The sequence below is a fragment of the Musca domestica genome, unplaced genomic scaffold (genome assembly GCF_030504385.1).
Source record: "Musca domestica strain aabys unplaced genomic scaffold, Musca_domestica.polishedcontigs.V.1.1 32, whole genome shotgun sequence".
NCBI lineage: Eukaryota > Metazoa > Arthropoda > Insecta > Diptera > Muscidae > Musca > Musca domestica.
The window spans coordinates 10,615,912-10,824,064 of record NW_026712311.1 but is presented as its reverse complement, the minus strand read 5'-3'; the positions used below and the strand labels follow the sequence as shown (position 1 = coordinate 10,824,064).

The 208,153-nt window shown below is 36.3% G+C and overlaps 14 protein-coding genes and 2 long non-coding RNA genes across 22 annotated transcripts; 9 read left to right on the top strand and 7 right to left on the bottom strand.

Annotated features, from left to right (window-relative positions):
* Positions 1-26,732: 26,732 nt before the first annotated feature.
* LOC101889295 (uncharacterized) lies at positions 26,733-49,720 on the top strand. 2 transcript variants are annotated; one of them, XM_011292545.3, is made up of 5 exons: positions 26,733-28,740; positions 46,601-47,026; positions 47,112-47,312; positions 47,385-48,099; positions 48,944-49,720. In XM_011292545.3, the coding sequence occupies exons 1-5, from the start codon at positions 28,702-28,704 to the stop codon at positions 49,423-49,425; spliced, it is 1,863 nt and encodes a 620-aa protein (XP_011290847.1). In that variant the 5' UTR covers positions 26,733-28,701; the 3' UTR covers positions 49,426-49,720. The 2 variants fall into 2 exon arrangements, with proteins under 2 accessions (XP_011290847.1, XP_058981253.1); XM_059125270.1 differs by lacking the exon at positions 26,733-28,740 and adding an exon at positions 46,311-46,521.
* A 3,707-nt stretch (positions 49,721-53,427) lies between these two features.
* LOC109611917 (uncharacterized) lies at positions 53,428-54,119 on the top strand. Its single transcript, XR_002194173.2, has 2 exons — positions 53,428-53,619; positions 53,694-54,119. It is a non-coding gene; the product is annotated as an uncharacterized LOC109611917 (long non-coding RNA).
* A 1,491-nt stretch (positions 54,120-55,610) lies between these two features.
* On the top strand, positions 55,611-57,121 carry LOC101889115 (uncharacterized). Its single transcript, XM_005179388.4, has 2 exons — positions 55,611-55,854; positions 55,907-57,121. The coding sequence occupies exons 1-2, from the start codon at positions 55,735-55,737 to the stop codon at positions 56,741-56,743; spliced, it is 957 nt and encodes a 318-aa protein (XP_005179445.2). The 5' UTR covers positions 55,611-55,734; the 3' UTR covers positions 56,744-57,121.
* A 1,342-nt stretch (positions 57,122-58,463) lies between these two features.
* Positions 58,464-92,331, bottom strand: LOC101900831 (uncharacterized). Of its 2 annotated transcripts, XM_011292544.3 has the most exons (10): positions 92,081-92,331; positions 91,886-91,983; positions 87,224-87,257; positions 77,498-77,759; positions 75,644-76,737; positions 62,767-62,871; positions 62,487-62,685; positions 62,244-62,422; positions 62,021-62,177; positions 58,464-60,299 (listed from the first exon to the last, which is right to left on the bottom strand). In XM_011292544.3, the coding sequence occupies exons 5-10, from the start codon at positions 76,682-76,684 to the stop codon at positions 59,272-59,274; spliced, it is 2,709 nt and encodes a 902-aa protein (XP_011290846.1). In that variant the 5' UTR covers positions 76,685-76,737; positions 77,498-77,759; positions 87,224-87,257; positions 91,886-91,983; positions 92,081-92,331; the 3' UTR covers positions 58,464-59,271. The 2 variants fall into 2 exon arrangements, with proteins under 2 accessions (XP_011290846.1, XP_011290845.1); XM_011292543.3 differs by having other exon boundaries at positions 91,886-92,331.
* Positions 88,588-90,547, top strand: LOC101900652 (very-long-chain (3R)-3-hydroxyacyl-CoA dehydratase). Its single transcript, XM_005179367.4, has 6 exons — positions 88,588-89,052; positions 89,112-89,228; positions 89,291-89,467; positions 89,533-89,590; positions 89,663-90,008; positions 90,064-90,547. The coding sequence occupies exons 1-6, from the start codon at positions 88,918-88,920 to the stop codon at positions 90,389-90,391; spliced, it is 1,161 nt and encodes a 386-aa protein (XP_005179424.1). The 5' UTR covers positions 88,588-88,917; the 3' UTR covers positions 90,392-90,547.
* Positions 92,332-94,435: 2,104 nt separating the features above from the next.
* LOC101900476 (lysine-specific demethylase 5) lies at positions 94,436-103,391 on the bottom strand. Of its 2 annotated transcripts, none has more exons than XM_005179366.4 (4): positions 102,571-103,391; positions 99,450-100,793; positions 97,838-99,249; positions 94,436-97,771 (listed from the first exon to the last, which is right to left on the bottom strand). In XM_005179366.4, exons 2-4 carry the CDS (start codon positions 100,765-100,767, stop codon positions 95,273-95,275), a joined length of 5,229 nt encoding a protein of 1,742 aa, XP_005179423.1. In that variant the 5' UTR covers positions 100,768-100,793; positions 102,571-103,391; the 3' UTR covers positions 94,436-95,272. The 2 variants fall into 2 exon arrangements, with proteins under 2 accessions (XP_005179423.1, XP_058981257.1); XM_059125274.1 differs by lacking the exon at positions 102,571-103,391 and adding an exon at positions 101,900-101,945.
* A 1,059-nt stretch (positions 103,392-104,450) lies between these two features.
* LOC101900309 (sphingolipid delta(4)-desaturase DES1) lies at positions 104,451-106,895 on the top strand. The gene is made up of 2 exons (XM_005179365.4): positions 104,451-105,009; positions 105,928-106,895. Exons 1-2 carry the CDS (start codon positions 104,612-104,614, stop codon positions 106,493-106,495), a joined length of 966 nt encoding a protein of 321 aa, XP_005179422.1. The 5' UTR covers positions 104,451-104,611; the 3' UTR covers positions 106,496-106,895.
* A 3,414-nt stretch (positions 106,896-110,309) lies between these two features.
* Positions 110,310-113,190, bottom strand: LOC101900015 (eukaryotic initiation factor 4A). 2 transcript variants are annotated; one of them, XM_005179363.4, is made up of 5 exons: positions 113,039-113,190; positions 111,801-112,024; positions 111,101-111,714; positions 110,748-110,971; positions 110,310-110,677 (listed from the first exon to the last, which is right to left on the bottom strand). In XM_005179363.4, coding segments are annotated over exons 1-5 (1,209 nt in total). In that variant the 5' UTR covers positions 113,041-113,190; the 3' UTR covers positions 110,310-110,532. The 2 variants fall into 2 exon arrangements, with proteins under 2 accessions (XP_005179420.1, XP_005179421.1); XM_005179364.4 differs by lacking the exon at positions 113,039-113,190 and adding an exon at positions 112,100-112,270.
* A 2,267-nt stretch (positions 113,191-115,457) lies between these two features.
* LOC101899736 (profilin) lies at positions 115,458-119,375 on the top strand. 2 transcript variants are annotated; one of them, XM_005179361.4, is made up of 4 exons: positions 115,458-115,617; positions 116,327-116,515; positions 118,677-118,848; positions 119,125-119,375. In XM_005179361.4, exons 2-4 carry the CDS (start codon positions 116,405-116,407, stop codon positions 119,220-119,222), a joined length of 381 nt encoding a protein of 126 aa, XP_005179418.1. In that variant the 5' UTR covers positions 115,458-115,617; positions 116,327-116,404; the 3' UTR covers positions 119,223-119,375. The 2 variants fall into 2 exon arrangements, with proteins under 2 accessions (XP_005179418.1, XP_005179419.1); XM_005179362.3 differs by lacking the exon at positions 115,458-115,617 and adding an exon at positions 116,085-116,217.
* A 152-nt stretch (positions 119,376-119,527) lies between these two features.
* On the top strand, positions 119,528-123,070 carry LOC131803668 (uncharacterized). Its single transcript, XM_059125129.1, has 2 exons — positions 119,528-119,783; positions 120,937-123,070. Exon 2 carries the CDS (start codon positions 121,644-121,646, stop codon positions 123,000-123,002), a length of 1,359 nt encoding a protein of 452 aa, XP_058981112.1. The 5' UTR covers positions 119,528-119,783; positions 120,937-121,643; the 3' UTR covers positions 123,003-123,070.
* Positions 123,058-124,136, bottom strand: LOC131803669 (uncharacterized). The gene is made up of 2 exons (XR_009342712.1): positions 123,486-124,136; positions 123,058-123,415 (listed from the first exon to the last, which is right to left on the bottom strand). It is a non-coding gene; the product is annotated as an uncharacterized LOC131803669 (long non-coding RNA).
* Positions 124,137-124,285: 149 nt separating this feature from the next.
* On the top strand, positions 124,286-125,741 carry LOC101899576 (cytochrome c oxidase subunit 4 isoform 1, mitochondrial). Of its 2 annotated transcripts, none has more exons than XM_005179360.4 (3): positions 124,286-124,426; positions 124,892-125,325; positions 125,387-125,741. In XM_005179360.4, exons 2-3 carry the CDS (start codon positions 124,914-124,916, stop codon positions 125,521-125,523), a joined length of 549 nt encoding a protein of 182 aa, XP_005179417.1. In that variant the 5' UTR covers positions 124,286-124,426; positions 124,892-124,913; the 3' UTR covers positions 125,524-125,741. The 2 variants fall into 2 exon arrangements, with proteins under 2 accessions (XP_005179417.1, XP_011290844.1); XM_011292542.3 differs by having other exon boundaries at positions 124,310-124,458.
* A 3,129-nt stretch (positions 125,742-128,870) lies between these two features.
* Positions 128,871-130,385, bottom strand: LOC101899287 (microtubule interacting and transport protein). Its single transcript, XM_005179358.4, has 3 exons — positions 130,284-130,385; positions 129,604-130,150; positions 128,871-129,553 (listed from the first exon to the last, which is right to left on the bottom strand). The coding sequence occupies exons 2-3, from the start codon at positions 129,646-129,648 to the stop codon at positions 128,957-128,959; spliced, it is 642 nt and encodes a 213-aa protein (XP_005179415.1). The 5' UTR covers positions 129,649-130,150; positions 130,284-130,385; the 3' UTR covers positions 128,871-128,956.
* Positions 130,386-130,440: 55 nt separating this feature from the next.
* Positions 130,441-131,930, top strand: LOC101898940 (hypothetical protein). The gene is made up of 2 exons (XM_005179356.4): positions 130,441-130,638; positions 130,705-131,930. The coding sequence occupies exons 1-2, from the start codon at positions 130,588-130,590 to the stop codon at positions 131,353-131,355; spliced, it is 702 nt and encodes a 233-aa protein (XP_005179413.1). The 5' UTR covers positions 130,441-130,587; the 3' UTR covers positions 131,356-131,930.
* LOC101899115 (uncharacterized) lies at positions 131,845-132,762 on the bottom strand. The gene is made up of 2 exons (XM_005179357.4): positions 132,610-132,762; positions 131,845-132,550 (listed from the first exon to the last, which is right to left on the bottom strand). Exons 1-2 carry the CDS (start codon positions 132,652-132,654, stop codon positions 132,071-132,073), a joined length of 525 nt encoding a protein of 174 aa, XP_005179414.2. The 5' UTR covers positions 132,655-132,762; the 3' UTR covers positions 131,845-132,070.
* An 8,312-nt stretch (positions 132,763-141,074) lies between these two features.
* Positions 141,075-205,472, bottom strand: LOC101898771 (uncharacterized). Its single transcript, XM_005179355.4, has 4 exons — positions 204,286-205,472; positions 177,595-177,647; positions 142,747-143,257; positions 141,075-142,684 (listed from the first exon to the last, which is right to left on the bottom strand). The coding sequence occupies exons 3-4, from the start codon at positions 143,113-143,115 to the stop codon at positions 141,587-141,589; spliced, it is 1,467 nt and encodes a 488-aa protein (XP_005179412.1). The 5' UTR covers positions 143,116-143,257; positions 177,595-177,647; positions 204,286-205,472; the 3' UTR covers positions 141,075-141,586.
* Between the last annotated feature and the right edge of the window lie 2,681 nt (positions 205,473-208,153).

Sequence of the window (208,153 nt, the reverse complement as noted above, 5' to 3'; positions counted from 1 at the left end):
CAGCAACAACAATAACAAATTACACTAAAGAGCGATAACGCATAAAATCCATGGGCCAGGGGGAGGGGGGTGGAGGTGTAGAACACGGATAGGCCAACAACTGACAACGGACCGGAGCAATGACAAAGTTAACGCCAGCGCTGGGTAAAAATAGAGATGAACGACGCAGAAAACAACACGAAGTGCGTTAACTAAGCTCTCAGCCAGGCGGGCTCACATTTCCGGCGTGTCTGCCACCCCACTCTATCCCACCCTACCAAAACCCATTGCCGGCGAATGGGACTGTCCCAGTGCCATTATCGCCGTAAGGAGGAAACGGAAAAGGCAGCCACACAGACGGGCGGTCCACCAGGGCTAGCCAAGACGCAAAGAGCGTCGCCAACCAAAATACCCCAGTGGTAAGGAATGTAACCATATCTTGGCACCAGCGGAATGGACAGCTCTAGGTCATGGAGCGAGGGATGTGGAGGATTCCCGTTCTCCCGCATAAACATAAAACCGAAAAGACAAAACAGGGCAAGGCACACTAAGCCAACAAATAAAACGGTTAACACAAAGTTGGACGAGAATGGCGTCGGTGACGAAGGTAACGACGAATGTGTAAAGTGGGAGCTCACAACCAACACCAACATCCTTCCAACTCCGTTCATGGCCAAAGTGTGTGCGTGTGTGTGTGTGCCCTGAATGTTTGGCGAGTGCGTGGGTTGGTGTACCTCGGTGTGTTTGCGTTTATGCGAAAACGAAAAAGTATTTGTTTTCAGCAGTCCTAAGAGTTGGTCCTTGGTCCTCAGCAAAAGTTCCGTGCGAACACACAGCAATGCTTGAATTAGACAATGAAATGGGTTGCTTGTGCCGCAACGGCAAACGGCAATAACAGGTCTCCATCCGAAAGTCTGCCAACCGTCTTAATCCTTTTTTTATTTTTCTCAACAAAGACCTCATTCCTGTCGCCAAACCTCCCCCCTGAGTGTGCCCATCCACAACATTTTCCATCGTTCCCCCGTTCATCATACACACTCAATCAAAAATAAATTTTCGTTTTCGGAAAAATTATGTTTAGCCCCCCAAACCTCATCAAATTCCAAAAAAAGCATTTCAATGAAAGTTTTAAAGCAATGCAGCATTCAGCGAAGAGTGGCTGGGAAGGTATCCGGCATTTTTTTATTATGGAAATTTGCATTTTTTGTCCTTTTTGTTTTCGACGATGTTGAAAAAGGGTTAAAATGTTTCGTTCGCCAGGAAACTGCTCGCCTCGACAACCTTGTGAACAACTTAACGAAAAATACAAGCTCTTCATTTGGGCACGTCGTTAGCTTGAAATCTAGCAGAGAGGGATGGGGTTGTTAAGGTAAAGATGGCATAATTAAGTGAATCCTTCTCAGATTTGCTTTCGTTGCACAATAGAATGTACAAAGTTCGTTTTTTTTTTTTAATTATAAATCGGGTAAAATTATAGACCAGGAATGAGCATCGGAACAGTTCAAAGAGTTTGTAAGGCAAATATTCAACACAGAATATGTTACTTATTTCCATGTAAGATGCACTACAACAGTAATACATAATATCAGTACTTACCATTGTAACTCCATTCCGAAATAATTCGAATCGAATATTCAAATGGCCCCAGCTAACATAAAACATTATCACCTTTTTTAGTCTGAAAAAAAAATGAAGTTGAATCTAAAATTAATTTTCGACAGAAGAAATTTATAAAATAAAATAATGAGCGAAATAGTTTTATTTGTAATCGGTTATTAGCCACGGCCTAATTCATGTACCCGTTTAAGAAAAACTCGTCAAATTGTAATAATTCGAAAGAATATTATAGCTGGCCATCTCAGAGATATCCAGGAAAAACAGAAAAGCTTTATTAGCTGAATAACCTTTAAAAGGTAAACAAACTTTCTTTGGTTATTCTTTGAAATACTTAAAGTAAAGTTCTCATTACCAAGTAATGAGTGACATTGATTTTTGGAGTTCAGTTTTTGGTTAAAGTAAATACCTGGATTTTATGTTTCGCTAGATTAGTGTACGGAAAGTACAAATTAGTACTAAATATGGTACATGGTATTATGAGAGAAGGAAAAGAGCTGAAATATACAAATTCGGAATGAGATGAGGAGGTTTTGAGAATTCGGATTTGACTAAAAATTGGTATTTGTAGTTCGTAATAGATTGTAGCTCCGGTGGCGGAACATAGTATATATAGATCCATAGTATATATAGATCCGTGTTGTTCAACAATTGATATTTGTAGTTCATAATGGGTTCTAGCGCCAGTGGCAGAACAATGTATGTATAGGTCCACTTTTTCCTATAGCGCACATAAACGGCACCTACCGATATTCGGTATTTTTACAATCCTAGTCACATTTACCGACGAAATTGTTTAAAATTTGGTTTTTAAGAAGATTTGGTAGTTACATTTTTTGAAGTATAAAATTATCTATAGAGGTGTCCTTTTTGGTATGGACCCCATATAAAGGGGCCACTTTATGGTTTAACTAATAAAAAAACATGCCACTGTCATGCCATTTTAAAAATCATCGGTTATTAGGTTGATGTGTAAGTAGTTATGCTCGATATTAGACTACATACTTAGGGCATATATAATTCTTGGACGCACAAACACGGATTCATTGACTTGAACTATCTTAGTCTTCAGTTGGTCTTCCAGAGATGGTGCACAATTTTGGTGGTCTTTCATAAATAGAAAACAATTTAAGTGGTATCTTGAACAAAAATCCAGTTGTCGGACTTTTTAATTTGTAGTTATTAATAAAATTTAGAAAATATTTTCATTCCCCCTCCAACTACTTCACCTTCTTTATTTAAACAAATATATTTTCAGCTAAATGGAATTGGTAAAACATTTATACCCTTCTTCCTCAATGTACTCACCCACCCCTCGCCACTATTTCGTTTAATCCACCTTTCCCTAACATTTTTTTCTACTTCGTTTCACCAAACATCATTTATATGTGGTGCCCAAGATTCCGATTTGATTGACAGCAATGGTAACATGCCACGGGGCCATATGTTGGGGTGTGGGGGTGTTTTTGGTCGTTTGGAAATTATTCTTTGCTAAAAATGGGTGTTTTATTTTCCCCTTAACGGAGTGTTCACTGATGACTTATGTACATACATACGAATATGTTATGTATTTTTGTGGTATTTGTCAGTTCCTTTTCTTAGCTATTTATTCTTCTCATATGTATTGGGGGTTCTGGAGTGGGGAGGGATACTTATATCTTTGTTTGTAACAATGCCTTTCTCTTCTGTTCAAATATTTTAAAATTTTGGTCACTTTGATGAAAGAATTAAGGAAAGTGTGTCATTAGACCCTGAGATGTATGACTACATATTCAAATCTCATATCTTAAAAAATGTCACTCCGTCCGCACGATTACTCTTGAAGTGTGGTTCGAACTTGGTATATCGTAATATTTTTACAAAACTTCTGTTAATACCTCACCAACCAATTGATTGATTATGATAAGACTAATGAGGTCAGGTGCCAAAGTTTACAATATTTTCCACTCCTTCTAGTACCTCCCCTCAAAGGGTCAAAATTTTGAACAATATCTCCACCAAAAAATTTAAAAATTTTGCAAAAAAAAATCCATTAAGAAAACACATAGCGTCCGAAAGAAGACAATATTGGTCAAGGCGTTCGCCTCAAAAGGTAAAAATTCTGAGCAAAAAAACTCTCTTAAAGTGGGTAATTAATGTCCAATTTCATTATTTGTTCCAAACTAGGTATCAAACGTAAGCCAGAAACGGTAATGGCAAATATTAAACCACTGTTTCTCGCACCTAGCCCAAAAGGAAAATATTGTCAATGATAGCTCTAGTAAAAAGTAAAATCAGTTTCCAATTTTCTTCAAACTTCCCATACGCCAGCAGAACATCATGACGTTTATTATAGTTTAATATATGGCGTATCCTATTGTCGGACCTGACCAAATTCTGATACAAATATTAAAATTCACACTCGCTGTGAGGGAGATAATAAAATACGAGGACTTTCAACTCTATATATATTCGAGATGAATGGACGCTCGGACATGACTAAATCAACTCCAATTTTCCTGAAACTAATTTCGCCCAAAGACACAAGGGGGTCAAAACCATTTGAGGCATATTCGCCCCATAATAATGAGAGTATAAAAATGTACGTAAAAACGCATATTTAAGCGAATTTAAATAAAAATTTTAGACTACTATTGATTACAATAAATATTATGTTAAGAAAATGTTATGTTTTCTCGAAATTATTGATTATGCAGTCTTGATATACAGTACACGAACTATACTTGGGGACTGCCTTACAAATAAGCCTATTTTTTAATTATTAATTTTCATAATTTCTGGAGGTTTCTATGTAGATATTAAACTTTAAACCCATTTTTTGAGAACAAAATATCCAATAGTTTATGCGCATTGAAAGCGCGATCTTATTAGTGATCGTCAAACAGTCAAACTTGTCCCGTCAACTAAAAAGTTTTCATTTTAAAAGAATCTACCAAGATAGTAACAAGTCCAAGGAGAACCATTCCTTAAACATGGGCAAGATGATTTTCACATTGCAAAATCACCCATCGCGGTAAATGATAAATGTGGAGAGCCCGTCAGCCCGTCAACTACATATCCACACACACACGACACAGCATTGCACGGCACATTCATATGTTATTCTACGCTGTAGAACAAACAACAACAACAAAAAGAAATAAAAAGTACCAAATCCTTAATAAGAAAAGGCAAAGCGCAACTAAAGCCACATTTTGATGTGTCCATTGTGTGTCTTATCAGAATGCAAAGAGAGGAAGAACAAACACCGAATGTTAGAAACCGAGCCGTTGTAGTGGTAGTAGTCAGTCGCCAACAGAACCCTTCACATTCATGAGCCAAAAGAACGAACCCATCCAAGGACTCAGATCCCACGGCACACACGCACACACAAATGTATCTCTACACACGTTCGTGTGCACACACGGCGAGTGCCCAAGAAAGCATTGAAGCACAAACGTGAGTGTGCCTCCACACGCAAAGCATTGGCCAGAAAAAAGAACGAGGATTACAAATACAAAAATAAAAGTAACCCAAAACGCGAATCCCTCTTGGTTCGCTCTGCCAACAGACTGAAACCTTTAACAAAGAGGGCCATGTTGGGAACAGCAGCATTAGATGGCACAGCGACCACTACTCACTCTTGTCACACCAAATGCCCTCCTTCAAGGCATTGTCCCGCAGTGATGTAGTCGTCCTCCCCCCATCACCCATTCCCCTGCAACTAAGTCCCTGGTTGTTATCCATCACGACACACACCCACTGTTTGGCTTTCCGTTTTATTACGTTCCCTTTTTTTATAAACGTACATTTGAGTGGGTATGTGTGTGTGTGTGAGTGTTACATGGGTGTGTTTGTTGGAGTAAGCAAACTTTTTGGCCGTTGTTGTTACACCAAACGTGAGGTGTCCTTTTACTATGCACCCCAACGTGCCTCCAGACCCCCCCCAACCATCCAAATACGAAACTTAGTTTGAGAAACAAAAAGAAGCTTTGAGTGACGGCGCCTCCTTATACCTCCATTACACGTCCTTACACATTCTTCACCATTGTAAAGCATTTGACGTTCCTTTTTATATGTCTGTGAGTATGCCGATTACTTCTTTGGCCGCTTTCCTTTCGAGAAGAATTTTGAATCATGCAGAGGGCGGTAAGGAAATGAAAGTTAATCGTTTCGGTTTTTATTTAGCCTTCAACATTCAGCATTTATGTATTTGAAAACTGGAAGTTGCGTGAAAACCCGATTGAAACACTTTTGGAAATTGTGGCATAATTCTGTTTCATAAAGTCCTGCTAGCATAAATCGTAAAAAATAAATATTACTATGTACGCCTTTTGTTTATTTTTTTTTTTAAATCTTCATATCGTATACATTCCGAACTGAAATAAAGATTTTATTTGATGTTATCGTAAAACGGAAGCTTTAGTCAAGGAGTGTAATAAATCTCTCCAAAATGGCTAAAGCTCCAATTATGTAGAATTACATGTATCTTTTTCCCTAAAAGTCTCAAGTTTTCCCGATATTTGTGCTAAGAGAATAATTTTGTAGATATATATATATATTTTTTTGGTTTTCATGAATTCATGTTTCACTTCTTTGCTCACCTAGCTGAGCGCACCAGCCTCGCAAGTATTTAATACTAAAATGGATATCCTTGTAATTTCGTTGGTTACAAGTGCCAAGAAATGTTCCCTTTTTCTAGTCTCTAGCCAACCGTGGCAAACCGAACCAGACGACGGGGTTATTCTTGCCATGTGCCCCGCATGGCGAGTGGAACGAAGGCACCGATGATGGTTTGGCTTTCATTTGAAATTGGTCGGCAAACAACAGTCGTTGGGGTTCATTCGAAAAACTCTGGCATTCGTGCAATCATGGAATCATACTTGCCAGTCTTTGGCTTGCGCCACCCAACCCCTCCACTGAGTGGTTGCTACCACCAACGCAACCTTCGTCGTTTCAGTTCCAAGTACACCTTCCACCCACACTCCCACATCCGGCTGGCTGTACCATCATCATCATCATCGCAATCGTCGCTATGCTCGAGTCATTCACTTTGGCTAAGCTAAGACATTTCAGTTGAAGAGGGTCACCACAATGCATGACGACATACTGACAGACACATACACAAATACATACAAACACACACACACACCCACACCCTCATCCGAATAGAAAGTTTTACTGCTCCCCCATCTAAAATGTTAACGTAGCTATGCCACTTCTATGCCAAACGAGCTCAAAAAAGGATGTACCCCGGTTGTTGATATTGTTCTTCGTCTTGTTGTTGTTGTCGTCGTCATCGGCATCGTGGTAGTCGTAGTCCTTGTCGATGGGTACCGTTTTATTTTGGTACCCCACGTCGATGTCTTTTTCTTTGACTGGCGACACATTTTCGTCCAAGAAACGACGTTTCGCTATTTCAGTCCCTGAATGTCATTTATTTGGGATGTAGTCGTAGATGTGTTGGTGCCTGTGTATGTGTGTGTGTTCGAGCGTGCTGAACACTTGCAAGGTATCTCATTTTTATTTGTCCCCACTTGTGCCCGAACACAAATGTACCCTTTTGTTTCTGTGGCATCCAAGAGTCTTTGAACTGTTTCTTACTAAGTTTGATTTAACTCCCAAGTTTTATGTCTGTCTGTCCGTCCGCCCGTCCGTCTGCCTTTGCCAGAATTTTATTAGTTTTGGGGTGGAGACCATGGCCGTTGGCCATATCGGTGATGGATTGGGTTGGGTGGTCTCTTGTCTCTCATGTCGATGATAAAAGGTTTGCCTTTAATTGAAGTTGAGGATTCTTCTTTTTTTGGGAAAAGCTGAAACTGAAAAGGTTATGTGTCCGTAGATGAAATTGTATTTGAAATGAATTGATGTGGAAATTCTAAGATGTGGTTTCATGCAATTCCGGCCCCTGCTTTGGGGTATGTCCGAAAACTTTTTGCCGATTTGAAAATCCATCTTCCAAATTAAAATGCCTTCTACGCGATTCCTGGCTTATGGAAAGAGTCACCAATTCGAGTGATGAACAGGGGGCACGAAATTGTACGGTTACAGCGAGATAGTAATAGGCGGCATCCATGGATTACAGTGGGATTTAAATTTTCGATCGCCAAAAATGTTTAAGCGTTTACTGGAGTGATTCCACCCATCGTTTGAATTCGTAACAGTATTTACCATTTATTATTAAGGTATGAGCAGGAATTCCTGCTAAATTTCTTTTCTGCCTTTGACGTTTATAAAATATAACCACTGATCCAAGGTATTCTGTACTTTTAATTAAAAAAAAACTTGTACCTATCGAACCCTAACCCCCAATTATTGGATCTTTTCACACAAAATTACTCATATCGTCAAAATTGGCTGCGAGATTTCGCATGGCATTCCCATTCTCTTGCGACCACTGTCATCATCAATAAAATCTAATTTATGTTGGGAACATCTTAAGATGTCTCCACCCTTACCCATTGACACACACACACACTTTTGTCTGTATTTGAGTGTGTGTGTGTGTGTTTTGCTGTATGTGTTTATGAAATTGGTGGTCCGTTCCCTGAATCCAACTTATGAATTATAACCACAAACAAAGAGAAAAGGATTTCTTTAAGTTGGTGGTCCGTTTTTGGCATTGGCTGTCTGCCTTCTTCTTTCGGCCAGAAGAACTCTCTGGGCAAAGGCAAAAACAGTAACAAACGAATTGATGGTCAAAGTCCGGCCAAAAAGAAAAAGTAATTCATCTTCGTTTTTGTTGACTCAACGTACCAACGCTACAAATACATTTCCCCGGATTGGGGAAAGGGTGGTTGGTATTGAATGGAAACAGGACGACGAATCCTTCGGACCATCAATTGTGGGTAGTTATGGCAGCGGTGTGGTGGTGGTGGTGGTGGCGGTAGTGCTAGTGGTGGTGGTGGTGGTCGTCGTCCTTGTCGTATTCTGTAGCATAGAATCATAGAAGGGACATAGATGAGCACAGCAAAACCAAAAGTCGCCCACATACGAGCTCAACTTTTCTTGGCTGAGATACTGCGAAACGAGCACAAAAACAATAAAAGCAACGGCAAAAACTGTCCGAAGCTAACAAGAAAAAGTTTTTGTTTTGGTTTTTCCCTATGCCAACCGTAGGATAGACTCCAATAAGGATAAGGATGAGCTCGCTCACAATCACACATAGATTCGCTTGTGGCGGGTCATGTTGCCAGAGAGAGTACGTGTGTGTGTCCGTGTGTTTGTTTCGATCTGTCTGTATGTTTTCGTGTAAGCCACATGGGCGAGGAGGTGGAGGCTGTCTTGAACGTAGTCCAGCCGCCGAAGTGTATATAGGTGGGTTAGTGAGTCAGGGAGGAATCCGATTAGTAATGGTTTCGTGAACCTCAAGGCTTTTGTTTGCCGTCTGCATACAGCGGAGGAGAGGCATCATTACATCAAATGTCCTTTTACAAAATATTTTTACCATAAAAAGTACAAAAACACTCACACACCCACCACCCTTGGCATCGCAGTGGCGCCCTACAAAATGAGAAAACTCGACACAGAAGCACAACCAACGAAAAAAAAACACAAACCTCCACAAAACTTCTACATTGAGGTTGTTCTACAAAATCCAGCGAGTTTTTGTTTCCTCCAAATGAACAGACATTATCATAAAAAGGCAACATCTAAAAATCCTTTCGTTTTTTTTTTCTTTTTGTTATTTTGTGCTCCCCAATTCAGTTCGGCGCTGCTCAAATGTACATTAAGGGAGTAGCTCATGGTGACGCACGAGACCTTTTAGAAGGGCCAGAGGACGAGACTCGTTCTCAAGCCAAGCAAAAGGGCACCGTATCGCACAACGGGCACCACTGCTGCATGGGTACGGGTGCATGGAAACAAGGCCGTCGCTTGGTGTAAGCGGGCGACTGACTCAGTGGATACCAGTAATTGAAGAAAACATCAGCCATCATTTCCTTTCTATCCTATTCCCATTCTGCTTCCTATCGAGTGGTGCTCTCTGTGCCATCGGATTTCTTGCTTCGCTCACATAAGATAACAATTTGCGCAACGGAAAAAGGTAACTTGGGTGAAGCATCCTTTGGCCATACTTCATGTTGCCAAAAATTAGGGAACAAGCTCAAAATGGAATTTCTCCTCCTCCTCGCCCGCACCCCTGTAGGAAAGCATTGGGTTTATATTCAAGGCTGTGCAAACAGCACAGTACCCTTCAATAAAACGGATAATAGAAGTGTTTGGGCACCATACCAGCAATCAAAAACAAAAAGCCCAAAAAAAAATAGTGGAAATAGAAAGGCAGAAGCTGCATCAACTTTTTGAGAAGAAGAAGAAGAAAACAAAAAAAACAGAAACAGCATCCTTTTGAACGATAGATGTTCTTTGACGTTATGAGATCCTTTTTTGAGATGCATAAGAATTGAACCCATGCGGAATCGTATGCCAATGAAAATTTGGATACCACATGGTCCGAACAACGATTACATCATAATGGAATGGGACTACATTTAGACTACCGGATCCACATTAGCCCAGTAAGGTAAGGTAATGTGAACAGACTAGGTTTGGCATTACCAGTAATTACGCTATCTTCCGAAGGAATTCAGATAAAGTGCTAAAATTTGGTACACATGAGTTTTGGGTCTGAAATTAGATCAAGTTCGAAGATGGGCTATATCGGCCAACCTTTCGCTGTACCCTTCATTAAGCATTTCGACGATTTTCACACATTTTTCAATGGAATTTTCTGGAATTTGATATTTGAAACCACCTTGCAAAAAAAGTTTAATAGGTCCATATTGTGGTATTTCCCCCATATTACGATACCACCCTATATTCGATATTCTGATGGTTTCTTCACCCAATTTTTTCAACGAACTTACTACTTTTTACTTGTTGTATTTGCGTATATTGCATAATTAGTATGAATCGAGAGCATAAGCAAATGATTTTTTTATTAAAATCCAAAAAATTGCAATTCTTTCAGATGTAATTTTGAAATTCGAGAATACAATTTGCTATATTTCCCAAAATAAATGAGTATGAATCTTGTGTTATTTTCTTTTAGTATTTCTTAAAGAAAAGGAAGAAGAAATAGAAAATAGTTTCCTCAGCTTTTTCCATCATTTCGCGTTTTTTGTACGTATGGACAACGCAAAAGCAAATGACCGAATTTGACATTCGATTTTGAGTACATTTTATTACAGAAACCATTTGAATCAAAAACGTTTTTTTTTTTTTTTTTTTTTTTTTTTTTTTTTTTTTTTTTTGAGTCGAGAAAAATACAAAAACTCAGAGTTATGAAAACACAAAATGAAATTATTTCGAGCTGGAACACGATCTGAAAAATAGAGAAGAGTGAATAATAAAGACTGGGACAGTATGCCCTTCCCCATTCTTCTTAATTGTTTGCACTCTAGAAAAAAATGGAAGCCATTTTTTTAATTAGTACTAGGCACCAAAGTGTCAAGCCAGCGATCAGATAGAAGATTTGAATGTAGTGTGTTCCGCACTATAAATCCTTCTTTCTAAATCTCACTGCAATCTCGAAATATCGTAAAGCTGGGACTATTTGAAACTATGCATATAGAAAAAAGGTAGATAAGACCACGTAGGGGCTTGGTTATCGAAATAAGTTATTTGTTTGCAATAAATGATCCATGTATTGCATATAGAGTATCTACGATTCTATATGTGTATGTAAAACCCGGTGTCTATAGATATTGTCGGGGCATACAAGTTTAAAATTATTCAAATGGCAATCTTTATAAATATTAAAGAAATAATAATGCCTTTTGGCAATATTATGTTCAAGAAAACATTCAACAGCACAAAAACATATCCAAAATACGCAACAAAGAGGGGGCCGTTGGGTCAATTCGATGTCTTTTCCCATATGCGGTCGGAAAATGCGTATGCATGCGTACAACACTAAATGTTTTCTTTCAAAATGCATTTTTCTTTAAGAAAATTTTCTTAATATCCTAAGAAAACTCATTCCAATTCGAAAGAAGCATCCAATCAATTTCAATCAAATCCTCACACACACACGCACGCACTCACGAAAAAGCCCAAACTGAAGCATAAGACAACACACTGACATGGTCCTACGTCACGCATACAGTCAACATTTCTTACTTCAATTCTAAGCACACCCTTACACACACACACACGCACACGGACACTTCGACGAAAGGTGTAAGGCTCGAAAGAGAAAGAGATGGGCACACACAGATACACACATTCACCCACATCCAAAGCAAAATCAACACACACACACTCACTCACACGCTCACCAACTCTCAAAAAGCAATGACTACAACAAAAACAACAGGGGATTTGTAGGAAAACAAGAAGGAATAATGCATTAAAACGTCTTCTGACCATCCATGGCAGCAACAGCAACAACACCAGCTCACAGAGACAAGTGGAGACGACAGCATGGCCCTGGCCATGGCATGGGTGGCTGGTGGATGGATGGATGGATGGACGATAGGAGCCATTACTGGAAAGCAAGCGGTGCGATGAGGTTTCGGGAGGCGTCGTTATTGTCCTTTGCTTGGCAGAGTAGCAGCAACAACAACAGCATTGGCTATGGCTATAATGTTCAAATGAAACACTCATTTGAGGCTTATTGTTGCTGCTGTTCAAACGAAGCACATTACGTAGAAACAAACAGCAAGACGCTGCCGAAAAGAGGTACTGACAGTTTGCCATTTAATAAACACAACTTGAGGGAGTCGGAGATTTGGGACTAGAAGGTACAAAAAGCCAAAGAAAAATATCAAATATTTAACATATCAGGGAAAAGAAGGCCAGCAAAAGAGGGTAAATGCAGCACTCCATCGAAGGTGAATAAATGGAAATGTGTGTGCGTGTGTACATGTGCCAATGTCTGCGCGTGTGTGTGTGCGTACTTTAAGTCTTAGAGTTTTTCAAAGAAATTCTAAGCCCTTGCCGAATGGCTGAATGGATGGTGGTATGAAAAGTTTGGAAGCCAATAATATTGGATAAGTTGGGATTTATTTGTTTTAGGGGGACATTAAAGACTACTGTTAGAACCCTTTAAATAAATTCGGAAATAATAGAAGTAGCAAAAAATATTATTTTAACAATTAAGATTGGCCTCAGACAGAAGAACAGATGTTTTCTTATTTGAAGTTCTCAAAGGGTTTAAAATTATGTTTAACTCGAATCTTTTGTTGTTGAGCCCAGCGAAATTGCAAGGTCAATACCAGCAGCGGATATAAGAAGAAGTATAAAAAGTGGAGTTCTACGTTTCGTGGACCTTAAGTGGTCCACAAATAACTTCCCATTTCGGGTGATGTGTCCTTGAAAAAATAATAGTTACTTCAACAATTACGACTGACAAAGGTTGAATAGAAACCCAATTACTTGATACGGGCAATATAAGAATATCATCAATATCATGCAATTTAAGGTTTTAGAAATGAATTCGATATTTTGAGTTATCGATTCCAATATTTCACGTCAGTAGCTATGTAAAAAGTAGGAAGTAAAAGGCACATCTCTTTTGATTTTTAAAATTTCCTTTCGTGTTATTATTCCAAAATTATATAACAACAGGTATTTTGGAATACTGCGAGTCCTTACATTTCCATACCAACGGCATAAGCCTCATAAAATACGACATAACTGTATTCTCGTTTGAGCAGGAATATCTTTTAGCCCATTCGTTTTATGAATTTCAGTCAAGAAATCCATTCGTATCGAACGCACTTACTTACGCATCAACCACACACACACATTCACAACGACTCATTCCTTCGAATACATACGCAGGTAAAAACCATAACTCACATACACAGGCACACACATTCAAACATACAATAATGAGACAAGTGTGAGTTTTCTTGGGCCTAAAATTCGCCAATTTCCTTAAAACACATTTCTTTGAAAAATCTGGATTTCCTGAAAGGAGGTTCTACAAATGATGTGTTGGATGCAAGCACATGTGTGCATGTAGGAATGTGTGTGTGTGTGTGTGTGTGTGTAAGTATGTATGCGTATAAATAGGTATACTGATGCACGATGGGTTTGCATGCATCTTCAATGAGTGTGCAAGAATAAGCAAATTATTCTTGGTTTTTTCTTCTTTTTCTAGAAAAACTGCAGTTCTTCTTGTCCTTGCAGCCCCCAATGGATGTGTGGTGGTGGTGGTGGTGGTCTAGTTCGACTTCAGTTTCATTGTTAGAACTGGCCAGCATTGCCACCTCGCCCAAGAAATCCTTAAAAATGCAAACTCCAGTCAAACTTCTACATCTGGGAGAGAATGCTTTTATAGGTCTACGGCCACACAGTTGTGTATGTGAGCAGGCAACAACACTGTTGCACATCCTTTGGCATTCCTGCTTTTTCTGTTGACCAGAAAATAGAAAGGAGTCCTAGCATTCGTATAAAAATCTTAGCAATGGTGTTCCTAAGGATATACTCTTGGTGCTCTTTTCTTCGAATTGCTATTGTTGCCATGCACATTAGATGTTGCCCGTTCTCCCTCCCCGTCGCAGCATCGAGCAGTAGAGGCAACGGCATGTCTTCACACTGTACTTCTTATTGCAATGTCTTTCACTTGAAGGAGCTCCATTGGTAGTTTCTTGACTTGACTTTCACCAAGTGTCTAGTCTAATACGGAATTTCCAATCGGTGAGGTAGGAGTTGGAGTGAACAAAAAACGGATGTATTCTAGATTCTTGTTCATGTCACTCACTTGGCTACCAATGGAGCTTTCCAACAAATGTCTTGGCAATAAACTCAAGTAATTTCCATCCCTACTGGGAATTTAATGAATTAAGAAAGCTTTAACATTCGTCCATTGCAAATGAGCCAGATACATTTACCGGCCATACCGCTCACCTGCCCACCGAGTGGCTAATATGATTTCGAAGAAAGCACTGAAAAGAGGACCACCCTTAATAATGTCAAATGAATTTACATCAATTTTGAAATAAATGCAGCATAGTGGTCAAGTAATCGTAAGCTATCCCAAAAGAATGCAAAACTATTATTGAAAACATAAAAAACTGAATTTTTCAATCAGAAGTAGCTCCCATAGATAATGGTATGAAATATATACATCCATCATTAATTAAATCCTCGACTTCCAAGAAAAATCTCCCCTATCTTATAATGGATTTTCTATTCATTTTTGGGAATAGCAAGTACTTACTAATCAACCTACTAACGCATTATATTTACCAGGATATTCCTTGGCCACTAAAAGCGTTAGTGGAAAAAATCATTTGTTTAAATTCTAGAATTAATGTTCCATTTTACCACATTCGTTTTTTATAATTTGTCCACTTTTTTCTTCGTTTTCCGAAGCTGAGTCTCTTACTCACAAACTTCGTTTTAGTAGTCGGACGCGCACCCTCTATGCTGAAATTACTCTGTACCTCCTTTTTTTGGAAATGAAAAAGGTAGTCAGTTTATATTGCCTTTAAGGGGTTATTCGGACCATACAACTTTCACATTTTTCCTGGGTTGAAGCATAATTAGGCAGTGAACCATATAGTGGCAACTCGATCAAGGATACGATCCAGGTTATTCCATAATGGAATTGAAACAATGGGCTATTAATTTTGACATTTGTTTTGTGGGAAATTCGACGAACAGCCTCTTTTAGAAAATGTATGAATAACGGCAGTAACTCGACTTCATAAATATTAAGGTCCCCGAAAGATGTGAAGAACATAGCGGATAAGGCGTTGAGTCCAGGTCGGAGTATTATCTTGCGGAAGAGATTATCACAATTCCAATCAACTCTCAGTGAAAACTTCCGGAACTCTTAAATATGCAGAATTTGTCCAATTAAAGTACCCGCCGTATTCCGCTTATGGTACATCTGCTTAAGAATTTTGAATTTATTTGTATTGTTTTACGATTTATATGTACTGAGTACAATAATTTTGTCATTCCGTTTGCAACAACTCGTCGGAAACCCCGTAAAGCTTATATTCTTGATAAAATGATTTTCGTCTGTCTCCTGTGGAAATCTAGATAAAGCCTACAATATTTTATGGAGAGCCTTGAAATTTGTATTGCCTTAAATGATTGGTTCTAAATGGGGGCCATTTCAGTCTACTCCCATACATATACATATTTAAATTTTTGGCATTTTGAATGATTATGCCATAATTTTTAAACCGTATGCTGGGTATTAAGTATCTCGAGGCATACCGACACATATTCAAACCAAATTAGTTCGAATTATTTCGATACCGATTAAGAGTATTCAAAATATAATATATAATTTAGATTTTCATTAAATTTCGAACTGAACTATTTTTATTTTGCGCCTTTAATTATAATTGGGACCCATACAAAGGTTACATTTTCGGTCGCTTTTGATAGTCTTGTTTGATGTTCATTTAGCATCTAAGCAGTTGTAATTCGAAATTTTGATGGGTAGATCACATGATCTGTAAATGTAAGTCCCTTAACAGTTATTATACTTTCAAATCACAACATACATTTCTCAGAATTCAACGCGAGGTACGATTTAAATAATATTTGAAAGTACCTCCATGTGGTCCCGAAAGATTAAATGGATTAATGAGTTCAGTCTGAATATTCGGTCACTGTAACAGATGGGAGGAAGCTATAGAACAAAGAGTTTTCGATAGAATGTATAGAATTATTAAAGATTTTGAATGGCATAAAAACTAGCATTTAAATTTCCTCAATATATTTTCAACTAAATTTTTCCGATTTTGGAAATAAAGCAAATTGTAAATTTTATTTCGCTTTCCGTAACATTAGGGAATGGATGAGCATTTCCCCCAGATGAATAGAGCCGAAATTTTGTTGAATCTAAAAAATAATTATTTTTCCTCAATGTGGCTGTCGTTTCTGTTTCGGTTTTTTATCCGATTTCTTGCCTCTGTCATGCGTTAATACGTACTGCTCTCAAAGAGACCACCAATCAGTGTTAACCCTTCATTTGATGACCAGAATGTAATTGAGGAAAAGTACTTGAACCAACTACTTCTAGTCGATGGAACACCTTTAACCAACCCCCACAAAAATGTAATGGAATATTACTCCAGATTCATTTGGCCTACCCTTAGCGTAAATCGTCATAGTCTAAAGTGACGGCTACTCGTCTGCTATCACCCCCCTCCATTTCGATTATTATTTTAGCTTTTTCCATTTCCCAACGTCTACGATTTTTTGATTGTATTGCAGGGGAAAAGAAAATTCGAAAATTTGACCATCAATGCGATGAATGAAGAAAAATTCAAGAGCTCGTTGTTCGTTGTCGATTTTTTTGTTTTTTGTTGCCTTTATACTTCGAACCTCTAAACCGAGATATCTCCCCGTTTGCCGTTATTTCGAACTAAGTTGGTGTTATAATGACGATGTTTGATTTCGACGTTCCGTTTTGTTGTGGACGGGATAAGTCTGCCCAGTTATATAAACCATTCGTAGTAAGTGTCGTTTAGGATATCATTTTCGTTGACAAAAATTGTATTTTCATCTGTCGACGAGTTTTTGTCGTTGTACCCCACGCACCACTTTCCTTCATTTTTTCCAATTTTCTCTTGGCAGTGTTTTCTCCATCGAGTACCGCTTTTTACGGCCGTTAGAAAACAAAAGCTTTTTGAGCAGAGTAATTTCAAGAAGTGCGATTTGTTATTTGGACAACATCGTAAGTATATAAATCTGACAAAAAAGGAATAAATAGTTCAACATTATTCCAAACATGAAAAAAGTCTCACATTTTTTCATTATTGACACATTTTTTAAAGTCATGGTACCTTATAAGACGGATCGATATTTGTGAATCAAATAACACTGACAGTTACGTTACAAAATTTATTCTGTTTGTGCCTGAACTGTTTTTATCAATTAAAATGTGATTCTGTTTTATGTAATTTTTATGTAATTTATAATACAAGCCTTAAAACTATATGAAGGACTTCATGAATAGTCGAAAAGTAATATTCTATAACTGGGTGTGGCAACTTTTCTAAAAATCCATTATAAAAATGTTCTCAGACAAATGTGAATAAAACCCAGCAAGCCTAGGTCAATATTATATTTCAAAATGTTGCCCTAGGTAAGGGCATATTAATTCGATGTTGTGTAAACAGCATCAAAATTAAAAATAAAAACTAGGGGGGAAACGCTAACCATGTACGAATGTGTTGCACCTATGGATTATGAGTAAATCGGCCGGATTTTTGGGTATGGGAATGTCATTTTTTAGACATAAATTTATATCTATTTGATGGGGGTCATATGTGTTGGAGGTTCGAAATAAGTGAGGGACAAAATTGAGCAAAACAACAAATAGTACAACAACAAAAGGCGGATCCCTTAACAATATAAAAATATGATATGGAAATTATTCCACCAGCACCATTGTGTGCACCAACCAACACACATGAACGGGAGCAAATGTGATTGTGCATAAAGGGTGCATGTGAGCGAACTTAGTACTCATGGGATCCGCCGAATAGACACGTTATCAAAATCCAAAAAAAAAACGAAAAAAAAACATGGTGGAAACAAATGCAAATTCATAAAATTGTGTTAGTTTTTTCTATATATACGCCAACATACCTACTACATATGTACACATTATACATACACAAAAATCAGTTATATTTTACATTCCAAAAAAAAAAAAATATGTGTGCGCATTTGTGTATGTAGCTAGATAGCCAAATAACTAATACCCGAACGTGAAATCAACCATATTTTATATAAAGCGAAATGGTATATAAACAATTCGAGGACAAGAGGTGACAATGTCCTCCCAAAGAAAATCAAAAAAAAGTGTTTATTCATCGGATAAGTTTGCTGTGACATAGGCCAACTCTTAAAAATACATCATAGATATTGATTAGTTTTAATTACGAACTTCGTCTGTATTCGACGTCAGAAAAAAAAGAAAAACAATTTCAATCACAGCATAGCACCACTCATACAAATCCTAAAAAATATCACAATGCTAATTATATTTGAAAAAATACGCTAATAGTTGCGTTGTCTATCGATTTCATTACGAATACAATCGAATTTCTCTATTTCAGCTGTAATTCATAAAAAATAACTCTGAGAACCCTTTTTTAATATATTTGAATTCTTCCGCATCTAGCCTCCCTACAACAATTTGTATTTAGCTGTCAATCGCATAAGTGCAGATATATGATTATTTACACCAAAAATATTAAAAAAGGATAACCTTCCTATACAAATTACACTGTAAGAACACGCCGTTGAAATCGTTTGAGTACGAGTCATGTTAAAAGCGAATATTTTCAAAAATTTCCGAATGTTTATTAGCATTTTTTAATTAAGCAGCTTTTGCTTTTCCTATCAATTGATTAAAGTACATTTGATGTTAAGTCTAGAAGTCGATTTTGGTCGACTTTTATTTTCATATGAGTCAAAAAAATTGTTGAACTTTTAGTATCTATTTTCTATTCTAGAATACCTGACAAAAAAAAAAACATAAAATCGATTTTATCATCCAAAGTCGGAATTGAATGGGAAAGCGTTTTTATCCGACTGTAAATTGCCAACAAATGTCGAAAAGTTTATTATTGTTCTAAATTACGTATCTCTGAAAGGTACAGAACTTTTCCTATGAGACCGAAGGTGACCAACTTTCTTACAAATACAAAAAGCCAGGTTTTAATTAATGAGAATCACAAATTAACGGCGATCACGTATACATTTGTATTCAGCCCGTGTTCAACAAATCTTCGGTGGTAATTTTTATAAGGGGTTTAAAAAAAAACATATTTCAAAGTTTGCCTTTTGGTCTGATTAATTGTGACTGAAAATTGTGTTTATATTTTGACTCGAATAATTCATAGGTATAGTACAGTAAATAGACAACAATTTTGATTTTCTTTAAAATAAGGACATTTTAATTTCTACATTCTTGTTTTTATTCCTTTCACCTTGAAAAGGAGGTTATATTAACTATGTTATTCTGACTGATTAAATATTCGTCGTAGACCCCATAAAATATATATATATAGTCATGATCATGATAAAATTCAAAGTCGATGTCGATGTAACGATGTCCGTCTGTTGAAATAAAACATTATTTGACGTAGAGCTTCAAAATTTTGCACAAAAATATGCATTATGTCTAGGTTGGTTGGTATTGGAAATTAGATACATTGGTCCATTTTTTCATGTAACCCCCACATTATGGTATCTCCCGATATTCGGTATTTTGATGATTTTGCCACATTTTCCCACAGATTTGTCCAAAAATTGTTATAGGTAGTTCGTAATGGGTGTTAGCTCCTGTGGCGGTACATAGTATGTATTGCTCCACGTTTTCGTATAGGTCCCACACAACGGTACCTCCAGATATTCAGTATTTTCCCACATTTCTCCACGGATTTGTCAAAAATTGGTATTTGTCATTCACAGTGGGTTCTAGTTCCGGTGACAGAACATTTAATATTTAAGTCCACGTTTCCTACAGCGCAAATATAACGATACCCACCAATATTTGGTATTTTGAAAATCCTAGTCACATTTACCTACGAAATTGTGTCAAATTTGGTATTTAAAAATACCCGTTATGGTATGGCCCCAATATAAAGGCCTCACCCAATTTGTGTTTTATTTTTTTTTTTTTTTTGGAAAGTTTAACAGCATTATCCAAACGGTCTTACTGGTCCTTCTGCAACTAAATCTACAAATCCGTGGAGTTTAGAAGCTTAATTTCTGTGAAACCCAATTTTGTCGATGGACCTTTGGTAATCATGGGTCTGTGGATACAATATTGAATCAAGGGTCCATCGAAGAACATATTTAATCGTGAATGGTAACACTTAGCTCATATCTTATTCGTGGTATATAGATAATTTTATCCTTCCACTGTACGAATATGGTTTTTATAATCTTGAACAACGGCAGAAAAAGAATTGCGACATTATTTTGAAAATCATGATAATGTTGCAGAATGTGTGATAATTTTGCGCACGGTAAGAAGAGAAGCACCGACAATTCCGTATGCAAACAAACAAACTCGTCGCATCTGGGGCAAGGAAAACCGCACGCATACTTTGAAAGTCGATTCACCCAAAACATACCACTCGTTGGTGCGGATTTTGGTCCAGTGACATAATTGGGTAATTTTTCTTCGAAAATAAGCAAGAAGTGGCGGTTACGTTAAATCGGGCCATGTTGAACGAATTTTTGTTCACCAAAATTGAAGATATTGACAACATTTGGTTTATTCAGGATGGCGTTACATGCCAAACGGCCGAATATACATTCGATGTTTTGCGCCCTATTTTTAAAGATCACATTATCAGCAGCAGAGCAGAAGTCGGTTGGCCACTTCGAGCTGCGATTTAACACCGTTGGACTATTATTTGTCAGGTGCCGTCAAAGATAGGCGTTACGCCGACGAGCCAGAGACAATTGACGCATTAAAGAACTATATTCGTGAAGCCATTGGGGAAATACAGCTACTCACAATAGATAGAGTGTTTAATTATTGGACCGGAAAGGAATTCAGTTAAAATGCCAATTTTGGATATCCGGACCGTACCCTTCCATTTGTGTTTCAATACAGTAACGTCATATTTATGTAAATGGTGGGCTCCCTTTATGTGCGGTTCATTCTGCGCCTCTTTCTTTTTTATGTCTGGATCTCAAGTTCCACAATTTTTTATCTGTAATACTTTGCCGTTATATTTCACGTATTATCCGGGCACACTTGCTTACAAAATACTGCGGCTGTGGGTCCATGTGAAATGCCGTCCGTCCTCTCTAAAATATATATATATATAAAATATGACATGCCGACATCCATTTTCAAGCTCTAACCGACGCTCAGGTGGGGTCACAAAATGCTAGAAGAAATGTATAATTCTTGAGGTCGTCTTTGATCGATTATTAATTGCATATGTGGCAGAGTATCTCACATCGGACGTGACGTGTTACAAAGAGTTTTAATGTTATTGAAATATCTATCCATCTATGCCACTAAACATATTTAGCCGTACAGATGTATGTATTCTAAATACATAACGAAATATTGCACTCGCCGACAGTATGCTTGTGTGTGTTTGTGGGTGTGCGTGTATTCGATAAATATGGGGCCAAACAAATGCCCGTGTATACACAAGTGCTCATTGATATCCTCAAATCCACTCACCCCAAAGAGGTATCTATGTATATTTTAGTTTATCACCAAAGGTGGTATGCTCTGTCAAATAAAAAATGGAAGCCCTATAACAAACACACACACACACACATGCACACACCGACACCCTATGTGCCCATGCACATGCCAACATCGAGGGTCACAAGTTCAATGGTTTCGGTTAGAATTGCATTTAATGCTCCCACCCACAATGTGGTGCTTGCATTTTTTCATGCGACTTCTTTGTGTAGAAGCGGGTTTTTTTCGATGCATTTGTTTCGGTAGCATTCTGCGCCATCAAAACTAAATCAAAAATGCGTATGAGGAATGAGCTTTTCCACTGGTCACTGGGGTACTGGGCATATAACACACAAAAGTGCAGACACACATACATACATACACACAAACACACACACACACACGCGAGAACAGAGCCCAACTACCAGGATGCATCGAGCCCCGTGATGATGTGCAATGCAATTGTGTCGAATACAAAAATTGCATTAAACTCTAAAAAATACAACAACGACGACAACAATAGCAACAACAACAACAACACAACGGCGACAACAGCAACAATAAACCACCCGACCATTGTGTACCCCTTTAAAAAAACGAGATTTTAAAATGTAAAAGGGTTTCGGTGTTTAGCCGCGATGGGCAGTGATGAACATTCACACGTTCCACGGACAGACAGACGGGTGACCCTCTCGCCAGACACGGGACATCGGGTTAGAGGAGTTAGTTTCGCTCTATGACTAGTAGACCCTCTGTGCACAATCCATGGGCACACACGGTGCCAATGGGAGGGTGGGTGGCCGAGTGTGTTGCTGCAGCAATTGGGATCGAGCCTTAATGACAGCACATTGGCACCACGAACCGCTCTATTCTGTTGGGTCCCCAATGGTTGCTTTTTTACAATAAATAATAAAATACAAATAGGCGTTCACTTTGTGCTGGGCTTGTTTGACGGCATTGCCGTTGTTGTTGTTGTTGTTGTCGTGGCGTATCTGTGTACAGTTTCATCGGCATCGACTAGCACATTTTTTGGTTGATTTTTGCGCTTATTTTCTGGTTGATCGGAATAGGACATGACGGTGTTGTGCCGAGCCCGTGTCAGGGAGCCTCAATGAGAATAGAACGCCCAAGCTGCCGGAGAACGGGAGGGGTTGCAGTGGTTGTTTGGTGTATTAATACTAATTGGAAACATCGGCAGGTTATGAAATTTAGTTTGACACAGAAGAGGAGCGAGCAACTGCAATTTGTAAAATATCCAAATAATGGTTATTTCTACGCTGATGGAAATGCAACATTTATTTTTTAACTAAAAGATAAGCGACATTCGATAAGATATAAAAATGGCGTCTAAGAGCAGCCGCTTTGTGGATCGGAACTCAGTGTGTCTAAACATTACAAACGGAAGAAGTGTCTTAACGAATGTACATACCTAGGAATGGCGGGGATAGCTGTTCGCTATCCAAGAGCATTTAAAAAAGAAATAACAAACGCTTTAAAGTAAAATTTAGTCTTCATAGTCCCATAGAAGGCGCTATGCAGAGCTACCCGTAACCAGTGAATGTTTATATTGGGAATTTTTGTGAAGTAGATCATACCAACTATGATCAATAATTTGAATATTTTGCCTTATTAAGACGAAGGTCTTTTGTTAATGGATATTTGATAATTTTCTCTATCAGGTTGAGCTTATGATGTAGGAAGAAAATCCTACCATTATATATGTTAAGAATTGAAAAACAGGTCTCTACAGTCAGTCAGACTATAAACCAACTTGAAATGACACAATGTTTCAATTCAAGCCGCCTATGCATTTACCTAATGAAGTATGCAGAAATGGAACTTTCCAAAATTGATCTTCGTCCAGCTACTAAAATAGCAGCTAACATGACTGAAGAGCCGAATAACCAACGGCGAAACGTGTCGCATACAGGTTAATGCGTGAGACTTCGCTAGTTTCAAATTTTCAACGTCAACTCCTTAGGTCATTATAAGCTCAACTCAAAAGAGAAAATTAAATTTGAAATCGGATGGAAGCAATATATGTGTGTTTAATTGATTTCCTTTTAACGTGACGAATGTATTTTATGATGAACAGGGTGAGATAAAAAAAACTGCAACAATGTCAAAGGCCATAGTTTTAATATATTTTTTTTTTAATTTTATTGAATGAAAGCAAAAAATGTCGGAAATAGCATCAAATTTTAGAATAAGTTTAGATTTGTTCGAATTGGTCTCCTTTGGAACGAATTATGACCTTCAAACGGCCAATGAAACCGTCACACGCTGCCCTAATGTTGCTCTGCGGCCTATTCCCGGCGAAGCACTTGCTTGAGGTCATCGACACTTTGGTATTGTTTAGTGCCGACCTTGTTTTCCAAAATACTCCCGACACAATAGTCCAACGGATAGGTATCCGGAGATTTTGGTGGCCATTGTGCACTGTAAATGAAGCGAGGAACCTCATTTTGTAACGCGTGCTGAGTGCGATGGTGCTGAGTCCTGTTGGAATGTCCAAGGTCTGCGGCATGTTTGCGTGCGGAAAGCGACCATCGACTGTTATGGCAGCCCACACCATCACCATGGTCGGCGATGTAGAGTTCTGGTGGCCAACCGAAGTTGCAAATTTTCAGCTGACCTCTTTGGCAAGTAAACACGATCATTCGGCAGTTCACCATCAAATTCGGCAGTTCACCACTTTCGGCAAAACGAAGCAACTCTTTAGCTCTTTTGAGTCTATTTTCTTTCTGTTGCGGTGTAAGTTCTTGCACCTTTTGGAATTTCAATGGCTTTACCCCGAGCTCATTTTACAATACTTGTGAATGGAATATTGCGATATTTTCAGCTCACGAGCCATTTTTCAGTAGAGTTTAGAATTTTACGAACATATATGCGACAGTACAATATAAGTAGACATAGAAAAACGAGCTGATCACTCGAACTATGTGTGATCTGTCCATTAGACATTCGCATAATAGAATAACCCAAATTGAGAATGACATTTAAAACAAGAATGTGAGTATAAGTAAGTTTATATAAGTGAAGCATAAGTTTTCCAAAGTGACTAACGATTCAATTTTTATTGAGAAATCCAAAACTGTTTTCCATGATATTTTTCGGATATAACATGATACACACAATATTTCCTATAGCTATTTAAATAATATTTTAAAATGTAGCATCTATTGAAGATAGGTATTGGAGTAAAAACATCTATTATTACTTATAATGCGCCACAACACTGTGTGTTGAGTGTTTGGAAATTTGGTTGGACCAAAAATTTTGTAATTGGTTCTAGACCCACCATGTAGTATAGCACTCTTCCTATTTCAGCGAGCTGAGTCGATATTTCCACGTTAATTTGAAGTCGCTCTACAGGTGGCAGGTGGGACTGTTGTTCTTTTTATAAAAACAACTGAATTTATTGCTTGTCATTCCAGCTTTAATCACTGCAGGCAAACCAATGAGGCTCCGTCGGGTCTGTCCCCGTAGCCTGTTGTTTATAAAGTGCTCCGTATACGATCAAAATGCACGATATGCATTTTGTGCTGTTAGTAAAATGTTTTAAGTATGCGTCACACCTACAATGCATGAAGCAAAAGTAGCATTTTTTGATTTTTCTCGAGCATGACGTTCGATTTTGACGTGTATTTAGAACTTTTCTCAAAGCGAATGGGTGTATAAGGATGTCGGAAGTTTAGCGGTCGTTAAATGTGAAGAATATAGCAATGGGGTTAATAAAGAAAATCAATATGAAGAATTGATTTCGAAATACGGAATTATTAATTAGAGCCTCAACCAGGCTTAGTAATTTCTAGCAAGTGGAACTATCCATTCTGAAAAAAAAGTTTAAATCGTTTGCCGATGACACTCTTAACTCATTCAACTAATAACTGTTCATGCGTGAATTCATAACTTTTTTTGTGCCACTCTTTCGTCCGGATTCTTTTCTCTTTCTGTTTTCATTTTCTTTTTTAAGCACGCGACCAAAAGCGCCAATGCTGTATCGTCCGTTATAGACATTGTCTGTCTATACAGCGAGAAATCAAAAGCAAAATGAATGCGCGAACCGTGTGCACTGAAAGCTTCATGCACACCTACTCGATTTTGATGGCATGCATTTTGACCCTGTGCGGAGCACATAAAATGTGTAAAACGATTTCTCAGATGACATTAACAATTATAATTAGCTTGATATATATTCAATCCCGTGTTTCTGTCATTATTTACCATAATTTATTTATTATTTGCGAGGTCTACAACTTTTTGAACTTATCTATAATAATCAAAGCCTGTGCTTTTAAATCCGAAACTAGTGAACGAACCTTGATAAGGATAATCGACCATTACGCTTCCACTTCGAGTCACTGCACCATCTGATGCATCACTTGCGTGCGATGATGTTGTGATAATGGCGAAGGAAATCGCACGCTGAAACGATACTGCAAATATCTCAAGTCGAAAAGTTCGATAAAAAAAAAACTTTTCTATAAAATTTCGATAAGATTTGGATATTTCTGATCCAATGGTTGGTTTTCGATTTTGCCAGCTTAAAATACTCACACCATATTTATTTTGCCTATTATGGCCTTGTTGGTGTTCACGAATGTTTGTGTGTGCGTGTAAATCTAACTCATACAGTTGAAAAGCGGCAATTATTCTCCATGCATATTTTTTATTCATTCGATGCAGCAGCACCGCCACCAACAGTAGTCCCCGCGTGCAACATAATAATCGTCGACACCACCATAGCCTTCGCCTTCGCCATCACCATCGCTATCTCCATCATCGCCATCAAATGCGAGCCGTTACAATCAAAGTTCCCGTCATAGTCGCTGCCAAACGAATTTTTTGTTCTCTTTTTTGTTTGTCCAGTTTCCATACTCCAGCCAAGCTGTATTGGTGGTTGTTGCTGTTGCTGGGTTTTGTCGTTATTATTTTCTCATTCATATTTTTGTTGGGACTGCTTTGTTTTGTCTATTATTCCGATGTTGGACCATTGCATGTTTTTCTCGTCTCTAACACCTGCCAGCTCGCCACCACTCCCCAACCCCACGCACAACCCGGCATTTGGCCTTTTTTCGAGTACATTTTTCAAGTCCGAAACGCCGACACCGGTTTTTTATTTTGATATGTTTGCACAACGGCAGCAACAGCAACAACACGGTGGACGCGAACGCAATTCAGCATTCAGTGCACCCCTGCTCGGCGCTAACGTCTGTTTGGCTGGCTTTCTATCACTCATTCTAATGGAAACACCGCCACTCATGCCTTTCACTTTCCTCATTTAGACGTCGGATGGTTAGCTCGCTCGTTCGTTCGTCCTTCTGCTTGTTGTTGTTGCCCATAACTGTGCAGAGGCTCTCACACACACGCTTCCGAATACCCCTTACTCTTACCCCTTGCCCATGGCACAGGGCAAAACAAGGCATGGAGAGTTTGGATGTGTGTAAGCATTGTGTGGTTAGTTTTACGCGCTTTCTCACACTCCCCCGCATGAATGAACTGGGTATGTGCGTGTGTTGGTGGCGAGTGAAACATCATCAACATGCACAACAACAACAGCCAAACGATGATAACAATATTAATGAGCATAATGACGATGTTAATGATAATGACGGTGGTGATTATCGGCGTTACTTGCAACGAAATGTGCGACACAACAAACGAGAGTCGAGAGTCCCGCTTTGCGAGTCCTTGTGCTTTCCTCTACGTCCTACTACGTCACTACAGCTGTTTTTCGCAACCCCCTCCACGGCAGCTCGTCTCAGCACAGCACACGGAGAACGTGTGCGATATGTGATGGCAAGTTTGTCACTTTGACATTTCGGCACTTATTGCCGTTTCTATGTTTTTGTCCTCACATACTTGGTCCTCGCTCCTTACTGGCACACTCACAGCCTACTCAGATGTTTCGCCAACTCATCCGCCCGACCACCGTTGTCTCGTCCAGCCTTACAGCGACAACGAACTCACCATACCTTGGCACTGCTCGTTGCGCTCTTGTTTCATAAGCCAGCTTTTGGTGTTTGTTGCTGTTTTTGTCCAAAATCCTTCTTCATCATTCTATTTATCGGCATGTCCTTTTTGGCTTTCAGACATCGTTCCGAGCGTCCCACATTTGTGTGAATGTCATCGAAGTTTGGCGCCCACTGTGTGCGCATGCCCCGGAAAATGGGAATGAACGAAGCAACAAAGTGTCATCTCTCTCTCGTGTTCCATCCCCTGCCCCCCGCCATCCTCCTCACGGCTGGCTCTGCTCCTGCTGTCATTGTTGTTCCTGGTGTTGCTGCTGCCTCCAACTGACACACAATAACTCAAAATCTATTCGCACATTTCTGTTTTGATCAGTTAGCTAAGAATCGTCGGTGTGTTAAGTCGTGTCCTTTTTTCCCGCAGCAAACGCTAAGCCGAGCCACACGGTGTTCAACGGTTATTGGATACAATTTCAAATTGAAATAGTTCTACGGGATTTAAGTGAAAAATAATAAAACAAAAAATCAAAAAGATAAACACACATTTATGTAATGACATCTGTCGGAACTGACTAGTTCCTAGTTGAGCATAAAAACACATTCGAAACCCCTACAACTATTACCAAAGCCCAGTGAAATTTAAAGGAGGTTATGCATGAATATTGAAGATCTCGCAGACCTGCGATTCCAAGAGTAGTTGGTGCAGGGCTACAAGTGTCAGTGTGTGTACGTGTGTGTGCAATTTTGTTTGGTTGTGTGTGCAGAATTCCTTCGGTTTAGAAATTCAAGCCTCGAATTACATACATACATACAAACCCACTTACTTTGATAAGCGCCGTCTGAGCCAAGTGTCACTAAAAAGATTAGAAACAAACAACAATTGCCCAACTAATTCTCCTCTACGCGTTGTTAAAAAAATTATCCAAAATTCCGAAAAATCCGAGAAAAACCTCTAAACAGTCGACCCGCACAGCGTCGTCAACCGGTGGTGGTGGTGGTGGAACCACAAAAATGGCATCAAAGCGGAAGGCTTCAGTGTTGCTGCACAAGGTAATATTCGCAGATATCTAAATAAAGTTTCTACTTCATAGCGTTTTACTTTCATTCATTTGTTGTTGATATTTTTTACTTTATCACAAAGTCATCCCACCATTGTTACATGGCCGAGAAATTGTTACCAAATTGTTATGGAAATTAGTTAGCAAGATCTAGTTCACGATTTCAAACGCCATGTCAACAAATGCAAGCCTGCTGTCATATGAAATACTACACATTTCAATCACAGACCGAACATTTATAGAATTCAAAAACACAAAAAAAATTAATTAGTTTTTAAGCCCCAAATCTGAAAAACCTGTTGATGTTGTAATGGTAATCCCGCTTAGGTGTAATCACCTAAGTTTCCATATCATATTTCAAGTTTCTATTGAAAGATTGGCCTGACCGCATCCAACAAAAAATACCTCACCAAACAATGAGTTTGCTAAACAATATTTGACGATTGTAGCTATACCCGAAAACAGTAGAGAGTATTCGAGAGTACCGACGCTGTGGAGACTCACAGCCTAGTCGGACACGCACACACACTGTGTCGACATAACTCATTACTGGTAATGTGAAAAGTAAATTATTTTGCTTTGTAATATTCAAAAGAATAAACCATTATTTTCAGCCCAGTGACAATGTTGATAGAAGTTTGTTTGCATTGCCTTAAAATGGGTTAGTTTTTGCTGGGTACATTTCGGGGTTTGATACATCTCTGATTGAGTGAAAAACGAGTGACAATTTTAACATGTCCCTCATTTCATACCGTGACTACTACTTGAAACTTGAGTACACCCAATATTTTTATTATTTTGAGATAACAAATTGTATCGTGAATAAGACCTATAGTTTTAAAGTGTTGAGATTATAGTATATCACAGTTACACTCTTCAAACTACAACCATAAGACGCAACTATTCAAATCCGTTCGCATTCGGATATTGTTCACATAATTGCATACCAAACACCAAACTGCATTGAATGAAGCTGGAGTTAGTTGTAGAAATAATATACCGTGTGGAGCAGCTCGATCAAATAACCCGAGATATTGTTAAGAGGAACTTTGCTGTTGGACCCTAGTCTAGGCTGGCTTATAAGTCTCTCCTCTACATAAGTTCTTATTTGTTTTTATCTTTATTGGCACCCCCAAAAAAGGCTTCTCCCAATCAGTCACAAATTGTTTCCGTTCATTTTCTATGGTTGGTGTGTCTCATCTGTCGAACGGCAATAGGGCAGTATGAGTTCGACGCAAGACTAAGACTATTTTTTAGCTTATTTGACGTTTACGAGATCTTCCCCCAAATAAAACTGTCCATAAATTTTCTTTTCTGCAGTCGGTATCGGTCTGTGGAGGTACATATCACGAGATATTACATATAATGTTGCTACTCTCATCATGTTTAGAATTGTTTATGTGAAAACTGTTCCCGTACACAAAAAATAGTAAAACTTTTAGACATTTGTTAGTAACTCATAAAGTAGGCACCCTGTAGGCCTATTCTGTATCCTTTTGACGACAGTCAATATTGTTATTTTATTGAGTTTTTCCCTTTAACAACACAAATAACAACATTGCTATTCTATAACAGCTTTATCTGTTATTGTTACTGTATATAAAGAGTAGGTATAAAAACAATAACAAAATTTTAGTTTTTATTTTATTGAAAAAAAAAAATGAAATATTGAATTTGCCTTGCATCGAAAGATTGAAAGTTTATCGACAATTTAGCAATATTTTTACAGAATAGAATTATCGTTACTGCAAACAACAACTGTTGATTATTAAATAGCCAATAACAAGAGTAGTTAAAAGTTACAGAATAGGCCTACTGATGTTCAATTATATTAAAGATTTAAATTATAACAGCAATAAATATGCGATTCTAAGCTGGGGCTATTAGCTAACTAAATACAGCCATATATAGCATTATTTAACTTTTTTCCGGCAGTTTTTGATAAATCTTCAATTCATATTCAAGGTACCAAGCTCTTAATATGTTACTACTAAGTTTTATAAACTGGAAAAATCAATTTAAAAACATCTTAACAGAACGGGGTGATTCGTCTATCCTAGCCACTGCCCCTTCGAAAATTTCACCAGCATGATCCCATCAGCTTGGAATACTCAAAAAAACGTTGATCTTCAGTCATACAAAGACTCAAGACAAGAAGGTTTTAAAGAAATTGATTTCTAGAGGAAATGACTAAATTCGATTGGAGGAACATTCACATGCATATGCTGCCTATCAGCCGTGTGGGCGCGTATTTGGATGAATGATAGCATAACTCAACGCCAAGACCCCAAGCATAAACCACATACACAACTCATTTCTATTCTCCCACATCTCCTTCTTCTTACATTTCCTTCCAAGTTTCTACTTTTATCCATATGTATGTACATCAGTCCCCATATACCCGCTCACATATATATTAGCGCTTTCCTCATACACACAGCCATGTGGGCAAAAAATTAAATCGGTTTGGGTGTACCAAAAATGGAGGAGTTACATTTCCCTGGGTTTCAGTTCAGGCAAGACACACACACAGACACACCGACCGAACACAAGTAAAGGCGCGACCGCGACTTGCATGGGAGTTGGGAGTTAACATCTCAAATACGAGCACGGATTAGGGGGTGGTGCTGTCTGGCTGAGTTTTTGTGAGGTCTCCAAAAAAAAAAAAAAAAACTAAACACAGCAGAAGCAGAAAAGCTTCTCGTTAAAAGGGCTCAACGTAATTCATCAAACATAACAAAGAAGACAGAGTTCCTTTCTTGGGCGTCGATTCCACCCCACCCTTCACATGCCAGCCAAACACGGCATTTTGACACACAGGGACCCACGAACACACCGACATTCAATAGAAAACATGCACACAAGACACAGTCATAGACACCGAACGAACGCAGCCATACCCACAGTCATATTTGTTCATTACAGGCTCGCACACACACACATACACTCACACCCGCACTTACACTCGCTCGTTCAAAGTCATTTGCCGACTGGGGCGCCAGAGGTGGGTAGGTAAGCGGTTGCGAAGACGTGGAACAAGAATGGGACCCCACATATTAACTTTACTCCCCCAGTACCACACAGTAGGAGTTTTCGGGTTCACTTTTATTGAGAACCCCCAACTCCGTTGCCGTCCGTCCATCATAATCCATATCCTTCAGTGTGGCTGGCTTGCTCGATGGTGCTGGCACTGTGTGGGTGTGGGAGGGTCAGTGCCGAACGAACGACTTAGATAGAAGGTTTTCTTATGTTCCCCCTACATTCTTTTCTTAAAACTTCCACACAGATACAGCACAAGCTCATCGCACACAGGATTTGCAAGCAGCAATACTAAATTCTGGGCAACTTTCATCATCAAGAGATCGCCCCCTCACCCGCACCCGCACCCCACACCAATAGCAATAGCAATAGCAATGTTTCTATTTTCTTTCTTGTCCTGTGAACTATTTTTCTTCGACTTGGTGCCCATTGCTGTATCTATTGTTGTTGTTGTTGTTGTCGTTGTCGTTGCTGCTTCTGTTGTTGTGACTGTTCCATATTAAACATTTTCCAAGTTCCATGGTCAAGCAGTAAAGTTAAACATGTAACCTAAGGGGGTATTACGAACTTATTCTGTTCTTGTTTCTTTTTTTTTTTGTTTTCTTCTCCAGTTCCCAATGTTTTAGACATACACACATACACACACATAGACGAACATACAAATACAAACCTACAAATGCACCTCACATCTTTCCATTCCCTGTCATTTGGAAATCGTTTGAAGCGAGTCACAGCACAACACACATACACCCACACCTTCACCTACACCCTCACACATGAACGCTTAGTTGTCTTTTGGTGAAATGAAAATGTGCTCCCAATTCCCTCCCTTCGAAATGCCTTCTCCTCCCTTTGTCTTGGCATGAGTGTGGCCATGTGTGTGCGTGCGTATGAGTGCGGACAATGCATGTGATTGTGTGCGCTTGTATGTCTACGAAATATCCTTCGTAAGCTTAAGAAAGTTGTATTGCTTTACTTTGTTTACCATCAAACACACAAAGCCATATAGACACGCACACTCACACGTATGTATGTACACACGCATGTACGCACTCGTCCCCACCACAGTCGCTCACATTAGACACCCTCCAACTAGCAGATCTAAAGGAAACTGCAAACTGGAAAGAATTCCTTGCCGCAAAAACGATTTTTTACAGTTTTCTGGCGCCCAGACAAACAACCCAAAAGTCGTATTTTTGTTGCAATAGAAGATGGCAGACGACGCTGATGGCAAGTGCGATGGTGCTGCATGGCTATCTGGCAGCGGTCTCCATTAAGATTCCCTACCCAAGTACAATGTGCTTGTTTTCAAAGAAATTAGTTTTTTTTTTGCTCACCCCCTCCTTACCCTCCGTAATCACAGATATCTCAAGACCGGATTCGTTTACAGTAGTGTTCAAAACTATACGTTGGGAATAATATGTGATTTTCGTTAACTATCTTTCGACCAAATGTCCTCCCGTTATGAACAACGTAAAGTCAGGAATTATTTTGAAATTATTAATAACCAGAAAATTGTATGGGGGCAGATACAATTAAGAAGAACTTTGTTCGTCTTTACATCAAAGTCTCAAGAATGTAATTAACAGGTTTTAACATCAAATCCTACAACTGATGACAGAATTCGACGCATGAAAAGCCGTATCTTTATAACATGCTTTTCTTATTGAACTATATTGGTCACTTTATTATATTATATTTTGTTGTCTAGATAGCACAATTATCGGTATCATCATTGTGGGGTCTGAAATCTTAGCCGGAAGAACAGTGGAAATTTATTTTCTCAATATTTTTAAGAACCTAGTTGCCGTTAGGATTTGCTTGCTGATCTGAATATTTGGATTGATATTGCAATCATTGGTTCAGATAAAAACATAATGCTGTGTGTACAAAGTACCTGTATCGACCCATTTTGGGGGCAATACTACTATTTTGACTGTAGATAGCATTACGTTTCGTGACGAACTTTACAACATCTTTTGCCCACATCAAAGGCCTATTTGAAAAAAGTTCTTATTGATGTGTGTGCTCCTATTAGAAGGGTGAACCATATGTCTTTGGTGATAACAAGAAATTACAACGGGAGAGTGGCGTTTGGCTCGGCAAAACTCTAATAGATACCATAAGATCATATGTGCTTGTATGTGTGAGTGTGTATGTTGTCACCACTACCGCATTTACTCCTTGGGTCTCCAGCAAAATTCGAAGGAAAAGATATCGTCGCCACAACTGGTGTGAGAACCAACACAGAACTCAGGGTTTAGCAAGACATTTACCATGCCACCCCAACCGCCCTCCCACCTAAGCCCATCACACACAGCCCAAGTGCTTAATGACTGAGAGGTGTGGGTATCTAAACTGTGTAACTATCAAAGGAGTTTCGTAGCTTTAAATCCTTGGCGAAATTTAGAGAATAAAACAAAACACATACTTATAAAAAGGAGGGGGGAGTACTCACTCAAGAATAAATGTACGTCTGTATGTGTGTTTGTACGTTTGTACATAGAAGCACTCTCTACATCAGCAGCCAAGAAATGAACGACAGAACCCTTTCCTTTTCTCAACACCGGGTCGTGTCTTGCGTGCCAACTAAAAGTTGAAATTAGAAATTTTCTTAGCGAGAAAATTTCGGGAAAGGGGTACGTTAGCAGAGGTGGCTGTTTGTGCGCCCGTTATCAATCACTTTGCTGCCAAGTAAATGGGCAGTGGGTGTAAGATTTCATTTGCCTTGCTGAAGTCACGCTGTGGGGGGAGGGGTGTGTGGCGCGTCGTTGGTGTGTGTGTGTGTGTGTGTGCATGGGTGTGCTAGGAAGAGGTATGGCTGGTGTCTTTGTTGGGCACCCACATTAAAAACAATGCCTAGGCTCGGTCGGATGAGAAGTGCTGAAGTGAATTGAAGGGAAAGCGTTAACGAATTTTATGTTTGTTGCCTTGTTGAAGGACTTCCAAAAAGTAGATTACATACATACAAACACACACACACCCATACACATACACATACCATTTTGCTGTCAAGTTACAAACGAACATTTTTGGTATCAATGTAGGCAGCAGCCGTTTATCTCGTCTTGAAGTTAATTTTGTTTCTCGTCGCAGAACATCCACCCATGTGGAGTATGCGTCGCCATCTAATCAGCCTAGTTGAAATCCTCAAGTCGAAATGTGCGAATTACAAGCAATGACTTAGGAAAACTACAATAGGCGAATAAACTGTAGCGTTAAGAGGTTTTGAACAGCAAATTCCTGCTGTGGGTGTCTTGAATTTAAGAGCGGGTGGTTTAGACTGATTACCGTATACTTTCCAAAACTCTGACCTAAGTCGATTTCTTTGTTATTCACGCTGAGATCGCCTCGATCACAAAATGCCACAACCAAATATCGTTCCATTGTCCCCTTTCAACATACGGATTTTTGTCTATCTAGGCTGGAAAGGCAGCGAAGACCAAAGCCAAAAAAAATTGTAATAATCCTTTTTTTTCTCGTTAGCTGCACACCAACACACAAATACACCAAAAACTAATATCCATCACCCAAATATCCTACGTACAGAAATGCTAAAGTTCAACTTTCTTTCCTGCTACAGTGCCAGACCCCCACAGCGGGCATAGCGCAAGGGGTAGTTTATGTGAATGTGTCCTGCGGTTGGATGGTTTGAAAAGTTCGAAGGAAAACAAAACGGAGACTGAAAATGAATCGGTCGGAACAGCATTAGAGAAGACCATCCTTAATATAAATGGTTGAAGAACTGGCTGTACCCCCTCAAAAACCTCTTGCACATACACAAACACACACAGACACAAACATTCGGCAAGCATCGGTTAATCGAATGCCAAGTAAGAAAACAATAATCGCCACAGTGAGAGGGCGGTGTGGACCAAAAAGACGAAGACAACAATGATGACTGAGCAACATGGGTTGGAGGTTATTCCTTGGAAAATGTTTTATTCGTTTTGCACTCCTGTCTATCCCAAATCAAGACAATTTAAGACAAAATGCTAAAGAACTTTGATAGACACAAAGGGGGTTACATATCGTTGAGATAGTGAAGGGAAGGAGAAGGCAGACAGGCCATTTCTTTAAATCTGCCGAATTCAAAATCATAATTATAGAATTAAATCGGAACATATAGAACCCACATATACTTTGTTCCTACCTAATTAATTTTAGCATTACTGGCGTGATGCAGAGGACGGAATTACTAATCGGAATGTTTGGATTGAGAGCTCCTCAATTTGATTCCAATGAGTACCGTGTACATTCCCTGTCACAATGACGTGCCATATGTACGTATGTAACATTCGAAAACGTTCCCAACCTGACGTTAGCCGTATGACATGAAATAGAAACACAGAACGAGAGTACTTATCAAGTGTCATAAACATTGCGACTATTACTTTGGCGTGCTTTCTCCTCCGTCTTTCTTTTCGCCTGAGTTTCCATCAAGAACGTTGTGCCGAAGTAATGTTTTATGTGGTCTTTTCTTTAAACTGTGCCACATTCTGCAGTAACTACTCCTTCGCCATCTTTCTAAAATCTTTTCTGCGGCATGAGTCAGTCGATTCCTTCAACACACATAACAGTGTTCACAGTTGTTTTAAATGTGGAACGAATGCCAAGACCGAAAGTACGCAGCAGTTTATCTCCATCCACTGGATGCAGGGGCGACGAAGGTTGCCGGGATTCCTAGTAACATTCGGTCTACCATGCGATGCGATGTACAAAGCGATGCGACGGATGTGGATGTAGTAGGGCTCAACATTATTTCTTTTTGACGAAAACTAAAATCTTGTATATTTGAGAGAATGAACTCATGCCTGCCATATTATTTTCGTCTGGGTCTCTTCTTATTGAAGCAGACGCCTTAGACGAACAGCAACTAAGATGGTGTGTGTGTGTTTGTGTCGTAGTAATGGGCGAAAGGAGTCTCCCTCTAGTTGTTGGTCCTTTTTCTAAAGGTAATTTCGCTTTGAACTTGTTTTTAAAAAAACAACCAACTTTTGAGCTATAAGGCATTTGTGCGAAGCCAAACTGGACATTTTGGAATAGTTTTTTGAATAAGTTTTTAACTTTATTCAAAAAATAAAACAACTAAAGAAATATTTTTACTAGAGAAGAATTAACGTTAAAAAAATAGGGAACCAATTTATTCCAATTTCACACTTGTTCTTATGTAGACATAAATATTAAAATGAGTTATTCAAAGTTTTGTTTCCTTGTGGGGGAGATACAAAAAGGAGCGACCCAATACTCTCGATGTTGAAACTATATCGGGTACTACCATCGTTGAGTGTGGGACTTTTTTTAATATTGAACATTAGTTGGGGAGGTACTGGACCGGCTGGCTCATCTTCGCTCTAAATCAAATGCTGACAAAAGTATATTTTCATTTCGTAATTCTCGTGATTACCAGTGGAGGTACCAGAAGAAGTCGGCCGATATTGACCATTTTCCCCACCTAACATAGGCCTGAAAATATTGATTTATACCGATTTTGAACGTAATCGAATACCCCCTTCGCTTTTTGTTTTTTTTTTAATTTTTTACAATTTATAGGAGAACTTTGACAAAAATATTAGCATATGCGATGTTTGGACTGAATTGGGTACTCCTCTCGAGAGTTATAGGAAGCACATATATACCATTTGTAACCATATAGCTGAGTATGCAATATAATATGTTCCTCTCCAAGAATGTTAGGACAAAACAATCACGAAAGCCAACACTTTAAAAAAAAAACACATTAAATGCGATTGTTTAAATTTTTAAAATGTTCGCAACTGATTCGCTTCTAATCTTATAATCTATTTGATAAGTTACGACCTCCAGAAAACAAATACTTGTCTTTATTTAGTCATATTTTGGTATTTGGTACACCATTCAAATTGCGACCTGTAGCGTGATTCCAAGGTTTAGACAGATGGACACATGAACGCACAGACATTCATAACCAAGTCGACGACTGCATTAATAACGATATTTCATTTCCGAATTAATATCGATTAACAGTTCATACACTCGGATAATATCGGTAATTCTGAAAAACTCTTAATTAGGGATGGGTCTACAAAAAATATTTTTTTAAGCCAAAGTAAATTGTTTGCCAATCGAAACTGCAGTCGATTTCTGCCTTCAAACAGTTAATAAAAAAATAGATGAATAATATAAATCTGATCTTATCAGAATCGATATTTTGCCATCTCTATAGTTCGTTTCAGCATTAATATACAGGGCGAGATAAAAAAACTGCAACAAAGTCTAACGCCATGATTTTTACATTTTTAAAATTTTATTGAATTAAAGCAAGAAAATGTCGGAAATAGCATCAAATTTTAGAATAAGTTTAGACTTGTTCGAATTGGTCACCTTTGGCACGATTTATGGCCGACACTTTGGTATTTTTTAGTGCCAACCTTGCTTTCCAAAACCCTACAGACATAATAGCCCAACGTATTGGTATCCGGAGATTTTGGTGGCCATTGTGCGCTGCAAATGAAGCGAGGAACCTCATTTTGTAAATATTCTTGGGTGGCGAGTGCTGAGTGCGATGGTGCTGGGTCCTGTTGGAATGTACAAGGTCTGCGGCAAAAATGTTTGCGTGCCCAAGCCTCTAATACACCCTCTAGAATATTTTCGCGATAATATTCGGAATTTATTCTGATGCCACGGTCGATTAATACGAGCGGAGAGCGACCATTGGCTGTTATGGCGGCCCACACCATCACCATGGCCGGCGCTTGAGTTCTGGTGGCCAAGCGAAGGTGCACATTTTCAGCTGACCTCTTTGTCAAGTAAACACGATAATTTTGTTTGTTTATAAACTGCTGGACAACGAATGTTTTCTCATCGGAGAAACCCCAATTCGGCAGTTCACCACTTTCGGCCAAGCAACGACGAAGCAACTCTTTAGCTCTTTCGAGTATATTTTCTGTCACTTTTTGGAATTTCAATGTCTTTACCCCGAGCTCATTTTTCAATATTTGCCGAATGGAACATTGCGATATGTTCAGCTCACGAGTCATTTTTCGGCCACTGCAACGCGGGTTTCAATCATCAATTCATCATCATTCGAACCATTTCTGCTGATGTTGCTGTTTTCTTCCGTCCAGTCAAATATAAAGAAATCACGCTTGAATTCCATAGCGAATAACTTTTTTTCTGGAAAATTCTCACCAAAATGCTTTTGTACGCTTTTAAACAATATAATGAGCTGTCACTGGAATACTTTTAAAAGCTGTCGGACGAGTGGCTTAGAAATGACAGCAGTCTGAAGTTGATTGCAGTTTTTTCATCTCACCCTGTATATTGCAATAAACCACCAATAATGACACCGTTTCTAAATTTAAAAAACACAATTTATGCATTTGGAATTCTTGACTTATTTCCAACGAAACTAAAAATACAAATCATACGTATCCGCAGTTTCGCTACTCCCTAATGATACAAGTAAAGTTCGAATCGGTCACGCTTTCAATGCAGGCACATGGTAGTGAGGTCGACTTGAGTGACATCTTGCCACCATCGGATAAATGACAAAGCAATCTTCCCCGCTGGCAAAACTGATTAGCAGCTACTTCGTGATAATTAATATATGCCACCAAGAGCAGTACAAACATTGCAAATGGAACAACAATCGCTGTCAATGTAGTGGTCGATGAGTGTTCATAAGTGTGTCAGTTGGCCCAAGTGCACCGTTGGATGGAGAGTATCTCTAGCTGCAAATAAAAAATGCTGAGCTTTTGCTGGGATTTCTCCCAACGCTAATTGCAAACATCCGCCACTCGGCAATTGCACCGGTTTTAAAAGGCGTACAAACCGAAAACTGTCATTTCTGCCATGTACATAGCGGAGCATAAAAACGTGTCTTGAAAAGACCCGAACAAATAACCAACTCAAGAGTTTCCGCCACTTTTTCAATTGTATTAGCGGCGGCAGGAACTACGAAGATAATGCAATTTAGTAAAACCCAAAAGAATCACTCCAGCTACAAGCGATACCCTATGCTGACGACTTTACACATATTTTTTTAGCCAAAGTTCTCGTCATTGTAGACCAGCTGACAGATACTTGCCAATCATAAAATTGTCCGTCTTTGACGGGCCGTATGAATTGCAACAAAGCATCACTTTAGGAAATGCATTTTTGCTTTCATTTACATTGCAATCCATTTCTTTTCATCCGCATGTCATTTATTTTGTCATTATTAATCAAAGCTCGCGCAGCAAATAAACACCTACTAATAGCACGCCGGGAACGATCAGCCCCTTCTGGATATCCTCGCCATTCACGTTGCCAGCTTTCTATCCGTCCACAAGGTAAAAAATGAAGTTCTTTTTCGTTCTAACATGGCCACGACCAGACAGACGAACGTGAACACCTCTATTGCGCCACACGCTTGCCTCCACCATCAAACAATAAACAAACTCGGCACAACGCACCAGTCTAGTCGATGCATCGACGCATAACACACGCACACAAAATGCATCCCTGCCAGCCAGCCAGCCAGCAACCCAACTACCACCACATTATGGACACGCATTATGTTAATAAGTGTAAAATGGGACACACGCCAAAACAATGGAGGCACAATCAAAACTCAAATCAGGACTAGAATCAGAGGACACAGACACGGCGGAGAAGGAAATAAGTCAAATACAAAAGATTCGAGCAACCAGCCAGATTAAACGAGTTTACAATATTCATCGGTGAATTCAGCTGGGCCGTACTATAACCCTAAACACATCGACGTTTCCACCACAACTCCGACTCCGACTGGAACCTATAAGAAGAAAATCGTGCTAGATGCTCCCGCAATGTCGGTGTTCCTTATGAAACGCGAAGGCAAAAACTGGAGAAAATAAAGTGTAGAACTGCATTTCAAGTTCAAGATTTCTAGCTGAGGTGTCAAATCTTAAAAAAGCAACCATTAAAAAAACAATTTCTAGCCACTTAAAAGACAAACAATAAATATGCCCTAAGCAAGCGCGTTTAGTTTCAAATCAAGTGTTTCGAATTCGAAAGTAAATTTAATTAATAACTCCGCATAACATTTGGAATTTCAACGGAAATCTATCGACTTACAAATGGAATTCTGAAATTATCTGAACTACATTCAATAGTAATGCAGTTAGAATACGCCCCATGGGACAGGTTAAGTAAATTCGTACGGAATGCTATGGAATAAATGTATATACCCTCAGTCATATGGCTATCATAATTCTAGAAGGTAATATCGTCCCAAAAATAACAAAATTGTAGGAATTAAGCAGCTCATAGAAAGGGTTTATATAGTAAGCGATTTCGTTTAAAATTGGAGTATCGAAATATTTTTAAAACAGCCCTAGGTTAGTTGAAATATTGCCAAGAACGACCCACTTCTTCCGGTACCTCGCTCACTGAGGTGTATCATTTTTTGCATGGTTAAAATCACCGATGTTCTCCAAACTTTGCGAATGTTAATAAATTTGTCAATATAGTATAAATAGTGTGAAGATGGTCCACACTAATGCACATCTTCTGGTACCTCCCACACAAAGATAAAAAAGCTTCATAAATTTAATTAATCTCAAAAAAGTCGTAAAGAGTATTCGATTTGGTTGTAATATCTATATCACACTTAAGTCAAGTGCGAAAATAGGCAATATTGCTCACTACTTCCGGTACCTCCCTCACACATCGATTCTCTTCAAACATTGCACATGCATATAATTCTGTCAGTAAAATGACCAGAGCGACGATGGGATAGTTTTGAAGAGGATGATGATGGAAAATATAAGGTTTTGAATAAAATTTCAAAATATTGCCCAATTCCCTCCAAACTGCATACACACCAATATTATTTCAACCAGTGTAAGGTCTGATATCAAAATGGGTACTTATCAAGTACGTCCCTTGAAGAAAAATTCAAAGATATCCAAATTCGTGCGCTTAGTTTAAACCATATCGAAGATACAAAATGCTGAGGACTAGACAAAATGCATTCTTGGAAAATAATTTGTGTGAAAAAAATATGTAGACGCGCTGCCAATACCAGAGAAATACAAAAATGAAAATTTAAAATTGTATTCCTTAAACGTGTCCATTTCGGAGATTGCTGTCTTAGAAGATAAAATGCTCAACCAGACTAACTCTGTTGTTATGACATCGTAAAAAAAGAGATGAATCCACCAGGTAGCCATATTTCGACCCTGTAATGGCCCTTCTTTCTACGTTTATGTCTTCGACTTTATGCTAAGAGGTTCATAACCGTCGGTTATTCGACTGATACTTCCTGACGTTTTTGCCAAAACTTTTTGCTTTTGTGTAGCACAATTTCGAACGAACCGAAAAGTGTCTGGTGTATCAAGGTTGGTGAAATGTAAACTTAGTAAGGCGTCAGGATCATAATTTCTATCACAGCACACAAAGGTAAATTCGTTAAATATGTACTGCCATTTTTTTGCACATTTCCATAACCAAAGAATATTTTTAAACTCCAGCTTAATAGCACTTTATTAACCAATAATGCTAACATATTTTCCCGATTATAACTTTGCCGTCGGATAGCAAGGATTACCAAAAATATTGGTTGGAAAATTGGACTACATTTTTATTATGTTTCGTTTGATTCTTTTGCTCCCGTTTACCGCATCAAGAGCTATGTTCATAATATAACATTTGTCGTTGGGTGCAGAGGGTATATTTTGCACATTTTATTTATTTTTCTTTTTGCAGTAATTTAATAACTTCCCTAATTGAGTTCAAACGTCGGCTCATTTTTACCGAACAAAAAACATTTCCATATAGGAATACAACGTCTCTATCGAAAGAAATATTTGATTATTAGATCGCATTTAAAAATATGTACATTCGCCCATTTTCTTAAAGATCCCGAAATGGCAATTGAATATCGAAATAGGTTGCAGCGAAACTGAACCTAAAGGTGGGCCAAACATTGTCGATATACTACAAATTTTTGTCCTGTACACAAAATAGAAATGGATTTTGTCGTGATTTTAACAGATGGATAAATTAAAATTGCGTTTGAATTATACTTCGACGTCTTATTCTTCAACGTTTGGCTGCGACTATGAAAATCGTACTTTCAATGTGTTAACGCCCCAAAATATATTTTGAAACCAATGCATTGATACTATGCACTGGTGGAGGTGATGTATTGTTTCGTACCTTTCCCACAACCTTGGTTTCCATTTTGCGGTGTATTATGCACGCAGGAAAAAAATAACTCCCCCCAAAAAAATAGTTAGTATGGGTCCACAACCTACGTTTTTTTTTTTTAACTCGTGTCTGATTTGAAAGATAATTAGTTTATCCTTTCGCCGAACGAATATGGTTGAGTACACGCTTGGACAACGCTGGAAAATAATGCGATATAACTTTGAAAGTTCTGGATAATATTACAGAATTGCGTACGGATTTTGAAAGAAGAGAAGCACAGTCAGATCCATTTGTAAACAAGCCAAACTGTCATATTTAGCCCACAGAAGACCCGCACGCGTATATTGCAAAGCCGACGCACCCAAAACGACTCGCTGTTAGTGCGGACATTAGCAAGGAGTTGCCGTTACGTTATCGGGTAATGTTGAACGACTTTTTGTTTACAAAAAATGAAGAGGTGAAAAAGAGCTTCTTGCAACACAGCCGAAGTTAAACTCGATTTTGAAAAAAAAAAAGTTATTTTGGCGGATCCGGTTGTTGTTTTTGTGAGTGCTGCTTTAAAAAGCTGAATATATTCCTGGTCCCTCTCCTGGTCTATGTTTCATGCTTAAGGGAGGCCAATGATGTTTGTTAAGAGGACACTTTATATTTATATAAAGGTTAAGTATAACAAACTGGTATTATTTTTTTAGGTTTTGGTATCGATTCATACCATCGCATTATATCAGATGAGGTATTATATAATCTTACAGAATCGATTCGAATCCAAATGGGATATTGCGGGCCACCTAAAAAATTGAGTTATGTTTAGTTTATTGCCCCGCATTGGATAAAAAAAAATAAAACAGCCAATTTTTATCCACACACATAAACATGCATTCCCTATCAATAGCCACAACAATCTACATACTAATATTTATTATTTTTCCAAATGAGTATCCGAATAGATTGATGTTATACTTTTTGGGTTTCTGTATCGGTTGTTTCCTATATAAAAAAATACCCGGAGCTCAAACAGCCAATCCGAAATAAAAAGCCGTACAAAACCAGAACCCCACCAGAATGTGACATGACAAATAATCATAAAAACAATTTAGGAAAAGCCACTCACGCCGAATTCAGCTCTCATTCACACTGTCACGAAGTGGAATAGGGCACAGGTGGCAGCCTATTTTTCGTCAATGAGGAGAATGGCGGGGGGAGTTGTCGAGTCGAATGGGTACGCTGTGTTCCCCATTACTAAATTCTGGAGTTTGGTCAGTTGTGTTATTGCCACAAGGATTTTTGTGCATTCACTGATTGCGGGTTGCCCACAAACCAACCCATACTTATTCTCACACACACACACATACACATGTAAATAGTTCATTTTGGTCCCACTCAATGTTTGGTGATTTGACTATAATATGCACCACACACACACGCACACACAATTTAAGCAAATTATTGGCACTCACACAGACACACCTTAGCTTATGGGCATGGACCATAAAACTGTAACTGACTCAACGACCTGTTTTTTAATAAAAACAAGTGGACGAAGCGTGGTTCGTCCCAAAAATAATAGAACCCAACGCAAAAGAATGGTCCGGACATCAGTCGAGGCATTAGACATTCGTTTACAATGCAGAATGAAGTAAGGGCCGTGAAAATGCTGATGTCAACACCCTGTTGTAACGCCGCCGGCGGTTGTGCCGACGATACTTCCTGTTTTGTATATTATCCAGTGTGTTTCAGTTTGTAATCGGTCGAATTAATAACTCGCAACCCCCATAAAATATTTTTTAATTTCGATCCGAATTAAGTTAGAAGTCGAACAGGTTGACCGACAGACATCGCTAGACGGACCATTTATTGTAATCTCTTTATCTTACAAACAAATTGGGATAGAAAGTTGTTTTAAGCACATTTAACAGAACTGTACCGAACCCGCTCATATGAACAAGCATCCCGATATTCGGCACTTGGAATGTTATCAGCACAATTTTTGCAATTTGGAATTTCAATTTCATAAAGCGAACTTAATCCTGGACCCTTGGAAAAAACGTAGGACAAAAAGATTTTCCTTATTTGTTATGTTACAGATTTAATAGGACCTTGGAGATAAAAATAAACAACAGTAAGTTCGGCAGGGTCGAACTTTGAATAACCTCCACTATTTAGAACGAATTTGAAATTTTTGAAAAAGATAACATTCGCAAAACATTTTGTTAACATTTTAAAAATACCGAATATAGCCGTACGACTTGCACCTGCATAGGCATTGTTTGTCACAAGCCATTACCATATTCAAATTCGAAACTTGAAATAAACGGTGAATTATGTAGCCAAAATCATTAAAATACCGTACATAGGGCGGTACCTGGAGGGCATGCAAGTCAATTTTCTGTCACAGGCTGTAGCTTCCATTACGAACTTCAAATACGACATCTCAAACAATTTCGGTGAGTATTGTACCTAAAATCGTCAAAATACCGAATACAAGGTGGTACTAATATATGGGGCCTATACGAAGACCTGGACCTGCATAGACAATTTTCTACCTTAGGCTGTACTATCCATTTCGAACTTCAAACACCAAATCTGAAACAATTCCGGTGAATAATCAACAAAATACCGAATATCGAGAGGTACCGTTATATGGGGGCTGTATGAAAACGTGGATCTACATGGCCCATTTACGAACCTGCCTACTGGCAAAATAAACATGTGTGCAAAATTTTAGCCTTCTATCTCAATTCGTTCGAAAGATAGCGTGATTACAACAGACAGACGGACAGAGAGACAGACGGACGAATATGGCTAACAAGAATATATATACTTTGTTGGGTCTAAGATCATTATTTCGATGAGTTACAAACGGAATGACAAAATAAATATACCCTCCATAGTATGGTGGAGGGTATAAAAACAGTGATAAGATCGGTCTAGTCGAAGATTTTGTACCCCTTCACCATTGAAAAACGTACTAAGTCACGCTGATTGACTTTAAAATACCAAATACCAATTACATGAGCGATATACCAGAACTTTTCACAGTACGATCTTGGTCCTTTGAGCTATTTATATTTTTTTTAAGATTACTCCCGACTATTTCCAAAGACTAGAGAAATTATTTTTATAAAAGAAGGTGGTTGCGAATTATCAAAAATAACAATACCAATTCCCGATTTTTTATTTTTAACTTCTTAAGGTGCAAGTACAAAAAAAGCTTGAAGTCATGGCTAGGCATATTTATTGCCAAATTATAATGGAAAACGACGGCAGGATTTTAGTGCCGTTCTGTAATTCCTTTATGAAATGTCACAAAATATGCCTAGCCATGACTTTAAGCTTCTTCTTCTTTTTTTTTTTTTTTTTTTTTTTTTTTTGATTGTTTCAAATTTTTAAAACCAAAATTTGTTTTTACTTTTTTTCTGTGGTTTCAATCAATAATGGGGGCTTTATGCTTCACCCATGTGCAAAAGCTTTGCCCGTATTGCCATTCCGACAAAACATTGCGAGCGAGCCGTCATCTTTCGAGAAATATTTTGTTGCGTCAAGCATTGTGGGCAAGGACTCCCTTTTCAAGATCCTCGATGTACACGTTCTAAACCAACTCTGCAATCGTTTCAAAAGTATTCTAAACTGTCACATCCATTTGTTTTTGTTTTTTCTAGGAAGCTGCTCCTCCAACAGCTACTGCAGATGCCACCAACTCCGCCGAAAATAACACAGAAGGCGATCCATACGCCGGTATTATGAAAGATGCGGATAAGTTGAAGCTAATGCTTCTGGCATGGAATTATCAAAATTCGAATGCTGCTAGAAATGGCGCCGAAGGCCCAGACTTGAGTATTGTTGGTGGTCTTTGGGCCCAATACCAGAGTGCACTGGCCCAAAATGCTGCTGCTTCCAGTAACAAAATGGATTCGTCGTTGTCGCCCGTACCTAGAGAAGGAAATCCATCCCCTATGGAGGCACAGGACGAGACGAACTCCTCTGGACAAAAAGAGGAAGATGAAGGGTCAGAAGATGATTCCGACGACAAAATAGATGAAAAGCTGGCGCATTCTCACGATCCTGAACGTTTGAAAGCATTTAATGTAGGTGAATTCCTCTGAATAAAAAACACACACACAAACACTTATTTAACAACTGATGGCAATTTGGTAATTTATTTCCCTGCAGATGTTCGTTCGGCTATTCGTTGATGAAAATCTGGACAGAATTGTGCCGATTTCCAAACAACCCAAAGAAAAAATCCAAGCAATCATCGACTCCTGTGCCAGACAATTTCCCGAATTCAGCGATCGGTCCCGAAAACGTATTCGTACATATTTAAAGTCTTGCCGGCGCAACAAGAAGACCAGAGATGGTTGGGAAAATACGGTAAGCGGGACTCACGCCAGAGAGCCGTGCAACGTATGTTGTGTTTATTTATTTAACGTATTTCTTTTTCAGACCCGGCCAACACCAGCCCATCTAACATCCGTACAAGCAGAACAAATATTAGCCATTGCTTGTGAAAACGAATCGCTAAATGCTAAACGCATGCGTATAGGTTTGGAACCGATTACACATGCAATCCCGGCGCCGGGATCGGCTGTAGCCGCTGCTGCTGCGGCCGCTGCAGCTGCCGCGGCTGCTGTTGCAGCCACCACGAGTTCTGCCGTTTCCGTTGGAGGGGGAAGCACATCGTCCAATGTCACGTCAGCCTCCGCTAATGATGGTTCCAATGCCGCCAACTCCGCCGCCCTACCGTTTGCGACATGCACTGGATTTGCTCGTTCTACACCAAATTCAGATGCCCCCGAACCATTGTCTCTCACCCCAGCAGCCGCAGTATCTGCTGCAGCCGCAGCAGTGGTCGCATCATCTAGTGCAGGAAGTGGTGGCATGAGTTCTGCTCGCAGTTCGCCCCTAGCATTAAGTTCTAATGCCAGTGTTACCGGCATGGACATAAAGCCACTGGCTTCTGCGATAGCTAATGGCAATCCAGCACCCAGTGTCTCAGCGGGATTAACGGGTCTTACGGCCACAAGCCCTCTCTACAGACCAACGGACTTTACATCTCCCACATCGGCTTCTCCATTTGCGGCGGCTGCAGCAGCAGCTGTTGCTGGCCGGACGCAAACATATCCAACCTATTTTCCAGGTGTGACTTCATTGGGAAATGGTGAGTTCAAATTCCATCATAATCATAACTCTGTTCCTGAAAGTGCAGCTATTGCCATTATTGCAACTATTAACTGGAAAAGGGTTCTTGCGCATAAGAAATAACTTAAAAAAATCACAATTTATGTTAGGAGAAAACATATAAAAAAGCCGCTATATTTAAAACCCTCCATCATTTGGAAAAAACTTAAAAATTTTCAAAACAAATCCAAAAAATAAGCTTAAATGAAAATCGTATTATGGAGGCTATGCGATAACGTGGGCTTGCATACGAATTTTTTTGTCATAGGCTGTAGTACCTATTAAGATCTTCAAATGCGACATTTGAAACAATTTCCGTGAATAATGTCGCTAATATCATCAAAATACTATGATATACGAAAACGTAGACCAACACGTCCCATTTACGAACTTAACTGCCTACTGGCAAAACTCACACGTCTGAAAATTATTAACCTTCTATTTCAATTCGTTCGAAAGATAGCGTAATTACAACAGACAGACAGACGGAAGTCCCTAATTCGGCTTACAATTTTACGCTGATCAAGAATATATATACTTTGTAGGGTATATCATAAGTATTTCCATAAGTAACAATTGTAAGGACGAAGTTATCATACCCTCCATAGAATGGTTCTATATGATGAATTTGCCGAATTTTTGATATATTGTGGAGTATAGCGTATAAAAAAACTAGAACCTTTTTGATTTTTAAACATGTCCCAAATTAGCCAAAGGCATCTTTGTCCTTTCTGAGGAATACTTTATATTTTTAAAATATTTGTAGTATTTACGAAGGGATTCCAAATGCTAACTTTACTGTACTTCCAATTTCTTTGCAATAGTGACACCCACGGACTTATCGATGAAACCTTCCTGCTCCTCTGCCATCACTCCCATAACCCCAAGCAACCCAGTCAATGCCAACAACCAAGGCAACAACAACAATGCCAACAACATCAACAACTTGGCCGCACTCAATCAGCTTAATGTGAATACGAATCTGAACAACGGCAATACAACAAATACAAATAGTGTTTTGGCTTCAGCCACCCACCAGTTGCAACAACTTCAACAGGTGCAACAGCAGCAGCAACAACAACAACAGCAGCAGCAGCAACAACAGGAACAACAGCAACAACAGGCAGGTTTAAACATCAACAACACCATTGATGCAAACACCGTGCGACCACCATTGCTGCCCCACAAGCTAAGTCCCAACGAAATAACCGCAGCCCGCCAGGTGATCTCTGCTTACAGAGAGAGCGCCGCGTTCCTATTGCGCACAGCTGATCAGGTCGAGCAACTGCTGGTGCAGCAACAGTAAGTGTGGGTTCTATCCAACTGGATGGAGCAAATTTGGGCTTTGCACATGAAATGATGTTAAGAGTTGACCACGTCGGTAGCAAAGCTACACCAGCCACTTACTGAACGACCTTAAGACACGTCTCTTCAAACGATTGCATTCTTCCGTTATAAGCAAACACTGTTTCGTCAGAACCCTGCCGCAGTTGGTAGAGTGGAGTGCAAGCGGCAGGATGGTTCCTATTACCACATAAATGCAACTTAACCAAATAAAAAAATAGCCAAATATGAAAATAAAATATGATTCTCTCTCTCTATCTCTCGCTCTATCACTCAACTAACTACACTACAAGAAATAGTCAATATTAAAGAAAGAACAATAACATAAGCCCCCTAGAAAATCCTCCTTCTTCAGAGTCCCTTCGTTAGCCAACCACAAATCCGAATTCATTTTCCAATCAACGCCACTAACAGAGCAAAGTCTTGCTCCAACATAAAATATCCAAAAAGTACATACGAAGAATAAATGCAAACTTAAATATAGATACCAATATATAGCAACAAATCCATAAACATAAAAACAATAAAATATGATATCGAACAATAGGCTCCATATAACCGATCCCTATGCTGTCCCTCTACTTAGTCCAAAGCTTATTTTCAATTTTCCAATGATTTCCAACCACGATATGAAGTAAAACTGGAAGTTAAGCCGGCGAAAGAGAAAGCATATGCTATCAATTTTGTCTTCATAAAAATATTCCAACTTTTAAAAGAAAATTTGATGATAAAACACACAAACCAAAGTGTAGAAAAATAAAGTGTGATACAGGGTGATTTTAAAATTGCCATCTACTCACATTCTTCCCGCCCCATATTCACTGAAACAATCGAAAAACTATTTTAGGTGGTCTTGCTTTCCATTTGAAAGGCTATTTTGTTTTTCTTTACAATATTTAATATTTTAAGTTAAGTTTTAAAAAATAAAGAATTTGTTACAAACGAACTTTTACGAATAATAATATTAGCAGAAAAAAAAACTCAAAAGACGGCCTGGCATTTTTTCTCAAAACGTCATTTGTCCTTTTGCCCAATAACACAAACATCTAGATTTTTAATATATAGAATTTAATGATAAAAAAAACAACAGCAACAAAACATACTTATATATTTATTCATCCAAATATGTAATCAAAATATATTGAAAATATGCCGAAAAGTTATTAATTTTTTTAGTCCTTAATGTAAATTTTAATTGAAAACCACAAAAGCAGAAAAGAAAACACAAGCAAACATTTTGCAAAACACAATTTCGATTTTAACTGTGAACACAACTATTGGGCCACAAAACGGCAAAGGTAACAGTCAATATTTGTCAAATATTTAAATAGCATTAAAAATAAAGTACGAAGCTCCATAAGGTACATAGAAGACGATTTAATAATAAAAAAAAAACAAATTGAATTTATGAATTAAATGTAAAAAAATCATTTTGTGTTGCATTTTATTTGGAATCTTAAATTGGCAAAGTAATGATACTTTGAAGGTAAGTTCTTCGATACGCATTTTTATGTGCCGAGAATCTGAAACAACGAATCATAGTAAATTCGGCGATGCAAATGGGCCACACAACGGCAAAGGTAACAGTCAATATTTGTCAAATATTTAAATAGCATTAAAAATAAAGTACGAAGCTCCATAAGGTACATAGAAGACGATTTAATAATAAAAAAAAACAAATTGAATTTATGAATTAAATGTAAAAAAAAAACATTTTGTATTTTATTTTCTTTGGGATCTTAAATTGACAAAGTAATGATACTTTGAAGGTAAGTTCTTCGATACGCATTTTTATGTGCCGAGAATTTCAAACAACGAATCATAGTAAATTCGGCGATTCAAATGGGCCACACAACGGCAAAGGTAACAGTCAATATTTGTCAAATATTTAAATAGCATTACAAGAAATAGTCAATATTAAAGAAAGAACAATAACATAAGCCCCCTAGAAAATCCTCCTTCTTCAGAGTCCCTTCGTTAGCCAACCACAAATCCGAATTCATTTTCCAATCAACGCCACTAACAGAGCAAAGTCTTGCTCCAACATAAAATATCCAAAAAGTACATACGAAGAATAAATGCAAACTTAAATATAGATACCAATATATAGCAACAAATCCATAAACATAAAAACAATAAAATATGATATCGAACAATAGGCTCCATATAACCGATCCCTATGCTGTCCCTCTACTTAGTCCAAAGCTTATTTTCAATTTTCCAATGATTTCCAACCACGATATGAAGTAAAACTGGAAGTTAAGCCGGCGAAAGAGAAAGCATATGCTATCAATTTTGTCTTCATAAAAATATTCCAACTTTTAAAAGAAAATTTGATGATAAAACACACAAACCAAAGTGTAGAAAAATAAAGTGTGATACAGGGTGATTTTAAAATTGCCATCTACTCACATTCTTCCCGCCCCATATTCACTGAAACAATCGAAAAACTATTTTAGGTGGTCTTGCTTTCCATTTGAAAGGCTATTTTGTTTTTCTTTACAATATTTAATATTTTAAGTTAAGTTTTAAAAAATAAAGAATTTGTTACAAACGAACTTTTACGAATAATAATATTAGCAGAAAAAAAAACTCAAAAGACGGCCTGGCATTTTTTCTCAAAACGTCATTTGTCCTTTTGCCCAATAACACAAACATCTAGATTTTTAATATATAGAATTTAATGATAAAAAAAACAACAGCAACAAAACATACTTATATATTTATTCATCCAAATATGTAATCAAAATATATTGAAAATATGCCGAAAAGTTATTAATTTTTTTAGTCCTTAATGTAAATTTTAATTGAAAACCACAAAAGCAGAAAAGAAAACACAAGCAAACATTTTGCAAAACACAATTTCGATTTTAACTGTGAACACAACTATTGGGCCACAAAACGGCAAAGGTAACAGTCAATATTTGTCAAATATTTAAATAGCATTAAAAATAAAGTACGAAGCTCCATAAGGTACATAGAAGACGATTTAATAATAAAAAAAAAAACAAATTGAATTTATGAATTAAATGTAAAAAAATCATTTTGTGTTGCATTTTATTTGGAATCTTAAATTGGCAAAGTAATGATACTTTGAAGGTAAGTTCTTCGATACGCATTTTTATGTGCCGAGAATCTGAAACAACGAATCATAGTAAATTCGGCGATGCAAATGGGCCACACAACGGCAAAGGTAACAGTCAATATTTGTCAAATATTTAAATAGCATTAAAAATAAAGTACGAAGCTCCATAAGGTACATAGAAGACGATTTAATAATAAAAAAAAAACAAATTGAATTTATGAATTAAATGTAAAAAAAAAACATTTTGTATTTTATTTTCTTTGGGATCTTAAATTGACAAAGTAATGATACTTTGAAGGTAAGTTCTTCGATACGCATTTTTATGTGCCGAGAATTTCAAACAACGAATCATAGTAAATTCGGCGATTCAAATGGGCCACACAACGGCAAAGGTAACAGTCAATATTTGTCAAATATTTAAATAGCATTAAAAAAAAAGTACGAAGCTCCACAAGGTACATAGAAGACGATTTAATAAAAATAAAAAAAAATTGAATTTATGAATTAAATGTAAAAAAAAAACATTTTGTGTTTTATTTTATTTGGGATCTTCAATTGACAAGGTAATGATACTTTGAAGGTAAGTTCTTCGATACGTATTTTTATGTGCCGAGAATCTCAAACAACGAATCATAGTAAATTCGGCGGTGCAATTGTGTCATAGCGCCAAGATTATCCCAACGATTTCGCTAAAATTGTAATCTTCCAAATCGATTTATACAGAGTACCAAAGGCAAAGGTTTGCGACGCATTGATGTAATTTGGTTCAGCCTTATATTGGTAAATCTTGAGCTAAATGTATGTCCAATTTGTAAAGATATTCAATTCAAAAATACTTTTTCAAAGTACAACAGACGAACCAACAGTGGCATAGGAATGCTTCTTGTTGTTGTTTCCCTAGTAATCATCCTTCAAAAAACCAATTCGGTATTGAATTGAACTGACATTTAGTTTTTCTAAATTATAAATTTAGAAGTAAATTGAAATGCAAGGCTTCAACGACGCCGTTCAAGACTTTTTCACAAGTACATTTACAATTAAACGGCCATATATTTAAGATTATGGGCATATGTAAGTCTACGCAATTATTTCTCAAATATATTTATGGTGATTCCGTTTACTTAACAATTTGTTCGTTTCCTCAGTTGTCTATTGTCTTTTAACTTCAACAACATACCTATACGAGGGTTTGTAATGTTCATCCTCTCACTTCGGATCTGTCAGGCGAAGTACATACCTATCTCTTTACGCTCCAACAAATATCGACAAGAAATTCACTAATTGTATAACCTGAAAAGGAGGTGGACGTATGGCCTCTGCAAAAGAGTTTTAGAACGACCAGTTGATACCTTCATAAAGCGACAAAATATACAGTCGTAATTTGAATTGAAATTTAAAATTTCCAAAAACAATGAACAATTTACAATATGTTTTTAATAATAAGTATTGCTTCGACAAAAAGTATTCCATTGGGCTACTTCCTGTATATTATATATATTTGCTAATTTTAAATGTATTTCATTAAAACTTTGCCTAGCCGTAAAGGACAATATACTACAATATAATATTGATGATATAATTTTCAGGGGGAGATTATGCGCCAAAAAATTATTATAAGTTTTTAATTTGAGATTATGTAAAATGTTGATCCGTTGTAGAAAAATATCAGAAGTGTGTCAATATTGGCAATTTTAGCTCAATACTTAAGAATACATATTGCCCGTGGAAGAATGCATCTTATATTGGTAAAAAGAAAATGTGGTTCGATACTGCTATAGTGCAATGTGCAAATTTTGACCGAATCGTATACTGCCTTCAAGAGTTATCATAAGAACCAGTAAGACGGACGGACATCACCAGATCAATTCCAAACCACCTCAAATGGATTCCGTCCCGAGAACTAGGGTCTAAAACCGCAATTTCGATTATGCGCGTAGCCATAAAACTGATGATTTAAAAATACTGTGCCTTACCTTGTTTGGATCTTCAGACAGCATACACGTACAACTATTTCAACAAACCAGGTAACAATAGTTCCTTTTTTGTTTAAAGCTTTTTTTTTTGACAAATGTGTAACATGAACAGAGAGAAACATGGTTAATCCATAAGAAATTAAGACGAACATGAATCACTGATATTTACATCACTTGAACGGTAATTTGTTAATGTTAAATTTGACTCTTTTTTCTTCTTTTTCACTGTAGCACATAAAAAAAAATCAGAAACAGAATATTTTATTAGCCATGGTAACGTAACGACACAATTCTTTTTATTGCTTTTAGAACAAAACGATGCAAGCAAAGAATGTAAAAGATTAAAGACGCAAATGGAGAATGTGTCCGTTAACAAACGCAACAAGCACATCGATGTCCAAATTGAAATTTTTGATATTTATGGAATTCCCTGTTTAGTATTACTTAACTTGTCTTGTTCTTGTTATAATTAATTTGTTCAATAAAAAGTAATTTTACTGTGTAACGTACAAACAAAAGCCGAAAAATAATCCTTTAAATGACATTAGGTAGGGATATACAGTTCGATTGTTTCCCGTTCCTTTTTAAACGTCATTCATCAAGTTTAAATTCCCTCTATCTAGCTTATTTTGTTTTTAACCCCTGTCCATGGAGTTGCCATATTGTGGTAATGGGTGGCAACCATTCCCGGAAAAGTGTTGCTGAGCAGCTGATATTTATATTTATACCCGTGAGGGTAGCAACATAGACTTAATATCTCTTGTTACTTGTAATTTCACCCCAAGTACGATGAAATACACATATGGTAACATATTTCTGAAGAAAAAGACACGGCCATCCTTCTAACATTAGTGCTATGTTCCGCAACAGACGTAAAACCTTGCCTTAAAAAACGTACAACTTTTTACAACGATGACTGAAAATATTTTCTAATTATTGCAAGGATTTTCTTTCTTTGGCCTTTTTTGGAGTTGATGCATGAAACTTTGGCCGATTAATCGGTTAGCCGATTAATCGGTTTTAACCACAGTCCATAGTCGACTACGATTTTCAGAACTTTTAGTACTAAAATTCGATTAATTGAAAGTCGACCTACCAATCCCTATTTTAAAACCAAAAGACGCGCAACCTGGCCTTTTGAATTTGAGAAATCGCCATCATTTCATTATAACAAAAGTTTCGTTTTAAAGTCTAAAAAGAACCAAAACCAACTATGGGAGGTAAGCAGACAAAAATCGAATGCACGGATTTTACTACTCCGGCGAGACCGAAACCAGATGATATCAATATGTTCGATCCAAGATCGCCCAACTTTTGCAGAACTCCAATCGAAGTAAGTTCTGACTTAAGGCTTTGTTTTCCATAATCTTATCTGTTTATTTCAGATTGCATCGGAGAGTTCTAGTACTGGAAGAATGGACGTGTTGCGCAAGCGTTTCTTGAAAGGATTTACTTACAGTATCAACGATCCAAGATCACCAAGCCTTAATCGAACGCCTTTAGTATTAGAGGATTCCAATGAAAGATCTTTGAATTTAGACGATACGTTTGCAGATTTATTTATTGGTCCGAGCCTTCCTACTTCTCAGGTTGCCGTGCAAAATGCCTGTGACAGTGTGGGTATAAGTGGGGAACACCAAGTTCAAGCAATTGAAAAATTACCAACCACACCGGTTGCAGTTCAACAACAATTTGATCCTCGTTCACCTTCTATAGGAGTGGATCGAACTCCGATTATATTCAGTGACGATGAAAATGAAGCAAGCGAGGATGTTGTACTCGAAAACATTCTGTCAAGTCTTACGCTTAAAATGGATGAAAGTGGAAGCGTTGTCTCTATAAAAACACCGGAAGAGACTAAAGTGCGAAACGAATCTGAACTTGTACTGAAACCAAGCAATAAACAGTTGGACCGTGTTAGGAATGGCAAGAAAGCTGTAACAAAAGGTCAACAAAAAAGGCAAAAACAGAGGCTACGGCAAAAAATTTATGAAGATTCTGAAAATCATCCCTCAACTCCGAAACTAAAGGTTTCCAACGCTGGTGTCACTGGCCTAAAGAATGCACGAAGGACTCCTTTAAGTTGCGTACGGAATAGCTCACAACTGCGGTCACGCTCAGTTGATTCTCCAGGAAAATCAAATAAAACTAACACCGTGATTATGAGCAATGATGATGCTCTAATACCAAATGAACGTTTTAGAATCTCCAATGTCATGTGAACGCATTACACATTATTCGCTTATTTTCTAAACTAAAATGATAAATAACATTGAAATAGATAATACTATTAGTAATGTAATATTTAGCACCACTTTTATGCACAAAACATGGTGTGCCAGATAATTTAAACTACCGTACGTCAGACATTTAATTCATTTGATATACCTAATATAGAAAGGCGACGATTTAATATATCAAACCTTTGCAGTTATGTTCAGAAATATGTATAACTTAATTACGTTAATATTTTAAAATATATCCCAAAGGAGGCCATTATATTTTGAACACTACTGTGTATTTGCGCAGTAAAAGTATATAGATTAATATACAAAAACTTTTATTTTTTAATAAAAATGCATGCAATCATTGAAAAAGAACGTTGTTGTTGTAGCAATTCCTACTGATATCTTCGTTGCGTTTCCGTTCATCTCAATCTGGTTCTGCTTCTGAGCCCAACCTTAAGGAGGCAACATGTATATGTTCGGTCCACAACGATACTGACGCCAGGTGAATAGGTTTGACTGGGCGGTGAAAGAGTTGTAGCGTGTCATGAGAATATGCGCCCTGTTGCGGTTCTAAGGGTGGCATTCTGCAGGAACGAATATTTTCTCACTGCGTAGCGTTAACGTTAGTGGACCACACCCAAGCCGGCTTATCGCTTTGTAAGAGGTAAACTTGTTCCTACTCCTAATCTTATCGCAGATAGCTGTTTGAGAGGACGAACGGCTTGAAAAAGCTTTCAAATGTGACCCCTAAGACCTGGGGTAATTGGTGGTCAGAATTAAAACACCATCGATCTGCACATTTAGTGATAGCCTCATCTCTTCTGTCCATGTGGTGAAAAGTGTGGTCATCGATTTTGTGGCGGATATTTTCATATTCCTTGCAGTGGAAAAGACAGTTAGATGAACCTAATAAGTGTTCAATTTTAGCATACAAAGATTACATTGACTTCGACAACATATGAGAAATATCTCACCCACCATCTCAAACTGAGAAAGCCCAATATTCTGTACAAATGCTCAGGTTACAGCCTGGGAGAGGCTTTGAAATCGGGTAGAATTATTGAGAAATTTCTTTGCTTGTTAAATGTCTACGCTTAGTGACGGAAAAGCAGACGACCATAATGTTTACTGTACATTGTAAAGTTTTGTTATAAGAAGAAGTAAGAATAAATTAAGTTCCTTTAAACCATGGGGTAAACAACACCGCCCAGGTTATCATTTATCGCAGTTTTCCGTGGCACATTTTTGTGATGAGACGAGCAGTTAAGGTTGCATGATACATTCTGCTTACACCTGCTCCATTTCATTCTTATTTTTTATAAATAAATTATTGCAATAATGGTTAAATCCGGTAAGTGACTGAGACAATAAGCACAATTATTTTTAAACTTATTTGATAATTAATAGCGTTTTAACTCTAAGAAGACCAGACGGATCAGCTGGTCGATTTCACTGGACACTGACATTGTTCTGTTTCTATCTTTAAATGGTACCTTGTTTTTTAGGGACATTTTAGAAGAGGTTTTTTCCATAAGTTATTCACGAGACCAAAAATAATGTGTCTATTTACCGCATTTTTAGCAAAATGTGTTTAGATCGAACAGACGACATCGAAAACAATTTATACAAAACTGTGACCCCCAAACATTTTAGCCCAATAATCCACAATCGGAAATAATTGGCAGAATTAAAACACACAGTTATTTTTTATACATTTAAGTTTTACATGTCTTCGGGTTTCTTTTTAGGCATACATATATACTCTTGTTGTGTACAGTAAAATTATTTAATAATAACTATTATATTTATAATGCAACACGATATATGTATTTCTAGACGTAAGATGGCGTAACGAGAGCGATTAATGGTATAACAAACAAAACTATGAATGGTTGTCGTTGTAAACAAACAAATCGAAATCAAATCACAGGTTTTAAGCAATGTTGCACAGTATTTAACTTATGTCTATCTATGTGGTTCGTGTGTGTTCGGATGGATCGATAAGATGTGGTTCCTCGCTCGTTAACTAGACATGTTGTTTTAAACGAAAATCATGAGTAAAATGAGAAATAATCAAATGTAACAGTCGGGGGATTTGTCATGAACAATTTTACTAACTACCTAAAAAAACTAACCTCTTCAAGATGTGCTAATGAGAACTTCTATGTCCTTTCCCCAATTGCTGCTAATCATTCGAAATGCATTCAAACATGTGAACGGCAAACAAGTTAAGTGGCCAAGCCCACAAGAATGTGAATGTTGAGATAATTCCTTGCTAATGACCTTAACCTCAGATTTATGTTTGAATGTATTTCGAAACGCATAACAATAAATTAATGTTTGCAACATTTATATTACTTGATGCATTAAGCTTTAAACTAATGAGTACCCAAGTACCGTTAGCGTATTTTGCCTAAATGTCTATGACTTTTATGATACCTAGCGCGACATTGATTTGTATAAGATTAACAGGTGACGGAGTACATATATGACTACATAAGACTATGGTCGTTTGGAATGAATTATTGGCCAAGTTTGGCAGGACTCAGCAAAATCTCAGGTTCAAATTTACCTAATGGAGTAGGTAATGACGAGGAAACAGAGAATGACGTGGAACCAACCAGGCTGTTGGGCGAGAGCGTCGACGAACTTCCTGAATATGTGGAAGATAACATGGTAGATGCTGGAAACTTTAATATCGGGTTTCCTTGAGGCGTTTCGCTGCTTTTTACGTCAGAGCCACATATCGTTCGGCCCATAAATGTTTCGTCAACCACTTGGCCTGGCATTATTTGCTGATTAATCGGAGAGGATGGATCTGTCTGTTTAGAAAAAGATGGTGCTGTAGAAGGTTGCGTTGGAAGTGGGCTTGACGTAATCGACTTTGTCAAAGAAATTGTGGGGGCTGATGAGGGCAAGGCATATGTGGATGTCGACGCTGTCAGCATTGACAGTGGCATTGCAAGAGGCCCTCGCACTAGGTTCTCTGTTCGCTCGGAGTTTCCACGAGACGAAGCAGCAGCAGCTAATGCCGCGGCGTAAGTACTCGCTGTACTAGTTGAATGATACGATTCAGTTTTTTGTTTGATGCTGTTTATAACGTTAGTACTGTGTATTGTAGGTATATCTGCGGATTCGGGCGGTGAAAGATGTGTGGAAACTGAGGACTGACAGGTCCTTCTGGTAGCTGCTGACGTAGTGGTTGGATTTAAAGATGGGCGCATTTCTTTTTCCAAATTAGGATTTCTTACAAATATTAGAGATGTTTCCATTTGCTGATCATTCGTCTCATCATTTGAAGACATTGGTTGCTGCCCATTGTGTAGTAGTAAAGAAGCGGCTGAGTTTTGCTGGTGGACTGAAACACGTTGACGCGACAATTTGTTACTGTTGAAACCGCTAACCGGAGTAGTAGTGTTATCCCCAAGATTGGTGGGAGGAGCATTGTGAACGGCAGTACTCTCATTACATTCCGTTTCGTCTTTCGTTGCACTTTTATTTTTTGCATTTGATTTGCTTGTCCTGCTGGAATTGGCAACATCAAGTTTTTCTAAAAAAAAAAAAACACACACACACATCAAATACACGGGAATTACAACAAAGATCAACTTACAAAACAACATTTATTATATGTAAAATATGATACATTAATGAATGACTATTCTCAGGTTTTATCCCCTCCGCGTCCGACTTCTGTTTTTAAAGTTTTTGAATTTCAATGGTAAGGCAATTCTATTAGCCCATCGAATCGACCCCTTTTGCTGCCGCAATACTTATGGTGTTTTTGGGTTTGTTTAGTTCAGAATTTGATTTGATGATTTTAACCCAAACAATTGTTTTAATAAAGCGATAGTAAAATTTTGGCGATATAGTTACTCGCTTGTTATTAACTGAGTTTTTGCAAGGAAAAAGAAAAGTGAAGCACAGAGCCTAAGCCTGGCAAATTTTTATCGAAGTGGTTTAGATCAAAGTACGCTAAACATTAAATCTAATTGTACCCTCAGTCATTTGTCTACAGAGAATATATATCGTTTGAATCGAAATAACGATTTTAGACCATAGGTCTCTTTGGACCGAATCCGTGAAAATATTTGGAGTCGATCTAGAGGTGTCCATCTGTCTGGCTGCCGATTTGGTCCACGTGCTGGCAAGGAGTATCCCATTTGGTCCAAAGTTGGGGCATATTAAGCAACTTTGTAACTCATGTCTAATGCAACAAGTATATATAGTCTCGATCAACGTAAAATTAAAAATCGATGTCAGTCTATTGCAATCACGTTATTTTTCGAACAAAATGAGATAGAAGACTAAAATTTTGCACACATGTGTGTTTTGTCAATAGGCAGGTTGTTTATGGATCAGGTCGGTCCACGTTTTCGAATATCCACCATCCGATTTTATTCACCGTTTTGTCGGTGCAGACCCACGTCTTCGAATAGCCCCTATACAACGGTACCTCCCAATATTGGGTACTTTTATGGTATTAGAGACATTATATATTTTAAATTTCGTATTTTAAGTTCGTAATGGGTTCTACAGCCTATGGCAAAAAATTGTGTATGCAGGTCCTCGTCTTCGTGTAGCCCCAAACAATGGTATCTTCCAATATTCGGTATTTTTATGGTATTAGAAACAATATAGATCGGAATTGTTTCAAATTTCGTACTTTAAGTTCGTAATGGGTACTGCAGCCTATGACAAAAAATTACCTATACAGGTCAAGGTCTTCGTATTGTCACAATATACCGACCCTCCCGATATTCGGTATATATCGATACCTCCCGATATCCGGATTTTATAATATAGTTGATATTATAAAATATATTTATATTATGTTTTAAGTTTCATATGTGAAGGTCCTTCTATTCGAGGAGACATGTTTTGGCCGTATCAAAAGATGTATAGCCATATCGCAGAGGGTATAAAACCCAAGCAAATTTGTTATAAAATATAAAAAAAAAAACAATGAATTTATAGACCGAATACCGTTGAAAATAGTTTATATTCAGCGTTTCGGTAAATACCCGCCATTTTTACCCAGTAGTAAACTCTACCCATGCTTCAATTTTATAGCCACATAAAAAAGTTTGAGTACTCATACAAGCAAAACATCAGTTAGAAGGTACTATTTGCTCAAGACCCGACTCCAATCTAATTGGAATTGGGCTATTAATTAAAATAACAGAATAACAACGGGGCGTCACCTTTGATTGTTTTCCATCTGTTTTTGCTTTTGTCCTCTTAAAAAAACACTACCTCAGTTATACTTACCGGCTACGACTTCTGGCTCTTTTATTATGGGAACTATCCGGTTTGTCATAGGCTTCTGCTCGTTTTGCATGAATAACGAAGTGGTTGCAATCTGTCGTAATGCTTCCATGCCTTCATTTAGCATTTTACTGTTAGACCTCTTATGTCCAGCGCGGGACTAATGGAACCATGAAAATAATATATATCAAACCGTATGTAAATATTTTAACTTAGAAACACATACCTGTTGGCCTGGAGCTCGTGTGATGGAAACACGTTTAATTTCACCCCGTAACAGGGATGTGGTGTAATCGGCATCTATTTTATTTCCATTTTTCTTTCGATCATTTTTCTTATTCGCTATACAGTGTGATGGACAAATACAGAACAAAATCCTCAGCATGCAACACACGAAACCTAGGCCTGCAGGGGACAATTTTATATCGTATTTGTTATATAGGCTGGTAAGATTTGAATCAGGCATTACCGATGAGTGATGGTCCTATGAGACGCAGCTCAACAGTTTTAAATCCCTTCTCGCCGGTTCCAACAAATGCGATAACAAGTCCCAAAGCTATGGTACCCAGTCCTACGTAAAGAAATGCATTTGCGAATGTACTTGGACCCCTTAAGACGCCCAGAAAATCCTCGTCGTCCGAGGAGCCGCCCAAAGAGGCATCTTGTATCTGTCAACGATAGAATGCAGTCAGAACGTATCAGGCCACAGCTCCGTTTTGCGATAGTAACACAACTATCTTGCGACTTACCCGATTTCTCTTTACCCATCTCCGGTGGCAAGTTGCTTGTTGTTGTGCTTCCTGTACACTGCAACGACGTCCGCGCTCCAACCAAGCAGCTCTTCCCTGAGCACACTAGTTCGCAGCAAAGCGGCACAGATTAAAAAATACAAAAGGCATTAGTTTCTATTCCAATGAAATGGACTATCCATAAAAAACGTGTCGGCATGTTAACAATCATTACGCACAAACAAAACCAAAAACGAGTACACATATTTAAGTAAGTATGTTTCATATGCCCGAACATCGTAAGCAAAATAGTATTCAATATTCCAGAATTTTACAAAAAAAAAAAGGAAAAAAAATGAGAAAAAAGAAAAAACATATACACATAAATGCAGAATACATAATAATACATGCAGACATATATATCAAGTACGAATGCAGTTTCATGTCCATATAAAATATATAGTCCCTTCGAACGCGTGCATACGTACGTGCATAAATGAATGCAAAGGAGTTTGTGCCCATATATCGATGTATGTATGTATGTATGTACGCGTATAGCCCCCAAAAAATTCTTATTTCGGCGTTGAAAATTGAAAATGCGGCTAAACATACGCATTGGCTCATTAAAATAAAAGTAAATGGGGTACAACAAAAGAATACAGAACGATGAGATACAAAATACGACATCATATATTACACAGCTGTTAGAAAATATGCTACTTTATTTAGAACTTTGCATTCTTTACAATTCTGGAAGTCTGAAGGACAATAATTCTCAGTACCGAAGCGATTTTCCTTTTTTGGATTTGTTTTTAAAACTTTTGAACATTTAGAACTTATATAGCCGCTGCCGCATGGTATAATAAAATAAAGGTAAATATTATTATTTTTTTTATTTTCTTGGCTTAATATGTCAGCATTATTTGTTTATATGTGTGTTTCTTTTCACTAAATATTCAAATTCGGATGTTTTCAATATGCTTATTGCAACGTATACATCGACAAAATCTACAGTTTTTGTAGCGATATAAACCTTTAGAGATATATAGAACATGATTTAAAAAACAATAGTTGACCTTTCATTTAGTTTTCGCGGTTTTCAATTATACATTCAAAATCAATGCAACAAGTTGTGTGATTTTCTGATTGTTTTGATAGTAGTTCTGATATTACAAGCCAAACGGATAGACCTCTGTACTTGCAATTTTTCAAAGTTAGCCTAACTGGTCTTCATTGTACCATGGCTGCAGCTAAGTTTGCCTTTAATGCTACACTGGAACTTACGGCCTGTTTCCCAATGTCTTGCGCTGTCGATGCAAAATACCATTGGCCGAGAAGCGAATTTAGAGGAGTACTTGTTAGACCCTAAACAGGTTGAATTTAAAATTTTTTCACGTCAGTGTTTACGGGATATAGTCTAGCCCTCGCACGCCGTATATGGGACTACATATGATATATGCATGTATGTATGTACCTTTTCTTGTCTATATATTTGCATGTTACTTATATAAAATGCAACGCATGCGAACTATATGTATTTTGAGAAAATAACAAATAGCGACAGTTAAGATGGCAGACAGAAGTTGTTCAATTTATATGCATAGTTAAAGAGATTATATTGTATAGGTATTAATAAGACATGAGATCTTGGCCGATTTCGTCTTATGCAAGAACGCCCACGTTGTTATCAGCTGGTGGGTTGGCCGATCTGCTGTGAAATATGCGCATGCGCGTATCTCATCCAATAATAAAATATGATATGCAAGCAAAGCATCTAGTGAGCTTATCTTATCACACGAACGCTGTCAATGCCACGGCAAAACCAATGAAAATAAACCATAGAGAGATCAAAAATGTATCTGATTAACATGCAAGTCGATTGTAGACTCATGCGACAAGCAACGTTTATTGATTTTTTAAATTCGTTATATATATAGAGATATTATGTACATATGTAGTTGATGTTATTCTGTAGACGTACGTATGTTTATGCAGAATTGGCCTCAAGTGTCATTCATTTTATGGTGCACTTAGCAAGGTTTTGAAATTAAAAACAAAATCTCATGGTGCTCATGTGAACGTATTCGATTGTGTGTGTGTGATTGTATGCTTGTGGCTCTGATATCGATATGATATAAATGGTGAATATTTGGTTTACATCTGCACTTGAACAATTTCAAATCGTTAGGCTATTGGTAAGCTTAAATGCCAAAATCAAATATAATATTAATAAGAGTTGCGTCCTTCCTAAATCACAAATCGCTGCATTTCTCTTTGGACTTCATTGTAAGACCTGTAATGTTTTTTTTTTCTTCTTCAAATAAAAATGCATTTATCACTACAGACTGCAGTATGTTAGGAAGCCGACTAATAAACGGAGTCTCCGATGGGACAGTATGTCTGTTTGTTTGAGTTATTTTATTAAATACAGAACATTATTATTATGACCCAATCGCTAAACATTCCAATCGGAATAGGATATTTGAAGGAAACAATTTATTAATGGCTGTCCCTCACATTCAAACAAGTGCAACTTTCCCGTCCATTTCCCATAAATCGAATAAATATGACTGATTGATTGGATCCGCATCGAAATAAAAGGACATTTCGTTTACATCTTACAGACATAGTGCTATTTATGCCATTGCCGAAACCAATTGAATAAATATTTTTTCCTGACTGCTCAATTAAAATGGCCTACACACCAACGCTCTGATGTTTGCTTAGACTGTGGCTGATAATACCACTCTTAGCTTAAGTATCCACTCTTACTGTGAAAATCTTTTGATGTGATGATTAGACGGAAGGCTGTCTGCATTGCTCATGGCACAAGTGCATTGTGAAATCTATTCTGACATTATGACAATGATAAAATCAATTCTATGCAGTTTTTCAAGTACAGGCGGCTTTTTCTTCCACGTTTACCGTTTTCGATGAAACGGAGGTTGTAAAACACATTGCTTTGCTGAGATGTCACGTAAAGGGCGTTCGAAAGATATAAATCGTATACGATAGCAGCCATCGCTACAAATACACTTTTCACATAATGTTATGCAGGAACGACACTTGATATGGATTATACATATTTAAATGGGAAAACCAGTGCAATGTTTGTTTTTGAGTATCGCAAAATACTTGGTTTTGCGATAAACTGTGGAACACGAAAGGAATGTAAAAGAAATCGAATCGAATCGAATTTTTTCTTGGAACAAACATAAAAATAATGTCTATCTTAAATAGGTGCTAAATAGGAATGCTTCGGCATCACTACATTGACAATATTAAGGGAATACGGGCAACCCATTGCGGACCCTTTCGTTTGCAAACAAACTAAAGTGGCGTAACACTCGCCCGAAGTACTGTCTTCACTGACAACTTCTTGCGGTGCTTACAATGAACGACATTCGCAGTGTGGGTGTTTTCAACACGTGTCGATTTAGAATGCCAAATATGTTATGCCAATTAACATCATGAAGTATGGATCTTTTAACTGTATACAAATCCAAGCCGAGGATCGGTGATTATTTCTGTTCTGACATAAGTGTGGGCAATATTTTTGGCTTTTTTAGCATAATGTCTAATGGTGCATGGACTGTTTTTGTTGTAGACAAAAATTATAGAACAGGTGTCACCGAATTCATAGGAAACAGTATTTATTGTAACATGTACGAGATGTAGATAAATTTAAGCCTTTGCTGTAATTCGATGTACGCCCCATTATCGTATGCACATTTATTTCAGATTTCACCGCCTAAAGTCATCGGTATCGAATTATTTACATGTCTGTTTTATGTCTGTTGTATGAATGTTACTGTATCGTACGTACGTATGTATACATTGGTACATTGCATAGGTAATTACAACAATAGCTGGACACCAAAGAAATGCTATTTAATATTTTCTATAAAATAAAACTAGATTAATTTTATACCTAAGGCGCGATGGAGGAGATGACCATAGTAATGCGGACTACATCGAATTGGATAACCTAGTCTTTGAATGTGAATAAATTTATATTTGCTATTTTGAATCTGTCGGTCCGCCATTGCATTTGCTGGCGTCGCAACGAGGAGGCAATGCAGAGATAACAACATAATGATATGCGCTAAAAGAAACTTGCGCCCACATAGGGGGCACGACGCAACACTTCCTCCAGGACATGACAACAATGCGTGCTTAGAAAAATATACGAAAAAGTAGATGAGAAAAATCTAAGGAACGAAAGCAAAAAGGAAAAACAACAAAATGCAAAATGTTGAAATGAGTAAAACGATGAAGGAATAACTATTTGTATGTGAGTAGTGTTTTTAAGCGCAGTCTGGTAAATCGGCAGTCAATGATTGAGAATTTAGTAGAAAGTGATTTAGTAGAAATAAAAATAGTATAATGGCTTTGTTATAATCTGTAAACAGCGGATAAAATATCATCCATTTGGACATGATGAGACGGTCTTTGGCTGGCCGGTGGCCCATTTGCCAACGAATACACAAAATACGAGTACATATACAGGGATCGATCATCAATACTAACCAGATGTGTTTTCACAACGTGTGTAAACTACATGTGTGTATGTGTGGTTGGGTGTGTGTTGGCTATGAGTAGATATGTATGTACGTGTGTATGAGTATTAAAAAGTAACAGCATTCCTCCTATGAATCCTAAGGACAATTTTAGTAATGATACATTTCTATGCAGCTATAAGTTTTGGAAACATGTTCGTCGTTTGAAGATCGATTATACACAACAATTCAGACGAAATCTTGGGAGATTTGCCACAAAAGTTCTAAGCTTTACACTTGTTGAGGGTTTGTTGATCGAGTTGGGGATTTGAGAGTAACGAGTTATTATAATACATACGCATAACAGTTCCACACAACGAATGTATTTTCACCAATTCTAAGGGCCATCATCAACAGACGAGATCGAATTAGGGGGAGGAGGATTGGGTCGCATTCCTTGACAATCCTCTTGGCGGTCGCTACAACTTACCCGTCGGTGTTGGCTTAAACTTAAAACAAGTCATTTTCGTGTATATTCTTACTGTCGTGAGATTTTGCTGTCGACGCAAGGCGGAATACATTTTCGATAGGTCGCTCTTCCGCATACTTACACGCACACACACACACACACTATTCGATTCGGAGAAGTGTTGCAGATTCGAAATGGTGCATATTATGTACTTAAATTAATTGATACTTATAACTACATATATCCAATCAACACGCACACCCACATACGCAGACACACAACTGTTAGGTGGGCGTGCGTGTGTCCGTCGTACTGATCAATGCTGAAATATTTGTATTTGACATCCGATTCATTTGTTTAGTTTTACTTTTCCACTTGTTTCAACTTGTGAATGCTCCACAAAAAATCCTCGGAATTTGTATGTCTGTACATTGACGCCCGATCAGTCAATCAAATTCGGTGAGTGAATGTATGAAGGGCGGTGTCTCTCACACGCACTCATACATGCATGTACAACAGCAAATTCACTCATCGCATTTTCTGGGTTTCGTCTTCATAAAATGTGACATATTAAGAATTGAGAATTTTATTCCATTTTTTCGGGAATATACATAATTTTTTTTTCTTTGTGGAATTGTATTCGCATATTGAATCAAGTCGAGCTCCTAGATCGAAAACGGGAATGAGAGGCAAGCAAGCTGAACAGAATCTTTGGGAAAACTTGATACCATATTGTGTGATAACTTTTGGTTGGTTAGTTGGTCTCACTGGGTGTCGTGTCGAGTAGTATTGTAATGCTGTCCATTGGCTGGTAGTGGGTACTTATCATTTGGATTAGTTTACATATGGGTCGAACGGTGTATGTGTGGTGGTGGTGATGGTGAATGGGCAGATGGACGGATGGATAGTTGGATGGATGAATGGATGGCTAGGTGTTGTCTATCGAGTCATGCAACATGTTTGAATGTGGCGTTGTCTACTCGATGGGAAAACAAAAAAACTATAAGTACAAAAATGGTGGCAATGCGGCTTCTGTGGACGTGTGACAGGTGTTATTTGTAATATGTGTATTTTAAACGTAGATTACGAAGAAGTATTAGCTTTAAATGTATGCATTGCATTGCGGACTGTATTGATGCTCCATGGCTCCTTTCGTATCGGGAGTTGAGTTCTCGTTTCTTGGTCTTGGACGCAGGAATAAATAACTCTACGGGATATGACTAAGGGTAGCGTAAACAATACTGTTCGTGGGGTTTGCTGGGGATGGTGGAAAAATGTAAAACTCTCGCCCAAAAGCATCTGAGAACCAAGAAGTGCATTAAAGTAGGAAAATGCTTGTAATCCATATACATATAGATAGATAAATAGATGCTGATTATATACATACATAGGTGTCGATGTTTGTGTCTTGTGTTTTTGGTATGATGCATCTGCGTTTCTATATAATTTATCGTTTCTTTTTTACATTTAACCACAATGCACATGCTTCTTCAGCAATATTTAACAACAACGCTCTTGTCGAGCCTGACTGTGTACTGGATCTGTTGGGATCCAAGTTCCAGATGCAACAAAAGCGTTACCATATCCCAAAACAAAAGTTCAATAGAAAACTTTTGTTTTGAATACATATTCAACTACACTGAGCGTAAAAGTATTTCTGACACCACGCTCGAAAACAACACACCGCACACGCACGTCAATGTCAAATTTCTAGCCACCTTTCTTGAAAAAAAAAAACCAATCTAAGACTCCAATGAGTACACAAGTATGTTCTTGTCCGTTGGCATGTGGATTACCTAAAGCTACACCACTGATATATCGTATTTTAAGAATTTTAACCATCTTTTGGACATTACAAGAGTTTTGTGACCATTGAGTGTCAACAGAAATTCGATTACATAATTAATCGTTAAACGTAAAAGCTGTATCATTGTAACTTATGAAGTGACGAAAGGATCCCTCTCGATATTTGGTATTTTGAACGTAACGAACTGCTAATCATAGATTGTGACATTTGACGACAATTTATTAAGGCCATGTGCAAAATAGAAGAACCTCTTACACTTCGCCGAGTAGGGGTTTATACCGTTTTCTTTTATGATATAATAAATTCTCATTCAAGACTTTTTGGAATCCAATCAGGTTGGCCACTTTTTTTTCTTCTTTTAATTAATTAAACTTACGTTGTTCAATAAATCTGTTATTATTTGTGCGTGCGTGCGTGCGTGTGTGTGCCTGTCGGCGGTATCTATTGTCGTTAAATGTTTCCGATAGATTACAAGAAATATTCAACTCTGTGATGCTGTGTTCCATTACAAAACTACGTAAATAAAATGTGTTTACAAGCATTTTCACCATACTTTAAAACTTCCAAAGGTGAAGTCAAAAAGAAAATATAAAACAAAACCAACAAAGAAAGATAGTATCGAAACGAATGTGTAACAGAAGTAAATCAAGACAACAAAAGAGACAAACCAACGGATTGCGATAGTGATAACCTAGCACAGGACTTACTGTCGATCATTAGAGCCATCGATTGATGTTTGGTCGCGGTGCGCATAATGGTGGCAACATTTATTTGGCGATTGGAATTTGGATGGCGTGAGTTGGGATGGTAGGACGATTTTGTACAAAGAGAGACAGAAAGAGATAGAGAGAGAGTCGTGGTCATACAAACCATTGCAACGGCATAAAACCGTCGCCATTTGACGTTGGATGATCGCGGCACAAACACGGGTGCAAAGAAGTTCCAATTTTTATTTAACATTTTTTTGTTTTTTGTTTTGAGTGGGAGTGAGTTGGCATATTTACACATGTTTTTGAGGTACATTGTAATGTTATGATACATATGGTGCGGATCAATTAGATTTCGTACAGAGAGATAGAGAGAGAGAGGGGGGAGCGCTCGCCCCATATCATACCGCATAGTTAACGCATACCGTGATGGTTGAGTTGCAATTTGTAGTAGTTTGATTCGATAGATGAAGACGCGTTGGTTACAAATAATTATCCATTGTTGGAGGGGGTACGGTGGATATGTGTGGTACATTACAGTTGGCCAACGATGGACAGTCGAGTAATGAAAAGTTAAAAGAAGGATATGAACAAAATTAGGTCCTTCAAGGTGGTTGTAGGAGTGAATGCAGAAACTATGTAAGTATTTACAGGACGATGTACGTATTTATATATGGATGTATGTATTGGTGTAGTGAACATGACTGAGTGTGTAAAAACAGAAAAAAATCAAGGTGAAGACTAGATGTCTTGTTCTCTAGGGTCGTTTCTAAATAGGATTTCGTTATTTATTGGACTACTAGCGAACTTAAAGAAGAGGTGAAGAAAGGTGCTCAAATCTACAAATGTTGCTCTTATTCAATACTTCTCTTTAGGCCTTTGGGTTCTTTTTTATTTTTTTGTTCGGGATTAGAGATAATCAATGCTAGTTATGTGTATTTAAATTGTAAATTGGATTTTGTACAGCTACAAATTAAAAAGAAATATGTGAAGGATTGGAAATGAAAGAACTCTATAGACAGAGGCTGGATCGGAAGAAGAATAAACATATCTAAGTGAGAAGGTGAGATAGAAAGCTAGTATGTTGATACACAAGATTCATTTTGTAGTCTTGCGAAGGGCTCAGAGAGACTGGGGATTATGGGAAGCAGAATTGAAAGACCGCGGATGTACGCGAAAGCCAAGGATTTTGAGAAGTTTGTTTCGTTTTGGTTTCAAAGCATTTAATGTGAATAAGAAGGTTTGGTGTCTAACCTGAAGTTTGTTGAGTAACTAGGAGCTCTAAACGAAATATTGCTAATATTCTAAGTGAAATAGTATGTAGAATCTACTCATAAATAAATTGAACAAAAAGAAATTATAATATAGTTTGTTTTTGTTTTGGAAGGCACAGTTTCAATGAGACTAAGAGAGAGGGGGAGCAGTATAGACACAGAAGGATAGAGAGAGAGAGAGGTAGTATGATATAAGGACGTAGTGGGTCCTATGTTATTTGTTTTCAGGGGTTGTGAGGGGAATGGCAGAAGTTACTAGTAACTAAAGTAGTAGTTGTAGTAGTAGCAGTATTTGGTAGTTGATAGAGAAAGAGAGAGAGTATTATGTGGGAGTTTCCATTTGAGTTTTGCGGAGAAGAAGGAGGAGAAGGAGTTTGATGTTAAAGAAATAAAATATTACCCATGACTCTGGCGGATAACGAGGAAATGGAGCTATTTCTTTGGTTGCTACATTACTAGGCAACTCAAGTCTTCCACCTAATTTTCGTAGCTTTCTTCTTCTCGCCACCCGAGATTTCGATCTTAGCATCAATGCAGCCTGCATCTTTATTCGTTGAGTTTATGCGCAACAAATATATTTTACTATAGATGAATGATTAACGGCGAAATGCGTTACTGTATATATTTATAGATATATATCACGTTGTGTTATAGGACCGGGCCAATTTTTACACATTCAACCGTAGAGGTCCGTTGTCTTGCTGCAATAGCGTATCTTCGCTTGAGCGCAATGAAGAACAAAAATTGAGTTCTTCAGGAGCCCTATATGTAAAACTAAAGTCGTACACATTTGGTTTAATACATTAATAAAACATGTCTACATGGTAAAAATTCATTTAAAGTAGTTCTTACAGAATCTTCTGAACCTGAAAATACCCAATGCTACCGGACGCCGGTCACCCGCTGACGCTGACGTTCACGCTGATGCCTTGGGCCGAACGGCTACGTGCGCCGGTTGTTGGTTTTCCAACGGTGATGCTTTTGTTTGCGTTGTCCTTTGCGTCGTCGTCTTCTTCGCCGGCGCAGCCACCAGTTAAATTGTACTTGTGCGCCCGTACACAGAAGACGATACATAAACTTAATATTTTGTCTAGATTTGCGCCCTCGTGTGTAGTGTGGACTTAACTCTCCGACCATATAGCTTAGCAAGTGTATGTCCTCGACTTGTATTGTTCTCGCACTGGCGTTGTTGTGTCACAGCAATGTCGATCGTTGTGGATCTTCTGCAACGTGGGCGTCACTTTCATTTTGCAGATATGTGGAAATATTATAATTCTGAATCAGGCGAACGACAAATATTGCTGTAAGGCTTCATCTTTGCTGTTATTTTTCGCTGGTAGTTAAGATGCATTTAGCACAGTTAGCGATGTGAAACTGAGAAGTCTACGGAACGTTATTGTTCGAGCGCGTTATCCAAAGCAAACACTACTATTCCGCCTCCGATACAATATATATATGTATATAAATATACGTATATGGAAAGAGTTTAGTGGTTCATTTGGGGGTGTTGTTTCGTTCGGTTGTTCGTTCGTACGTTTGTGATTTGTTTTCTTACAGTCTGTGCTGTATGGTGTTCGGGTGCTGTCCAGCGCTTATTTTGGCTATAGATCTGTAGTACACCCCTTCGTGCAATTCGGATCCTATAGCAAACAAATAAATAGTGTTCATATATTCAGTTCGGATTTCTGATTTCTGTTTTTTTTTTATTGTTCAAGAGTATGTATGCTGTTGTGTATTTCATAAGTACCAATGATAACATTACACAAGATGTTGTATTTTTCTTCTCTCCCTGCAGCAGACAACATCGCCTTAAATCAGTCAATGTATTATTTTAGACTTATTAGAAAGATGCATCCGCATCTCTATTGTTTTCAAAAACAAACACATTAGAATTCAGGATTGTACGTACGACCATGGCAGAATTATAAATCGGTGGTGTAATGTGTATTTGAAATAGATTAGGAGGTGTGTTAAGTTCGGTCATCATTTTTTTTTATACTGTACAAAAACGATTTTTAAGGTTTCCATTTAATGGTCCACTTGAAGACTATAAAAAGTCAATTTAAAATAAAGTACAAAGATTTTATGAGGTATTGTTGTAACTTATTTAAATATCTTATTCATCGATGTTTTTACTTCAACGTAATCAACTTTAATACATTATTTTTTAGCATTCCTTTAGTGGGGAAAATGACACTTTATATCAGAGTGCAAGAACAACAGGGTTATGTTACAGATTCTGGCCAGGAGTTTGTTCCATCTTCTGGAACAAAATACCTTAACATCCATCAAAAAATGGCAATCTCAAAAAAATATGAACAAAGAAACGTCATAATTGAGTTTATATCTAGCATCTCTACGACGAAGTAAACAAATCATATTTTCCACACTTTTCGCGTTGTGGAAAAATATAGACAAGTAATATTTCTATGAACGCTTCTAAACATCGCAAATATAAACTTTAGAGGAGCCAAACTACTTCTGGTATGTCACCAAAAATGAAGATAGTTTTTATTCACACGAGGTTGAATTGTGAATATAAATATGCAAAACTAAATAATTATATATTTTTTATTTTCATTTCAGTTGGGTAGGCAAAGAAAAGGTTAACTGTTTTCATCATGAGGATCAGTATAGACCTTTCCCTAAGGTACACCACTAGGATACAAGCTATAAAAAAAAAACATTATCTAAAAATATGCCACAAAATGTGTCTGGTGAACTCTTTCAGACCTGTTTAGACTTTTTAGTATTTCTATCATTAGTGTGTCACAAATTCATTCACATTGCATACAAACATACACGAATTGACGCTTGTGTGTATGTATGTATGTATGTACGTGGTATCACAGTTTGGATTATATGAAATTCCAGCTATTTACTTGGTGCAGACATGCAATTATTGTCATCGATTTCCCCTATATTTAACTATGGAATGTGCATGCTTCCGGCAACACACTTATCCATACTTATATACGTATATGTTTGTATATATATATATATACACACACACACACACTTAGTTAGACTAATTAAAAGCAACATCAAGAAAAACGAAACGACAAAGGACACGAAACATCGCAAAAACGAAAAAGTAAACAAATAAACAAAGCCCAGCAAAGAGTGACAGGATGGGGGTAGCGATAGAAGCTCTGGTGGTCGCCGCTAGCATTGACATTGTGACCGTAATAAAAACAGTGGACCACCCAATCCTGCTCCAACCCAAACACCACTTGGCCACCCTTGTGCCGCACACAAAGCAACTATTTCAGCCATCCCAAACACGAATCGTCGAATTTACTTTTATTACTGTTGTTAGTATATCAAGGCCCAAAGAGGAGCTATCATCGTCTTAACACTGAAAGGGCGGTGGGGTCAGGGGTTATGGGGATCACATAGAGCATAGTTAAAGTAACACAGAAAAGAATGGCATGCAAGAAACGAGAAATGGCATTATGACACAACAAACATGCAACACTGAGAAATAAGAAAATACTTTGAAACATAAATGGGAGAAATTGGTAGACTAATGAATATGGCGAATTTGGTGTCGGCGTCGCAGTCGGTGGGTCGGTCGGTCGGTCGGTCGTCGGTCGTCGGTCGGTAGGAAGGTATTGTCGACGGAAGTGAAAGCGTTTGATATCGTGAAAGATGACTTAGGAACACAACCTCAACCGCGGACACACACACACACACGCATTGCCATTCGTATCGCACGTCTATAGCTCAACTAATACACATGTATACAAGAGGTGTTTGTGTGTGTGTTCGTTTGTTCGTTCGTTCGTTCAAAGGTGTGTTCCTGGTTGTATGTCGAGACATTAGTCGATTTTTGTGTTCTATTCTCGTGTATGTGGTCGCACACTCACATACATGGGTATTAAAAAGAAATTATATTGGCACTTAAGAAATGAGAAAATAAAAAATAGGCAGATTCAAAACGGTTTACATAGCAAGAGAACATGTCATCGTGTGTAAACTTGTTTATGTGTATGTGTGTGTTTGCGTTTTTAAATGGATAGGATACAACATAGAGAGAACATGGTAGTAGGGGTGGTAGTGACAGTGGAAGTAGTAGTAGTAGTAGTAGCAGTATGTAGGGCCGGCCTTGGTTCGCTCTGTTGGCTGGTGGTGGTAATTACCTCAATGTGTTCACAGACGCAAATACCTTCCTCACAGTAGGCGCAAATTTGTATTTTACGACCGACGGTGGTCGTTGGCAAGCCCTTAAACACGAGATGCGGATCGTCGGTAAGCAGGGGTTCGTAGTGTTGGTTCTGTTGGTTGAATTGAAGTTCCTTGAATTGTCTCCGAACCCCGGTGATGGCGGCTGGGGGATCGTATTCGAAGGCGTCGCTACGCCTCATACGGTAGACACTGCATTTGCGTTCTAGGGGTCCGGTGGGTGGATGCGTTTGGTCGTCGTCATCACACGAATCGGCGGCTGCGGTGAGCGGTTGTTTTTCTGCCACGGCATCGGGAAGTTCTTCGTGAGGCTTGGCCACGTGACCAGGCGACGCCATCGGCGTGGCCGGCGTCACAATAATACTGTCATGATAGGCCAAAGGTATACCTGCCTCCTGACATATCGCTGGTGGGAGAGCTGTCGCTTCATCCGGCTTGGCGGCGGCTACGCCCGATGGCGACGTCGGTGGTGTGGCTTCGACTTGTGAGACAAGTGGCAAAGTGGCAGTTGCCGATTTCGGCAGATGGGAATGGTGAAAGCTGGTTCCGCTACTGCCCGAATGACGATGTACAAGCTTCGGTGAAACGCGTCCGTGGTGATGATGTCCAGTGTATGGAACCATGTGCTGGTGCTCCTGATGGCTGTGACTGTGGGCGTGGTGGCTATGTCCATGTGCATGTGGGTGCGGGTGCATCCGCATATGCATAACCGATTGTGTATCGCCCTCATCGATTGGCAGTAAAAGCTTCGATTGCGCCGTATAACTTGCACTAAGTTTGCGCCCCTGTGCCTGAGGTGTTCGCAGGTAGTTGTTCGGTAGCTGATGAAATTGTCGAGAGTGACGCGTTGGCGTTGAAGCGCCATGTTCTCCGACCGACGAGCAAGGCGCCTTGGGAGGATGTAGTTTAGCTTGTAGCTGCTGCGATTTCTTTTGCTGGCGTTGTCTCTGTCGTGCCTGGCGTGATGCCAAACTGGCGCCGCCAGCAGCCGCATACATATCTCCCCAACAGTTCCGCTATTACCAGGATGTCACTCGGATATATTATTTCGCTATAGTACACAGGATAAGGAAAATAAACGATTGCAAGCATCGAATTGAAAAGTAAGCATGACTCCTGTGATGCTATCGAACACCCAAAAACATCCCTCCCAAAAATGTCTGCCCACCAAATGACGCTTAATCTACTCCGTATCTAATATCTTAACGCGAATATATTCCACCGAAGTTATGGACACCGAGAAACTATTGACTACCAATGCAAAGCATTTTAACTACTGTCTAATACGCATAATGAGAGAGATATAGTTATATAGATATGGTGATGCGTTCGATTCAATGGATCAACAAATATATCTAAAAGCGTATAGATGGGACTTGTTACGTAGAAATCTGGACAGATGAATCAGCTTGAGCTTCGTATCGAAGCAAACATTATTCCCGTATTTCGCGATGGCTACTACAGCAGATTCGGCGAACACTATGCGTCATTATGCGAATATGAACATATATACACAAATCGTATCGGTCGATGTCCTTTCTAATGAATTCTAGTCTACTCTAAGAAGATATCTACAGTTTCTCGATGTAATGAATAAACACTTGACGTTGTAACTTTGGCCAATACAATCTCAAATTGGAATATTAAAAAGGGTTTGAAGCGCATGTATCCACCAAGGGACTTGAACAAATTGATATAGTTCGTTCATCAATCTATCATCTATATATGTATCTATCTAGTTCGCATACACGTTTATATATGAATTATGTGCTTTGGGCCAGGGGCGTTGCCGATCTTATCGTTTTAATTACCTTAACGTACGCCGATGTCTGAGTCCGATATATTGCTTGACGTCTTTGCGTGCATCGAGACGACTGTTCTGCTACCGGATTTCGAAGCCTCTAATGTCACACAATTTATGGAGTTCGCATTCATTTAATTCGAAATGAGGTTCTAGGTATGTAGTAGGTTTTTTGCATATATATGTATTTTTTTGCGTTCATCGTTTAAGAAACAAGTGCAAAGTCTTACAAACTAATTTACTTCATCAGATAAGAAATACATACATACAGGCTGAAAAAAGATTTAATTCAGATACATGGCTATTGGTGAATAGTGGAACAATATTGCAAAGATTTGTAGCTAAAAAAGTTCCGGAACAAAGTTTGCACGAATTTTGAAAAAAAAGTAGCTATGGTCTACTTGAGGAATAATTTACAAATGCTTTAATTTGACGCATGCAAAGTGAGTGTCCTCCTGCTATATACTGAAATTGTAAGACGTATGTATGTGCATGTTTCCTGATGTCAGTTGCAATAGGTATTACAGTTAAAACCAAAGGTGTACAACTTCTAATACCCTCCACCATTTGTAGGGACTTGAAAAATGTCAACAAAAATTACGTTTAAATGATGAGCTACGGGGGCTATACGAAGACGCGGAAATACATAAGTAATTTTTTGTCATAGGTTGTAGTACCCATTAAGATCGTTCGAAAGATAGCACGTAAACCGCAAGATCGTCTTAGAATTTTACGTTGATTCAGAATATATATATATACTTTATAGGCTCTATCATAAATATTTTTTTGAGGAGTTACAAATGAAATGACAAAATTAATATACCCTGCATAGAATGGTGGTAAAAACAAAAGCAACATTGCGAATATCGTAACAGATCCATGTTGATGAGAAGAATGGCGTTGATTAGTAAAAAAACTTATAGTCTCCTTTATTAGGACCAGCCAAATGCCAACTAGGAACACTAAAGGTATAACACTGTGCAGCAAAAAAATAATTACAGGAAACATCCAGAACATTATGAAAATAGTGTGAAAAAAGAAGACACGCATATCGGCGTTTTGAATGTTTATATCGCAAAGTAACTAAAGAGAGGCGGAAAAGTTCTCGCTTTTCAACATTTTTTGGAATTTTCAGATTAAGATTCCTTGCGATCCGTGCATTTTAGGTACATAGGATCTTCGGTAATATTGCTGCTAACAATTCCCCTTCAACCGGACCGTAGCAAATCAAAATATTGTACAAAAATATTGGTCAAAACTTCTACTGTAGATCACATAATACGTCAAAAGACTAAATGCGGGAATTTATAAATATTAGAAATACCTTTTAGGATTAAAGTCGTACCTCAGAGAGTCTATGCAAAACTCTTCTACAGAGCATCAGTTTAGACGTATGACGTCAATGACACAAATATCTTCCAACAGATCTCCGAAAACGAAAAATATCTATATTTCCATTATAAATAAAGAGAATTTTGCAGCAATGTTGCCATAAAAACGAAAGTTATTATTGTTTTCCTTCTATGTTTAATAGTTATTAACAATTTTCATTTGTTTCCGGCACATTTTATTTGAGTTCTTATTATAAACTAACGTTACCGGCAAAAAATGTTCCATATAGGTGCACGTTTTTTACAGAGTTTATATAAAAACAAGTAAGCAAAGGCTGCAGTCGAGCGGGGCCGACCGTTGAATACCCGACAACACTATAATAAATGATACAGTTTATATAGGCGAGATACTCGAAAGAATTCCACAAGATATTGTGACAAATAATAAAAGAAAACCATCAGGATTCGTTCTCTAATTTTCTAATAATAGCAACTGAAACTAATTTGCTCATTTCCAATTTATTGGTAGATGTTGCACGTGAATGGTCTTCCTAGATCTGGAACCAATATTTCCCAAAGACCTATAATCTCTCAGAAGTGGCAAAAGATTAACACTTATTATTGGTTTTTGACTGAAACGCATCTATATGAGATACAGACATTTGACAATATTCTTCAACGAAATCAGCCTTAACGAAATAGTCAGAAGTGCGTCTTTCCTGTATTTGTGAATTCTCCAAAAAGTCACTGGAATGGATATTTTCGTATTTTGTCTACAAAAGTTGGCAAACTATTTCACACATTGATAATTTTTGGATGGCCATCCAAAACTATTTGGCTTTTGCAATGTCCGGTAACCTCCATCCAAATGCGCGTGAGGACCGGGCGATAATTACGACTTGCTGACAATTTTGCAGTTTTTTTGTCCATTTCAACCCCTAAATATATGGCGATTATCTCCAAAAAGAGTAGGCTTCTATTCTGACCCTCATCTTATCCCCATGCAAAATTTCATAAGGATCGGGCCATAAATGCGATCTGTATATGATATCCTGATATCCTAACTACTTAGTTTTGTTAGCTGTAGAAATATTACCAAATGTTTAATTCAAAATGAAAATATGCCAAAAATATGACAAAATTGAAAAAAATATGAGAAAATATTACAAAATCAATATTTTCATCATTAGAGAGATATTTTTATGCAATTTTTTTAGACGTTTTTTCTTTCCTGCCAAGAGGCCATTTTGAATTAATGAGAACTGTCGAAATCAGTTCAGCCGTTCTCGACATATAAGAGATCTTTCAAGCATATCTTCTTTGATAGACATATATATCGCACATATTTTGCTATATATCCGATTTGATTGATGTTAACATCAATGTAAAGATCAGAAGTTCGCCGGGGTTTAAAGTATTCGCGGTTTAATGAAAAATTTTTCAACACAAAAGATATGATCTACCCGCTAAATATTATCCGATGACCACTTAAATTGGTAGGCTTCTTCCCCGCCCTAAATGGGAAACCAATATTTCGAGGTGTAACATAAATTCTGGCCCAATCAAACTTATAATACCACCAACACATAGTGTTGTAGGGTATAAATACCCCCTGTCCTGGCCATAGTTTCCAATCGATTTGGCTAAAAACTTGAATTTCGGCTTCTTAGAAAATAAAAAAAAACTTCCTACAGAAGATATTTAATATAAGCTTACTACATAGAAAGGTCCCCAATGATATTTTTATTTAATAGGGGGGTCATCAAATTAAATGCTAATCTGGGAATTAAAACCCCTTTTGGAGTTTTGCATATATGACCTAATACCAACAACTCCACTTAGCTACTCCACTTGCTAAACAGGATTTCTGCATAAAAATTTATGTTTGATGAGCCGATTGAGGGATACAATTTTCGACCAAAACTAACTTCCCTATTGTCTCAATGTGGCTACAACGGATTTTGACGATATACGATTTGTCCATAAGTATAGTTTTCACATGACGGAGGATATAAAAAGTTCGAGCCATCATTAAGGACATATTTGCTTGTTTCATTTTTATCGCAACTTGAACATTTTTTTTTTGAGGAAGGGATTGATAGAACTCCAATTCGTAAATAATTTCCAATTTAAATTTCGGATGTTGTCATTATAACGTTCATCCTTTCGAACAATCCCCATTCGACTGAGTCTATAGTTTCCCGAAATCTACGCTTCTGGAAGAATATTTTATGCATGTGTATAATTTTTCTTGAAATACAGTCATGTTTTCAGCTGCAAACGTTTTATTTTGAATCTTGACTGTCCTCTGCCGTTATAAAGGGAATTCCAAACGATACTTGAGAATTTAGATTCCTGAACTTGTGTTGCTATATTTCCAATGTCTGCCAAAATATACGACAACAAATTCAGCAGCAATGAATAGTCAGACAATTCTCCTATTCAGCCTTAAAAATACTTGCGTTTAAATGGAGATTGTGATATTTTTCATACAAACGGGACAAACCCTATTAAATTCTGATAATTTCATATAAAAATAGTTGAAACGTATACCTTATCAAATACACATTGGGACCGAGCATAATTAGCATAGCTCCAACCCAATTTCGATACACGACCCAAATATATATAGAATACATCACCGTATCACCGTATGTGCGTACATTGTAGAAGGTACACACATGTAAATTATGAATATGGCCTCTTGTTTTCCACTCTAGATATTTGTCATATATGTTTGCATACACACGCTTATATTTTTGTGTATTCTATTGGGACATGTCAAATGTACTTTTCTAATCTTACAACCGTAAACTACTTCTGCAACTCAATTATACCGACACTTGTATGAAGGCTCTTTTTAAAGGGTAAACAATGGATAGATTTTAATTATTCTGCTTAAAAATACCACCGCCACACAAACTAGCAGGAGGGGGAGGTGAGACCAACGTAAACAAAATGTAAATGAACAAGACCCTCCATCGTAAATGTGTACACAATTTTGCATAGGCAAGCAATGAGGCGACAGCAGATTTGAAGCCCAGTTTATTCTGCTCTTTTTAAGTGTTTTCTCGGTGCTTGGTCTACAAACTGATTTTACTAGAGATATGAACAAAAGAGGTAGCAACACTAAAAGCATTCAGAGTCCACAGAATAGGTTCTGTAGTATGTTTATGAACGTCCATATATGTATGTATGGATGAACGTGATTGTAGAGCGACGAACAAGTTGTCTCAGTACTAGGTAGACGGCGGGAAGAGTGATGTTGAACCAATCCCATAATAACTAAAAATCGGAATTAAAAAAGTAAAAGACAAATATCTCACTTAAAATAGCTGCCTGTATGTCAACCAAAAAAAAAAATTGTTGTGGTCATAGTTATACAATTAGATTTGCCATTAATATAATTGTAAACATATATATTCTGAGTAAGTGCGCTTTAACTCAATGTCCTCTTTTTAAAATATTTGTGATAAACCAATAAATATTTGTGATAAATCACCATTTGTTTGTAAAAAAATAATTTAAATTTTCATTTACTATAGTACTTGAAATTCTGTTGCGGGATTTGTTTGGATAAGTTGTGTGCCGTTGTATATGCATATAAATGAATACATACATAAATACATATGTATATATGTATTGTGTCAGTTGATTGCCACTAAAACATACAACAAAAGTATTTCCTTCGGCTGGTCGGCTGAAATGATTGCTATTTTGCCAAGAAATTCATCCAAGTGTGAGAAGAAAACATGTGTGCAACCGAACGAAGCAAAAAGTTACAAAAATTACACCCACACACATACACATACATTCTCATATGTGTACACAATGGGAATAGGAGAGGTTGGATAATGACGGTGCTTTGAAGGTTTTTATTTTTATTTTCGTTTCACATTTCATAGATCCTTAGGATGTTTGTTTGGGAAGTGACATGAGCGTCGCTCTGTGTTTTAATTTTGTGGTCTTCAACGACTCGGCACAACCTTGACCCTGTACGGGGACCTAATAATTGTGACACTGTCCCAACCATGTGTCCTTTTGTGTTGCGTGCTGCAGCTTTCGGATTTTGCTAAATGAGCTTCATGTGGACGTCGGGTGGTAAAAATTATCGTTGGTATTTATGAAACACGGAGTTGTTTAGGTTCGAATGCGAAAACAAACCATCGACATGGAATGTGCTTTCGTATTTCGCTTTGAATTAGTGAATGGTGAATAACAGCAATAGGAATGAATAGTTGCGTTTTAACTGGTTTCGAGTGCTACTGATTTCACTCTCTTGACACGATACGACACACACATACACCAACTACACAAAATACACTGTGCATGTGTGTGTGTGTGTGCGTCGCGTGTGAATTAGTCCGTTCGTATACCTGCACACAAAAACGACGAGTTTCGGGTGAGAAGAATCAGCGTTTCGTAGTTCTGCTGAGATGAGTTATCAATCATTATTGATGCAGCTATTTTACGTTACTGAAACTGCTGGCTTGCTGTGTTATGTATTTCGATGTGGTCGGATACAATCGGGAGCTAACAATGAATTCCTTATACGTTATTACAGCAGGTTAATTTAATTTATTTGTTGCACATTTAATCACATTCAAGGCTAAGACACACTGACTGACAATACACACTGTACACATTTGTACATTCATTGATTCATGAATGGCAAATAAATTTTGGAACCTTAAATGTGTAACACAACAACAGAAATCGACTGAAATACATACGGACCAGTGTGTGTTCTGGGGACAAGCACAAGAAGACAAGTAGGCACACGAGGAACAAGGTTTATATCACGTGAAAATAAGGCATTGATTTTCTTAAGATAAGCTGTGCTCTGCTCTCTTCGTTTTTTGCAATTTTTTCCTTTGCATTTTACACTTTCACTTTGGATAGATGGAGGTCGGCCTTTAATGGCGTATGATTTCACAATTATTATGTCTCATAGCTTTGGAATTTTTCTTTTGTGAAAAGCATATTTTTAGGTATTTTCTCCAATCATGCTCTGAATAACAAAAATGGCCAATGTTGGTGCGTATGAGTGATATTTTATTGAAAAAAAAAAACGCATACACACACACACAAGTTACTCATACGTACTCCACTGATTGTATCAAATAAATTTCATTGAAGGCAATTTACACAATCTGTACAACAATATAAAATATTCAATTTACTTTGTTATAAAAAAATATTCACAGAAATTATTATTTAACGTGGACGTATCCTCGAAGTAAGTTATGGCACAGCGACAGGCACGAGCAACGAAACACGACTGCTCATCTCAACGAAAACGAATTTGCTTTTGTCCTGCTTTTAGTTACACAGCGGAACCGTAAAACCGATTACCTTCATTTTTGAGAGAACTGCAGAATACAAGTCGAACCTATACACTCCCTGGCAGTCTGTGAGCACATACATCTCTAGGGGAGTACGCGTGTGTGTGTGTGTTTTCGTGTGCTCAAGGGAGAGTACAAATATGTGCACTTCCATCATTGCTCTCAAATGGCACAGTTCTCGCAACCAACATACATGTTTAGTACAAACGGCAACATTTAGAACAGCCTAAAAACAACATGTGGAATAGTACCAATTTTAATTTGTGTCGTATTTGTTGGGTAGGGAGCACAATTAGCGCCATCCATCTGCAAAACTATAAAAACGATATATGTATTCGAAAAAAGGTTAACTTTTATATGAGGAAACACTTAAAATTGAAACTTGAAAATGATTAAATGTTTGCTGTCCTGCAGTTTTCGTATCATCTGTATTTTTTTTTTTTTTTTTTTTTTGGTTTTGACATTTAAAACATTATCAAAACGCTTAATGAATCCACTCCACATGTGCCATTAGGAATCCATTAGGGCCCTCACCATTTTGGATGGTATGAACAGAGAGTATAATTTGGAAGTAGTAAGAAATACATAAAAAATTCTAACAATCTTCACTATAACAACATCAAAAATGCCACCACACAGACTCGTAGAAAGCAAATTCCACGCATTGAACTTTAAGGTATTATCGATATGAAATGCAGACCAAATAAAAGAAAAATCATAAGAAACGTGTTGAAATATCGTGTCTATGGACACTTTTTATTCATAGGAAAGAAGATTTAGCCGATATCAAGCCGATATCAAAGTTATACCAGAAGAAATATCCAATAATACGCCAAGTGTAAACAGTAAAAATGTCTACTTTCTCCAAGACTAGCTTCAAAACAAAAAAAAAATCGTTTCGAAAAATCAAGCAAAGTTTCAATTTAGTACCACACCACACTCACACCTTAAAATATCTCGTCAATACAGATGGTTCATTTAGGCATTGGTTGGTTGCAAATTAAATAAATGGAGTGAGAAAAATTATTACATTTATTGTAAGAGTCGGGGATGGTTAAAAAAAGATAACACCGAACTCTGAATCACTGAGCTACAGAATTTACATACCGCGTTAAATCGATTGAATTAAATTTTGCAATAAAACTACCTCCGGTTACCCCTTCCACGAAATACACACAATATCTGAATAAATTAACGAACTGTTTGAATGTTTGCTGCACAAGTTTGGACAAAAAAAAACAACAAGACAATAGATTCACAAGCTGGCAATAGCGAGTATTCTTTGGTTGAACTCACTTCTTCCTGAGCGATTGCCTGCTTTTGAAGATGACCATTCCTTTCATAAAAATCGGCAATTGACGGAACGAGCAAAACTCCAACTTTATTCTTTACTACATGTTGATGTGTCGAAAAAGCGCGACGCGGACGCGACGGTAACATCATCCGGTGAGTTATCAGGGCCATGATTGATTGATTTTCAAAGAAACCGCACGGGTTTGTCTAACAAATAACCAAAGGAGTGTTATGACTTCGCCGCTGCAGAGTCGGGATGGAACTAATTTGTAGCAAACGGAAGTAACAAGCCACTTTACCACATTGTCAATAACAATGCGTGTTTGTTGCCTTATGCCTCATTATTCTGTTATTTTGTTAAATATTTGTTAATATTAATAGGTACTATACGACAAGACGGCAATAAGGGCCGACGTCATGCTATCATTGAATGGGGTAAACACATGTGTCTACTTTGATGGTGCGATGTACTCTTTGGACACTCACATCTACCATTAATGCGTTCCAACAATGACAGATAGCTTCACATGTTGTTGTTGTTGTTGTTTGATATCAACTCTCTTTTTTTAGTAAAAATGCAAGGTTTTTACTTCTGGATTTGTCCAAAAAGCCAGTCTTAATTTTAATAATGACACAATTAGTAAAAAACGATTCAGGGCAGTCATTTTGATAAATGGAACGGGAACACATCAATTATGTTTAAGTAAATTAAAAAATATGTTCATGGAAGTTGTTTTAGTACCCGAAAAGATAACATTTTAAACATTGTAATTAGTAAAAAGTTGTTCTAGATTATATTTAAACATCTCTTATATAAAAACAAGTTGTACATTTTGTTGTCATTTTATTTTCTACAACACCAATGTTTTTATAGAACAACATTAGTTGTAACCGTTCATTTGGAAAAGACAGGACAATAAAACCAAACATACCAAAAATAAGTACAACCATAATACAGCTTGAAAACAGTATTATATTTGTCATAAAAATGTTAACAATGCTTGACCTTGGCATATACGGTCTATCATTAAGCCTATCGGACAACTAAGTTTACTATAAAAAAAAATATTGTGATTTGCAATTCAAAGAGAGTCAAATGCAAAAACTACTAAATTTATTGTCAAATGGGCCTTGCTTATGACACACAAATTTTTCTCAAGTTTGTTCTTAGTTTTTAATTTTTTTTATTTGGTAAAAGTTTTCAGCGAGAAATGATTCTTTAAAAAAACGATAACACGAGGTAAAATTAGGATATATTTTCTAAACGAATTATATGGTGAGGATGAACTAATAGGGTGTCTGTGGCATAACTTCAACAATGAAGGCCACCAAAGATGACCTTGTTTTACTATTACAAAAATAGGCTAATAAAAATATTAGTGTTTATCTTGTAAATAAGAGTTCAATTATGAATGTTCTCTGCTTGTTAAGCGAGCATTTTTTAATACTTCTCAAACCATTTTGGTATGTTGGGAAGCCACTACTTCTGATTATTTTACCCTCCCTTTTTTCATTTGTTTATCCCGGTTTCTTCATTTTTCGTCAATATACAATTATTTTTATTTGTTTAAAATATCAAAAATTTTCCAGTCCGGTCCTTTTTGACAAACACATACACACATAAAACGCATCATATTAAACAGACTATTTAAAATTGTAAACCTATTATTTATCTTTAAATGTTTAAAATTCATAATTAGTTTCTTCGAAACTTTACAAAACTTTGCAATATTGAATGCCTTAATATAAACTTCCGTAGGTACATACCTGATTAAATATAAATGTTTATATCTTGCCTTTCCTGAAAACAAAAAAGAAATATAAAAAAATATCAAAAGGTACATAATAAATCAAGAAGAAAAGTTTAAATTTTAGTGTTTTTATTTTTTAATTTAAAATATAAATACAATATTTTACTTTTACAGAAAATAAAAAACAAAGAAACGATTTATGCTACTCTTGCTTATTCCTTAGTGAACAATAAAATTAAAAATACAGGACATCGTATGAAGGATCAATGTTTAATATCTGTTTATCATTCATTTTTACAGAACATAAAACACAAAGAAACAATAAAGCTACTCTGGCTCATTCCTTAGTGAACAATAAAATTAAAAAATCAGGACATCGTATGAAGGATCAATAAATTTCCATAGCCATACCACAACATTAATATAGGTAGTGCGATCCAGTAACTAGTTATCGACTATTATCGATACCAAGAAATTTCCATTTACTTCTAATTTCGTTAATTAATGACATTTGTCGGTAAGTCAGCGGCGAAAACAAGGTACTCGTTAGAAACTACGTTGATAACATATATTTCACTTCTGCACAAACATTTTGCCTTAAAAAGCCACCAATTGTTTTCGGTAATGGCAGTTATAGTTTTTCATTACAGAAATAAATATTGAAAATAGAATTCTCACTCACGCGCCCATTTTGATCCTCTTCAACACATTAAAAAATTACACATCAGCCAAAATTAATTATTAAAATGATATCTAACATTATCGGGATACATTCAAAGAAACGATTTCATCTCTTGAAGTGGACTGTTCAAAACCAGTGTGTTCGATCAAATTGCTTTGTATAAATGCAAGAGGCAAGTTCAAAATGGAACGATAAAAATTGCACTAAGTAAACTTGCCTAGTATAAATCTGTAGTGGTATTCTCTTACAATTTTTATTATTACAAAACAAAATCATCTTTAAAACGCAAAATTTTCATGTAACAAATAATTCGAAGTTACCAACATTGTCAGCAATCGGTAGCTGTAAGCGCCTATTTTAATTTTATTGCTACTCACCAACAAATTTCATTAATTACCGAAAAATATAAGCGATTGAAAATTTTATTTATCGATTAGCGTCGTCACTAGTTAGGTAATCACAATACAGGGCATTACCATATAAATAAACATTCTTTAAAACGCTGTAAAAACAAAGGGCGTAAGCTCAGATATCTATATTTTAGCACTCAGTTGAATTCGCACACACTTCTTGGAGGATTCGTTTAAAATGTATTTTTACTTCAAGAAAACTATTTAAAGTACCTTATTATCATTTTTTTTAATTGAAAAATGTTCAAAAGTATATATTTTTTAGAGAGGAAAAATGTAACAATTTTTGGTTAAACCTGTCCTGAATCTATATTCCCTCCCTCTAAAAAAATATTTCCTTATCTGGCATGATCCCGATTTTTTAAATTAATCTGACCACGGATAATGATGGCAACCCTGCAGTTTTATATCATCCATATTTGACTAAACTTGCGGTGAGTGTCCTAACTGTGACAGAATTTTATGCGCATGTCTTGCAAAACGAGTACGACATGAAACAAATATCCGGTTATTTTTGAAAATAACCACATTTCGTCCACTGTCGCTGAAATTTACGATACACACAGCTGTTTTATTTGTGGGCAAAAGAAGTTGTCTATACAGGTTAGTCAGAAAATAATGTTGGAAAAAGATAAATTAAATTCATCGGCTGGAGATGGACGGAACGCTTTGGTAAAACATCTAAGTCCGCTAGTATATTGGGCCCAGACCGCCTATCAAATAACTCTTAAGGTGGATCTTAAGGACGCAGAGGTATAGTAACATTTACTTCTTAGATCCTCAACACTCTAACTTCCTTCTAAATCGGATAGTTCGCCGATGTGGATTTCACACCCACAAAATTGCAATTTTTGGCAAAGGGTATCGGTGCTAGAGGTCTGAATGAATATGCCTTTGAAATTACTTTTTATGGGTTTATCGACGACGAGGTAAGCAGTGAAGAACATGAACTAAGTACTTGAGTAATACCAGCCCCTTCCATTCGAAACAGGAATCTAGTTACAGAGTATTTGACAATAAAATCGAATTCAACATTATTAAAAGCGAGAAAGCATGGTGGCCGCGTCTTATAGCCACACCTCAGAAACCTCACTGGTTAAAAATTGATTTTGATCGTTGGCAAACGGAAGACGATTTGGCAGACGAGGAGAAGCCAAGAAATGTCCAGGTTCGAATTGGGTAATCAAAGTTGTATGAACTATTCTAATATTTTCAACAACATTACTATTTAAGGAAGACTATTCACAGGAATATGAACGTTTACAGAAGGAGGAAATGGGCTATATAAAAGGTAACTATTTTCAAATTATTAACTGACGCATTAATCAAAGTGTGTGCTTTATTTTAAATGCTGCTTTCAAAGAAAGCTCAAAAAAGGTTTATCTTATAATATACAACTTGGCGCAGTTTGTGGGATTCCTCTATGTTCTATGTGTTTTGGCCATTAGATATTACCGAGATGGACCCTCAATGATACCAACTGCATATGCTTTAGTTGGCAACGCAATGAAGTTCATTCAACTTCTGCAGTATCTGGAAGTGTTGCATCCAATGTTTGGGTACACAAAGGGATCCGCACTAATACCATTTATGCAAGTAACCGGAAGAAACTTTGTTCTTTTTGTGATGATTGAATTTGAGGAACGAATGCAGTCGAAACCTGCGGTATTTTATGTGTTTGTCATTTGGTCTTTGATTGAAATATTTCGGTAAATATGTGCAATAGATGTATGATACGTATGATATTAATTTATAGATTTTTAGATACCCTTACTATGTTAGTCAAATACTGAAAATGTCGTACGGATTACTGACCTGGATCCGATACACAATATGGATACCTCTGTATCCACTCGGCATACTATGTGAGGGTATCATCATATTGCGGAATATTCCATATTTTGAGGAAACAAAGCGTTTTAGCATCGAAATGCCGAATAAGTGGAATATAAGCTTTGATATGCCGACATTCTTGAAAATATACATTATCTTACTAATACTTCCTGGGTCATTTATGCTTATGTCGCATATGGCAAAAACAAGAGCCAAGAAATTGAATAAGCGACAACGTGCTCGAAAACTGAGTGACTAGGAATCCGATATCCTATTAGCTATATACCAAATTTTTATATGTCAAATCGTAGTATTTTGTGTTGCTAGCTCTTAATTACTCTTAAATATTATTTAAACTATAATTTTGATGAAAATAAACATTATTTAATCGTTTTACTTGCAATAATTAAGGAAATTCAAATTGTGTTTAACTAACGTTCGGGTATGATCAGTGTTAAGTGGTTATTTTAGTTTTGAGACTAGGCTTATTGAAACAACGACGTGGCTCGGAGGTTGAACTCAAAGGGTTTATATTTTATTTGAAGCAAATCGAAACAGCCCGCAATAAACAATGCTATGTGCTTAAAAAATAAACACTTCGGGAAGAATCTATCTCTAAATGTTGTTTACCCTATTCATGAATAGTGTTCAAACCAAATAGGGAAGCATTTTTACTTAGCCAATAATGGGCGACATTGGTTTTCCTACAAATTTCTTTAAGACAATTTTTTTATTTAACTATGTACAATCAAGGACGTAGAAGAATCACAACTAGCGGCCGCGTTATAAATTAATTGCCTTACATCTGTAGATAACTTGCTAAACGCTTTGTTGCTGTTATTTGGTCTATGTTATGAGCAACCGTATACGAAATGATTAATTTAAGTTAATGAATCTGTACCTATGTAAGAAAACCCAATCATAGTGGTTTGATGCATTGTAGGTCAAAATGGACCAATATTTTTTTTTAAATTGTGATGAATCTCATAAAGGCATTTGCCCAGGAAGTATTTGTTTAACATCAAACACTCCGGAAATATATGAAATCTCTACAAATTTTATCGAATCGGGCTTCATCATATATGTACTCTATCGACCTACTTTTATTTAGTGAGCCAAATAAAGTTGTATTTAGAACGTGAATATATATCCGTGATTAATATTTAGAAGTATGATACATTTTTCTGTTGAGAGCAAATCCTCTTGGACAATTTGTAATACATGCTTGAACAAAAGCTACAGGTATCTGGAGTTAGACAAAGAGGATACACCGTGGCATGCACACAAAATGAAATGTGCTACTATAAACCAGTTTAAACGTGAATTTCACCATCGGATTGATATTATTGTTTGTCCATTCCCATTTATTTCCTGTTTCCATAACAAAGAACTTGCGTATAGTATATATTGCTAAATGTGAATAAGTAGTAATTGCACATCAATATAATTGTGACCATGAAGTCTGCCTTTAATGCGTAGTTGAACTTCTCTCCTCGCACAAAACAAAATTGATTCATAGTTTTTAATTCTTATAAGAAGTGTGGCAGCAACAGTGCGGCGAACATACACAAGGACATTCAATTGTCCTGTTCAAAACACGCAACATTATACATACACATATAATTTATGGCTTTCGCAAACAGCATTAGGGCCACTGTTCCACATTTATGTCTTACAATGCCGTCTTTCATATTGGCACATACTCGTGCTTCAGTGTTTAATCTGATTGCGAAAAATATTTTGTGGAACTTACCTTAATAATAAAATAACACTCGCCAATTACTATGTTACTACGTGTGTTCCATTCATTCACAACAACAAATTCGTATGGGGTAGGCCTTCGTGGAGAACCTTCGTTGAGAAAAAAAGGATATACATAGATAGCCTTCTAGTTATAGGTTGTTCCTCAACTTGAACTAAACTCTAAACATTGTTCTAGTTTATATACCTATAGTTTCTTTTTTGGAATCAACAAATAAAATCATGACACAACTCCAATATGTTCGAATGATGTTGAATACTTCAGTTGTGCCCTTCGACGGGACAGCAGAGCAAACCTAGAGTTATACACTTTCTCATCACTACTTTGTGTATTTTCATTTTTTCAACGAATTATCACGATAAAATTGCGAAATTTGACTTGGAACACTCCATTTACGACAAAATAATACACAAAAATATATCATCTGCACAGGACACAAAACTATTACTGTTGCCAACAACGGTCAAATGTGGCAACGCAATCATAATAGTAGTCCGGTAATGCGACTGAGAGTTTTCTCACGACGGCAGAATTTCATTGTCTCTATCCGCACTTAAAAATAAAGGTAACTTTGTTTTCGACATCTAGATGTCTCTCGGCAATGTTTTTAATGACAACATCCATGCTACAATAAATAGAAGGTAACTGGAAACCACAGCTGATTTGACTCTACCGTGAAATTAGTGTCAAATTCAATGCGACCTATTTTAATTCCTAGCTTAAGAAGGTAAAGTAATAAAATCATACGTTCACAACATCTCATTGTCAAAATGTGTATTTATAAATCCATTGCATACATCCACAAATCAAAGATGGATAACTGATTTCTTTAAAGAAAACGCAAAGATGGATTTGTCTATTTTAAACTACTTTCCCCTCTTAATTCTACAAAGGGTATACACATGATGAAATTAAGAAGTTAAAGTCATTTCAAAAAAAAGGATACCCACCTCTGTATTTTCTGCAACTAACCTTGTCAGATTTCACTGCATAGAACTAGGTTTCCATCTCTGATTTGTGTATATACAATGGGTTTATAAATATATATTTTGATATTTGACAATGGATGCATCAACGCTTGGGAACATTGACACGTCAAATTTTTTAAAATATATTTTCAAAAATAAGAATATTTTTATAAGATTTCTTATACGACACCAATTGTAGTTTGTTATGATGTACATTTTTCAAGATTTGGTACAAATTTGAATAATTTTTCATTAAGAACTTTCAATTTCAAAATTGCTTTGACAGCTTATTGTCCCAGCAGCTGTGTCGATGTGACTACCTGCATTCTTCTACCATGCTTTTGATATAACCTTCTGATAATTCTACCATGGTGCCGACAAACATTTGGAGCTGAAGTTTATCTTCGCTTAGCAATACGTAAATTTTAGGGACTCATTTACTTAAAGACAATACCATATACATCGATATGCAGTTACTACTAGTTAACTTCTAAGAAGATAAAAACTCATAGTACAGTTTTAAACTCCAAGACTATAGTAAAATATTAATATATACTTTTAAAAATTTATAATTTTTAAAATTCGCCGATTTGTAATATTTTCTTTACTATGTATTTTTTATATTTTCAACACACAATAAGAGAAGTATGTTTTGTCAATAGGGTCGAATTTTTGCTAGCACTGTTAAAGACAATTATTTTAATAACGAATTCTGATTTATGTCACGTTCGCATTAGACCTTTTGAAGGATAAAGGCAAGGCCAGTCTTGTTGTTTTAATACTTACATATTAGTGGAATACAACTTCCATCCTTTATGTTACTTTCAATAGTGACGGAAGCGACAAACCAGATAGTGTCTCAAAAGTGGAACAGCATCTTTTCACATTCTAATATTTTTGGATAAGAATGCGATAGTCGTATTATTTTTTAAGTGACGTATTAAATGAAGTGAAGTATGTATATGTTTTGACATTACAAGGGTACCTGTATTGTGGGTATTATGCCAGCCAACTGGAATTCTAACTAGAAATTAAGCTTCCTTAGAGTAGATAATAAATGCCCACTTTTTTAATTTATCTCTCAAGTATGGTCCCACTTCAGATATTTTAACCCTGCATATTTCGGGCAAACTACTGCAACGATGCGAACGTGTTGCTAGTGGTTAAGATACCTTCTTTTTGAAAAAGAAACATAATATCATATTTGGTAACGGTACCATTCCGATTCTCTTTGGTTGGCCGATTTGTTTTCTGTGTATTAGAGTTTGGGCCTCTTTCATAAGCACGAATATGTATTTCTAAAGACAAATTTATTGATTCACATTTTGGTGTACGTTGGAGAACGTGCGATTTCGCTATGATTTTTGCAGGAATCTAGAATCTACTTACGTCAAATTGGACTTACTTCGACAGTTTTGTGTGGTTAAGGAACACAAACATTTGTCCTTTTTAGAAAACTATTCCAATATATATGTCACGTTTTAAATTCGCCATAAATTTGGACGAGGCAGCAGCAACTAAAAATCTACTGTATCAATATTATTAATTTCAGTATTGTATTAAAACGTTTAGATTTGTTTAAAATACTACATTTATTTTATTATATAGAATTACATCAATTTAAGTTTAAGGTTTCGTAAAATATGTATGTATGTATATGTAAGAATATATCAAGAGTGAAATACATATTATTTAAAATGTCAAAATTAGTCTTTACACGATAAAAATAAAAAGATATACAATGTGAAATTTTGATGTTTTTTGTCCATCCGGGCGATTTACAATCCGTCTCTTTGTGTGCACATATATGCATGTGAAAACATATATAAACATCGTATTAATTACTAAGTAGGCATAATAATACAGTACATACTAAAGTGGTATTTAAATAAAATTACATACATCATATTGTTCTGCATCGTTACCCATTGAACCTAACATCCCGACTTTTTCCTTAATTGTGTCAAGCCGAGTTATTACTCGAGCCGTTTTTTGTCAACTTTAAAAAGATTAAATAAAATGCTCTCCTATCGATGCGAACAGATAATTTGTTCGTCTTCTTTCTTACCACTGAATGATTTCTCAAAAAAATTAATCAATTTCGTATTCACAAATCTGTTGTAGAATTTGGCGAATTCACTGTTGGAGTTGAAAATCACGCTCATAGGAATCTGAAAAGTTATGGATTTGAAAAAAAATCACTGTTGTTATGTAACGAATTTCATCACTGTAAAAAGACGCCGAGCCTTTGTGGTTTCGTAGACAGATGCTTATAAACAATATGGTACGGAAGTAGTGGTGAGGACAATATTTTTTAATTTCGCCCACAAAATATTTTTTGCAGTACACAAAAAAAAATCTTTTAATATCGATCTAATATTTACTATGTATACATGGTAGATAAATCGTCTTATCGCGCTGTTTGCGATCTACCTCTCTGGTTTGTTGTCGTATTTGATGACGTTATACCGCTTGTAACAGCGGCGTTCATATTTTTGGAACAACGAATGCAGATGTAATCGTCGTCGGCTTTGATTTGACTCCGGTTAAGACCGACGCAGTACATGTGGAACCATTCATTACAACCACCATCGCACTGAACCCAGTCCACCTCACGACCTGTAGGCTTGTGACAATTTTCTGCTCGACACTCATCCTCGTCATCCTCTTGTTGAACAGTTTGTGATCTCTGAGAGTTTTTCTTTTGGCTTGCTGATCCAGAACTGTTGTTAGCAGTGTTATTGTTCCCTACCCGTTTTCTGTGTTTCTTCTGTGATCCAGGCCCTAAACTATTTGACTGTGAACCACCGTTTGCTTGCTTTGTTGGGGTGAAATTTTCAGAATTTTCCTCTGACATCTTTGACGTGGCATCCGATTTTCTGGCGGATTTTTTTGCTGATGCATTATTATTATTGGAGGCAGAGACTGATTGTTTACTCGGAGTTACAATCTTTTTCCGTGGAACCGGACATCCTGTGGCGGGGTCCAGAGACCTTCGCTTTTTTACAGAGCTACTAGAAGTTCGCCCATTACCACTATTACTGGTACTATTGGGACTACTCTGTACAAGAAGGCTATCATTTGAATCTTCCGCTGCGGAATTGACACTGGAAGGCGGTTTGGGTTGGTTATGGTTTTGCTGTTTTAGCATAGATTGATGCTGTTCTACCAAAATAGCTGCTTCAGAATTATTGCAAGGTTGAACTGCCGATAGTACTCTCCAAAGCTCTTGCGATTCATCAAGCGATACTTCCAAAAGGTCACCCTCCATCATAAGCTCTTCTAAATTTTCCGTTTCGCTGTCTGACAGTAACTTTTGGAAACGGTTTTCATTATTCGAATTGGCGATGTCGTCAATTTGAACTGAATCTGCCTCATCTTCGTCGTCGTTGCTAAAATTTTCCTCAACTATATGAAGTCGATACTCGTCATCCGAGTCGGCATTGTCCGAACCATCGTCCTTGGAATTCCGCTGACTACTTCGCCTTTGTTTGCGATCAGATGTATTCAATTTGCCCGATTTACGTTTCTTCTGCTTACAGCGTTGTTGGGAAGTAGATGCAATAACTTCTAGAGCATCTACAACATCGGGACATGCAAGGGCTTTACGTGCTCTGTCTTGCCAGTTCATGGCTCTTTCAGCGAGACAACGCAGAGCTTCATCTTCCGGTAAACGTATGGGAAGGGTTTGCAACGATACCAACAACGGTAAAATAGTTTCAAGACGTGGTCTTTTAGAGCGTACACAGGATGGACATAACCATTTCGGCCTCTGAGTCTCTTCTGCTTGGCAGAAGACACGTGGGTTTGTTGGAGGCGGTGGAACACAGTCCTCGTGGAACCAATCTTTACATAATTGACAATTGAACATCACACCTTGAAAGGATGATTTGCAAAGGCAATAATCGTCACGGTTTGGTTTTTTGTTCATATTAAGTTTTCTCAATTCTCTCATATCGCGCAATTCCTTCTCTTCTGCTGATTTGACGGAATCAACGATCTGAGTCGGGTTCATTTCTTTCACAAAATTATCTTCGAACGGTTTCTTAAGATCACAATCGATTATAACAGGTTCTGCCCTTGGCATTAGGACTTCCAGCAATGTGTAATACGTATTCCTTTTCAAGAATGCTCGCTCTGTATTTTCCTTCCAGTCGTGTGCACTCTTTAAGTGTCCCTGCATACGCAACAGCTCCTCAAGTTTAATGGGAATAGTTGAACCACGAGCTACAATAGATTCGAGTGTGTGGCAATATGGGAAGTGATCATTGGCTTGTAGCTGCTCAACAGACCGTAACCAATCTTTTGCTTTTTTCAAGCCGTCCTTCAGCACACTGTACGATGGTACTTGACCCTCAATTTCCGATGCTGTCTTAAGAAATTGTTCGATCTCGTCCAGTTCATGTCGCTGTATATTACAATTGAAATACTTGTTTGCTTGGCATTCCCATGCTTCGATTGAGGCACCAATTTCCTGTAATTTTCTGATTTCTTTATCTATAACAGATTCTGTAGGCGCTATTTCCGAAGCAGCTACCTTCAGCAAACTTGTTATGTCTTCGTATGTAAGTTTAGAGCTTCCAGCACGAAGTCCCTGTGAACGTCTATACCATTTAAGCTGTCTAAGTCTCATGTTTAGTTGCTGAATTTGGGGCAGTTCTATACGTAAAGAATTCCCTTCACCAATAATCGATTCCAACTCGGATTCCTCCACAGATTCAAGAGGTATTTTCAAAATTTCAGTGGTACGCTCCAAGAAGTTTTTACCCAAAACCAGCAACTCGCGAACTGAGGCACCTTCGTCAATAGTACAGCAAAGATTGTCGATTTCTTGCACGAAGAGCTCAAGCTCTTCCATGGTTAGCTTATATTGGGCAGCTTCCAAGTTATTATCCGAACGGGTTCGGACCTAAAATAATTACAAAATGCGACAATTAAAAGAAAAATTATTAATTGACGGTACAAATTTACTCACTTTATTAATTCCTAGTTGCTGGATGACGGTCACACACTTCTCCGCCTCTAAAACGGCGGCGTTCAAGCGATCAATAAGTAGAGAGGATGGAAATTTCTTTACTTCTGCCTCCTTACAGAGTTCTTGTAACTCCTGCAGAGTCACTGAAGTCGGTGTGTTGGCATCCACAATGTCACGACATCGAGATAACCATCTCTCGAAACTTTGGGCTTTCGATTTTAATTTTTGTAACATTAAGGGCATTTCATCAAGAGTGTAGCGATACAATAGTGTATGTTTTTCGGGGGGACAAGTACACAAAACCGTGTAATGTCGTAGGCAAACGATTCCCTTTGTGCATTCACACGAAACGGCGGAAAGGAAGCAAGTGGTATTGCACTCTTGGCAATGGCGTTCGTCGTCGGGAATGAGCTCGAAAGCTTTGCGTTCTGCACGTGTCACTCCCCATTCCAGAAGGGATTTGCGTAATTTCTTTTCTGAATCCACCATTTCGGCCATATCAATATAGCAAGCTGTGGCTATACCGAAAGTGAGTTTTGCTGGCTCCAATGCCATTTTACAGACCAGTTCATCGTGGGAAAACACACAAAATCTTCGAAGCATTGAATAGTGATTTATACATTCGCGTCCCATTTTCAGCCAGTCTGCAGGGGCAAAGTTGACAGCTTCGGCAAAATTATAGCCTTGATTAAATCCGGCGTGATAGGCGCGAGGGAACGTTATCACAAACTCGCCTGCGTTCTGATCGGTACGGTATACCGGAACACGATTATTCATCAATATATTGGGATTCATTATTGTCACTAGCTGGTGGAGTAAGTCCGGCTGGGACGCAAACAATTCTGGAGCAGCTTGTTTCATAGTTTCTTCAAATTGTTCAGCACAACTTCCTGGCACTCCGTACCAAGTCTTTGGCTCGCCCCAATGCAAATAATTGATGGAATAGCTCCAGTGATCTTCGTTATGCCAACAGAAAGCGGCAAAGCACATTCCAACGTACATCCATGGAGCATTCATCCCGCTTATGTCTGCATTAATATGACCAAGGATTGAATCTTCAAGCAATGGCAAATTATTCAAATTCCAACTCGATTCGGCATATTCCTGATCGCCTGGCAACAAATAGAGCGAGCTTTTAGTGGGAAACCCAGAACCATGGTCCATTGTATGCAGATCGGCCCCGTATTCAACGGTAACGTCCTCATCAATTGAAGATACAATTCGCCAAAATTCACGTTCAACCAAATCCGTGGGGACCAAATGTACGGGCTTTCGAAAATAGTCCATTTTGAACTGGTCGGCCATTTGTCCGAATTGCTGAAGGGTATATTCACGTTCAGCCTGTTCGAATCCAAACGCCTCTGTGGGTTTGCTGACTTCCTCAACTACGCAACGTGGGCAAAGCCACTCCCCTAAAAAAGAAACGCAACAGTAATGAATATGAATGTTTCCTTATACTGTTTAAATTGTTTTGAGAAAAAGAGTGCCAAATACCAATAGGATAATAAAATAGATATAGAAATTGTATAAAACTAATAATGCAGACAGTATATAGCAAGTTCTGGCAGAAATATGGAAAAACTAAATAAAGTGCAACCAAATGAACACAAACCTTTTGGTATGCTCGAAAGAGGCGGCAATAAGCAGAATGTATGATATGAATCATCACAGCCGTCGCAAAGTAGCATAGATTCCTCCACATCCCCTCGGTTGCAGATGTGGCAAATGTATTTCATAAGTGGATCTACAGCTGCATTAGGATCTGGAGCCTTCTTTTGGGCAGAAGCGGCAATTCCATTTCCAGCATTCGAACGCCCGGCTGTTGATGCAGTAGATGCATTGAAGCAGCTCATTAAGTCTCGCTTAAAATCTTCCTTAGTTTCAGTTTTTACAGATGTCCGATTGGAGCCTAGTCCACAACTTGCATTTGAATTGGCGAAGCGTTTAGAGCGTCTGGCATTATTTTCGTTCGGAGGTGCTATCTGCTGACGAGTAGGTATTTCATGTGCTTTATAATCAGTGCCATCTTCCATTTTAACGTCAGAAGCTGTGGATGAACCTGTTACAGATTGGCCCAAGACTTTTCCCGACGTATAAACTTCGAATGGATGGAGTATTCGTTCGTAATGTGCCTTCAGTGTAGCGCCAACACTTTTACTCGATGGATATGACATTCGATTTGCAACTTTTGCCCATTTTCGGTCTCTGGTTGTTTGCTCCATTCCTCCTTCTTCCTGGACCATTCGGTGTAATGTATACAAATCTAATGCTTTCCTTTCTACCATAGGTATTTTGAGAGAAGATCCTTGTAGCTCCCAAAATTTAGCTATTTGATCCAAAAAATTTAACTTAACTCGAGTTTTTGCCTCCAACTCATTCAAGCGCTGAACACGTGGGGTAAATTTCAATTTATCCACATCAACAGCAAAGGGAGGTGACCAAGATTCTGGAGGCAAGATCTTTGCGATACCACATTTCTCCGCTATTGGACGTATTTTGCTTATGTAAGCAAGAGGATTTTTAAATTCATCGGGAGTGGGTCGAAAAACTGGACATTCAAGTGGTGTATCAAAGTGAAATTCCTCAGTTTTATTCATATTGAAAGTACTCGAACTGTGTGGCTGAGAATGGTTCTTTTCCTTTCGACCTGAACTTGTTGGCTGGGGACAACTACTGTGATACTTTTTACTGGCACTAGATTTCTCTTCATTGCTGTTTACTGGCACTCCTACACCAGAATCTGAATTTGAGTTTTGTTTCTTCTGAGCAGATTCACTACCGCTTACATTACCACCTGTAGAAGTTCTTGCTCGAAGACGTCTAGCTGGCGTTGTAGTACCATTAGTACTTGCGGATGCTGATGTTGTCGCTGGACTGCTAGCTGTGCTGCTACTGCTACTATCGGCATTGACAGTAATCTTTGTTGACATTTTCAATGATATGTAGACGTCTTGTACTTAAAAGAGAACAAAATTCATGAATGTTAAGTTTAAAGAATCTAAAATTACAATATTATATGAAATAAACATTTTGTATCTAATTATTAAATAATAAATAAATGGGCCCAACGTCATGATCTGTTCATTATAAACCTGATTTCAATAGAACGGATATTCCAATTTTCTGTGTTGACTCCTGTCAGCAATCGTACAGGAGGTTGATGAAACTTTGTGTTCGAAGATTTTCTAACGCAATTTCGAATTGTCAGATAATTTACTTATCCAATATCTATTTCGTATTACTAATATCAACGTGGCTTTATTTTGGCACACGTAGTAAAAATATGTTTCCAAGAACTGGCTAAAAAATCCGACCGAAAGACCTTCACGTGTATCCACTTTTCAATATAACTCCCATATAAAGTTGCCCCTGATTCTCGCTATGCAATACGCTTCACCACAACATCCTACCGATTTCACTAGCGTTTGAACATTTAGAAGATGTTGTAATTAAAAAAATCTTTGTAGCGGATGGTGTTTTAGTTTTGGGAGCGTCACGAAAGACGATGGTCCTATATTTCTACCTTCGCACCCGGATAGACTGTGACAAAAAGATTGCGACTACCCTTTGCTTTGTGCGAGATTCACGATATTTTAAAATGTTGACCATTTTGAGCAGAAAGAAATTTTTTTCCCTATGTGATTCTGATTGTGATTCTTTGTGGGGAATGTAAAAAGTCGAGTTAACCCATACCCATATTGTAAATGCCATCTTATTTACCAATGCATTTAAAATTAAAACAATTGTGAGATCTAGTCTCACCCATATGCCTAAAAATTACGTCATAATTTATGCTTTCCAATTTTTTGTATCACCTATAATGGATCTCGTACACTATGCACCTCGACCATTTTCTCCAAAATGTGTTAAAATTAGTACTTTGACAAACAAGATTTACTGTGTATTATTTTTAAGTTGATGATTTTATTTTCAAATATCCTTATTAAATAAAGTCTGCCTGGAGTTTGAAAACTACCCCAAATCACATTTTATGGATATGCTGCTTGATTGTGCTTGTGTAAAATATGGTTGCATTTTCATTAAAAATGGAGAGCGATTTACCTTCATTTTTACCAATGTATTCGCAATTCATGTCAATTCAATCCCTAGACACCAAAAGAAAACTCTGCACTCCACATAAAATACAAAATGAACTTATGCACACAGTCTCATAGACTGTTAATATCGATTAATTGTAATATTAGCCGTGCAATGGCAACACTTTTTGTTAGTTTCCCAAACAACCCCCCACTGCTGTTCGGGAAAAAATCATAGATAAAAAATATAAATTGTCTTTAGTCCTCCAGGAAGGACCAAACCGGATATAGAAACCCGTAAAAAGTTAACCTGTAGTGAGCTTGTGTAAGAAACTCCTATAGCAATAATGTAATATACAAAACAAAACCACTTACACGCTGTTGGTTACATATAAAGCCCAACTCTATTCAAAATAATACACACGCAATTACTCACACAGCCACTAATACACTAAAGACAAATACGAACACATTCAATCACCATCATAATTCACCTCTTGTATACGGACGTACGAATATATATATACAAGTTTATACATAGCTGCGAAGTACATACAAACAAGCACATATATATCTGTACATATATTTAACATTCGTGTATGTTTTCTCTATTCATAATATTTAATTAGTTCCGAACCCATGAATATCCAACTAGTTGTCGCAATTGCCTAATAAAATAAAACAAATTTCACTTACCCGTGCCACCGATGCTTTCTTCTTAATCCTGTGAAAAGTTGAACTAGGTTTTCAGTAAAAGCAAATATATATTGTCTCTCTCTTTGTTGTTTTTGTTCATTCACAAAATTTTGAGTACAGTATGTTTTGCATAATATATGTGCATATTGTTTGACAAAAGTACAATTTAGTTTTTATGTGATGGACACAAAACAATTAAACGTGGAGCATGTATGCATCCATTTACCACATCGTATTTAGCACAATTCATTCACAACAGAATTCGATTTCAAGTATATTTTCTCGAATCGCACAAAAATATTTTACATTTCACCCAAAGTGTGCTTTTTACAAAGTTCGCTTGGTTAATTGCTGATGTATTTTCACTTTTTTCTGGCATAGATCGTCCCAAAAAGGTGGCCCTTACACATCATATCTACAGGCAACTAGGCTTTTGTTTTTATTTTCTCCTTGTATTAGGAGATGGTCATTGTAAAAATAATCCACTTGTGTAGAAACAAGGGATAGGCATTATATTGTGCGTAAACAACTTTTACAAATTTTTGATCCTGTTTTGGCCCAAATGTTTTCCAGACGGTGAAAATTATTTTTTCCACAGATAAAAGCTTCAAAATGTCGCCGAGAATTATATTCACTAGCAAATTTTATGCGGTAAATAAACTGTTTATAAGTATTTAACTTTTAAATGCAGACGTTGCTTCACTTTTAGGATTATATATTCTTCAACATAGATTGTAATTTTTGTGCAAAGTTGCAAAGATTTCAGATTTCACACGACGTACTTGCTTACTTCGATGGCCGAGAATTGTGAGAAAAATATAGTGGGGCGCAGAGTTGTATTTGTTTTGACATTAGATTAATTTATCGTACAACCGTCACCGTTTGACAATTTGTTGTCTCTGTGCCTCCTATTTAAATTATTGCTTTGCTAACGCAAAAAACTCACCTTCTCATTTATGGTACAATAAAAAAGTAAGGTAGAGCTAACAGCTGATTACAATTTTTTTTAAGTGTGCCCGATTTCTGCCAATTTTGTGAACGTATTTATTGTTTTGAAAAAATTAAAAAAAACATATTTTCAAAGGTATTAACCAGATAACCATGCAATTGAATGATTGAAAATAATTAAATAACAACAACAGCCTTCACATGTCAGTTTAAAAATGGTTATATTTTAGTAATTTTTACAAAACTGTTTCATATTCTTCTTGTACCATGTTGTCAACAAAATGATTTCTGTTGTGTGATCTAACAACCAAATAACGTCCTTTTAATGGCAAAATTATATAAGGCAATCTCATGTTAACATATGATATACAATCGGAGTGGTGTGAATTCCGTATTTTCAAAATCAAAAAAAAAATTCAAAAAAAAATTTTGCTTTAGCTTCTACATATTTCGTTCGATTTGGTGAATTAGGAAAATCTTATTATTAAACATTAGAGGAATGAAACAACGAATGAATTAGGAGTCAAAACAAACCACTGGAGAAGCGGTGAAAAACATTCTGAGTTTTTATGTGAAAAAAATAATTTTGTTAATTTTTGCACAATGCCGGAGTAAAGAATACAATACGGAAAAAAAAATACGCCGGAGAAAATTCAGAGATACTTCGGACCCCTTGTAGCAAGTTTAGTTTTAAATTATAAATAAGTCCCTGCGCTAGGTAACTCTGTGAAAAATAAAAATTTTCTTAAATCGTGCAATAAGGAAGTCGAACAGCTTCAGAAAACCGCCCATAACGTGTTATACAAAGTTAAATATTTTTATAAAGTTTGAATTTGCCGAAATGCATACGCATTTATTTAAGTACGGCCCATATGCCCAAAAGGGGTGTTCGGTATTCGGTAGCCGGTAATTATATTTTGTACAGAATATAGAGAGATAGTAAAAGATTATTGTATTTTACTTTTACCTAATGAATTGTGACGGGAAGTTAACCTAGCCGCTTTGGTCTACGGAGTTTTCGCTCCAATTGCAAGGGACTGTAAATACATAGCAGTCAGAATTTACTGATAGTACAAAGTGATTTTGTCTAAAGATGGGTCAACAAGTCTCTCGGACGGATTTCGAGTGGGTATATACCGAGGAGCCGCACGCATCACGTCGAAAAATAATTCTTGAAAAATACCCACAAATAAAAAAACTTTATGGCTGTGATCCGAAGTTTAAGTGGATTGCTGGAGGCATGGTATTGATACAGATACTGTCATTGTTTATCGTGAAAGACCTTTCCTGGCCGATGTTACTTGTGACAGCATATTGCTTCGGGGGTGTAATCAACCACTCTCTCATGCTTGCTGTACACGAAATTTCCCACAACTTGGCCTTTGGATTTAGCCGGCCCATGTATAATCGTATATTAGGATTTATTTGTAATCTACCAATTGGACTGCCCATGTCCATATCATTTCGAAAGTACCATTTGGAGCATCACAGGTAATTAGATAAAAATTATTGAAAGGGCGTTGCCAAAGCTTACTACGGGTATATAAGGGATAGATGGTATATGATCTATGTGCATTTTAGTTGATAAGCACAATCGGCCGATTTGTATGATATTGCCCCCACTCGAACTGAAGTAATCATTTTAAATACATCTTTTTCGGACATTTTATTGATAGGTGTTTTGCCAACTCCCACACATAAGAAAGATCAAAAATTCACACGTATGACGTCATCTATTTCTTTCGATGCACTTTTAAATAAAACCGTTCTTAGTAGAATTATTTATTCTCAACTCTAAATTATATAAAATTGTTTAAAATGCAGACGATTGAAATCTTATCTATACTAGCTGGAATGAATCGTAAATCGACTACCTTGTTGATTGCGCGATATAATTAGTCACAAGAAAAACAATATCACGTACACAATGTGTACAATGAGCGTCAAAAAGACGCAATTGTTTCACGCTTAATCTATGAGAGGTGGCGTCCTATCGCGCCATTTAACAATATGTGAATATATTGTATAAGATACCACGTGAGATGTAGAAAAATATTTAATTAAAAATTCGCATAAACGTTGTTGTTTTAATTTGAATACCTTGCACACAAAGCTTTACTTTAATTCCATTGTACTTTGTCAGAATCATTGTTGACGCTTCGTGTATAAACATACTCCATTCTAAACATTATTGTATTTAAAAAATACAAGTGACATTAATTAGAATAGTACTAAGATAAGTAGTGATGAATAGTCAGCTAATATTATTATATCGATGATGGGTAATATTGATAAATATATATTTTCTAATGGAAGGTGATTTTAAGTAACATTGGGTATCGATAAGATTTGCTGTTTAAAATTTTGACACATTGAAACTAATCCCCCTACACTTTTATACATTTGCAGATATCAAGGAAATGAGGTAGTCGACACGGATATCCCAACTTTGGTGGAAGCAAAACTATTCGATACCACCTTCGGAAAGTTTTTATGGGTTTGTCTGCAGCCGTTCTTTTATATATTCCGACCTCTTATTATAAACCCGAAACCGCCAACGCGGCTGGAAATAGTTAATACTGTTATACAGCTAATATTTAACGCTTTGGTTGTCTACTACTTCGGATGGAAGGCTATGGCATATCTTGTCTTAGGCTCGATTCTGGCCATGGGATTGCACCCAGTAGCCGGACACTTTATATCCGAACATTATATGTTTGCCAAAGGCTTTGAAACATATTCCTATTACGGTCCTCTCAACTGGATAACTTTCAATGTTGGTTATCACAATGAACACCACGATTTTCCCGCTGTTCCCGGGTCACGGCTGCCGGAGGTTAAGAAAATTGCCCCCGAATTCTACGACACCATGCCACAGCACACCAGTTGGGTGCGTGTGTTGTACGATTTTATTATGGATCCTTCTATTGGGCCATATGCAAGAGTAAAACGTCACCAAACAGGCCTCAGAACGTAAAACTAAATATTATTTGCATAAATTATATTTTAGCACGTAAGCGAAAAGGTAAAAAATCTCAACATATTTTTACAACACATGTGCTATTATTTTACCGTCAATAAATTGAATCCACACCAAAATAAGGTTGCCGGAAAATACCTTAAACTTAACGCAACATGTATTTCTGTACAGAATTAAAAACTTGATAATTGTTCCTATTTTATTCAATATGCAAAAAAAAACTATTGTTTTCATTGTACTGCATTTGAATGAATCGGAAGAAACGCTTAATATATACATTAAATTTCTATTTATAACGCAGAAACAATGTACCTCAAAATAAATGTATGAAATAATATATGTACGTGCATATGAATAAAACCCAATAAAAATCTTAATATAAGTATGTATTTTGAAACGATTTATTTTTTATTACATTACAGTTATAAGGAACAACACTTTCGCATCGATATCGAAAATATTTCGCTCGAAATGAAATTTTAAAATGTACATTTCGGCCTGAATAAATTGAAAAAATCGAGAATACGCATGCAAAAATAAATTTAATTAATTAATTAATTAATCGAAAAAAAAAAAAATAATCCCTATGTGGATTAATGAAAACTAAAATTCTAATAGAAACTATAGGTGTTCGATGCTTAGTTGTGCATTTCATTTTAGGTTATAGTTCGATTTCGTGATAAGTGTTTTTGTTGTTTACTACCACATTGAATTTTGTTTTAAACTTGTCTAAAACAAAAATATTAATATTTTCTATACATGCACTATAGGGCTTTCATTGCATGTCTCTAATTCGTATTAATTATATATGTACTACATATATAAATATACGTAAATATTTTTTCTATATGTAAACTTTTTGATTTTCATATGAGCAATTACTTTGTACATTTCAGCGGTGCCTAAAGATCCATGTATTCAGTCGACAATTTTCAGCATACAAGTTAAACACATGTATTTATATGAATATTACCGAAATACGTCGAACGTACGCAATTTCAAAGTTGATCAATTGAACAATTTATTATTTTGCCTTGAAAATAAAAATTAATAACTCAAAAAAAGTAAATGTTATTGAAAAATGTAAAAATTGAATTAAAATTAAAAAATACAGCGTTATTTGTTTTGTTGCAAACTTCTTTCGTATTTTGCAGTTTAGAAATATAGAAAGTTAATGGAACTTCAGAGTTTCATACCTCATAACAACATTATTCAAACCAATACGCACATAACCATGGTACAATAAGGAGGTAAAACAGCTTTGTAAATCTACAGAAATACAGGTATGAGGCTATGCTCGCTTCCTGTCAGACTCATTTAAAATTATATACAACATTCCTAAAGTAAGTTAAACAGCGCGAAAAATGAATGAAATGACCGGATTTTCTCTCAAAAATATGATCCAAACTTTGCAATCTTTAAATTTCAATGCTAAACTGGTTAATAGCTTTAATGCGCGAGCCGCAATGTTTGATGCTCTTATGATGATGCTCTGTTCCAGAACCTGCAAGATTCTAATAGTTTTGCAATTTTTTTCGATATTATAAAGAAAAAATGGTTATCGTAGTAAATGCTTTTACATTCTTGCAGTTCTGTGTATTGTGTATTGGTTTGAAAGATATTCAAAATATTTCCAAATTCTGTTGAAATTAAAATTCAAACTTAGAACTTTTGGGAGGAATTAGTAGGATAAAAAAACATAGTCCTCCTCGATATTGTGTCAAATAAATAAAAGAGCATGTTGTATGTGTTGTTAGCAAGAGTGAAGTTAAAAGACTCTTAAGTGAACATAGCAAAAAATGAATGGGATCGACCACAATTCGGTTAAAATTATTTTTCATCCCAAAACGCAACAGTATAGTCTCCGCAAAAGCTGCAAATATGAATTAAAATGGAAAGATTGAACGGTTTGGATCATATTTTTGAGAGACAATCCATGAATTTCATTCATTTTTGCGCTATTTAACTCATTTTAAAAATGAGAAAAAATATGAAAAAAACTTTTTGTATATTATTTTGAATGAGTCTGACAGAAGGCGGACATAGCCTCAGGGCTGTATTTCTGTTATTTTACGAAGCTGTTCTACCTCCTTATTGTACCATGTATTCAGATGATTGCAATGCACTTCCCATGGTAGAATAAGAAGGCAAAGTCATGCAACCATATTTATACAATTTTTTCAAAATTATTTGTTTGGTAACACTTCATTGAACATTCATGGCACAATTACAGAGGATGAAACAAAGCTACCCCCTAAATACAACTCTTTCTTTCGGTACCCTTATTCTGTCAAAGTTGAGCAACCTTTCTTATTGAGCCATGGGAACATGTAATAAAATGTGACAAGATACAGATAACAGAAAATACAGAGATGCATTGCTTATTTCAAATGGCTATGCCTTCTTAATTTTACCATGACACTATCTTTGATATTATTATACATGGGTACAGGTTATTTAATTGTCAAAATCAAAGTTCTTATGTAGACCAAATTCGAAAAACTCAACTTCAAGCAAGAAGGTAACATTGAGCAATCAATCGTCTATTCGAGTTGCGTCCCTTTCCAAAAACCAGAAAATTCCATTTGCGTCGTTGCAATTTCAAGTTTCGTCGGTCCGAGCTACATTGTGGATTATTTTTTTTGCATTTGCAGTGCCATATTTAGCATTTTTACAACTTCTGACAACACTGATCGTCATCTGTACGTTAACAAATTTTCAAGTTGCGTGAAATAAGGGGAATTCCCTTTCCTTTATGAATTTAATTTTTGTTTTGTTTTTTCTTAATGTATTGTTTTGTTATTTCTTTATAATAATTATAAACATTTTTTGAAGTAAATGGAATAAATAAAAATGTATTCATAATTGTTTTTTTTTTTTTTTTTTTTTTTTTTTTTTATCAAAAATGTAGAATGTTTTGCTTTGTTTTAAATATTTTTATTTTAGTGCATTTTGTATATGTACAGAAATAGGTGATTCGATTTGCGTCGCGATTCTCCGGTCCCAACGACGCAAGTCGGGGCTTAAGAGATTGATATGGAATCATTAAAGTTAAATATTTTAAGAACTATTCTTCTGCATTTTAAATTTAATAATGCCAGTTCCATTTATTGTATGTTGTTGTGTTACGTTTGTTGTACAGCAAAACTTGCTGTTACCCGTTTTATTTTACCATGCGTGCGTAAATACACAAATCAGAAATGCATAGACTCAAATTTTGTACTATGAAAACGTCAAGCTATGGTACAATCAAATTAAGATAGGGCACAGCTTCCATTCGGTTTGGACTCCATTTCATTGATTTTATTCTACTCCATTTTATTTTAAAAAGAAATCTTGACAATCATATGAAAATTGTCCACAAAATTCAAACTCAGTTGTAACAATTCTAATTCTAAGACACCCTTTTTGCGACGAAATATATCTTAAGACATACGGACAGAATATGATTAAAAAGCTCTACATTTTGTTTAGTATTAGCGTTTTGTTTAATAAACAAAACAACTTGTTGCATTTGCTTTGATAGTCGTTCTGACATTCACATCCATACAACCAGGCCTCTTATTTTACTAATTTCTATAACTTGTCCTACTGTGTCTTCATTGTAACATGTGTGAAACGAACTTTTGCAGGGTTGCCTAAAATTCGAAGTTTTTTACGGCCGCTTAACCCAATTATCTATGTCTTCAAAACAACCAAAGACAAGGAAGTACACGGGTTACGGGTTACATAATTTTACTTTTTGGGCAAATAGTTATTCATTTTCGTATACCTACCTCACCTCAAGATTTTAATATTTCTCATCATGAAATAAATGTGAAAACTTGTAGTCTTTTATTCCTTCAATTATATAAAGTTTTGGGTTTTGGAATTTTCCCTTAGTTTTTATTTCTTTACAATTTATATCCAGCTTATTGATGGTGTTATATAGTATGTGGCTGGTTTCAAATTTGTTTAAAATATTTTATTACTTGTATTTAAATATTTTGTTGCTGCTTTTGACGACGTTTGATGGAAAGCAATCAAGTTTACCTTTAAATTAGATCAGCAATATTAGCGGGCATTTCTTCAATAGTTGTATGATAAAATTGTTCAATATCTTTAAGGATTCTGCGGTCTTCATCTGTAATGAAATTGATGGCTACGCCTTTACGACCGAAACGGCCACCGCGACCAATTCTGTTAAAAAGTAAAAAAAAAAAATATAGATAACAATACAGACTCAAATTTAACACCACAGTTCAAATACCTATGAATGTAATTTTCTCTATTTGAAGGTAAGTCATAGTTAATAACCAATGACACCTGTTGCACATCAATGCCACGAGCCAACAAATCGGTCGTAATAAGGACACGGGACGAACCAGAACGGAACTGCTTCATAATCAATTCGCGATCCCTTTGTTCCATGTCACCATGCATAGCAGAGACAGTGAAGTTGTGGGAGGTCATCTCTTCAGTCAATTGATCGACCTTTATAAAACATACGAAAAGGTGTTTAAAAATAGTTTCTACATATTTGGGAATCATTATCATTGAATTTACAGGTTGTGAATCCATTTAATAATATATTGTTCGGTATTGAATCATGTTTACACATACCTTGCGTCTAGTGTTGCAGAATATTACTGATTGAGTAATAGAAAGGGTGTCGTATAAATCACACAAAGTTCCCAGCTTCCAGTTCTCCTGTTTGACATTGACGTAAAACTGTTTGATACCTTCAAGTGTCAGTTCTTCCTTCTTAACCAAAATGCTAACAGGGTCACGCATGAAGCAGCGGCTTACTTCCAATACATCTGGAGGCATGGTAGCCGACAGTAGAATAACTTGGACGTCGTTGGGAAGCATCTTGAAGACATCTTGGATTTGATCCTTGAAACCCCGGGACAACATCTCGTCAGCTTCATCCAAAACGAACAGCTTAATGCTACTTGTCCGCAAAACCTTGCGATTAATCATGTCGTACACACGTCCAGGAGTGCCGACTACTACATGGCATCCAGACTCCAAGTTCCGTGCGTCTTCACGGACATTTGTGCCGCCAATACAAGCATGGGAATGAACTTTCATGTATTCGCCGAGTGCCATAACAACCCTTTGAATTTGGGTTGCCAATTCACGAGTTGGTGCCAAAATCAAAGCCTGGCAATCACGAATGGACGTATCGATTTGTTGCAAGATGGCAATGGAGAAGGTTGCGGTTTTGCCGGTACCTTTTTAAATATTACAATTTTATTAACCAATCGTCTATTTAATGTAAACGCCACAGTTTAAATAAACCTTTAAGGCTTCTACTTACCCGACTGAGCTTGAGCGATGACATCCCTACCCTTGACACAGGGAATAATGGCGCGTTGCTGGATAGCGGATGGTTTTTCAAAACCGTAACCATAAATACCACGCAAAAGTTCTTCGCGCAAATTCATATCATCAAAGTTGTCGTAAACCTCATGCCAAGTGGACTCAATGACGCCCTCGGGTTCCATACCAGCGGGTCCTTCGTTAACATCACTTCGATCATCCCTATAAAAGAACAAAAAAAAAGAACACATACACATTTAATCGACTCTGGCTACACAATTTTCTTAGGGTTTTTACATTGTCAACTAAATTCAAGTTTATTTTGCAATTCTCGGCTGTATGATAAATTTTGCTTTGCACTTTGGAAGTCGTTTTTAATTTTTCTGGTGGCTAAAACTGTATTAACTATTTGTTTGCTATTTCTAATTTTTTTTCTTTCACAAGCCACCAAACCACCGCTGAATGTGTGTGCACTTTTTCCGAATTGTAAATGAAATATGAACACTCATTTACTTTTTTTCTCCCCTTTGTGCCTTTTGCCATTTTTCGGTTTCTGAGTCATTAAGCAAAAGAGAAATATGAAAACAACAACAAAAACTATTTGTTCCAGCCGCCGCATTCGCAATAAAATTCAGCGTATGTTTCAGCGCAAAGGCTGTGGTGGTGGTTGTTTTGCTGACAAGCAACAACAACGACCTAGGAAAGAGAGATCAAAGGGAAAAGTGAAAACAACAGAGTTGTATTTTGGAAAATTGTGCTGCAAAGAGGGGGAAAATTCACGGAGCATTGCAAGGGAAAATATACAAAAAATCCTTGCTTTGCAAACGTTTCTATATAGAAAGCACCCAACGAGACTCTATAACAGATGAATTTCTAAGTGTCTCAGCTAACATCGCTTCCCCCACCCGTTCACATTCCAAGTTGTGAAAACACGGGCGTGGTTAAATATCTTGATTTTTAAGTCAATTTTTTGGGACCATACAACAATGCGTTAACGGAAAGAAAAAAATTACTCATTAACATATAACTCATTCACGTATGCATTGGTGGTTTCGTGATGTATTCGTTTTTCATTTGCTATACTTGCCGAACCACAACTCAACGAAACATTTTCTTTTTAAATATTTAGCACTTTGTTTACACATATACACCTAAATTCAACACTCCCGAACGCAGAATTTTTTCCTCTATAGATTGTCAACGATAATTATAATCAAACAAATCAAATATACTAACATTTTTGGAAAATAATTTGGCACTTTTACACACGTGCGATTTCTTTTGTTAAAATCAAGCGAAAGGGCTCCATCTTGCTGAATTTCTGAATTCTTGCTCTTTTCTTTTCGCAACTGAAATGCAACCAACTTTACTGTATACTTCCGGAATGCAACTCTGTTGTAAAAAAATATGGCAACGAAGTGTAACGTTTTGCAGACGTTAAATAAATAACAAATCAAGTGTAAATCATTTGATCTGTTACAGAACTACAAGAATATAAATGTTTTTACTACGATAACCGATTTTCACTTTGTGAGGTCGAAGAAAATTGCAATAATCTACTAGTATTGCAAGCTCTGGAACAAACCAATTGTTATTAATCGAAACTAGCGATTCTTATTGAAATTTCAAATGTAATTTTATTTTATATGTGTTCTTTTTACCCATGTTTTTTTGTTTTGCATTTCCACTCCCGGATGAGGTAAGGTGAGAATACAAAAAACGCTTTTTCGAATTGCTCCAGTCATCGATATCGGCAAGTATAAATAATGCACTGAAATTGAACTAATTCAATCTTTTTGTTTTAGGAAGGAGCCAGCCGATGACTTAAGTCAGTCAAAAAAAGCGTTTTATATAGTTTACTGTTAAGTCATCGGCTGGCTTCTTCGTAAATCAACAAAGGAGTTTTTAATTGTCTTAGTACAATTTCGGCCTATAATTTATACTTGCTCTCCCTACGCTCTTTTGTTCTTTTACAAAGAAGAAAGTCTCATTTATGCTATTGCAAACGCATAGAGAGTTGTTTTACTGGCTTAAGTTGTCGGCTGGCTTCTTCGTTACAGAACAATGTAGTTTTGGATTGACTTAGTTCAATTTCGCCCCGTAATTTAAACTTGTTCACCCTACGCTCTTTTTTTTCTTTTACGAAGAAGCCAGCCGATGCCACTAAAAAAACTTATTCTGTGTTCTTGTGTTTACCATTGAATTGAAATATAGAACAATGAAAACTTATACAAATAGATACTTTTGCAATTGTTTTTACATTTTTTGGGGGCGCCTACGTCAGTCAATTGTCCCGTCTTTGATAGACTCAGGGAAGCTAAAAATCGTGTAAAATTAAATAAACGTTTTTCACAATTTAAGTCTTATGCCAGACTATGAAAATTTTCATTAATGTGAAAATGAGTTTATAGGCAAGAGTTATGAAGGGGGTGAAACCATGGTACAATGAAGAGAAGGTAGGTCAACTTTGAAAAAATTGCAAGTATAGAGGTCTACCTGTTTGGCTTGTAATGTCAGAATTACTATCAAAACAATAAAAAAGTAAACAACTTGTTGCATTGATTTTGAATAAATAATTAAAAAACGGCGAAAACTGAATGAATGGTCAAAATTTATTTTCAATATCATGTTCTATATATCTCTTATGGTTTATTTCGCGACAAAAACTGTAGATTTTGTCGATGCATTCCTTGCAATAAGCATTTTGAAAACACCCGAATTTGAATATTTTCTGAACAATTTTTTATTATTGAAAAGAAGACACACACATAAGCAAATGAAGTTTACATTTTAAGCCAGAAAAATAAAAAAATTTAAATCATATGGTAGTTCTACCCTACCTTGAATTCATTGTACCATGGGTGAAACTATGTACACAACCTTCTGTAATCTGAAATTATTCTTTGTGCTTAAATTCGTAACTCTCAAATCAAGATAGCTGCACGTCATTTCTTTGATTCCTGTTCATTTTAATAGAAAATATCAACAATTTTCATATGAAAAAAATTTGTGTGTATACGTCGATAAAAATTTAGATGAAAATAAGAAAACATTGAAAATTTTCATAGTCTGGCAGCAAGTTCAAAACATGGTAGAAGAATACAGGTAGTTGCATCGACCCAGCTGCTAGAACAATTAACTGTCAAACCAATTTTGGAATTGAAATTGTTGAATGAAAAATTATTTAAATTTGTAAAAATTGTTAGAAAACGCAAATTATAATAGCCTCCGAATGACGTAACATAAGAAAGCATATAAAAATCTACTTATATTTGAAAAAAAAAACATTTAAATTTGTTGACATATTAATGCTCCCAAGCGTTGATGTATCTACCTGTATTCTTCTGCCATGATTCAAAAGTAATAATAAATTCGTGCCCATTTACATGGGCGAAGTTAATCTGTTTTTGTAGGAGAAAGAAAGTTTAAGAAATGTTCCTTAAACTTGTGCATAAATGCAAGTCCAAAAGCGATAAGCGACACAGCGATTGGAAACGAGTTGTCGCTTTTATGTTATTTCCCAAAGTGAATGTTATCATTTCAAGGTGAATTAACGGCAGCATTTATCTTAATTCCGTTTTAAATTCTCTCTTGCTGGCTGGCAGTACTTATCAAGGCTCCGCTATGAACTTCTTTTTTGCTTGGCAGCACTTACTCAATCGGTCACTTTCTCAATTGTAGTCAGTCATTTATTTGCGTTCGTCGTGTAGAAGACATTAAATTGGAGTTAAAAGCATTTTTAAATTAAAAAAGGAGTGAAATTGTGGACGAATATTGTATCCCGTGCTGTGCCATTTCTGGAAAGGAGAAAAAATGTAAGTTTTGATTTATTTTATGACATTTAGGTTAGATGGAATTAAAATCGGTTACTGATCAGAAAGAATAAATGAGACAAAGAGAAATTCGCAAACGTCTTTGCAATTGTTATACACATACTTTGTGCAATATGTTCTGTGTGTGTATTCGCAAACACATTCGCGTCACAGAAAAGGAAAAATGTTAAATGTTTGGTGGCAGCCAATTCTTAAAAGTATTATATGGAGGTAAAAGTTATTCGTGAAAATTCTGGTGTAGTTTTTATCCTTAGATCCCTCTGAATCATCCATTTCAAATTTTAAACTCTGATTCATGTCGACTGTCGGCCGTGTTGAGTCACGCAACGTCGGAGAAACAACCGGACAAAGAGAATCCGAGAATCCATTGAGTGAATGAAGTGTTGAGTAGATAAAAAAGAGTGTGGAAAAAGCGCTCCATGTTGAACATGTCATTTTCACATATTCGTTTTCAGTTGCTTGAGTGGAACTGGTGTGTGCGGCAGTCTGGAAAAGTTTTCGGCTAGTTTTTGTTTTTGCAGAATTTGCTGATTAATAGTTGGATAGCGGCTGCGTTGGCATTGCACAAAAGAAAGTAAAAAGGTCCGATTTTTTTGAGAATTCTTTGTTTCTTGACAATATGCCGATATATTATCTGCTTTCAACCGATTTGATATACTTATTTATTTATTCTTTTTATTAATTTTTGCAGTTAGTATATTTGCTGTATTATAAGTGTTGACGCGTAGTTTTCCTGTTTTCAAGTGAAGTTAACCGCTAAAAATCAAATATGAGCTGGCAAGATTATGTTGACAACCAATTGATGGCCTCGCAATGCGTCACCAAAGCCTGCATCGCCGGACACGACGGAAATGTTTGGGCATCTTCCAAAGGTTTTGAGGTAAGTACCCATATTTAGTGAGTAAGAAGGCTACATGGGCGTGACTCCTTAATACACATTTTTTAGAGTCGATGTTCATTCTTATAATTGAAGACAGTACAAAAATAATTGCTCCGTATATGTCATTCCTGGTTCAATACAAAGGATTGCAATACGACAATTCAAATTTGGTATTAAAAAGGAGAAACTTATTTAAAGCAAACGCCCTTCACGCACGACACACACCACCTTCAACAAAAATCCTCACCATACGTGCCACCACCAATAGTTAGCTATAGCTATCATTGTATATTTTACTCCCTACTTTTACATTTCCTTTCTTAACGATGGCGACAAACTTCAGTGGAGGGGGACTTATGGCGCTTTATGAGACAGGAAGACATAAGTCTTTTTACGATTTTTCGACGTCAGGAGAATTTTAATTTCGTTTTTCCTACTTAAAATAGGCATCGCCAATGATAAGGAGAAGAGGGCGGTGCCCCCTATATCACAATCCATTGTCGAAAATAATACAATTCAGGCATTATTTCCTGTTAGGGCAGGCTATTGCCGTAATCAGAATAAGACGTCTCTTGTCCAAGCAACGAAAGAGGAACATACAAGTAATATGTATGTATGTATGTACATTTATATAAAAACCGAGTGCGCATTTTCCTTTACTTTTGTAATATTTAAAAAGATGTATTTATTCTTCACAAGTAATTGGATGAATGGTTTTACGACAGACAGACAGCATATAGAATTGAACATATTTCCAACATGTGTTGAGATTATTTTTCAAAATTTGACTGTGCGTTGGTCACGATCCCACAAGGAGTATATATTTGACATTGGGAAATCTTCATAGGGGACATGAAAAATCCAAAATGGAAGAGTAGAAATGAAAATAAATTTGTGTTGCATGCAGTACCGCCGCATATCCCTTAAACACACTGAATCATATGTTGTGTGATTCATATCTCAAATCTGACCACATCCACTTATTTTAAAAACATTGCTAATATAAACAAGAGCACAGCAGCTGCAACACTTGGAGAAGTGTATTTTTAGATTATCTGTGCCATCCGACGAGCGGACAAGTCAGTGACAGAATAAAATATATTAACAACTGAATGAAGTTCGATATAATTATTTATCAACATTTTGTTGAGCATATAATCATAGCGAAGAATGAATAGTAAATACTACTTACGACGATTACATTAACGCAACATACTTTATGGAGGCAATACAGTCTACTTTGACATTCATGTTTTTAAAACACACAACCCCCACATACCTATTTTTATCAAGGCTGCCGCTGAGCGTTGAAAAAAGTACGCGCGACCGACCGGTCGTTTGCCAAATTTTTGGTGTCGTGAATGGAAAATATTATTTTTTTCTTCCGATATATGTATGCAAAATGATTGAAAATTTTGCACTTTGTGGTAAATTTTATACACATACAATATATATGTATAGATTGGCTGGCTATGCACAGCACACTTTCACACGCCCATTGTATATTCATAACGCTCAACCGGCATCGTGTATATTTTTCTTCTTATCTATCTTCTGCGTGTTCTCTGCCTCTTTCGTTTTTGCAATCTTTTTATCCATATTCTACACTCGGCACGCTCTCTGTATTCCATTTTATGTATTCCATTTTTAACTTCTTCGGTTGGTATATATGGCAAATTGGTATTGAGTGAGAGTCCGCTGATACCAGACGTTTTGTTTTGTATTGCCAAAAACCGGCTGGTTGTGTCAAAATGGCCGCCTTAGTTACAGATAGGGGAGAAAGAGGCCAAAGGTAATACTTGAGTGAAACTGTGGAAACTGAGTGGTTTTGAATGCAAGTTCAACTGTCTGCTTGTTTAACTTGTTAACGTCTCGCTCGCAATCTTCTCGGTTGTATTTTTTGTAGTATTGAGTGACATTGAAATTTTCGCAAAGGAAAACAAAACTGTCAGTTAAGGGTGGTAGTGAGGTGGTGGATTGCCACACACACACGCACTCACACATGTACTTATGTTACTATCGCTGTTTTTGTTAACGGGTAGGTAGAATGTGGGTAGGTGGTGGGTGGGGTGTGTGTTCGTATACTTTATAGAAATGTTTATATACATTTTTGAGTGTCAATGGACTTTTTAATAAAAAAATTATATATATATATTTGCAGGTAACAAAGGATGAACTCTCTAAACTCATTTCTGGCTTTGAAAATCAGGACCTCTTAACCAGCAATGGTGTTACACTGGCCGGCCAAAGATATATCTACTTATCCGGTACAGATCGTGTAGTCCGCGCCAAGTTTGGACGTAGTGGAGTTCATTGCATGAAAACTACCCAAGGTTAGTATATCGACACAGAATCGGTGTAAATGGTTTTGAGGAAAAAAATAAATATGAAACGTAGACGTTTGTGTATTAGTTTTGTATCAGTGGATGCTGTTGTCGCAAACATTTCTATTTATAGTCATTGTTTTTGAGTATGAAATCAACATTAAATTTGTATAGAAAAATGCATGAATGATGTAGGCCAATTATTTGAGATGCTACATTTTTAGAAATACAACAAAGTGAATTACAAGTTTCTGTATAACAACACTTGTACTTTTTTGCTTGCAGCCGTGATTGTTTCCATCTATGAGGACCCCGTTCAACCACAACAGGCCGCATCCGTCGTAGAGAAACTTGGAGATTATCTCATCACCTGTGGGTACTAGAAAATAATAAAAAACACTATACATAACACATAAAAGTAATTATAATATTAATAAACGAAAAATATCATAAAATTATTATTTGATAAACACTTTTGGAATTTTCATACAAAAGAATAAATATATAAAAAATAAAATACATCTTATAATACTAAATTTAATGTGTTGACAAATGAAATCAGGGCAAACCCGTAGGCAATGGCCGAATTTCATAGAATCTCGGCTAACAACAAAAATGTCAATTGTGAAATTTTAAAAATTTGTCAACTGATCTCAAAGATATAAAGGAAATATGAGACGTCGTGGGGTAAAGACACGAAACTTATGATTTGAAGCAAGACAACAATCAGTTCAGGCTAAACCGTCAGAATGAGTATTACCAATTTCGAAGTAACAAAATTTATATTTATTTTTTACATGTCAATATCGTCTCCCATGAACATTAAAAATTCTCGAAACCAAATTCTTGGAGAAATCTTAGTCACTACTATTAACCAAAAGATATATATTCGTGAGACAAAACCAACAATTAATAACCCAGTACATATGTATTCTCACGTTAAGGTAAATGAAATGGATTTGTATTCTAATTCGTGCCAATATAGGTTTTAATACGTTGGGATACATTAAGTTACAAGCGATCTTAAAATTCAGTTAATCTGAGTATGGCCCGCAATGTGTCCTTGAAGATAGGAGCTAATATTATTTTTAATTTAATTTGTTTATGTAAAGACTAGCCACTGCAATTTAATATTTAACCAGTTATAGAATTATATAAAAAGAAAGTATTAGTACTTCTGAATACACTTCAATTAATTGTTGTAAGTTAATTTATTTTTCGTGAAAGAATATCCTCGACCTATTCTATTCCAACCAAAAATGTATACAAAGACGTAATCCAATCATCAGTTCGTATCCGTCGCTTGATAGTTTTTATTAGAATAACTCGATTATAACATTTTATGAATGGAATATATTTTCACTACCCTTTCAAGTAGTGCATACACTGGCGAACATTGACACAATGTATTATAGCTTTTAAGATCTCAAATGTAAAATTATAGCCACTTATGATGGCAAACTTAGGCCATCAACCATCAACCTTGATTGGTTGAGCATTGTTGCTGAAGGCTTCAAAATGCCGAAAATTGGAAAGAACCGCTATATGAGGAACTATATGCATTGGAAGGCTCTCTTATCCATGAACCTACATCATGAAAAATCCCTATTGATTTCAACCGAGTTGGACATTGCTAAGACGTCACTACATTGATTATTCGTATCGTATTCGTGTTTTAGTGTTAAAGTTTAAAAAAAAAACATTTCTTATTGTACAAAGTTAACTGCGAAAAATAGGTAACAATTTCTTAAATTTACATGTATCGAGGATCATGCAAAATACCTTCGGGATTTTGAGCAGATCATCCCAATTGTATCGCATGTAGTGAATATGCTTAGAGGGCCAGAATATTTTAGTCGAATCCGTCCGAACCACATCTCAATCTAATCATACTGACAATAAAAATGAAGAACCATTGCATGTATAATACAGCAGCGATGTAACATTTCTGGTATATGTCAAATATATACCTTGCTTATTATTAAATCGATATCATCAAATTACAGACTGGTAATAGCTCCGTATGATATATATAGGCAAATATACTATGAAATCAAATATAATACTATACCAGCACTACATTACTCGTCTTTTTAGATGGCTGAAACTCTACTGATAGAACGATTTAACCCACATATGAGTCTTAGTTATGGTACTGGGAGGTCTTCATTTCAATGCGAATGTGATAAACCCATAATCTCCGCTCCTAGAGCTATGCTTAACAAAAATGCAGAAAGCGAAACTCAACCAACAATTCCCAAGGAAGAGTCGAAGAATTCAACCAAAAAACAAAAAGAAAAACAGAGAGGAACAACATCTAAACAGTTCAAAACCATGATGTATGCAGCAAAGGTGCACTCTAAAATGACTTAATGAAATTAATTGTAGACGGCAGAGTGGGTGTGTGTTATTCCATTTTTGCATGTCGCAGGAAACTCGAAGCTAACACTATCAACAACACCCCAATTGAAATTTAAGGATTACACCCTTAATATCAATCTTATTGTTATTATTATGAATAGCTCAATCCATACATTTTACACTAGCCCAGCAAATTTCCTAGAGCGTTTTTTACAACTACAGTTATTTGTTTAAATATGAATTTGCATGTATGTATACAATTAAAAAAAAAAAATACTTGCATTGATGGTGACCTAAATATTTCGAATAAAGTTGCTTACTACCAATTATGATGAGTTGACATTCCGCATAATTAGCCATATTAACCATTGGCATTTCCACGTATCAGTTTTATTACGATTTGCAAAGTGTTTAGTTGATTTTTGGTACTGATAACATTTGTCATGAAATTTTGTTGGGGAAATATATCCTTAGCATGGCATAGCCTTGCATGTGTTCTACTGGGAATAAGGATTGCTAGTTCTTCGGATTTAATACAATTCGGGACTTCTTCAGATCAAGTTAACCCTGCCGAGTATTATGCGTTGGCAGATGGCCAATATCCAAATGTTGGACCAACGGAGGAGCTTAAGCGCACCCAAAGGTCGTTTTGGACCGACTTGTTTAGTCGAGGCATTTTTGCTGACAGGGAATGTACTGCCAACTGTAGGATCGATGCTGGTGACGGGTCAACACCTAATGATTTTCCACAGCCCTTTCAACCGTTTCCACAACTACCACCCTGGCGTCCTTTTCAGCCATTATTTGGTGGAAACTGTCAGAGATGTGTTTGCCCGGAGTGCGAAGTTAGCTTTGCCGGCAATCCAGCCAATTCATATAATAGTGATAATAACAACTATGGTGACGGTACATCAGTTTATCGTCCAAGCGATGAAAGCGAAAAAAATACTGCGAACCATCCCATTAGCAACAACTATGTTCCCACACAAGAGGAAAAAGAATCTTACAGTATCACAACACAGCCTACTGACTCGGGAAACCTTACTGAAAATACTACTCAGCAAGTTCAGTATGAAAGCAATGGAGATTCAGCCGAAGACCATTATACTAAGAACTCGCTGCCAGGTGAACAAAGTGATGAACCGGGAGACATTTCAAAGTCTAAAGTTCCTCAGATATTGTATCAACCTATTATTTATGTTACATCGCAGTTCCAAGAACATGCTAAAAACCTTATTGGCCCAAAATCAGTTACCCTCGGTGTTTTGCCACCACCACCACAATCAAATAACGTTGGAGGGGCGTCCCTACCTGAATATGACACAGTTACAACACCAGTTCAAGCGGATTTTAAACAAAGTTTAGTGCCGTTGACGTCGTACTCTGAAGACAGCAACTGCAACGAAGCAGTATCGACCAATGCAGGTGAACACTGCCAAGGATTCCATTACGCCCACCCTCAATATCCCAGCATTCCTTCTGTTTCGACTTTGTACGCAGTAATATCTCCGCAGCAAACTGCTGTACATACGATCGATTGCAATCGATTATACCACAATGAAGATAACGCTGGCCCTGCTAAGTATTCACTTGCAACGAATTTCTACGACAATAATCAAAGACATCACCCAGTTCCACCGATTACACTCACATGTGATGATCAACCGTATCGGGTGTGCCCGGAACTTTTCGAGGACTACAATCGTCAACTGAACAAACATAATTCCTGGACAATGGCTTCTTCTGCCTACCCGTGTAATCCCAAAAATACATTTATAAACGCTCAATTGATAAGTTACTGAATGTATTTACACATAGTTCACTATCCTGCAATTAAATAAAGACACATCCACAATATAGAATATTTAAAGCATGTTAAGAATTTATTTTTTGCAGTTCGTTTTCAGAGAATTCTATTGCTATTTTCGATAATAAATAAATATTTTATGCATTTTAAGGTACCAGTTAATTACATTTTTTCTGGTTAAAAACACAAGATCAATTATCTCCAGAAGCATTTTTTTCAGAGCGTGCCATAGAAATAAATGGTGAAACAGGTGCGATTAACACAAACAATACAAAATACAACAATACAAAATACAATTGCTTTAGTATATTTCGGCTGTGAGTTCCCGAGCTGTATCGTTTGAATGTGAATCGTCGGGAAACCCTTTTTCAAATGTTAATTGTGCGAAATAATTAGTCCGTTCCAAAACTGTAAGAATGTTAAAAGTTTTTACTATGATAACCGATTTTCTGTTTATGATATCGAAAGAATTGCAAACCCAGGAGATTCTTGCAGGTTCTGGAACAGCACTAATGATGGGTACATTTAGAGTTGTCATTCCAAAATGTTTGGTTTTCTACCGTTTTCCATTGAATGATACACATCATTCATGGTGGAATAACACGGGTAACAGCAAGTGTTGTTGTACAACAAACGTAACAAAAACCACATGCAATTTTTTATACTGTTATACTTAAGTGTCAGATTTATAAGTCCAAAAATATAAACAAAACAAATAAATTTTGATAAATTATTTTAATTTCAAAAATAAATAGTCTGTTCCAGTACTGCAAGAATGTAAACGTTTTTACTACGATAACCGATTTTCCCTTTATGATATCGAAAAAAATGCAAAACTAGTAGTTTCTTGCAGGTTGTGGAACAGAGCAGTACATTTTTGGAATTTGTATTACTAAATTGAAAATGGAGAAGAATAGTTCTTAAAATATTCAATATGAATGTTTTCATATTATTCCCCTGAATGTATAGTTGTCAGTTGTTTATACGTATCTCTCAACAAAGTGTATACCTATTGTAATCAAGAATTAAAATTAAAAATAATAGTTCTTAAAATATTTAATTTTAATGCTTCCATATTATTCCCCTGAATGTATAGTTGTTAGTTGTAGGTTCAAATCTCTCAACAAAATGTAAAGGAATAGCATATGAAGAAATAGAATTAAATCATAAAACGTCACTAGTATTACTATAGAGCCAAATCAGCTGGGATTTGCAGCTACATGAAATAATTATACCACCATAGGCCCGCTTTGTAATTTATTGTGCCATGGTAAAAATACTGTTCTGTGCTGATGACATCTTTGCGAACACTTTTTGCTATGGTAGGTCTTGTGCTTATCCAAATACAACTGTGCACGACATATGTTTCGATTTTTCAGTGTGTAAGTTGATTTGGATTTTTCAATATCCAGTGCAAGAGTGAGTTGGAATTCAAGTGTTTTTTAAGAAAAGTAATTTGTGAATTTTATGTTAGGCTTATTCTCAATTTCATTGGCAGTCACTAAGCTTTACATAAAGAAGAAATTATCATTCTTTTAAACTTATTTCATATTTAGGACGGTTTGAGCAATGTATCTGCATTAGGCGTTGTGTAACAAGCCGAAGAGCGAAGAAAAAAAGTTCGAAACATGTGAAAAAGAAAAAAAAAAATAATTTACAAAAGATAAAATAATGAGAACGGAAAATAACCAATTTAAAGTTCAAAAATTCTTTAAAATTTTTTGGTAATATACATTTTGTTCGCTGAATGCAGGCGTTAAAAGCTATGTTACATAACCTCTAATCTATACGCAGTTCTGCTCATACAGTCATAGTAATGAATCAAATCTGCAACGAATTTCCCGATAGTTTTTGATTACAAAATAAATTATTCTTCTTTCACAGACTTTGATCACAAAACTTTACCATGGCTCTACGCGTTCTTAACATGGCACTCCGCCGCCAATTGGCTGCCCAATTGCCCCGCACATCCCAAGTCGGCAGCGTAGCCTCTGTTCACACCTTGGATAAAATTGGCAAACGTGAAATCGTGGGCTACGGCTGGAACGGCACAGCTTGCTATGTTGATCGTGTTGACTATCCCATGCCTCCAGTTCGTTTCCGCGAGCCAACCAACGAAATCAACAACTTGCGTGAAAAGGAGAAGGGAGATTGGAAGAAGTTGAGTGTCGAAGAGAAAAAGGCTTTGTACCGTGCCAGTTTCTGCCAAACATTAGCCGAACTTAAAGCTCCCTCCGGGGAATGGAAATTGCATTTGGGTATGGGTTTGTTGTTTGCCAGTGCCGCTATCTGGGTGGCTATTCTCATGAACCTTTTCGGTAAGAATATAAAGTAACATATATGCTCTTGGTAATTGGCAATAATAGACTTTATTTTTAGTTTATGATGAATTACCTGCTTCTTTCGATGAGGAACACCAAAAGGCCCAATTGAAGCGTATGCTCGATTTGGAAATCAATCCCGTTGCTGGCCTCTCATCCAAATGGGACTACGAAAACAAGAGGTGGAAGAACTAAATTTACCACTTCGAGTGGAGAAAATAGTTTTTCCTTTCGTATATCTAAGTCGATAACTTTAATGTTTAGCCCATTTTTATTGTGACTTGAAATGTAAAAAGTTGAATTCCCTTGATGAAATTATTAAATGTACAAGTCAAGCTTTAAAAAAATACCGAAAAATGAACGGGAAGAGCGAAGTATGTATCGCAATAATAATGTGGTAAAAAAATTAAGAATGTCTAATGTGTTTAACTTAACCTTATGACATGGTAGTTTTTGCAGAAGGTTTGCTGCTGTCAGAAAGTATTGCAGTTGTTGTTGGAAGGCAGCCTTGCTGCTGTCTGACTTTCCAAATGCAATCATTCGGTTTGTAGCAGCTCTACTCTTAATACACATTAGGCTTAAGGAACAGTCTTTGTTCGAGTATGTGATTAAATAGTGAGTGGCCATTTCATCCAGGAACCGTAATAGTTGTGCGAAAAATTGTGATGTAGGCTCAATATTTCCAGTACTCGAATCATATTTTTTTGTAAAATTGTAATTTTATATAAGGTCCTTACCTGGAATCCGACGTACTACTCACCATTCGCACATGTTCTGTATCCACTTTTAGGCGAGTTTACTAGGGACAATCTTGATCGTTCTCTTTAAAACTTTTACAGTTATACAAAGCAATTATTTTCCGCAAAATTGTTTTATACCCTCCACCATTCCATGGCGTTGTCATTCCGTTTGTAACTCCTCCAAATATTTATAATAGACCCTATGGATCAGCGTAAAATTCTTAAACGATCTAGCGATGTCCGTCTGTCTGTTGTAATCACGCTATCTTTCGAACGAATTGAGATAGAAGGCTAAAATTTTGCATACATACATTTACGGGAATTATTTCAAATTTCATATATAAAGTTCGTAATGGGTACTTCAGCCTATGACAAACAATTTTGTATGCAGGTTCACGTCTTCGTATAACCGCCATAAGACGGTACCTCCCAATACTCGTTATTTTTATGATTTTACTGAAATTATTCACGGGAATTGTTTCAAATTTGGTACTTGAAGTTTCTAATGGGTACTACACCCTATGACAAACAATTTTGTAAACAGGTCCACGTCTACGTATAGTCTCCATATAACAGTTTTCATATAAATGGTAGTCTCCGGAAGTTTGGCATGGCCGAACTTAGCTGCTTTTTACTTGTTCAGCAAAAAAAAGTAATTGCCAAACAATTTTAAAAATTAAATGAATTGGTTTTCGAAGGCGAGTGTACAAAATGAGTACGCAAAACTAATCCTCGATTAAAAATTGAAGGATTGTACTTTTCAGAGGAATGATAATAATTTGAATATAATGGCCAAGGGGTATTTTCTAGGCAACAGGGTAAGGCCAGCCATGCCAAAAATAATTTTATTATTACTAATATGCAGTAATTTTTGTTATATGGAATGTTTTTAATGTTTTTATGTCTTTGGGCATCAAGTGAAGATTAAAGTTGAATTCATCTAATGTGGTTAATCAATTTGGCAGCAAATCCGACAGATTCGTTTAAAGGCGCCCTACCTTGTTTTGATGTTTGGAATTTTTGAATTTTTAATTCTTCTAGTTAAAAATTGATTGAAAAGCCAACGAATGTCCTTTCCAATCAAATAATTTAACGAAATGGATCTATTTCATTTTATGTTGAATTGCGAGCATTGATTTCCGTTTGTAATTAAATTAAATCTAACCGGATATGCAAAACATAAAGGTAAGCCGTGTTTACATTTATCTTTAATTCAAATTTCATTGATAGCCCATACAGTGTTAACACTCAGTGTTACTTAGTTTTAAAGAAGAAGCATGACAGTCATGTTTTTTCGTCGTTGGTGGGAAATTGCAACTTGAAAGCTTGAAATGAAATCTTTGCCAATTAATAGTGAAATAAAATAAGCATTTTAATATATTGTGTAATAATGATGGAAAAAGTGTTCACTTAAGTATATATCGGTTAAAAAAAAACTATATTGAATCCGATTCTAATGTGAGAAGGCAAAGTTAAGTGAAGTGATTTTTGTTGTGCGTCCCGTGTCCAAAGCTAGTGCGTGTGTGTTTCTTAAAATTAATGTTATTGCAATCAATAGTGAAATGTTTTATGCGAAAACGAATTTTCATTGATCCCGTTCACGTTCAAGCAGGAGCACTGACTTTGGACAACTTCCAGAAAAGATTACTTTCGTTTCCTCAATAATAATAGAACGGAGTAGGAGAAGACCGAACCAATAAGCAGGCTAAAGAGTTGGGTGCAGTCTTCATGCACCTACGTTCGAGCAGAACTAATGTAACAATTTTACAAAAGTCGTCAAATGTAAGTATGCATCCCCACGTGTGTTGGTATAAAGAACATTGCCAATATAACATTTAACCAAATGAATATAAGGCAACCAACTACTACCACATAGTTGTTACTTTCCTAAATTTCTATCTCGGAACAAATATTCTGTTTCCCAATTTGTCTATTTGAATATGTTTCAAGGTAAGGTAATACCCATAAATTTTATTTGTACAGGACAATACTATGTGTTCTCGTCGAGCTGAGTCGATCTAGCTCCGTGTGTCCATGTCAGTTTTTAAATGCGCTACAGTTTGCTATTTTTGTCCAAACCTTACGAAATGATGCATGGTGTTAGGGTTGGGGTCCGAGGTATGGAGTTATGGTTAGGGTCAGGGTCAGAATAAAAGCCTATTGTTGGAGGAGATTATCTTAAAATATTAAGGTCTGAAATCGCTACTTGCTACCGATTTCATTGAATTATATAGTCTTTTATCGGAGATATGGGAAAATATATACATACATAGAAGTTTTCAAATGTTGTTTGAAATTCTTATAAGAACGACTGAAAGGTTCGAAAATATGCTCATGTTATAATGGGAACTTATCACATTATTTGTAACCCCGTAAGAACCAAACCAGATATTAAGAGTGGTCTTTTAAGTTGTCCAATTATGTACTTCATATAGTTTGAGGAATTCCTCCTTTTCAATGATAACTACGACCGATTAATTACATTATTCTAATATACCACTAAATCCCCTGGCAAAATGATTACAAGCAAATGCTATGACATTTGGCTTGCGTATACCAAACGAAGCAAGTATGTTAATAAAAATGAATTATTACTAAAAGTGCGAGAAGGGATCAATTAAAAGATTCCTCTTGCCACAAATTAACAGATAAATGGTGATCCATCTTTTTCCCACACTTTGAATGCGAAATGCGACTGAGTTACTATACTCGCTTATAGGCTTCAAGGCACCATCAGTCCAATACTGTAGCCATTAATGTATCTACATCATCCATATACCTACATACATAAATGCACATGCATACATAAAGCGATCGTTTGTGTGATCATATTAACTTCACTTTATTGGTATTTATCAAATTATTGAAATAGGTAGAATTTTCTTTGTTCACAATAAACATTTGCATATGGACGTATCGTATTTCATTTCGTCCTCGAAGAAGTCGAAGAATTTGCCAAACTTTTGGGTTTTCTCCAAGAAGTCTTTTTCCTCGATAAAACTGTCGAACCACTTGATTAGGTGTGACTCCTTCTCCTCTTCCGCCTTGCTGAGACTACTCTCATAGTTGAGGAATTCCTTGGCAAATCGATCGTAGAACTCCAAGGTGTGGTGTTCGTAAACATCAAGTGGGTCCAGAGTGTGTCGCTGAAGCACCTTTTGAAATTTCGAGTCATCGGTTGCAAAGAGGAGCTCCCTTGTTTTGGATATTGTTTCCACAAGGTGCTCAGCCTTGGCACAATTCTGATCGTCCCGGGAGTATACCTTAAAAGCTTCCAAAAATTCCTCAATAGAATCCTTGTACACATCGTACACGGGCGAATATTCCCCACTCTCGTCGTCGATTAGGCCTTCGAGATCACGTAATACGTTCAGATGCCAAGGCTCCTGCAACATCATAAATATTCGGATGCACTGCTTGTGTTTGGGCAAAACATATTGCAACAGCTTGTGTCGTCTGGATGGTTCCCGGGCAGCTGAAGAGATCTGAAATCGATACTCGATTTATATCAATTTTGATATTTGGTGGAACCTACCTCCATCATCAGAGCAATGGCGAATATAATTTTGAAAATATCCATCGTTGTGTGGTAGTCGCAGTCTTTTGTTGTTGATATTATATATTTTCACTTTTGTCTATACTTTCGCGTTTAGTGTATACCTTCGTACTGTTTTAATGATTATGAGACGTTCTCCTGCCTTTCTTTGTCGTAGCCGTGCGTCGTGCTACTGCTCGGGCTGCGAGCGTAGAGAGATTTCTCGCTGGTTTTCATATGTTGTGGCTGTCAGTGTGGCTGAGTAGTTCATGCTGCTTTGGTTCGACTTGGGCTGGGGATTTTTTGTTCGATTTGTGAAAAAGCGCGTCTTCTTCGGTGTTGAGAGAATGATGTTGTATCTTATCATTGGAAAAGATCATTGAGCCAGAGCCATGAATGCTTTGTTTATTGGCTTTGTATTGCATCTGAATGGATGCTTTCATAGTCAACCATCCATCCCATCCATTTGTACTTAAGTGATTGTCAGTTGATGCCAGGAGGGTGGGGGAACTTACTAGGCGGTTGGTACGTAGTAGTATGATTTATTCTGCGAATGAAGAGGAGGTACGTGTAATGATGACAGAAGTTTTTTTTGATACTGATCTGATATATCATATATGACAGCTTTAACGGTTTGCTTTATTAGAAAAAAAATCCGAAAACATTAAAAGTAATTTTACATTAATAAAAACTCGAAACACAAATCCAAATTTTGCAAAAAGGCAATCCACACACAATGACGTCCTCTCTCAACCGATTGATCACGACAAACAAAACCCATGAGCGAATTTAAATTTATGGCCAATGAGAATATGAAATATTGATAGGGTTTCGTCCGATGTGTGGATTAATTCAGACGTAGGCATCTGATAACCTTTTAGCTTTGAGTTTTGCACAATGAAATAAACACGGGAAAGTCTAAACAAAACTGTTCGAACAGTTATGAGAATTAATCAGTAAGCGTTCGGGAATCACTTGGAAAAAATGGTGGTAAAAACGTTTTCGTTTATTTTCTTTACACTTGCTTTAGTTGGGGTAAGTTTTAAGTGGTGTTTGCGTCTTGATGATGTTTGCGAAATATATACCTATTTTCAATTGCAGTTAGGCCAGTCGAAGTCGTTTGAGTGGGACTACAGTGGTTTGAACTCCAATGAAGTTCTTTCTTCGAACATAGCCAATGAGATCGGCAACGCTAATCAAAGTGAAAGTGCTGAACAATTGACACCCAAGGACCAACTTTTGTATTTCACATTGATTGCTTTCCGTGACATCTCGCAGAGCTATGTGGATCGAGCAGCCAACATTAGTCACAGCATACTCAACGATGATGATCTTAAGCCCAATGACAGCCCGTTAATTAAGGAATTCCTTAAAAATATCACCGAGTTCATGGAACGGTATGAGAAATACGAAGAAATAGATGAACTTTTCAATTTGGTGGATTTGTATTCGAACACTACTTCGCATTATTTTGAATTGGATGCGGCCTTAGCTAGTCCGGATGTGTTGAATATTGAAAGGAAACTAAAGAAATATGGTTCCGATGATTTGGACAGAGAATTTGAGAAAGAATTTCTCCGGTTTGTTGATCGGTTCTACGAACAAATGGACGAGTACAAGGGGAAGCTTAGTGAGGAAGAATTAAAGAAGGAAATGGCCATGTTGCAATGGTTAGAAGAATTCAAACCCATAGAAAATACTGAAGAAAAAATTATATCATTTGAGAAATTCTTTCGATTTTATGAAGATTAAAACTGCTGTCAAATACATTTTTCAAATAATGAAATATTCTTTCTAAGAACAATTAGCAGACGATATGACAATTAGAACGATATTTTTCATAAAAAATAACAATTTGCTCATTGGCCCCTTGCATGAAAATTATAGTGGCTGTTTTATTATTATCATTTACAAGTTCTGAGTTTCATGCCGATGCATTTTACAACTAAGCTGTTTGGATTGTGAAGCCAAGATGCTTGTTTTTAACTCTGGCAACATTATCTTATAGTTGACGAATTCCACTGGATTTTGACTGGTTGTACTGAGATTGCTGGGGTTCTGGTGTGTGTTTCCCTACGAAAAAAACTTACAAATCTCCTCCAATTTATAAGAAAAACGCTAAAAATTAATTTTCGTAAGCCACTTCGCGGAGTGGAATCTGGAACATGAAGTTGAATTAGGAAATCATGCAAACTAAATTGTACCCACACTTCTTAATTAAGATTAATTTAATAGACAAACTTAAGTAAAAAATTAAACATATCTTTTTAATTGATAAGCAAACTATTGAATAATATAATAAAATACAATATATATGTGTATATTTATCAATACATTATGTATTTTTTGTCTATTGTGGGCAATAGTCGTTATCTCTGCTTTATTGCTGCAGATTGTATTCAAGACAATATTATCTGGCAGTTGACTGTTTTGTTAATTTCTTTTTTTTCTAAGGGCGACGTGTTGTCTAGCATATTTCTGTCCATATCGAAGTCATATTGTTCATATCGTTTTTGGACCATGTCTCATACTCCTCTTGGAGTTTTTCATCATCGAAATTTTCCATCCACTTCTCAGCCTGTTGTTGTAGATTCAGTAGACCATTTTCGCTTAAGAGTCTAAGAACTTCCTTAGCTTGAGGTGAGATTTCTTCCTCCTCCTCGGCGTATGGCATCATTACGTCCATAAATGACACCATTAATTCAATACTCTTTTTGGCACACATGCCAGAATTTTCTTTGTATTCATCCAATCGACTTAAGTAGTTCTCTAACTCCCCTCGGTATTCTTCGTAATCTTCAGTGTCAGGCATTGCTTCTATTACGGCATTGATCATAGGACCACTATCATTCACTATATTCTTGGCGAATTGAAAGAGTTCCTGCACGTTTTGTTCGATGTAAGTACTCCGGCGAAAACGTAAATGACAGGCATCGATGGAGTAGACCTTTTGGAAAAAATATATGTGCGTTTATTTGGTTCTCTATAGAATACAGAAATATTAACCTGCACAATCACAGTAATGATGAAAATTGTCAATACCGTCCTCATGGCTCTTCCGCTATTTACCAGCTGATATTACAATTTGTACTGATACAATTCTTCTGTGGCGCTTCGCTTTTGTCTGTAATGTTCTCAAGAGATTCGTATTCATTCCGATCTAATTCAGATGTTCCTTTTATGTACTCTCGCGAGAGGCAGCGTCAATTAAACGTTACCTATTGAGACATTTAAAAAATATTATTCTCTACAGGGACGTAGTAAGGTGGGGTGAGCAGAGGCCAAAGACCTAGATTGCATATGCTTGTTCTTGCCTAAATACAGATGGAAATGACCCTAGCTAGGTTTTGAAACAAAAAATTAATATGACAATAAAGACTGCGAGGTCAAGCTACTGATAACCTGTACCGCAACACCTGTATGGAGGAAAAACTTTGGAACAAAACAAACAGTAGATTGACGATAATCGATAATGTCAGACATGTTCATATTGCAGTCTCCGTTTGCAAAGCAATTATGTACAGATGCATTTAATGCCAATAATATCTAATATCTTGTCGATGTAGAACATCCTACCGAATATCGAAATCATTATTTACATTTTGATTCCATATGGAAACTCCAGAACACGCATTTGTAAACTGTTTCGGGCGGTTTGATATACAATTATTATCTTCCGTAAGGATAATTTTAGAACACAGTGTAAGAGCTGCAAAATTGTAGCATGAGATGCAATAATTCAACTTACCTGTTCTGAAAATTCGAGTTTTACGCTCGATTTGCTACAAAGGCCATTAATAATTAAAATCACAACTACAACGTTGCTGATTAAATTTGCAATTTTATTTCAAGAAAATAGAAATAATTAACATGAATTTTGAATATAAAGCAGATCATAAGTTGCATTTAGTTAATTAGCTAATTAATTTATTTCGTAAATATATTGTAGAAAACGGCTGCACACTTATGCATGTATATGTTAAATGGTATATATTTATGTATTTTATGCTGGAAACATTTATTTTATTATTTCTATGATTTTTTTTTTTGATTTTTTATGTACATATGTAGGAGTATATATTTTGTATAATGTCTTTCTTCTATCCTTAATCTTATATATATTTATGTTTACTTACAATGTTATTATTTCATTTCTTTCTAAACTTGTTTTAGAATTCTTTTAACGCTCTATCTCTGCTGTTTGCTTTGCTTTTATGTACACTTAAATATGTATCTTTTTAAATAGGTTATTTTTTATATATACACATATAATAATCTAACAGCTATTTTGCCGTAAAAGATTAAAAGAGGTGTCAATGCATTCATGTATTACTTTTTTAAAAGGTTTCCGATGCAATGTTAGTGTATCTATATTCTCGATTTTCATAGGCAATCCCTGACAGTTCTCAAGAAATTCGATTTGTAAAGCGAAGGATGGCACAGGTATAGGCAAAATAATATATGATGATGTAAGTAGTGAAACTGGGAGGCCCGCGCTTTTTTAGATGTTAGATTTGCTTTAAAATTATTATATCACTATTTTTATCCCCTCCATCATACATAGTAGGGAGGGTATATTAAGTTCGTCATTCCGTTTGTTACTCATCGAAATAATAATTTTAGACCCAACAAAGTATATATATATTCTTCATCAGCGTAAAATTCTAAGGCGATTTAGCGCTGTCCGTCCGTCCGTCTGTTGTAATCAAGCTACAGTCGAAACCAATTAAGATAGGAAGCTAAAATTTTGCACAAATCTGTCTTTTGTCTGCAGGCAAGTCAAGTTCGAAGATGGCCTATATCGGTCAACGATGTCGTATAGCTTCATATAACGGTACCCTCGATTTTCGGTATTTTTAATGATTTCAGCCACATTTTTCAAAGGAATTTTCTGAAATTCTACACAAGGTGTTCTTTGTGTATACTTTACCGCCTAGAAGAGAATTATTTATATAGGTCACTATATCGTATAGCCCCCATATAACGGTATCCACCGATATTCGGTATATTGATGGTTTTAGACACATTTTTCAATGGAATTCTCCGAAATTCTACAGAAGGAGTTCTTTGTGAGTACTTTACCGCCTGGAAGAGAATTATATATATATAGGTTCACGATATCGTTTAGCCCCCATAACGCTATCCCCGATATTCGGTATTTTGATGATTTTAGCCATATTGTTCAAAGGAATTGTCTGAAATTCTACATAAGCAGTTCTTTACCCCCTGAAATAGAATTGTCTATATAGGTCTACAATATCGTATATCCTCCATATATCGGCAACTTCCGATTTTCGGCAATTTTAAGATTTTAACTGGATTTTTAATGGATTTTATTTATTTATTTATTTTTTTTTTTTGAAAATTTCTCAATTCGTTCTTACTGCTTTTTTACTTGTTCAATAATATAGAAGTGCACGTATATGTAAATACATTTTCAATTATTTCTCCTTACAAATTTCTTCGAGCAATATATATACTAAGGATTACACTGTGCAACAAAATAAAAAGCTTTACAACTTGCTGGCAAATAACTTTTTATTATAAATATAAAATTAGAATGTCAGAATAGGCGGACAATATTGAATATTCCGGATTATTGAAAACTCCATTTTCACTGCCCAGGTGTTTATGCAAAATGTACAAATACATACAAATGTTGCTGTTCTTAAATTTTTAATTTTCAGAACAATTTATGCTTTTCGTCGCTATTCGCTATTTGAAGTTTTTCGTCATTTAAGTCGCATTTGGAGTTGGTATGCCCTTATACAGTATAAAAGTTGCAGGAGATAAGTTGTTACTTCGATTACACTAGTTTGCTTGTTGGTTGGTATTGAAAATGAGACATACCGGTACATGTTTTGGTATAGCCGCTAACTCCCGATATTCGGTACTTTGATGATTTTCGCCACTTTTTTTGCACGGATTTGTCTTAAAATTGGTATATGTAGGTCATAATCGGTTCTAATTTCGCCGGCGGAACATTGCATGTATTGCCACATTTCATAATGGGTCGCTGGCGAAACATTGTATGTATAGGTCCACGTTTTTGTATAGCCCCATGTAACGGTACCTCTCGATATTCCCTTTTTTTGTGATTTTTGCCACGAATATGCCTAAAAATTGGTATTTGTGGGTCAAAATGGGTTCTAGCTCGTATGGCGAAACATTGTATGTATAGGTCAGTTTTTGGTATAGCCCCCATATAACGGTACCTCCCGATATTTAGATAAAAAATGGTATTTGCAGTTCATAATGGGTTCTAGCCCGGAGGCAAAATATTGAATATTTAGTTCCACGTTTTCCTAAAACGCACATATAACTATAACCACCGAAATTCGGTATTTTGATAATCCCAGTCACATTTACCCACATAATTGTTTCCAATTTGGTATTTTAGAAGAATTGATAGATGACAATCCTTGAAGTATAAAATTGCCTATAGAGGTTCCCGTTTTGGTATGACCCCATATAACGGCCTCATTTACTTTATGGTTTTTTTGATAAATTTAATTGCATTATGCAAACGGTCTTACTGGTATATGAAGTTTAAGTAAAACACGCTTGTATTCCGATATTTTATATAAAAATTATAATTTTATATAAAAATTATTAATTTTATATAAAAATGTTTCCTTTACCCTAAGGTGGAGGTAATCTTCATTATATTATGTTAATTGACGATTTGTTTTCATCTTTGATATTAGCAATTAACTATTTGCAGTTCTTGACGTTATTTAATGGCGAAATTGTTAGAATTGTAGTTTTCATCCAAGGCTTATGAGTAGTTCATACAGGTGGCGAAATAATGAAAACATTTATATCTAATCACAATAACGAATTTTAACAGCAAAATTGTTAGTCAAATGGGCCTATTGTGTGACCTGGTTGGTTTCAACTTCGAATTTGAATTCAAAATCAATATTTCGCAATTTATACTTTATTTCTCATCAGGAGAGGTTCTTTTTCTGCAGCAAATATTTTGCACAGTGTAATTTGAAATGTTATAGTTTTGGATCAAAAAGTTATTTTTATTTTTTTTTTTTGTGTCCATTTCCAAAGAAATTGGAATTTCAAAGACTTAAACTTATTTTCTATGTTATCTTTTTGTTTTTATTTTATAATATACAGTCAATCTTGAAAGAGAAATTAAATTCAGGTACATTCTAGCAAGTATTGTTTATAAAAGGTTAACGTTTAGTAGATTATCTGTATTATGCATTTTTGGATCAAAGGAAGGAAATTAATTTTGGAAAGCTCCACTTTTAGCTGCAATTACGAATACCACACATCAAGATGCGGCCTTTGTAAACCATCTCCTACAAAACTATGGCCCCATGCATATGCTACTCTGTAAAAAGACAAACAAGTTGGTTTGTGCCCTGTCGAAACTTAAATTGTGGCCAAATCGTTGCTTTTCAAAATCGCAAAAATCATAGGTCGTCGATATGCCAATTCCTGTAAATACTGAATAGGCATTCTTAAACAGACAATGAGTGATAGCGTCTCCCTAGCTTTCTTTTTGTCACATAAATTACAAATCATTAAGCTGGTCGCAAAAGAGAATTGAACAAAAAAAAACTAGTTGATCTTATTAACAAGGGGTGGAAGTTGCTTTTCGGGCAATTGTTTAGATAAACAACGATGGTCCTTACAAAAGTAAGAAAAACATCTTATGTTAATAGGTACTTGAGTAATTTATAGTCAGTGTGAAACCCATATCAGTAGGCGTATGGTAAATTTGGAGATAGAGTTAGTTCGATTTGTTAACAATTTTTATATATTTTTGTTCTATACTATAAATAGAGAAATATAATAACTATCAGCAAAACATGTACTATTTTAATTTTAACTTTCTTATATAATTTGTTATATATAATTGGTTTTGTATGATTGACATGGTGGTTTAGCGAAGGATGAGGTAATTGAAATAGACAATGACTTTTTTTGTATGGAAACATGAACTTTTTAGTCCAGAATTACAATTGAGTTTCTATCCTACTATTTCTTAAATATTTTTATTATTTTATATTATTTGTGTATGTTTTTATACTTTATGTTTATTAAGGTACCTTTGACAACTCTTCCATTTGTTAAAAGGACAGTTAAACACACATTTCAGTGTATTTCATAACAATTGAATTGTGTGTTTCACGTGCCCCCACAAATATTGTTTAATGTTTTTTTAAATAATAATTTTCTCAAAACAAAAAAAAAAAAAATACATCAACATGTAATGTGTATATTAATACTATAATATTACAAAAATTTACTTATTATATCACTTAATCTTAAAATATTTAATTGAGTCACTCTATATTAACCTTGTTTTTTTTTGTAAAAGCAAAAATGTTTGTTATTTTGAATTAAAGAAACTCCGGAAATAGATTCCGCTGCACATGAAATATTGACCGGTAAGGCAAAAGAAAGATGGTTGGTACCTTTAATTTCTTCTGGGGGGAAAACAATTTGGGTTTAGAATTAAATTATGCAGGCATGATTTATGCTTTTGTATCCAACAAAAGTTATACAATTTTAAGTTCAGCCTGTACGAACCTTTTATACCGTCCACTGGAATAAATATATAGGATAGGGTCGCCCATCCCCTGAATATCAGGGAAGTGCAGTTATAATGGGCAACAGTGTAAAAAGAGGACTAATCTTCATCTAATATTTATCTTGTGTTTTATCACTATAGTTAGTTCACATGTTCAGAGTTCTCTTTCTTAAATCATAAGGTAAACCACTAAAGAAAGGTCAAAAGCCGGCCCGTCCCTACACCACTATGCATATATATATAGTATAGCGACCCGAAACAATTAAACGTTTATATAGGGAATTTAAGTAAAGTAGATTATCTTGATAATTTAAAATCGTCTCTGATAGTTGGTACCAAATATCATTGCTTTGGATTGCATTTTATGGGTGTGAGAGACTTAAATTGAGAATCGGATAATGATATATATGGGACCTTCAGTTATGTCTGTGCCGATTTTCACCAAATTTGCCACACTTTCTTCCAGGCTACATTCGGCCGTATGTGCAAAAACCTATGTAATTTGGGTTGATATTAACCATTGAATCCACAATAAACTTAAAATCTAAATCTGAACCGATCTCGATAGATCTTGACAAATGTATCTCTGAACTGAACTTGATATCCTTTCCCGAATATCGTTGTTATGGTTGTAATATTACGGCTATAAGGGGACAAAAATAACAAATCGGATGAATAGCATACATGGAAGCTAAATTTACATCTGAACGAATGTTCGCCAAACTTGACAAACGTGTGACAGGTGCATAATAAACATAATATCGGGCGACATGGGAGCTATATCTAAATCCGAACCGATGTTCAACAAACATACTGTTTAGCTCAGAGGGGCTCCGCCGATGGGAGTAAAACGCCGAATGCGTCGAGCACTGGACCGTAGGGGGGAAATATAAAAAGAAAAAAAAAAACAACAGAGGTTTTTCTTAATATAAAATAGAACTGTTTATTCTCAGTTTGGTTGGTGGCAACGATATTATCTTTGGCAACAATATGCCTCTCTATGTACAACGATATGTGCTGCAAACGATATTGCGGGTGATGTCTGTCCGAATGACAGCGAAATACTACTTGATGTCTAAAGGAGGCGGCAAAACAAGTGACAACTAATTACTCGTTAAAATGTCAAAGGCGCTAGCACAAGGTTGCAATAAACCGTAGCGCGTACATTTTAACGTGGAGTGGTGAACTGCCGAATTTGGTTTTCTCCGATGAGAAAACATTCGTTGTCCAGCAGTTTGTAAACAAACAAAATGATCAAAGAGGTCAGCTGAAAATGTGCACCTTCGGTTGGTCACCAGAACTCAAGCGCCGGCCATGGTGATGGTGTGGGCCGCCATAACAGCCTATGGTCGCTCTCTGCTCGTATTAATCGACCGTGGAAATATTCTGGAGGGTGTAGTAAAGCATTGGGCACCCAAACGCTTTGGCCGCAGACCTTGGACATTCCCACAGGACTCAGCACCATAGCACTCAGGACCCGCCACCCAAGAATGGTTACAAAATGAGGTTCCTCGCTTCAAATCCAGCGCACGCATGGCCACCAAAATCTCCGGATACCAATCCGTTGGACTATTGTGTCTGGAGTATTTTGGAAAGCAAGGTTGGCACTAAAAAATGCCAAAGTGTCCATCGCCTCAAGCAAGCGCTTCGCCGGGAGTGGGCCAAAATACCGCAGAGCAACATTCGGGCTGCGTGTGATGGTTCTATTGGTCGTTTGAAGGCAATAATTCGTGCCAAATGTGACCAATTCGAACAAATCTAAACTTATTCTAGAATTTGATGCTATTTCCGACATTTTTTGGTTTCATTCAAATTATGGCATTTGACTTTGTTGCAGTTTTTTTATATCACCGTGTACAATCGTTGTCTGACTTAGTCGTCAGCGAAATTGGAATCAACATAGATGTCAGCAGTTCTTTATCTTTATGTATATCCGGAAAGTGACATTCAACATTAAAACTATTCGTGAGATATAACAAATTTTTGAATTTTCCAGATCCGATATCCGATCAAAATTCCAAATAAAAGACTTCTTCCCTATTCTAAACTGCAACATCTTACAAAATTTCGTTTCGACCGGTCCATGGATGTAACTTTTAAAGCGACAGCAAATAATTGAGTTTGATTACAAATTATAATGGGCAGAAGGATGAAATGACGCACATAGTTCGTCAAGATCTGATAACCGGTATATTACATGGGCCGGTTGTTGCTAACATTATATGGATTCCTTCAATGTATTTGTTTACATACAACCATTGAAGGAAATCCTTTGTGTCCAGAAGAGTTATGTCGGCACCACTCTTGCCTTTTCATACGTGCTCATAAATTTTATAAATTGTTTCACACATTTGAGCATGATAAAAAAGTAAATTATTTAAATGGTTTTTGAGTTGGAGTAAAAAATCTGCTTCTGTTGTAATCTGCCGATATGTATATTTTTTTATGTTATATATGTTTTCATATTAATAATAAGGGTAGCGTTTGCGGAAATGCGAAGAGAGAAATTATTTTTTTTTAATATGAACTTTTTCTTCTTCTGGAGATAACCTTATATAAGTCTGTAGATCGCCTTATTGGCATATTGTTTAAATTGAAGTAAGTTAGTCACATTTTAATGTTTTTTTTTTCTCTTTTAAATGACAATCAGTATTAAGTGTAGCTATTTAAGGCAATAGAGAATTGAATGACAATTTACCAATTCCTAAAATTTTTCATTCATAATTGTATTGAAATAATTGATTGAAGCTAATGAAAAAAGTGTATTTAAATCAAAACTCTATTCGAAATGAAACCTAATTTAATGAAGGAAGTTCCAGAGTTCAATGTTTATGTCCCGATAATAGATCTCAAGCCAAGCAGTGGAAAAATAAAAAAAGGAAAATCAAACAAAATAAAACACACGGAAACAAAATTAAAGTATCTAAATAAGCATTTCGTTTTGTTTATTATCAGTTAGTGAAAAATAACATTAATTGTATTATTACTTTTGTCATATGTACAACTTAAAATGTATGTAAAAATAATATATTTTTAACCATCGACTGAAGCGACGTTTTGTTAAACAAAATGTACTGAAATTAACAGGAGAAAGAAACATTTCATCTCTCACTTTTTATCACAATTACGAATGAAAAATTTCTTTAATTGCTAGAAGCTGCTGCGGCTGCCGCCTCCCGACCCAGAGCCGGCCGAACCGTTACCGCTGTTGTGCAGCGCTGATTGTGGCACTAGAATTCGCGGCGAGGTTAGGGAACGTTTAGGGCCCACATGCTTCGTCATCGACACCACGGCTAATGCCAGCGACACTTCGGAAGTGGGCTTTCGATCCACGCTGATCAAGGGGAAATCATTTGCTTTGGAAGGAGTGTTGGTGGTGGAGGAGGGTGTTGTTGCGGAGGCATCCTTGTCGCTGTTGGGCAATTGTCACGCATATGACTGGGCCGTTTGTGGTATTATGTTGGGCGTGTACACCGAATTGCTAAGTACCGGATCAACCTTTTCAACGAGATTTTTTAGACGGCCTCTCAACTCCTCCAGACTTTTTGATTTTGCCTTGTTGATACGCTTGTACTTGACATCCTTCGGCTTGGTCACCGAACGGTGATTTGACATGACGCGGTTATAGTTCGTCATTGGATTCTGTGATTTGGGCTGGTCGTTGTTGAGCTCATCATCATCTTTGCTCATTGAGCGCTGCTGGTCTTCCATCGATTTTGCATTTCTTTGTAGCTGGGGCACCCGCATGCTCAGAGCGGTGGTGAAGCTTTCTTCGTTTTGGGAGGAGAGTGGCTGATCTTTGTCTTTGGTTGTGTCTTCGGGCCCGGTAATGGTAACGGTAGTCAGGGGAATTGTGGAACCATTGTTGTTGCAAGTTGTGGTGGAGTTGTTGCTTGGGGGCGTGACAATATCCATGGTGTCCAATTGACCCTCTGTTGAACTAGAACTCAAAGCCTTTTCGGATCTTTGTTTGAATTTGTCTCGTTTCTCGGCGACATCGGACGTGGGTTCCGGGTCTTCCTCAACGGAATAAACAGTCTCTAGGATTTCCGGTCGGCGTAAAAAGCAATTGTTACGTCTTACCACACCGTACTTATTCAGGCTCGTCTCAATGGCATCTGATATGGAGCGGGCTATTGTTATGCCATCACCCCCCGTGCTCGGAGCAGTACACGGCCCTCCACCACAGCCAGCCCCTGAACCTTTTCTGCGAATGCCGCCTATCAGTGTGACATTCGAGTCGGAGTCCATATCTTCGAGGACCACTGCAGAATCGGAATCATTCAGCGAATCCAATTCGGTGGCGTAGCTTGCATCGATCGTTTCGAGTCCATGATCGACCAAACGCGAAGAGAGTGTATCTATAATTTTCTGTTGCCTTTGTATCGTCATCTCTCGATGCTGTAAAAGACTTGAAATTTGCTTCTGTTTGCGTTTCAAGCGCGATTCCAGAAGCAGCAACTGTGAGGTTAAAGCATTCATTTGATCGCTCTTCTCTTTTTGATAGCGGTATTGTTGTTGTACCTGAAACGTGACATTAGAGAATGAGGTAGATGTTCGAGAAAATGAGAAAGGGGGACTATTACCTGCAGGGCGTAAGCCTTTCTCCATTTCATAATGTGTTCCGCTTGAAACCGGACCTTTGATCTCAGTTCCTCTATCATGGCCCTCGCCGTGTGCAAATCCTTCGGGTCCTGATTCATCATATTCAAACGCACATTATTCGTGTGCGTTGATACTGGAATCGGTGGGGGCCACTGAAATTCTAGAGGCGGCTGTGCGACCATATCCGTCGGTAGCGATCCCCGTGGTCCACCCTGATTTTTGGGCTTCGGAGTTGTGGGACCGGCCGAGGATGACGATCCCTTGGCCAGAGGATTGCTTTGGGGTTGTTTTTGTACACTGCACGCCATGGTAATGGTTTTGGCAAATTGTGAGGCACGAGCTGCATACATTTAGGCTCTCAGTAAACCAATGGTGGTCGCCTTGTGAAGTAATTAATGTTGTCTGAGCCAAGCTCTATCCAAGTTTCTGAACAATGTCAACTTTTGTGTTAGCATTGATAGCTGCCGTTTGTTCGATGGTTTTGTCGAAAGTCTAAAAACAAAAAGAAAAAAAAAAACAATTAAAATAAAAATTAATAGAAGTTTTAGTTATTCTCTTGTTGTAATTTTCGAGTGCTCATTTAGCATAATGGCAATGTGCAACTATACATGTCACATATATTAGAGAAAAAGTAACATATCCTCGCATTAGCATGTTTAAATAATGTTCATTACTCGTATATTGCATATTGGATTCGCCGTCATCATTTAATTCAGCTAATTTAAGAATTACACCCACATTAGGCCGTTAAGACCACCTAATATACATCTTACTTTAATGTTCTCCCTCCATTCAACGACTGTGTGCAGTGTGTGTTTTCATTAATAATAGATGCGAATTGTCGTGCCCAAATAAATTCTCATTGTCTATTCTAATGTAATGGTGGTCGGTCTCAGTTGGGCACACAAATTGTTGAAGCAACAGATAAATAACAAACAAAATAAGTAGTCCGAAAGGCAGCATGAAAACACCTAACAGCGAGTGATTCGAACCGAAAAAGTTTGTCGAAGCCATTTAGCTGCAAATGTGTATTTGTGCAAAAATATCCTGGTGTATTGTGTTGGCAGCACGGTCTTAGGGACCAGATTCCCTAAAATGATAAGAAACAAAGCAGCGGGGGTCACTGCGATTAGCTTGAACTTTGTGTTGTGAACTTTGACATGCTACTTAGGAATGTCACAAACTATTATTTTGCCATTTCGTATTGGTGGTGATAACTAGAGCTACGGTTTTCAGCAGAAATTCTTAATTTCTCTGATTGAGTAGTGGTGTCATTGCTGCTGAGAGTATAGTATGACAGATGGCGTTTTTCTACGGGAAAAATGTTGAATTCAAGTAATTTGTGTGTCAGCTTATGATAAATTTGCGACGTGTACTTATGTTAGAAGCATACCCAAATGCAGGTAGACATACTCACTTTTTAACAAATCTGCTTCATGTCATGATGTTCTTTAATGTGTTTTTAGTTTTTTTAGCCGATAATTGCATTATCAAATTCACCAACTATAAAAGAACCTAAATTCAGCCGGGTCGAACTTTTAATACCGTCCACCAATTGGAAGGAACTTTAAAATTAAAAAAATGTTTCGAAAAATACCGGCTACATGAAAATCGTTATATGGAGGATATATGGAGACAAGGACCTACACATGAATCTTTTTGTCATTGACTGTAGTACTGATTCCGAACTCAAAATTCGAATTTTGAAAAAATTCCGGTGTATAATGTCACCTTTATAATCAAAATATCGAATAAATGTAGGTACCGTTATATGTGGGTTATACGAAGGCTTGGACCTGCATAGACAATTTTCTGTCATTGGTTGTAGTATCCATTACGAACTTCAAATACGAAATTTGAAAACGTTGGCGAAATCATGAAATACAGAATCTTGGGAGGTACCGTTAACACATGTGCCTGCATAAGTATTTTTTTTAGGTTCTAGTACACATTTAGATCTTCAAATACGAAATTTGAAACAATTCCGGTGAATAAATCATAAAAATACAGAATCTTGGGAGGTACCGTTATATGGGGCCTATACAAAGACATGTGCCCGAAAAAAAGTGAATAATGTCTCTTAAATCATGAAAATAATGAATATTGGCAGGGGCTATAAGTTGTTAGGGGGTATCCATACTATATCCTCCATAGTATGGTAGAGGGTATAAAACCAGTGATAAATAGGACGAATGTAGGGTACGAGATTATGTTAACCCATACCACAAATATGTATCCTGTGACAAAAGTGTGTGTATTTTGGAGCTTGTTCTACATAAGACTTTATCCTTATCTGAAAACAATTACTATTAAATTTTACAGTGGCATTTCTGGACTTACATGATGTCTGTACTGCTTATCACTTATATCGGGTGAATATTACGAGTTTGAAGCGATTTAAATATTTAATCGACCAAAACATACACATAGACATATGTTAACTGATTTCAAGCAAATTTGCAGAAATATTTTTAGACTGTATGTGAATCCTCCTAAAAATGTGTATAGGATCGATTGGAACAAAATTGGAAGTCTTTTTTCTAGCCTTTATTTGAAAGAAGAATCCAATGTTCATCCTAATTGAATGAATGTAGAGTGGTATTTGGACAGTTTGCATTGCCAGGCGACAAGTTAACATAGTGATATGTGTGTGGGCACGTGCCTATCTAAGGGGAATGCAAACATTTCATAAAAATCTCAAAGGATATTAACACGATTAAAGTTGTGCTGCTGATATCGAATTAAAAGACCACGAATGTTAAGCTGCGTACGTGTAAGAGTTTGTTTATTTGTGTGGGAATGTTGTTCCATTTCTACTGTCAACATGCGTGTATTTATGTCCACACTCGAATAGATCTCTTTGAAGAAGCTGAAAAACCTTGCCCAGTGCAATATCAACGTACATATCCACCGACAAAGCCAACAAAGTAATCCTGTGTTAAAGTCATATACATCAGTCAGACAAATGCTAAAATGCCAACAAAGCAAAAAAGAGGTAGCAACAATTCAAAGGATAAACAAAGGAATTTTTAATTAATATTTGTTTTTGTTTCTGGCAAAATAACGATACAATATAAATCCTAAAATAACATTTGTTTTCAAACAGACAACTATGCAGCCATACATACGCATGTATGTATGTATGAACAATGTGTACACAGATTCCATCATACATTACAGCAAACACCCACAGCACAAACACCCACGTACATATTCATTGTAAATCCGTCTGGAAGTAACACGAAGAAGAAAATGGATTTCAGACACACTATTGATCGTTGAGTTTTCGAAATGCACCTTTCTCAATCGTAATATAAAAAAAGTAAAAAAGAAAAAACATTAGGTTCGGCCGGGCCGAACTTTAAATACCTTCCACCAGTAGCTAAAGAAAATATTTTTATTGAAAATTGTCTGCGTTTAAATTACATACATCAGTGGATCGGTTGAAAATGCATTTAAAGAAAATTGTTTTATGAGTCCATACCAAAATGGGAACCAGTACTACTATATGCTTTTTTATTTGTAGCAAATCTTAAATACCCAATTTGAAACAATTCAGTAGGTAAATTTGACCAGGATCATCAAAATACAGATAATCGGTGGCTGCCGTTATATCGAAATGGATAACGTTTTGACACCGGTTGTAGAACAAATTATGAACTACAAATACTAAATTTTACACAAACCCGTCAGAAAATGTTGCTTAAATCATCAAAATACCGAATATCCGAAGGTATCGTTATATGTGCGCTATATGAAAACGTGAACACTTACATATACACTGTTCTATTACCAGTCCATTACGGACTACAAATGCCAATTTTAAGACAAATTCTTGGAAAAATGTGACTAAAATCATCACCACGCTTGGGTGAGAACTCTCGAGGAGTACTTTGCAGCTTTTTACTTCCATCCCCGAATTTAAGCAAATTGAATGATCAGGAACAATTACCAAATATGGTTTCATACGTCTAAAAAGGCTCCTCGCAAAAAATTGTCGATAAAGGTACATCCTTTTTCCTTGACAAATTAATAAACTAAATTTACTACTTCGCTTCGTACTTTCAGAAAATAGTAGTTTGGCATTTTAACTATTTCAAGAATCGTTGAATCTTTAGATTTGGTGTTTTTCTAAATGTTTTTTTAGATTATTCTAACTAGAGTCCGTTTCTTTGCAAAATTTTTTCATCCAAATATGGGTTTACTTGATGACAAATATTGTTTATATAAGCGTTTTTGTAGACAACACAGAATTCAAAGAAAGGGATCAGCAATAAATTTTATTACGCACATCGTCTGAAATTGTTTTACAAACAAGGCAAAGGCGAAATAAATCTAAACAGATTTCACTTTGCATACACAAATGCTCGAGAAAGGCATGAATACCATTAGCATGTTCCGTTTTGTCCTCTCCCATAGCACCAGTTGCTAATTTTCTCACGTTTATCCGACGAAACGTGTGGCGTACACATTCTTCATACGCCACCGTGGACACATTCGAAATAAGCAACACACATTACCTATACGCCACCACGCTGATTCGCTTAAGGTCTGAGTTATTCGAACGCAATATCCCCATTTTCCAACTCTCTCCTTCTCCCTTTGTTGTGCTTCAAAAAAGGGCTACAGAAGGCAGACAGGCGTAGCGTTTACAAACACAACACAACCATCCAATATGTAATCCGAACTTAAATATTCATCAGCAAATATGCGTTTGGCATAAATAAACAAAATTCGGCTCATAAAACTGCAAACAACCGAAGGAGCACGCACAATGTAACTCATACGAATTACCTTCTTTGGCATGGCCTGTCGTAGCTGGCTGGAGTTTGCATCCTTTGAAATGGAGGGAATTCCAAGAGGACATTATTTGTTGTTTTTTTTTTTTCATATTTACCAACAATAACGGTTGTTGCTGCTGATGTTATGCGCAAGCAACGTAAATGGATTTTATGCACAAAAAAATACGATAATTGTTGCAGAGAATATTCAATAATACACGCACAAAAGGTGAACGGGGATATGTGGTACCCATACCCATATGAAGAAGAGAAATAAATTCTTAGTCTTTAATAAAAATACATGCATGGGGGAAATTTCAGATTCTGTAGGCAAATTAACATCGATAGAGGACCGATATAATTAAAGAAAAAGAGGGTGAGAAAATCAAACCCACTGGAAATGTTTGCATTATGCCAGGAAATAATCTGATTCGTGTTTCAAAGGCATATTTCTACCTGACATGACCACTGGAAAAGCATTATATTTTGTATTTTGGAGCTACTCAAACAGAGGTTATGGTATCTCCCCAAACATATTATTACTATATGATTTTTGGTAAGTCCATTTCAAGATAAGAAAAAAAACGAAGAGAGATATGAGGGTTTCATCTCTCTTCTTCCTGTTCAAAAGTACTTTTATGGCGGCAGCATTCTGTCTGTGATGACTTTTGTTGTTTTTCGTTTGGAGCCTCTTTGTCTGTCGTAGCCTGACTTTTATTGAATTTTCATTTCGTTCGTTTCGGTCATGGTTTCACAATATTGTTCTTCTTTGCTTTTCGTTCGTGTCGTCTTTAGAAGGGTCGACGATTTTAATGGCATGCCTTGCCTTGCTAGTTGTGGAAGGATGGTCTTTAGACTGTTTGCTGGGTAGACAGCAGGTGGTTGGGTTGAGGTCTGTTTATTTATCTGCTGCTTTATGACACCAGTGTGTCTGCGGAAAGGACATGAGCAGTCGATAACGAAAGACATTTGTACAAGCAACAAACTCTGAGTTAAAAGTTATGTCCTGCCAATAAAAGTTCCGTTCGGAATTCAAGGGAATGGTCAAGTGAAGTAAGTCTATGACTGGCGTTGTTTTCGGTTCAAAGTTTTCCAATAAGATCTAATACATGATACAAACAATTTTTGGCTTGCTCTTTCATGCTAAGTTTGTTTATTATGTTCTTTTTGTTCGTTGATATTTTTAATAGCGCGTTATTATCACAAAAGCAAACTTTGTTTTATTATTCTTTCTCAAAGTTAAGGAAGGTCCTGAGTGTTAGAATTTATTTAAAATAAAATTAATTATTCTTTATAATTTCGTCTAAGACCTCAGTTTTATATTCCAGTGCAAGATATACCCAAACATTGCTATTTTGTATTCGATGCCCCCAATAATGGCACGTCTTGAGTTGAAGATATGTTCTTACGCCAATCTTCAGCTGAGTTGTGCCCACACTCCCCTCGGTATGCATTATAAAAAAATTAATTTGTGAACTTTTAACTGCTTTACATCAACTCCAAGTTTGTGTGTTATAAGGCCCAACCAAACGTGAGGTCATTTAAAGGAAAGATAAATTGAGAGGTCCAACCCCATCTCTTCAATGCAATCTGAATCAAAACCTGTATAGTGACGTCCATTTTATTATTATTTTAATATTTTATTATTTTTATTATTTACGTTTCTAAATGGGCAGAATAATTTAACATACTTTGTAAATCAATATCCCAGTTGGTTCGTTATGTTCTTTGATTTTCCTTTTTAAAGCAGACCAAGGTGTCAGTACAATTAAAAAAAGAAAGGTCCGCATATAAACGAAGGATGGTGAGGCCTTCCAAAAGAATATTATTTCGTTTTCCAGGAAAGGAAATTGTGGTCTTGTCAGAAAATGCTATGAAACTACTTCATGGTAAGCCGTCCGATGGCCTACCTGATTAAAAAAACTTACAAGGTTTCATTTGGATTATAGAAAAGGAAACAAATATTGTGACTTCTGAGCATTTTTCCTTCGTCCCCCATACTAAAATCCCCAATCTCTTTGGCTATCACATGAAGCCTATTACAAAAGCCGTTTTTTCTTTGTGCTCAGGTTGAAATCTAGTTTATTACCTTTGGTTTATTAGCTTCATTCACTCATTCCAAGTCGTTATGGAGTTTCAAAAATGTGGGGCCAATGCGAGTGCTCTATATCATTGCGTCCCTATCCAACATTTTACACCTGGAACAACAATCAACGAATTATAATGCAAATTATTATTGTTTCAGGATTCCAAATTTGCTGAGACTTTATGCTACTTTGCATGCCAAAATATATACATAAAAAAATTATGCCGTAAACACATAAACAAAAGTGAAAAAAGTTAGACATTTCAAGCATTACAACATTTGTTGTTGTAACAATAATATGTGATTTGTACAAGGACGTAGAAATGGTGGTTCGTTTCGACTGTTGTCATGTGCTTTCCATTTGTAGCCATAAAAAAGAAGTGGACCCATCCCCAATAAATGTATGAATATTTAAATGCTCATAAATGAATTCAGATTTATAGAAGACGTACTCAGTCAACGGAATAAACGTAATCAGAGGCGTAACGACCTCGTAACAAAAAAATTGGGGGTGAGGCGAATGTATGATACCCTAAAGAGAGCGGAGCTTTCATTCGGAGCAATATAGAATTATTAGTTTGTATAGGGGTTTTGCTCTAGTATATCAGACGGCTTAAATTTATAATCCTATGGAACATAAGGGAGCAATGTATTAAACTGATTTGATTTCCACAACACATCCTTTTATTATTACTACCGGTAATGCAGAGGGCAGTTTTATTTTCGTTCAATTTTAATGGGTTATTCGGCACATACAGTTCCCAAGTTTATGCTCAATATATTCAAAACAGAAGTAATTTTTATTAACTTCTGATAGGAATTTTTTCGATAACCCGATTGCATGATAAATTTCCTTAAGATTATCCGACATGTTGAACATAAGTTCGGATGTGGACTATATTAGTCACTGGAAATTCCCTACGAACCCATTCTAAATGTCAAGTCATATTCTGGTTAACAAATAAACACAACTATTTATTAAATATTGCTAAACCCGGGGCGTTTTACCACCTTTTTTGATTTTATATGCATTCAAAATATTATATATAAATATTTTGTTGTTTTTAAATACAGCTGACCATGAGAAAAGCAGGACCGTGCCAAATTTAGTCCTCATACGCGTAGTGTTTGTCCTTGTGATTTAATTATTGTCATAGCAAATGCCAATATAATTTCACAAGTTAATCGATTTCAATATAATTTGGCAAACTCATTTTTGTACCAAATTCTGTCAAAGATTCTAAATTTCATTGATATGGCAGATATGTATTGTATTTGGTCCATCAAATATACGAAATCGGAAATATATATGTGAGCTATATTCAAACTTCAACCGATTTCAATATAATTACACATTCCAAATTTGAAGACCGATCAATAGATATGTGCATAAAAATCAAACATTTTTTGGAGATATCTCCGATTCTGATTCTTTATCTACAGTTTCAAGTTAAATTTTATAAGATTATATGGCCTATGTTCCTTTCAAACAATTAAACGTACAAACATTTTAGTGGAAGCCGATCAGAAATACATTTTATTTTCAATTATATTATTTGAAATATCCTACATGAGGTCGGCCAAGAAGACGATTTGACAATAAACTGTGTAGTCCAACTGTAGCGGTTTGACTCTTAACTGTCATCAGAGAAAACCAAATTCGGCAGTTCACCACTTTCGGCCAACCGAAGCAAGTCTTTAGCTCTTTTGAGTCTATTTTATTCCTGTTGCGGTGTAAGTTCTTGCACTTTTTGGAATTTCAATGGCATCACCCCGAGCTCATTTTTCAATATTTGCCGAATGGAATATTGCGATATGTGCAGCTCACGAGCCATTTTTCGGCCCCTGCGGCGCGTGTTTCGATCAAGTCACTTCTTTACTTTTCGAACCATTTCTGCTGATGTTGCTGTTTTCTTCCGTCCACTTCCTTGGCGTCGGGCTACGCTACCAGTATCACGGTAACGAGCGATGGTACGAGACACAAAAGATTTATTCACATTTAAATGCTGGAGTGCTCTAACGATAGTCGCTTTTGGTTTTCCAGCCAAATATAAAGAAATCACACTATCACCCTTGAATTCCATCACGAATTCCTTTTGTTTTGGAAAATTCTCACCAAAATGCTTTTGTACGCTTATAAACAATATAATAAGCTGTCACTGGAATAATTTTAACAGCTGTCGGACGAGTGGGTTAGAAATGACAGCAGTCTGAAGTTGGTTGTAGTTTTTTCATCTCACCCTGTATGTAGGCCGTGGAAATACTAAACAAAAATTTTGGAATATTTGTTTCCAGAATTACAAGTCAATATTGTTCGACATAGATTACAATGCAAATGCCAACATGGGAGATTTAACCTAATTTCTTTACAATATTTGTTTATTTTTTGGTCGTTCCTTTCCTCGTCCATAGAACTAATTATTAAATTTGAAACGCAATGAGAACATTTTCCACGGCAAACCAAAGGAGGCAGAACACGGTGTACTAAACGAACTCGCCGCCAGCCAGTCGTGCGGACTACCCATTACGAATGCGACTGATGTTTTCATTTTCTACTTTCCCCACGACTTGTTCAATTAACACGACGGCAGACGAAGCTGAAGGAGAAATTTAAATGATTCGCAACTGTCACTTGGTCCAATTTTAATGATGCCATCGTCAATTAACGATTGATTAGCCGGAATATATTTCGTTTGCAGCGATTGCTTGTACCGTTAAATGTTTTGGAAACAAATGTCGTCTGTTGTTGTTTGTGTTGTTAAAATTCGTTCCTAGTGTTTACAAACGCCATTAGATACGGTCACAGATTTACGGGATTTATTTTTATGTATTTTCAATTGTTGAGGTTAGTACGAAGACCCTCACCTCTCTTCTTCTTTCCATTTTTTTTTTGTTGGTCTTCTTGGTACATTTTCCAGTGATGGAAGCACATTTGTTCTGACGATTCTACCAAGCTGTTCGATCGAGAGTAGCCGTCATTAAATTTAATTTCTTGTTTGTTGCGTAGCAAAGTTTGGTGGCTGCTACATCTTTTGTTGTGCTAATGTCTGACCTTCTGTTACCTTTTGATGCTCAAAGATAAACAACGGCAACGCCACTCAGAGACTGGGAGATCAAGAGAGGTGGAGCCGTAGGTTAGTTAACCCAATGAATGTGGCTATGGTTAAAAAAGCGAGAACCAGTTTAACAATATTAACGAGTCTCATGGACTTCCCGCAAATATGAGCTTGGTCTCCGTTTGTTTTGTTTCAATTTCGGTTTGTTTTTGTTTTGTTTTCTCTATTCTATTCGTAGGTGATGGAGTTAATAGTTATAATGCTTGCTGAAACATGAACCGTTTAGACTGGCGTCATTCGCATGATCGGCAAACGTATCCAAATGCAATATGCGATGATTTCAATTAATTGTTGAATAATTTATGTTTGGCTGAACTACTTCCGCAATGCTAATGAATGCAGTAAGGTTTTTGTTAAATTCGGCTATTAACCTCACAAAATGTTATTATATTCAGATTTCTATATGATTCCTAGATACTACAATGTGCAATGATGTTTTTGACTACCTGGAGTCAATTGCTATTGAATGGAAGAATAAATAAAATGATCTGAAAAATGTCTAGAACCGCAGATTTAGTCACATCTAGGTTTTTACCCCCCAAAATGATAAATTATCACAGAATTTGAGAATAAATCCTATCTAAATCGTTTCGTCGAATCAACAATAGTACCGAGGCCATCTAGAGCATATTAACTGAATGACTACCTCCCATAATTCTAATTATTAAAATATTTGTTTGTGTATTTTTGGAGACATAGTTTTCTTGAAATTTATTCTCAACTTAAATATTCGCCGTGTTGTGAAGAGAAAATCCATGTCGTCACTACCACATGTACTTGTGTAGATAACATCACATAATCCTGAATATACGAGTATGTCCTACATTTGCCAGTACGCGGTCACATAAAAATCTGGCTACATCTTGTTTTGGTAATGAATTTCGTTTTGTTATTCCTCGCAACCTTTTTGTTCTCCGCCTGCAGTAGACCAGCTCTATTCTTTATAACGTGTTTTTTTTTTTGCGGAGCATTTGGCTTGTTCAGAAACCGCTATAAAATAAGAGAACTGGTGTTGTCAGTTGTTTTGTTGCTGTGGTCGTCGGTGAGCTTCTTGCAAAAACGACAATGCCACCACCAGCATCGACGGCTTGAACAATGCCAGGAGTGGTGGGAGCAGAGGCGCAAGAGAGTGGTTGCGACCCAGAGCCAGATACAACATTAACACAACATTTGCAACAAATTAAAGTATGACTTGGCTTCGGGCAACTTCCACATGTGGACTTGGCCTAAAACGTAAACACAAAACTAGTTGTCGGTCTGTTGGGGTCTGTTGTCGTCATCATGAACCTCGGCATCATCGGCATATTGATGTTGTCGTCATCATATGTTGGCATGTTGTTAGTAATGCCCGAGTTAGTGTGGCGGTTGTTGGTTTTGTTGTAATTTAATATTGCGCAATCAGTTCCATGCACATCTCATGTGTATCTTTGGTCGGTGTTGTTGTGGATGGCGTTGCGTTTTTCGTTTTTGAATTTGCAGCGGCCGGTTTCTGCTGCCGTTAACTTTGCCATTGGTGTTTACGTTGTAGACCTACTTTCCCATTAGGCGATAGTTGATGTTCTCAGTTTTTGTGCCAGGGATGGACACTTTTAATTTATTCCCCTTAGTCTTTTGTCTAAAGAGGTTAGATACATATGAGAGGATCGCCGTCGTAGCCGGAAGTGCCTTTCGAAACAATTTCGCTACAAAAAAAGGGTAGGGTAGTTTTATTTCATTATTCACTTTGTAGTCCGGAACCTTAACCAATAAAGACGTGATTGCTTGCAGTAAGCAGCAATCACAAATTTTTAAAAAAATAAATAAATTAACATTGAATTAATTGGCGCCCGAGAGCAGGGACCTGTTTTTAAACAGGTACTCGAAACCCGAAGAAAGGATTTCCGACAAAAGTCAAGCCTTCAGGTGGCGCCCCAGTAACTTAATTGTGAAAAGGACGTAACGTTATGTTACAGCCCCTAAAGCCCGCGACGCGGATCACTAGATTACGGTAGTTTACAAATAAAAATTTTAAAAAAGTGAAAGTAAAATAAAAACATTGATACAAGAATTGTGAAAAATGAAAAACTATTAAAGAAAATAAAAAAAACTCCTGAAAAATTAAAAAACAAAGTAAATTAAATTAAATAAAAAGTGAGAAATTAAAAAAAAAAAAATAAAATAAAAAAAAGTATCAAAATAAAGGAAATTTTAAAAAAGTGAAAGTAAAATAAAAACATTGATACAAGAATTGTGAAAAATGAAAAACTATTAAAGAAAATAAAAAAAAACTCCTGAAAAATTAAAAAACAAAGTAAATTAAATTAAATAAAAAGTGAGAATGTAAAAAAAAAATAAAAAAAAAGTATCAAAATAAATGATAATTACAAAATGAAAACTTAAAAAAAAAAAAAAAAAAAAAAAAAAAACTTGTGAAAACTTAAATGCAAAGTAAATTAAATGAAGTGAGAAATAAAAGAGAAACAATTGTGAGAAATTATAAAAAAAAAAAAAAAAAAAAGAGATAAAAAATAAAGCAATTTAAATGAATATAAATAAAAATAAAGTTAAGACAGAAATAAAAATTAAAATAAAAAAAATTGTTTGAACAATATTAAATATTTTAACAATTTATAAATAAAAGTGAAAAAAATCGGACACAACAAAACTTTGAAAACTTTGAAAGGACTAAGAAAAACGATCATCTCATCTCATCTCATCTCATCTCATCTGTACTAGAAGGATGCTACTCCAGACTCTAATGATGCTGCTATTGTAAGAATAACTTTAAGAATTCAAATTAAGAACAAATTTAGTTCCTAACATTTTATAGTTATAGTTATTTGTTACCTATGAAATTTTTTTTTTGTTCCCAATACTGATAAATAACGTAACTTTGATAGCTCCACCTTTCCTTTTGATAAAGAGAAAAAATGTTAGAATCAGTGGATGATATTGCCGCAAAATTAAATAGAATTACGATGAATCCATCTTCAAATAACATGGAGACTCAAACAAGGGCAAACACCCTTACATCAGGTAGTTCAGCACTCACGGACAGACAAAGAAATGAAATCACACGAATGATTACAAACCTTTTGGCTGGACGAGACGAAACGTTTGACGATGGTAGTGACATACCGGTAGGAACAGTCTCCTCGAGACTGGAGGAACTGGAGAAAGTTCCAGATATAGTGAAATCCTTGAGGGAATTTTCGGGAAAACCCGGAGAATTCAGCTCTTGGAGGAAATCAGTCGAAAGGGTGATTGATTTATACTCATCACTTCGTGGTACCGGGAAATACTACGCAATTTTGCATACAATTCGTACGAAAATTATAGGTGAGGCCGATACAGCTTTAGAATCCTATAGGACTCCATTGGATTGGGCCAAAATACGCAAATGTCTGATGGTGCACTACGCGGATAAACGAGATATAGGTACACTAGAGTACCAAATGAATGTTTTGTGTCAGGGGCACAGAGGTGTCACAGAGTTCTATCAGGACGTCTATCAAACACTATCTCTAATTTTGGATAAGGTTTCCTGCCTGGAATTGGACGACGGTAGTCTCAGAGCCATGACGAATACATATCGAGAGAAGGCACTTGATACCTTCATAAGAGGCCTGAACGGCGACCTTCCTAGGCTGCTCAGTGTCAAGGGTCCTACATCTCTACCAGAGGCTCTACATCTTTGTTTGAAGCTAGACAATATGGCATTTCGGAGAGATTATGCCCAGAAGGGAGGCCATAGACAGGAACCATTGAGGATGTCAACTGGTTCGAAATTTTACCCAGAATTGGCAAATATTCCGACTCATAGGCCTAGAGTATCCCCAGCTTTTCCATTTCCGAACAATTTGAATATGCAGAATCAGCGTCCTCAGTTTGGGGGACAACCATTTGCTCATCGTCCTCAGCAATTCTTTCAACGAAATCAGATGGGAGGACACCAAATCACTCGTCCTTATACGGGAACCCAGAATTTTCCTCAGAACCAATTTAGGCAATTTCCCTCACAATTTTACAATAACCAGAGTAAGCCAGAACCCATGGATATTGACAGGTCAATACAAGTAAGACCCCAACAGAACCAGAATTTTAAAAGACCTGCCCAGTTTTCGGTACAGACTCCTATGAATAAGATTCAGCGTAATTTTCATGTAAACGTGGATAATCAATACCCAGATATTGAGAATCAATCCCCAAATATCGACGATTACCGAGACAACAGTGACTATCAGCCAGTAGACGAAAATGACACAGGGAATTACGGACAACAGGATATAATACCGGACGATTACCAGGAACGTAACCCCGATGACATTCCAGCCAACTTCATAGATATGAATTTTTTAGATTAAACTGTTCCTCGTTGCCATACTTTCAAGTCAAAACGAGGGACGGGAAGACATTAGACTTTTTATTGGATACAGGAAGCAGTAAAAATTATATAAGACCAACTTTGGTCCTGAGACCCAAGTTGAATGACAATAGGTTTAGCGTAAAATCTGTAGGCGGCGATGTGGAAGTTTCACACCACACTCTTCTTAACATGTTCGGCGTCAATGACGTCCCACTAAAATTCTTCCTTCTACCTGGTTTGGTATCTTTCGACGGGATTTTGGGGAATGACAGCTTGAAGGAATTATCGGCAGTAATTCATACTTCCGAAGATTATTTCCAAGTAAGAGGTGGCAAGAAAATTGCCATTAGACAGAGAATATCCCAGAATGTTAATAGTCTGGAGCTGGAGGCTGATCATCTATCATTAAGTCAGAGGAGTTCTCTCAATAATATTGCAAGGCAGCACCGGAACCTGTTCTCAGATCCGGATGAGAGATTAACATACACCTCTGTTGTGGTTGGAGAAATCCGAACTGAAAACGAATCTCCAATCTATACGCGAAGTTATCCTTACCCAATGGCATTAAAAGATGTCGTGGAGGAAGAGATTCGTCGTCTCCTTCGGGATGGCATCATAAGACCATCCAGATCCCCGTACAACTCCCCTATTTGGGTAGTGCCCAAAAAGGAGGACAGTTCTGGTCGGAAAAAATATCGTTTGGTCGTTGACTTTAGAAAGCTCAACGCCGTCACCATACCGGATAAATATCCGATTCCCGAGGTGACGGAAGTCCTATCTAACCTAGGGGGGAATCAATATTTTACGGTCATTGATCTTAAAAGCGGTTTCCATCAAATACCCCTACGGGAGGAGGATAGACAGAAAACCGCATTCTCAATCAACAATGGCAAGTACGAGTTCACGAGACTGCCATTTGGCCTGAGGAACGCGCCAGCAATATTTCAGCGAACGCTGGACGATATACTCAGAGAATTGATTGGAAAAATCTGTTTTGTTTACATCGATGATATTATCATCTTTGGCAAGGACGAGAAGTCACACGCCGAGAACATAAAGAAAGTTTTCCAAACACTAGAGTCCGCTAATATGAAGATCCAGTTGGACAAGTGTTCATTCTTTAAACAAGAAGTGGAATTTTGGGATTTATTGTGTCGAGGGATGGTATAAAAACCAACCCAAAGAAAGTGGAAGCCATTCTTAATTTCCCGATTCCTAAGACACTTAAGGAACTTCGTTCTTTCCTTGGCCTCTCGGGCTACTATCGAAGGTTCGTAAGGGGATATGCCGATGTAGCAAAGCCGCTAACATCGCTCCTCAGAGGGGAGGAAGGCAGAATTCCAAAGACAGCTTCCAGTCAAATTCCGGTGACATTAGATGTTTCCGCCGTAGAAGCTTTCAACGAGCTAAGAAATGCATTGGTTTCAAACGATGTGATACTTGCGTATCCAGATTTCAGAGAAGATTTTGACCTAACGACGGATGCCTCCAGTGTCGCTCTTGGAGCAGTGTTGAGTCAAAAGGGAAGACCAATTGCATTCATTTCAAGAACTCTGGATGAAACAGAGGAGCATTACGCCACAAATGAGAGGGAAATGTTGGCCATCATATGGGCCCTCACTACCTTGAGGAATTATCTATACGGATCGAAGAAAGTTATAATTTATACCGACCACCAACCCCTCACTTACGCCATTAGTAACAAAAATAGCAATGTGAAGATGAAACGCTGGAAATGTACTCTGGAGGAATATAATTACGAATTGCGGTACAAACCCGGAAGACAGAATGTCGTAGCAGATGCTCTGTCTAGAACGGTACAGAAGGACAATAATGCTATTACTCCGATTAATTCACTGACTCCCACACAGCATAGTGCGGAGAGCTCACCAGAGACCCTTATACCCAGTGTTGAGTCACCCATTAATGTTTTCAAGAATCAGCTTCTCATAAGTGTGGATGACACATCAACGTACCAGTTCAATGTTGTTTTCCCAAGCATCCACCGACACACAATTACTGAACCACATTATGACGAACGAAAACTTCAAACAATCTTGAAGAGGTATTTGAACCCGTCTGTAATTAACGGAATCAAGGCACCCGAACAAATAATGGGAAAAATTCAGAACATTTATCCACTCCATTTTAGCCAGTACAAATGCAGGTTTACTCAGAAGGTAGTAGAAGATATATTATCAGAAAATGACCAGGAAAGAATAATTATTGATACCCACAATAGAGCCCATAGGAACGACAGAGAGAACAAAACACAGATTTTGGAAAATTATTATTTTCCGGGGATGTCGGGAAAAATAAAGCGAATTATAAAACTGTGGACGACGTGTAAGAAAAACAAATACGAGAGACATCCCAATGAACCTTACCTTTGTGAGACGCCTATTCCAAATTACCCAGGTCATACTATTCATATTGATATATTCTCTACAGATAGGAAATTAGTTCTGACCTCCATTGACAAATTCTCAAAGTACGTTAAAGTGAAAATACTAGACGGAAGATCTACTGAGGCTATTAGAAGACCACTGAGGGAATTATTATTCTCTTACGGAGTTCCGAAGAATGTGGTAATGGACAACGAACCGTCTCTAAATTCCAGTTCGATATTATTCATGATGAAGGACGAATTAGGAATAAATATTTTTACGACCCCATCCTACAGGAGCGAGGCTAACGGACAGATAGAACGCTTTCATTCTACCCTCGCTGAGATAATGAGATGTTTGAAAGGTGATGGAACATCCAGGAATTTTGAGGAATTACTGGAGAGGGCTGTTAATGAATACAATCACTCGATTCACTCCACGGTGAATAGAAGACCTGTTGATTTGTATTTTGGACGCACAATTGACTTTTCTCCACAAGACATAGAGACTACCAGACGGAATATTGTTGACAAACTCAGACAGAAACAGGCCAACGACTTGACGTATCATAACAAAAAGAAACGACCAGTTAAGGATTATATTCCCGGACAATTAATTTATGTAAGCAACAACAAAAGGTTAGGAACGAAACTAAGCGACCGTTACAAAGAGGAAATAGTTAAGGAAAACCGGAATACCACCGTTTTGACCGAAAGCGGAAGGGCGATTCACAAAAGCCATATTAGAAATTAATAAAATCCTAAATTTTACAGATTGTTTCCTGGAAACACCCTGGCTGACTTCAGCATCCTCGACTACTCGAACGCAAGACTCATTTCAATTCATAATGGAATAGCAAGGAAACAGAACGGGACATTTAAAGTAATTCATTCAATAGATCTTGAACAGTATGAAAACCTCACTCGTGAAACCGAACACATTCTAGACAAATTCGTGAACCTAGACCATCCTCTCCGTCCATTTATGAAGCAACAATTAATTGACATCAATGGACTATTAGACCGTCTGATGCCGCACAGAGAGAAAAGATCGATAGACTTCATAGGAAGTGCTTGGAAGTGGATTGCAGGCAGTCCAGATAGTCATGATTTTCAGATCCTAGAACAGAAAATTGGCAATATTTTGGAAAATAACAATAGACAGCTGATAATAAACCAATTAATTTCGGAAAGAATAACTGAAATAATTAATAAGACGAATGAAATAATAAAAAGGGAAGGGTGGAACGATGAAGTAGTATTCAAAATCGAAAGAAAACTTAATTTTATTGAAAAAGAGTTACAAAACGTAGAGTTTGCAATACAGTGGGCTAAAGCTAATATCGTCAATTCATTTCTGCTTTCTAAAATCGAAATCGATCAAATAAACACTGTTTTTGAAAAATATAATATTCCTACTTATTCGATAGATGAACTATTAACTTTTGGATCCGTAAAAATTGTTACAAATAAACGAGAAATTTTGTACATCCTTAGTATCCCTGTAACTCTAGAAGAAGTTTGTAAAGTATATTTCATAAAACCTATAAAAACTGGAGATGTAATTGATAAAATTGAATTTTGGAATGTAATAAAGTATTATTTGGAATAAAAACAGAATGTAAAAGTAATTACGACATAACAATTTGTAATAGAGATAAGCTTATTTCATTAAGAAATGATAATTGTATAACTAATTTGTTCAAAAGTAGAGTAGGGAAATGCACCCAAATAAACAACGAACACATACCAACAATTGAAGAGATCGGATCGGACTTGCTCTTGCTGAACCAATATCAAGGCGCTATCAGTGTAGACAACGAGCAGATTTTTTTAAACGGGACTTATCTCATCAAACATTTCAACGTCACTATAAGAATCGATGGCCACAGTTACAGTTCAAGAGGAATAAGTGCCAATAAACCTCTTCCCGCCTTTTTGCAACCAAAAGGTCCAAAAGACAAATTAGAAGAAGTAATATCATTGGAGCTGCTTAAACAGTTGAACGTAAAGAACATCGAACGAATACGATCTATGGAAACCAAAGGTACCTTAGCAGTCGGCATCGGTTGTGTTTCTGCAATAATCCTTACAACTATAACAATAATATCACTGAGAAGAAAATATGCAAAAAACTCCGAAAATAATAATCTGAAAATCGAAGATGCCCCAGGAGATGAAATAGAGATTGCGGAAGTAAATTTACCTACAACTTCGAAAGAAACTAAAACATCCAGCATTTACAATATTCATTCATTTTGAACAATCGGGACGATTGTATTTAAGAGGGGGGGAGTTAACACCAGACATATTCAAATTCAACATTAGCAACCCAAAGAATTCATCAACCAAAGTATAAGCGTGTCATTTTGCTGACACTGCAGTTCCCACCGAAACACTGACAACAACATCCAACAGGCAGACAGCAACATTCCATCGCCAACACGAGCAGGTGTCCAGTATCATCTGGGTGCATGAATCCAAAGTATAAGTTAGGGTAGTTTTATTTCATTATTCACTTTGTAGTCCGGAACCTTAACCAATAAAGACGTGATTGCTTGCAGTAAACAGCAATCACAAATTTTTAAAAAAATAAATAAATTAACATTGAATTAATTTATATATATATATATATATATATATATATATATATATATATATATATATATATATATATATATATATTTTTTTTTTTTTTTTTTTTAAAGAAAATTGCCTAAAAATATCCAATCCTTTTATGGTAGGGGACTAAAAAAGACCAGTGTTTTCCGAAGCGGGTAATTGTCTGTAGTTTATCAGGTTTCCCTGGAAGTGGTTATTTATTTTACTAAACTCGAATTGCATTACAATTAGTACGTGTTTTTATTAAACATTTTAAGTAACTCATTGTCAAATTTGATATCAAAACAATTTGAGCTGTATAATTTGAGGTAGTCTTTGGAATAATGTATTCCTTCCAATTAATCATTCTCAAGTATTCTTCTAATTTTAATTTTTCTTAAGTTTGACCTAACTTGAAATTCGTTCCAAATTTGCAATGATTTTTTGTACGAATTTAGACAAAATTCGAATCCATACGTTTCATTCAAAACTTAGAAAGTTTAACTGCCTAAACTCGGATTCTAAAGATTGTTTATCAGTTTCTAAAATAAAAGTGTGGCAACGTTCAATTCCGTATTAAAATAGGAAACAATTGGTGTTGATCGTTCAAATAAAAAAAATTGAGGCAAAAGTCGGAATATCTGAATTTTCCATTTTTAAAGTGAAAAATCGTCAAGAAGCCCATAAATCGGTAAAAATGGCAGCCCTGACCACGGAGTAAAACTAGATACACTAACGTTTTTTCTCGTAAAAAGTTGCAAAAGTGGTAATAGTAGATCCTTGCGCGTTTTGGAACTTTGCACAGAACTGTGTTTTTGTTTTCGCACAGGTTTTTAATACCCCGAAATATTGCCTGATTGGATTTTATTCCTGGGTGTGTGCAATTACTGTTCCAGTAGCAATAACAGCTGCTACTAATGTTTCACTTCATAACTATAATTTCCAATATCCATAAAATATTTTAGAAATTATTTCGAATGAAATATAATGGAAATTCTCAATAGTATGTATATTTCAAAGCGTGTATTGTATTGAAAATAGCATGAAAGCCAAATTCAGACAAATAATGTTTGCACTATTTTTATCAAAAAAAAAAAAACGAACAAAAAAAAAAAAAGATCGACTCCGACTCCACAGCCCTGGGTTGGGATTTAAAGTGCAGCTTCTGGCTTTTGCATTGTAGCCAGCGTCGTGCTTGTTGTTTAGCCCCACATATAATTCGGCCAACAACTTTGGTAGTGACCAACAAACAAACAGCTGTTCTTGGTTTTGTGTTTTTATTTCTTTTCTTTCGACTTGTTATTGTCTTGCTTGTGTCGTTTTCTTGTTCTTGTTTTCCGTCCATTCAACCACAGCCACAGCCACTGCCACAGACAGCGACATCATCCTCATCTACATCTTGGCCCGCAAATCATGACCATTTAATGCGAGATAAACGTTTAAAGGTTTTAATATTTTTATTATCTTTCCAGTTCGGCTTTTGTCTGGGTCTCATGTTGCACTTCAGAACGGAGGGTCGTGATGGAGAGAAATGTGTAACAAAAGCGATGCTCTTGTTCTAATTAGTATTTGTTAGATAAGTGGATTAAGAAGCTCTATTAATTGAATGGCTATTGTTGTTGTGGTAGATATAATCACAATGTTGCATCTGCAAATACGATTTAGTAGTTATGGGACAAATTAGATCGCATAAAAACACTTGATTCATGTTATTTTTTGAAGACCACGTATTCGTGACATAACATTGACTGTTTAGATACCTTTTTTATTTTAATTTTATTAAATGAAAGCGGAACATTAAACCAATGTGGGAATCTTGGAATTCCATAATGTTGACAAATAAGTTGTCAGAAATTTCCCATCATAATTCTTACTACTAAAATTCTCCATCTCAGCGAATTACGGTGGAGAGGAAATCAATTATTTTTGTTTTGAATAAGTCAGTGGAAACGTCCGACATACAGGGCAGTATGTCTTCATGCATTTCTTTGTAAGATGCAAAACGAAAGGATTAGAATAAAGATCTTCATAGAGTAACATTCTGAGTCGATTTATACATTTCCGTCCGTCTATTGTATAAACGTTTGTTTGTCACAGATGGCTCTACAAAATGCTCAAAATGGCGTTGGGTATCATAAACTCGTAACCGCCCGATTTTTGTCTTTCCTTACTGGTTTTCTTTTAAATGCCTGCTTTTGTCACTGTCACACAATCTACCAGAAGTATTGTTTCGCGACAACACTCTGCAGTCTGCTTAGTGCCTATTTCGAACTACATCCTACCAGATTGTCGTTGTGATAAATGATAATGGGGCAAAAGTTTGTTATTGGATGTTCGAGTTACTAGGTTGAAATCGTGTCATTGTTAAATTGCTAATTTTGTGAAGAAAATATCAGCTCAAAATGTTATTGTTTTTTTTTTTTTTGTTTAGAATTCAACATAACAGGTTTTAAGGACAAAAAAAAAAAACGGAAGATGACAATGTGGCAGCTCCGCTACATGCCCTGATCGTAACAAAATACATGCCTATTGGAAGATCGGGGAGTAACTTAGACCATGGAAAATCTAGATGTTAATGTCAGTTTGCTTTCATGTATTAGCGACTTTTAGCTCGGACAGGAAGAACGGATCCATCCTCCATAGGTACTGCTTGGCCTTTTTACTCTGTCTCTCTGCACCTCCCATTGCTGACCTTTACCTATGCTGTTAGCCTGATTTGGTCCTTTATTAGGCCAGTTAATAGGTGTGCCAATAAGTTCCTCAATACCCTCTAACGACACTTCGTTAGATGATATCTCAAGTTGAAGATATTGTGAATCTGAATTAACCAAACTATTAAGAGATTAAAACGACCTGTCGTGATTGTACCCTAATCAGGGCAGATCATTATTGGTCCCGGGAACCGTCATCAAAAGTATTAACAGTCCACATAAAACCTGTGCGTCATCGTTTACTGTCGATGTTGATGACGGTATTCCAGTCAGTGGCAGGCTATGATGTTGCTGCTTTGTTATTAGCGACATTTTTGGTTTGCTGGTGGTGGTCGTCGTTGTTGTTGATTTTTACTGTTACTGTAGCCGCTGTCGCTACTGCCTTGAGTGTCAATTAAGTGGCCCCATCTTGTACTGTCATAATAAATAATGTTAAGTGTCATTGTAAATGTTCGTTTGTATTCGCGTTTGATTGCTCCGCTCGGCCGATGCCATTCAAAAATTGCTCTCTAAAGAGTTTATGAGTTTCCTTTCGCTTTTTCATCAAATAAATATTTTTGGTCCAAAGCAAACTGGGTTTGTTTACATTACATAATTTGATATTTCAAAGAAAGACAAAAAAAAAAAAAAAAAAAAACAGAAGTAGATAAAAATGAGAGGCAAAATAAATTAACAATTTTTATCATATCTTTAAAAAATATTATGACAATAATGGCCAGTATTGTTGGTTGCACATTTATTTGGATTTTTTTTGTTTGCTGGCATCATCAACAGATTCATGAAATGCCGAACAATGACAAATTATTTATTACGTCAATGCTGTTGTTGTATTCACGGGAATGACAACAAGGCTCTCTGACGGACGGAAGCCAAGTTTGGGCCAACATTTATTTACTTTTATTATCCAAAAAATTATTTTTAAATTGAATTTCATAATTCTATGAAGTTAAAACAAAAGAAAACTTCTACTTTGATTAATGGGTAATTAAATTTGGAAAAGTTTTAACAACATTCTACATCAAGCTAATAAATAAAAATGTAATTAAATTTATTTGAACGTTTGTAAAAAGTTCATTTTTTATAAATATTTATTATATAAACACTGACGTTAGGGCAGGATGTGCTCGACCCCTACATGCGAAGAAAAAATTTATTCTTTGGGTACCAAAAAGTACATGTGGGGAATGAAATCATCTAAAATAACAAAGATTTTGAGAATATCATTAGAAATAGCATATCATATTTTTTTGAAATAAGCCAACAATACAGACATATAAACCATATCATAAAAACTACGAATTGGAACCCGTTATTTTTCTCTGCCTTTTTTTATTTGTTCTTTGCGAACATGATACGCTTTAGAATTACGTCAGTCTCTACCTTTTCTGAAAAAAAGAAACTAATTTAAAAACAGAAAATCGAATGCATGTTTCCATTTTGAGTTGACTGATTTTGATTGTCTCATTTCATTCGGTTACTGTTGTTGCCGTCGTCGTCGACGTCGATGTTCTGTGATTTTGTCAAACAAGTTACCATATTCGGTTAGTTGATGTCTAAATTAGCATAATATTTAATGATTTTATTTCATTTTATGAATATTGAAATGTTGTTGCTTTCTTCTTTCTCAAGTTTCTCCTTATTTGGTGTTTTTTATTGGTGTCACATGAATTCTGAACTGTAGAGATTGTAATTATATGTAGGCATGATAGACAATCAAATCGGTGCAGTTCGTAATCCTAATATGAATGTCAAGGGGGAAAAGCATAATTTCGACCACTTCAATCTGAAAGATTTTCCTACGACAAAATACGAAAAAGAAAACAGAAAAGTCTTTCTGTGAATGGCTTGTGAGGAACATTTTTTTTAAACCGATTGTATCAATGTATGTCACTATGTATGTACCGTCTAATATATTTCTCGCCTTTCATTAAAAGACAATAATTTTCCACATTTAGTCTTTCCGCCACTCGTGAAACTGCTGTAAAACGAACAGCGAATAAAAAACGTGCAACAGTCAGAAAAAATAACCCACTGCCCTGGGTCTGATTTCTGTGCCGTTCTCTGGTATCTGTATAATTATGCCATCGTCGTTTTTTGCCGTTTTGTGTTTTTTGATCTCTTGCACCTTTGCCGTTTATCTCGGTTTTTAGCTTGAATCGTTACCTGGTTGCTGGTTTAACTCTAAAGTAAAGCAAAATAAAATAGCAAAAGAGCTTTTGGTAACAAAACATAAAATTTAAAAAATTAGTGATTTGAATAATAACTGTAGAACGGAAAAGCCTGCGGTTTTTCTCTTGCAAAGAAAAAAAAACAATGTGAATCTTGTGGCCTTTTTGGTGCCGGAGCCCAGAATCATTAGCTAAATAAATGGACGAATAGAATCACCATCCTTTTGCACTTTTCAGCCTACTAAACGGTACGACCATTTATACGCTCAAGGTTGGTGCTTGCAAAGAATTGAGAAAACAGTTTTCAAAAATATTCCAACATTTAATTTAAACGCAGCTATAAAACTAAAATTTAATGATAACCTTGAGACTTGGTAGAATTTAAATGAAAGTTATTGAAGCGAATTAAGATGTTGAGATGATCCATAATTCGTGGATAATTTAGAATGGATATTCTTTTAACGGAACTAATAAATAACAGAGGGAGAGATTTATTCTTCTAAACAACTTAATTAGAAACTGAAAGAGGAAGTGGAAGAGCTAAAGAACATAGCGCAACAGTTTTAACAATAGTATCGCACCAGCCAACACATCAGTCCAGCCTCAGGCATGCTTAACATTGGAAACAAAATACATTAAATTTAAAGAAAATGTTTGGGGGAAATAACATAAATAAAAAAGGGAAGAGATCACCCACAGAAGGAATATTAGCGTAGTGTCAATAAAGCTACAGTAGTACTGTCCGGTATAGCTCTATCACTTTGTTTGATACAATTAACATTAGGTCTGTCTGTGTATTTTGAACTCTCTAAGTAGATATCGGTTTTCGTAAATCGGTTCTCGGAAACCTTCAGATGCTTTGTGATGCTCTTGGAACCTATTGGGATTCTAGATTCGGTAGCAAAGGCTGAATGTCGACGCATGAGTCACATAATTATTTTATATATGCAAGCCCCAAATTTCGAATAGGCCTTATTTTAGGGTTCCAGTCCAATTTACGCCCCTAAAAGAATTTGGATTACATGCAGTATTACCAATTTTAATTTTTTTCTGTTTTTTTTATTTACAACAGTTTATCAAAATATAATTTATGTCCAACTGAGCGGACATTTCCAATCCCTCTACACCTAACCTACCATACGCACACGACAACTGGAATTACCAATTGTCAGGGATGTCAGCATTTGATGTTACACAAATAATTTCGTTTTTGAGATTTTATTTTATTTTTTAGATTTTCAACAGCCAACATCAAACGCTGGTCAATTCAACCCTCGTATTTGGTTTTTGATGGTTGACAGGTGCATATTTTTCTGTTTGGTGGTCTGTTGGCTTAAACTCTGTTGCTGGCGTCATTGTCTGGTGGCTCGAAAAATATAGTTTAGCCAACGAAGCGTGACCGCAGTAACTTTAAAGGCACGTCATACGAAGCACACAGTCACACAGCCGCCCAAAAAAACGCTAACACCAACCTAGGGCCTCCATTAAACTCTGAATATCATTCATCCACCCATCCATCCAGGCAGTCAGTCAGCCAGCGAGCCATTCATGTGCGCTGTAGCCAACATTTATTCAGCAGGCATGTTTGACAAAGTACCAAAATAAACGAAGCTTTTCATTTATTATGAACGGAAATTGAGTGCAAGTGTATGTGTGTGTGTGTGTGTGTGTGTGTCTGTGACTCTTTGTGTAAACCACAGAGGCATGTTTCGAGTTACTTATATGACACCTGCTTAAAGTTTGGATATGCTTTTTGCTTTCGTTCTGACCAAAATTTAACCAAAAAAATATGTCGTGACTAAGAAGAAGAAGAAAAAGTACTCCTCAGAAAGCCTGCCAAATGCTCCTTTGGTTTCATTCGTTTTGGAGTAGTCATGTTGGCCTCCACCGATGATCATCTATCCCAGTTCTAAAATGAAACCAAGTTAATCTACAAATTTTTTGCTTTATGACCGACCCGTGAGGAAGGTAAACGTTTTGTTCGTCATTGTATGATGTAGGTATGGCCCCCAGCTCTTTGTTATTCATGTCCCCAAGTATGTTTTTTTTACTTCATTCACTTCAGGGCAATTTTCAGTTTTAGTTGAAGTGTAACTTTAACTGTGTCATGCTCCAGTGAAGACGAAAAAAAGTTATTTTTTTGCGCAAAATTCTAAACCATGAAATTCATTTCATTCATGTTTGTTTTGAACCGAACATACAAGTATTGTCATTTACGCTCAGTCACATGTTGGAGTGTGTGCGGCAGGGATGGCTCGTTTTATTCTCTGTCGTTGGCCAACACCAAACCATAGCCGTCATGGCTAGCTTTGGCCGTATTTCAAAGTTGGCGAGGGCGGGGGTAGCAAAAAAACACGTTCCGTAAACATTTCAAACCAAAAGCCGTCATGTACGAATTGCTATTCACTGTCAGTTGTCGATTTGAACTTGAAAATTGTAATAAAATTTGTTGTTGTAGCGGCATGTTGTCATAATGTTTATGCCTTCGAGTGAATACAACTGACAGATGTAACAAAAGTAATTTACTACATCGTTACATTACGTATCAAATATGTTTTATTTTTAATTGGAGTAGATTTTAAATTAACAAAGAAAAACCCAAAAGTAAATACCAGAATGGAATACCCCCAACTAACCGCAACTTTCGGCTGACCGTGAGACAGTCGTAATGGGCTCCCATTTAAATTTGGTTAATAATGGCCAATGAGTTCACGATCAATTCAAACATCCATTCTAATACAACTTTTAGAACTTTCGGGGAAAATCTGTGGATACTTGATGCGCATTTTTAAGGCCATTCGATTTAAGGTATTTCAGATGTTTTAGCAGCACACTCCAACAGAATCAGTTGCAATTTAACATTTTGAGTTCCCGATGAATAAAATGTTTCTTTCCACAAAAATTGTTCCCATGCCCTATTTTAGTAAAGATGGTCTCTAATCCTGTCAATTCCTCACTTATGGCTTTTCATAAAGTGAACAAAATTTGTTTATCCAAGTTGAAATTTTAGGAGCAAGAGATAAAAAATCAGTTTTTGTTAATGAGCATGAATTGAGAAAAGTGTTTGACAATTTATTGGAATTTTTTTTAGAAATGTTTTGTAAGTACAAATATTTGATATTTTCCAATACATTTTTAAGACCTTCTGGACGTTTATAGAGACTCATTTAAGATCCTCCCTTCTGGGGGGCTATAATTACACTCTTTTTATATTCTATAAAGATAACCCTCGGCTATTCTATGCGATTTGTTTCAGCACGACTATAAAGACCACCTTCAACCAGTCGTAAATACTCCATTTAAGTTTGGCTCCCTTAAAACTTCTCACAGGTCTTCTATAAAGACTCTATATGGCCAGTCTTTTTATACTGCTTTAAGTTCGTCTATAAATCTGCCTCCATATTGTCTTTACTGACTCCTCTCAATTCTATCATAAAAAATCTCTAAAGTTTGCATATAAAAATTTTGTTCTGGCAGCCGACAATTGGCTATGTATACTTCCTTCAACTTGTCTATAAAGATTCCATTCAGCTTGTCTGTAAACAGCCATTCGAAATACTTCCTTCCAATCGTCTATAAGACCGTCATCTGATAGTTCGCAAATACTCCCTTCCCAGCTCGTCCATAGAGACTCCTTTCAGGTCTTTAATAAAGACTTACAATAGTTCGTCCATTAAGATTATTCCATCTCTATTTTATCAGGACTTCTTGTAGATCGTCTACAGAAATTTTAATTAGTTTATCAATAGAGACTTCTGTCTCGTCTATAAAAATTATCATCAATAAAGGTTTCCTTCAAATCATCTTAAAGACTGTCATCAGCTCGTCTCCAAAAATATCCACGATTTCTTTTAAAAATTATTCCTTAAAAAAAACGAATATCCTTTGAGACAACATTTTCGGATGCTGAGAGGTCTTTAAAAACAATCATGGAAAAAAACTTTTTTGGACTCTGACAGATAATGCAAAAATATATTTGTTTCCGTTTCCGGATTGTAATATACATTCCAAAAAAAATCGTTTTCGGACTTCAATAGGTTTCCCAAAAAATGTTTTCAAACTTCACGTTTTCTGACATTGATACCCCTTTCAAAAATGTTCTTAAACATCCATGTTTTCGGATGCAAGTATGGAATTGCAAAATTACCCTGACAGGCTTTTTTGAAATATTCTTCAAAAATACACTTCTCGGATGCTAAATTATAACTTTTACAGTATTATATAATTATAATTAAAATAAAAATAGCTTAACCTTTAAACATATAACTTATTGAGTAATTTTTACGGGGGAAAGTACAAAGACAATCCCATTATTAGACTTTGCTCTTTTTTATCTATCAGTTTTTTTTTTCGGAATATAGTGCCAAGGACAACACAATTTGCATTTTGTCAAATTGTTGTCTTTGATTATTGCGAATTGTTTGCAAAGAGTACTTAATTATATCTGCAAATCCACTTAAAATGCACTCGATATTGATGTGTGAAGTATCGGTTAATATTTTTAATTTATAATTGCAACTCATTCAGATTTTGCTGTTCATACAGTTTGATACAACTAGGAAGCAAACAGATAAAATAAAGACTGCAGGTTGACATATGTGTGTTGTGGCTCCTTTAAGTAAAAATGCTCTCAGAAAAAGGAAGAACGGAAGAAAACCATGTGGTGGGCCTGTAGTAAAGAATACGGAGGAAAGGTTTGAAATAATTAAAATCTTAAAATGAAATGAAATGTTATAAAAATGTGATGGTATGAAGTTTTATCTCTCAGAATTCGGTTAAACATGCTCACTTTGACCTTTATAAGGTCGTTGCAAAAATGCTCTCAGAAATAAAGAACGGGAGAAACTTGTAAAATAAAAAGAATTCCACATACACCTCATATTTAAATAATACAGGGCTGAACTATATGGTGGACCTGTAGTGAAGAATGCGGAAAAGATGTTTGAAATAATTAAAATCTTAAAATGAAATACTGTTAGAATTTGGTTTGGCAGGCCCACAGAACTTTTGTTGCAAGGTTGTTGCAAAGAGTCACAAACTAAAACTGAGGACAAAATGGTGGCCATTTTTAAAACTTCTCGCTTATTAATTTCTACTCTACATTTGGCATCATTAAATGATGCCCTACAAATGAGTTACTTTACCATTATTATCAAAAATAATTTGCAAAATCAAAGTATTACATGAAAACTTTGTTGAATTCATATCCATATATCTCCCTAATCAGTCTATTACACATTCTTAAAATGTTTCAAAATCTGTATCAATCCCACTCAGTTACTTTATACCGATTTTGATAATTCCCTGAATAATGAATTTCATTCAATTTACTCTTTGTGGTATGTCGTTCATTAGAACGATGAAGATAACTCAACTCAACATTCCATTTAGTCTTGGTTTCATTGGCAATTGTTTGTCTTTACAGTCCGTCCAAATTATTTGTCATTTAATTTTGTAGACTTTTCGTCCGTTCCTCTTCTCTGGCCTGGAGCACCAACTGTTGATGCCCAATAAGAATTTACATTTTGAAATCAACAGTAATAGCAAATGTAAGTGCGTAGGATGGAAAGTTTTGGTTTGCCAAGTTGGCCGGACCGTAGCACAGTCATAGAATCTTTGCTGATGGATGGGAGACACAAAGCAGTTTGTCTACAGTACATAAATTACCTTAATTAGGTATGCCACCAATTGTAATTACATTTGTTGTCATTTATATTGATTTGTACCCCTGGCGAAATATATCATTTCAATTAATCAAAATAAATGGAGCTGTGATTTTGGTCTTCGGCGATTTGGGTCCCACATCAATGCTAATTACATGGTTTTATTTTCTTATTTTGGCTTTTAGCAAAAGGTCATTTACTTGGCTTTGGCTTCGATTGTGTGTCGGACATTTATGCTCTACGTGCCTGTGAAAAATGAACAATTATTAGCGCATTGGATATGCCCAGCACATTTAATGACATTACACAAATGGCCATATAAAGACATTCATTGGCGATCGATTGGGATAAGTGCAAGTGACAAAATTCCAATAATTACCCACGAACTACTACTACTTCCATTCGTGCATATTGGATAAATGGAAATGCCCATTACGACACAGGCACATACATAATTTGGTTTTTCTAGGTTTTGAATTGCTAGCGTTGCAGATTCGCTAACATTTTTACATACTAAACCACTTAGTCTGCAATGGCTGCCTTTAAAATAAAAACCAAGCGTTACATTGGGCTAAAATACCTGGGTCTTTTTATATTATTTTTTATAGAAATTCAGTTAGAATTTCTATGTTTCCCCTTAATTCTAAAAATGATGATACTGCATAGATTTTCTGAGGAGTGAATTTTACCGAAACTTATTTTTATTACCCATTAGGATTTCCAAATTCTGTAAAAGTTACAAAATCTACTCAGAAGGAGAAGAGTGATTGGTGAAAGTGTTATGATTCGAGTTCAAGTTTATTAAAAAAAAATGCTCCACGACAGTCAATGTTTCGTCGATTGTGTCAGCAGAAACGGAAGTCCGTTTTATTGGCTCTTAGTCGGTTAGTTATGTGGCGCAACACCAACGAGGTAGTTTTCATATATACCCATTAAGATTTGTTGCTGGCCGATGACTGTTTCGCCATGAAAGACATTCTTGTGGGCCTAACAACAGACAGACAGGCCGACAGCCAGACGAAGGTATGATTGTGTGTACCACTCACCCATCAGCATAGTAATAATAATTTAATATTTTAATTAATTAAATGCACGCGATTGGTGTCCGTGATTGTATATTTTGGTATGACGAGTTGTAGTGGGGGGCGGTGGCTTGGGCGAAATAAACCAAAATATGCCATTGTATCGGCTTTGTTGGATGGCTGAATGTGGATGCATGATTGTATAATGAGAATTTAATTGTGACCAAATTCAAAGGGATGTAATCTCTCTCTCTCTCTTCCTCTACTTTTGTCATTCTGTATCTCCGAAAGGCTGAGTGTATTGAAATAATTGCATGACAAGGCCTGGTAAACATGCGGACATAAAGCTCCGCACATGAATATGTGTACATGTCATATTGTTTGTTGGTTTTTATCTTCAATAATTTCACATGTTTTCCCATGTTCTACTTCACACAGCGAGCGGGCGATGTTGCAAGCCACCCAGAAGAGACCCACTCTTCGTCACATTGTTGTGTAAAACTGTTAATTACCACCAAAATTTGGATGTATTTGGTTGGTGGTCCTAGGTAGACGAACAAAACCGAATTGTATGTTTGAGTTGCTTCACTTTGGATAAATATTTAATTTTTGTTATTGTTGTTGTTTGATGCTGCTGTATCGTAACAAATATTTTAAGTGAAAAATGCCACTAATGTTTGTTGCGAAATGGTATTTTATGTTTCAATTATTTAAAACCTCAGAAAAACTCTATTTAAATATTTGACAAAGCCGCAGTTTTTTTATTGTTTGTCAATTAATTGTAAATAGTATCAATTATTTATTTTGCATATTTAGAACTATACTCGTTTTTTTCATTGAAAGGTGAAAATAGTATTGAATTCTAACTATATCCTTTTGATATCCGAACTGTAAGTGTAGAGAATTTGCCATAGAAGTAAGTGTGACAAGCTATCAATTCAAAATTTAAGAAAAAAGGAGGTACCAAAAATGTCATTTCACGAAGCACTGGAACTAGTCTAAAATTCTCATATTTGCCATATTTGCTGGACGTTTTCTTCTAATTTGTATTTAGCTGCGAATACAAAATTAATGCACTCCGTTTTTTATTCAAGAATATGGTTTAAAACAAATGCTTGTAACATTGCAGTAAAGTTCGATTTTTTTTACAAGACCAGTAAGAATATTACTTTTTTCTTCCACTATCTGTATTGAATTGAAAAAAAGAAACAAGATTGAAGTTATCTACTTTGTTGTGCAGGTTTGTTAGTTGGGTTTTGCTTTTTGGGGAATAACTACGTACAAATCCCTTCGTTCAATGTGCATCGAACCAAAATATGTTTAGTTATGATTTTTATGCCCTACACCACACTGTGGGTATTATGTCTTTGTTCATTTGTTTGTAACATAGAGAAGGAAGCAATTTAGACCCATATTTCCTTTTGACGATCTGCATAGAATCACATTCTGAGTCGATTAATGCACGTTCGTCTGTTCATGTATTTATTCCCCGATCGAGATGATATTTTACACCAATGGTTTGTTTGGCCCAAGGACGAATCCTATTGAAATTGGAGATAATCGGTCTAAATATATATATAGTTCCCATATATATGTTCTCATATATTTTGTACGTACGACCAAATATGACTTGGAAATAAGTAGGCCAAATTTGATCAAAATTGTTTCAGATAAAGCTATAGCTCCCATATATATTCTTCATTCGATTTGTTAAATTTCTCCTCCATAGCCGAAATATGCAATCAATAACAACCATACTCGGAGAAATATATCAGATACATCTCAGAAATACTTTTGACTAATTTTATCTTTACTCGATTTCAAGTTTATTGGTCATAAAATGGTTAATATAATCCTGAATTGAATGGACATACTAACGAATTTAGCCTGGAAGAAAGTGTATGAAATTTGGTAAAAATCGGTTAAGATATAGCTATAGGTCCCGTATATATGTTTCATTTGATTTTGTATTTTACTCCCTCACGCCCGTAAAATACTCTCCACAACAACGATATTTGGTGCCAACTATCAGATACAGCATAGAAATACCTCTGCTAAATTTTATAGTGATCGGTTCAGATTTGGATATAGTTACAATATATATCTTTATCCGATTTCACATGTAATGTGTCTAAAAAGTGTAATATCAGCTCACATAATATGGAATTTGATGAATAATACGCATTCAAATACGATTATATTTGGTATGTTTTAATTCTCGTAAATTCTCCATAAAAGCGTTTATTTGCTCTACTATATATGAAGAGTGGTGTAGGGTAAATAAAGTCGGCTCAGCTCGACTTTAGTCTTTCATTACTGGTTAATAATTGATAATAATTGGGTTTAAAAACTCCTTCATATTTTTTAGGTTCGTAGAACATTTACATGGGTCATATAAGCTCAAGTTTTGGTGTAGACCTTGTATGACGGTACCACCAAGTTTAAGGTTTTTTTTTGGAATTTTCCAATCATATTTTCTGTAAATCTGTAGTGGATCTGTTTAGTTATAGTTAAGACCCCATGTAACGTAATGCGCGATTTTCAGTATTTTCAGTGTTGAATCATTTTATGAATATAAAACACCAACTCCATTTTTTTCTAATCCCTATGATGGACAATGATTAATTAAGTTTTTATTTTCATTTCAGGTATTTCGGATTATAATGAAACATTAAAGAATATCACTGTCGGGTAAGTCTAAAATTTTGCAATGTAATATCGGATAATTTTATGTAATAGTAATATTTTATATATAAAACTTGTTCCTGTTGTCGTTGCTACTTAGCTCTTAAAATAAATTCTGCAATTCTCTCCTAAGGTGCATTGATAATTGGTTTATTTTCCCTATGAAATTAACAATACTTCCTTCATAAGTTTGCACTAAATTTCTACTACGCCCATCCTCCCGCGGTGGAAACATTTAGCACATTAAACAATCAATCAGCAATTATTGGTCGATCATTTGACCAAATTAGACGCTGATTAATTTGTCCCACTTATTCGTGTAACGGAAAAGCTCTCGCGTAATTAAAATGGCTGGTACGTGCAAGACAAACGACTGCCATAAATAAAATGCATTTCATAAAAGCTCGGGTCACGTCAATGTCATTAAAACTGTGCCGTCCACAATGGGGAGCAGGGGGAGGGCTCGCTCGTAGTTTGTTTGGGGAAAAGTGCAATTAATTTAAATGGTGGGAATTTATTCAAGGGCATTTAACCATAAATTTTGGAGGCAAGTTGCGATGTTAGAGAATGGTTAAGAAATAAATTTTTGTTGGCATAAATCGATTTTTTAATAACATATTTTTTACACAAATGACTATTAGGCAAATGCCTTGCGTTTTTGTGTTTATTCGTTGGGTTTTTAATTAAAAATATCACAAAATTGCCGTCTCCTTTGAAGTGAGTTCGGTCGAAAGGATAACAATAGCTGTAATTTTAATTAGCACAAAACAATGACAAAGACTTGAAATTTATGAAACAATAAAATTCACCTCATACCTCATCGAAAATGTATTTAACCCTGTTGTAGATGTTCTCCAAAATATGCTGGGAATTCGTTTTGTTTCAAAACAAAGGTATGCAGAATTGAATTATGGAATTTTCCATTGCAATGTTTCTAGTTGAATTTATTAACCCTATTCAAATGGGGGCAACAGGTAATGCTTTTGTGGCTTCAACGTTGGGCCACAAAGTTGAGAGGGTTTGCAGCCAACTCCAAAGTTCTTTTGTTGTACGTTTTACCCTGCTTCGGGGTATTTCGACATTCAAAAAGTAGATGTGAAGGTTACTCAATTAGGTTAGTTTTCTTTGTAAAATTATGATAGACTTGAGTAAATTTTCGGAACATAAAGACAATGAACAGCTTGAGGAATTTTCCATTTTCTTTTCAAAAACTCAGTAGGAGGGGATGTTATTTTTAGGTTTGCTTGGGGAAATTGGCTAATTACCTTTCTTCTTTGGTTGTCAGGAAAACAGATAACAGTTTATGACATCTTATAACCTGCAAAAAAAAGGGAAATAGGGTAATTAAATAAATACTGAATGGTTCTCAACATAAATAAATAAAATTCATTATGTAATTTAAATCGTAATGGTAAATATATATTTTTCATTTCCAAATCTCTTCAAATCAGATGAAGTGCATTGGGCTTGTGCTTCTTTCTTGTTTTTTTCTTCTCATTAAGATTTAAATATATTAATTTAATATGGCCTCAATCTTCAATTAAACCTTCAATTTTTCAACAGAGAATATATATCACTTGACGCCATAAACATGCGCCTCATCGACATGATTGCTTAAAACCTCATATATCCTTAGATGAAATCCAATCGTCTGGCTTTCCTGGGAAAACCATAACTTTCGAATCGTGTATGCGTTTTGTACGCCATAATATTTTAATCGTTCTTAAATCGAGTTCAAAGATGGGATTTTTACTTCTGGCACCTCGTCCTTATAAGGTCTAAATGTGAAATGTGTGTCTTCTGGACATTTGGTGTCGATCTAGCGATGTTTGGTTGGCTCTGATCCGATTTGGTCCAAGCTTGGAACGTGGTAATATTTTTATCAAAACTTAGATCGGGTTCGGAGATGGGCAATATTAGACCGATATTGCCAATCTCCGAACCCTTCTGGTACCTCCCCAACAAAAGGTCGAAATTTTCAAAAAAAAAAAATATTTTAGTGCACAGAAAGAGAAAGTATACTCCGATTTTGCTCCAACTTTGAAACTCGTACTATTTATTTTGCTGCTAGGTCTTTTATGAAAATTGACAATATCGGTCCACTCCATAAGGTACTGCCCCCAAAAAGGATCAACATTTTGAATAATTATAACTTTTATAAAATGTGAAGTAAGAGTCCGGTTCTCTTCATATTTTACACATCCCATTATTTCTACAAACACAAGATCTGCCTTGAAAAAGAAACGCTCAAGAAAGCGAAAGAAGCATCCATCTCTTTTTCAAATTCCAAACACTTTTTCTAACGCAAAATGATCGGTTTCCTTTAAATTTTGCACATGCCAATAATTTGCACATATCCCATGTAAAGTATATATAGTCCAAATCTGGTACGTCATAAAATTTATATCATACTTAGTTCAGATACGAATTGGATAATATTCCCCAACTGCTTTGGAACCTCTCTCATAAAGGAACATCTGTCGGCAAAAACCGACGGATACTATTTAACTTGTTCACTATTAAAATTGAGCTCCCCTACACTTTGTTGTGAACAGGAAGCTCTCTACCAATATCGTGTTATTGAAGCCTCGATCAATATAACCGAAAACAGAGAAATATGTTTTGCGGCTGATATTAATAAAATAAAGGAAGTAATTGTATTGTCACCTCATCCGCGGTTTCAACCACTCCCCATCCCCCTATTCTTTTAAATTGTAACAGTATTACAAGGAGGTTCAGATTACACATGAAAACTCAATAAAACCCACTTCCCCAAATCCCAATTCAGCCAACACTGCCGCTGACACACAATCATATTTACATGTTCTCTGGCTAAAACCGCAGAGTGTGTTTAATTTATGTCTCCCATGTGACGCAGGGCCACAAAGCAATAAAGCCACTACTCGCTCCACACATTCACGCTTTGAGGTGATTGGCGACCGCCAATGTGTGTGTGTTGGTGAGTGCATGCGTGTTTGTTTGGATTTTGCCATGTCTCATTAAAGGGTTTTATTTCGACAAAGTCTATAAATCAATATCAGCGACAATATCAGTCATGTTCGTACGCCCATTGTTCGAACGCTGCCCAGGACAAGAAGTTACAAAAAATTGTTGCTAAACCTCAAAAGCCAAATGTAATTACATACTCAGCTCAGTATCTTGTAAAGTATAGAAAACAAGAACAACAACAACAGCAGCAGCAACAATTCGCAGAGTACATTGTCACAGTGTCTGCATGTTTAATTAGGTGTCGGTTACATCGGCGAGCATCCGAGCGAGGTGCCCAGTTGATTGGCGTGGTATGACATTCGCTGTTATATATGTACATACATGTGTGTGTGTGTAAATCAACAGCAACTGCAACCGAATCGAAGGGAATCCCTAGAAGTGGCTGAAAAGTAGTTTGCATTTTATTGAATAATACCTTGAACGGGAAATTGAGTATAAATAATGTTAGTAATAGCACAATCGTCGTCGTCGTCGTTCACAGTAACAACAGAAAATACATGTATGTATCTGTGTGTGTGGGCATATGAGAAAATATTGCTCCATTAAATGTATTCTGTTTCGTCTAGTCGCTCCAAATCAACTAGAAATTCAAAACCTTTTCATAACACCACATTTCAAAACAATAACAATGCGTGTCATAGGAATCTTGATAAGCAAGAAGCTGCAAGTACCCAGCAAAGAAATTCAACGCGAAAAAAATTATTTTAATACCGACATAAAAATGATCGGTTAAAATGGTCACCCAGAGCTGGTAAATAAGATGTCATTCATATGTGCATTTTCCCAAAATTTTTCCGATGCAGATATCAGGTAATTGAGTTCAAACGGCCTGTAGTTATATATTTTCTGGGTTCTGGATTCCAAACCTCTAAGTTTAAATGTTAATTAAAAAAGCATCATTTTTAAATGGAAGAAATATTGACTCGGATTTTATATAATAAGGACTAATTGTTTTGAGGTTTTCTTAATTGTCATTGTTATGTAATATGAAAAACGCTTTAGCTTCATTCAAAAATATGCTGGCGCATTTCGAAATTCTGCCATTTAATGTTCTCTGTTCTTATTTTGTAATAAAAATTATTATGACCTACACCACTATGAGGGTATTATTTGTCCTAGACTATCAAACACTCCACAGGTAACAATTATGGTCCGATCCTCACAAAAATTTCACGGAGTCAGAGTTAGGTTCAGAATAAATGTGTATTGCTTTAGGAGACAACAATAAATTTAGGGACTGCACTTGACTCATAGTCGATCAATGTCTAAAATTGCAGACCAATCGACACGTAGCATGGGACTAAAGTTTAGAACGGGGCAGAAGCCTATAATTTTGAAAGATAGAACAGTGTTGGCTTGTTTGTTCGGGATACCATAGTATTTCGTTGTTGCAAGATGGTCAGGCTTAATTGTTTTTTTTTTTTTATAAAAACCACGTTTGTTTATTAGTGGAGAACGATGGTAATGTTTACCAGGGGGTAAGGCAGGGAATACCTAGGTTTCGAAAAGAGCCACCGATCTTCATCAGTTTCCTTGTTTTTTGTCTGGGTATACTCCCCGGAAGTTATTTTAAAAATAACTTCTATGACAAAATACATTTTTTACCCAAGTGACGAGATCGTAAGCTCAATAGAAGAGGAACCACAGAATTACATAAAACTAAAATTATTTTGGAAAATCTTCTAAATCTTACAACCGCACTTTTAAAGATTGTCATTTTTACATGATCGAAGTAGCACAACCATCTAAGTTGGTTTTGTCTGTTACAAAAAAAAACCTTTCTCGACCTTCAACCGATCAAAAAATAATATTTAGTGGTTAAAATTTATCACAACTTTTGTATGAATTGTATACAAACATCCATTCCACCGTGACTATGTTTAATGATGAAAAGGACACTTCTGACCTTTAAATCTATGCTTATTTTGTTGACATATTTAGTACAATATTCGAAATATACAAAAATAAATCAATGTACATTTTCAATTATTGTTTTGAGTTTCCATTAGCGCGATAGGGGGCATAAATATGGAAGAATTGCTACAAAATGTTGCATGGTCAAGTGGAAACCCCTGTTGAACGATTATATGCCATTATTTCAAGAATAAAATGAACCAAATACATACATATGCATCATTGCATTATATATATCATCCTCAATGTCCACTCATACTAAATATTCTATCAGACACTGAAAGATCCATTTGAAATAGTTTTTTTCTCTCCTAAAATGGCAGAGACATAAAAATATTCTAATAATAACTTTTTTTTTCTAATGGAACTCACAAATTTATGTCTCCTTTTCCATCCAAGTTTTAATAACATCTCTAGTTGGAACAAGTTCTATTTAATTTTGTAAACTTGCACCACATCTAGAAGCCAAAGAGATAAAATAAAATGAAAAACTTTCTATGTTCAAAAGTTTTTTGATCATTATTTTGGTGTTGGCCGATAACTTTTGCAAAAATGTTAGTTTTTCGTCGCCAAAGCACACACAGAGGAAAAAAACGGAACGGGAAATGAGACCAATTTGAAGGCAAGAAGATGCGAATTACAGAGATTCTGAATATGGAAGAAAGCAAGACTTGCGAAAAAAAAACTCGTTATATTAAAAAAAACTTAAATTCACACCAAATAATGGAATAGCTTCTGTCTGTTTGTCTGTCTGAGTATGTGTTATGGTGTGTTCAGACTTGTGGTGCGGTTGGAGCGTACTCCGTGTATTAGGCAAACGACAACAGCATTTGTACGGTTGTCTATTATTTGCAGCTTACGAAGACATATTCACACAGAATAACCTAAATTTAAGGTAGGTTTTTCGCAGAATCATTTCAAACACGCATTTTCACACGCAAAACCCATTAGCACATAATGTTGCCAATGAAATGCTTCCCCGAGATCTTCACGTACGGTAGACTGTCGCATCTTATATATGCACGTACGAGATAGTCCATGACGAAGTGGATGAATGGTAAAAAATGAATGACAGCCCTTGGATCTTTTTGATGCCATAAAATTTTGCTGTAAAGATTATTTTTATCAATATTGATTGTTAGAAATTAATTTTTGGATAGCACAATTAATTCATCTAAACTTGTTAGGAAGGAAACATGAAACATCTTTGATATTAAAAAAGTGTCAAGTCAATTGACTTTTTACTAATACGTTTAGAAAGCAGAGCTGGCAGGATTAAACAACAAGTCCACACTCCTATGCAACCACCACAAACGTACGTCATTGAAAAAATAAATTTACTTTTCAACATTGGTTGCTTGATTTACGTAGCTCTCTCTCACTCTTGAGTTTTTTAATGTGCAAAACATTCAGCGATTACATTTGGATGGCGAAACATTAGAACCATGGTTACATAATTATGTTGAAAACTAACAACCGTCACATACTCACACACACACACACATGGAGAACAACACCAAGGCAAACAAAGGAAGCCTCGACAACATCAACAATGTGCCGACGTTAGTTTAACTGCCACCATATAAATAATTATAGTAATATTTTAATGTTTGACAATTACCATCACAAACTTGGCTGAGTGACAGTTACATGCGAATAAACTTGATTTGTTGCTCTTCGCTGCAGTTAGAATGGAAATGGAGTTGGTGTGGTGTGTTCCTCCATTTCGTGTGCCCCTTTTCGTTCATGCGTTCATTGGGGATGACACAAATGACACTGGAGTTTCAAGAATAAATTATTTCTGTAATAGGAAAATATTTAAATGTTCCCCTTGCAGTAATTTGAATGCTATCACTAATTTGAAATTAACCTTAAATTGCATTATAAGTAATGTTGATAGGATATAAGAAGAATAGCAGGGAAGAAACTAAAAGGTCTTCATGGTAAGATTTTAGAAAAAATAAAACATTTACGCCAACAATTTAAGATTTCCCAATTTTCAAATATGACATAAGGGGAAATGGTGTAACTTGTTAAATATAATTTATATCTTTTTCAATTAAAAGAACTTCACAGAAAAATGATGCCTTGCTACACTGACATTTTTAAATTCGTTCTTTTCGTTTATGAACCCTTAGGTTTATGGAAGATAGTATAGGCTAATGGCTACATATTCTTTTCGGGGGCCCCTTCCACTGATCCTTTTTAGTGAATGCATCTTGCTTGGTTTTTGGCACACAGCTTCAGATCTTACTATTAATCATGCCATGGACAGAGCGTTCTTTGTTTTCATACCCTCAGCTATATGGCTAGAGAGGGTATATATCATTTGATACGGCCACAACATGCCTCATCGAAAAAACGGATTTAGACCATGAGTCTCTTTGGACCAAGTCCGTTTCAGGACATTTAGAGTTGATCTAGCGACATCCGTCCATCTGCCTGTCTGGCTGGTGTGCACGATAACTCTCGAATGGAGTATAAGATTTGGTCCAAACTTGATACATCGTAATATTATCAAATTTAGATCGAGTTCGGAGATGGACAATATCGGTCCACTCCTTCTGGTACCTCCTCCACAAAAGGTCGAAATTTTCAAAGAAACTATTTTACTGCACAGAAAGAGGAAGGATAATCCGATTTTAAAATCCGAAAGATGGTGGAGATCGGACCATTTCTTCTCGTACCTGCCCCACATAGGGTTCAAGATTTTGAATCAAACTCTCTACAAAATTCACACATACAAACATTTTTGCTAACGCAAGATCTGTTGTGAAGCTGATATTTATCTGCGAACCCCATCTGGTACTTCACCCACAAAGGATCACCTTTTTCAATACATTTATCTGTCATAACTTGCGAAACAAGTCAGCGATTCTTTACAACTTGCTATATCTTAATATTTCTCTCAAGCAGAAACCTGATATGAATATGGAATTTATCGGAATTTATGATTTCCCAAAAAATGGATATAAATGTTCGATTTTATTGTTATTTTGCTCATACTGTATTAGATGAAGTATCAATATGAAATACTTCGGTCGACTATATCAGGTATCTCACATTTTAACATTTTCTAAAATTATCTCATATCTCATATAAAGTGACGGAAGTAACCAATATATTCCATAACTTGGCACTTCGCAATATTTGTATCATATTTATTTAGATTCGATATGAAATGGACAATGCGGACTCATTCCTTCAAAATATATTTAAAGATCGAGCATTGGCTGAGGGTATATATATATCGGCAAAGCCGACTGATATTTTTCAACTTGTTTAATTATCAAATTGTGGACAATTTCAATTTAATCTGTAATTGAATTTAACGTCTTTAAAAAATTTCATCATCGTATGTCGTTCAAACTAAAATACTAATACTTGCTATGTGAGTTGAACTATTGAAAGTATTATCCGAAAGTGCAACTGAAATATTAAAAAGGAAAGGAAAATGTTCTCGCTTCCAATCAGAAGGTGTTTCAGTGTTATCCATTGCTAACAAATGTTGATGCTGTTGCAGCATTGGAAATCGGTAATTGTTCCACGCCATTGATTTTCAAAGTTCCCCCATATTTGTTGAGAAATAAAGTGGAAAGTATTGTTTTTCACTTTTTCGTTGATATGTTCTTAAGGAAATTGCAAGTTCTCTTAACGAATGCGATTTGAAACCAGCATTGTCGATTATAATTTAAAAAACGATGTTCATTTGCCCCGGCATCTTGTTGTTGCCTTGCTAATAACAGCATTAATAAATCACGTTTTAGTTTGGTTAACGACGACGGCGACGGACAGACAGACAGTCACTCAGTTACAGTTCACTTTTGGTTGAACTTTGATTTGATTTGTGGGCCTTTTCCACAAATTCGACGAGTATCACATTTCATTTCTATTGCAATGGGTAACTCCTATTTGTGCCATTTATTTTGGTACCCTACACGAGATGATGTGGCATGTTAAGGTTTGGGCAAACATTTGGTAAACACAGCGTCATATGGAGCAGCATCAATGATTCCGAGTTTCGCAGTTCGAAGACGTGTAAATGTTCTCTTGGGCTGAATTAGGAAAATAGTTGTATAGTTATCAGGGGACCACTAAAATTTACGGACCCCCTCTCTTTATAGGACAATTGTGGTCAAAATTAGTATGTGTTTAAAATTCAATGCACAGAACACATTTTGTTTGCATATGCAAGATTTATGCAAAAATAAATACTTGCATATGCAGGTAAATCTTTGCATAGGTCCGAGTTATGCTACATATGAATACGGGAATGAAATTTTGACACCATGTCAATTGGTTAATTCTAATGTATGTTGTTTATAAAATTGTTTGCATATGCAAGAAAGATTGTTCGATAAACATGGGTCTGAAATTTACATCTGCCTGACATGTGGGAACACGAACCTTGGAACCTTATGTGTTAACCGAAAAAGATATAGACAAGAATATAATTCATGTTTTAATTATTGTCTCCCAATAAAAAATGTCCTTTCTTTTAACTGAATGTAATTCTTATTCTCAAATATTATTTTTGAGACGAGTAACATCACTTAATTTAAAGGAAACACCTAAGTTGTTCCTGTTTGTAGACACATAGGGTGTCAGATACACGGATGGACCAGTTTCTTATTTTATTCTCTTTTCATTTTTTGACTTATTTTACATCAAAGTGCAAATTTAGATTTGGGTTTCCTTGTACTGCCATTTGTATGCACTGGGGCAGGTGGGGAGTGCTCTTTTTTTGCGGTCGGTTGTTTCACTCTTCAACTATAAGTTGTATTGTGTTCAATTTAGATTGAGTGCATATGCACGTTTCTGTGGTCTTACTTCATTATTTTACACTTACAAATAGTCCGACAACAACTACGGCGAGCGACTATGTCTAAAATACGAAATAAACGAACAAAAAAATGGGGATAAACAGTTTCCCAACATAAACCATTTTTGGCTGAAAATCGTGCTGTTAGAGCATGCGCAGCTAGATAATGGTCTGCAGTGAGTCGAGCGGTGCAGTTTGCTGCCCAATTTGAATGTGAATTTTGGTTGGACAGCAATGGAAACAACAAAAAGCAAATAGAAACTTCACAACAACAAAAACAACAGCAGCAACAGCAACAACGTTGGCAGTCAACACTGAAACCTACATAATTTTCGAGTCCATTTATTTTGTGGCATGGATTTTCCGCAATTATTCAATGTGTTTTCGGAGTTGTTTGTGCAGTACAAAGACTTTCCTCAGATCAATGTGAATAGGGGGTAGAAGTTTAGGTGTGTGTGTGTGTTTTGTTAAATCCATTTAAAACTGAACTGAAATCGAAACAAAGATTGAACAGGCAAAATACATAGCTGCGAACTATATTAGTCTTGACCTAATTTCTTAAAAATATACTCTTTGGACAAATTGCATGTTAAGCTGCTATATCCAGTCTTATTATGCCTTCATAGAAAATAACTTTTGAATTAATTGAACATAAAGTGGAATAAAATATAAAAGTATTACTGCTATTTCGTATAAAGATTAAGAGCAAATATGCTAAGTTTTCTGCGGTAATTGTCCACTAAATACAATACAAGTAACTTTTTTTTGAAAAAGGAAGAAAAAACTGGAAAAAAAAACTTTCACTAGATTTTTAAGAATTTTCACACCTTCGACTATTTTATAATTCTAGAAGACACCTAAAGTCTAAATTGGAAATTCCTGCTTAAAAAAAAGCAATTTTACAGAATAATAAGACTAAGGGCTAATTATATATAGTCCAGAAAAAATCTTAAATAGCTCAACTTAAGCAGGGATCTTTTAAATTGAGAGAGAGAGAGTGAGTGCAAAAATGTTTAAATGTGCGCTATTATGGCATAACAAAATATATAAATACTGATTATGCCATTAATGTTTTTTGCATATGCAAAGTGTTTGCATTCATTCACGAAATTGGCTATATTTGTTCGTGCCTATCTTGAACATACATCTTGAAAATTGCCACATCCATATTAAAAAAGATAACTCAGCCAGAGCTCACAGATGCTCGCTCGAGAGTAAACATCGCTCAAATTCGAGCAAGAATACTCCTGCGAGCGAAGAAAATAGATATATTCCCTTAAATAAGGGCATACTGTTCTAATTTTTGAGTGTGAATAAAAATCTCTCGAAATCAATCATATTCTATTCTAGCCGATTACTTTCATAGTTTTCGTTAGCCCCCAGCTGCAAATGAATACGCTGATGAACATAAAGCATATAATGCCTTTGTTGTTTTTGTACACCAAATCAACCAGACTCTTGCTTCTGCGATCTACTCGCTAGCGCTTCCACATAAAACAAGAGAGTGGAGAGTAAACAACAGAGTGAAGAGAAGAATTGTCGAAAATCGAACAAATTATGAACAAGTTCAACTTTAACAGAACTTACCCTCCAAGGGCAACAGAGTGAAGAGAAAAATTGTCGAAAATCGAGCAAATTATGAACAAGTTCAACTTTAACAGAACTTACCCTCCGAGGGCAGTTGTATACCCTCAGAAAAAGTCCTTTAATGCTCTCTTTTTCGTATCTGACCTAAGTCTGATGTAAATATAAAAACATACAAACATTTGGACTATAGTGGACATTTTGGAGAGTGACGAATTTGAAAGAAATCAGATGCTCATGTCGAGTTTTACGAGCTTTGGAACAGTAGACCGATAGATTTTGTGTTAATAATGTTGGGATAAAACATTGGGATGTGTGAAATTTAAAGACAATCGGACTCTTATTTCACATTTTATAAGAGTCAAAATTGTTCCAAATTTTGACCCTTTGTGGGGGAGGTGCCAGAAAGTGTTGTCGTGAATATTCCATACTTACACTAGGTCTTGTTTTAGTAGAAATATTGAGATGCATACAATTTTAACAGAATTGGAGGCTCATTTCTTATTTTATGACGCTTTGGTTATTTAAAAATTTAATTCTTTGTATGGGAGGTACCAGAAGAAATGGTCCAATCTCTACCATCTTTATAGCAGATCTTGTGTTGATGGAAATATTGAGTGTACCAAGTCTGAATGAAATCGGATACTAATTTCGTGTTTTATGAGCTTCGTGGGTATTCAAAATTGTGATACTTGTGGGGGAGGTACCAGAAGGAGTGGACCCATCTTCCCATCTTTACTGCGGATTTTGTGTTAGTAGAAATAATGGGATGTGCGAATTATGAAGAGAAGCGGATGCTTCTTTCGGATTTATAATCGTTTTGGTCATTCAAAACTTTGAACCTTTTGTGGGGGAGGTAACAAAAGGAGTGAACCGATATATTCCATCTTCACAGTAGTCCTTGCCACAAATATTGTGATTTGTATCATATGAAAACAATCGCGCTCTTACATTAGATTTTATTAGAGTTATAATTATTCAAAATGTTGACCCTTTGTAAGGGAGGTACTTGATGGAGTTGACCGATATTTTCCATTTTCGCACCTGACCTAGCACTGATGCAAATATTAGTATTTGCCAAGTTGGAGCAAAATCGGATTATCATTTCTTGTTCTGTGCAGTCAAATATTTTTTTTTTTAAATTTGACCTTTTGTGGATAGGTATAAGGAGTGGATATATTGCCCATCTCCGAACAATTTTAGAAAAATAGTTGCATAATTACCAGCTTCTGTATGGCTGATATGCTGATTGCCATGTAATTTTAACATTTTGGCTAGTTTTTCGTCCCTGTATTTTCCGCTTAAAATAGTTCTCGCAGAATGAGCTTCACATTTCGCTATCGTTGTAGTTTTGCCTTTCAAAAAGCCAAGAAACAAACCTTCTACGTACTTTATAAAGGAACATTAAATGATAATTTATGTTTATTAAAATAAAAATGAAAAAAAAAAAAAAACATTATTTTATTATAAATTTAAAACAGATGCAAATAATTCCTTCGTCCGTTCCCGTCCACATGTGTGTGCTCATAAATTGTCCACTCCTCTGTTCAAACCGTTATTCATACCAATCGTTACTACAGTCAGTCGTGGATACAACCAACTCGCCGATAAAGCATTTGTAAGATTATATCAACATTTTAGGGAAATACCAGATATTGATTATTTTATGTGGGCCATACGAATTTCTCGAAATAATGTTGATATGAATATTATGTCGGGTTGTTTTAAATGAGTTCGACTGTTTCTATTATGGCCTCTGTTTGGATCTATGCCTGGCTGCTTGGACGCTTTTATAAAACATTGTCAACAGACTAGCAGTGAAGCCATGCTCCGCTGCACTTATGCTGCGTTTGTAGTTTCGAATTAAAAACAAACTTTAAGCATGCGATGTACCTACCGACCAACTGTCCGTCTGGCCGACCATGAGTGTCTCTGAATGCGGTGGCGGCGTTAGTTAGTGTTTTTGTTGTTGGTGTGTGCATGGCATCTGTGTTCGCTGTTCAAACATTTTAACCATCTGCGATAGCCGTTAATGCAGAGTGGTGGAAGTCGAGTGTGACGATTGGTATTGGCCGCCTTCGCATTAGTGTTGTTGTTGTGTTGGTTTTCAGCTGTTACCACTTTTGATCCAGCGGGGTGAGGTGCTGTTTGTTTGCGGGGGTGTATGTGAGTAAACAAATATACAAAACTGCATCTATTGTTTCATTTGGTTAGGAAAGTTACACACAACATGACCACCGGTAGTGGACTGATATTGTTTTAGGTGTTGTAATGGTATTGGCGGGTTATCAAAAGACATAATTTTAATTTAAAAACCACACACATTGTACGACTATTTTTTAATGTTCTCTTTGGATTACAACTGTGCAATTCGAATACGATTCTGCACAGACCAATTTAAATATGTATGGGAATACCAATATATTGGGCTATATTTTGCCAGTGTCCTTGGTGAGGGGGTCACCTTACAAAATATGCCGACCCCATAGGCAGGTCGGACGGACAATCAATACCAATCAACATGTTTACAATCAATAAATGTTGTAATACACAACATTTAGTGTTGGACAAACAAGTACTTAGGGAAATCATGTGCCAGGTTCTGTCATTCGAATTCGTTACTCACAGAGTTCATTGACATGGCAAACATTTTGTAAAACATTTTCCTTATTTGCCCATTCAAACGGAGAGTTATAATTATAATTTCAATGTTGCAGCCGGTGTATTTTCTCACCACTATCTTCATGTCCTACACGTGTCATAGAATAGGCAGATATGTGTGAATGTTATTATGTATCCATTAAATAAATGGTGTTGTTCTGTTTCTAATAAATGCCCACTCAAACCTGCTGTCGTTAATAATTGCAGAGTAAACTTTATAGGAAGGTATTTTCAGAGACATGTCAATCCCATGACACATTTTTATTTTTGGTTAAGAGTAACGACTAATCATCCATGATTACATGAAACAGTTTTATTACGAAATCGCAGTAGGGCTTGATAGCGTATTTGTTATTTAAATTAAAACTTTTCATCTTCCACGTCTCGTCCTATCAAGAAACTTCCATAAAGAAATATGTCTTCATTACATACGTTTTGAAAGTTGTTTAGAAAGTTTGAAATAGATTTTGATCCACCCTGTAGATGGGAAAACTCAACTTTTTAAATAAAATCTAATTGGGATAAACTCCTTGTATATATTGTGAAATCTCTAAGTGGGTAGACCGACTGGTTTTGGTGGGATAAGCATTGTGGGCTCGAAGCATATGCGTGGTACTACACAACAGAAGGATTCTGAATACTTTTTTTTCCCCAAATAACCTTAATTGAATTTCCAACGTGGACTAACTTTAAAATGTTAAATTGATTCACGGACTCAATTTTAGTTGACAAGTTTGGAAGGAATGTTATTACAAAATCCCGTTATCATTGTAGGTCATATAAATCACTTATTTCCCGGTGGAAATTCGCGCCCTTAAAACTTATTTGCAAATATGTTTATATTTATTTATGAACTTTCTTTTATCACTCCCTTGGCCGGTATAGGAGGCCACAAACATTTACTTGCTTCGTCGTTTTCGTCCAGATATTTGCAAAATGGCACAGCTATATAATATAGCTATTCCCTTATTAAAAGCTCATATAGATTTTTAATGACAAGCGAATTAAAAGTAATCCATATTTAAATAATAATAATGAACAGAAAGAAAAAAATGTTATTTTTGTAATCAATAAAACACTCAAACAATTAACGTTTTGCATTATTTATTGTGGATTGGATGATGGAAATGGCCTTGAAAATTTTCACTTTTTGTCTCGTTGAAATTATAAACATTTTCAATATTCCATATTGTGTTTACGTTTCATTGCCAAAAAAGAGTATTGCAGCCTGATGAATGAGTGTATGGATGTGTGTGTGTGTATTTTCGTACATTGGCAACAGCTAGCATGGAAAACGAATACATTTTGTGAAATGAAATCTGGGAATCCTGAATGGAAATAGACAATGCTAATCTCGTACTCCATTCAATTAATACGAGTATAAAGGCGGGTGAAAGGGCATGAAAAAGAATATCATAAAATGTTAACAAGTAAAAATGGCAACTAAGTTCGGCTGACCCGAACTTTTAATACCCTTCACCATTTGGAAGGAACTTGAAAAATTTCAACAAATTCCATTCAACAAAATACCATTTACCGTTTATGCGGGGGCTATTCGAAAACGCGGACCTGCATAGTTTTTTGCCACAGGCTGTAGTACCCATTAAGATCTTCAAATACGAAATTTGAAACAATTCCGGCGAATAATGTGGCTAAAATTATCAAAATACCGAATAAAGGGAGCTGCCGTTATATTGGGGCTATACGAAGGCCTATGGACATGCATACAACATTTTTAGGCATATGCTGCTGTAGTAGCCATTACAAACTTGGAATACGAAATTTGAAACAATTCGGATGTCGTTAAAATCATCAAAATAGCGAATATCGGGAGGTACCGTTATATGGGGTATACGAAAACGTGGTCTGACATGACCCATTCACGAACTTAACCTGCCAACTGGGAAAATACACATGTGTGTAAAATTTTAGCATTCTATCGCAATTCGTTCGAAAGATAGCGTGATTACAACAGACGGACGAACAGACAGACTGACGGAGATCGCTAAACCGTTTTAGAATTTTACACTGATCCAGAATATATATACTTTGTAGGGTCTATCATGAATATTTCCTGGAGTTACAAACGGAATGATGAAGCTAATATACGCTCCATAGAATGGTGAAGGCTATGCAAATGTATTTCTATCTGAAGGAAGAAGATAGTTGTAGCTCAGGGAAATGAACAAGATTTCTCTACTGTAGACTTATTTCTTTTCGAGGTTAACGTCAGATTTCACTGAAAACCGAGGCAAACGCCTCTTTTAAGTAACTAGTTTGTCCTTTACTCTCTGAAAACTAGATTCGATGGAACCCGTATTGAGCTTTGAAAAAGATGTTTGTTCATAGCCCTGAGTCTACACGTGACAATGAAAATGTTATGAAAATTACAAAGTGACGTAGTTGTCCAGATGTGAAGTTGAGTAGAAAATTGATCATTACTTAAATAACAAAAAAAAAAAACCTCAAAAACAATGCATTTAATGTGACCCACCCTAATATTGCAATAAATTTGTTACTTGAAATGCTTTATTTATGTTTAACCTGGAAATCCTTTTAGAGCCCTTGAAGTGTAATAAATTAACGTTACCAAATAGTGACACAATGAAGCTCGACAGGAAAAAGTACGCCATGAAAACATCCACATTTACTCCTTCGTGGTGTTTACCAATGGCCAAACGTGCCCAGATACCACGCTTATTATGCAAAGCAATTCAAGTGCGGCGAAAAGCGGCAACGCTGGCAATTGGAAGCTGTTATCTAGATAAGTGCAGAAAATCTTTACAACGGCAGCGAAGCACAAATGCCTCGGCAATTTTTGTTTGTACGAAGGTGTATTCCTTCCTAGACAAGCCAAACAAAAAAAAAAAAAAGAAAATGTTGCGACAGATTGCCTAACCACTCAACGAAATGGCTAAATTATGTTAGATGTAGAACATGTCGAGAAATGTTTCAATCTCACATAAACTAGACAGATAGGATTTAAATTTCCGCCGTAAGAGTAGGCTGTTTGGAAGAATGAAAAACAAAGGTCGTCAGTGTTGTTGACAATAATTCGTATTTGGCACATTTAGGCTGGCAGATGTGTTGCAAATGTTGATTTTACAAGGATGTTAAATGGGGAAAATCATTTACACAGAGGAACTTTCGAAATGCTGAATTATAATGCTTTGCACCAAAGCCATGGAGAATCCAATGGAGCATTTCCTTCGCCGGGATTAAATCATGATATTGGTAACGATCAGTAAATATTGCAAAGCTGTCAGTTTCGTTTTGGAAAACATTACTCGCTGTAATATAGGGTAATATGAAGTTAAGCCAGCAAATGACCGAATATGCCAGGCTTAAGCAATCAGCTAAATTATTACAAAAAAGTCTCTGTGGTGCATGGTCAGTGTTGATCTTCAGAGACATAGAGTTTATGCGGCAGTTATGTTAAGCAGATACTATTTTATCAGTTGTTAATCTCCCCGCAAAATTTAATCTGAAAATTGGAACCGGGTAATATTTTCATACTATTTGTTAAAAGAGTTTTCAAGCAACTTTTCCTCAGTAAGGTAATATAAGCTTCCGATAAGCATTTATGAAAGCAGTCAAATATACTATGTCAATGAGAGTGTATGACTTGTAGAAAGAGGCGGTCGCATTGTCAATTAAATTTAGAGTACGCATAACCCTAAACTTAGATCCCGTTCAGGAAAGCTTAATGCAACATTTGTTCGATCTTTAAAAAACACATGTCGACCATTACAGAAAGAACGAATCGTTGGTTTTCTTATGCATTGCATCTCATCTTGAATCCCATCCTACATGGATTTCCCTTGACAACGATTAGTTAGCCATCTCTGCACCTCGCCTCGTTTATTGAATTGGAAATCGATTCTCATTGCACAGCATATGACAGCTGCTGATGGTAACACAGTCGGATGGATCTCATGGTGATACACTTCGAAATTGCATTACAGAAATAATCACCAAGTGAAAAAAAATCTACTATCGCTCCGTTTAATGGAAAAATTCCAATGGAACACGACAAGGAAAAATTCCTAGAAAGAATATCAGGAAGAGAAATGTAAAAAACAAAAACAGCAAAACATAATTTACAAAAAGGTTCTGTTAATTTGATGTGACATTTTTCGTTAGCTTAAAGCAAACCACGACAGACCGTACGGACATGTCATCAATGTTAGTGTGCTCCAAATCGATTGCCAAGAATACAGCCTCTGACGGCAACATAAACTCACTAAGCTTAGCAAAGCTGTGACAACAAAACAAGTTAAAGTGACCATTAGCCGAACATAAAAATAAGAATCGACATCAATCGACGTCCATTTGCAGGCGAGGCATGAGTCTCTTTCTAATGCTGCAACAAGTACTGGGGGGAAAAACTGAAGAAGTTCTTGACCATCTTTTTTTTCTACTTCGATTAGATTTATTTGAAGTGCAGCTATGTTTATGTCGAAATCCTTAAGGATTTATTTGAACTTGAAACGAGACGGATAATAACATCAGTATCTTTATCACTGAGCTTATCATTGCGGAACAGTTGCATTGACATGAAGCTCCTAAGGCTAAAATATTGATTTTCGTATTTTTTTGGTATAAATAATGAATTGCCAGTTGGTGGTTTTTGTTTGAACCTTAAAATTGCCTTCTCTAGGGAACAAATATGAAAAAGCCACATCAGATCAGTAGATGGTTAACCTATCAATTTTACATCTTTGTGATACAAAGGAAACCAATCTAAATTTTATCGTAGATCTGCTTCTTGGTAGTTAAAAAGGAGTTGGGAAGGTCCTACGAGATCTACATTTTTGGCCACCCGAATTTGCAAGCCTCCTTTAAATTATGATTTTCTGGGGATGTTCCCAAGTAAGTAAGGCACTTTTAAGATTATCGCCTTACAAGCCACAACAATGATGCTACCGAAGCAAAAAGCTATGATCGCATCGGACATCTAAATTAGAAAAGTAATTTCAAGCAAATTGTAAATATTTTCATACTCATTTTAGTTCTGCGTACCACCTAAGTTTAGAGACATGTAAACAAATTGTGCAACACGGTGTGTTACTTTCCTATTTGCAGAACTGTTTCCCGTGTACTTCGTATGCAATAGTTTGTAATCAATACTGAAAAAATGGTGTGGTTAATGTAATGAACAAAATATGTGTCAATGCGTTTATAAAGTTTTCACTTGACATGTTCGCTATGCGACTACAACACCCCGCCCCACTTCACCCCACCCCCAAGCAGGCGATCGGCAGCGTCAACTAAAGTTTCATTATAGCTGATGGTTATATGTGTGGACGTGCGTGCACATGGAAATGCATTTCGAATGCTATTAAACCGCCTCAAATTCCGAACTTGTCTAAGCTTTCTAATTCCAGCATTATAATGAAATTATGAAGGGTAATATTGTAATACATGGGGAAATTTTAATCTATGTTGGAGATTTATTTAAAAGCGTATTCAATTCTCAACTTGAGCCTCCCTAATACATATCTATTTTTTTTTTCGTACATATTATGGCATAGGGAAGTAACGCCAATAGTCGATATAAATGGTTCGTGAATAGTTAGCTATTCAAATGTGTCTTTCTTCGGATATCATCCATGTGGTAATATCTGAATTCCTTCTTCCAGTACAGTTAGCCATGCGAGTGGACGGACGGAACTGTTGGTTATCCAACATAACCATAATTTTCACTTTTCATTTAAAAAAAAAAGAGTACAGTTAACAATATGCGAAAGAGGAACTTTAGCTGTCAACTATCTCCACCCACCATCAGCACCACCACCTCTACCACAAAAAGAAACTAAACTTGGACATTATCAGTATGTATGTATGTGGTTTTCTGTTTGGCTTTTGCAATAGCAGAAATTGGACAGACTAGAATCCGGAGGGGGCGGAATGCAAATAATATGTGCATTGATTTGAATGCTGATGTAAACTAGAGAAAGAGCAAAATTTAGCTATGAAATGAAAAAAGGTAATATGAAAAATACATGAGATAAGACTGTTTGGATTTACCGTTATCATTCCTTGCTTCGACCTGTGTTCCCCAGTTCGGTATCCACAACAACAATGATAGGAGTGTTGCTTTCAGAATAAACATACATATATGCAGAATAATTGTGAAACTTAAAGCTCACAAGTTGTCACAAACTATGCCTGTAATCTAGCAATGCATTGACCAAATCCGTTCGAACTGCAAAGTGATAGGAAGTGTTGGGAATAGAGTTACTCTGCAATCCAATTTAATAAAATATTAATAAACATTCTTAAACTAATAAAAATAAATATCAGCTAAGTTCAGCCCCTTTTAAAGTAGTGATATTTTCTTTTGCTCATCACGAATCTACCTTTTGTAGCAGATTCAGCTGCAAAGACAAGAGACCAATAATTTGTGTCTAGTGTTTTATAGGGAATTTTGTTTAATACGGTTCGAAGTTGTCTACTTCTGTTAAGTTCGATGACCCGAATGAGGCAATGTAAAGAATCCACATTCTGCCTCGTTAAGCGGTTCAAAAAATGGGCCCTTCGTAACAAATTACCAAGTAATGCATAACATGTGCACATAGTGTGCACGTTCGACTACAAACCCGAAGGTTGTGAGTACGAAGATCGGTGTCAATAAACGAGGTAAAGGGCTTTAAATTCTCAACAGTGGGCAAAAAATAACTGCCTGCTTCTAGTTACATCCACTTAACAAAAAATAAAAAAGCAACTGATTTTGACCGGGTCGAACATTCTATACCCTCCACAATTCGAAAGAAACTTGAAAAAATACTGAAAAAAATTGTCGAAAAATACCGCTCAAATAAAAACCTTTATGTAGGGGCTATACGAAGGAGTAGTGTAGCATAAGTAAATTTTTGTCATAGTTAGTAGTAATGCTTCCGACCTTCAAATAAAAAATTCCGCTGAATAATGTCGCCAATATCATCAAAATACTGAATAAAGAGAGGTACTGTTGTATGGGACCTATTCCAAGACGTGGACCTGCATAGACAAATTTTCCGTCATGGGTTGTAGTACCCATTATGAACTTCAAATACGAAATTTGGAACAATTCCGGTGAATAATGTCGCTAAAATCATGGAAATTCCGAATACATTGGGGTTCCGTTAATTGGGTGCTATACTAAAACGTGCATCTATATAGGCAATTCTCTTCCAGTGGGTAAAAGTATTCACAGGAACTCCTAGTGTGGATTATCAGACAATTCCATTAAAAAATTTGGCTACAATTATCAAAATACCGAACATCGAGAAGGAAGGAACCGTTATATGAGGGATAGACGATATTGTGGACCTATGTAGACAATTCTCTTCTCTCACAAGGAGCTCCTTTTGTGGATTTTAAGACAATTCCATTGGAAAATGTGGCTAAAATCATCAAAATACCTAATATCGGTAATATCGAATATCGGGGGTACCGTTATATGGGGGACTCTACACTGCAGACCTGCCTGCAGAAAAAAGACAGATCGGTGCAAAGATATAGCATCTAGCGTGATTACAGCAGACGGACGGAAGGTCGGAAAGGCATTTTATGCTGATCAATAATATATATACTCTGATGGATCTAAAATTATTAATTCTATGAGTTACAAACGGAATATCGAACTTAATATACCATACATATATGTATGGTGGAGGATATAAAAATCGTTAGTGACGCCATTATTTACTGATAGTAGCTTTTACTGCATACAGTCAAGTCAGTCGGCTGAAAAATTCTAAAAGAACCACGCAATCCCTAAAATCGACAGAAGCCGTGATATGGACCGCTTTTGAAAATGTGTCGTATTAAACAAAACACAAAAATTATTAACATTTCTAGTAAAGAGAGGTTTTACATAAACATGGAAGTATGGCTCATTCGGTTGAATTATTGCGTCAGACGCTATCAAAAACATAAACCTACCTCAATTTTTTTAACTAAACCCCAAACCTCAAAAACTAGTTCCGAATATATCTGATAAAATTGAGGCGGACATATATCTAAACTGTGGACAAGCCTTATTTTTGTTAGTCAACTCCCCTTCCCTAACGTACTCAAAGTCAAATAAAGAAAGGTTCCTAAAATGGGTATTTTCGATTCCACAGTCCTCATTCGAAGCCCAAAGGTATTGCAAAAATTGGTTAGAATGTGGGCAAAAATGTACTGACCCTGATCTATAATAATTTGAACAGATTTCATACAAATTCGATAATTTTAACAAGAGTCTAAAAAATTCGATGGGAGTTCTATACAAAACAACTTATTTGGTATTGTGAATTATTTCTTTTATCACTGGACTCTAAATATAAGTTGCTACTTATTTTATTACTTTTCCACCCATGGAAATGGACAAACCAATAGAATCTCACAATAATGTGTTAATTTTTCCAAAAACATGGCAAATAAAAAAAACTCGAGGCAAATGCAAATCTTATCTGCCGCTGCTGTTCCTGTTGCTCTGTGAAAAGTTCCACTCCACAATCCATTCAATATTACTTTGACACTGGAATTTTTTCTAAATTAATTAGCAAATTGCATGGCGAAAAGCAGAAGTAGAAGAAGACAAATACAACAGCAGCAACAACAAAAACAACAACATCGTTTGCTCTCATCTAGCAAACAAGCACCGATGCTGGGTGCCTGTTTGTTTTTATTTCGGATTTGTTGTCATCATTAAGTTTAACAATCTGTGACATTCCCGTGTTTGCAATCGCATAAATCTTCCAGCAATGCTGTGGTCCGTTCCCCCCAGTGGTGGTGTACTTAGGCAGGGAGGAGCTGGGGCCAAATTGGCGGCGATAAGCCCAACAGCCATCAGCCGGGCAAGGGAAAACTATGAAGACGAAATGAAGAGGCGTTGTACATGCAACACGGCGCAGCGAACAACAAACAAACAAACAAACAATCCAACAACACCAACTTTTGGCAAATAATAAAAACGAAATAGATGTAAGACAAATCTTAAATAACCAGACGACACAAGGCGAAAACGCGAAAAAAATGACAAACGAGAAAATTGTTACGAATATTAGTTGTGGCGGAGGTAGCAAGTACTGCTTGAATCTGCAGCAGAGCATTACTTGGCTTATCGTCGAGATTTCCTTTCCTTCACATGTTGAAATGACAATGACGATGACGTTGAGGAGGACGATGACGACGAAGATGAAGACGGCAATGACAAATGCGTTGAATATGTTTTTACTTTTGAGTTATTCATTTAAACCATTTTAACCATTTTAAAAGTGGCAGTCTCACTTATGCGAACTACAAAACGGTTTTAATTCATTATCATTTATGTTTATTCAAATTCATTTCATCACATAAGTAGTTTGCAATTTATTATACACATCCGCAAAGGGGCTACACTTTATTACACAAATATAAAATGCCCATTCAAATTCATAATTCAGTTGGGTTATTCATTTGTGGCTTTGGAAAATTATTGAATAATGGAGAGATTTTAAACAAATATTAGTTGAGTCTGATAATTCGATATCGGTAAACAATCGGTTACCAAATGTAACTGGATGTTGTACTATTTATATGGAGCGACAGGAGAGACAGGCTATTTGACTGTACGAAAATGTAGACAAATCAGCAAGTTCTTTTTAACCGTTTTTAAGAAGCTCCGATAAGAATTGTGACAAAATCTATATTTCCAAACTGGAAGGAGGTAAAATTGCGCGTATTTCGCATAAACTTGAAGAAATTACAGAATTCCCCCTGAAATTGAGAATTCCTCCATTGGCTAAACTTCACCTGACAGCTTTGCAATATTTGCTGACCATTTAATAATTATTTGTAAAAATTGTTGTTGCAAAAATCGTCAGGCTTAATCCCATTATTGTTGTTTTTATAAAACAACATTTTTTTATTAGTGGAGAACGATGGTAATGTTTACCAGGGGGTAAGGCAGGGAATACCTAGGTATGAGCCATCAATCCTCATCAGTTCCCTTGTTTTTTGCCTGGGATATTCTCCCCAGAAGTTATTTTAAAATAACTCCTATGACAAAAAACTTTTTTACTCTTGAATGCCGCAAAATAGTTTGGTGATTGAAATGGAATTTTAAAGTAAATTATTTTTCTCTTAAATTAACAATAATTTATAGGAAATCACAAATGTTTACCCCTCGCTGATATGAAATTCAGAGTAAAATCATGCTATGAAAAACGTGTCACCTGTCCATGAATTCTGTATTCTTTGTAAAGTGCCGATTTAGCCAAGGGGAGGTGGGCGTAGGTGGCCCAAAATCAGAGAAATACTTTTTTTTTATTGAAAAGTTTATTTATTTGACAGGTAATGTGGTCCATTGTGGCGCTCATCGATCAATGACAGCAAATTGCGAATGTGTGCAACTATAGATATTTCGTCGTTATAATTGAATTTATTCACATCAATCAATGTTTGTTCATTTTCAAGAGATTTTCATGGAAAACTCAATATCACGTTGCTGTTCCATACTCTGGCTGGTTAGAGCTGGTTGGATGTTGCGTTTATCGTCCTCGTCATTGCCATCATCATCAAAATCAATAAGCTACTGGCAATAAATAACTAAGTAACCAACCAACCAACCGACCAATCAGCCAACCCAGCCATGAACAAAAGAAATTGCATAAATATATGTATGTATAAATATATGTATATAAATAAATAATTTAAGAAATATGAACATACATATATGCACTTGTCATGTTTATTATTTATACAAAGAACTGGATGAATATTGAAATCCAAAAATTAATCTTTCAATTTGGGAAATATCCAAATATTTGGGTTTACTGCAATTGAGAATTGATCTATCTGTCCAATAGGGGAAGTAGTTATATTTGTCGATTTTATCATTTCGAACAAATAAAAATGTCTAAATGGTATACATTTGAGTCATTTAAACATCATCTTAAATGTGGATCTGAAATGCAAATCCGAATATTGACCTTTGTAGTATTTTTTTTTTTTTGCTCACAATATTCATATGATAATGAAGTCATATGAATGGCAATATTTAGAAAGTATTCATAAGCATTTGAAAAGCTTTAACTTTTTTTCAATGAACAGAAGCAAGTCAAAAAGTTGAAAGATAAGCTCTTAGGAACCATACACTATTGTTTTCCCATTGAACTGAACATTGTTTCGAACTAAAATATTCTCGATTAGAGTTCTAAGCCATTTATTAAAATAGTCTAACCTGACATTGAACAGTGGTTCAAAATTAATTTCGCAATTTCTTCATATTTTCAATTATAGAAAAGGGTTTTAGTTTCTCCTTGGAACAACATAAATTACATTTTTATGTCAAATGGAAATTTTTGAGTCAAATGGAAATTTTTGAGTGGATCAGAACTTCTAAATATCAAGTCGTGTGTGCCATCTTTCAATCCATGTGTACTTTTATATCCCATAACACCAACTCTTTCACGATTTAAATAGGTAACTGCACCAATTGAAGCAAAATATTGACGATGCTTAAACATTCTTTCCCTTTTTCAAGGGGGTAGGGTTAGGGTCGGAATTAAAGCCTATTGATGTTGATATACATTGTGGTTCGAATGGACCAAAAAATTACATTTTCCTGACTTTGCAGTCGCTCTACAGGTCACAATTGAAAACCAATCGACACGGAATGAGGAGAGAGTTGAGAAAGGGGCAGACGTTAGGGGGCATATATATAGAGCAACTTCCTCCGGTCAAAAAACTAACGTAGCAGTTGTGCGGGGCTGAATAGAATTATTTCAAAAACGAAATCTGACAAAATGGATTTGGTCCTAAGGGAGCTTCCAACATATTATAGTGTTGTAGGGTATGACGTGGTCGGCCCGCACGACTTTCATTTGAATTGTATGAATTTTGAAAAAAAAAGAAATGCCTAGAATTGGTGCTTTTCGTTCGTATTCATTTGCTTTCGACATACATAAAAATATCATTAATTTTAGAGAGTTTAGTTTTTCCAATAATTTTGATTTTGTGTGGAGGGTAATACCGGAAGTTATGAAGACATTAGAATTAATATATATATATTTTTTTTATTTATATATATTTTTTTCAAAATATTGTTAGGCGGGGAGGGGGGTTGTGGTTGGGGTTGGAGTGGGGATATTGCTCACCTACGGACTTATTCTAAGTTTCACATACATATTACGACTTGTTAGGGTCAAATATCCTATACTGATGCTATGTCTTTGTGCATTATTTTAGTTTTGGACGTGTCGAATATATATAGAAACCAGTACCCTACACCCCTTTTCCACATGTAGTATAGTTTCACATAACAAATAAAAGTTTTTATGGAGAATTTGTGAGAATTAAATTATACCACGATTATAGTTATAATTTGAAGGCCAAAGGAACTGATATGTGAAATGAATATCCTCCCCTGAATCGATTAATATATTTGGTGCACAATTAACTTGGAATCGGATAAAGATATGTATCAAATCTGAACCGATCTCGATAAAATTTCTCGAAGGTATTACTGATCTGTATTTGATATGTTTACGGCTGCGGAGAACAAATATAACAAATCGGAAGAACAGTATATATTTGAGCTATAGCTATATCTGAAACGATTTTCACCAAATTTGGCATTATTGCTTCTAAGCTCAATTTGGTCGTAAGTGCCCATTTGGGCTAACATTACACATTTTGTGCACAATAAAATGCAAATCGGACGAAGATATATATAGGAGCTATATCCAAATCTGAATTGATCTCGATAAAATTTAGCAAAGGTATTTCTGAGCTGTATTTGACATATTTCCCTAAATACCGTTGTTACAGAGTGCATATTACGGCTGCGGAGGACAAAAATGCCAAATCGGATAAACAATATATACGAGAGCTATATCTATATCAAAACCGATTTCGATCAAATTTGGCATCCTTATTTTTAGGCTTAATTTGCTTGTATGTGCAAAATTCAAGACTATTTGGTCTGATATTACACGTTTGGCGCACAATAAATTGCAAATCGGACGAAGATATATGTGGGAGCTATATCTAAATTTTGACCGATTATCTCCAATTTCAATAGGGTTCGCCCTTGGGTCAAACTAATTACTTGAGTAAAATTTTACCTAGATCGGGCAATAGATGCGACCTGTACTTTGTTTGCAAAAATACATTGACAGACATATGGACGGACACGCATAAATCGACTCAGAATGTGATTCTGTGCAGATCATCAAAAGGAACGATGGGTCTATCTCGTTTCCTTTTGCCCATTACAAACAAATGCACAAGACATAATACCCTGGCCAACTTGTGGTGTAGGATATAATCAGTCTTTCACGAGTACAAACTAAGAAACAGACATGCACACAATTATATAACCTTCAGATGGAGCTCATCCCAGTGGAGTTATAGAACTTGTTGGGTTAAAAATATGTCACAAAAATGTTGAAAGATGCTTTTTTATTTTAGCTTTATGCGATACGTTGTCAGTAAGCCCTACTGAAAAACACTTTTGCCTACATTGTTGCTCATCATAGAACCAATTATACCGCAATGCGTTTCATTGGACTCTCCCTGTTCCAAATTTTGTTCCGATTTCCGGTTTAGAAAAAAAAAATCCATTGACATTATTATGGTTTAACCAATAATTGACTCCTCCAACTACTGGATTTTCTTTTTATCTCAGATAGACTGCTCCATAAATAATGCAACAACCGACCGACCAACCATCTTTGCAACAACAATCCCACCCCCACCACCTTCTTCACTTGCTCTCAGCTTTCAGTGTCCATGCCCAAGTGAAAACTTTATAATTTATGCAATTGTAACACTTCACAAATAAGAAAAAGAAATGTGATGCATAATGGAGAAGAAAAGAATTTGTTATAAAGAAAACACCAATACACACATACATGCCTACATGGCTACATACGTACCTACATAGCCATGTAATCTCAAGTGGTTATTTTTTTATGCTTTGGAAACAGAAAAACAGAACATTTTCACTTACAAATTTTCCACTTCTTGGCAAGAATTTTCCGCTGCTATTGTTTCAGCCTTCAGCTCCACTATTATGCTGGTGTTTGAGCGCTTTTCGTTGCCTCGCTCGCAGGGGCGGTGGAAGGTAGTTTTCAGCAAGAACTTGCGGATGTTGTTATTAAAAACAATAGGAATACATCTCTAAGTTGCTTAAAACATTTGTTGTTTTTGTTTTCTTTCACTATGTGCTTTTGTTCTGGCACTTCTTTGGAAGTGTTTTCATTTAGCCTTCTCTCTGTGTGTTAAACAAACACAGAGTTTCCTCAGAAGTCGATTTTGTTGTTCAGCAGACAGACGACGGTGGCACAACTTTTTCCCGGGGGTTCCGATAAGCGAAATGTTATATTTTCATTTCCAGAACACAAGCGTAAAACCGAAGAAACACACACACACACAGACACGCTCACACAACACTCATTCACTCACTCTGTCGGTCGGACGGTTGGTCGCGCTTATTCACATGGATCGGGATTTCGTTTCTTAACAATTTAACCATTAACTATTTAACATTAATAGCTATAATCCACTTTGTTGTTATTTAGTTGACGATGTTGCTGATGCTTTATGTTACAATTATTTTTATTTTCTTTTGTAGTATTTCATCTCATGTGTGAAAAGCTCACGTTTATTTCAAAATACTTATTCAGTGGTCAGAAACAAATTCTCACAGATTCAGTGATACCGAACACCAGGAGGCATGGTCGTCGATTCCCATCAAAGTAATTCTGCTGTTGCACTCAAAGGTTTAACACTTGCCACTTTGTTTTTGTTGCTGCCTTCATCTGGTAACCGCAAGAAGCTCATATTATTATTTTATTTGTTGGTATGTAGGTAGGTAGGTATTATATAAACCACATTAACTCATTCTCATACGGACACAAACAAAAACACACACACACTCATTATCATCACCTCGAGATTCTTTGAATTTTTCTAATTTTTAATTTGAGCTTAATTTAATTTTTATTCTTCTTCTTTAATTTATCTTCTTTTTTTAACGAAAATAAGCCTTGGTATCACCACCTCAACATTTGATTCTCAAACATCAAATTGGTAGTGCTAACTTTTGGTTTTGTGAACTTTATATTGTTGCTGTTGTTGTTTTTTGTGGGTTAACCCGCTTTTTAAACTGGTTCCGTATTAAGCGTCTAAACACATTCGAACTCGCTTTAAAACTAAAATGTTTTTTAGATGGCCCAGATGGTTTGGTGGTTGTTATGTTGCAACCACCATTGTTCTTGCCGAATCCAACATGTTCGAACAAGTTGGAAGCAGTGGTTGGAAACTGACTGACTGGAATGTACTATGTGGTGGGGAGCATTGTTGTGGGTGAGATGTTAAAGATGCGGACCATTAGATGTGTTCAAGAGACTGGAATTGAAATAAAAGACACGAATGGCTGTTTTGATGTGGAAAAACATTATTAAGGCTTTTCCGCGAAAAAAGATGCAGGAAATTTTAAAGGAAACGATTTGTAATACAACAAAGGATTTATCTCTAAAAAATCAGTAAGTTATACCGGGCCGCACTTTGAATTCTCTCCACCAGCTGGAACAAATTTGGAAATTTTCACAAAAAATAAAATCCGTTAACCATTCTTAAAAATACCGAATATTGAAAGTCGCCGTTTATTGGAACTACACAAAGACGTGGATCTGCATAGGCAACTTTTTACAATATTCAAATACGAAACTTGAAAAAAATCTGATGAATAATGTAGCTAAAAATCGTAAAAATTCCGAACATAGAGAGGAACCGATGTATGGGGGCTATACGAACACCAGAACCTGTATAGAAAAATTTCTGTCACAGGATGTTGTACCCATTAGGAACTTCAAATAAGAAATTATAGACAATTTCGGTGAATAATGTCGCTCAAATCAACAAAATACGGAATATATCCAGGTACCGTTATATGGGGGCTATACGAAGACCTGAACCTGAACAACTTCATCTCACAGGCTGAAGTACCTATTTGGAACTATTACTATTACGAAATTTGAAACAAATCTGCCCCTTTTCCCTGGAATAATTCCAAAAATGACAATACATTTTCGAATTTGGGTAGACCCTGTAACTACAAGTTACTAAAATTTACTCTGAGGTATTAAAATGACATTTAAAGTAAACAAAAATCAGTTATAGTTCTATGAAGCGATTACTTTTTAAGTCTTTATTTCCAACAAATACTTCTTCAAGAGGTTTTATCCAAAAAGTCTCACGTTGTCCTTGTAATTCCACAGGCATGCAAGATTCAATGAGCTCTAGAACTATGAAATTTTCAACATATCAGCTGCTCCATATGAGAGTACGACCGATTTTATGTATTTTCAGAAAGAAACCTACAATATTTAACTAATTTGATAAAAACAAAACAAATTAGATAAAGCATTTTCACTGGCACCTCCCATTATAAGAGCTTTAAAGACTTTTTCGTGCCTACCTAAGAATTCATTCGTGCAGACGATAAATACATCCTCCAAACCACTATCTTCTTCCCTGGCCGCTCAATGCGTTACTCCTCTGCGTGACCAAATGAAGTATTCTTCAATTGAAATGTAAAAAATAGTATTTTCTTAATTCCCAATCATTTTTAAATTTCTATTTTTATGTCAACGATTTCTCCGTGTAGTCGTGTGCTTTAAAATCCTCTTTCACATTTAAGATAATAATGCAGATAACAACCACCTCCATCCCCCCAACTTCTTAGTTCAGACCGAATTCAACTTTCCAATCCCCAGATTTGTTTTCAAACATGGAAGTCACATGTCAAAGCAAACAGTAAACAACATATGTTTTACAAACCTTGAAAAATGTTAAAGAAAATATGCAACAGGCACTAAACTGCCGTCGAACTATGTCTGTCCAACAAGCGTGTGTTTGAATCAAACCACAGCTCAATACCAGTTACAATGAAAATATAAACACAAACAGTATCCAGGCCTATGTATAAGAATGGAGCACAGCGTTGGACATTCGACAAGGCGAGAAAAATCGTAATCGAAAATAAGAAAAGAGAATAAAAAATAAATGTTGACTTGTAAAAAAAAATAATTCGGGAGTTGATCATGCTGGACCAATTGAAATATTCTGGTAGTTTGTATCTGCTTTTTGTTAAAGTATCTGGGCAACCTCTTTAGCAGAGCAAGCTCTTTAAGAGAGTTTTGGTTTACACCGTTGCTCAAGAGTTCTTGTTAAGAACCGGAAATCGCTGTTCGTATTTCAAAGGATTAGAAAATGTCCGTTCCGCCACGTTTAGGCCTTTCCAGCGAACTTCACTTGTTAAGCTCCTTTATTTAGTTTTAATAAAGTTGTAAATAGTCTAATGGAATTCTTGGACTGCAATTACCTGATGCAGCTAATTCCTGTGAAAAGCAAGAGGGTTATGCCTTGACTAGCTGGGCTCATTTGCTTTCATTCATTTATTGTTGCGAAGCAATTTTCTTCTTGGGCTTGCAACAACCTCGTAGAGGTTTTAGCCAATGCGAGAATGCGAGAATGAGGGTATGGCTGTTTGTCTGTTAATTGTTTAAAATTACTTGAGTTGAGTCGCACACTCACGTATGGGTAATTTGCAGCTAAAAGGCCACAAGCCGCTCGCCGGTCCCGCTACCTTCAGTTACTGCTAAGTGATCATATGTTTAACCTGTTGTGTTTTTTTGTCTGGATTCTTCTTTGGCTTTTGATCGAAATCGTTGTTCGTTTCTTTTCATTTCATTTGTGGCGTTTGTCATTTGATCTGCTCTGTCTGTTAAGGTTTACGTTTTTGATTCGCATGTAACACGCCAAACTGTGAAGCTTCTGAGCATGTGCAATAGTTTTGATGTCTTTCGAAGAAG

Bases quoted from the DNA above. Each gene is read 5' to 3' on its own strand.
- LOC101900652 (XM_005179367.4), top strand. From the start codon at position 88,918: ATGTTGGAAAAAGATAAATTAAATTCATCGGCTGGAGATGGACGGAAC. The intron at 89,468-89,532 runs GTTCGAATTGGG...TTACTATTTAAG, and splicing joins AGAAGCCAAGAAATGTCCAG to GAAGACTATTCACAGGAATA. The intron at 89,591-89,662 runs GTAACTATTTTC...CTGCTTTCAAAG, and splicing joins GGAAATGGGCTATATAAAAG to AAAGCTCAAAAAAGGTTTAT.
- LOC101889115 (XM_005179388.4), top strand. From the start codon at position 55,735: ATGGGAGGTAAGCAGACAAAAATCGAATGCACGGATTTTACTACTCCG. The intron at 55,855-55,906 runs GTAAGTTCTGAC...TGTTTATTTCAG, and splicing joins TTTGCAGAACTCCAATCGAA to ATTGCATCGGAGAGTTCTAG.
- LOC131803668 (XM_059125129.1), top strand. From the start codon at position 121,644: ATGAAATTTTGTTGGGGAAATATATCCTTAGCATGGCATAGCCTTGCA.
- LOC101900831 (XM_011292543.3), bottom strand. From the start codon at position 76,684: ATGTATGCGGCTGCTGGCGGCGCCAGTTTGGCATCACGCCAGGCACGA. The intron at 62,872-75,643 runs GTAATTACCACC...GCTGCGAACTAG, and splicing joins GCGTCTGTGAACACATTGAG to TGTGCTCAGGGAAGAGCTGC. The intron at 62,178-62,243 runs GTATGTGTTTCT...TGGTTCCATTAG, and splicing joins CACGAGCTCCAGGCCAACAG to TCCCGCGCTGGACATAAGAG.
- LOC101899576 (XM_005179360.4), top strand. From the start codon at position 124,914: ATGGCTCTACGCGTTCTTAACATGGCACTCCGCCGCCAATTGGCTGCC. The intron at 125,326-125,386 runs GTAAGAATATAA...CTTTATTTTTAG, and splicing joins TATTCTCATGAACCTTTTCG to TTTATGATGAATTACCTGCT.
- LOC101900309 (XM_005179365.4), top strand. From the start codon at position 104,612: ATGGGTCAACAAGTCTCTCGGACGGATTTCGAGTGGGTATATACCGAG. The intron at 105,010-105,927 runs GTAATTAGATAA...ATACATTTGCAG, and splicing joins TACCATTTGGAGCATCACAG to ATATCAAGGAAATGAGGTAG.
- LOC101889295 (XM_059125270.1), top strand. From the start codon at position 46,387: ATGCTTCACCCATGTGCAAAAGCTTTGCCCGTATTGCCATTCCGACAA. The intron at 46,522-46,600 runs GTACACGTTCTA...TGTTTTTTCTAG, and splicing joins CCCTTTTCAAGATCCTCGAT to GAAGCTGCTCCTCCAACAGC. The intron at 48,100-48,943 runs GTGAGTTCAAAT...TCTTTGCAATAG, and splicing joins TGTGACTTCATTGGGAAATG to TGACACCCACGGACTTATCG.
- LOC101899287 (XM_005179358.4), bottom strand. From the start codon at position 129,648: ATGGATATTTTCAAAATTATATTCGCCATTGCTCTGATGATGGAG. The intron at 129,554-129,603 runs GTAGGTTCCACC...TATCGATTTCAG, and splicing joins CCATTGCTCTGATGATGGAG to ATCTCTTCAGCTGCCCGGGA.
- LOC101900015 (XM_005179363.4), bottom strand. The intron at 111,715-111,800 runs GTAAGTAGAAGC...ATATTTAAAAAG, and splicing joins CATCGCTCAAGCTCAGTCGG to GTACCGGCAAAACCGCAACC. The intron at 110,972-111,100 runs GTATGTGTAAAC...TGTTTTATAAAG, and splicing joins TCTGCAACACTAGACGCAAG to GTCGATCAATTGACTGAAGA.
- LOC101899736 (XM_005179361.4), top strand. From the start codon at position 116,405: ATGAGCTGGCAAGATTATGTTGACAACCAATTGATGGCCTCGCAATGC. The intron at 116,516-118,676 runs GTAAGTACCCAT...ATATATTTGCAG, and splicing joins CATCTTCCAAAGGTTTTGAG to GTAACAAAGGATGAACTCTC. The intron at 118,849-119,124 runs GTTAGTATATCG...TTTTGCTTGCAG, and splicing joins TTGCATGAAAACTACCCAAG to CCGTGATTGTTTCCATCTAT.
- LOC101898771 (XM_005179355.4), bottom strand. From the start codon at position 143,115: ATGTATGCAGCTCGTGCCTCACAATTTGCCAAAACCATTACCATGGCG. The intron at 142,685-142,746 runs GTAATAGTCCCC...GTCACGTTTCAG, and splicing joins GAAAGGCTTACGCCCTGCAG to GTACAACAACAATACCGCTA.
- LOC101898940 (XM_005179356.4), top strand. From the start codon at position 130,588: ATGGTGGTAAAAACGTTTTCGTTTATTTTCTTTACACTTGCTTTAGTT. The intron at 130,639-130,704 runs GTAAGTTTTAAG...TTTCAATTGCAG, and splicing joins TTACACTTGCTTTAGTTGGG to TTAGGCCAGTCGAAGTCGTT.
- LOC101900476 (XM_059125274.1), bottom strand. From the start codon at position 101,930: ATGAATTGCGAATACATTGGTAAAAATGAAG. The intron at 100,794-101,899 runs GTAAATCGCTCT...TTCTCTTTTAAG, and splicing joins ATACATTGGTAAAAATGAAG to TACAAGACGTCTACATATCA. The intron at 99,250-99,449 runs GTTTGTGTTCAT...TTTCTTTTTTAG, and splicing joins TCTTTCGAGCATACCAAAAG to GGGAGTGGCTTTGCCCACGT.
- LOC101899115 (XM_005179357.4), bottom strand. From the start codon at position 132,654: ATGAGGACGGTATTGACAATTTTCATCATTACTGTGATTGTGCAG. The intron at 132,551-132,609 runs GTTAATATTTCT...TTTTTCCAAAAG, and splicing joins TCATTACTGTGATTGTGCAG to GTCTACTCCATCGATGCCTG.